At 57.0% G+C, this 262,895-nt stretch overlaps 24 protein-coding genes and 2 non-coding genes across 70 annotated transcripts; 12 read left to right on the forward strand and 14 right to left on the reverse strand.

The window, feature by feature from the left end:
- Window positions 1-1,089: 1,089 nt before the first annotated feature.
- Window positions 1,090-7,661, reverse strand: AK2 (adenylate kinase 2). 2 transcript variants are annotated; one of them, XM_015883557.2, is made up of 7 exons: window positions 7,503-7,659; window positions 6,991-7,116; window positions 5,390-5,500; window positions 5,215-5,309; window positions 4,561-4,633; window positions 3,792-3,987; window positions 1,090-1,923 (listed from the first exon to the last, which is right to left on the reverse strand). In XM_015883557.2, the coding sequence occupies exons 1-7, from the start codon at window positions 7,611-7,613 to the stop codon at window positions 1,916-1,918; spliced, it is 720 nt and encodes a 239-aa protein (XP_015739043.1). In that variant the 5' UTR covers window positions 7,614-7,659; the 3' UTR covers window positions 1,090-1,915. The 2 variants fall into 2 exon arrangements, with proteins under 2 accessions (XP_015739043.1, XP_015739042.1); XM_015883556.2 differs by lacking the exon at window positions 1,090-1,923 and having other exon boundaries at window positions 2,500-3,987; window positions 7,503-7,661.
- A 69-nt stretch (window positions 7,662-7,730) lies between these two features.
- Window positions 7,731-12,352, forward strand: AZIN2 (antizyme inhibitor 2). Its single transcript, XM_015883554.2, has 10 exons — window positions 7,731-8,297; window positions 9,438-9,607; window positions 9,708-9,881; window positions 10,230-10,402; window positions 10,525-10,656; window positions 10,818-10,983; window positions 11,096-11,258; window positions 11,327-11,439; window positions 11,724-11,938; window positions 12,088-12,352. The coding sequence occupies exons 2-10, from the start codon at window positions 9,509-9,511 to the stop codon at window positions 12,224-12,226; spliced, it is 1,374 nt and encodes a 457-aa protein (XP_015739040.1). The 5' UTR covers window positions 7,731-8,297; window positions 9,438-9,508; the 3' UTR covers window positions 12,227-12,352.
- Window positions 12,353-12,858: 506 nt separating this feature from the next.
- NDUFS5 (NADH:ubiquinone oxidoreductase subunit S5) lies at window positions 12,859-13,710 on the forward strand. Its single transcript, XM_015883558.2, has 2 exons — window positions 12,859-13,223; window positions 13,425-13,710. Exons 1-2 carry the CDS (start codon window positions 13,008-13,010, stop codon window positions 13,527-13,529), a joined length of 321 nt encoding a protein of 106 aa, XP_015739044.1. The 5' UTR covers window positions 12,859-13,007; the 3' UTR covers window positions 13,530-13,710.
- Window positions 13,711-16,140: 2,430 nt separating this feature from the next.
- Window positions 16,141-124,989, forward strand: MACF1 (microtubule actin crosslinking factor 1). Of its 29 annotated transcripts, XM_032448988.1 has the most exons (104): window positions 16,141-16,211; window positions 17,158-17,398; window positions 39,759-39,820; window positions 40,334-40,423; window positions 41,176-41,280; window positions 42,227-42,304; window positions 42,951-43,043; window positions 48,218-48,384; window positions 48,650-48,762; window positions 48,843-48,949; window positions 49,167-49,286; window positions 49,371-49,466; window positions 49,712-49,839; window positions 49,932-50,025; window positions 50,284-50,438; window positions 50,578-50,854; window positions 51,179-51,307; window positions 51,545-51,622; window positions 51,828-51,989; window positions 52,559-52,663; window positions 53,013-53,108; window positions 53,260-53,385; window positions 53,584-53,589; window positions 54,457-54,609; window positions 55,080-55,234; window positions 55,345-55,471; window positions 55,825-56,008; window positions 56,538-56,707; window positions 56,932-57,110; window positions 57,282-57,420; window positions 57,884-58,077; window positions 58,235-58,397; window positions 58,666-58,749; window positions 58,914-59,021; window positions 59,625-59,723; window positions 59,898-60,050; window positions 60,281-60,369; window positions 60,760-60,895; window positions 63,391-68,436; window positions 68,905-69,054; window positions 69,323-69,538; window positions 69,621-69,770; window positions 70,219-70,452; window positions 71,803-71,952; window positions 72,041-72,274; window positions 72,595-72,807; window positions 73,160-73,669; window positions 73,768-73,944; window positions 74,352-74,475; window positions 74,695-74,903; window positions 75,119-75,436; window positions 75,977-76,143; window positions 76,814-76,970; window positions 77,395-77,512; window positions 78,459-78,521; window positions 79,150-79,391; window positions 79,525-79,654; window positions 80,421-80,620; window positions 81,494-81,989; window positions 82,261-83,732; window positions 96,400-96,561; window positions 96,649-96,819; window positions 97,524-97,690; window positions 98,705-98,864; window positions 99,270-99,596; window positions 100,230-100,314; window positions 101,147-101,388; window positions 101,726-101,932; window positions 102,071-102,190; window positions 103,202-103,309; window positions 103,589-103,807; window positions 104,334-104,537; window positions 105,307-105,315; window positions 106,319-106,550; window positions 107,141-107,367; window positions 108,304-108,426; window positions 108,526-108,627; window positions 109,017-109,118; window positions 109,221-109,394; window positions 109,500-109,655; window positions 109,813-110,010; window positions 110,417-110,545; window positions 110,828-111,001; window positions 111,747-111,902; window positions 112,031-112,237; window positions 112,360-112,479; window positions 112,889-113,058; window positions 113,245-113,404; window positions 113,531-113,725; window positions 114,412-114,540; window positions 114,805-114,948; window positions 115,077-115,265; window positions 115,585-115,702; window positions 116,207-116,370; window positions 116,688-116,702; window positions 117,216-117,378; window positions 117,482-117,636; window positions 117,853-117,927; window positions 118,546-118,563; window positions 120,080-120,197; window positions 120,992-121,203; window positions 121,646-121,756; window positions 123,228-123,351; window positions 123,476-124,989. In XM_032448988.1, the coding sequence occupies exons 2-104, from the start codon at window positions 17,179-17,181 to the stop codon at window positions 123,715-123,717; spliced, it is 22,299 nt and encodes a 7,432-aa protein (XP_032304879.1). In that variant the 5' UTR covers window positions 16,141-16,211; window positions 17,158-17,178; the 3' UTR covers window positions 123,718-124,989. The 29 variants fall into 29 exon arrangements, with proteins under 29 accessions (XP_032304879.1, XP_032304882.1, XP_032304883.1 ...); XM_032448991.1 differs by lacking the exon at window positions 41,176-41,280 and having other exon boundaries at window positions 16,142-16,211; XM_032448992.1 differs by lacking the exons at window positions 41,176-41,280; window positions 53,584-53,589 and having other exon boundaries at window positions 16,142-16,211.
- Window positions 124,990-125,664: 675 nt separating this feature from the next.
- Window positions 125,665-132,368, forward strand: LOC107323806 (bone morphogenetic protein 8B-like). Its single transcript, XM_015883203.2, has 7 exons — window positions 125,665-126,064; window positions 129,465-129,657; window positions 130,042-130,190; window positions 130,352-130,546; window positions 130,681-130,760; window positions 130,857-130,967; window positions 131,699-132,368. Exons 1-7 carry the CDS (start codon window positions 125,665-125,667, stop codon window positions 131,846-131,848), a joined length of 1,278 nt encoding a protein of 425 aa, XP_015738689.1. The 3' UTR covers window positions 131,849-132,368.
- A 382-nt stretch (window positions 132,369-132,750) lies between these two features.
- Window positions 132,751-135,918, reverse strand: PPIE (peptidylprolyl isomerase E). 2 transcript variants are annotated; one of them, XM_015883690.2, is made up of 10 exons: window positions 135,666-135,715; window positions 135,414-135,512; window positions 135,248-135,291; window positions 135,116-135,142; window positions 134,748-134,829; window positions 134,441-134,541; window positions 133,977-134,100; window positions 133,718-133,903; window positions 133,085-133,227; window positions 132,751-133,008 (listed from the first exon to the last, which is right to left on the reverse strand). In XM_015883690.2, exons 1-10 carry the CDS (start codon window positions 135,694-135,696, stop codon window positions 132,940-132,942), a joined length of 906 nt encoding a protein of 301 aa, XP_015739176.1. In that variant the 5' UTR covers window positions 135,697-135,715; the 3' UTR covers window positions 132,751-132,939. The 2 variants fall into 2 exon arrangements, with proteins under 2 accessions (XP_015739176.1, XP_015739175.1); XM_015883689.2 differs by lacking the exons at window positions 135,116-135,142; window positions 135,248-135,291 and having other exon boundaries at window positions 135,666-135,918.
- Window positions 135,832-146,915, reverse strand: PABPC4 (poly(A) binding protein cytoplasmic 4). The gene is made up of 16 exons (XM_015883687.1): window positions 146,815-146,915; window positions 146,223-146,444; window positions 141,661-141,854; window positions 141,234-141,349; window positions 140,619-140,758; window positions 140,262-140,356; window positions 139,605-139,742; window positions 139,035-139,130; window positions 138,272-138,544; window positions 137,903-137,990; window positions 137,613-137,732; window positions 136,966-137,093; window positions 136,752-136,845; window positions 136,508-136,638; window positions 136,321-136,420; window positions 135,832-136,181 (listed from the first exon to the last, which is right to left on the reverse strand). Exons 2-15 carry the CDS (start codon window positions 146,413-146,415, stop codon window positions 136,334-136,336), a joined length of 1,893 nt encoding a protein of 630 aa, XP_015739173.1. The 5' UTR covers window positions 146,416-146,444; window positions 146,815-146,915; the 3' UTR covers window positions 135,832-136,181; window positions 136,321-136,333.
- LOC116654358 lies at window positions 138,639-138,767 on the reverse strand. Its single transcript, XR_004309554.1, has one exon. It is a non-coding gene; the product is annotated as a small nucleolar RNA SNORA55 (small nucleolar RNA).
- On the reverse strand, window positions 139,290-139,420 carry LOC116654357. The gene has a single exon (XR_004309553.1). It is a non-coding gene; the product is annotated as a small nucleolar RNA SNORA55 (small nucleolar RNA).
- A 1,253-nt stretch (window positions 146,916-148,168) lies between the features above and the next one.
- HEYL (hes related family bHLH transcription factor with YRPW motif like) lies at window positions 148,169-154,262 on the reverse strand. 2 transcript variants are annotated; one of them, XM_015883734.2, is made up of 5 exons: window positions 153,826-154,262; window positions 151,719-151,785; window positions 151,314-151,397; window positions 151,035-151,116; window positions 148,169-149,885 (listed from the first exon to the last, which is right to left on the reverse strand). In XM_015883734.2, the coding sequence occupies exons 1-5, from the start codon at window positions 153,903-153,905 to the stop codon at window positions 149,245-149,247; spliced, it is 954 nt and encodes a 317-aa protein (XP_015739220.1). In that variant the 5' UTR covers window positions 153,906-154,262; the 3' UTR covers window positions 148,169-149,244. The 2 variants fall into 2 exon arrangements, with proteins under 2 accessions (XP_015739220.1, XP_032304852.1); XM_032448961.1 differs by lacking the exon at window positions 153,826-154,262 and adding an exon at window positions 152,130-153,693.
- Window positions 154,263-161,019: 6,757 nt separating this feature from the next.
- On the reverse strand, window positions 161,020-168,959 carry NT5C1A (5'-nucleotidase, cytosolic IA). Its single transcript, XM_015883740.2, has 6 exons — window positions 168,693-168,959; window positions 164,882-165,049; window positions 164,499-164,628; window positions 164,168-164,290; window positions 163,624-163,808; window positions 161,020-163,170 (listed from the first exon to the last, which is right to left on the reverse strand). Exons 1-6 carry the CDS (start codon window positions 168,942-168,944, stop codon window positions 162,805-162,807), a joined length of 1,224 nt encoding a protein of 407 aa, XP_015739226.1. The 5' UTR covers window positions 168,945-168,959; the 3' UTR covers window positions 161,020-162,804.
- A 1,123-nt stretch (window positions 168,960-170,082) lies between these two features.
- HPCAL4 (hippocalcin like 4) lies at window positions 170,083-172,534 on the reverse strand. Of its 2 annotated transcripts, none has more exons than XM_015883761.2 (4): window positions 172,432-172,534; window positions 171,436-171,605; window positions 171,102-171,317; window positions 170,083-170,903 (listed from the first exon to the last, which is right to left on the reverse strand). In XM_015883761.2, exons 2-4 carry the CDS (start codon window positions 171,595-171,597, stop codon window positions 170,706-170,708), a joined length of 576 nt encoding a protein of 191 aa, XP_015739247.1. In that variant the 5' UTR covers window positions 171,598-171,605; window positions 172,432-172,534; the 3' UTR covers window positions 170,083-170,705. The 2 variants fall into 2 exon arrangements, with proteins under 2 accessions (XP_015739247.1, XP_015739246.1); XM_015883760.2 differs by having other exon boundaries at window positions 172,156-172,501.
- Window positions 172,166-178,902, forward strand: LOC107324073 (protein FAM49A-like). Of its 6 annotated transcripts, XM_032448973.1 has the most exons (13): window positions 173,494-173,655; window positions 174,985-175,064; window positions 175,449-175,529; window positions 176,534-176,613; window positions 176,953-177,074; window positions 177,140-177,245; window positions 177,368-177,504; window positions 177,678-177,755; window positions 177,841-177,957; window positions 178,083-178,162; window positions 178,238-178,364; window positions 178,553-178,623; window positions 178,714-178,902. In XM_032448973.1, exons 4-13 carry the CDS (start codon window positions 176,541-176,543, stop codon window positions 178,775-178,777), a joined length of 975 nt encoding a protein of 324 aa, XP_032304864.1. In that variant the 5' UTR covers window positions 173,494-173,655; window positions 174,985-175,064; window positions 175,449-175,529; window positions 176,534-176,540; the 3' UTR covers window positions 178,778-178,902. The 6 variants fall into 6 exon arrangements, with proteins under 6 accessions (XP_015739248.1, XP_032304865.1, XP_015739250.1 ...); XM_015883762.2 differs by lacking the exons at window positions 173,494-173,655; window positions 175,449-175,529 and adding an exon at window positions 172,166-172,228; XM_032448974.1 differs by lacking the exon at window positions 176,534-176,613 and having other exon boundaries at window positions 173,493-173,655.
- Window positions 178,903-181,103: 2,201 nt separating this feature from the next.
- Window positions 181,104-192,504, reverse strand: TRIT1 (tRNA isopentenyltransferase 1; the record flags this gene model as incomplete). The annotated part of the gene is made up of 11 exons (XM_015883202.2): window positions 181,104-181,722; window positions 183,934-184,051; window positions 184,392-184,501; window positions 185,906-185,983; window positions 186,204-186,316; window positions 186,521-186,632; window positions 186,900-187,042; window positions 187,906-188,054; window positions 188,255-188,353; window positions 188,794-188,934; window positions 192,055-192,504. Coding segments are annotated over 11 exons (1,653 nt in total), but the record flags the coding sequence as incomplete, so codon positions are not given.
- An 803-nt stretch (window positions 192,505-193,307) lies between these two features.
- Window positions 193,308-197,804, reverse strand: MYCL (MYCL proto-oncogene, bHLH transcription factor). Its single transcript, XM_015883511.2, has 3 exons — window positions 196,965-197,804; window positions 196,384-196,928; window positions 193,308-194,793 (listed from the first exon to the last, which is right to left on the reverse strand). Exons 2-3 carry the CDS (start codon window positions 196,871-196,873, stop codon window positions 194,240-194,242), a joined length of 1,044 nt encoding a protein of 347 aa, XP_015738997.1. The 5' UTR covers window positions 196,874-196,928; window positions 196,965-197,804; the 3' UTR covers window positions 193,308-194,239.
- Window positions 197,805-200,031: 2,227 nt separating this feature from the next.
- Window positions 200,032-207,456, forward strand: MFSD2A (major facilitator superfamily domain containing 2A). Its single transcript, XM_015883509.2, has 14 exons — window positions 200,032-200,161; window positions 200,270-200,392; window positions 200,945-201,069; window positions 203,745-203,868; window positions 203,980-204,058; window positions 204,216-204,388; window positions 204,483-204,573; window positions 205,036-205,157; window positions 205,304-205,387; window positions 205,980-206,063; window positions 206,173-206,285; window positions 206,367-206,510; window positions 206,587-206,763; window positions 207,077-207,456. Exons 1-14 carry the CDS (start codon window positions 200,063-200,065, stop codon window positions 207,132-207,134), a joined length of 1,596 nt encoding a protein of 531 aa, XP_015738995.1. The 5' UTR covers window positions 200,032-200,062; the 3' UTR covers window positions 207,135-207,456.
- Window positions 207,457-208,608: 1,152 nt separating this feature from the next.
- Window positions 208,609-220,173, forward strand: CAP1 (cyclase associated actin cytoskeleton regulatory protein 1). The gene is made up of 13 exons (XM_015883512.2): window positions 208,609-208,714; window positions 212,598-212,709; window positions 213,076-213,176; window positions 213,726-213,803; window positions 215,143-215,286; window positions 215,387-215,472; window positions 215,994-216,099; window positions 216,206-216,383; window positions 217,034-217,221; window positions 217,418-217,541; window positions 217,646-217,728; window positions 218,233-218,376; window positions 218,769-220,173. Exons 2-13 carry the CDS (start codon window positions 212,616-212,618, stop codon window positions 218,850-218,852), a joined length of 1,410 nt encoding a protein of 469 aa, XP_015738998.1. The 5' UTR covers window positions 208,609-208,714; window positions 212,598-212,615; the 3' UTR covers window positions 218,853-220,173.
- PPT1 (palmitoyl-protein thioesterase 1) lies at window positions 219,181-224,896 on the reverse strand. The gene is made up of 9 exons (XM_015883510.2): window positions 224,584-224,896; window positions 224,404-224,513; window positions 223,517-223,644; window positions 223,137-223,207; window positions 222,198-222,300; window positions 222,014-222,104; window positions 221,424-221,522; window positions 221,224-221,295; window positions 219,181-221,092 (listed from the first exon to the last, which is right to left on the reverse strand). The coding sequence occupies exons 1-9, from the start codon at window positions 224,879-224,881 to the stop codon at window positions 220,970-220,972; spliced, it is 1,095 nt and encodes a 364-aa protein (XP_015738996.1). The 5' UTR covers window positions 224,882-224,896; the 3' UTR covers window positions 219,181-220,969.
- Window positions 224,732-227,013, forward strand: RPL11 (ribosomal protein L11). Its single transcript, XM_015883514.1, has 6 exons — window positions 224,732-224,836; window positions 225,176-225,326; window positions 225,620-225,726; window positions 226,113-226,244; window positions 226,437-226,547; window positions 226,940-227,013. Exons 1-6 carry the CDS (start codon window positions 224,831-224,833, stop codon window positions 226,967-226,969), a joined length of 537 nt encoding a protein of 178 aa, XP_015739000.1. The 5' UTR covers window positions 224,732-224,830; the 3' UTR covers window positions 226,970-227,013.
- Window positions 227,014-227,628: 615 nt separating this feature from the next.
- ELOA (elongin A) lies at window positions 227,629-237,277 on the forward strand. 3 transcript variants are annotated; one of them, XM_015883359.1, is made up of 11 exons: window positions 227,629-227,832; window positions 229,395-229,451; window positions 230,089-230,207; window positions 231,005-232,220; window positions 233,257-233,371; window positions 233,777-233,929; window positions 234,352-234,449; window positions 234,564-234,744; window positions 235,244-235,355; window positions 235,620-235,771; window positions 236,352-237,277. In XM_015883359.1, exons 1-11 carry the CDS (start codon window positions 227,740-227,742, stop codon window positions 236,411-236,413), a joined length of 2,358 nt encoding a protein of 785 aa, XP_015738845.1. In that variant the 5' UTR covers window positions 227,629-227,739; the 3' UTR covers window positions 236,414-237,277. The 3 variants fall into 3 exon arrangements, with proteins under 3 accessions (XP_015738845.1, XP_015738844.1, XP_015738846.1); XM_015883358.2 differs by having other exon boundaries at window positions 227,630-227,832; window positions 233,774-233,929; XM_015883360.1 differs by having other exon boundaries at window positions 227,630-227,811; window positions 233,774-233,929; window positions 236,352-237,041.
- A 1,526-nt stretch (window positions 237,278-238,803) lies between these two features.
- PITHD1 (PITH domain containing 1) lies at window positions 238,804-240,394 on the forward strand. Its single transcript, XM_015883356.2, has 6 exons — window positions 238,804-239,019; window positions 239,126-239,169; window positions 239,251-239,328; window positions 239,663-239,767; window positions 239,899-240,007; window positions 240,139-240,394. Exons 1-6 carry the CDS (start codon window positions 238,819-238,821, stop codon window positions 240,238-240,240), a joined length of 639 nt encoding a protein of 212 aa, XP_015738842.1. The 5' UTR covers window positions 238,804-238,818; the 3' UTR covers window positions 240,241-240,394.
- A 155-nt stretch (window positions 240,395-240,549) lies between these two features.
- LYPLA2 (lysophospholipase 2) lies at window positions 240,550-246,371 on the forward strand. 2 transcript variants are annotated; one of them, XM_015883350.1, is made up of 10 exons: window positions 240,550-240,679; window positions 242,119-242,220; window positions 242,592-242,623; window positions 242,833-242,898; window positions 243,011-243,058; window positions 243,220-243,290; window positions 243,524-243,597; window positions 243,756-243,857; window positions 243,954-244,130; window positions 244,245-246,371. In XM_015883350.1, exons 2-10 carry the CDS (start codon window positions 242,143-242,145, stop codon window positions 244,293-244,295), a joined length of 699 nt encoding a protein of 232 aa, XP_015738836.1. In that variant the 5' UTR covers window positions 240,550-240,679; window positions 242,119-242,142; the 3' UTR covers window positions 244,296-246,371. The 2 variants fall into 2 exon arrangements, with proteins under 2 accessions (XP_015738836.1, XP_015738837.1); XM_015883351.2 differs by lacking the exon at window positions 240,550-240,679 and adding an exon at window positions 240,889-241,001.
- An 84-nt stretch (window positions 246,372-246,455) lies between these two features.
- GALE (UDP-galactose-4-epimerase) lies at window positions 246,456-249,247 on the reverse strand. Its single transcript, XM_015883339.2, has 10 exons — window positions 248,997-249,247; window positions 248,745-248,860; window positions 248,552-248,665; window positions 248,269-248,445; window positions 248,078-248,191; window positions 247,923-247,989; window positions 247,762-247,847; window positions 247,594-247,671; window positions 247,356-247,470; window positions 246,456-247,279 (listed from the first exon to the last, which is right to left on the reverse strand). The coding sequence occupies exons 1-10, from the start codon at window positions 249,115-249,117 to the stop codon at window positions 247,224-247,226; spliced, it is 1,044 nt and encodes a 347-aa protein (XP_015738825.1). The 5' UTR covers window positions 249,118-249,247; the 3' UTR covers window positions 246,456-247,223.
- A 179-nt stretch (window positions 249,248-249,426) lies between these two features.
- HMGCL (3-hydroxy-3-methylglutaryl-CoA lyase) lies at window positions 249,427-252,949 on the reverse strand. Of its 2 annotated transcripts, none has more exons than XM_015883341.2 (9): window positions 252,762-252,949; window positions 252,463-252,537; window positions 252,272-252,379; window positions 251,886-251,981; window positions 251,407-251,555; window positions 250,781-250,844; window positions 250,338-250,526; window positions 250,093-250,218; window positions 249,427-249,899 (listed from the first exon to the last, which is right to left on the reverse strand). In XM_015883341.2, exons 1-9 carry the CDS (start codon window positions 252,810-252,812, stop codon window positions 249,798-249,800), a joined length of 960 nt encoding a protein of 319 aa, XP_015738827.1. In that variant the 5' UTR covers window positions 252,813-252,949; the 3' UTR covers window positions 249,427-249,797. The 2 variants fall into 2 exon arrangements, with proteins under 2 accessions (XP_015738827.1, XP_015738828.1); XM_015883342.2 differs by lacking the exon at window positions 252,762-252,949 and adding an exon at window positions 252,621-252,711.
- Window positions 252,950-253,277: 328 nt separating this feature from the next.
- On the reverse strand, window positions 253,278-257,715 carry FUCA1 (alpha-L-fucosidase 1). Its single transcript, XM_015883340.1, has 8 exons — window positions 257,357-257,715; window positions 256,862-256,996; window positions 256,520-256,657; window positions 255,762-255,867; window positions 255,255-255,455; window positions 254,928-255,118; window positions 254,092-254,191; window positions 253,278-253,488 (listed from the first exon to the last, which is right to left on the reverse strand). Exons 1-8 carry the CDS (start codon window positions 257,698-257,700, stop codon window positions 253,351-253,353), a joined length of 1,353 nt encoding a protein of 450 aa, XP_015738826.1. The 5' UTR covers window positions 257,701-257,715; the 3' UTR covers window positions 253,278-253,350.
- Window positions 257,716-259,233: 1,518 nt separating this feature from the next.
- Window positions 259,234-262,775, forward strand: PNRC2 (proline rich nuclear receptor coactivator 2). Of its 4 annotated transcripts, none has more exons than XM_015883352.2 (3): window positions 259,234-259,363; window positions 259,624-259,829; window positions 260,522-262,775. In XM_015883352.2, the coding sequence occupies exon 3, from the start codon at window positions 260,540-260,542 to the stop codon at window positions 260,963-260,965; it is 426 nt and encodes a 141-aa protein (XP_015738838.1). In that variant the 5' UTR covers window positions 259,234-259,363; window positions 259,624-259,829; window positions 260,522-260,539; the 3' UTR covers window positions 260,966-262,775. The 4 variants fall into 4 exon arrangements, with proteins under 4 accessions (XP_015738838.1, XP_015738840.1, XP_015738839.1 ...); XM_015883354.2 differs by having other exon boundaries at window positions 259,263-259,344; XM_015883353.2 differs by having other exon boundaries at window positions 259,312-259,363; window positions 259,566-259,829.
- The last annotated feature ends 120 nt before the right edge of the window (window positions 262,776-262,895 follow it).

Here is a 262,895-nt window from a genome sequence, read left to right on the forward strand (position 1 = left end):
TGCAGTATCATTCACAGATGGTTTCAGCAGGAAGGGACAAGGCCAGATACTACATTTTTAGGTCTGCAGCACATCTTTAATGGAAAGAGATGGCCCAAGGCTTTCTCATCCCTTCCCCCCAACTGAGACGCTGTTTCTTTCCAGCAGAAATATTGCTGCATTACAGAACAGGTCACTTCCTCTATCACTGAGAATTCAGTGTCCTATTTGATGCAAGTTCTCATGCTATAAATAGGAATTTTCCCCTTTTATAGCTGCTGAATAATTTCCTAAATGAAATATGAACACAGTTTTCAAAAGAGCGCCTGATAAGCAGCTTGCTGGAGTGAAATCGTTGAGCAGAAGGAATTTACAGCACCTGCAGAGCATCACATGCCGTGGAAAACATTCAAGGTCACAGTGACAGAGACAGGTCACAGAACAGATCCAGCTATGGAGGACAGAAGCTCGTTTGAGCAAAACAACCTCCTGACAGCACCCCAACAATTCATTTTGTGCTCTGCGTTTGGGTGAGATGGTGATCAACTGGAAGAAGCCCAGCTCGGAGAGCCAAGAGCTGCCATCCCACACACTGCAAAGCCAGGAGGAGCAGGCAGAACAGGTTCTGGAAACAGCAGTAGGCAACAGCAAAAGGACAGACTCCCAAACAATGAGGAAGAGCATAATTTAACATCCATCATCAAAAGAAATGAGGGAAGAACAGCACAAATGCAGAAGGAACATAAGCTTGCCTTCAGAAGGTGGAAAATGCTAATTAGAAAGTACAGAAAGGTAATAAAACCATCAGAGCACAGAGAGGCTGCGTGGCTGAGGAGCAAAGGCACCCAGTTATGACGAAGAAACTGGTCCTTTCTGGGGGAAGAAAGCATCAGATACAAAGTCAGCCGGAGACAGCATTGCTATGGTGACATAAAGCACTGAGACACGCTCGTTAGAGAACATAGAAGGAATCACAAGCCACGCTGTTAGCTGCACAGAAACGTCCTTGAGATAGGATGAGGCCAAAGGATCCACCCCCTCAACTGTTAGCACGTCGCCTGCCTCCCTTCTTCCACGCTGTCCGCAGGTCAAAAAGGACAAGGCAACAGATACGAAATGTGAAGGGGTTATTTTATTATTGATTCAGAGGTTAGACAAGGCACCATTTGATCTAGAAAGAAATGCAAAAAAAAACCAATTAAGTGTTATTTGTGCAGTCAATTAAAAAAGGTTCTTTTGCATTTCTTCAGCATGATATGAATTCCAGCTTGGTCAAGATCACAGAGAAGACACTGATTGCCAATGCAGGCGTGGACCGGCAGCGCAGCACTCAGCTCAGCAGCAGCACAACCTGGAGCAGCCTGTGCTGGGGTGGAGGAATGCAGCAGAACAAGAAACACAAAACTTGCAGGAAAACACCACAGCATCCTTTTTTTTGTTGTTGGTTTTGTTATTTTTTCCCCCCCTCCTCCTTTCCTACTGCATAAAAGTCATTTGTTCATTTTGGTCCTCGCTGACAGGAAGCAGCTTTAGAAATCACAGCAAACCTTCAATAGCCTCCAGTTTCTAAGAGCCAGTAAAACGAGTCCTGAAAGCCCTGGAGAAGCCTGGCGTGGTACCTCGCCTGACCTGCTCAGTGTCAGTGCCCTGGGCCTGGTCACTGCTAGAGATGCTTCTTTGCAATACTTCGGCCTTCCTAAACACTGATTGCTAAGAAAGCCGCCTCCTCTTCACAATGATTCTGCTGAATAAGAAATACAAACAAAAAACAACCAACCCAACCCCTAACCCCCTTGTTTATCACTTCCTTTTTCCTTCCCATCAATTGTAACCCCCCTCCCAGCTGCCCTCCCTGCCTCCCCTGCACCAGGGGAAGGCTGCAATGGCTGACGTAGCAGTGAGCAGCGCTTGGTGGTGTCTCATCTGGTTCATGGAGTCACTCAGCTGGAACAAATGGGAACAGAGAAAAAAAAAAATATTTAGGGAAAAAACCAAAATGGTTCATGGCATAAAAGGCTGTCGAGCTGGATGCAAAGCAAACACAGGGGAGAAAAAGAAATAGAGAGTAGAAGAATGTGTTGTTCTTGTTGTGGAAACCTCAACCAGATTCAGGAATGCCAACTGGCCAGGAACCCTGCACTGTGACAGCATTAGGGCGCTGTGGCTTCCTTTGATTCTCCCAAGATAAAAGCTGCTTCCAGTTTCTTTACATCACTGAGAGGCAGAGCAGCTCTAACACACCTTTTCCTCTGCCCCAGAGCAGACTGGGCACTGCTGCCTTTTCATGGGAAACACAAGTGTGCAGATAACAGCTGCCTGGGGAAACTCGGGCAGCTGATGAAACCAGCACCCTTGGTTACTTTCAAATCCCCTCTCCGTGCACTCACATGTTTTCAAGAGCAAGAAATGAACTGCTTGCAGTTTCTAGCACTGTTTCCAGTTTGCTGAAAAGGAAGAGGGCTGTTGTCCTGGGAAGAACATGTGAGGAAGGAGTCATTCTCAGACTAATTACCAAGAAAAACTGTAAGGGCTTTCAGAGGACTGAGCACCAGTGCTGGACGCAGCCCCCACAACTCAGTGCGCTGAGATGAGCCTTGTTCCTCAAAAGAGAGGACTTGGGAACAGTAAATCAGTAAATATACATGTAAGGCCAAAGGACGAAGTTCTATCTGGGCCAATCTGTGTTTTCAGTGAGATCTTCTAGGCAGGGCTGGAAGCCCATGGGGCAAAGGTTGTCACCAGCCTCGCAAGGTTGTATACGGTGGTGTAACAGCTCTGAGATGTCCAAGCACAAAGCACAAATGGGCCGCCAGGACTTGCTCAAGAAACAAGTAAATTTCCATGAGCTCACAAAAAGGGCCACTGGCTGCCTTCAGGCCAGTGCTTAATAACTGCACGTGAGGCCAGTGCTTAATAACTCCGTCCCCTGGGCCTTGAAAAATCATGTTTTGCAATAAGGCTTTATTTAGACATTGGGATCAGGGGAAGCTCAACACACCTTCATCTCCTCAGCCAAAGCCAAGGGAAGGGTGCAGGAATAGAGCTGACATCCAAGTCCTTTTCTTGTTCTCCACAGAACAAATGGCTGCAGAGGCTGCATTCTGAACACAGACTTCACGTTGTTTGGGGTGGTTTTTTTCCTTGAAAAAGAAGCCTCTCACCAATATTTGCTATATTGGAGTCCACACCTGAACTGGGACAAGCTTTGAGTCCACAAACAAGAAACTGAAAACCCCCATTGTCACTCACCCTATTTTTGCCCCACAAGCAGCATCAGAACAGAGAGAAAACTGTGCTCCTGGGGAACCTGCTGTCCCACAGGGTAACATGCATTCAATGGAAACAAGTCCTCACCCAGCCCTGAGCAGCAGCAGGCTGCACACACAGCCAAGCTCTGCCTCCCACTGCTGCTCATCCTCTGGGGAGCAGCCAGGAATAGCTGGAAGTACAGCTGCTTCTGGGGAGCTACAGCTCTAGAATGAAACCAAAGCCCTTGGACCCAAAGGGTGCAGAGCTCAGTTGTGACAGCTGGTGCTCAGTCACACTGCGACCTCTAGGGGCCGGATCGCCCTCATGTGCACAGACTGACGTTCACATACAGAGATGGAAACCGTTAACAGCTTGTTTAATAGAGAATTAGCAAAGTCCTGTCTCGGGCTGCATCATCCCCTCCTCTTCTACTCTACTTAGCTCTTCACTCTCCCAGGCCCCAAAGAGACAGAGAGAGACAGAGAGACAGAGATGGAGAGAGACAGACAAGGGCGAGCTCCATCCAGGGACGGAGCCCTAAATGAACATAACCAGGTCTTTACATGTTGCTCTCGAGAAGGCTGCCAGGATGCTAGCAAACACCACATCGGGAGACTGGGAGGCATCCACCGCAGTATGGATCCCTCGCTTGCTGTAGTAGGAGACCAGGGGGGAGGTCTGTGTGTGGTAGGCCTTCAGGCGGGTTTTCAAGGCAGTTTCATTATCATCCGAACGGCGGATCAGGGGCTCTCCAGTGACCTGGGAGAAGCAAGGGGACAGTCTCCAGCTAGCTGCAGCCCGGTGCACTCCCCCCTTCTCTGCGCGGCTACAACCCCTGCTCCCCTCCTCCAAGGTTGGCCACATTGCAGCGCTGCAGAGGCGAGTCCCCAGGTCAGCATGGGAGATCGGTGTGAACCCAGAGCAGCCAAACCAAGTCCCAGAGCCGTCACTGAAGAAATGGATTCAGCACGATGGTCTTCCCCTCACACACCATTCTGCTTGCTAAAAGGAGCCCCAAGACCAAATGGCAGCTACAGTTGCTCCCCAGGAGGGAAAGCAGCCGTGACCCACTGCAGCTTCAGCTACAGACAGAGGCCACCAAGTTGTGACGTGGCACAGCCCAGGCTCCACAGAACAGCCGTACCCTTCACTCATCCCTCTAGGCCTCGCTCCCTGCAGTACTGTTGGCCTTGGCTGCCCAGGCAGTTCCCCAAGCTCCCCAGAAAGGCGGGACAGAAGGTAGGAGAGAAGGAAAGAAGTTTTTTCCAGGGATGCTGCAAAGCACCAGCTAAACCCAAAGCAATGTAAGCTGTGGCCTCAGAGCTCACATACATCGTCCTTCATGTGCTCTTTCGGGGGTCTGAACTCCTCGTGATAAGAGCGGCCACTTGCTGGGTGAATCAGCCTAAGACAGAAAGCAAGTGTCAGCAAAGGGGGCCTGTGCCAGGATGAGGCTCCTGAACCGGCCAGTCATCAGCACAGGAAAACCTGCAGTAACACAATCAGCTTCTCTCTATTAGAACGTTTTCGAGCTATTTTGGTACCAATGGCCACTTAAGTGCGTGGGATAAAAAAAAAAGAAGCTGCACTAGGAAATGGAGAAGGGGAACACAAAGGTGGCAGAGCCACAGCAAACAGCAGGAGACATCTGTGTCCCTGCACAGCCATGACTGATCCCAAACAGGAGGTTCGGCAGTGCCCAGACAGCCTGCATAAAGGAGAAGTAATAGCACTAGAGAAGCACAGACATTAGCTGTCAGACAGCAGGCTTAAGGGCTGAGCTGGGTCACCAGGGTTGTTGATTCATATCAGCAACAGGCAGTGTTCAGATTGGCCCAGGCATGGAAGGTTCAAACAGAGCAGAAATCTAATACAGGGCTCACTGCAGGACTGGTCTGAGTGCTGTGATAAGACCAAAATGATCCCAAACAAGGACAGTCTCCCATGAACTAGGAACGCCCAGAGCTTTTGGGAGAGAAGAGTTACCGTCCTGTGATCCTCCGTATGAGCAGGGAGTCGGGGATGCTGAACTCAATGACGGAGTCCAGTTTCTCACTCCTCTTCTCCAGGAGCTCATCCAGCTGCAAAAGCAAACACCCAGCTCAGAGAGGCAGATGCAAGCCAAGGGCTCCCCATCTCCCAGAAGCAGCAGCTCATGTACCATCTCAGCCTGCTTCACCGTGCGTGGGAAGCCGTCCAGCAGGAAGCCATTCTTGCAGGGAGGGCTGTCGAGGTTGTTCTCAATCAGCTCCACCACCATCTCATCGCTCACCTGCAAAGAGGAGAGGTGGGTTCATGGTCAGGGCAGGCAGCAGGGATTTACACACAGCTGCCCACAGAGCGGCTGTACTTGTGCCAGCACCGGAGCCTTTTTACAGCTTTGTTGTGTTTCAAAATGGGCAGCCAACCTTAAGTCAAATTCCCTACAGGTCTTTTTTTAAAGCCAATTCCCAGTACAACCACTGATAGCGACGTAACCTTCATTTCCTGTTACTTTGTACCTTCACACACACACCTCTGAGTAAGCAGGCCTGGCCAGGAAGGGCAAAGCGTGTGAGCTGCTCATTGATGCTTGTAAACCATGTGTGAAAGTAAATGCCCAAATAGCTGCTGACGAGCTCTGGCCCTGCTGGGCAGCTCTTCCCACGTCACCACCTCAGTCTGTCTCTGGAATCGGTGCCTTCTCTGTGCCGCAGCATTTCAGAAGGTGCTGCAGCCCAGCAATAGGTGCCTGTTCCCAGAGCTCACAGCAGCAGCTGGTGCTGTTTTGTACCTACAGCTGAGACCCAGCAGGAGTCAGGAACAGGCTGTCACTGCACATAAACCGGACCAGGAAGCACATGGGTGGGGAGCAGCCTGGGTAAAGCAACTACACTTCTGTGCTTTCCTGATTACCCCTTTCAGGGAAGAGATTAATGCATAATTGAGCATAAAAAACACATCCTGGCTCCAAGTGCTGCTGTGCTTCCAGCTGAGTTATCAGACAGGCAGAGCACAGCACCAGGACACGGCAGCACAGCACCCCGCACCCTCACACATGTGGCAGATACCAGCACTCTCACCAGATAAGGTCCCTATCTTTCACAACCAGACTCAGTGTTGCAATGCACACTTCAAGCCAAAGCTGGACATACGCCACCTCGTTCCTGAGCCTGCAGTCTCTCCTTGGGGCATCATAAGGCAGTGACAGCTGGCAGCAATGCCCCACATCTGCCCACATTGCTCAGCTGTGGGGCAGCTCACCATGGTTTGCTGCCCCTCGGGGGATCTAAGTTATATTGAGAGATAATTCAATCTCCAGGACTGAAATGTGTGGGAGAGCCCAAACCTGGGACACAAGTGGCTTCTGCCCAGCATTACAATGTCACACTGCTGTTACACAGCACTACAATGTTACGCTCTCACAGCAACATTCCTAAGTCCACTTTGTCGTTACAGTTACAGGCAACAGAAAATCTGTAACGCAGATGGAAGGAGAAAGTCAACAACCCCACAATGGTCCAGACCTGGAACTGTGTGAAAGCTCCATGACAGAAAGGATCAACGCAGGGCACAGAGGTTACTGGTAAACAAGGAGAAGCGTGATGGGGGAGGATGCTTTTATAGGATGCTCCTCCTGCAGGGTAATAAGAAGCTCACCTTCACCCCACAGCCTGCCCTCCCTGCACACACTGTGCTTTGTCACTTTGTTTTCTGACAAGGAGGCACATTCTGTCAGCACACAGTGCTGTCAACCCGCCCCCAGCACCTGCTGCGACCCACCAGCTTCCCCGAATCCATCGTCTCTTTGAGCCTCTTGCCCAGCTCGGAGCCCGATGCCACCATGGCCCGCAGCATGTCCCCCGTGGCCAGATGGCACACGCAGTAGGTCTCAGCCAGCTTGGGAGCCTGCAATAAAGGACAGACAGCAGGTGAGAGCCCAGCGGTGATCTCAATGGACACACAGCAGGTGAGAGCCCAGCAGTGATCTCAATGGACACACTGCAGGTAAGAGCCCAGCAGTGATCTCAATGGCAGCAGCTCGGCTCTGTGCGAGGAGGGGACGCTGCAGTTTCGCCCCCATGGGACGGGCCCCCCCGGCTCCAGACCCACCCGGCCCCGATCCCGTCCCACTCACAGCGGGATGGGAACACACGGCTCCAAACCCTGCGGGAGCCGAGACCAAAGGCCGCACCCGGCGCCCCCGCGGTGCTGCCACGCACCGGCCCATAGAGCCGGGCCATATGGGGCCGCCCCACGCGTGGGCTCCGCACTCTGCCCCGCCCCCCCCTCACCTGGGTGCCCTTCCCGGCGCCGGGCGGGCCCAGTAGCACCGCGCGGATCCCCCGGCGGAGCCCAGAACCCGGCGACTGCCCGCGGCCACCGGACTGAGCGCTGGGAGCCATGGCCGACACACAGCGAGCAACAGGGTCACGGTGACACGTGGTGGGAGGGGACACGCACCGAGTGGGCAGGGATACGTACGGGCGGGCGGGGATACGTGGGCAGCGCCATGAATGGGGTTGGGGGGGGTGTTCCCTGCACATGGCTGCTAAGGGGGTCCGTGATGGAGCCTGTGCTGAGTATGACTATGGTACAGCTATGCAGGCTCTGGGTTCCTTTCGTCTCCTCCATGCTCTGAGTGTTGTGTTCTTAGTGACCAGAGAGAAGGAGTTGCAAATTTACAAGAAAAAGGAAAAAAAAACATTCCGCTCAGCTTGTGTTGTGAGTGGGAGGGAGCAATGGAGCCGTTCCCGAGCGCACAAATGCAGGCAAAGGCGGACACGGCACCTGCGTGCTTAGCAGAGCCGGCTCTGCTGCTGGGGACACGGGCAGCAGCACAACGGAGGGCAGGGGCAGCTCCTGACATCGCCCCCTGCCAACACCCCCCAGGCAGCGCTGCTCTGCTGTATCTGCCCGCAGCCGGTTGCCCTGGAAGCTCCGTTGGTATTTTTGGCGCTGTTCCCCCCGAGGATCCCCGCGCAGCCACGAGCATCCTCAGAGCGGGGCCGGGCTGCGAGCGGGAGCAGCTCCGGGATGAGCTCCGTGCTGTGCTGCTGGGGATGAGCTGCCAGAGCAACGAGGAGGCGGTGAGAGCCCGGGGTGTCTGCAGGGGGCAGCCCCAGCCAAAGGGGGTGGGTGGGCGGGGGGGGGGATGGTGCTGGCTGTGCTTCGGGAAAGGGATGAAGGATGCTCGGAGGCGGCTCAGCCAATGGGGTGGCCGGGCTCGGTTGCCACGGCCACGGTTGTGAGGCAGAGCAGGAGAAGGTGCTGAGATTTGAAGGGTGTGGAGCTCCCCTCTGGGCAGGGTTGGCTGCTCTGTGCTGTAGGGGATGAACTGCTGCAGCTGAGGGCAGTTGGTTCTTGTGGGAGACTCGTGGGCATAGTCTGTTTACATGCTTCCAAACGTGGGGGAGCTCCTGGGGGGCTGCTGACTTGCCTGGCACAGGGAGGAGGGGAACAGAGGGCAATGCCTGGAGGCACTGAGTTTCAGCAGTGGGCAGTAATGGGGCCTTTGGGGGTGAAGGGTAAGGCCGGAGGAGCTGATCTCATTTTATAAGTATAAAGCTCTCAGAGCCTCCCAGCCCTTTTCCCAGCTCTGGGCTTTGCTGCTGATGTTGCTCAATGTGTTACAACACGCTGCTGCTCTGGGCTCAGGGTGGTTTTTCTCCCAGTGCTTATCTGTAATGCTGTAAGTAGGTCCCTGCAGAGGAGGAGCTGCTGTTCAGCTCTGAGAAATGAAACCTTTGTCTCCTGCTTGCTCCTGTTCAGAGGGACAATTTTCCTGTAAAAGCCCGTGGTAAACCTGGCCTATTGGAGTGGAAATGTTTCCTGTGAGCTTGTGTTGGTCTACAGCTCCCTGTGTTATGGGATGTGCTGGATCTAAGGAAAGAGGCTGCTAAAGCTGCTCCACGAATTGTGCGAGCCAGGAAACACAACTGTGCTGCTCCATGGCGCTGGTGCCAGAACTGCTGCTGAAAAAGACAGCTGCTGTGAACAAAAACACAGCTCTGCACTGCAGGGAAATGTGCCTCCTCCCCCTGGAGAGCACGACTGAACCCTAGTGGTGCACTGAGCTGCTGCTCTGGATAACAGCAGAGGGCTCCCCCCAGGGTGGTGGTCCCTGTACAGCCCTGTGTGGGGCCCGGGGGCACTTGGGGGGCAGGTGGGGACACACACACTGCTGGAGGCTCCGGAGCTCTGCCCCATCACTTCCTTTCTTTTCCCAGCGTGTTGCATTCTTAGGAGCCATAACCTACTACTAGAGGAGGCTTTACTCAAGTGCTGTCACACCTTGACCATGAACGGGTACCTGAATGAGTCCAGTTTCATGATGGTGGAGGAGGGTTTCACCAGCAGGGACCTCCTGGAGAGCACCCTGGTGGAGCTGTGCCGGACGGTGAGGGAGGGCAGCTCTGCTGTGCTCTGCATTAACCCCCCCCTCCTGGGAGGAGCTGGACACAGAGCAGCGACTGCTGCTCACCTCAGCTTTGCTGCAGGGTGAGCGACAAGCCTTTTTCGTGGCCGACCTCGGGGACATTGTGAAGAAACACCTGCTCTTCCTGAAGGCCTTGCCCCGTGTGAAGCCCTACTTCCCTGTCAAGTGCAACAGCAGCGGGGGGGTGATGCGGCTGCTGGCTGAGCTGGGAGCAGGCTTTGCCTGTGCCAACAAGGTATGGGGGAGCAGCTCGGGATGAGCATCCTTTGGGCATTGGTGGGAGACTGGCCGAGGTCACCCTCGTTTTACACGTTTCCACTCACAAGCCAACACGTACAGCAGCAGGAGTCTCCCCCTGCTGCCACAACCCTGCAGCACAGCCCAGAAATGCCCGTCCTGGTTGGGGATTCAGGCTCGCTGCCTCTGACCGACATCTCCCGTCTGTCTCCCCGTTGTCCCGCCTGGCAGGCTCAGCCGGTGTCAAGCTGATGGCTACGAGCTGGTTGGGGCCCGTAGCCAGTCATGGCCAAGCACAGCAGCGCTGTTCCCAAAGACCTGCCTCACATGCACTATTTCCCTGCAGACAGAGATTGCAGAAGTTCAAAGCATTGGGGTCCCTGCTGATAAGATTTTCTACAGCAGCCCTTGCAAGCAGGTCGCCCACATCAGATATGCAGCCAGCTGTGGTGTGCAGCTCATGACCTTCGACAACGAGGTGGAGCTGGGCAAGGTGGCCCGGAGCCACCCACAAGCCAGGTGGGTGTTGATGCAGAGTCTGGAGGCAGCATTGGACGGGGGGGCTGTGGTGGGATTCAGAGAGGTGGCTGTGGGGTGGTGGGGAGCCCAAAGACTCCTCAGCAGTGTTTTTTGCTGTGCAGGATGCTTTTGGGTATTGCTGCTGACTCCAGCCCCTCTGCCCATCCAAGCATGATGTTTGGGGCCACGCTCAAGTCCTGCCGACGCCTGCTGGAGTCAGCAAAGGAGCAAGATGTGGAGGTTGTTGGTGTCAGGTAAGGCGTGTTGCCCTCGTCCCTTCGGGGTTGGGCAGCCCTGCAGGGAGCTCTGCCTGCTACAATTCAGGAGCCTACAGAGCACTGCAGGGCTGCACGGTCTGGCAGTGAGGGGCCGCCACGGATCAGGCAGCCCTGCTGAACAGGGTCTGTGCCCTCAGCTTTCACCCTGGGGGACACGGCCTGGAGCCCCAGGTTTTTGCCCAGGCTGTTGCAGAGGCGCAGCTGGTGTTTGACGTGGGCGCGGAGCTGGGCTATCGAATGCACCTCCTGGACATCGGAGGGGGGTTTCCTGGCACCGAGGACTCCAGAGCCCAGTTTGAGGAGGTGTGTGGCTCCCAGTGCTGGCTCTGGGCAGGCAGATTGAGGCTGGAGCTGGCTCCCTGCCCTGTACTGAGCAGCCTGACTGAGCTCACTCCGGGTACATCTTCCCATCCAGATTGCTGCTGTGATAAACTCTGCCCTGGACACGTATTTCCCAGAAGGATGTGGGGTGCAGATTGTTGCAACCCCGGGGCGATACTACGTGACCTCAGCCTTCACCTTTGCAGCCAGTATCACCAGCAAGGAAGAGGTTCCCGTGGAGCAGCCGGGCTCTGATGGTAAGTGGGACCATGGAACGGGTCTGCCCCTGTGCCCTTGTGCCCCTGAGCCTCTCCCTGCTCTCCAGGGGAAGAGTCTGGCAGCAAGAAGAGCCTCGTCTATCACCTCAGCGATGGCATCTATGGCACCTTCAGCTCTGTCCTGTTTGACGGTCCCTGCCCCAAACCTCTGCTGCACAAGGTGAGGATCCAGCCTGGCTGGGGGGAGCCCTGCGGAGCAGTGTGGCTTCTCCTGTGCTGTGAGATCTGCTTTGGTCTGTGCAGTCCCCGAGAGCACTTTGGGACTAATAGCTGGTCCCTGGCTTCTTAGGGACCCTGCTGCCATTGTCATTTCTGGGGCCACCTGGGTTAAATTTAGGAGTATCTCTTCTGTTATGGGGCCGCATTCTCATCTTGCATAAACCTGCTTGGTGTCATAGTGCAGATGCCCTCATCTCATGTGGCCACATGATCTGTCCCCTGCAGAAGCCCTGCCCGGAGCAGCGCTTGTGCAGCAGCAGCCTCAGGGGTCCCCTGGGCCATGCAGAGGACCAGATTACAGATGATGTGGAGCTGCCTGAGCTGCAGGACGGGGACTGGCTGATCTTCCAGGACATGGGTGCCTACACCATTGCGACGTCGTCCCTGTGCGGTGGGTGTCCCCGGCCACACGTCACCTATGCCATGTCCCGCCTGGCCTGGTAAGAGAGAGCCCTGTGTGAGCAGGCTGAGGGCAGGACTGCCAGCGGGAGACACTGAGCTGCCCATGATCTGGGCTCTCTGCCGAGGGAGGGGGCAGATCTGGAGTAACCATCATTTTGCTGCCTGCTCCCTCCTATCTCTGCTGCAGGAAAGCCGTCCAGCTCCTGCAGGGGAAGCTGCCAGCAGCAGATGACCATGAGAGCAGCTGCACCCCGCTGTCCTGCGGATGGGAGATGGTGGAGTCCCTCTGTGTCCCCCCAGTCTTCACCCCAGCCGGCATCATCTGAGCAGGGGGAGCCCACGCCATCACCCCGCTCCCCTGGGGCTGCAGGCAGAGCTCAGCACGGCGCAGTCCTGTTCCTCCTGCTCGTACAGTGCTGTGTGTTATGGTAATAAATGGGTGTTGAACCTGGCTCGGGCTTTGCCACGAGGACCCCCCTGGCGTTCCCTGCCCTCCCTGTGCCTGAGGCGGTGGAAGATCCGGCTGGGCTGAGCAGCACAACGAGGCCGTGCTCATCGGGGATGCCAAAGCGTTTTGTCCCCAGCCTTAGAGGTGCCCCGGGGCGCGGGGGGTTGTGCGGGCAGCAGTTGTGGGTGCTGATGGGGGGTGGCTGCGGCTCATTGGGAGCCTTAACGAACCCTCCTGCCCTAATAACACTTCTGGAGGATACTGGGGGCAGCGGGGACCCTGTAAGATATTACACGGGGAGCAGCGGGGGCTGCGGCACAACGTGGACCCGGGGCGCGGTCGCTCGGCGGTGCCGCACAGACCGAAGGGGGCGCTGGGGCGCGGCGGACAGTTTCCCCTCCGTGCCGGCAGGGGGCGCCGCAACGAGAGAGAGAGAGGGAGGGAGGGCTCGTGCCCCCGTCTCTTTGGTTCCGCCGTTAAGCGCGTCTCGGGTGTCGCGGTTGCGGTCGCGCTTGACGGCGGGCAGCGTCGCAAAAGCCCCGTGAAGGACGGCGTTGGGCCGGGGCGGCGGGAGGCGGAGCGGGGCCGGTTTCGAACGCACGGCGGTGCCGCAATAGGGTCAGTGTCGGGAGCGGGGTCACAGCACCAGGAACAGCACGATGCCGTTCTGGGACCTGCAGCGGCAGTTGGGCATCGACGTTGACCGGTGGCTGCTGCGGCAGAGCACGACGCAGCCGTACGGGATGGCCGGGGCGTGCCACGCGTTCGAACGGGAGTGGGTGGAATGTGGGCACGGCCTGGGGCAGACACGGGCACAGCGCGAGTGTCAGCCCGAGTACCAGGACTTCATGGAGTGCATGCACCGCACCAAGACGGTGAGCGATGTATGGGGGGATAGGGTGTGTATGGGGGTATATGGGGGTATATGGCTGTGTATGGGTGTATATGGGTGTGTATGGCTGTATATGGCTGTATATGGCTGTATTGGGGGCACCGGGATGGGGCACAGCGCCCTCAGGGTCCTCAGGACCCAACGCCGTGTGTTGTGCTCTCTGACTGTCCCCGTGCTGTGCCAGGCCCAGCGGCTGAAAAAGATCCTGGAGCAGCGGGACAAGATGATCAAGGAGGGGAAGTACAGCCCGCCCGAGTGCCACAAGGGGGAGAAGGACACACGGCCATGAGGGACCTGCGGGGACACGACACTGCAGCCATGGGAGTGACAGCACGGAGAGCACCAAGTGCAATGGGTTCTGCTGCAGACATAACGTGGCAGTGCTGGGGAGGGCTCTGCCAACAGCAAAGGGAGCAATGGCAGCACTGGGTGTCATTGCTTTGACCAGTAAATGTCTCCTTTGGAGCAGCTCTGCTCGACCTTGTCTTTCTTTCTGACCCCCTTGAAATGCTGCCCTGATGCTGGGGGTGACCGGGAGCTGACGGTGCTGTGCCCTCTCTGACTGGGATTTGGGCAGCAGCATCCACACTCAGTTTCTCTCCCACCCTTTCAATCCATGTGAGATTCCCCCCACGCAGGCTTGGAAGCTTTGCTCTGTAATGTCAGCTCCATCCATTGAATGTACGACATGCACTGATGGCAGCAGCCCTGGAGCTCTGGCAGCTGGGGCTGCCCGCATCAATGTGCTTCCCCTTTTAGAAGGAAGATTTCCCCCCAGACCCTCCCAATTCAGCACAGTTTTGTAACAGCATTAAAGCAGTGGAGTACCTGGAAGTTGAGAGGGGGGATGTCTGTGTTTTAATCCAGGGTTTTAATACCAGTGATTGTGGGTTTAATGCTTAATCTTTGATCCAGGTAGAGCATGTGAGGTTCCCGATCCTCACAAATCCCCACACTGAGGCAGCAGATGACAGCAGTGTGGTTCCAGCTGCAGCAGGCAGGGCTGGGCTCTGCTGAGGGGCCCACGGTGCCATCCCGGGGGGTTTTGCCCCTTGTAGGACCTGTGCCAGCCCACAGAGGCTGCTCTCCAGCGAGAGAGAAAAGTGCAGAGCAAAACCCTGGCGAGTTGCTGCTGTCAGGAGTGACTCATGTAATTGAGCTGCCCAGATGTCAGAGGAGATGCTGAAATACATCCAAACACTTCTGCCTCCCAAGTGGCTCTTTAGACCGATCCAAAATCTAATTGTTCTGCAGTAGCTGTGAATGCAGCCGGGGGCAAACGGTGCAGCAGTGGGGATGGAGAGCAGCTGAGACCTCGTAGTTAAAAGCCGAGTGGGAAGCTTGGGCTGATAAGGGAGGTTATCAAGGAGCCGATGACAAACATTGAGTTCGTGGAGAGACAAATGCATCTCTGGAGAGGAGCGGGGATGGAGGCAGAGGGGCCGGGATGAGCTGAAACTGCAGCTCCAGGAGCCTCTCGCTGGGTGCTGCTCCCACACTGCACTCCCAGAGCTCTCCTCCACTGAGGTCCTCCCTTGTTCCTTCCCACAACCTGAAGTCTGTTGGGGTTTGGGGAGGAAGGAGAGCCCTGCAGCCCCAGATGGGAGATGAAGAATTGATACAAAGTCAGGGAAAAGGCAGCTGGGGCTGCAGGCTTCAGCAGAGGCTCTGATGAGGGAGAGGGGTCCTACCGCAGGCACAGCAATGGGTCCATCCACAAACCCATCCCTCATTGCCGGAATGGGATGGAGTGGCTCAGGAGGATGCGTGCAGTCAGTGCTGCAGCTCCCACCCCCCCAGCCCATAATAACGACTCCCCATCCCCATGCAGCAAAACAACACGTGGCCTTAACCCAGATTTGCAGCACAAATAATCCAGATCAACAACGACACACTGCGAGGGAGCCTTGGAAATGCATTTTGGGTGTGCAATGTGTGCAGGTTGGAACAGGCAGCGTTTCCTGGCCACCTCTCCTCATTTATTTGGGATTTAATATGGTGCAGATTTGCCTGGTTGCTCTGAGGTCTCCACAAGGGATGGGGCTGAGCCCTGGTGTGTGGCACTGAGCAGAGGGGACAGAGGGACACATCCTGCAGGACAACGCTGGTTGCTCAGCCCTGCATGTGATTCCATCCCCGCTGGGCTCTGTACCCGGCCGTGCTGGGGATGTACATTGGGCATCTGCCCTCGGTGGGTTTCGGCCGAGTTCCCCTCCCTGCTGTGCCTTGAGCTGGAGGGAAACACGCAGCTCTCACGGCTGCAGGGTGCTCAGCATCGCCTGCCCCTGACCCCAGGAGCTTGGGAGGTAACCGTGGGACAGACTGCGATGAGAGATGAGAACCTACTGGAGAGAAATGCCGTGAGCGGGTGGCTGTGCCCAGACCCCGGGGCACAGGGGCGATAGGCCCGGCTGCCTGCAGCACCCCGGCTGCAGCTGTACTGGCCCGGGGCCGTGGCACGGATCTTCTGTCCCTCGCACCCCGCTCATGGCCCCGTTGTGCTCCCGGCACCGCTGCGACTGATCGATGAGCGCTGTAATTAGCTGCTGGGGGGAGGCAGGGATCGGGGGAAGGCTGTGCGAGGTGGGGGCGGAGGGGGGCTGTTGGGTGCCCTATGGAGGCCCTGGGAACGGGGCCGCGTGTAGGGGAGGGGGGCGCTGGGACTTGGGGTTCACAGGGGATGGGGGCACTCTGGGGCAGCAGCGGTGCTGGGGCTGCCCTGAAGAACGCCCGGTGTGGGGTGGCCCAACGTAGAGATGCCCGGCGGGGCTGGCGCAGGGGCGGGCACCAGGACCCCCCCCCGCCGCTCCGTTGCCGCCCCGGTGGGCAGGGCCGGGCCGGGCCGGGGGAGGCGCCGAGCGGCGGAGCGGGGAGAGCGCAGCGGGGCCGTACCGGGAGCGCACGGCGGCGCCGGGAACGGCCGCACCGAGAGCGGAGCGGGAGCGCCGCGCTCTGCCCGCACCGAGCCGGGGTGAGCTGGAACCGGGATGCGGCGGGAGAAGCTGCGGGGCGGGGATGGAGCGGAGTCGGGCGGCAGCGGAGAGCGGGGATGGAGCGCGGAAAGGCGGCGATGGGGACGCGCTGCCCCCGCACCTCCGTCGCCCCGCACAACGCTGCCGGCCCCGCAACGCTCCGCACGCCGGGATGCGTTTTCCGCAGCTTTTCGGTGGGGGTGAATGAGGCACGGCAGCCATCCCCAGCCATCCCCAGCCTCATGTTCTTTCCATCTTTTTTTTTTCCTTTTTGGGGGGGGGTCTCTTTGTTCGCGTTTTGCTGATGAAATGATGGGGATAAGGGAAGGCTCCGCGCGATGGAGGGCTGTGGCACAGCGGCTGTGGGAGCTCCACTCGTTTCGGGTTCATTTCCCTGCTCGAGACAGAGGATACAATGGGGATGATTTTAAATACGCCTCATGCAAGGTGCTCATTTGCCCAGCGTGTGTGTGTGTGCCGCGCAGCTCTGCCCCTGCTCGCTGCAGGGAGCCCTACCATTTTCTCCTGACACAATTAATGGGGTTTTTAAGGCTGCTCCCACTCGGAGGGGAAAAAAAAAATCCCAGGTACAAAGGGCAGCGCGGGTCTGATGGCTTCTGCTCGTGCCGAGCACAAAGAAATGGAGCCCAGAGGCTGCGCTGTGCTTTGTGGCACCGAGCCGGTGCCGGGGATGTGGGTTTTGGGCGGAGGGCTGGCTGCGCTGCCGGCCCCGTTCCCGGGGCAGTGGCTTCCCGGCAATGGGGGAAACTGAGGCAGCGCTCGGGAGCGGCGGGAGGACCGATTTCCCGATGCGGGAGGGCGTGCAGACGTCGACACGAGGGAGACGTGGCCGTGGTGGGACGGTCCTTCCTCTGTCCCCCGGCGACCGCGGTGGGAGGGAGCCGCCGTTGTCCCGTTGTCACGCGGTGTTCGCTCCTCCCGCAGGCTGCTGCCCGCGCCGGGGCCATGTCGTCCTCCGACGAGGAGACCCTCAGCGAGCGGTCGTGCCGGAGCGAGAGGTCGTGCAGGAGCGAGCGGTCGTACCGCAGCGAGCGCTCGGGCAGCCTCTCCCCGTGCCCCCCCGGGGACACCCTGCCCTGGAATCTGCCCCTGCACGAGCAGAAGAAGCGGAAGAGCCAGGACTCGGTGCTGGACCCCGCCGAGAGGGCGGTCGTCAGAGTTGCAGGTAACGCAGCCCGGGGTGGGGTCTCCCAGCGGTGCTGGAGGTGACGGTAGCAGCCGTCCCTGCCCCCCATGGAGCCACAGCACGGGATGCCCCCTTTGGAGCTCCGTGGTGCTGGGGAAAAGGTGGCCAGGGTGACCCTGGTGTGGTGGCCATCAGCTGCCATTGGCTGCCGGTTGGTACGGGTTGGGATGGATGGGAAGCATTTCTGGGTGTGTTTGTGCCCAGAGGTTGGGAATGGTGCTCACAGGTGAGTTGGGGGAACAGCCCCACGCAGGGCAGGGGGATGTGGCCTTTGGTGGCGGTGAGGTTTGGCTCCGTGGTGGCTTTGATCATGGCTGTGGTTCAGGTCCTGCTCTCAGCTGATGAGGGGTCCCCTCTGCAGCTCACGGGGTGACGTTAGGCCTCAATAAGGGCTGAGCGGCTCCTTGCTGGAGCGATGCCCCTGGCCAGACTCAGGCAGGAATTCGCCCTGGGAGGTTTGGGGTTTCCTCCCGGGTTTGGCTGCGTGCCGGGGCTGCTCCTTCACCCCGATGGCTTCTGGGGCAGCCGGTGCCAAACCAAAGGGCCACGCTGAGCCCTGACTGTGCTGATGGCACCAAGTTCCCCTGAGGGCTCTCAGGGTGGAGGAGCAGGATGCTGACTGCCGTGCTGGGATGTTGGCACCTCCAAACCCCTCCAAGGAGCCCCAGGGAAACCTCAGACCCCGGCTTTGGTCTGCCTATGGGAAAGCACGAGACCGAGCCCTCAGTGCCCACCAGCCCCCGCCTCGCCCAGCGCTCCAGTACCGGCCTCGGCCCCGGCACACGGCGCTGTGTGCGCTCTCACGTGCTCAGGGCAGGAAGAACCAGTTGATTCAAATGAAGGCTCTGCAAGCGCCGTCTGGGACCGGGGGGAGGCAAATGCGTGGGGCGCGGCCCGGCCCCACCGGCAGCGCCGCGGGCAGCCAACAGCCGCCCCGTCCCGCCCCGGTCCCGTCCCACCCGCGCAGCCCCGCTGCGGGCACCGGGATGGGGATGCCGAGCGCCCATCATCGCGCTGGGTCGATCCAACCCGTGATTAAAGGCGAAGAAATGTCACAGAATCCGGTCTCATGCAGATTTCCCATTAAAAATAACTCGCGCGGTGCAAACAGACAGAGCCGAGCCGGGAAGAAAGAGTCGGAGACAGTTTGGTGTCAGCGGTTTGTAAAGGAGCTGAAATGTGGATTCGGAGCTTTGTGTTACACAACTGCTCACCCCGCACCCGGGGGGGATCGGCCCCTTTGTGTCCGGGTTGGGCTCAGTGAGCGGGGCGGGGTCACTGCGGGCACAGCGCCGGGGTCGTGCCCGGCCCTCAGCCCCTTGCAGCCCCCCCAGCGCTCTCTGTGCCCCGGGGGAGCGCGGTGGCACCGCCGGGACCGCGCCGTCAATATGGGCCGGGTGGTCACGGTGCCCTCTATGGCCACCGGAGCGAGGAAATGGGGACGTGGCGGCGTCCCAGGCGGGGCAGAGCGACACGATGGGGCCGCGTGTAACTGGGGGTGACGGCGGCGGTGATGGGGCCGCTCTTCAAGGACCCCAAACACGTTTAGCCCTCGTTTACCGTGTTGGGGCAACGGCTCAGGGTCTGGGGCTGTGGAGCGGCGCTGGGCCGTACCGGGTGCCGCTGGGCGCTGATACCGGGCGGTTTCCCCCCCACTCGGGACGCGTTTGCGGGCATCGCTCCTTTGTCCGTCGGCGGCGCCCGGCGCGTCGTGTGCGGGGGGAGCGGAGCTGGGGGGCGGCCGGGGGGATCCCGGGGAGGGACCGCGACCCCCGTGAGCGCGGAGCTCCGTGTGCGGGGCACAGGTGCCGCAGGGCCGTGGTGCCGTATGTGCCGTATGTACCGTATGTGCCGTATGTGCCGTATGTACCGTATGTGCCGTATGTGCCGTATGTACCATATGTACCGTATGTGCCGTATGTGCCGTATGTGCCGCAGTTCCGTGCCGGGAGCGGGGCCGGCCCCGGGGCCTCGGATCCTTCGGTCGCTGTTTGCGGGGCTTTGTGCGTTGCCGCGGTTACCGCTCGCTCGGCCCCGGTTGCCATGAGAACGGCGCGACCGGGGCCAAAAAGCCGCGTCCTACGGCGGCCCCGAACCCGGGAATCGCCCCACGGGAGCGGGGGGGGGCGGGGCCGGGGGGGTAACGCGGCATCCCCGGTGTGCGGGGAAATGAACGGACGGCGGGATGCCCGCTGGGTGCGGGGGATGGGGGTTGATCTCCGCCCCCGGGAGGCGCCGACACCGCGTGTCCGGCAGGGGGCGCCAGAGAGCGAGGAGCAACTGGGAGGGGGCGGGGCCGGGGGCGGGCGGGGCCAATCGGCGGGCGGCGTGGGAGGGGGCGGGGCCTCGAGCGGGTGGGCGTGGCTTCAGGCCGGTGGGCGTGTCCGGGGCGGCGCGGGGCGGAAGCGGAGCCGAGCACAACGCCGGGATCCGCCGCTCCGAGCCCGGCACAAAGGGCCGCCATGGCCGGGTACGTGCCGGGGCTGCTCCCGGCCGACCGCAGCCAGGAGAAGGACTTCGTGCAGGCCTACGAGGACGTGCTGGAGCGCTATAAAGGTACGGTGCCACACAGCGGCCCGCCGGGCCCGGCGCTGGAACGGGCTGCCCGCGGGTCCCGGTGCCGGGGCTGCGGTACCGCGGGGCGGGCGGCTCCGCGCTGCGGCTGGATTCCAGCAGAACCGGTGTCCAGTCCCGGTGCTCAGTCCCGCTGTACAATGTCCCCGCGCCCCGTGTCGGTGCCGTTCTGGTGCTCGTGCCGTTATCGCTCCGTTATCGCGCCGTTGTACCGGGGGCGGCCGATCCCGGGGCCGCGCGTTGTCCCCGTTTCCCCGCCCGGATCCGTCCTGATGCGCCGCGGGGTCGGCGGGGCGGTGCGACCCAACGTGCGACCCAACCGGTCCCGCCGTGTGTCCCGCCGTGTGTCCCGCCGTGCGCCCCGTCGCTCCGCTCTGTCGGTACCGGACACGGACGGATCGCGCCGTGTCCGCGCCCTCGGCCCCGCCTGGCAATACCCGCCGGGGTGTCCGCGCCGCTGTGCTGGCGGTGTTGGGTCACGGGATGTTTCAGTGTAAGGGAAATGAGTCTGTTGGAGTTTTTCCTGCTCCTTTTTCCCTTCCCAGCTCCCCTCCTCCCCCCGGTCTCACCGTTGCTGGACGGCACCGATCCGGGGGTTGTTGGGCTGCCGGCCGCCTCCCGTCCCCGCAGCGGGGCTCTCCTTGTCCCGTTCGGACTCAGGTTCCTCCCGGCTCATCCCTCCTACGTCTCATCGTTCAGGAATGGGCCTCGGGCTGGCAGCACGGGGCAGGTGGGCGCTCGGTGCTGCCCCCACAAACACGGGGAGCAGCTTTCTGCACTGAGCTGCTTAATGAAAAATGGCCTCGATGCTTCAAACGAGCAGTGGGGCCTCTGCCTATGGCCGGACCGATGGGCCCCGCTGCGCTGTGCCTGTCTCCCGGCTGTGGAGCTGCTCTGGAGCTGCAGAGCAGGGGTTAAGCAGATGGCACATCCCCGCGATTCCTTTATCAGCCTCCTGGTGTAGGCAGCTCAGATGCTGAGCGTGACTGGGCTGCCAGGTAGGTGTTGTGCAGCGCTGCTGCCGGACTGCGCTGCTCTGAGCCGTGGGCGCCCCGTGGGGCTGAGCCGTGGGGCTGAGCCATCCAGCTGCACCCCGGTCCTGGGTGGGAGTGGGGATGGGGTGTGTGGGCTGCAGGCTGTGCACTGCACTGATTGCGGCTCCCATTGCCCTCAGCGTGTGCACGTAGATTGAACTGGTCTCCATCAGCCTCCCCTGGGGGCACGGGGTCCTCTGCAGTCAGTGGGTGAGCATCCCAGCTGCGCCCAGTGCTGTCACACCCAGGGGCTCGGCCCAGCCCCGTTGCCTCATTGCTGGGTGGTGAAGCTGTGCACATGCTGGGACGTGCAGCCACGCGCTCCCAGCATCGCACCGGGAGCAGTGGGGGAGCTTTGGGGGGGCTCTGTGCTGGGATGTGCTGCCGCAATGCACATGGGGGCTCTGAGCAGGAGGAAGGGTCTGCATGTGAGTACCCAGCACGGGGCTGGGCCCTGCTCCCATCACTGCCGGAGCGCGGCCCCACGCTGCAGGGCTCTGCTGACTGCCCAGGTGCACCCGGTGCTGCATTTCTGTGCTCGAAGCGCTGGAACATGAACTAATCAATCCTGGTGAAATCCGCCCTTCAAGATAATTAATGTGTTGGGGGGTCACGGGTGGAACTTCAGAGCTGTAGCGTCAGCACATCCATCTCCCAGTCATTTCCCCGTCCATCTCCTCACCCTCCCTATTTCCTCTCCCTTCTCTGTGCATCAGGGTTGGGGCAGCAGGGGACGGGTGTCTCTGCATCTCCCTGACCTGCTGTTATGGAGGGGACGGTGCTGCTGGGCTGAGGGCGTCCTTGTGTGCAGGGAGGGGAAGGATCATGGCACGGAGCTGCCTGGAGCCTCCTCGTGTGCCTGGAGCTCTTTTTTCCCACTGTTCCTTCTCTGCCCTGGGGAAGGCAGCTGGATGGTGTGTCCAGGTCCCACCTGCACCCTGCTGGGTCGGTGGGCAGCCCTGAAGGTGCGGGGATGGCAGCTGTGGCTGTTGAGCTGCCGTTACCATTCCATCCTGCAAAGATAAACATCATTCCTCGGCGGTGATGAGTGTGAGCTGCACGAGGGCTGAGCTGCCGGCAGGGCTGGGCAGCGCTATGGAAGGAAATGCTTCTTCCTCTTCTTAGGAGCTGCCCCTGCGTGGGGCTCTGCACAGTGGAGATGGCACAGATGCCCCCTGGGGCCGGTGGCTCTGCTTCTGGGAGGCAGAGGGAGGTGCCGGCATCTCCTGTATGGGCAGCCATGGGGGTCAGGAGGGTGATGCATTGCAATGGGCTGCTGCTGGCACAGCCGGACCTGTGAGCCTCAGTGTGCTGTGCTGCTTTGCTGGTGGTTGCGGTGGGACAGCAGGAGCCGCAGCTGCTGTGTTCCCCATGGCAGGACGCGCCCTGCCTCGCCTGCCCGGCGTTCTGCTGCCTTCGAGGTGCCGTCATCGTCTCCGTGGGACGCAGTGGGGCCTCTGGGGCTGCCCCACCTGTACAACAGAGCCGTGGCTGTGTGCGCCGTGCTGAGCGCTGGGTGCTGCTCTGTGCCATTCTGCAGGACAATGCCAACGTGCTTCAGGGAGCAAAGCGCCGGGCGCTGTGTGCGGCAGCGCTGCGCTCACTGCTGGCACAGACACGGTGCTGGTGGTACCTGGTGCCGAGGAGCTTTGATCTCATCCCGGCAGTGGCGGGGCCTCCTCGCTCCTTCCTTTGGTGGCACGGTGCCGTGTGGGGCTGAGCCCGGTTCTCTCCTTCCCTCCCAGGGGATGCAGAGCTGCTGCCCGGCTGCTGGGTGCCCGCCAGCCCCGACCCAGAGCTCTCCTTTGTGTCTCTGGGCTCAGTGCAGTGGGAGCGGAGCAGAGTGCGTCGACCTCCTGGAGGGAAGTGAATAAAAGGGATTTTTTTTTTCTTGCTGATTCCTGGAAGTGTTGTGATGGCATTGCTTGAATACCAGGGGTGATGAATCTCTGTATAGGCACCTAAAACAAACCCTGGGCCGCCAGGGACTGCGGTTTCCAATTCCTCCTGTCCCTGCAGGAGCTCCCGTGGGCTCTGCTCACGTCTGGGTGCCCCAGGTGTGGTCTGTGGCCGCCGGCACCAAGTCAGCTCTGGTTGTGTGGGGCTGAGCCGACACTGTCAGCTCGAATCCATCGCATCCCCAGGAAGGAGCTGTGTGCACCGACTGCTGCTCAGAGGGGAGCAGCGGGCAGAGCTGGGTGGGTCTGTGCAGGGCTGTGGGCTCACATCGCAGACCACCTCACCGGGGCTGAATCCCAGCTGTGTTTTCCATGGAGGATGAGGCAAGCAGTGCTGCGGGGCAAGGAGGGGCCCTGGGTGCGATGACAGCGCGGTGACGACATGCCGGGCATGGGGAGCGGCGTGGCTGTAATGACAGGGCTGATCACCTGCACTGCACGTCCCCATCCGGCACAGCCAAACCGACCTGCCCTGTGGGCTCCACGTGAGCACAGCACAGCTCGTCCTACCTGGCTGCCACCCTCAGGGCAGAGGAGCTGTGTTGGGTGCTGGTGGGTGAGTGGTTGGGAGCTGCTCATGGCTCTGCTCTCTGCTGTCCCCATGGACTCCCTGCTGTCCCCTCGGGCACTCGGTCATTTGCCCAGCACTGCACTGTGTGTCCTTGTCCCATGTCCCCAGCAGCCAGCCTCGCAGCATCCCCACTCACAGCATCCCCACTCACAGCATCCCCACTCGCAGCATCCCCACTCACAGCATCCCCACTCACAGCATCCCCACTCACAGCATCCCCACTCACAGCATCCCCACTCGCAGCATCCCCACTCACAGCATCCCCACTCACAGCATCCCTGCTGGGTGCTGCCTGCGGCTCCTCCCTCCCCTTCCTTCCTTCCTCTCTGGAAGCCCAGAACTGATGTCTCAGCTCTGCCCTCGCTTGTCTGGGGGACTGGGCATGCGGCCAGGGCTCAGGGACATGCTCAGCTCCGGGTTGGGGGAAGCCCGCTGAGCTGTGCTCGCTCCCAAAGGCACAGAGGATGTTTGTGGTACTGAGCTGGGGAGGTGACGTTCCAAGCCGGGTTGTGGGGTTTTGTGTGTGTGGATGCATCCCATGCGGGGTGGGGGATCTGCAGCAAGGGCTTCCCATGGACAAGGGGCTGCGGGCATTTGGTGTCTGGCTGTGGGTGGGGTGAGGTGAGACCATGGGTGCGTTATGGGATGTTCCCAGCATCCGATGCAGGGGATGGGCTGCGACCCCTCTGCTGTCAGGGAGGTGCTGAAAGGGAATTGGCCCCAATGATGCATGGGGCTGTGGGGCTGTTTGGCGTGGGGCAGGGAGCTCACGTGTGCTTTGTCCCTGCAGGCACAGTGCTGCAGCTCCAGGAATTCCATCTGCCCCATAATTTCTGCTGTTTATCAGCAATCTGGATCAGTAGGATCTGGGCTCTGTGATGACTGGAACTCAATGCCTTCATGTTGTTTCCCCCTGAATGAAGCCTGGCCGCCTCTTTTCCCATTTCTCATTTCCCATTTGCTGCCCCGCAGTGAGCACTGTGTGCTCTGCCCATGGTAATGGACCCATTGATGTCCCTGGCCACGCTCCCTTCTCCCTGTGCTGTTTTTCCTCTCTTGCAGCTCAGTTTTGGATGGTGGCAGCTGATGGAGCCCATCCCAGCAGTGCTGGCACAGCAATGCAGCCTCCCAGTGGTTATCCCCTGCTCTGCCTTCCTGGGGCAAGGACCCCAGTCCTGTTTGTCTGTGGGGGCAGGAGGGCAAACTCCTGGTACTCTCGAGCCCAGTCACACTCCAGGTCAACCAAAGGGGCAACTTCTGTTATTGGTTTGTTTTTGTTTCACTGAAACTGGCAAAAGGTCCCCAGCAGAAAAGAGCAGCTCCAGGAGAGCTTCTGCCCTCCCTGCAGGAGGAAGGACGTGAGGCTGCTGCAACAGGGCTGACCTTGGGCAGCTTTGCTACCAGAGTTCTCCTGAGGAGCAGCTCCCATTTGTGCAGGCTGAGCTGTGATGCCAACACCCCACAGCACCACCATGGGAGCGTGTGGCCATCCCTGCACCGCTCTCCTTGCAGGCGGCTCCATGCGCTGCACGTGCAGACATCTCCCCCCCTGGCTGCTCGAGATGCCTGCGATTCCTGGTGCGAGGCAGTTGTTGCTCTGGGGAGGTTGGGATTCCTCAGGCTGGGGCTGTGAGCTCCCTCCATGCCCCGTCCCCATGGCCACGCAGCTCCAGGCCAGCTGCAGAGCTCTGCAGGCCGGGCATTCCTGGCGTTCCCAAGGGGAGAGGAGCCGGGATGCTGGGGATCGGGTCCGGCGTCAGCCCCACGCTGCCTTCAGCCCACTGCGGTGGGAGGAGGGGAGCTCTGTTCCTCCCCAAACCACCCCATGGGGTGAGGGTGCAGTGGTGGGGTTGGCTGCATCCATTGCACTTCTTGCCTTTACTGCCCAGAGGGACAAAGCGACAAAGTGAAGGTGACAGCTCTGGTGGGAATTGGAGCATTGATTGCAGCGAGTGCTGTGTCGTGTCCTGTGCCCGTGGTTTGGGGTTTGCTGGAGCTGTGTTGGGTGACCAGCGCGGTGCCATCCCACCTCTCCCCTTTCCCAGGAAGGGAGAGAAGTGAATAGGGATGTGCTGAGCTGGATGCTGAGCTGCTCTGCACCCAGTCCCTGGGCTTTGTTCCCACTGCAGCAATGAGGCCACTGAGGGCAGAGCGGTGACGGAGGGATGGTGGCTCAGTGCTTGGTGTCCCCATCCTGCAGCAGAGCCCTGGTGGTGGCTGTGCCTTTGCTTTCTGTCCCCACGTTCCCGCTTCCCCTCTCGTAGCCCCACTGTCAGCATGAAGCAGCTTTTGGGGATTTTTTTGTTTTGTTTTTTTTTTCTCCTCTCTTTTTCCAGAGGAAAATTCCATTGTGCTATTTATAGTGGTGACAGCTCGGCTTCTTGCAGCAACTTCATTCTGCTCCTCGTGCTGCCCAATGGCAGCCGGGGGTCCCGGGGTGCACGTGGTGCAATGCTGTGCTGTGCTGGATGTGCTGTTCCACGCAGCTGCTCATCAGCTCTGCTTCCCCTCAGCAGAATGAACGCAGGGTTCCATCCCCATGGCTGGGGGTCGGTTCATCCTTTCAGGCTGCAGCTCCCCAAACCTGGCAGCCCTGTGCTCTGGTTGTGCAGGGCAGTGGTGTAACCCAGACCCTCTTTCTGCCCAGCCGTGCTTCCCATTGGAGTTTTGGGAGCAATTTTGGCTGTTGGTGGTTCAGCAGCTGTTGGGATCAGAAGTGCCAGCTGCCTTTTGGGGTTCTGGTAGGAAAACACCTGATGTGTGCCTGCCTGCAGCTGGGCCAACCGGTTCTGGGTGTGTGTGGGCAGTGTGGATCCACACAGGGCTGCTCAGTGTGGGGCTGCAGGCAGGGTGAGCGCCGAGGGGTGCTGCATCCATAGGATCCCTATGGAGGGCTGTGCAGTGGGGCTTGCTCAGCTCCTCGGGCAGCAGCACAGCTCCATGCTGTCCCCGGCTGCAGAGGCACTCGGTGCTCTCAGTGCTGCTCCTGGCGCAGCCCCTCGCTGTGGGTTGGGCGCTGTGTGTGGGCACCTTCCCCCGTGTCACAGCGGGTGGTTCCTGCTGCCAGCAGGTCCTACAGAACAAAACAAGTGCTCTCCTTCTGGGTTCTACAACGGCCTCGTGGGTGGCACTGGGCTCCTGGTGGTGCGTGCAGACCCGGGGTGCGTTGTGGGGTGTTGCAGCACCTTGCACGTCGTGATGTGCTGAATGCACATCCCTTCCCCGTTGATTTGCCTGTGGTCCTCGTGGCCTTTTGGGTTTTGCCCCCCTCCCCCCATTCCCAGCCTGAAATACCTACGCGACATCCGATCCCTCGACCCCTGCCCGGGGCAGGTGGTGGGGGCCGGGCGTGCGGCTCATTTGCAAGAAGGAGGGGTGGCCTCATCCAGGGCAGATCTCGGCGCAGTCCTCGATCAGGAAGCGCAGGGCTGGGCTGCGGTGGCCAAAGGGCAGCGGTGGCGGGACGAGCGCTGCGGGACGCCGCCAGCCCCATGAGTCCTGCTGAGCCGCGGGGCACCCGGCAGCGCCATGGACCCCAATGAATACAGGAGGTTCCTGGGCGGTATCAGCATCCTGAGAGGTACGGCCACCCCGGGGCGTGGGGCCGAGCCGGGTCCCACTATTGACCCGTGGAGCTGCCCACGGGGTGGGATCCGAAGGGAAACGGTGTCCCCCCGGGATGTGGGGGGTGGTTGGCTGTGCTGGGCAGTGCTCGGTACAGGCCGTGCTGCCGTGGCTCCGCTCCACTTCCCTGTTTTGTCTTTTCTGTGGGTATTTGGGGGCGTATCTGGTCACAAAGCGAGCGGCTCCGGGTAACCCGGCCCTGCGAGGAGCACAGGAAATGTAGGCTGGCTTGCAAATAACAATAAGAAAAGTGTGTGTGCCGTGGGGCGGTGGCACTCAGCGGCACTCAGCTGCTCTGCTCTCACTGCAGCCCTTCCACCCTGAGCACCACATTCTGTGCTGGTGACGCAGCCCTTCCCTGCTGCCTCTCTGCCGTGTGATCGGTGCTGGGCAGCTTTAACGGGCTCTAAGGATGGGGACGTGCCTCGCTTTTTTTTCCTTTTATTTTTTTTTTTTTCCTTTTTTTCCTTTTCCATCCCCACGTTCTGCCCCGGGGGCTCCCAGCCCCTCAACCCGCCCGTACGCAGGTATTGGGATCCAGTGCCAAAAGAATGGCGCCGTGCTGGGGAAGGAGAAAGCAGCCGGGATGCCGTCACCTGTCATCGAACGGCCCCGCATCGACTGGCCCCTTTGCAGCCCTCCCCGGGTCCAGCTGGGCCGCACCAGCTGATCCTGCTGCACGCGGAGGTGAATCAATCCCGTGTTTAATTTAGCAGGGAGCCAAAGGGAGTTGTCCCCCGGCCGGCTGCCCGTCTCCCCGCCCTGCAGGGCTGCTGCAAGGGGTTAATCCCGGCCCTGCGCGGTGCCTGACAGCTGCCCTGAGTTATCGTGGCCGGGGGTAATAGAATTCACTTTCTGATGCTGCTGCGGTGTCTGTCATTAACGGTTCCTGTGCCGCTGCAGCTGGCACCGCGGATCAGTGTGCAAGGAGTGTGACACGGCTGTGTGTGCCGGGAGGTGCCTCTGTGCTGGGAGAGGCCGGGAATGGGGAGGGACCCCTTTGTGTGCGGGGATGGGGAGCTGCCGGTGTCCTCTGGGCTGCTCTGCGCCATCTGAGCATGGCAGTGGTGCTGCCTTTGTTTGCTGCTGGGAGATGCCGCGTTGTGCCCGGCGTGGTGATGCTTTGGTGTTTGCCAGAGCTCGCTGTGCTCTCCCAGCCCCGGCCAGGCTCCCCTTGAGCAGAGCAGCGGGGCTGCACAAAGCTGCTGGGAAACGAGGGTTTATTGCCAGCTTGGTTTCTTTTCCCATCTCCCCTCATCTCTATTCATCTCCCCGGGGAGGTGGAGGCAGCGGCGGATATTGGAGCTGGGGCCGTTTCATATGTAAATGGTGTGTGCGAGTACAGTCCCCTGACCCCCGGCGCGGTGCCAGCAGCGGTGCCAAGTCCCAGCGGGCTCCCACCCCCCCCATCCATCCCCTGTGGCCTCATGCGTGGTGCTGCCAGCTCCCAGCCCTGCACTGGGGACAAAGGATGCTGGGCTGCACAGTGCTGGGGACCTGACCCCTCCCCCCCAGCCCTTGGGGTGCTGCCCCCAGCTCTGCTTCCCCCGGCTTTGGGGTGCTGGCTGGGAGGGCAGTGGGGTTCACCCCAGCTGCTGTGGGGCTGTAGGTCGTTTTGGGAGCAGAGGAGATAATGTAGGTCGCCCAGCCCTCCTTGGAAGCTTCCTGTCTCGAGTTTCCCGGGGCAGCAGACTGTCACGGCCCCAAGGTGATGAGAGCCCTGTGCCCGGCTCAGGAAGCCCATTTGATTACAAATTTATTGCTGGGTTAATTTTATCCCTGGTGATGTGACGGCGGCCGGTTTCGCTTTCTCAGAAGTTTGTTGTTTACTTGGAAGCCAGATAAAATCCAGCATCTTTCTGGCCCTCTCTGTGCGCTCAGGCTAATCTCCCCGCTGCATCTGACCTTGTCATTGCCACGTGCTTTACCCGAGGGAGCCGGGCTCAGATTTTCCCTGTGGCAAAGCATCCTCGCGTGGACCTCTGCTTGTCCTGCAGCCTCCCGGGCGTGTGCATGGGCTCTGTCTGCAGGGCTGCCGCTGCCAGAGCTGCTCTCTGTGCTCTCAGCTGTCTGCAAGGGAGCAGAAGTGCTCCTGCATCCTTCAGTCTCTGCTGCTGGAGCTCCTGCTGGTGCCTGACCCCACACTCACAGCACACTGGGAGCAGGGGCTGTGCAGTCCCACAGCATAGCAGTGCTGCAGCTGAGCTGAACTCCCAGAGCTTATTGCTGGCTGCCCTTGCACAGGTGATGTCCTGAGGTGTGTAACGTCAGCTGCTGCTATGGCTGCGCACCAGTTCTGATACACTCCATGCATTCCAGCTGTGCTCACACCCTGAAGTTGAAGGGTGGGTGGGCACTGGGGTGTGGAATGGAGCCTCCAGCAGCAGCTGGAAGGGTTGTATCCAACCATCCATCCATCCATCCATCCATCCATCCATCCATCCATCCATCCATCCATCCATCCCTGTGTGTGTCAATACCAGGCAGTGCTGCTGTCCTGGGAGGCCGACCCCATGGGTTTCTGCCATGGCAGAGGAGTGTTTTCTTGGGCACAACGTGGCAGCCCAGAGGAGCCGTGGGGAATGGAGTGAGCCCCGCCTGCAGCTTGTCCCCCCGTCACCGTTTGCTTTCGTCCCGTTGTGTGGTGGCTTCCCCGGGCTCAAGGTGGCTGGCAGTGATAAGGGATCCCAGCCGCCATCTGCGCTCGGGGTGGGGGCCGGGCAGCCTGGGGCTGCTCCGTGGTGCTGAGGGAACAAACTGCTTCCCAAGCAGCCCCAGCAGCACCTCGATGCGCCGCAGGTGGCTGTGCTGCAGATGGTCCCTCTGGGCCCTGTTACCTGCATCAATGGGGCTGGAGCTGTGCTGGGCTGGTGGGACCTGGCAGCTGTGTGTGGTGCTGTGCTGGTGCTTCAGCTGAGCTGCCTGAGAAGCGTCAGCAACTGCATTATTTCATGTGTTTTTAAACAGGGATTAAATTTCTCCGTGGGAGAGCAGGTCTGCAGGGAGCAGAGGTGTCAGACCCCGCCTGCCCTGTTCCTCTAATCCCAAATTCCATTCTGGTTCTGGCACAGTGGCCGCAGTGGGGCCGTTTCTGTGTGCAGCCCCAGCCGGGTGTCCTGCACTGCACGGAGCGGATGTGCCCCCAGCACGTCCCCATCCTGCCTGTGTGCACTGCGGGTTGTTTGCCTTCCTCTGGGAAGCAGCTCCAGCAACATCCTGCAGCATCCACGGGACAGCAGAGCTCTGCTATGGGGCGTCCTGCAGTGGGTCAGGAGCTCTGTCTGTCCTGCTGCCCCACCGCGCTGTGCTGGGTGCTGCCATCGCCGTGTGCCCACCCACCCCCTCGGTGCTAATCAGGTTTCATGCTGCTTAGTTTGGAGATCTAATGAGATCAGGGCTGGAGGTTGCCTGCCTGCCCTCTATTTATAGGGGAAAGCGAGAGAATCCATTGCTGGGCTCTCATTGACCTCAATTTTCAGATGGAACTCCGCACATCCCATACTCAGTGTGTGCCTGGGGGTGACGTGGTGTCCCAGCCCTCCTGCCTGCAGGTCCCCACTTCTCTGTGCTGTGACGTGGGGCTGTCAGTGGGAGGGATGTGAGGCTGGAGGGGCCGTGCGTGGGCCGTGCCCTGTGCAAACACACAGCTGGCCTGCGTGCCCAGGACAAAGCGTGGATAGATCTGCTCGCCCAACGTTTTCCTCTTTCCCGTGCTGCCAAGAGGCCTTCGGCTCAAGTTAGAATAACAAGGCTGTTTGCGGAGACACCAGGCCTTTTGTTAGCCAGCAGAAAAAGGGTTTTGATTCAGGCAGCCTCTCCCCCCGCCGGCTTTCCTGCTTCCTAAGCTGCTGTGGGAAGTGCAGAGCTTGGCCTTGAGCGGCCCCGAGCTGTGCTGGGCTGTCTGCGTCGTGTTTGTGTGTCTGTCCATCCTGAGCACGGCTCCAGCCCTGCCGTGTTGTGCCCAGCCCTGCAGGATGCCGCATGGTGCCGGTCCGGTCCGGAGCTGCACTGGGGCTGTTTTCATGTCACTCCCCACCAAGGTGACAGCGGGGCGTGCTGGGAATGAAGGAGCTGCTGTTTACCTGCTGCAGTTCAGAGGTGTGCTGTCCCTGTGGCTGCAGGGTAAGGGAGGCACCCGGCGATGGCATCGGCTTCCTCATCCTCCCCCATGCTGGGAGCGCTGCCACCTCGCCATGTCAGCACAGGCTCAGGAAGGCGGGCAGACGCCTGCGTGCTGTGGGCGTGCGGCCGGGCCGGCTGTGCTGCTCCGCACCCCTCACACCTCACCCTGCACCAAACACACCTCTGGGATGGGGCACACTCAGGTGCTGGCTGCTCCTGCTCTGGTTCAGGGGCTGTGGGATGCTGGGCGCAGCTCACCATAGATGCAGAGGAAAATGTTCCACTCCTGAGTGATTTCAGCTCTGTGAGGCCCCAACCCAAGGGTTAATGGCGAGCCTTGCTCCTGGGGAATGATTAAGCCGTGAGCAGGTGGCAGCCCAGCTCTGCTGTTTGCTTTGCAGAGTGAATGCCAGCAGGAACGACGTGTCTTCAGCCATCCCTCCATCGCTGCCCTGCGGTGCCGTGGCTGTTCCCCGTGTGCTCCCAGCCCGGCTCCCTGCGCTGTCAGCCCATGTTGGGAAGGGAAGTCTTTTTTTAAGCTGTGATTATGATTTTGGTGCCCAGACGTCTGCTGGAAAGGGGAACATCTCTGCTCTTATCGTCAACACTTCCTTTTCCGAGTTCCTTGGAGCTCAGATTTTGCTGCTGATGGTGGGGCTGGAGGCTTCCCCCTTATCTCTGCTGCTGCCTTGCTGCGTCCCGACAGCCTCTGGTGGAATGAGGCCCTGTGCTGTGGTTAAACATTGACTCGTGGTGCTCCGTCCGTGTGGCTGTGGGTTGCAGGACATGGTCATGGCCTGGGCTGAGGAAAGCCTTCTGTTAGCTGCATGCCTGACTTGTGCAGTCACAGCGTGGTTGGTTGGAAGGGACCTTAAAGACCAGCTGGTTCTGACCCATGAGCTGCCGCTACAGCACGGGTTGCCCAGGGCCCATCCACAGCCATGGGCACCTGCAGGGAGGGGCAGCCCAGCTCCAGGCAGCTCCGGGGGGGATTCCCTCTCACCCTCCGAGACGTTTCTCAGCCCCATCCCCTCGTCACTGCTCCGCCCCGTCCTTTGGCACAGCGGGGCCACGCGGGGGCTGATGGAGGTGAGAAGGAAACGCTCCACGCGTGGATCGCTCACGTTTGGAGCTCACGGGCTGTGCCCGCACAGGCAGCAGCCGCTGATTCACCTGTAGCGGTGCGACGTTCAAAGCGGAGGCAGCGCCGGGAGGAGCCGGGAGCCGCATCCCGCCCCGTCCCACCTTGTTTTGAGCAGCTCAGATCAGAAGAAACGTCATCTTTGTTCTCGCTTCCCTCTCCCATGGCTCCGGCGCCGAGGGCAGGGTGGAGCGAGCCCTGCGCCCGCCGGGCTGTGCCCGTGCTTGCAGCCGGGCCGGCGTCTGTCTGCGGCCGTGTTCAGTGCCGTGCCCCAGCAGGGCTGCTCTGACCGCGTGCTGTGGGTGCTGTGGGTGCTCCGAGCTCCTGGAGGAGCCGCAGAACCCGGCTGAGCTGCTCCGGAGCCGCGCGGTGCTGCCCGGGGTGGAGGGGTGCAGTCATGCGGAGCTGAGCAGATTATGTTCAGGAGCGCCTGGTGTGCACGCAGAGATGTGATGTGGGGCTGTGGGTCACAGCGCGGGCACGGCGGCTCCTCCTTCCTTCCATTCACCCCTTTGGAGCTGCCACCACTCGCTCCTCATTGCTGCACTGAGCAGGACCCGTCCCCCATCCAAAACGCTTTCACTCCGGCAGTTCGGAGCCGCTGCCATAAACGCCCGAGATTTGCCCTCAGAACTCCCAGAAAGGTGGTAAAAAAACATCAGAAAGGGAAAAGTGAGCACAGCTGGAAACCCTGCGCGTGGACCACAGTCACAGTCTGTGCCCTGAGCTCCTCATAGCCGCTGTCCCATGCAGCGCAACCTGCTGCAAGAGATGGAGGACATGTCTATGGGCTGCCTGGGGTGCAGAAACCCCTGGGGCTGCAGGAGGGGCTCATTGGGACCCTCCCCCCCAGGGATGCTGCCCGGGTGCCCGCAGTTTTTGCACCCTCTCTGCTCCCATTGCCACCCCGACAGCGCCGGGTCTGAGCGCTTCAGTGTTTGCACAGTGCCACCTGGCTGCCACCTCCGCCTGCCTGTGCTGCAGGATGGGAGCCCGGCTGGAGGCAGCGCAGCCCCGGGTGCCTCTCGGGGGTCCGCAGCCCCCGGGCTGGAGGAACATCCCGCGGCATCGCTCAGCGCTGGGGGTGCGGCCCTGGGCGGTGCTGAGAGCTGCGGGATGCAGAGGTGCTGTGCCAGCAGCGTCTTCAGTCATATAAGGAGATGCCGGCAGTGCTGCATGCTGTGCAGCATTACTCACCGGGAAGGCGCACAGCACGGGGGGGGGCTCAGCCCTGAGCATACACAGCCCCCACCAGCTGTGACTCAGCTCTGGCTGCGGGGACCGGGCCGTGGCTTTGTGCCCTCAGATCAGCATTGGGTCCATCCCTACAAGGGGACCCTCTGGAAGACGTTTTTCTCCTGGAGTGGGGTGGGTTGTGGGGAAGTCGCCTTATTTCCAGCCTTCTGGCGATGCTTTGCAGATGTCTGGGATGGGAGCGTGGGACAGCAGCCAGAAGCCATGGGATGCGGCGTGCCGGCACTCCGGCCATTCCATGGGGCTGTGAGCTGCCGCACGGGGCACCCAAAGCGTGGGGGCACTGGCATGGAGCGGGGCCAAGCCCCCCGCCCTGGATTCCTGGTGAGCCGGGAGATGCTCCCCCCCCCCAACCCGTTTCCTTTTCGGGTTGAGGCGACAGTCAGAACTGCAGAAGCCGCCTTGCAAGGAACTAAAATTAGCTGCTGCTGTTTGTGTGTGGGGCGGTTTCCATGGCTGGGGGTGGCCTTGTGCCGCGGCCCCAACCGTGTGGGGCTGAGCCTGGGGGGGTCCTTGGTCCCCAAAGCATCACGGGAGCGCCCCAAAGCTCACAGCAGCCATCAGCTCCTGTGACCCAGTGAGTGACAGCAAGGAATAGCTTCGAGGAACAGCTTGTGCCATTAAAAGGAGCATTAAAAGCAAAGGGGGAAATGATGTTAAATTGAGTGGAAAGAAGCACACAGCGCTGAACTGTGGGGCTGCGGTGACCCTGGTGTGTCGGCCCTGCAGTGATGCCCACCCTGAGCTGCTGGGCAGCACTGAGCCGCTGTGTTGGCTGCTCTGTGTCCTCTGCTGGGAGAGCAGAGGTGGCTGCTGGCACAACGTGCTCCTGCAGGCCCTTAGTGGGGGATGTTTTTGCCATAGGTGTGATGCTGTCACCCCCAGACCTCCGTTTTCCTAATTAAAAGGGCTCGTCCAGCTGCACAGCATCCCCTCCGTGGGGGGACAGAGCAGCTGGAAGTGCTCGGTGCCTTTTGCTGGGGCATGGGACAGGGCGAGCAGGAAGGGGAGAGCTGCTGCAGCTCCTGCGGTGGGGTGCAGTGCCCCTTTGCTATTTATGGTGGCTGGGCGAGTGCTGTCAGGCAGTGGTTACTCCTGCTGTGCTTCCCCTGCCTTAACAGAAAGCAGATCGCTGCAGATGGAGCTGTGTGGCATATTTTTAAGTTGGGCTGGGCCACAGCTCCACCAAACCCATTGATTGTCACAGCACTCAGTGCGGTCTGGCTGTGGCTGAGGTTGCTCTGTGGCCTTGGAGAGCTGCGCTGTGCTTGCTTTTGCAAAACCTCATCGTGTTTTTGGGTCCATCCCGTTTGCTGGTGGTGCCCTCCAGGCTGGCAGCTGCTGGGTTGCTGTTTTGCAGCTTTCCGCACTCATCTCAGCACTTCTTGGAAGCTGCTTTGAGGGCAAACCCCGTTTCTAGTTCAGAATCACTTCCTGTGTGCCCTGAGAGCTGAGCAGAGCGCTGGGGTGGGGGTGGTTGGTGGGGGCTGTGGGGCGTTGGGGCACAGCCCGTGTGCGGCCCCAGCGGGGCTGGGCTGACGGCTCTGACTCACCGCAGGGTTTGGGGCTGTGCAGCCCCAGTGAGAAGCGAAACCGCAGCTCAACGTGTGTGCGCTGTGGGGCCGAGATGTGCGGGGTGGGGCCGCTCATGGGCACTGCCGAGCATCGCCCACCCGGCGCCCCAGCGGCAGCTGTGAGGATAACAGAGCATCACCTGCCTGGGCTGGGCTGCAGCGTGAGGAGGTGCATGGGAAACCATTATCTCGTAGGGTATCATCTATGAGTGCTGCTTTCCTTCGAGCCCTGCCTTCCTCCAGCCTGTGGGCTGCAAGAAAGAGCGAGCTGTGCCGTGCTGTGTGTACACCTCCACGCCTGTTGCCCTGCTACGTCCGCATCCAGCAGCGGCTCCGGGAGCGCAGGGAGATGCCAGGCAGCTTTTGTTGCTCTTCCAGTAAAGCGGAGGAGGAATGAACGAGGCCTCAACCCGGCTCTGTCCCCTCCGCTGGGGGATTTCCTGCCGCCGGGTCCCGAGCTGCCGCTGCCCCCAGCTCCACGCACAGCCCCGCACAGCCCCGCACGGCCCCCCCGCTCCCAGCCGCTGCTCTCAGGCCGCTGCCGTCCAGCGGGGCCGGGAATGGAAATCCGGGAGATGACGTTTCTCCCATGGAAGGAGGAGGGGGGGCCAAAGTTTGACCGCGCGGGGAAGATGTTGGCGTCGGCCCGGAGCTCCGCTTCAACTCTGCCCCCGTTCTGAGCTCCGTTACCGGTCTCAGGAGGACGCTCTGCCCGCGGTGCCGGCCATGCCGGGCTCGTGTCGGGGCGGAAGGAAGGCGAGAGCCGCGCGGGCAGCGCCGGGCGGGCGGTAGAGCGCGATGCCGCTGCCGGACGGCTCGTATCTGCCGCCCGCCGCCTTCGTGCTGAGCCACGTCCTGGGCATCGCCGGCGCGTTGTACTGGCGGAGCCGCAGCGGGGCAGGTAGGGGCGGCGCCGGGCGGAGCGGTGGGAACGCGGTGTCTCCGCTCGTCGCTCCCGGGGGGTGTCGGGGCGGGGGGGTCCGGCGCCGCTTTTTGTGCCGGTGCGATCCCCGCACGTGGTTTCGTCCCGCTGACGTCAGGGCGCCGCTCGGTGCCGCGGCGGCTCCGCTGCTCCGGCCTCAGTTTCCCAAATTAGGTTCTGCTCCTGCCGGGCTCACGGGGCTCAGCGCTGCCCTCCATGGCCCGGCCGCCTCCTGGTTCCTGCTGCTCCGCACCGGGTGGGCTTTGAGCTCCCTCCCACCCCAGCATCCAGAGCACGGAGCTCGTCCTGCACCCGCTTTGTGCCCGACCCGGCTCTATCCCCCCATTCCACGTGTGGGACGGTTCCCCATTGCGGGTCTCTGTGCTGTTTCCTCCCGGGCTGAGTCACGGCCGTCTCCTCTCCCCGTTTCGCAATGCTCCGTAATGCTGAGCGATTAACTGGGCTGTTGTGATGGATTGTGTCAGTGCTCACATTGGCTGCCAGCGCGTTTTGGATCCGTTGCATTCCGGGCAGTTTGCTGCCTGTTCCCCATCTTGGAAGCACCACGTTTAGAAGAGCACGTCCCCTTTATTGCCATGTTTTGAAGGCGTTGAAGTGAAAGCGATTTGCTTCAGAATTTCAAGTTTGTTTCCCAACGTGTCTGTGAACAAAACCCTCCTTCACTCGGTGCCCAGCCGGGTGCTGCGCTGCACAGAGCGGCTTTCATGGTGTGCACAGCTCAGAGACGTCCCCTGTGAGCTGTGCTCTGTGCCACAGGGGCTGAGCTGCTGCTGGAGCAGAGGTGTGGGGAGACAACGTGGGACCCCCACTGCCCCTCACCTGTGTCTGTGCTGGGACTGGTTGCACCACAGGACAGAGGTGCTGCTGAACACGCTTTTCACCCCAGTACATCTGATGCCTCTGGTTTCCGGGCACCAGAGAGCTGATGTGGGGCAGATGTAGGGCAGATGTGGGGCAGGGCGGTTCTCCCATTCCCGCTGTGCAGCTCTACGGTGGTGCTGTGGCTGTGCCCAGACTCGCCGGGTTTGGGTCTCCTCGCAGCCTCACCTGCTTTGGGAACGCAGCAGCACGGAAGCGCGGCACGTCTGTGCAGCTCCAAAGGCTGAAAAGCACCACCCGGTGTGAAGGCATCCAGTGGGCTGAAAAGCACCACCCGGTGTTGGCACAGGCGCGTGATGAAGGATGTGGGGTGCCTGATGGCAGCAGGATCTCTGCTGGGAGCCGACGCTGCTCGCTGTGCAGGGAATAATGGTCCCAGGTCACTGATTGCTGCCCACAGCCCCGCTGTCACTGCTGTGCCACGGCCATTGGCAGCCATGGGGCTGGGGGTGTGCGGTGGGCAGGGACAGACAGGGGGTAGCGCGGGGGGGCTGCGACAGGTTGCATGGGGGTGAGTCTGGGAAAGATTATCCAGTGGGGATAAGCTTGCGAGGCCTTAATATCGTTAGGCAGCAGCAGCCGGGCATTATAATTAGCTGGGATGGTGGGGTGTGTGCAGCCCAGTTAGAACCACAACCCTCAGGGTGGTGAAATAGGGCCGAAAAGGGCAAAACGCCGCTTCTGTGTGAGATGGGGACGGGGAGAGCGACTGGGAGCCCCCGGCCCACCCTGACATCACTGCGCAGCACTCGGTGACGCGGCCCTTCCCCACGCGCCCCTGCCATGCGCGGGGACACCGCTGCCCTTCCCCGGGGCTGGGACCTGCAGGTCTGCAGCGGGATTATATTTAGAAGAAAAGGAAGAGAGGAGGCGATAAAGGAGGCCCCCGTTATCTCTTGGTGTGCCAGGCAGGACGGCAGCCCACAGCCGGAATCCAGGACCAGCGCTGCAGACCTGGGACGTCGCTGGTGAGGAGAGCGCTGGCGGGGAGGCGCGAGTGGGGAAAGAAGCCCAGCATTGTCCGTCCTGGCCCCGTCTGCACCGTGCAATTAACTGGAAAACAAGAGGGGGAGAAACAAGCGCGGTGCCTGCCGGGCTGTGCCCAGCTCCAGGGCTCTGCGGTGCCACCGGGCTCTGCGGCCACTTCTGCCCGTCCTGCCCTGCTGCCTCGTGAGCTGAAGTCTGCACAGGTCTCTGCTGGGACTGCGGGACCTGGGGACGTCGGAGGTGCCGCGCTGTGGTTCTGGGAGGAGCGCCCATCCCCTGCGGGCTGCAGCACTGCAGGAAGCGCGGGCAGCAATGGTGTGTGTGGGGTGCTGGGCCATGTCCCAAAGGAGGAACTGCTGGGCCCCGAGCTGGGGGCAGTGGGTGTAGGAAGTGCTGCGGAAGGAGGAGCTGCGGCCCAGCCGTCACCCGCTGGGGCTGGAGGTGCCGCCCGGAGCCCCTTCCCCACCTGACCCTGCAGCAGACGGAGCGGCCGCCCCACGGGACCCAGCGCGATGGACGCGCAGCATCTGTGCATGGAGGAGAGGTGGCTGAGCGCGCGCGTGCTGTGCCGGATGTGCTGCATGGGTTAGTGCCTCTCCCAGCCCCATGGCACAACACTGTGGGCTCTGCGTCGCGCTGGCAGCGGGGTCAAACATCACCCAGCCCTCGTTAAATGAACGCAGGGGTCAGGGAGGTGCGGCAGCGGGGCTGTGGGGTGGGCAGAGGAGGGGTCCCTCTGCGTGTGGCATCCCTTATGCTGTGGTTCCGTTCAGGTGGTGGCACAGTCTCAGCTGTGTGATGTAGGACATGGTGCCCAGGCAGAGCTGGTGTGTGGCGCGGTTTGGGGCACCCAGGGCCGTGCTTGGGGTGCAGGGTGAGGCGTGGAGGGCTGTGCTTGCGATGTGCCACGTGTTCCATGCACGCCGTTGGGTGGGGGAACCACGCTGCCCGTGGGAGCTCTGTGCCTCCGCGTGGGGCTGCCCTCGCTGGCTCAGCCGGTGGCAGCGTCCCACCGCCGTCTCCACACCACACCAGGCGCTGTCTCTCTTCTGAGATTATGCTGTTAAACTGGGCAATCCCCTTTGGTCGGGGCTGGCTGTGAGATTACGCTGAGCACCCCAGGGAGGGGGGGCTGCCAGGTGGCCCCTTGGGCAGCACGGCGCCATTCTGAGCCCTTTTTCCCCCTTTGCTTTGTTTCTCGTGTTGTTTTGTCACCCAGCACAACAGCACAAATCTCCCTGGTGCTGTGCAGCGCTGGCACACTGCTCCCATCCCATCCCCCCCAGGAGAAGCCCTGCTGCCTGGGTGTGTAGGGCTTGGGGCACCACAGCCCACCCGGTGTGGGACCCTGGGGACAGCACTGTGTGTCCCCTGTCCCGCTGGGGCTGAGCTGTGAGATGGAAATAAGCCCTAAGTCCCAGCAATCCAATGAACCAAAAATACATGGAGGAATAAGCTGCCAATAAGCTGCCCCTGCCCTGCGCTGTGCCTGCACCAGGGCAGGCTCTGGCTCCCAGCACAGCCCCATCCCACAGACAGTGGGTAAGCAGCCCTTGTTCCCATATAGCAGTGGGAACAGCAGCTCTGGCACTGACGGTGACTGCTCTGTCTCTTCCCATCATTTGAGTCTGTGCATGAAAAACACTGACCCAGAGCTGCCTTTGTGTTCTTTTCACAGATGAACGGGACAGAGTCCAAAAGAAAACCTTCACTAAATGGGTCAATAAACACTTGATGAAGGTAAGAGCTGCATGTTCTATGCAGGTTAAGTGTCTGTCTGTCTGTCCATTCCGGCTCAGGGCAGGGAGATAAATGCCTGCTTTACAATCTGGGAAGTTTTACATTGGTGTTGAGGTTTAAAATGTGTTCATACTCTGAGCAGAGATGGTTGTGCTGGAGTCGTGTCGGTGCCTTTGGAGGGCACTGTGACATCGCAGCGCAGCCCTGCTGGTAACTTTTACCTCCTGTGTCACGGGGTCTTGCTGGAGCCCATGGGGTGTGGGCAGCATGGAGCACCCCAATATGCAGCACCCCCCTGCACAGCGCAGTGCTGCCAGCCCACAGCTCTTGGTTGTGTTTTGTGTCATCTGAACCTTCCCCTGGTGGCTGTGGCTGTGATGAACGTTGCACCACGAGGCGCTTTTCTCATGTAACTGCCAAGTAATTTTTAAACTGGAATAACCATTTTAAATGCAGACATTGGGGCCTGGTCTGCTTGCAAACACCCCGAGTGTCCCCTTCCTTCCCCTCCAGGTGCGGAAGCACATCAATGACCTCTATGAGGACCTGCGGGATGGCCACAACCTCGTCTCGCTGCTGGAGGTGCTGTCGGGTGTGAAGCTGGTGAGTGCAGTGCTGTACCCCCCCCTCCCTGTCCTCCATTGCCTTCACAGCCATCCCTTATACCATAAGTCTTGTCTCCAAAGGTGCATCAGTTTCTTTGGTTGCCATTTTGTTGATTTTTTTTCTCTCAACCCCTCTCTTCTCCTCCTGCTTTCCCGGATGCCGCCAAAGCCGTCAGTTTGGGGTGCCCCGCTCAGAGCCCTCCCCAAATGGGGGAGTTCTGCCCTTTTTCTCCAGATCCTGCTTTGTATTGAAGCCGCTGGATGCTGATGGCTTTGACCAGAGCTGTTCCTGTGAAGTGTGTTCAGTTCAGCCCAGCCCCACAGCGGATCTGTGCCCCGGAGCTGGCGTGCAGGGCTCTATTCTCACATCTCAGCATCACAGAACCCCCTCTGTCCTCCTCCTTTGCAGACTGCCACACTACTGAGATGTAGTGGTGCAGCAGCGTAGCACAGCAGTTCTTTAACTCGCTCCATCACCCTCCTGAGGTGCCCATGAGCTGCTCTGGGGCTTCAGAGCCAAATGAACCCAGACAGGCTTCCTCTTCCTTTTGACTTCACAGCTGGAGGGAGGTTGCCCTGTGTCCCATCCCTTACACCCTCCTTGAGCCCCGGGGCCGGCGGTGTCCAGGAGAAGCAGTGAGGACCCTGCAGGGTGCACCTTTCTGTTGGGTTTTCCTTTCGCTGGGTGTTGCATTTTGGTTTCCATTCTGTCTCCCTGTGTGTGTGTCCCCCTCCATCGATGCCCGTTAGCAAATAGAGCCGCCAGCTCAGAGGAGCCTCCGCCTGGTGAAAGCGCCGGCCTGGTGCCGTGCCAGCAGCGAGGAGCGGGAGGAGGAGGAAGATGATGATGAAGAAGTAGGTCGGGTCGGCCCAGAGCAGCAGACAGCCCAGCACGATGCCGCCAGGCGCTGACCTTCCCCTCCATGGGGCACCACTGGGGTGTTCTGTACATCCCTGGTGCTGGCAGCGGAGGAGCGGAGTTCTGGCTGGGCTGTCTGCATGCACACAGGGCTGGAATGGGGTCTGCATGCTCCCACGGACCCCACCTGGGTCCCTGCTGAGCCTGGAGTGCTGTCTGCTAACCCCACTGCATGGCACACGCCGGCACGGTCACTGGGCAGCAGTGGGGCCGAATGGCCCCATGCATGCAAATGAAATGAGAGTGAAACCTAACAGGGCCCAGCCATGCCTGTTGTATACAAATAGAGTCCCTCACCCTTGGCTAAGAAAATGGATTTCCCAGCCCTGTGCTACTTGTGCAGTGACTGTGGGAGCTGTGGGTGCAGCCCCCCTCAAGCTGCTCCTCCTGCAGTGGTGGCTCTGCCCCTGCAGCTCCATCCTTGGCCAGCACTGCTCTGCTGGGGCACCTCACCTCTCCCAGGGGCTCAAACACAGCGCTGTGGCTCCTGCATGGGAGGAGCTGGGCCCACGCTGCTCCTCGGGCTGTCACTGGGGACCAGCAGCTGATCCCTGCCATGAAACCCCTGGGGCTGAGCTGGTTGTGCCCAGTGCTGGGAGCAGCACGGAGCCCCATTGCAGGGACGTTCTGGGGTGTGGAGTGGCCCGGAGCTCATCCCAGCAGAGCATCTCTAGGAGCCGTGGGGGCTTTTCCCTTTCAATGGGATTCCACCTGGCCACGACTTTATTCAGCTCCAGAACAAGTACAGAGTGCAGAGCGCGTTGTGTGCACGGGGCACGGCGGGTTGCAGGCAGCATGCGGGGTGTGCAGCACAGTGCAGTGTGTGCAGTGCAGGCAGCGCATCCCACCAGGCAGCTCTGCAGCCCCCACCTTTTTTTGCAGCCCCGTGAGAAAGGCCGGATGCGATTCCACCGACTGCAGAACGTGCAGATCGCGCTGGATTTCCTGAAGCAGCGGCAGGTGAGGCTGCACGGGGGGTGGGTTCCATTTTGGAGCAGAGGTTTTTCTCTGCTGCCTGAGGGCACGGAATAAATCTGCACGCATGCCCTGCCCCAGGGAGCAGCCCCCCTTCCTCCCCCAGCCCCTCATTTTGCCGGTGGCTGCAGGCAGTTTCTCCCCCCAGACAGAGCAGCTTTTACCTCCTTGCTGCTGGCCTGGTCCTCGGATTTGCTGGGGCATCACACCCCTGTGGATCTGGCTCATTGCATGCCTGGTGCTCAGTGCTCTTCTGAGAGCAAAGCAGTCATGAGGGAGCAGCTCTGGGCTGCGTCTGCCAGGACACAGACCTGGTGGGTGCTGGTTATCTGCCTTTGTTAGGGAGGACAGATGAGCACAGCTTGGTTCTGAACCCACCGGGGAGTTAATAAAGCTCGGCCATCCTCTTTTAACTATGCTCTGTGGTCTGTAGCTATTAAATTATGCATCAGCTCTCGGGGCTTTGGGGATGGGGCACTTCTCCCTGCCAACTGAAATGGAGCAGTTAAGTGCTGGGGAAGCGCTGGAGCCGCAGCCCCAACACCTGGGGTACAGGGCTGACCATTCGGGTGCACTGTGCCGGGGTTTGGGCCCCATGGTGGGGAGTTCTGACTGTTTGCTTCTCTATCAGGTGAAACTGGTGAACATTCGCAATGATGACATTACAGATGGCAATCCCAAGCTCACCCTGGGGCTCATATGGACCATCATCCTCCACTTCCAGGTAGGCAGCAAACCCTTCTTTCCCTGCAGGGTGTGGGGCTGCTCCCAGCACTCTGGTGTCGGTCCATGCTGGTGCACTGAGCGGGCGGGGGGTTCACGTGCATGGCAGTGCCATGGAGACTGGTGCTGGAGAATAACTACTCCCTTGTCTCATCATTTCCATAATTAAATTGTTGAAGATGGGCTGTGTGCTGTGGCCTTGGCTTAACACCACGGTGGTTGGCAGTGGCTGTTTGCTCAGATGAATCCTATGGAGGAGAGCAGGCGTGGGGTGGGTGGTGGGGATGGGGTGGGTGCACGGCTGTCAGTGTGGGCTCATTAGGATGGCACATGTCGGCTGTGTGGCAGTGGGTTGGGGTGGGGTGGATGCTGTCTGACACAGGCAGGGTGCAATTACAGTCATCTCCAGCAGCTGGGTGCTGTGGATGCAAAACAGACTCTTGAGTCTTTGGTCACCTCAGGTTATGCAGAGATAGCTTTGGTACCCCCGGGGAGGTGACGTGTGGCCCCATTGATGTGCCAGGCTGGGGAGGACAGTGCTCAGCTGGGAAGGGTCAATCTGGGTGCTCAGGGGTGGGCACTGACCTTGGGGTCCCGCTGTGTGTGCGGTGCCCGAGGAGCAGGGCTGGGGCTGGAGGTGGTGGCAGCTGTGAGCTGGTGGCTGCCGCCCAAAGACCATCCCTGGTTCCCTGACGTGTCCCCAGTGGCATCTGCCAGGCGTGATGAGTGCTGGTTCGAGGCCTCTTAAGGAAGCTTTTCATTTCCAGAGGCTGAGCTGCAGCCCCCAGGGAGCTGCTGCCTTGGCTGCACTGTGGGACTGTTGGTTCCTTCCGAAAGCTTTTGGGGTGAGGACATTTCTGGCTGTGGACAGGAGCCAGGGCTGCCGCGTTCCCAGGACGCGGCTGCTGCCCAGTGCCCTTTCCAATGGCATTTCTAGGGGATGACAGCATCCCTGCTGATGGGGAGGAATGGAGACAATGCAAGGATGTCCCTGGGTGCTCCTGCTTGTCTGGAGCATGCCCTGTGCTGGAGTGGCTGCGTGGCCATGATGGTGCCCTGTGTGACTGGGGAGGGTCTTTCTGCAGTGGGGGCAAATAGGGTGTGAGCCCCCAATGGGGTGCTGTGCTATGTGACCCTGGGGTCGAGCGGGGCCATGGCACAAGATGGGACCCGGTCCCATCTGCTGGTTGCGCCGGCAGCTGCCCGTGCTCCCCTTGCCCCCCTGCAGGCAAACAGCCCTGAGCCTGCGCACGTCCCCCCTGCGCCAGTGGGATTTTCTCTGGGCTGTAGCTCCATTGTGAGTCTCTTAATCTCCCGTATCCTGGTGCTGCAGCCGGCGGCCCCAACGGGGAGCAGAGCAGTGTGGGGTGGGATGGTGGCAGTGCTGAGCTCTGCAGTCTGGGTCGGTGCTGCCCCATGTTGTGGGGCTGGTGATGTCCATGGGTCCCTTCTCACAGGGGGTTGACCCAGGAGGTGGCTGTGGTTGGGCTTTGTCCCTCCATCTTTATCTTCCGCTTATTTGCTGTCTCATCGCTGCTGTTGGCACGTGGTCCCCTGTGCTGTGGGTGCCGTGTGCTCCTTGCAGCGGAGCCGTGCCCAATGCAGGACGTGGGGCTGAGCCCAGCGGGGGCTGCAGCGCTGTTCGTGGTGGGGGCTGCGGTCGTTTCTTGCTGTGTCCATGGGGCTGCCCCAGCGCTGTCCCTCTGGGCAGGGGGTGGGCACGTGATGTGGGTTGTTGGGGCTGGGGGGATTGCGGTGCTGGGGGTCGCGGTGAGAGCAGCCCTCCTGGTGTGCCCCATGGGAGCTGGCAGCGTTCTGCATCCCCATCCCCATCCCAATCCTCATCCCCATCCCCATCCCTGTGCGTGTGGCACAGCTCTGACTCCTCCCTGCTTTTTCTCCCATCTCTTTCCCACCCCTTCCTTTATGTACCTTTCCCAACCTTCCCATTTTCTTGTGCCTTTTCTTTCCCTCCCCACCCCTCCCAGCATCCCCTCCCCTTTCCCTGCTTTCCGTCTGGTTCCTGCTCTCTGTTTGTGTTGGCTGAGGGCAGTGCTCCAATTACCTCATATTTGGAGAGAGGAAGCCGCAGCCAATCCGCTCTCCGTCTGCTTTTAGGTCAAGTGATTTCTGAACTGCAGTGAGATGCTTTGAATGTGTCTCGCTGCAGCTCGGGCTGTAAGATGGCTGGCGGCAGCAGGCGGGTGTGCGGGGATGCCGGGGGCTGCCTGCAGCGCTGCGTGGTGCGAAACGTGCGCTGAGCCCATGAAGCTGACACTGGGATTCATTTGGGAGCCGGCGAGCAGCGTAGCGGTGGTAGCGGTGGCGGCGTCCCCGGTGCTGTCGGTGCCGAGGAGATGGGGAATTCTCTGGGCTGCATTAAAGAGCCGAAAGAAAAAGCTGCCGGGATGGCTCCGCTGCCCCCCAAAAAAAGGGCTCGCTTCAAACGGAGGAGGAGGGGGAAGAAGAGAGCGGTGCCAGCAGTGGCCCCGCAGGAGGAGCTGCCGGCTGCGGCAGTGCCCAGGGTGGATGAGGATCCAAAGTTGGAGGCGGCACCGCAACACGAGGAGCCTGACGGGAGCCGGACAGGGGGGGACCCCGACCCTGGGCGCATTGTGCAGGTGAAGGAGAGGTTCCAGGGGGAGCTGCAGAAAGCACAGCTGGTGCCGGAGCCGAGGGGGGCACAGACAGCGGGGGATTCCCCTGAGGAGGGCACCACTGTCATCGCCCGCCTGATGGACAACCCAGCCGAGCAGGGCTGTGAGCGGGCCGTGAGCTGCCTGGTCCGGCTGCAGCGCAGCGGTACGGGCAGCACCAGGGCTGTACTGCTGCCACTGCCACAAAGCCACGATGGGCTCTGGAAGCACCAAAGCGAGGGGTCCCCAGCCAGCCCTGTGTGCGGAGAACAGCCGGTGCGGAGCTGGGAGCCGGCGGACAGCAGCACGATGGGGATGTGGGGGAGAGGGGGCAGCGGGGAGCCCAGCTCCAGTGCTGCATGGACCTCCACTGCGGAGCCGGGCACCGTTTCAGAACTGTCTACACCGTCCCCCATGGTGGAGCAGATGGAAAATCCTGGTGCCGGGAAGTCCCTGGTGCTGCCGTCACCTGGTGCCGGGCAGGGCCATGCACATGGGCTGCCCATGTCCCACAGCGGGTCCTCGGGTGGCACCGCCTGCTGCTCCTCGGGGTACAGCAGTGAGTGGGCCGGGAGCACCGGAGCTGCTGGGACTGCAGCTTCTCCTGCTGAAGGTGCACGCAGCGCACAGCGCCGGGCTCTGCTGGGCAGCTCGAGGCCGGACAGAGGAACGGTCAGTGTCTGTGTGTGCCATCGTCCCTTGTTTGGAGCGGGGTGGGGGGACCTGGTCCAGCAGACCCCCAGTGATCCTGTGGGTGATGCTGAGGATGTAGCAGGTGTGGAGCCTCTTCCCCTCAAGCATCTATGCTGCGTCTCGTTCACATGGAGTGGGTGCACGTGGGGACCACCCCATCATGGTGTGGAGTGGCTCTCAGTGAGGTTGGTGGGTTTAGGACCACGAGTGCTTGGGCTCTCGATGTGATTGCATTTGCCATGATGATGGGTGCCAGAGGGTGAGCATGGTGGTCTGGGGGCTCAAAATGTGTCCCCTGGGTTTGTCCTTGTGCTGTGCTCTGATGGAGGGAAGCAGCAGCCCAGTGTGGGGCTGAGGGCAGGGTGAGCTCTGCGGGCATCGCACCCACCTGGGGCCAACCCTCTGCTCAGGGATGGGGTGCTGGGACAGCCCTGAAAGTCAGTGCAGGGTTTGAGGCTGCTCCAAGGGGCTGGAGGCAGAGGTAGCAGATGGCAGAGCATCTCTGGGAGAGAGCATGGGCTGTTTGCCTGTTCTGAGAAAGGTCTCCAGGAGGAGGAGGTGGATGCTGTGCTTGGCTTTGGAGCTGTTGCTGTTGCAGGTGGCTCATAGAGTGAAAGCATGCTCCGGTTTGAATGAGCTGCTCACAGCCATGGGATGAGCAGCGCTGGGAAGGCTGGGCTGCACACCCTGTGCCTGTGCTGTGTTGGGGCTGGTGCCACTGCTACGGCCACCAGTTGCTTTGTGGATGCTGGAAAGGCCTGGGAGGAGCTGCCTGATGTTACTGTCTGCATATTGCCTCCCTAAATCTCAGTCCTGACACCAATGTAGGAAGAAAGGAGGGTGGAGCTGGTGCTGCACCCTGTGCATCTCCAGACACCTCCAGGAGGGTCTCCTGCATGGATGTGCTCATGGGGAGACCTGGCAGGTGATAACCCTGCTGGGAATGGTGGAAAGGAAGGCACTACTGGGGCTGGTTGCAGCATGGAGTGTCCGTGCCGGGCATTGAGGCAGGTCAGCCCCCTGCACGGGGGTTCCATGGGTTTGCTGAGGGTTCCTTCCATGCTGGGAGCTGTGCAGCCACACAGTGCATCACCCATCCCCAGCCCACAGCCACGGCCATTGGGTCTGGAAGAGTTAACGGCGGCGCTGGCTGTGGCCGCGCTGACAAAGAGCGGTTCTGTGCGTGACAGCGGATCAGGCTGGAGGGAGGTGAGCTGCAGCATACCAATGGCACGGCGTGGGGGGGAGCCCTGCCATTCCTCCTGCCCAGGGTTTGGGGGATGCAGCGATGGAGCACACTGGGGGCGAATTGGGCTCGGAGGGGCAGCAGGAGGGGTTGGTGCTGATGCTCCCGGCATTGCTGGGAGGAGGAACGCACAGCGTGCAGCTGGGTTGTGTTCTGCCAGCACACAGAAAGTATGCACAGTTCACACCCTTCCCTTTGTCTGCCCCTTAATTAAAGCGAGGTAATTGTGCTAATTGGGGAGCTGGGAGGATGGGAGGAGAGCAAGCAGTGTCAATCAGAAATAGTCTGGCATGGAGACACGTGCGAGCTGTCACGTGCAAAGCTGGGATCCACAGCCGGTGCTGTGCTCTTATGGAGAGGCACTGATGGTGCTCAGTCCATGCTGCAGTGCCATGGTGGCACTGCCACCTGCACTGGGCATGGTGAGGGGGAGCTGGGATGTGGCATTCCTACCCTGCCCTCTGCCCTGCTCCGAGCTGCTGTGGTGCCATGGGCCAACATGGACTCCTGCTCTGCTGGGGGCTGCCAGCCCTGCTGCAGGAACTGGGCGTCCTGGTGGAGCCTTCCCTGCATCACCCCCTGGTGTGCTCCTGCTTGCAGATCTCTGACATCTACATCAGCGGGGAGTCAGGGGACATGTCAGCCAAGGAGAAGCTGCTGCTGTGGACGCAGAAAGTGACAGCAGGTTACATTGGGGTGAAGTGCACCAACTTCTCTTCGTGTTGGAGCGATGGGAAGATGTTCAATGCACTCATCCACAGATACAGGTGGGTGAGAAGCGTTGCTGAGTGGGAGGACGGCTGGGGGCTCCCCGGGGGTCCCTGCCCACCCCTGTGTTTGGTGGTGGTATTCAGTTGCTCAGGATGTGGGTGAGGTTTTTGGGGTCTCTTTTGCCTTGGAACCATCTGCATCAAGGAGCTGAGGGCGGGAGGTCAGAAAAAGCAACCGAGGCGTCAGGCTGTGGGTTGGGGTGAGGTATAACGAGGTTGGGATGCTGTGTCCCAGTGTTGGGACTCTCACCGTGTCTTGCAGGCCGGATCTGGTGGACATGGAGCGGGTGCAGATCCAGAGTAACCGGGAGAACCTGGAGCAGGCCTTTGAGATCGCAGAGCGGCTGGGGGTGACGCGGCTGCTGGATGCAGAAGGTGAGTGGCTGCTGAGGGCAGGACAGAGCTGAGCACAGTGTCTGCTCCGGTCCCTCACAGCTTCTGCTCCTCCTCTGCAGACGTGGATGTTCCATCTCCGGATGAGAAGTCGGTGATAACTTATGTGTCTTCAATCTACGATGCCTTTCCCAAAGTCCCTGAGGGAGGAGAAGGGATCAGTGCGATCGTAAGCAATGCGGCTCAGCACCCAGACTGTGGGGGGGACTCGGAGGTCTCACTTCAGCCCTTACAGGCTGGGAGCAGCTTGTGGGAGGAAGGAGCTTCCCCATCAGCCCTCCCAAGCAGCACGGGCTGCTGGCTGTGTGCTCCTGGTGCTGTGCTGTGATGGTCCAGAGGCACACAGGGATGTGGAAGTGCTGACCACGGTGTGTTCTCCCCTGCAGGAGGTGGACTCGAGGTGGCTGGAGTACCAGACCCGCTTGGAGTCCCTCATCTCCTGGATCAAGCAGCACACGATACTCATGTCGGATAAATCCTTCCCCCAGAACCCTGTAGAGCTGAAGGTGGGTCCTGATGTGGTCCCTGCACACAGTGCTGCGTGGTGCTGTTCCCTGGGGTGGTTTCTGATGCAGCCTTTCTCATCACAGGCACTTTATAACCAATACATACACTTCAAAGAAACTGAAATCCCGGCGAGAGAGCAGGAGAAGGGAAGGATAGAGGAGCTGTACAAGCTGTTGGAGGTGAGGCTCATCATGGCTGTGCAGAGGCTTGCAGGTGGGAGTGCTGTGCTTTTAGCAAGACTATGGTGTGTTCACTCCAGGTTTATTTTGGAACGGAGAAGTGGAAATAACCCTGGGGCAAATTATTTAGCAAAGAGCTCTGGGTGGGAGTGGAGGCAGACATTGCCTCACAGCTCTACCTTCCTTGCCGCAGTTTGGCCAACCTGGGGAGGAACGAGTTGCTATTTTGTTGGTGTTTTCTGCAGGTGTGGATTGAGTTTGGACGCATCAAGTTGCCGCAGGGGTATCACCCCAACGACGTGGAGGAGGAGTGGGGCAAGTTGATCATCGAGATGTTGGAGCGTGAGAAGCTCCTGCGGCCAGCAGTGGAGAGGTTGGTGCTCCTCTGTGCCCCATGGAAACAGCCCCGTGCCCAAAGGGGCGGCCCAGTGCCTTTCCCTCACTTCCTCCCATCCATCTCCGCAGGCTGGAACTGCTGCTACAAATTGCCAACAAAATCCAGAATGGCGCTTTGAGCTGTGAAGAGAAACTGACACTTGCAAAGAACACGCTGCAGGCTGTGAGTGGGGGCTGACATTGTTATTTCCCCTTCTTTTGGCTCTTTTATTTTCCTGCCTCTTCTTTCTTGGCCATCTCTGTCCCTTCCGTTTATTGGGGGTTTCTAAAGGCAACATCCTGAGTGAGGTGTGAGTGCTAACAGACATAACCGTAACTGAATTTAGGGTTGAAGAGGTCCTTTAGGACTGGAGTCAGTGCTGGCTTTCTGCTCTCCCTGCCCACTGGGAAGCAGCCCTCAGTCTCTCCCATCTGCACGCAGGATGCTGCCCACCTGGAGGCCGGCCAGTCGGTGCAGTACGAGGCCGATGTAGTGGTGTACCTGCAGGAGTGTGAGGGGCTGATCCGCCAGCTGCAGGTGGACGTGCAGATCCTGCGGGATGAGAATTATTACCAGCTGGAGGAGCTGGCGTTCAGGTGAGTGGGGCTGTGTTGGGAGGTGGGCTCCGGAGCTGCTGCGTGTCGTCCTGGTGTGTGCCAGGAGGCAGCACAGCATCAGCAACATTACAAAACCATGACACCTCCTCGTCTGCTCACTCCTTGGCTGCTCCTCCAGGATCATGCGCCTGCAGGACGAGCTGGTGACGCTGAGGCTCGAGTGCACCAACCTGTACAGAAAGGGCCACTTCTCCACGCTGGAGCTGGTGCCCGCACCCACCCTGAGCACCACTCAGCTGAAGGGCGAGTCCCTGACCAAAGGGCTGCACACCTCATCTGCCTCCTGGTTCAGGAAGCCCATGACCAGGACAGAGCTGGTGGCCATCTCCTCCTCTGAGGATGAAGGCAGCCTGCGCTTCGTGTATGAGCTGCTGGCCTGGGTGGAGGAGATGCAGGTGAGTGCTGACCCCCTTCCTGCACACTGATGAGGGAGGACCCGTGATTTTGTCTGGAGATGGTGGTTGTTTTGATGGCTCTGAGTTTCTTGAGAGCTTTTGTCTTGTTCTCTCTCATGTGATCCCAATTTTCATTGCGTATTGGAGGATGTCTTCAAAGCCGCATGCAAATCTGCACTGACCAGTCTGTCCCGTGGGCTTGGGGTCCCCTGCTAGGGCTGCTGTGTGGTTCATCACCTCCTTCATCAACCAGGAGGTTTCCTTGGCCCTCTGAGGTGACCCTCCAGCCCAGGAGGGCTGACCTGGACTCTTGGCTTGTTGCAGATGAGGTTGGAGCGGGCGGAGTGGGGCAGCGACCTGCCCAGCGTGGAAACCCAGCTGGAGACACAGCGGCACATCCACAGCAGCGTGGAGGAGCTGGGCTCCAGCGTCAAGGAGGCACGGCTGTATGAGGTATGGCAGCACCTGGACTGTGTGCAAGGGAGGGTGACAGCGTCGGGATGTCCCCTCCCGTGGGTGGATGGGGCAGATGGGTTTTTAAGGACAGAGCTTGTGAATGATGCTGGGCTGCTGCTCTGAGCATTGTCTCTGCCCCCTCTCGCTCATTGAGAGCTGGGGAGATGGATCTGGGGGTGGGGTTTTGGAGGATGCTGTCCTGCATCAGATAACAGGGATGCTTTCATCCTTCAGGGTAAGATGTCTCAGAATTTCCGTGCTAGCTACACAGAGACGCTGGGCAAGCTGGAGACACAGTACTGCAAACTGCTGGTGAGTGGGCTCTGTCTGCGCCTCGAGCAATGCCTGGTGCTGCAGGGAACACATGCTGTGTCCTGGGCACACGGGTCAAGCAGCCCAGTTCTGCTGTGAGGGCGGGAGGGAGCGCTCAGCTGCAGGGCAGTGAGGGAGCAGCATCTCTCATGGCTCAGCCCTGGCTGTCTGAGCTCACAGGGATGGGTCACTTCGTTGTGTCCAGGAAACCTCGAGCTTCCGACTGAGACACCTGCAGAGCCTGCACGGCTTTGTGTCTCGGGCCACTGCTGAGCTGATATGGCTGAATGAGAAGGAGGAGGAGGAACTGGCCTATGACTGGAGTGACAACAACCCGAACATCGCAGCTAAGAGAAACTACTTCTCGGTGAGTGACCGGCCGGGCTGTGGGGAGCAGCTCCTGGTTGCACTGCGCTGCCCTCCAGCTCCATGCAGAAGTCCCTGGGGTGCACGGTGCACGATCCATGAGTCAGAGCTTGTAGTTCACTAGTGCAGCTCTGCCTGGGGCTGAAGGTGCAAAAAAAGTCTGCTCAATTCAGTGTCAGTTGCAAAGGTATCAGAAATTGTCTGTTAGCACAGCTTGAAACTAAAGCCATCCTTACACAGATGAAAAAAAGTCTTGGCTAAAGAGGAAAACTGATGCCTCTTTAAAGCAGTATAAATAAATTGCTGTCTTCCCACAATTGTAATGTTTGAAACTGAGGAGGTCCCCGGGCAGGCTTCCAAGTCCAGTGTTAGCTCTGCCCTGTGTGTTTGGTGCACAGGGCAGCCTGATGGTGCTCAGACAAGCCTTGCTGGTTCCCTATCAGCAGCTGGGATCTGCTGCTGTTTACTGCAGTGCTCTGATACTGCTTGTTCCATTAGCTGGACACGTGCTGTGAGCGCAGGCTGCTGCTGATAGCTGAGATTTGAACTGTGCCTGTGTCCTTCATGCAGGAGCTGACGATGGAGCTGGAGGAGAAGCAGGACATCTTCCGCTCCCTGCAAGACACCGCTGAGCTGCTGGCCCTGGAGAACCACCCTGCCAAGCAAACTGTGGAGGTGAGCGGGTGCTGGGGGCAGCAAATCTTCTGCCGTGAGTGTGGGAGATGTGCAGAGCTACTGCCCTGCCCAGGGAGCCCTCACAGCACCAGGGCTGACAGCAGCACGTCATGGGGCTGAGGGCTTCCTCCTGCTGTGGGACCTGCAGGTTGGAGATTGTGCCTGCAGCAGCCCTTGTGTGCTGCTTCCTGCTCTGCTTTCCTGTGCTTTGTCTGTGTCCAAACAGACCGACAGCAGGCAGAGCGTTGCCCATTTATGTGCATCCCACCAGCGGTGGCTGTGTCCTTCCTGTGACCCTCCTGGCTGGTGAGCGCTCACTGCTCACTGCTGTTTGCTGTCTGCTCCACAGGCCTACAGTGCTGCTGTGCAGAGCCAGTGGCAGTGGATCAAGCAGCTCTGCCTGTGCGTGGAGCAGCACGTGAAGGAGAACGCTGCCTATTTCCAGGTATTGCAGGACAGGGAGCCCCGGATCCCCGGGTCTGAGTGGGAGAGCAAACCCTGCTCCTGGTGGGAGCTGGGGTGCTGCCCTGCAGCGCTGTGCTGCTGATGGCTGCGTTGAGCTGTGCAGGTTTCTGTGACACCTTTTGGCTTTGCAGTTCTTCAGCGATGCCCGTGAGTCGGAGACGTACCTGCGCAACCTGCAGGACTCCATCAGAAGGAAATATTCCTGCGACCACAGCACGAGCCTGACGCGGCTGGAAGACCTGCTGCAGGACTCCATGGTGGGTCTGGGGAGTCCCTGCCACCCTTGTGGGGTGTGGAGACGTGGGCAGGGAGGGCTTGGGCTGTGGGTTAACCTCAGCCTTATGGAAGGGCAGAAGGGCTCAGTCTGTGTGTGTGGAGGCTGGCAGCTTCTTTGTCACTCTTTCTTACCTAACGAGTTAAAGTTGTATTTCTTCCAATCATGCTCCCGGGGACAGGCACAGGTAGTTTACTTAATCATTTCTTCTTCTTTTTTTTTTTTTTTTTCCTTCCTTTTACCATTAAATTATCCCCCTCTGCTCATAGCACACTAACCAACCCTGAGAGTTCAAAGCATGAGGGAGAGCGTTGTTCTGGAGTCCTCTTTAGCCTTTGTGGCCAGTCTAGCTGTGACCAGTCCTGTGAGCTGCACGTGTCCCTGTCCTGTCCATGGGAGCTTTGCCACCAACCTCTGGGTCACCCCATTATGCAGGGGGTCGGATACAGCAGTTCCTCCCACCAACAGGTTTCTGCCCACGTCCAGACCTGTGTGATCAGCCCTGCTGGTCACATCTCCTGAGATGTGGTACCCATCAGCTGTTGTAGCCCCATTCCAGCCATTGATTTAAACACATCTCCATTCTTTGCTATAGAAGAGGGAGCATGCTTCCTTGGTGTCTCTTCCAGGGGCTGGGGCTTGTCCTTCTCTTTGCCACTTAAAACCTGCTGGGACTTTAATTTTGGTGTATGCTATGTTCTCTTTATTCCATTTTGAAAGACAATGATCTCTTGTCCTGAGAGCCAGAGCCAGAGGTGTGCATGGGGGCAGCAGGAGGAGTAGTGGAGAGGTCCCGCTCCTGGTCTGAAGGCTTCTCCCTTCCATCTTTCCTCCCATCCATCCCTCTCAGTCCCTTCTCCCCACCCTGGGCAAGCAGCAGCTCTGATGTTCCGATGTCTGTCCAGCCCCTGCAGTCCCAGCATAGATCTGGAAGGGCGGCGTTGGGGTGGGGGTGCTGTGGTGTATTAAGAAACCTCTCCTCTTCCTCTTCCTCCTCCTCCTCTTCCTCCTTCTGCTCACTGAGTAACCTGTGCTTTGTCCTTCTCCCTGCCAGGATGAGAAGGAGCAGCTCATCCAGTCAAAGAGCTCCGTCGCCAGCCTGGTGGGACGGTCCAAGAGCATCGTTCAGCTCAAGCCCAGGAACCCAGAGCACCTGGTGAAGAGCACCATCCCCATCAAGGCTGTGTGTGACTATCGGCAGATCGAGGTGCGGGCTGGGAGGGGAAGATTTTGCGTGGATTTGAGCCCGGCTTTGAGTGGGAGGGCACAGCGTGGCAGGGGGAAGCACCCATGAGGTTTTAGAACTAGTTTTGTAGTGGCTGTCAATGAAAATTAGGGATGCAGTGGGAAGAGAGGAGGAGGGAAGGAGCCAGCTGTCCTTCCTGGAGGAGATTTCCATGTCTCAGGTTTATTCTGGGAAGGAGTTAAAGTTCTTTTCCCCAGGGAGGATGGGCTTCATCAGCCTCAGCCAAACCAGCACGTGGGTGACAGCCAGCTCTGCTTCCTGGCCCCTTCCTCTGCAGACATGAGCACGCTGCTCTGCTTGGCAGTGTCCTGTGCTTTTGCTTGATCAGCTGCAGAGGCTGATGGGGAAGCAGCTTTCCCTGCAGGAGGGGTGTGAGCCACAGGTGGGTGCAGCCCCACTGATGGGCTGCGTGTTTGTTGGTGCTGCTGCAGATCACCATCTGCCGGAATGACGAGTGTGTGCTGGAGGACAACTCACAGAGAACCAAGTGGAAGGTGATCAGCCCCACAGGGAACGAGGCCATGGTGCCCTCTGTGTGCTTCCTGATTCCCCCTCCCAACAAAGAGGCCATTGAGATGGCCAACAGGTAACCTGCTTCTGGGGGGGGGCCCAGGGGTGCAGATACCCCTTGTGCTGGGGTTGGGGCTGATGTGCTGGGAGAGCTGGGGCTGATGGAGCTGCTCATTCCCATCGCAGGGTGGAACAGTTGTACCAGAAAGTGATGGCTCTCTGGCACCAGCTCCATATGAACACAAAGAGCCTCATCTCCTGGAACTACCTGCGGAAGGACATAGCCTTGGTGCAGAGCTTCAGCATGGAAAAGGTGTGGTACGCTGACCGGGCTCACTCACACAGTGGTGGGGAGCAGGGAGTGTGAAAGGGAAGAGCAGGGACCTGCAGTCACATGGGGCAAAGGCAGAACCTGAGCTCGGGGGCTCAGTACAGAACGATTGCAGTTTTTCCCATTAAAAAGAACATCTGCAGTTTGCAATGAGCTGTAATAAGGATAAGGGATTGTGGACTTAGCGTTTCATTAGGGATGCGCAATGATGGAGGGGGCCAACATAGAACTGTTCTGCTCTAAAGAGCAAATGGAGGTGATGGAGCTGGGAAGGTCGGCTTCGGTGACCTGCATGGTGTGATCCCGTGATGGATGCGCTGCTTTTCCCCTTGCAGCTCCGATCCCTGGCGCAGGGTGAGTGCCAGCAGGCGCTGAGGAGCCTCCAGGCGCACTACGAGGACTTCCTGCAGGACAGCCGCGACTCCGAGCTCTTCTCAGTGTCAGACCGTCTGCGCCTGGAGGAAGAAGTGGAGTCTTCCAAGGAACACATCCAGCAGCTGCTGGAGTCCATGGAGAACGGTGAGCTCTGTGCGACTGGTGGATTAGCCGGGAGCTGTGGGGACTAATAAACAAAGGATTTATGGGACAGCTTCATTTTCTCATGTGTCTTGAGCTGGCTGGATGGTATTGTGAACAGCTGCTCTGTTTATTCCTCCATCCATTCAAATATTCGGCCTTTGTCCAACAATGTTCCCGCAGCACAGACTTGGCTTTGCAGCTCCAGGTTAATGCAGAGCCCTCTTCCCCTAACGCTGCTGGAGACAGGCTTGTCATTAGTCGGGATGTGTCCTTCCTGTGTTCAGTCTGTTAACAAAATGGCTGTGGCAGCTGCAGTCCCACTGCTCAGAGCTCGGTCCCATTAGGACCCGGGTCTCAGTGAGGTGCCCTGTGGCTGGACCGATTCTCAGCCCCATTTCGATGGGAAGATCTGATGCTTTTGTTTTCTACCTGAGCAAAGACCTCAGTGCCACGTTGCCAGCATGATGGGCTCTGAGCAGGTACCGAGTGCGGCTGTGAGCTGCTCTTTTGGTTTGTCCCCAATGTGCAGAAGACAAGGACGAGACAGTTGCCAGGACGTATCTCTCTGAGCTCCAGAACATCCGTCTGCGCCTGGAGGAGTGTGAGCAGCGACTCGTGAGCCGCATCCAGTCCCCCAGCAGCACCCGAGCGGATGGTGACAGCATCCAGGAGAACACCATCCGCATCGCCGAGCAGGAGGTCAGTCCTCAGCTGGGGGTGCTGGGTGCTGCTCTCCATGTGTGCCTGCAATGGCTGTAACCCCTCTGGGCTGGATGTGTGGGCACTGGGTGTGGGGCTTGAGGGGACCTTCCTGCACAGAAAAACCCAAGTGGGTTTCCTGCTCCATCTCATCCCGTCTCCTTCACCACCTGCTTTTCTCTGCCTGTTTGGGCTCCTTTCACCTTCTCTCCTTCCTCCTGCAGCGCACACAGGAGGATCTTCAGCAGCTGAAGTCCGACCTGCGCTGCGTTTCTGAGCGCTGCTACAGCTTCCTCAGCAGAGCGCCCGGCGGCCCCAGCACACCACGACTGCGCTCGGAGCTCGACTTGGTGGTGAACAAGATGGAGCAGACGTATGGGCTGTCCTCTGTCTACCTGGACAAGTGAGTGGCACCTGCCTCTGCTCCTGGGCTCCATTCTGTGTGCAATTCTGACCTTCCTTCTGGTCCCCTTAACACAACCCTCTGTTGTGGCTTGGGGCGCAAACTGCCTCACAGCCCAAAGGATCTCTGCCAAAGGCAGGATGTCATTGTGCTGCTTCTCTGCCTTACCAGGCTGAAGACGGTTGATATTATCATTCGTAACACCCAAGGAGCGGAGTCTCTGGTGAAGGGATACGAGGTGAAGCTGAGCCAGGAGGAGGCTGTCCCGGCCGACCTGACAGCAATTCAGGCACACAGGAGCGCCCTGCAGGTTGGTGCTGCTCACTTCAAAGAAACCAGCCAAATGCTTTGGTGTTTGTTGAGCAGATTCCTTCCCTTTCTGTGCTGAGTTTACATTGTGTGCTGTTTTCCCTGTCCAAAATAGCAACTGCGAGGACTTGTCTCCCTTATTTCATTGTAAAAGCAGCCGTGGCCTTGTGCTTCCACTTGCAGCCACGTGCTGATGCGTGCCAACCTCTTAGCAGCTGTGTGTCCTGCTGCACTGGGGCAGGGGCTGCTGAACCAATCAGACTTGGTTGGTCCAGGCTGGGAATGTGCTCCGTCCTGTTGGCATCTCCCAGGTCTGCAGGTGCTGCAGTCAGGGAGGATGAGCACCTTCACTCGCTTTGCAGCTACAGAATGGAGGGACTGTGATTTAATGGCAGCCTTAGGTGAAGCTCTGTGCTCTGCTTTCTGTGACATTAAACCTGAGCTGCCTCGTGTTGTTCTTGAAGCAATGGCTCGGGGAAGTGAAGGGCAAGAACTCGGTGTTCTCCGTGTTAGAGGAGGAGATTGCGAAGGCGAAGGCAGTGGGAGAGCAGCTGTACCAGCTGAGACAGGAGCGCAGCATCGACCTCGAGCGCTACCAGGAGAAGGGGAGCCAGCTGTGGGACCGCTGGCAGAGAGCCTGCGCCCAGATCGAGACCCGGTGAGGAACCTCCCAGCTTCATTCCCAGATCTGATTTCATGCTTTAGCTGAGGGTTTGGATCAGGCTTCTTCACCCCGATGGGTGCCCCTGGGTGACAGGGATCCCCCTCTAACCTGTGGCAGGATTTCACACCTCTTGTTTCCATTCTGCTTTCAGCCACACAGAGCTGGAGAGCATCCAGGAGGTGCTGAGCGATTACCGTCAGTGCCACAGAGCCCTCATCCAGTGGATCGAGGACATCACAGCCCAGCAGGAGCTGATGAAACCTGGGCAGGCGGAGGACAGCCGGGTGCTGTCAGAGCAGCTGAGCCAGCAGACGGTGAGATGGGAGCGTGGGGTGTCCTGCAGTGCGTGCACTGCCCTGAGCACGTCTTCTTTTGCTAAAATCCCTTCATCTTTGAGCTTGAGAACATGAATTCTTAAAGGCTGGCAGGGAGGCGGAGGAGCTCCTTACCTTGAGGTTGAAACGGGCTGTGCATAAAAAATTGGACTTCACCCAAAAGGCAAAAGATAGGAACGGAAGTTTGGCACGTTTCACCTGTGGCCGCCATGCTGACAATCATTGTTTGCTCTGAATTTTTTTGAAGGCTTTGGCTGCAGAAATCGAGAAGAATCAAGCCAAGCTGGACCAGTGTCAGAAGTTCTCCCTGCAGTACTCAGCTGCTGTCAAGGTAAGGGCCCTTCCTAAAGCCAGGGCACAGCTTTGCACCTCGCCTGCTCTTGACCTCCTGGTTAGCAGAGAGGTGACTGCAAGCAGCCCTTGGAGCTGCAGCTCTGAGGGTGCTGGTGTGAAGGAAGGGGCTGCAGCGTCCTCCCTGCCCCGCTGTGTTTGCAGGACTATGAGTTGCAGCTCATGACGTACCGCGCGTTTGTGGAGTCGCAGCAGAAGTCCCCCATGAAGCGCCGGCGCATGCTGTCCTCCTCGGATGCCATCACACAGGAGGTAGGGACGTGTCTGAGCCTCACATGGGGGAGTGGGGAGGGCTGGGGGGGTTCTTCCACTCCATCCAAACGCCCAGCTGCCTCTGTGAAATGAGCTCCTTCCTGCTGAACTGGATGGATGAATACAGTTTCCACCCTCGCTGTTTTTTCCAATAGCCAGAGAGGATGGCTTAGTGCTCTAAGCGCCAGGTATGAAATACCTGGACTGCTGGGAACCCCTGGGCCAAATGCAGCGGGGTCGGCTCAGCCCTTCAGCCCGGCGAGGTAAATAACCGGGGCACCATGCAGCATTACTGTGTGTGCATCTTTGGGATGAGACCTTTAGAGGTCCTGTCTGCTCCGTGTGGATATCAAACATCCCAACAGCCCTCATTGTAAGAGTTGAGCACCCGTCCCGTGTCCGTGACCAGAGTGTCCCCTCAGCTCCAGTGTTGTGCAGCATGCAGTGCGTGGCCACGTCCCTCCCCTGCGGTGCTGCTGCCCTCAGTGGGGCCATATTAGGGATCCTTCAGGGCAGAGATGCTGCCTCCATGTCGTGCAGTGCAGTGCAGTGCAGCAGCTCTGCTGGCTGTGGCTGATGTGCCGCCCTTCTGTCCCCCTGCAGTTCATGGATTTGCGCACTCGATACACGGCCCTGGTGACGCTGACCACGCAGCACGTCAAGTACATCAGCGATGCTCTGCGGCGGCTGGAGGAGGAGGAGGTGAGAGCATTGCACGGAGCTGAGCCGTGTTCAGATCACACAGACTTGCTTCTCTATCATGTGCTCTCAGCTTTCAGTTCCACGTTCAGGTTGTGTCTCAGGTGCTGCTCCTGGGAGCCTCTGGGAACATGGGACCCCTTTGAAACGATTCTCGTCTTTCTCCTCAATTTGCAGAAAGTGGTGGAGGAGGAGAAGCAGGAGCACGTGGACAAGGTGAAGGAGCTCTTGGGCTGGGCTGTGGGCCTGAAGCAGAGCGTGCAAGGCAGAACAGCTGCTGCCCAGAGCAGGGAGCTGGGAGACATTGAGAAGTCCATCTCAGAGCAGCAGGTAGGCAGGGACTTTCTGGACCCACTTCTGACCCACACATGTTACGTGTCCCCTGTCCTCTTGGTGGCACTGTGTTATTGGGCTCCCAGGAAAGCAGTGCTACCTCTCTCACGACCGCAATCCCTGAGTCTGTCTATGAAATGCACTGTGAGGGACAACCATGAGGCTGTTTTTTTAACTTCTGCTGTTTTTCTACGGCTGAATTAAGCTTCCTTTTGCTTTTTCAACAGGCCCTCAATGAGGAGCTGGCTGCAAAGAAGGAACAAGTCTCTGAGGCCATCAAAACATCACAAATCTTCCTGGCAAAGCACAACCACAAGTGAGTGCAGCCCGAGGTGGGGGAGCTGAGTTACCCTGGGGTGGGCACTGGTGGGCTGGCATCCTTGAAGTCAGCGCCTGATTTACACAGAGCAAAGGGTCATTTCTTCTCATCTGCAACAACAGCTATGAAATATGAGATGTTTATATTGCTGGGACAATTCCAATACACTTCAGTGGTGATTCAACCCCATACATTTGGGGGTTTGGTCAGATTAATGCTGGTCAGCCCTTGCCAAGCACAATTACTCCCCCTGCAAGGGGCAGGACAGTGGGAAGATGGGACTCGTGGTGGGTTTGTCCTTTTCTTTTGGGAGAACATCGTGCCCATTCTGTGGAGCTGGCAGATTCTTTATGGAGCTCCCCTGAGAGATTTCCCTTTCCCTTGCAGGCTTTCCCATCAGGAGAAGGATCAGATTTCTGCTCAGGTAGCTGCACTGAAGGACACATACCAGGCACTCTGCACTGACACCACGGAGCAGCTCCAGCAGCTGCAGAGCCAGCTGGCTCAGGAGACGGAGCACAAGGTACTGAAAAATGGGCTGAAAAAGGTGTTGTTTGGTTGTGTGTCACATGGCTGCCCACCCACTGGCACGTGGTTGCCTTCCCATCTTTTCACCTGAGGGCTGGCCCGGTGGCCCAGCAGGAGCCCTGGCACAGCTCACTGGGAGTTGTCCTGTGCAGTGTTTTCAGTCAGAGCTTGAAGGAGGGTTGGTTTGCTCACACAGTGGGCAAAGAGGTAAAATGGTCTTCAGTCCTGAAAGCTCTACCCCAGCAGTCTGCCTCCTCCACATGGTGCCCTTCTGAGTGGGAGGGCAGGAGGCACAAGGAGGAGGTTTCCTGCAGGACACATTGCCTGCACAGCCTCACAGTGGTGAGGGCTTTGTTGGGGTTGTGGCTGAAGGAAGACCCCCCCTAAGTGGAGAGCTGTGTTGTCCCACTGGCCCCGCAGAGCTGCTCGGGGCCCTGCACGCCCCAGTGCTCTGGGTGCATCCTTCCTGCCTCTGTGCCAGCTGTCTGCAGTCATTCAGATATACATGTACGTGTTCTATAAGTGTATATACATGTGTCAGTGGATATATTTGTGTGTTTGCTTGCTGGCTCCCTGTACCCTGAAGCAATGACCTGCTTGGATCTGGTTTTGGTGCTGGGTTGGTGAGTGAAGCCTTGTTCTAGCAGGACATGGACTCATTTGAGATGTGTATCTGCAGCTGTCACCTCCCAGCACAGCATCTCCCCTTGAGTCGGCCTCCCCAGCACTTTGGCTGACTCCATGTGAGTCCCACCAGCACTGGGCCATGGCTGGAAGGAGCCTGGCAGCAGGAAGGGCACTCGGTCCATTCCCTCTTCCCCTTTTCCTCTCTCGTGGGCAGGAAAACAGCTGTGGTGTGCAGGTTTTGCCCAGGCCTCGCTCCCTGTGGCGGGGCTCTGATCAGGGCAGCTTTCACTCACACTCCCAAAGGCCAGGTGATGAGATGAGGGCTGGCACTGGAGCTGTGCCGCAGATCCTTGGCCCATACGTGAGGCTGCAGCGTGGCTGCCATGGGGTGCAGTTGCTTCATTGTACAGGGAGCACGAAGGACTCTTAACATTTGCTTGCTGGAAAATTCCAACTGTCAGACAGACGTTATAAAGTTAAAAAGGGAAAACAAAAAGCAAAGCAGAGCGCGCTGAATTGAGCATGATGTGTCCCTGTACAGTTTGTGTTTCATGTCAACTGTTTTTAAGATTAACTGACATCCTTGCTTACAAGTTTAACTAACCCTCCGGGTCTTAAACAAACAAAACACACAGAGCGAAAGAGGACGACCTGTGTGGGGGGTTCTTTTTGCAAACAAAACAGTCGCATGCTGGACGCTAACACCAAGCTTTACACTGTGTGTGATACGGCTGAACTGCTCCATAAGGCTCTGTCTTTAACTGCTCAAGGCACACCCTGCAACTATGGTAAGTAAAAGCCTTTTACTCCCCTCCTCTCATCTCCTCTTGTATCATCCTCTTTCACCTCTTCTCTGTCTTTCCATGGCTTGTTCATCTCTGAAGGTGTGTGTCTGGGTCTGATGGTGCAGGTTGGTGTTCCCAGCACACCCACCCACCCCGTGGTGGGGGACCTGGGCTGCTCTTTAGGGCCAGGGCTGCTGACCCCACTTGTTCCTGGGGTCCTGTGGTGCAAAATTGCTCCTCCCCACCCCAACAGAAATAATGCAGTGCTTGAGTCAACTCTGTGGCAGCTGGGAGAGATCTGAAGGCCCTGAGTGCTGTTGCTCTTTGCTATGGGTTCTTACCCATTGGTATTTCTTACCCCTCCAGAAATACCAAAGTCCCAGGCCTGTCACTGTCCCTGTGCTGGGACGTACAACTTTATCTGTTTCTTCCCTTGCCCCCACAGAGCACAGCCAGGTGCTGGACATGCTTGGGGAGCTGCTGTGCATGCCAGGGGCAGTGCCTGTGCCCCAGTGCATGGCTGGTCAGTGCTGCTGGGAGCACGAGGCCTGTGGTGTTCCCTGGGTGTCCGGCAGGATTTGAGCATGGCAGGAGTCAGGGTGGAAACTGCACTGGAAGAGGTTCCCACCTACCCTGGAGGGACGTCTTCTGGGGTTATTCTCTGTTAGTATGAGGTGGTATTCATGTCATCTTTCTTTTTTTAAAGCCTGAGTTGTGGAACAGCTTTGTTGTCTGTCAGTTTCCTTCCCTGTTGATCCATGGAGCATTAGGAACACTTCTGGGTGTTGCTGCTTTGCTGCTTTGCTGCATTACTGGTGGTGGATGTTGGAAGTGTTTCAGTGCTGCCCTTGGTGATGGACTAGCTGAGCATCAAAACTTGCTGGCAGCCTGAAAGCTGAAAGCAAATGCACCAGTGTGCGTGCTGGGATGCCTTTGGAGTTGCACTTGAAACACTTTGGGAGTAGCTTTTGGGCCTGTTTGGGGCTTTTTTTTTGGTCCACTCCCTGAACCTCATGCAATCTGAGTGCTGGAAATGCTTGATTTTGGTTTGATTCTTGTCCTTCTTTTTCTGTTCCAGGCTAACGAAGCAGTGGCAGGAGTGATCGATCTTGGCACAGTAGAAATATTCCCTGTCTTTGGTGCCATGCAGAGAGGTCTTATAGATCAGGAGACCGGCCTTGTCCTCTTAGAGGCTCAGGTGATCACATCTGACTTAGTTCTTCCAGAGACTGGTGAAAAATTCTCCTTGGAGGAAGGTCTGGCAAGAAACATCATCAACCTCAGGACGTTCCATGTGCTGCAGGAGCTGAAGGATGCTCTCCAGCAGGTGCACGAAGTCAGACGTGAAGGGAGGCAGCTCCTCCCTGCTGCTGCTGCGATAGAAGAGGGGAGGATTAGTGAGAGCACTGGGCTGAAGATTCTTGAGGTTGAACTTGTCACTGGTGGCTTTAAAACCTTCCAGGGCAGAATCAGCATGGAGAAGGCTATGCAAGAGAGGCTCCTTCCTCCCCAGCTTTACGCCAGGCTGCTGTCCCACCTGGAGAGTAATAGGGATTTGATTGACCCCAACACTGCTGAGAAAATCAACCTATCTGAGCTCATGCAGCGATGCATCCTCCACCAAGACACTGGACTGAAGTTGCTCCCAGTCAAGCAGCTGGCAGGTGGGATGGTGAGCCTGAAATCAGGCAGAAAAGTCAGCATCTTCCGTGCTGTCCAGGAAGGGCTGATAGACAGACAGGTGATGGTGAGGCTGCTGGAAGCCCAGCTCTTTGCTGGTGGCATTGTTGACCCCAGGACAGGGCACAGGCTGGCTGTGGATGAGGCTATGAGACATAATTTAATTGACCAGGATTTGGCATGCACACTTCTAATCCGGCAGCTTCAGACAGGTGGTATCATTGATACGGTCACAGGAGAGAGACTGACAATTGATGAAGCTGTAAGGAAAGAGCTGGTAGCACCACGGGTTGCTTTGGTGATCCTGGAATCCCTCCAGTCCTTCATGGGGTTCCTGTGGCCAGAAACAGGGGAGGTTGTCCCAGCTGCAGATGCTTTAGAGCAAGGGATCCTGTCCACAGAACTGGCTTACAAGATTCTCAGCAAGAGGCAGCTCATTAAGGCTGTCTTTATACCAGAAACCACTGAGGTGTTGTCCTGGAAGAAAGCAGTGGAACATGGCATCTTAGCAAGAGATGTGGTGAAGAAGCTGAAATCCATGGTGATACCTGATGTGATGGGCAGCCTGCAGCTGGCCCATGCTCTGAGCAGGAGCTCCTCTGGAGGGAGCCCTGCAGGGCAGCAGGGGCAGAAGGACCCTGAGCTGAGGAGTGATGATGAAAGGCTGATGTTCCACTTGATGACCCACAGCTACATCAACATCCACGATGGGCAGAAGCTGCTCTTAGTAGATGGGGAGTTGAGCAACCTCACTAAAGACCTCATCCAAACCCAGGAAAATGGATCTTGTGCACAACCACTGGAAGAGACCGAGAGCTTTGGAGAGAAGGAAGCTGCAGCTCTTGAAAGAGCGCCTTGCAATGGCGTGGCTGTGCAGCAGCTTGAGTTGCAGCTTGCTCCTCCACAGGAAGGAAGCAAAAAGGTCCTGCCACCCAGATCTGCTTTGGAGAATGGGGAGGTGGTGATGGGGCCTGGAAGGCTCTGGTTGGACAATGCAGGAGATGTCCTGCATGTGGAAGAGCAAGGGCAGGTTTGTGCTGAACGTGCTACCACCCAAAGTGAAACCGATACCGAATCTGGGAGAGAGCAGATGGCTTCTGCAAGCAAGGAGGAGCTTCAGGTACAATTATCTGTACCAGGACGGCCCTGTGACTCTGGCAGCGGATCCAGAGAAACAGAGGAAACGATCACTGAAGCAGAAGAGTCCAAACCCACTGCAACAGATGGAGTGGAAGACATCAAAGGTCAGAAGAGGGCACTGGAAACCGCAGCGGGTGTTGTGAAAAGCGAGAGCCATTTGGTGGTGCGTATTGGTGAGAGCAGAGAGAGACTGGAAGCTGTGTCAGGGAGATCTGGGGGTGCGGAGGAACCTGAATTAGAGAGAGAAGGTGTTGGGGAGATTGAGTTAATGAATGAGGAGACGGCTCAGAATGGCACGCTGGGAGGGGAGGAGGCTGCGCTCACTGGGACTGCAGAGTGGGAGCAAATGGAGTGCACTGAAAATACAGAGAGCGTATTGCACGTGGAAGAGGGACTGAGGGAAGAAGTGCTGGGTGCTCAGAGCGCGGGTGGTGCAGCCCTGCCACAGCCCCCGGGACGGGGTGAGGAGGATGTTCTGGAAACGCTGCAGATGCAGCTGCAGAGCGGCGGCATTTTGTGTGAGCAGATGGGCAGAACTCTTCTTCTGAACGAAGCCGTGTCCTGCGGTGCGGTGCCCGGCCATACAGCTGTCAGGCTGATGGAGAAAATGGAGATGTTCAGTGGCTTCTTTGACTCTCACACGCGTGAAGCATTGACCACCAAGGATGTCATCGAAGAAGGTCTGATGGATGAGAAGCTTCTCCAGAAGGTGCTCGTGTCTGACAAAGCCATCAGTGGTGTTCTGGACCCGGGCAACAACTTTGTCTACTCCATCAAGGATGCTGCTGCCGTCGGCCTTCTGGACAAGGAGACAGCGATGAGGCTCCTGGAGGGGCAGGTGGTTACCGGGGGTGTTGTCGACTTGAAACGTGGCAAAAAAGTGTCGGTCACTTTGGCTTCAAACCTCGGCCTCATAGAGCCAACGAGTCAGAAGGAGCTGGTCAAGCTGGAGAAGGCTTCCAAAGGGAAAAGCACCAATGAGGTCACCAGACAGAAGCTCCTGAGCTTACAGGCTGAAACCAGCGGGATTGTGGATCCCAAAACCAAGCAGCCTTTGACTGTTGCACAGTCTGTTGAAAGGGGGCTCCTTGAGAGAGAAAAAGCATTTCAGCTGCTGACCAGGCAGATCGCTGGCGGAGGGATCCTTCACCATGCATCAGGGATGAGGCTCTCGGTCAGCGATGCAATGAAACATGACTTGATCAGTGGAGATTTATATGACGACCTCATGAAGGCTGAGGCGGTGTGCCTGCAGGAATGCACTCACCCAGAGACCAAGGAGAAGCTGCCCTTGCCCCAGGCGGTGGCAGCAGGGATCGTTAGCCCCGAATTCCAGAGGAAAGTGCAAGAAATCCAGGCTGGAGCTGGAAGCGTCATTGATCCCACTACGGGGCAGAGAATGGCACTCAGCCGGGCAGTGCAGGACGGGCTGCTGCCCCGGGAGGTGGTGGAGAAAGCCCTGTCCTCCCCAGAGCTGAAACACGGCATTGTAGACCCCGAGAGCTGCTTGGTGGTGCCCTATGCCGAGATGGTAAAGAAGTGCAGGATTGACGTTGAGTCTGGGCAGAGGTACCTGGAGGTGCATCCGTTCAGAGCCATGCGGGACGAGGCATCAGGCCGGGCACTGACGTGTGCCGAGGCGCTGCGGATGGGGAGGGCCGACCCCCTGCCCACACTGCGGCTGCTGCAGGGCCAGGCTGACAGCGGGGGCTTCGTGCAGGGGGCTGTCAGCAGCAGGCTGTCCCTGCAGGATGCTCTGCAGCGGGGGATGCTGGACGAGGGGATGGCCACGGTCATCGGCAGCAGGCAGCTGAGGGCGGGGGGAATTGTGGACGCTGGCAGTGGGAAAAGGTTGGCGTTAGAGGAAGCTGTTGAAAAGGGGCTGATTGGCCAGAGGTTAGCTGCTGCTCTTCAAGAGGCACAAATGTCCGTGGAGAACGGTGGCTCTGAGGTTCTCACAGTAGATAAACCCCAACTTTCCCAGGAAAAGATGGAAAAAGCCTCTCCAAAAGAGGAAGGTGTGGTCCTGCCTAGCGGTGCTGCTGTGTCTGATGATACAGAGCACAAAGCCAGGTCCAAAGCTGTGAGTTCCCCAGCAAAAGGAGAGAGACCAAAGCTGATCCCTCTGGAGGCTGCAGAGGAGGGTGCAAAAGAGCAGCGAGAAATGGGCAAAATGGTTCCAGGATCCTCAGCACTGAGTGCAGCATCTCTGTCTGTAGATGTGGTGATGAAGGCAACAGAGATGGAGATTACAGAAAGCAGCTCCTTTGTGAGGAAAGGGGCAGGAGGGGAAGCAGCAGAGCTGGGCACAGTGGAAGTAGTGGGAGTGGAGGAAGAGCTCTGCAGCGCTGAGGACAGCAAGGAGAGGAGGAGAGGGCTTGTAAGCATGGACGGAGCTCTGGCAGAAGGTGCAGCGGTGGCTTCTGAGCGAAGGGAGAGGGTGGGCAGCTGGGAGCAGGGAGCACAGGTAATGCCCAGGGAATCTGTGGGTCTGGGAAAGGAGGAGTTGGGTTCTGCAGAGCCCAGAGAAACCCGTGAGGCCGATGTCCCCGTGAAGCCTGCAAGAGACAAACCTGCAGGTAGAACTGTGGGAGAAACTGCCAGACCGGAGGCAGAAGGTCCAGGTGATCAGGAAGGAACAGGGGAAATTGAGCTAAAACCTGCCCAGAAACAGAAAAGCAGGAAAAGGAGAACAAAGCAGGTTGGTGCCTCGGGAGACATCACTCAGCTGGAGAAACCTGTAGAAAAACAGTCCCGTCCCATTCCAATATCCAAAGAAATTCCAGGGAAAGAGGAAGAGGTGGACTTCGTCTCAAGAGCTCCAGAACCAAAGCCTGAGGCTGCCACCAAGGAGCTTCCTGCTGGGTGGGCAGAAGATGCATCTGAGCAAAAGCAGATGGAGAGCAGCAGGGATGGGAAAGCAAAGTCAATCCCTGGGAAAGAGGGTCCCCATTCGTCTGCATCACTGAAGGTGGAAGGGATACTGGACCAGGAGGAGGCAGAATTGGAAACCACCAGTGATGCATTTGCTGCAGTCAGCTTAAAACCAGATGAGTTAATCATCAGAGAGGAACCCGCAGAAGGTCAGGACACCTGTGCACCCCCCCTGCAGCAGCAAGCAGCAGCCATCAGCATCGTCCAAGCTGTGCCCGCTGCCCCTGTGCCCCAGGGGGATGCGGCCCATGAAGAAGCAGCCCAGGAGAAGCCCCGGCAGGGGGGTGCTGGCGATCGGGGGCTGCTCCTGCCGGTCATTGTGGAGGGGGAGATGCTGGAGACCTCGAGTGACTCTGCCAGACCTGCCCAGGTACGGTACAGCTGTCTGCTATTCCACTGCTGGTTCTGAATGATGTGTGTGTGATTTGCCTCTGGGTGCTCAGCACAGAGGATGGTCAGAACATGAGGATGGGAATCTGGGGCTTCATCTTACAGGATCAGCTGCAGTGGATTTGGCAAAGGATGCAGTGATGTATGACTGAAATCACTTACTTGTGGCTTCCTTTTGCTGGAGCATTGCTTACAAATGACTAATAAGCAGGAGCTTTTTTTTTGGCACTTCTACTGTAACACAATAGATCTCCTGCCATTTCTAAGCTTGTGTTGGAAAAAGAGCCGTGTGTTTTATTTTTCCTGTAGTAAATCTTGGAGATAAGGGCAGCGGGTGGGAAGTCCCTGGCATGGGCTGCTCTCAAGGGGTTTCTGCTTTTAAAAATTACTTATAACCATTTGTTTTCTCTATAAATCTGAACTTTTGTTTCACTGTTGGATTCTGCAGATCAGGTTCAGCAAGAAGATGTGCCTGGAGCACGACGAGAAGCTCATCTCCTATCTCTCCATGCTGCGAGACATTGAGATGAGAATTAAACGTGTGCAGCCAGCAGAGCAGAACCTGGATGTGCTGCAGACGCTGCTGCAGCAGGCAGAGGTGAGCGCAGCATTTGTGTGCAAACCCCATCTCTCCCCGCTCTGACGCTCCCTGAGCGTGGCTGAAATGAGTTTTACAGCCTGCAGAAAGACATTTGAGTGCTGGCAGCCAGTGGGGCTGCACGGACGGGTCAGTTGCAATGAATCTTCCCAGCAGATGCGTGCAGAGGTTGGAGCTGGTTCTCCAAAACCTCTGCAGTGCTCTCAGTTCCAGCAGTGGGAAGATGAAGTCAGCGTGTGGGAGCCCTAACGATGCTGTTTTGCCCCAGGCTCTGGGTGCTGAGCTGCGGGAGCTCAGCTTTCCAGTGAACCAGGAGTTGGATGCTGTGAAGCGGATCGTGGCCAGCCCACCTGAAGAAGTCCCCGAGCAACTGCTGACGGCTCTGGAGAAGGATGCCAAGAACCTCCAGAGGTCTCTGAGCTCCACGAGTGATATCCTGGAGTCCCGGCTGCAAAACCTCCGTGGTGCAGCAGAATCCCAAAAGGTAAAGCCATGGCTGTCCCTGCTGCCTTCTGTCGCACTGCCCCCCCCGCTCCTTGTGTAAATGGGGCTCTTCTGTGTTTCAGGCTGAAATCACAGCACAGCATGAGACCCTCCAGGGGAAGCTGCAGGAGCTGCTGTGCTGGGTGTCTGGCACGGCGCAGGCACTGGACAGCAGCGATTACCAGCACACGGCAGATGTGGGCAGTCTGAGTCGCTGCCTCCAGCGCTATCAGGTAACCATGGCAATGCCCCCAATCCTTCCCGATGGATGAAGTTGCTGTTCTCTGTGCGGAGGAGAAGCTGTTAATCCCGCTTCCCTTTGGTGGGTTTGTCATGATCCTTCCTCACAGAAGGAGCAGATTCTGTGTTTGCTCCAAAGTAATTTGTTTCCACAAAGCGTGAACCACCTGCTCTGGCCACTTGGGGAATGAATGAACATGTGTGTGGTGGAAGCTGAGAGTTCTGTGGGATTCCCATGGGGCTGAGAGCCCCTCTGTCACACCTCCCCACTCTCCATTAGTGCTGTGAGGATCTCTGCCTCCCCCCACAGTCATTCATGTGGCACTGATAGCCCTCAAGATTTGGTCAGCTCAGCATCCCCTCATGCTGCCAGCTGAAACCAAAGGGGTGAAGGCTGTGTGGTCTATGGGGCTGCCTGACAGGCCCTTCCCTTCCCTGCAGGAGCTGAGTGAGCCCCTTGCTGACACCAAGTCTCAGCTGGACGCCACCGCCTTCGACATTCAGTTCCTTATCTCCGAGCACGCCCAGGACCTGAGCCCCCAGCAGAGCAGGCAGCTGCTGCGGCTGCTCAATGAGCTGCAGAAATCTTTCCGGGAGCTGGAGGGGCGCGTGACGGCGCAGGTGGAGGTGCTGCAGGTCTGTCTCCAGCAAGCGGAGCAGACGGATCAGGTGAAGGTTGTGGGACATCTGCTTCCTGCCTGCACTTTGCTCGCTGAAGTGCTTTCCAGCCACAGGAGTGTGCACTGAGCCCTTCGTCTGGGATGTCACTGCATGCCACTCACGGTTTATGACTTCTCGCTGCACATCATGAGCTTGCTCTAAAGTCATTCTTCCTGCCACGTAGCTCCCAGGTGGAAAGTTGCTTTCCTTGCAGAAAGCCGAGCCTTCCCAAGGTGTGGGTAGCACAGCTCCCTGCTGCTATCGTATCTTGGGCTGGGTGAGACAAGCCCTGGTCTCTGTAAGCCCACCAGGAAACCTCTGTGTGTAGCTGGCACCACAGCTGGGTCCTCGTGTCCTGTTGTCAGTGCACAAGCAAGGTTTTGCTGTTGCTAGAGAAACAGCTGATGATGCACCAAGGCAGCCAGCAGCTGCAAAAGCAAGTCCCCAGGTCCTGCTGCATTCCAGCAGTGCCCACCACTGCATGGATTCTCTTGTTCAAGACAGTATTAATGTGGTTTTATTAACAGTGTGTGTGTGTGTATTAACCAGTTTGCTTTGCTTTTTCAGATTGAGTGTGCGCCCATCCTAACCCAGGAAGAACTCGCTTTGCAGCGGAAGAGCTCTTAAGAAGGCTCTTTCAGTTTGCTTCTGTTATTTATCTTATGACTGTGAGATGCAAGCACAGTGTTTTGCTCAAGTTTGTACATCACGTTGCTGAAATGCCCAGTGAAACACAAACCTTCACCTCCCCGGGGAAGGGAAGAGAAACGGTGCAGGGACTCTCAGGCCACATCATGCTCAATTGCTCAAACAGGCGCTTCTGTTGTTCTCTGGCAGCAAAACGTGGGAGCTGGGGCAGCTGCAGAAACGCTTCCTCTCCCCTGGGCTCCCTCCCCAACCCCACGTCCAAGATCCAGCCCTGGGTCAGCTGGGGCTCCAAGTGGTGCTGCCCATTGCCAGGCTGTTACGTCTCCTCAGCTGAGTTTCTGGTGCAGTTTTCCTGTTCAGAACATTGGGTGGAAGAGGCACAGAAACTTCTGATGGCGCTCTCCCAAGAGAGGGCTGCGTAAACTGGAGCTGGATGGGGTTCTTAAAAAGCAAAACGAGAGACACCTGCTTGAGTGGTGGCAGATGTGCACTGCAGCCCCCCAGCACTGTGCTGGGCTTTGGACCTCAGCCCCATTCCTGCAGCGTGTGAACGTAAGAGGGGGAGAGAGCCCAGGGAGAGCTGCTGAAGCCAATTTCTGTGCTGCATCCCCTCCGGGAAGGTGCTCCAGCTGTAACCTCCTGCCTTGCTTTACAGCCATGTGCACAGTGAGTCGCAGCCCGGTACTAACACCTCTCTCCCCCTCTATCTGACCACAGACGCTGCAGGAGCAGCAGGCAGCCCGCGCACAGAACCTGGCTGAGCTCAGCTCCTGGCTGGCAGCAGCTGAGGACACACTGGTGGAGCAGCAACGAGCAGCCAGCCAAGGAGACCTGCCTGCCTTACAGCAGAGGCAAAGCGATGTGAAGGTCGGTGCTTTGAAACAGGAGGCTGGGGGAGTTGGTGCTGCCTTGGGAATGCCTGGAGCCTTATGGGATCGTGTGGTTGTCCGCCCAGGAGCTGCAGAGGAACATGCACAGCCGAGCCGCCTCCTTTGCCAACGTCCTGAAAAGCACAGAGGAGTTTCTGGAGGAGAACAAGGCGAAGATGGAGCCTGGAGAGCTGGCAGTACTGCAGGAGAAGCTTCAGCGTGCCAAGGAGCAGTACCATTCCCTGCAGGAGAGGACAGAGATGGCCCAGAAGGAGCTGGAAAGTGCTGTGACTGCTGCAGTGCAGCAGGAGACCAAGAAGGTAACATGCGAGGAGCTGCAGCCCTGCGCCTGGCTGAGGGCAGCGAGGGCTGCTCAATGGATTCAGGATCATTTGAGTCCCTGAATGATCCAAACAATGCTCTGTTCTCACTGCCCTCACATTGCCCTGGTTGTGGAGGTAGTGGATCACAAAGGATCCTTGGCTGAGCCTTGGGGTGGGCGCTGAGCACCTCCACACACCTGTGAGATGTATCTGGGGTGGGGGCTGCATGTGGCCCCTGTTGCATCGGGGTGAAAAGCAGCACTTTGCTGAATGTGGATAAAAGGGATCGTTCTTACCCAAAGCCTTTGTGATTCCAGGTGAAAGCTGCCAAAGAGCTGCAGGAGAACAGCAATAAGATTGACACGCTCCTGAGCTGGGTGGCATCTCTGGAGCAGAAGGGAGAGCTCCCACAGTACAGACTGCACCCTGCTGAGCGAGCTGGGAAGGGCGCAGGGGACATCCCTGATGGACGCGTGGTGGGAGCAGGCAGCACTGCTGAGAGCCTGGATGAGCAGTTTGAGGGGCTGAAGGTCAGGGCTGATGCCTCATTCCCTCAAAGCTCCCTGTGCATGTGGGTTGGGTGATGGATGGGTCTGGCCTCCAAAGCACACGTTGGGGTTGTTTTCCCTATGGGGAGCTCCTGGGAAGTCCCTGCCTGACCTGAAGGATGCATGGTGGGCAGTGGTGGAGCTGGCACCAGGCATGGTGCAACCAGCGCAATGAGAGAACAGTGCCCTTAATGAGAAGGGTTGCATCTGTCCTGCCTCTTTAGCACTGCAGAATCGAGCAGGGCTCAGCCCCACGCACAGCCCCACTGCATCCATCTGCATGTGCTGCGGGGGTTTGTCATGGGGGTCACCGCTGCATGTTGGTGTGTTCCAGGCCCAGCACCAGGAGCTGCTGTCCCAGCAGCAGGACGTCATCCTGGCGACGCAGGCAGCGCAGGCGTTCCTGGACAAGCACGGCCAAAGTCTGCCTGAGGAGGAGAGGGCCCGTCTGCAGGGCGGGCTGGCAGAGCTGAAGGAGCGCTATGCAGCATCCCTGGCACGTTCCGAGGTGCAGCTGAAGCAAGTGCAAGTGCTGAGGGATGAGATGCAGAAGTTCTTGCGGGACCACGGGGAGTTCGAGGCCTGGCTGCAGCAGGCGGAGCAGGACCTGGAGGGGATGTGCAAAGGGGACAGTGACCCGGAGTCCATCCGGCAGCTGCTGCTCCGGCAGGGCAGCTTCTCTGAGGATGTCATCTCCCACAAAGGCGACCTGCGCTTCATCACCATGTCGGGTCAGAAGGTGCTGGATGCTGAGGGAGCTGCGGGGGATGCAGGGTCATCTGGGAGCGTGGTGAAGAGCAAGCTGGAGGACGCGAGCCAGCGGTATGGCACGCTGCACTGCAAGGTACCTGGAGGGCTTTGAAACCCTGGGATTCCTGGGCATTTTCTGTTTGCTGTCATCTCGTGTGCATCCTCCCCTTGTGTCTCTTTGCTCCCTTGCAGTGTACCAAGCTCGGCTCCCACCTGAGCACCCTGCTGGACCATTACCAGCAGTTCCAGGAGGTGGCAGAGTCTCTCCAGACGTGGCTGGAGGACAGCGAAGCTGCAGTTGGGAAGCTGCTGTCAGAGAGTGTTTCTTCAGATCCCAAAGCTCTCCAGGAGCAGCTCGCCAGCACGGGGGTGCGTGGGGCTCAGGTCATCTCCTTGGGGGGTGCTGGAGCACATACAGGGTCTCTGCTCTGCAGCCTCAGTGCTGGACATCAGTAGCAAGGAAGAGATTCAGACTGCTCTTGTATTGCTGGTTGGGTGCTGTGCTGTACCCACGGGCTCTGCAGTCACTGCAGGTTGTTCTGGGATGCCCCAATGGAATGTAGGGAGGAAATTCTCCCATTGTGAGTGCCCCCAAGCAGCCTGACCCAGTGCTGGGGTCAGCCCTGCCTGCAGCCTTCTGACCTACATTATCTGTTTGTAGGATTTTTTGGTTAACAGAACAGGGATCCTCAGGGTTTAAATGGAGCATCGCGCTCCCCATGGGTGAGGGTCTCTTACGTGTGGCTGACCACCAACTTTGTCTTGTGCCAAAGCAGCAGCTGCAGGGAAACCTCGCTGAGCATCAGGTGCCAGTGGAGAAGCTCCAGAAAGCAGCTCGGTCTCTGCTGGAGGTGCAAGGAGAGCCGGCCCCTGATCACAGGCACATTCAGGAAACAACAGGTAAAACAACAACAGCAGGGAGCAGCTGCTGGTATGGCAGGGATGGATGGGGACAGACTGAAAAGCAATGAGGATGGTCGATCTGTTGCATCTGGGGGACATGGGGCAATGCTGGAGGCACAGTAGTGGGGGGCTTTAGGTCAGCAAGAGCCTGGTGTTCTCTGGACATTCAATGGGAAGCTCTGTGCCATTTGCTCCTCTTTCTGCTGGTCTCTGCAGACGCCATCGTGAGCCGCTTCCAGAGCCTCTCCCAGCAGATGGCCGAGCGCTCAGACCTGCTGCAGAAATCCATCGCACAGTCCCAGAGTGTCCAGGAGAGCCTGGAGAACCTCCTGCACTCAGTGGCTGATATTGAGAGGAGTCTGAGCACGGAGCAGCCGGGCGCGCTCTCCTCCGCCGCCATCCAGGACTCTTTGGCCAGCAGCGCGGTAAGGATGCCCCACCTCAAATCACAGAACCACAGCACGGTTGGGTTGGGAACCTCAAAGCCCATCCAGTCCCAACCTCTGCCGTGGGCTGGTTGCCCCCCACCAGTTCAGGCTGCCCCCTGTGGCCTCAGACACCTCCAGGAGAGGGCGCCCACTGATGCCTGTTTGGTTTTCTCCTTCCTAATGAGGCATCCTGTGTGTGTTGCTCCCACCAGAAGCTGAAGCAGGACATTGCCCGGCAGAGGAGCTGCCTGGAAGCCACCCGTGAGATGGTGACACGCTTTGCAGAGACGGCGGATGGCAGCACAGCTGCTGCCCTGCAGGGCAAGCTGGAGGAGGCGGCCGAGCGCTTTGGAAGGCTGTGCCAGCAGCAGCAGGAGAAAGAGGAGGTGCTGAAGGGTCTCCTGCCCAAGGTGGAGCAGTATGAGCAGCTCTCGGAGAAGCTGCAGCAGTTCACGGAGAGCAGAGCACGGATGCTGGCATCTGGGAACCAGCCGGAGCGGGACATCGCTCGCTTCTCCCAGCACCTCCAGGTGAGCTGTGCCTTCCCCTGCCCCAGGGAGGGAGTGGGTTCTGCCTGCACAGGGCTCCCGAGTGCTGCCATTCTGTGGGTTTGCATCCTGCACACGCAGCCCCCACTGCTCCTGGGCCACAGGAACCTGCTGGTTGCTTGAGGAAGGGAGCGAGGCTGGAGCAGCTGAGGCTGTTTGCAGCAGTGAGAGATGGGAATGGCATTTCTTTGAAGCCAGCCCAATCTTCTACGGGATCAGTCTCCCAGGGGCTGATCCAAATATAGTGAGGCTTTATCAGCTAAAGCCTCCGTAGGTTAATAAGCAAAACACCCAAGTGTTGGCAACAAGTGCAGCACAGGATGTGACACAGCAGTGAGTCCTGTGAGTGGCTGCGTGGACTCTTTGCTCAGGTCCTGAGCCCTGCCTGTCTGTCTGCTTCTGGTGCAATGTATGGTGCTGCCTGCAGAGGGTCTGCAGCTCACCGGGGCATAGGGCTGTCCTTTCATCCCCCTCCTTAAATCTGCTGGGGGCACAGCCAGCATCACCCTTTGCTTTTGGCAGGAGCTGAACGTGGAGCTGGGGCAGCACCAGGAGGACCTGGCTGCTCTGGAGCAGCTGGCTGTGGAGCTGGGTGCCAACGGCTTTGTGCCCGGTGCTGCCACACAACAGGAGAAGCTGCAGAATCTGAAGGAGGAGTTTCTGCAGCTACAGAAGGTGGCGAAGGAGAGGTGAGCCTCAGCCTGACCTCCCAGAGCCTGAGCAGCCTGAGCAGGGCCCCATCAGCTCTCCTTTTCGTTGGGGGGGTGGGAGATGCACAAGCAAAGCCTTCCTGCTTCCCATCCCACACCGGGAGCTCAGCGCAGCTCTCTGCAGCTGACACGTTATAAAAAGCCCTGGCTGGGGGCGGCTGGAACATTCCCAGTGCTGCGGAGCCGCGTTCGCACATTGCTGAGAGCGTGGGCCGGCCCAACCCATCCTGTGGGGGCATCGCGGGTGATGGAGCAGAGCAGGGTGATCCCTGCCATTGGGTTAGAGGTGCTCTAGCAGCATCCTGAGCTTGACTCAGCCCTTGGTAGCACGAGTAGAGTTGGAGCAGCAGCTTGTCTGTCTCCCTGGGGGGGGGTTGCAAGCTACATCTCCCAGCTGAACTGCAAGGGAGGTGATGGGGCAAAAACAGCAGAATTCCACACTAACCCCTGTAGGTCAGCACCATGCAGTGGGCTGCTCCCAGCCTCGGCTGTGTGAGCCCCCAGGCTGCCCCGTGCACAGTTTCTAAGCAGCATCTGCTGCTGCTAATAAAAAGATGGGTTCTTGGAGACACAACTGTGCTGCATTCAGGCAGCAGTCATTGCGAGGTGAAGCACGAGCTCTGACTGTCCCAAACCTTTTCACTCGCAGAGAAAGGGAAGCCTCGTCCTGCCAGGAGCAGCTGGACGAGTTTCGGAGGTTGGTGGCAGCGCTGCGGAGGTGGCTGAAGGACAGTGAGGGCAAAGTGCCGCCCGTGGACACCTCGCTGGGCACCCAGGAGCTGCAGCGGCGCAGGCAGCGGGTCCAGGTGGGCAGAGGGAGCTGGAGAAGCTGCTGTGAGAATGCTGGAGTGGGGAATAAATGGCAGGGGGTTGTGTCCCGGGGCTGCTCTGGGCTCTCAGTGATGTTTCTCTGCTGGACTGCAGCCCCTCCTGTGTGTGGGCATCCCCTGGTGTGCAGAGGAGGGAGCAGAGCAGTGATCCTCCCACATACAGCACATTTCCCTTCCTCCACCTCCTGCTTTGTCAGGGGTTTAGGTTTTGTTGCCATGTGCTTCTCTGTGTTAGACATCAAGGGCAGCCTTAAATCAAGATGCATCCTCAGGACCCAAACAATTCCAGGGCCACAATGGGGGTCCTGCAGCATCCCTGTGTGTTGGCATGAGGGCTCTGTGGGATGGACACGGAGTGCTGTGGGAGCAGCCACTGACTGCAGCCTTTGCCTCCATGCAGGAGCTGCTGGAGGAGTGGTCAGGGAAGGGTCCACAAGTGGAGGAGCTCAGCCACAGGGGAACCCTCCTGGAGAACCTGATTGTGGAGATCACAGCCCCCGACAGTCAAACCAAGGCGGGTGAGTGGCAGCCCTGCTTGTGAGGAGGGCTCCATATCCACATGGAATGGGAGGCTGCGGTGCTCAGGCGTGATTTACTGATCTCCTTTTTGGCTTTGAGTCTGTGGAGCAATGAGATTATGTCTGGTTTGTTTGGAAACCAGCTGAAGTTGTCTTCCCGCTCGTGAGAACAAGGCCCTGGACTCTCCCCTCTGATGGGCCTTTATGGGAATGTACAGTCTGTGCTTATTTCTTGGGGTTGACTTGATGAGCAGTTCAATGGGGAAACTTCCAAGAACAGCCTGTGGGGTGTGTGGAACCAGGAGCTGGCGTGCAGTGCCAGCCAAAGCTCAGCTGCTCACTCAGTGTGCTGTCAGATATGTAAAAGAGGGGAGCTGGAGGTCAGCTGTGAGGGATTCGTGGGGGCTGCCATTTGGGGCTGCCTCATCTCCTGCCTGTGAGGCTCTGTGTGGTGCTACCAGCACAGGGGGCCCCTTTCTCTTTACAAAGCTGGGGTGGTGCTGGAAGCTGCAGTCCTTACCCACGAGGGGCAGAAAGGGAGCAGCTCACTGCTGGCGCTTCTGAAGAGTCCCCTTTGATTCTAAATGTAGCTGTGATGTCTGCAGTGCTTCCCTAAGACGGACACGTGCGTGGTGCCTCCTAGCAGAGCACCAGGGCAGGTTTAAACAGTTTCATTCCATAAGGACAGGAGAACAAGGGGGAATTAATCCCTTCTGGGGAGCCAGTCCCTCTGTTGAAGGCATTGCAGAACCTCAGCTCACAAGATCACGCTCAGGGCAGCAGCTTTGCAGGTTGCACAGCAGAGCATCATCCCAGGAGCACCCCGGTGCCATCAGTGTGCTCAGTGCCAAGGGCTGTGTTGTCACACTGTGTTCTGTCCGCTTGCTGTGCGTAGTCCTAACACGTCTGTCTTGTCCTCCTGTCTGTCCCCGTCCCCTCCGCTCAGGTTCTGTGCTGCCCGCAGTGGGAGGGCCTCTGGGCAGCGTGAATGGATTCCACACTTGCAAAGGTGAGAGCGCTCCGCTCCGCGTCCACACCCGCTTTGTCTGTGCATTTCCATCTGTGAGACACCAGCCCCAGTGTGACACCACCAGCATCCTGTCAAAGTGAAATGAGCCTGCAGATGGGCTGGGTGACACCGATGGGGTGGATGTGGGTCAGGCATTGCCCCGATGCCATCAGATGATGCCAGGGCTGATAGATGGAGATTGTCGCAGGGCCTGCAATTAAATCAGTTGGTTCGCAGGGATTATAATGCCACCCAGCCCTTCCAGCTGAAGAGCAATTTTAATTATTGCCCGTTATCTGCTTTTAGTTCACCAGTTCAGTGAGATAGAAGGTACATAAAAATGGCTGGGTATTTCGGTGTCATATTGCTTCTCACTGTCTCAGCAGTGACACTGCAGCGGTGGGGCTCAGCTTGCAGCAGCCTCACCAGCATGAAGATGTTGGCTTTGTTTGCAAACTGTCAGCACACGGTGGGGGGGGGGCAGAGCGCTGGGGTGACACAGTGGCACTGAGTGACACTCAGCTCAGCCAGCACTGCCCAGGGCTGAGTCGGTGCCTGACAGTGCCGTGCTGTGGGGCCGTGCTGTGGGGTCGCGCTCCTCATCCCAGGCTGCTGTTTTTGGCAACAGATCTGACCGAGATCCAGTGCGACGTGTCGGACGTCAGCCGGCAGTATGAGGGTCTCGGCACAGAGTTGCAGGAGCGCCTGCAGCAGCTCTCAGCCATGCTGGAGAGGATGCAAGAGGTGCAGGAGGAGGCGGGCGCTGTGCTGCAGTGGCTGGAGTCGAAGGAGCGGACGCTGTCGGAGCTGGAAGCCTCCTCCTCACCCACCAAGACCGAGACCATGCGGGCTCAGGCCGAGCACAACAAGGTAACCCCATAGAGCAGACAGGTGGAAGCGCTGGATCTGCCCTGAGACATTCCCAAGGGATGACACTTTATTCCTTTTCAGAGACTCTGCTCTCTTGTGCTGTATCTAACAAAGTTCCAATGATCCTTTCCAGGCATTCCTGGCTGAATTGGAACAGAATTCTGGAAAGATCCAGAAGGTTAAAGAAGCACTTTCTGGCTTGCTGGAGAAATATCCAGATTCTCCGGAAGCAGCAAACTGGAAGAAGATGCAGGACGACCTGAGTAAGTGCCTGCAGCGCTGTCGTGAGGTTTCTGTCTTGAAGCATCACATTAGAAGTGATTCCGGGCTGCAGGACGGCTCCAAAGTCACAGCAGAGCAGAGTCGCTTCTAATTAACATGCAGTAAATAGCGACCTTATCTGCGAGCTGTCTGGTGCACAAGGTGTTCCAGAGACGAGCTCTGTTCTGATTAATGAGATCTCCATGATGGATGTCTATTTTAAAGGCTTGTCTCCTTACATTACTTCTTTAAAAAAGAAAAAAAAAAAAAAAAAGCATCAGCAGCATGAGTTGATTACTTTGATTAAAAGCTACATTGCTAGATATGAAATTCTGGTCATTAGCAAAGGTACTGCAGGTAATTGAGTGTTGACTAAACAAGGCAACATGTTTAAAAAGAAACCCAGAGAGTCCCTGCTTAGAAATAACAGGAATGTGTTCATGGAGTTCTCCATGCAGGAGATGTGAACGTGGTGTTTGAGGGCTGACACAGGGGAGCATCCATTTATCGGAGCTGTGTCGGAGCCAGAGGTGGGAGGGGGCTGCCCAAGGTCAGACGAGCTGTTGGCAGCAGTGCCTGCATTGCAGAGATGTTTGTTCTGTGAGCTTTGAGACCACGTAGCCATTATGGATGGGTAATGGCTTCTTAGATGGAGAGTGAATAGAGCCAGTTGTAAGAAGCCAGAGGATTCCTGTTCTGGGTGAACCATGGGGAGGGTGCAGGGTTGTCTGAGCCCAGGGGAGCTCAACCAGCACCACCTCTGTGCAGACTGCAGGTGGGAACGAGCCAGCCAGGCGACAGCCGAGCGGCAGCAGAAGCTGGAGGAGTCGGCCAACCAGCTGGCCAGCTTCCAGGCTGCCGAGGCGCAGCTGCGACCGTGGCTGATGGAGAAGGAGCTGATGATGAGTGTGCTGGGACCCCTCTCCATCGATCCCAACATGCTGAACGCACAGAAGCAGCAGGTCCAGGTGAGCTGGTGCTACATCACAGGTGAGGGGTGATGGAGGAGGTGCTGCTTGGTGGAAGATGGCACTTCTTCATAGAATCCTGTAATCATGGAGGTTGTGATCACAGTGTCCAACCATTGACCCGTCTCCACCATTCCTGCTCTTAGAACCACAGAATCATTCAGGTTGGAGAAGACATCCGAGGTCACCAAGTCCAACCCCAGCCCACCCCTGCCATGTCCACTGCCCACGTCCCTTGGAGCCACATCTCTGTGGCTCTGGAGCAGCTCCAGTGATGGTGATCTCAGGGTTCTGCTCCTAAGTGCACCAAAACTGAGTGCAAACTACTGGGAATAAGCTGAGATGGGTGCAGTGCTCGGTTCCCTGCTCTGGTCTGACTCATCAGTGAATCACTTGGCCCCTATTGGAGAGTGAAACGGCTTTAAACCTGTAAAGACCTTTAAACCTTTAAAAGACCTGTGCTGATGCTCTGCAGGACTTACTGATGCTGCCCCTCAGTGGGCTGCCAGCCCCTACCAACTGCTTCCAAATGCTGCCATGTCCATAACAGGCCAACCACGTCACAAAATGAAAGGCCCTGGTTAACATAATTAGATTCCCATTTAACTGATTTATGTTACTTTATGCAGCAGTAGGATGAATAAGAAAGAAAGCAAAGTGCTCTATCACTGCAGTCACAGACTCCCAGCTTTTTAAGTTGCACGTTCACTATAAATTGCAATATCCAATTGCTGTCCCATCCCAGGAGCATCTTGCTTTGCTCCTAGGGGCTCTGTGGGCTGGGTGAAGCCTTTGGAGGTCTGGTTTGTTTTGACTGTGTGTACTCGGAGCTGTCAGTGTCATGCAAACATTTTTATGTTATTTCTGTTCCAGTTTATGCTGAAGGAATTTGAAGCTCGCAGACAACAGCACGAGCAGCTCAACCAGGCAGCCCAGAGCATCCTCACCGGCCCCGGAGATGTTTCCCCATCCACCAACCAAGTGCGGGAGGAGCTCCAAGGGGTCAACCAGAAATGGTCTGAGCTGACAGAACGCCTCAACTCCCGCTCCAGCCAGATTGACCAAGCCATAGTGAAGAGCACCCAGTACCAGGAGCTCCTCCAGGGCCTCTCTGAGAAGGTGAAGGCGGTTGGGCAGCGCCTGAGCAGCCAATCTGCCGTCAGCACACAGCCCGATGCGGTGAAGCAGCAGCTGGAGGAGACCAGTGAGATCCGCTCAGACCTGGAGCAGCTGGAGGAGGAGATTGCAGAGGCTCAGACTCTCTGTGACGACCTGTCTGTCCTGATTGGGGAGCAGTATCTCAAAGATGAGCTACGGAAACGGCTTGAAACGGTGGCTCTTCCTCTCAAAGGGCTGGAGGACCTGGCAGGTGAGACAGCACGGAGGTGTGAGGAGGGTTTCCCCTTCTGCATTGTAAGAGATTGCGCTCAGAAATTGGTCAGGGCTGCAGAGACTACTGCGTTATCACTGCCAGTGGTTTCAGAAATTCACAAACCAGTGTGCAATGCTGGTGATGCAATGGAAAACTCCTTCCTGTTAATCAAAACACAGTTGGTGCATCTGAGCTGAGTTTAAATAATTGCCCTTCGTTTATTTGATTCCAGCTTAATTGTTGCCTTCTAATCTTATTTCCATTGCAGCCGACCGGATGAACCGACTGCAGACCGCGCTTGCGAGTTCCCAGCAGTTCCAGCATATGTTTGATGAACTCAGGACCTGGCTCGATGACAAACTGTGCCAGCAAGCTCGGAGCCAACCTATTTCTGCTAAACTGGAGAGGCTCCAGAGCCAAATTCAGGAGCAAGAGGAGTTCCAGAAGAGTCTCAACCAACACAGTGGCTCCTATGAGATGATTGTGGCCGAGGGGGAATCGTTGCTGCTTTCTGTCCAACCTGGGGAGGAGAAGACCACCCTGCAAAACCAACTGGTCAGCCTCAAAATGCACTGGGAAGAGCTGAGCAAGCAGGCTGCCGACAGGCACTCCAGGCTGAAGGACTGCCTGCAGAAAGCCCACAAGTACCAGCGGCACACGGAGGACCTCTGGCCTTGGGTGGAGGACTGCAAGGCCAAGATGTCGGAGCTGGAGGTAACGCTGGACCCGGTGCAGCTGGAGGCCACGCTGCTGCGCTCCAGGGCTCTGCTGGGTGACGTGGAGAAGCGGCGCTCGGTGCTGGAGATGCTGAACAGCGCTGCTGATGTCCTGATCGATGCCTCGCAGTGCGACGAGGACGACATCCGGGACGAGAAGGCCTCCATCAACCAGGAGATGGACGCCATCACCGAGGAGCTGCAGGCCAAGACAGGCTCTATCGACGAGATGTCGCAGAGGCTCAAGGAGTTTCAAGAGAGCTTCAAGAACATTGAGAAGAAGCTGGAAGGGGCAAAGCACCAGCTGGAGATCTTCGAGGCTCTGGGGCCACAAGCCTGCAGCAACAAGAACCTGGAGAAGCTGCGGGCGCAGCAGGAGGTGCTGCAGGCGCTGGAGCCACAGGTGGATTACCTGAAACACTTCACACGAGGGCTGGTGGAAGATGCTCCCGATGGGTCTGACTGCTCCCAGCTCCTGGGCCAGGCAGACGTGGCTCAGGAGGAGTTCAGAGCAGTGAGGCAGAAAGTGAATGACTGCTGCGTGCTGATGGAAAACAAGCTGGAAGGGATCGGGCAGTTCACGGGTCGGGTGAGGGAGATGTTCTCCCAGCTGGCAGACCTCGACGATGAACTGGACGGAATGGGACCCACCGGGAGGGACACCGACAGCCTTCAGTCCCAAGCAGAGGACATTCGATCATTCCTGAGCAAACTGCAGGGGCTGAAGGCCGACATTGAGGCTTCTGAAAGTGAGTGCAAGAAGATGCTTGAGGATGAGGGGAGCCCTGATTTATTAGGGCTGAAACGTGAACTGGAGACGCTGAGTAAGCAGTGCAGCAAGTTGACTGAGAGGGGCAGGAGCCGACAGGAGCAGGTGGAGACCACGCTGGCACGTGTTGAGGATTTCTACAGCAGATTGAAGGAGCTGACCCACATGACAACGGCAGCAGAGGAGAGTGAGGCTCTGCAGTGGGTGGTGGGCACGGAGGTTGAGACCATCAACCAGCAGCTGGCCGACTTCAAGGTAGGTCCTTGTGCATTTCTTACACTGTTCCTTGTGTTTGAAGGACTGTCCAGTGCTGTGGTCTGTTGGGAAGGACCAGTGTTGGGAAAGACCAATGTCTGTTGGGTAGGACGAGGCTGTTGTGGCTTTGTTGTTTGTTTGTTTTTCGCTAAGGTGTGTTTTGGATACAGTAAAATACTGTCGCTCTGGAGGATACAAAATAACTGCTGGCCTTGAGAGTCCACAGTGAAAAGATGCAGTAAGATTTTGGGACATGGTGGAAAAAGGTCTTTTCCCACCTCTCCTTGTGGTGTGTAACTGTGTGCCAGTGCCTCCTGGGCCTTTGGAGGTGGCTGGTGTGTAGGTTTGGAGGAGGAAGGAATGTGTTTGGGATGTTGGCTTAATCTGAGCCGGTCTTTTTACCTGGCACACCATTCCCACACATTGTTAAGGCTACAAATAACTGTGGCAGGTGGGAGATACACAGGGAGAGACACCAAGGCAGAGTTTGCAATGGTTGGGGGGTTTTCTTGTTTGCAGCCAAGAGCTGATGGGGGCCATCGAGTCCTGCATGAAATGTTGAGAAAAACATTGGAGTGTGTTTGATTATAATAATTCTCTTAAACATTATTGTGGCGTTGGGTCGTGCTGTTACTCTACATTCATTACATTAACGCTTCTCAGGAGTGTTCTTGCTGTGAAACTTGTATTGCTGGTGATGGGCTGATTTACATCTGGCTGCTCATTTCCTGGCCATAACTGGAACAGGGCGGGGGAGGCATTTCTGCAGCCATTTACTTTTCATCTCATGGCTAATTGATCCCATTCCATGGCTCAGCAGCCCTGGGAGTCCTGCATTAGGTCGAGGTGTTTCTGTTTTGGGGGCTGCCCATCCAAAAAAGCTCTGAAGTGTTGGAGACTTGAGCTCACATATCATGTTGCTGTTATCTTTTGTGTTGGGCTGCATTAAAATTGTATTGTTTGGGAGGGATTTAATTTCATCACTGAACTCGGTGGAGTTGCTTGCACTGAGTACATCCAGAGAGGAGTTTCCAGCCTGCATGGCTGGTGGAGCAATGGCCTTGGAGATGAACCTTCGCGTCCTCATTGGGAAGCACTCATTGGCTGCACTCTGCACTTTGGAGTCTTTGTTTGAGGGAAGCTCAGTGGGGAAAATGAAAGCTGCAGCAATGAGTTTTGCTCCTTCGTGCCTGAGGATGAAGTGGGGGAGAAGCGACGGATGGAGCAATCGCTGTTACAAGGCAGCATTCCTCTCATGCACCATTCGTGCAGAGAGTGAGGAGCGTGCGTGGTGCAGAGCAGATCTTTGCAAAGCCTCCTCCAAGGGAGGCTGGGCCTGGGGTGGCTGCGTGGGGTGTATGTAGGCTCTGTGAGCAGATAGCGCGTCCTAGGGCATCAATTTTAATGAACAGCTGTGTAAATGAGATGCAAATTAGGTGTGGCCCCAGGGCTCCCAGCACCTCGCCAACAGCCCTGACAAAGGTGGGCACTTCTGGACTCATTGTGTCCGTGTTTTAATCAAAGGAGATCTATTGAGGGCTGGCTGGGGCTGCAGCAGATGATGTGCGGAGCAGCTGACACTCGCAGCTCCCCATCTATTTTCCTTCTGCCTGCAGACAGCCCTGGCTCTCACCCCACTGGGCCCTCGGTGCCTGGATGGGATGGGGAAGGAACCACCCTGCAGCAGCACTGCACAGGGAGGTGATGAGAGCCCCACATTGCTCAACGTGCTGCACTTAGGCAAGGCTGTTCTGTGCCAATAAAGCTTTTCTGCTTGAGGTTGGAGGGAGGGAGAATCTCTGGACAGCAATAACTTATGGCACACTCCCCTTTAGTTGAGTAGGTCAGGTTACCCAGGGCCCACAGAGCCCTGCAGCACCCCTCAAGGTTCAGGCAGGAGCTGTGATGCAGTGAGCTGGGCCATGAGCAGCTTTAGTCATCTCACCATTCAGATACTGCTCTAATTCTGCTCCAGGCTCTCCCCACTTAACCCTAATTAGCCCTGATGGGGAGCGGCTGCTGCTCCTGCTGAGCCTTGGAGTGGTAGTGGGGTCCTCCTGGGGGGAAACTGTGATCCTCTGTGGGATCCTCCTGGGGAGGGGTCCGTGGTCCCATACCTCGCAGCTCCCAATGGTATTTTTAACCCTTCTGTGCCCCCGTAGGAATGCTCAGTGGCTCCGGGCAGCTGGGTGGGTCGGGGCAGGAGCGCGGCGGTGCCTCCTGGTAGAGGCATTCCTTCCAAACCTACTTAAAGCATCTCTGGGCATTATTTTGAGCATCAGCAACACACACAGAAATGCCTCCTCTCTGACAGCTGCTGAGCTGCCTTAAAGGCACCATCTCCTTGTTGGAAAAGCAATGATAAATGTGGGAGCAGGCTCAGGCAGCTGTCCCCAATGGGGTTGTCACCAGCGGAGCTGCCCAGGTCCCAGCCCACAGCAGCTCGGTGGCGCTCAGCACAGTTTGGTTGCTCTCTTCTCTGTTCATCCAAAGTGAACCCGAGCAGAAGCCAAGAGCTGCTGAGAGCAACCTGTAACAAGGGTGTGTGTTTTTAATTCATAACACAGTTCTGCTGTGATCTGACAGAGCCTTTCAGGAGTCAGCTTGGGTCTCTATTCCGAACCCACCCACGTGCTCATGCCTTGGTAACTCTGCCACGGCTCTGCTGGAGATGTTCATAGGAATGTCCTCCTGCAGAGGAGGTTCATCAGCTGGTGGTGGTGTTTCCAGGCAGTGCTAAAAATACTGTGCTGAGGCCCAGCACAGGAGGAGGAGGAGGAGGCAGAGGAGTGAGGGTGGGATGTGGCCCCAGGGGGTGCGGTGAGGTGAGCCCTATGGACAGACCTGCCCCACACCGACCTTCTCCAGTGGGGCTGGGGGCTGGCTGAGCAGAATGGAGGCTGCGTGGGGAGCAGCTCAGGCTGCATTACTCACCACCGCGCTCACGGAACAATTGCCAGTTCTTTTGCTGGAGGAGTGATTTAAAATGTCTCCCATCCAGAGGATTCTTGGGATGATAACGTGCTTACCTCTCTTCCGACAGAGCCCTCCATTCACCGCCCCATCCCTCAGACCTTACAGTGCAGAGAAACAGCAGAGATATGGCAAAAGGAGAGAGTTCAGAGGGAGGAGAGCAATGGCCCTGAAAGGGAGATAGAGAAATCCTTCTGACAAATGCAGTACAGGTCATAAAACACAATTCACCACCTCCCCAGCACAAATCCCAGTGAAACCCAAACAGCTGCTCATGTGTTTAGCGCTGGGGGCACTTTGTGCTGTCACTGTAGAGTGCAAACCCCTGGCAGGTGGGGATGAGGAGCCCTGAGGATGAAGAAGATGCATGGTGGGCTCACAGCAATGTGTCCATCAGAGACTTTGTGCTGTCTCTGTACTCCTGTAATCATCACACAAGGCAGCTCCCGCATTTCCAGCTACTGAGATGCATTAGAAGAAAGCTAAAAATACACTGGTTTCCAAAGCCTGCTTTCCCATGTAAGCAGGGGCTGCAGCAGGATGTAGTGCAGTCATAAACAGGGTGACATCACCCCGTGACGGGGCAGGCACGCGGGCCCCGCGCATCCATATGAGGAAGGTTGGAAACCTGTGGCTGGGGATGCTCCTCCTGCAGCCGTACAAGTCTGGAAGAACCGCTGAGGAGGGAGATGAAGTTCTTCATCCCGAGGGTGTAGCACTGGGGGAACCTCTGGGTGGCTCTGGGGTGACGTGTGACTCCCTTGTGGTGGGCAGCGCCTGTGGGACAGCCCCAGACCCCAGATTACTTTTGGCTCAGTGAGGCTCAAGGAGAGGGACATCAGTGAAGCCAAAGCCGCGTCCTGGAGACCACTCAGCCTCTGCCCATCCCACCAGCTGTGCTGGGGCTGCAGATCTGGAAGCTCTATCAGCCGTTATTTCAGTAACAGAGATCACAGCTGGCACAGCTCCACATACCAGAGCCACGCAGACAGCAAAAGGACAGAGATCCAGAATGGAGCTCCTGTCCTGCCTTGTCCTCCCATCACACAAACAAGGTGACAGCAAAGCCCTCAGCAGCCCTTGGCCCCGTGACTTGTCCCAGTCGCTGGTGGCCCTCGGTGACTTGTTGCTGGTTTATGGCTCGGGGAACCTGCAGGAGCTCCAGCTGGGCTCTCAGGCGAGGCAGGGCAGGTTTCTTATGGGTTTTAGAGCTTGCTGAACGTTTCCCAAAGTGCTTTAGCGATGGGGGAGATGTGTTGGGGGAAGACTTGGCTTGCTTGGCACGTGACTTAGTGAGGAAATGGGAAAAGAATTTCTGGCTGTGAAGCCGTCAGCTCCACATGGAGAGCGTTCCTAGGAGTGGAACAAAAAGCCTCCACGCCTGGCCGGGATGCCTGGGATTCCTGCTGGAGGGGCTGCAGCCCCAACGGTCCCAGACCGCTCTGCTGATGGGCAGCTGTGCTGGCACGGCACAGCACAGCACGGCATGGCACAGCACGACACAGCACGGCATGGCACAGCACAGCACGGCACAGCACGGCATGGCACAGCACGGCATGGCACAGCACGGCACAGCACGGCACGGCACAGCACGGCATGGCACAGCACGGCACGGCACAGCACGGCATGGCACGGCACGGCACAGCACGGCACAGCACAGTGCAGCTGCCATCGCCTGGTTAATGACCCGCCCCAAAGTACGGAGCTGTGGGTGCAGAGCTGAGCCCCACTGCTCAAAGAAGGGCCTGGGGTGGCAAAGCACAGCATGCCCAGCTCCTTTCCTTGGCCACGTTTAATCGTGGAAATAAGAAAAGGGGTTTCCAAAGATTTCCCATCGTGTGTGAGGAGCTCTGCTGGGTGCTTCAGGCAATGAGACGTTTCATAACGCTGGAACCCTTCTCCTTTCCTCTTTGCCACCCCTGGGGGGGTGGGCAGGCGCTGGGGGGGCGGCGTTGGGGCTTTGGCTGCGGTTCACCCTCCCGTGGAGGAGCTGCTGCTCCTGCCGAGCAGAGGAGCCGTGTGCGACGCAGCTGCTGCTTTGGTTTGGAGGTTTGGAGGCAGCAGCACCTGCAGCGCTCCCGGATCCTCGGCTCGCAGCGCTCCTTGGCTCCGTGTTTGCAGCTCGGTGGAGTTGCGGTGCTGGGCTCTATTGGGGTGCGGGTTCACACCGTCCCTTCTGTGAGCGCAGCACCTGCCGTGCTCGGCTCAGCGCGTTGCTGCGTGCAGCCCGGGGGGCCGTTGCCTGGAGATGCGCTGGGGCTGCTCCAAGCTCTCCTGTTTTCTCTCCAAGTCTGTGACTCCGCTCAGCATCACTCCGGAGCAGTGATTCACGCCGCTGCTCCCCCCCTCCTCTTCCCCCCCATTCCCGGCTGTGCGGGAGCGCTCGCACGCGGTCCGGGCTCCGGGACCCACATGCGTGGGGGCACACGGGGCGATGGGTGCGGAACGGCCCCGGTGCTCGTCCTGGCGGGGGTGGGAGCTGAGTGCCGGTGGCAGCACGGCGGCAACCAACGTCTGAGCGGCTCTTTGTTGGCCGGGATGGCGGCGAAAGAGACTCGGCCCTGGGGATCGGGCAGCCCCTCGCTCAGCCCCGTCCGAGATCCGGACGGCTCCGGCATCCACCCGCTCCGGGTCCCCTCCGCGGACAAAAGCGGCCGGGGCGCGGGGAGCCGTCGCCGAGCAGGGCGTTGCTGCTCTTTGTCGGGGGATTTGCGCGCTGCCGCCTCCCCCCGGAGGAGGAGCTCCGTCGGGGCGGGGAAGGGCCGCTCCGGGCCGCCGCGGGGACCCCCCCCAGGTTCCGGGCAAGGGGAAGCGGAGCCCTGGGGGGGGGGCTGCGGCGCCCGGGGTGGGAGTGATGGATGAGGGAAGGGAGGACGGGAAGAAGGGAAGGAGGGGGCGGCCGCCCTCCCCGCCCCGCCCGCGTCGCCGCCCCCCCGGCCGCCCCCGCCCCGCCGTCCCTCCTCCCTCCGCCGGAGTTGGCAGCGCTGCGGGAGCCCGGCGCTCGCTGCGAGAGGAGCGGGGCCGCGGCGTGCGCTGCGCGGCGGCCTTTTGTTCCGGCAGCGCCAAGTTCGGGCTCGGCGTCGGGAGGAAGAGCGGCGGGGAGAGGAGCGGCGGACCCGCATCACCGCATCATGCCATCCGCGGCGCCGGCCTCGGGATGCCCGCGGGGGCGGCCGCTCGCCCGGCCCGGCCGCTGAGCACAAAAGGCGGAGGGGAGACGGGAGCGCGGCCCCGGCTGCAGCCCCAGCGCTGGCCCCGCCGCCCCCGCGCCGCCCCGCGCCCGCCCCGCCGCCCCCCCGCCACGGCCGGGCCGCCCGGCGGGATGGAGCCGCCGCTGCCCGACGCCGGGCACCGGGAAAGTTAGTGCGAAACGGGCCGGGAGCTGCGGGACCGGGAGGAGGAGGACGAGGACGACGAGGAAGGTGCCGGCAGCCGCCGCGCTCCGTCTCCCCCGCCGGCTCCGGAGAACTTGGGGGAATTGGCGGCGCTCCGTCCCCTCGCCATTTTTGGATGCGTTTTGTGGCCGATTTGTTTTTTTTCTTGGGGAGGAAAAAAAAAAGGAAAAGAGAAGAACCGGCGGGACGGGGCACGGCGGGGCAACGGAGCCACAATGCCATCATGTTTTTGAGACAGGAAGCCTCCGAGTTTGCCCTGAATGAAGAACTTCCTGTGTTTAAACTTGCACGAATATCCGCTGACAAGCTCAGTTCAAATGAAAACACGAGAGTCGGGGGGAGAGGCTAATTCGGAGCAGCTGGACCGTGCGGGACGGACGAGAGGAGCCGCGGTTCGTGCCCAGCCCGGAGCTTTGTTACTAAAGAAGGACACGCGGGGTAAATGAGCAGCTCCGAACACCTCCGCGTCTCCTATTGCAAACGGTGATCGGGAACATTTGCTGTCGTGCTTGTATGAGTTTTGCTGACAGACGGCTTTTTGGGGATGAGAGGTGCTGTTCTTCTGCCTGAGACCCACATTGGGGCTGTGCTCCAGCCCCGTAGCCCCACAGCCCCGTAGCCCCACAGCCCCATAGCTCTGCCTGGCCAGGCTCCACGCGGTGTGATGGTCCCTGCGGCGCCGGGTGCGGGGTTGACGGGGAGCTTCTGTGATCCATAAGGGCGGGAGCATGGGCAAACCACTGAGCAGGCCAGACTGTCTACGGCAGAACCGCACTTGCCTGGGGAAGGGCGACGAGGAGGACGGCTACATAGAGGACTGCTACGTGCCCCAGCGCTCCATATACGACACGATGAGAATCAATGAGCAGATCGATCAGGGATCGAAACTCAACCAGCTTTCGAAGAGCACCCTCGGCAAGGGGGACGGCAGCACCATCTCCAGCAATGGGACGTTGGGAGCCTCCAACGTCTTTGAGTCGAGGGCGCCGGAGGCGAAGAAGCTGGACGAGCGAGTCATCTTCGACGCGCTGAAGCTCAGCAGCGACGTCTCCAAGCCGGCTCCTCCTCCACCCCGCAGGCGGCCGAACCCCGAGAGGAAGGAGAACGTGAACCGGCGCTCGTGGAAATCCTTCATGCCGCCCAACTTCACCGAGTTCGCAGAGCGGATGGGAGCCTCGCTCAGCGAGGTGTCGGAAGCGGGTGCCTCCAACCCTTCGCTGCGGGATAAGAGGGACTCCAGTGCTCTGCTGGCTGAGCACGGCGGGCATCCCGACCGCAGCGAGCCCATGTCCGAGTCGCTCACTTTGGAGCACGTCTCCAAGTCATCTGGCACGACAGAGGCCATGCAGTTTGCTGCAGACTCCTTTGGCAGTGCCACAGATGAGCGCCAGCCCCTGCTGCCCGCCGGCGATGGCCACGCTCGAGCCACGGAGCTGGCCAGGGCTCGTCTGCTGCCCAGCGCCACGTGGCCACGGACCAGGAAGAACTTCCCTAAGGCCAACCTCGGTGATGGGCGGCAGGAGACACTGGAGGCCTCCGAGTCGGACTGCACAGTGGAGAACGTCAACCTCTCCCCGTGCCTGAGCGAGGAGCTGCTGGATGCGGGACTGAACATTCTCATCACCACCAATCTCAGAGAAAAAACTGAGTCTGAGCTGAGATTTGAGGAGGACGAGCGCTGGGTGATGATGGAGGAGTGGGAGGAGGCGACGCTGTCAGAGAGAGGAAAGGCTGTGCTGGTGGCAGAGGAGAAGAAGAGCTGTTGCTTGGCAGATATTTCTGAAGAAAGGGAACACTTCAGCGCTCCTGAGGACAGCTCTGCCCCCAGCCCAGGCACTGCGCAGCCCTGCAGCCCCCGGGGCGATGCCAGCAGCCCCATTGCCAGCAGTGCGCACTGCACTGAGGATGTGGCGGTGCAGTGCGAGGCTGAAGACTTTGCTGCGGGTTTGGAGTGCTCAGCCAGCCCTGCCATCCCCGAGCTGTCCGACACGGACTCGGTGCAGATGTTCCTGGAGCTGGAGGAGCAGTGCCTGAATGAGGATGAGGGTGATGGGGCCATCCCTGTCCTCCTGGGTGCTCGGTTCTCCCCAATGGACTCGGAGGGGCTGTACCCAGGTCTGGAGAAGCTGACGGGGGCAGCGGATGAAGCACGTGAGCCTACAGCCCCATTGGAAGTCAGTGCTTCAGACTCTGCTGTTGTGTCGGATCTGGAGGACTTTGATGTCACCTGCAGCTCACAGGTGCTGAGCACGATGGAGCCGGTGACAGAGCCCTTCTCTGAAAGGGACACCTTGGCCATCACCCCAACAGACTCCGATGGAGGGACCTCTCCCAGCCCGATGGCCACAGTGGGGCCAGGCTCCAGCCAGCAGTGCTTGCTAGCTCTGGTAGAGGATGCTCCTGACCCACTGTCAGACATGGGGCCCATGGACTGTGCAGCGGCAGCGCTGGTGGCTGCTGCAGTGACATCTCCTGAGATGGGTTTGTGTCCAGCCTTTGGCCTTGAGGGAGCTGCTCACCCCGGTGCCCCCATGGGGTGGGAAGGAGACCACCAAGACTTGTTCATCCCCTCTGAAGTACCGCAGTGCCCTGAGGAGGCCTCTCCTGGCCCGGTATCCCCATCCCAGCTGTCTCCCTGCCAGCCCCCAGCTCCTGCCATGGTGGCATTGGGGCTGGGGTCCACCCTGCAGTACTGCGAGGTCACTGCTGGGGGGACAGACACATCACACATTTGTCACCTTCTGCCTGGAAGGACTGAACTCACCAGCTGCAATGTCCCAGAACTGCTTTCTGGAGACAAAGCCATGGATTTGGGAAAAGAAAGAGATGGACCTGAGGGCCAAACTTGTCCAGAAAACAAGCACTGTCATGGCAGTCCTCTGCCACCGTTTTACACTGGCTCTGCATCAGAGCCAGGCTCTGAGGCTGCAGTGCTGCCCTCAGCACCTGCTGAGGAGCATCTGTGGGACACAGTGCCCTCAGGGCAGGTCCTGGCACTGGAAGGGTCTCCTTGCCCTGAGGGGTCCCCCCTGGAGGCGGCCGTCCTCCAGGCAGGAGACCTGGCCCTGCTGTTTGCCTGCGGCTGGGAGGAGCGGCCATGCAGTGCCCTGGGGAGTGGGGCAGCCTCATCAGAAGGGCTCAGCACGTCGCCTGCTGCTCTCAGTGCCGGTCTGTGGGGCATGGGGGGGCTTCCAGCTCTGGCTGACCCAGCAGTGCTGGGAGACCTGGAGGTGCCGGAGCCGTGGGCTCAGGAAGCAGTGCCAGGCTCTGGGGGTTTTACCAGGGATGCTGAGGAACTGTGCACTGAGCACCTGCCCCTGGGTGCCGCCGCTGTGCCTTTGGTGGTGGAAGAGCTGCTGGAGGCCCCACCGCCATTTGCTGATGCCCCCATTGACTCTGTGCCACCACCACCAGAGCCCGACCCGCTCCTCCCCGGTGTTGGGGACTTGTGCAGTGGCTCTGTGCTGCTGCTCACAGACTGGCAGGATGCGGGTGACTCTGCCGGCATGGAGCAGCTGCTCAATAAAGCACTGACTTTGGAGGATGAGCCCGTTGCTGAGGGGGCTGCTCTGGATGGGGCCGAGGGCTGCACGCCGGGCCCTGTGGGGTCAGAGCCGGTGCCCATGGGCTGCCCAGGACCCCCTGCCTCCACCCCCCGCGCAGAAGGGCCTCCTGCTCCGGCAGATGGATTCGTTCCAGATAATGAGGTATTTGTTGCTCAGCCGCTCGCAGACGGTGTTCCAGGCACAGAAATCGCTTTATGCCGCGGCGGAGGGTGGGTGTGAAATCACAGCGTGCCGATTGCTCACCAACGCCATCCGTGGGGTGCAGCGGTTGTGTGCTCAGTGCTCTCACAGGCCTGGGGGCTGCCTCCCACCCCCCAGTTACACCTCAGAGCTGTCAGGCAGAAAGTTTCTGTCGTTTTTATAAGCAGAAGACCTTAACAGGTTGGTTATCTGAAGTGTTCTCCTAAAAGCTTGTTGGCTGATGAGGGCATGTTGTCCTCACTCAGATGGAGTTGTAGCCTGGCCGTGCAGTGTGGTGCTCATGAACCAGCCGTGCTGAAGGAAGGCAGCGTCCTGTATTGCAGTGAAAGCAGAGGGTCGTGGGCAGCAAGGGCTTCCCAAGCGCGTGGGGGGTGTTCCAGGCTTTGTGCAAAGGGGGCTCATTTTACCCTTCTTTGCTGTGGCTTTGGCATGGAGAGAGCCCGAGGGGTGTGAGTGTGGTGGAGTTCCTGTAAGTGAGCGGGGATTTACTGCTGTCTGGATTAGGAGAAATACCACTGAGGAGCCACCAGAAGTTAGTCAGCACCGACAGCCCCGAGCAGCAGAATTACTCATCTCCTGCACTCTGCCACCCCTCAGAATGCCTGCAGATGGGCTGGGGAGGCCTGTATGGACTGCAGGGTGTGCGGTGCTGCTGGTCGTTAACCCCTTTACCCCCCATGCTGTGCCAATGGGGCTGTTGGCAGCTCTGGGTCTGTGCCCACCCGGATGAGGTGGGGATGGAGCTGGGATGGAGGCAGTCAGCCCAGAGGTGCGGGATGCTGCGGGGGCTGTTCTGTGCAGTGAGGAGTGAGGGCAGCTGTGTGTCTGCTCCCCAGTGTGTCTGTCCCACCACTGCGCCCCGTGTGCGTTTCTTGTGATTTTCTGCATGGCCAAAGGTGCTTGTTAAATATTTGCTTCGTAGCTGAGTCACGCTGAGGTTAATGAACTAAATCACTGGAGTCTTTCAAGAGCAAAGAAAAACAAGCGTGTTCAACATGCCGTGATTATCTCAGTGATCCTTGTGCATCGCTGCACTCCAGGGCTGTGCGTGTTGCAGGTATTTGCTGCCTGGTGTTGGGGCTCGCTGCCTCCCTGCCCGGCTGCTGGGGTCCCAGCCCTTGTATTTGCAGTCAGTGCTCGTGTGCAGGGCAGGGCTGTGCATGGCTGGGGCTCACAGCACGCTGCACTCCAGCAGTTGCATGCCAGACTTATCAGCCTGCTCCTCGCGGGTTTGGCCCTCTAACAGCCAGCTCCTGTATCAACAGTAAGGGGAGAAGTGGCTGGGGAGTTGGTGAGTTCATGTCAGCCTTTGCTGCTTCTAACGTACGTAATTGTCCCTGAGCAAACAGCTCTGCACAGTGTCTCCCAACACACCCTCGGGTTCGTGCCCTGCAGCGGTCGGTCCCTCCCTGCCCCCCAGCACCAGGAGGTGTCTGTGGTGAAAGTGGGGACAAGAAATCCATGCAGCCCCTCATCCTCAGGGCTGCGTTTTGCTGTTCTGCTTCTTGTGCTCCTTCTGAGATGAAGCAGTTACCTGGTGCAGAGAGCTGCGCTGCGCCCCATCCGCCGCTCTGCTGGGAGGGGATTTGCATTTCAGGCTCTGTTTCCAGGGGCATTTTTAGCTGCCGTATATTCTTGGGTGTGTGAGGAGGAGGCGCAGTGGGGAGCGGAGGTGCTGCCTCCTGCGGTCCCCATTGCCTTCCAAAGGAGCAAACACTGCAGCAGGGCTGAGCTGCGATCCTCACAGTGCTGGCTGCGGGGTGACCTGCGCTCTGTGTGAGCTCACAGTCCAACGTCCCAGAATAAACAAGGAGACGCTGCGCTCCCTTTTTTGGGGATTGTGTTGCAGGCGATGGGGATGCACAGGGCTGGGACTGCAGCAGTTCTGTGCTGGAGCACTGACCTGCCCCATGGGATGGGGTTCTCCCCGTTGCTGTGGGAGCTTCGTTTGCTCTCTTCCTCCTTCCCTGTGAAATCTTTTTGTTTTTGAAGGCTTTTCCCCCCAGGGTTCCTGGGCAAGGCCAAGCTAAATAAGTGGTGCGGTAAATGAGTAGCGCATTCATTGCCTATTGCCTTTGTCTTTCACAACACAGCCGGCTTCTCAGTGCCTGTAATTTTGTGGTTTACACAACTAGCGTGGTGCTGGGTCTCCATTCAGCGCTGCATCCCTCTGAGAGCTGCTCTGGTTGTTCCCCATCAGTGCCATTTCCCAATGGCTGAGCAGAGCTGCTGCTCTTCTTTCTTCCCCACTTTGCTTTCTCCCTCTCACTCAGGTGCTTTGAAAAAGGGCATTTCCTACTTCAGAGCGGGGCTGGGTGTGAGTGGACCCACACTGTGCTCCTGGGATTCCCTGCTGCTGGATGGAGGCGGGGGAGGCGTTCAGGCAGACTTGCACAACTCTAATAAATTCTGTGCAACACGAAAAGCCTTTTCTAGAGCAGAGGGCTCATTGCATCCCCGGAATGACGGAGGGGTGGCAGAGCAGCATGCGGGTAATAAATAGCTTTTCTCTCCCACTGTTCCCTTGCCCAGCTGTTCCAGAAAGAGCAAGTGGATCCTCTCCAGCTGAAACTGCAGCAAGTGAATGGAGTTGGCCAAGGGCTCATCCAAAGCGCCGGGAAGAACTGTGATGTCCAAGGGCTGGAACATGACATGGAAGAGATCAACACCCGCTGGAACACCCTCAACAAGAAGGTGAGGGCTCGGGGAGGGGCTGGGAGCACGGGGGGGGGGCTGTGGGACCGCTGTCCCATATCTCTGATGGTGTTTTGTGCCCTGCAGGTGGCCCAGAGGATCGCCCAGCTGCAGGAGGCCCTGCTGCGCTGCGGGAAGTTCCAGGACGCCCTGGAGCCATTGCTGAGTTGGCTGACTGACACCGAGGAGCTCATCTCCAACCAGAAACCTCCCTCTGCTGAGTACAAGGTGGTGAAAGCGCAGATCCAGGAGCAGAAGGTGAGCAGGCACCGGAGGCAGCTCGGGTTGTCTTGAATTGATATTTTGGGGTCCAGCTGTTACAGTACAGGTGTGGCAGGGACTTACTCAGGTCTGCTTCTTTCTTGCCAACTCTCCCTGCCGCCCTGCAGTCCATTTACCCACATGTACCATCTCTGTGGTCTCAGTCACCGCTGTTACTTTGCTGCTGGTTCTGCCAGTTGGCCGCGTTTTTCCAGCCCCAGATTGAGTTGTGTTTGTGCTGATAACTGTGCTGGTGTTGTAGGTTCTGGTGTGGGGATTTGGACAGACTGTAAGAGCTGACCCAAGGCACGGCAGTGTTTGTAGAGATAACAGCCTGGGTCGCAGCCTGCCTTTGTGAGCACGGGGATAAAAGTTCAAGTGCGGTCGTGGTGAAATACTTCAGAAGTGCATTCCTGCCGAGGCTTGGGCTGAGTCCTGAGACTTTGAGGAGGGAGTTTGAAGTGAAGGTTCAAATCTTGATCTCAGTAGATTTGGGGGAAGCACTGAAACGTTCTCTGGCCCGGAAATGCTTTTAGTTTCTTTTGAACTGGTTTTGGTGGTGGAGGCAGAGAGCAGCGGTTACCCCACGTGGTGGCTTCGGGCTTATCAGCGGTTCTCAGACACCGCTGGAAATTGATTCTCTGAGGGATGCCAGAGGTTCTGCTGATCAATCCAGTAACTTCTATCCCGTTTCCTCTCAGCTGCTCCAGCGACTCCTGGATGATCGCAAAGCCACCGTGGAGATGATCCAGGCGGAGGGTGGGCGCATCGCGCAGTCAGCTGAGCCCGCAGACAGGGAGAAGATCACGGGGCAGCTGCAGAGCCTGGAGAGCCGCTGGGCAGCGCTGCTGTGCCGGGCAGCGGGCAGGTGAGAACATGGGGTGCTGCTGATCTCAGTTTTGTTTGCTGGTCAGCCCTCACAGGGTCTCCTGGTCAGAAGCACAGGACAGGCTTCTCTTGCCATTCATGGTCCCCCGGAGCCTTACAGGGTTTGGCCACTTGCACACATAGGCTGTGATAGTGGCACTGTTTTTATTGCTGTTGGATCTGGTGTCTGGGCTGGATGCTGGCTGGAGCTGAAGCTTCTGTTCCCCTCACACCCTGAGTGCTGCAGGTGTTGGTTCCCCCCTCGGCCCCACAGCCACACCAGCGCAGGCAACAACACGTGGTGAGCTGGCAGAGATCTCTGTGCAGATACATCCTGGAAACCACAGCTGGAAAACATGAGAAATCAAAGCCAGTTTGGGAGCTGAATTAGATAACAGTGGTTTACAATGGCAGGGAAGAGCTCAGATTAAACAAATTCCCTGCAGGGGATGGATGTTATTTTTATTCCTCTAAGCTGTAACATTTAGCTTTAACAGCAACATCCTGTTGACACCTTTCTGCTGCCTGAGTCTGCTGGCTGCTGCATCAGCTGATATGCCAGGTTACACAGCCAGCACTGAGGGCCAGATCTGACCTCCCCAGGTGTGAAACAGCCGCAGCTGGGGATGGGTTCACCCATCTTTAATGGCAGTGTGGGAATGCTGAGGGCTCAGCCATGAGCTGGCTGTGTTGGAGGACCCCAGAGGTTGGGATACTGACAGAATTGGAATAAAGGGAACCTTTCTGCCACCTTCACTGGTGAATGAGCTGGACATTAAAAGAACAGCTGCAAAAAATCAACTATTCTGCATTTTCTTTGCGCTTTGTTTTGTGTTTGCTTGCCAGACAAGGTGTCTTGCCCCACATTGCTCAGAGCTGCTTCTGTTCCCTCTTTCTGAAGTACTTCCACTTTGGATCCTGATTCTGTTGAACCCATTGCTACCTCCTGGTGCAGAGCCTGTTCCCTGCTCCAAAGGGAAGCTGCTCCTCAGTGCTCTGTTGCTTCCTATTACAGGCAGAAGCAGCTGGAGGACATCCTAGTGCTGGCCAAGCAGTTCCACGAGACCACAGAGCCCGTGTCAGACTGGCTGTCAGTGACAGAGAAGAAGTTGGCCAACTCGGAGCCCATTGGGACACAGACTGCCAAGATCCAGCAGCAGATCAGCCGGCACAAGGTGGGGCTGTGGGGCACAGGGGGGGTTGGGGCTCTGTGGGTGTCTGTGCCGTGGTGAGGTGGGTGTCAGTGTGAGCAGACCTTGGAGGTGGCCGGAGGAGCCCTGCAGGTGCTGCACTGGTGGAGAAGGCTACAGGCCCAGCCGTGTGGGCAGCGTTGAGTTGGAGTCTTTGCACTGTGCAATGGGGCGTCAGCTCCTGGATAGAAGAGCCATTATTTTCATGTTTCATGTTGTTTTTTAGTATCCCTTGCCCATTCATGGGTGGGTTTTGCATCACGTTTGTTCCTTCAGTTGCATTTGCCATTTCTGTTTCACTTTTGTTTTATCTTTTCTCTTTTTGTTACTTCTCATCTTTTCCGCTCATTTTTTGTTTTCTGTTGTCCATTTTGTCGTCCCGCCTTTCAGGCTCTAGAGGAGGACATAGAGGGCCATGCGGCCGACGTGGCCCACGTGGTGCATGTGGGGCAGGGGCTGTCCACCCTGAGCTGCGCCGCCGAGCAGCGGCTGCTGGCAGAGAAGCTGGACTCTCTGCAGGGCCGGTACCGGGAGGTCCGCGAGCGGTGCTGCCGGAAGGCGGCTCTGCTGGAGCAGGCCCTGTGTAACGCCCGGCTCTTTGGGGAGGAGGAGGTGGAAGTGCTCAACTGGCTGGCTGAGGTCGAGGACAAGCTCGGCTCGGTATCCGTTAAGGATTACAAACGGGACGTCCTGCAGAAGCAGCATGCTGACCAGCTGGTATTTTCCATTTTTCTTCCATCTTTATGTTATTTGTTTTGTCACATTTACCCATTTGGTTTTGTTTTGTTTTGTTTTTTTCCATTTGTTTCTGGTCTGACTTTAATTTTGGCCAGCAGCAGAGCAAGCTTCGAGTGTTGTAGGCTGGGAGAAGTGTAAAGGGATGACATGTTAGAAACAGTGATTGAAGCCCTGAGAAGGGCTTTCCCAGGGGAAGCTTCAAATGTTTCAGTTGCTTTGTGAGCAATGTCTGAGCGAGCTTGGCCACCCCGCGCCTTTAGAAGCCTGGATGCTGCTTCCAAGAATGTGAATGTGAAAAGCCCGTGGCTTTCCAGGCTAAGATGGCCACCAAGGAAGCCCTTTGCTTCTGCTCCATGAGGGCTGTGCAAAGCTCTTTTCAAGAGGAAGTTCTTCAGCTGTGCACACCCAATGGCCTGCCATGGTTTTAGCTCCATGATTTGAACCTTTGGTCCTAGAAATCCCAATAAGGCACTCAGCAGGAGAACTGGGGTCAGAGCAGTTGCACCCTTCCCGTGCTGGGTGAGAGCAGGCTGTGCTCTCCTAAGCATCTCTGGTCGGGGGGTGTGGGTGCAGCCTACAGAGGAATAACTGCAGTTTGGCTTTTCTGTCCAGGCTCTGAATGAGGAAATTGTGAACAGGAAGAAGAATGTGGACCAAGCCATCAGAAATGGGCAGGCTCTGCTGAAGCAAACCACAGGTAATGCCGGGCTGGAAACGCCTGGCCTTGCACGGTGCTCACTGGGTCAGTGCAGTGCAGAGGAGGCTGCTCTCCCTTGGATCTTATTTCCTCTTGGATCTTCTCACAGTAGCTATTGTGCTTCCAGACCTGGATGCTGAGCCCCATGTGCTCCAGGTTAACAGATCCTGAACACCACCCTGAGCTCTGGGAGCAGTGATTCCCACCCCTGCACTCTGTGCCGAGCAGCCCTGTATCACCAGTGAGGGTTTTCTCATTGCATCCAGCTGCTAAGCAGCATAGAAAGAGGTTAAAAATACCCCAAGCCCTTTCCTAATATTGCTTTCCCATACTGAGCAGTTGTTGCTGTTGCCATGTGGGTGTGAGTTTGTGTTTATGAGTGGGAAGAGAGGTCGGGGCAATGCATTTCCTTCAGATGTGGTCTGCTCCGAGCAGATGTGCAGCCCTCTGTCCTTGTGGGAGCCCTGGAGCAGGAAGAGGAATTACAAAGAATTTGGCTTGCAATTTCATGTCCCTTCGGAAATAGCAGTAGAGAGTGAATTGGACCTTTTTTCTTGGAACTGTGACATATTAGTTGAGGACTGAGACCTGGTGGCTTTGGGGCTTGTGGCAAAGCAAAGCTTCACAGCACATTTCCTTCCTATTCTAGGAAAGGGGTGGCAGAAAATGTCAGCTCCGAGAGCAGCTTCCTGGCTGTGAAAATAGGCTGTTAAGTTGCACAGACGTGCAGAGAAGTGAGGCTGAAAGCAGCTATTTAAAATGAAGGGACAGGGCAGCTGGCTGCTGTGTGCTCTCCATCCATTGTCACTTATCCGCTGTTGCTGTCCCACAGGGGAGGAGGTGTTGCTCATCCAGGAGAAGCTGGATGGGATTAAGACCCGCTACTCGGACATCACCGCCGCCAGCTCCAAGGCGCTGCGCACACTGGAGCAGGCTCGGCAGCTGGCCACCAAGTTCCAGTCCACACACGAGGAGCTCAATGCCTGGATGAGCAAAGTGGAGGATGAGCTGGCGTCCAGCGGGGGACAGTCCCCAGCCAGCGAGCAGATACCCCAGTTCCAGCAGAGGCAGAAGGTGGGGTGCAGCAGGGCAGCATGTGGGGATGTGAGAGCTGATTAGGAGGAGGGCCAGTAGGGTCAGTGTGGGATACATGGCCTGGCAGCGTGTTACATGGGAATGGAAACAGGGGACAGTGCTCACACATCTGGTGGAATTGTAGCATCACAGAACGGTTGGGTTGGAAGGGACCTGAGAGCTCCCCCGTCTCCTGATGTGGGCTGCCCAGAGCCCCAGCCATGGCCTCAGCACCTCAGGGATGGGGAGGATCCCAGTCCCCAAACCTCGGGGCATTGGGGTGTGCCTGGTACCTGGCAGTGCTGCCTGAAGGGCCGTGTCCGTGTGTCCCTTCCAGGAGCTGAAGAAGGAGGTGATGGAGCAGCGGCTGGTTCTGGACACGGTGAACGAGGTGAGCCGGGCGCTGCTGGAGCTCGTGCCGTGGCGAGCCCGAGAGGGGCTGGACAAGCTGGTCAGTGACACCAACGAGCGCTACAAGCTGGTCAGTGACACCGTCAGGCAGCGGGTGGAGGAGATCGATGCTGCCATTCAGAGGTCCCAGCAGGTGAGCTGGGGAGTGCTGCAGCCTGGGGGGCATTTCTGGGCCTTGTTGGTTTCTCCCCCTGCCCATGATGGAAAGGGACAGTGCACCCCCACCCCATTCTGCTCAGTGCTGACTGCACCTCTCCTCTCCCCACACCAGTATGAGCAGGCGGCTGATGCAGAGCTGGCCTGGGTGGCTGAGACCAAGCGGAAGCTGATGGCGCTCGGAGCCATCCGGCTGGAGCAGGACCAGACCACGGCCCAGCTGCAGGTGCAGAAGGTACGGAGATGTGGCTCGGGGTGGTTGGGCTATGGAGAGGCTCCATGCGCCAAAAGATACACAACATTTGTCCTTCATGAGTGACAGGGAAAGTGAAGGATGCGGATTTAGACAAATGAAGCTTTGGGTTTCTGAAGGAGAAATCCTTGAGGTGCTCCAGGTGCCAGATGAGCGCTCACACATTAAAACTGGGGACGTGCAGACGCTGTGCTGCGCCCCCTGTGTACAGAAAGCACCTACTGATTAACGAGGGTCCTCTCACATGGGCTCTGTGCTCATTGTTCCTTCCAGTGGGGGACTCCTCGTTTCCCTCGCAGCAGCAGCCAGACGTGGAACAAAGAGAAGCTTTTTTTTTAATATCTTTGAGATGAGCTCATGCCTGAAAGAACGTGCACTTTACATAAATGGCCCTTTTCTTCCCTCGCCAGCCCCGGCAGTCAGAGCAGTGTACGTGCTGCTGGATTTAGTGTGTTTAAAATAAAGAAACAAACCGCAATGCATTGTTATAATGGGGGGGGGGCTGCAGCACTGAGCATTAAGCTCAGCCTGGCTTCCTGCTGCTCTGTGGGTGCTGTGTGGACCCGGGGAATGGTGGAGCTGTTGGTGGATGAGCTGCACTGGTGGCAGTGGGTGGCAGAGCGTTTCCTGTGCAGAGTGCAGTGCGCCCACACAGCCCTGCATTGCCTGGGCTGCTGCTGGTTGTGTCAGACGGGCTTCCAGTGCGTGGGGCAGTGACCCAGGTGTGGGAGTTGCTTGATGTCTGACCCCGTGCCTAATTCTGAGTGCCATTTTCAGGCCTTTTTGAAACAGAGAACTGAGAGTAGATGAGTAATAAGGAAGAAATGCAGGAATCTGTGTTTTCAGCCAGAATTTCAGTGTTCCACGGGATGCTCGTGCTGAGCTCGGTGCAGTCTGCAGTGCTGGCTGCGGGCAGCCTGGCAGGGGGTGCTGGGGGGGAGGTGGGGCCCCATTCTCATCCCTTCCCTTCCTTCAGAGATTTCCTTTCCACAGGCTTTTTCCATCGACATTATTCGGCACAAAGACTCCATGGATGAGCTGTTCAGCCAACGCAATGAGATCTTTGGCACGTGTGGGGAAGAGCAGAAAGCTGTTCTCCAGGTGAGCCTGGCTGGGGTTCTGTGCTGGGGAGATGGAGCAGAGCAGGCAGAGGGGAGCGCTCCGCTCCTGCACAGTCTGAAGTTGTTTAAAATTAGTCCATCTTCCAAAATTCCCACCAGTCACACTTAGCAGAGATCTCTTTGTATTTATTACCCTCTTCTATTGCTTTGTGTGCATGGAACGTGGCCACCACGTGCCTCTGCTCATCCCGGCACACTGTGTGGCTGGCAGCTCCTGCACCTTCCGCAGCCATCATCGCCTCCTTCACGTTCTTTGTAGGAGAAAACCGAGTCCCTGGTGCAGCAGTACGAGGCCGTGAGCCAGCTCAACTCGGAGCGCTATGCTCGCCTGGAGCGCGCTCAGGTCCTGGTCAACCAGTTCTGGGAGACCTACGAGGAGCTGAGCCCCTGGATCGAGGAGACCCAGGCCCTGATCTCCCAGCTGCCCCCTCCAGCCATCGACCACGAGCAGCTCAAGCAGCAGCAGGAGGACATGAGGGTAAGGTGATGGCGGAGCTGCAGCCATAGCTGGGTCGGCTCTATGGGTGAAGTGTTGCTCATGGGGTCAGAGCAGACGCTTTTCTGATATATTTTGTCCCGTTCTTCCCTTTCTGGGGATCCTACAAGGGTGTCTTAGTCCAACCGTGTGGAAATCACTCAATGAGTTGATCACTTCTCACTGCAATACAGATGGAACCCAGGGGAGCCTGGCTGCCTCTGGATCTGTTGCCTGGGGGTGGCAAGGAGAACAGCGTTGAGCTTTTAGGGTAGAGAGATGCAAAAAGTTTCTGTCTCATCCCCTTTGGGGTATGGGGAGGCTCTGGCCCAAGCAGGCACTGTGCTGGTGTGCACAATGGCCGTGCTGCGGGGAGGCAAGCTCTGTGTGCTCATAGATGCTGGGTCAGGACATCAGTAATGTGCATGTACTGCCTTTCTCTCTGAGTACCGTGTGAAATAAACACATAGCAGCTTTCGGTACATTTCTAAACAATTGCCTTCCCTCCCCCCCTCTCCATATTCCCTAGCAACTGAGAGAGTCTATTGCTGAACATAAGCCTCATATCGACAAGCTGCTGAAAATCGGGCCCCAGCTCAAGGATCTCAACCCTGAGGAAGGGGAGATGGTGCAGAAAAAGTACTCGACAGCAGAGGCCATGTATGCCAAAATCAAGGAGGAGGTGTGTCAGCGGGCTCTCGCACTCGATGAAGCCGTCTCACAGTCCACTCAGGTACGGTTCTGGGGCGCCGGGCAGCCACATCCTGCAGCAGATCCTAAAACCCTCTGTAGGGTGCGGGAGAGGCAGATACCTTCAGGGTGGCTTCAGCCGACTGCTGGGCAAGTCTGCTCCGTAGTGCCTGCAGGAGGAAGGGAGAAGGAGTTTGAATCCTGACGTGGTGAATGGAGTCATAAATGTTTACAGCCTCAATAACGATGCTCATTCAGTGGGGCCGTTCTGGCATCTACCCAAGGCTGGGAGGGCCCAGGGAGCCTCCTTAGACAGCTTGGAGAGATAAGTTTTGTTTCTGATAAGCGAAGCACTGCTGCGTGTGAGCAGCACAGGGTCATCTGTAGGGGAGAGTTGAGTGTCTCAGGGCCTGGGCACCCCTAGGGGACACTGCGGGTCAGTGGCTGCAGAGCAGAGGTAGGAGAGGAAGGGCAGAGATTGGAGGTGCTGAAGTCCAGGGAAAGGTGAAGAGCTCCTGGCAGCCGGGTGCAGGGCCGAAGGTTCCCAGTCAGCTTTGTTTCACCCCGTGGTGCTGCAGTGCTGCTGGTTTTTGTCACGTCTGGGTTTTGATTTTCTTTACTCCTATACTGTTTAGTCACTTCTCTTGGTTTGCATTGTATTAACTCCGAGTTTTTCCCCCCCACACACATCCCTCCCGTCTCATCTCTCACTCACATTGTGGAATGTGTTATCTGTGTGTGTTGCTGCCTGTTCCTGTCTTCCCCACATGGTCTCATTTCATTGTTGTGTTGACTGCGCCCCACCATTGCAGATTACGGAGGTAAGCGCCGTTGTGGTCGATGTTCATTTACACTCTTTCCTTGGGCTGAAGCGGTTCTGTTTTACACTCAGACTTTCATTTCTGGTTTATGCATAGCTCAGCTGACCTTGCTTAAGATTTAATTCCAAAGGGGAAAAAAAGAATCCTGTTTCTGAGATGGCTTTGGTTGCACTGTCGCCTGGTTTCAGCTGTGGGCAGCTTCTGCTGGGAATGTTTTGTGCAAGCCAGAGGTTTTGCTTTTGGAGCAGGTGACACTGATGCACAGAACTTCCTGCTCCAGCTGAGCTTCCCTTTGCTCCTGCTTGTTGGCTAAAGCAGTGTGCTGTGATCAACTTTGCACCAGGAGCCCAAATCGTCTCTGCTGGTGGCACCTTTGGCCAAAGCAGCATGGGTGCTCTGCAGAGGCAGCACTGGGGCTGGCAGTGGGGCACAGCAGAGCTGCCTGCCGTCTGTCCTGCAGAGATGATTTGGGGTCTTTAAGGCCAAAGTTGACTGTACTTCAGAAAAATGAAGCGGGCGAACCCTGCTTGACCCTCTTCCTTGGCTTCGTGGTGTTGCTTTTGGTGAAGCCTCAGTTCCACAGTGCTCCTCCCTGTGTGCATGCAGCTCTCCACCACCTCCCTGACCGTGCAGGGGTGGTTTTCTTGCAAGCGCTGCACCAAGCAGAGGTTTCCTCCAACACCAAACACAGCCGGCACTTCTCCATCAGCATCTCTGCTCAGATGCTGAAAAGAATGGGGCTTATTTTGGGTGTCACACTGCCCATCTGCCGCACACCTCTGGCTGAGGTGTGGTTTGACTTTGGGCTGGTGCAGCCCAGGGCTGTTTGCAGCAAATGCAGCCCATGCGGGCACAAACAGGAGGCTGCAGGTACTGCTGGTGCTGGCAATGCTTGTCCTCTGCAGGAGGCCGCTGTGTGCAGCGCTGGGGGCTGTTGTGCAGGCGGGGGGTTGCGATGCTGCTCCTCCCATCTCACTGCCCTGATGGATTTGCTCCTCTCCAGTTCCACGACAAGATTGAGCCAATGCTGGAGACGCTGGAGGCCCTCTCGTCCCGCCTGCGCATGCCACCCCTCATTCCTGCCGAGGTCGATAAGATCCGGGAGTGCATCAGTGAGAACAAAAATGCCACGGTGGAGCTGGAGAAGCTGCAGCCTTCCTTTGAGGCGCTGAAGCGGCGCGGGGAGGAGCTGGTGGGCAGGTCGCAGGGCGCGGATAAGGACCTGGCAGCAAAAGGTATCGGGGTGGATGGAGTGAGGGGGGTTTGCTGGTGCCGTGTCCTGCCTGGAGCAGACAGGGGGATGTCAGACAGAGGGGAAAGAGGCTCTTGTGGCTGCTCAGGCTGTCACCGTGAGCTGTTCTCTTGTGGCAGCCTTTAGTGGCCCCTGTGAAATGATTTGTTGGTGTCAGTTCACCTCCTAATGGAAGGAAGGAGCATCCTCAGCACAAAAAGGACCTCTTAACACAATTGGTGCTCATTGGCATCTTTGTTGGCAGCTCAACAGGCAGCTCATGAGCTGAGTGTGCAGACTTCATGCTGGAGTTGGCTTGAACAGAGCTTTGTTGGAGGAGAGCGTATGGGCAGATTTGCCCTGGGCTTGCTTGTACATCAGTAGAGATTTACTTCTGCAAACTGGGGTTCCTCCTGTTCCACAGTGCCTCCCATAGTTCATGTTCTGATAGTCCCATCCATATTCCTGTTTCAATATTCTGTTGGCTATTTCTAAGTGGAAAGTGTTAGCAAACTGCTTTTGGGTTGTAAACAGGAGTACTTTTGTGGCAAAGCAGTCTTCTTCTCCATTGAATGTTGTCTTTCCTACTCACAGTAATCCAGGATAAGTTGGATCAGATGGTTTTCTTCTGGGAAGACATCAAAGCTCGGGCTGAGGAACGTGAGATGAAGTTCCTCGATGTCCTGGAGCTTGCAGAGAAGTTCTGGTATGACATGGCAGCCCTCCTGACCACCATCAAGGACACGCAGGACATCGTTCATGACCTGGAGAGCCCAGGGATTGACCCATCCATCATCAAGCAGCAGGTGGAAGCAGCAGAGGTGAGGAGTGTGGATCCGTACCCCTCTGTGGAGTTTGTCTGCACCCGTTTGTAAGCTCAGTTAGGGTAGATCTTAAATAACGTGTCTGTAAAACACTATTGTAGGCAACCAGATATGAGCCATTATTGTCATTGTAATTTGGGCAGGGGCAAAAACAGAAGTCTTATTTTGCATTTCCCTCTCCACCTCCGCCACCCCTCTTCCAGACAAGGAAATGATCCTTAAATCACTTCTTTTGCTGCAGTTTTGGGAAGCTTATCAAGCATGTGGTCAGAGTTGTGCCCACTTGTTTGAGGGATGTGCAGGTTTGCACAGTTCTGCTCCCAGTCTGCACAGAAGGCGTTTGAGTGCTGCCTGCCACAGAGATTTTGGTTAGGCTGGAGATAGGTGTAAAGCTGGATGGGCCTGGATTTCTTTGGGGTTCTTTCAGGTAAATGGGGAAATCCACGTCAGGTGTTTGCTTGTCGGACCTCCTGGGGCTGGCATCTTGTCTCATGTGTCACTCTGCTAAGTCCGTCCTTTCTATTTGTGTTTTATAACCATTCTGACTTTGGTTTGAATTTCTGAGTCTCCAAAATGAATGTCTGTATTGACAAAACACTCCTGTAAACAGCACATCTCCTGTAAACAACATCCTCAGTGGGGCTCTTCAGACACATATTAAGCTAAATACATAATTCCTTGCTTTAGCTCCTTCAAACCATGCAAACAGCATTGCCACCATGTCCAGAGGTGGGAGTAGGGCAGGCTGTGGCAGTGCTGCTGAGCAGGGCACCCATCTGCTTGTTTTCTATCACTGCTGGGTCTGGCTTTGGGCTGTTAGCCAGGATGCAGGATGAGTCCAGCACAGAAAAGACTCTTCCTCCCATACACAGGGAATTGCTGGAAAAGCATTTAATAATAAACATTTTCCTTCCCTCCTGATGTTGTGTGCAGACTATTAAGGAGGAAACGGATGGTTTGCATGAAGAGCTGGAGTTCATCCGACTCCTTGGAACTGATTTAATTTTTGCCTGTGGTGAAACTGAGAAACCAGAAGTGAAAAAGAGCATTGATGAGGTAGGAAAAGCAGCAGCCTCTTATTCACATAAAATGAGGGAGGAGTGAGCAGAGCTCACGTGGAAGAGCATAACCAACTTTGTGGGCAATCTTCTGCAGATGAACAATGCATGGGAAAATCTAAACAAAACTTGGAAGGAGAGGCTGGAGAAGCTCGAAGAGGCCATGCAGGCGGCTGTGCAGTACCAGGATACTCTTCAAGTAAGAGACAAGGCTGTTCATGGGCAGTGGGCAGACCTCAGGAACAGCACTGGGAATCCTCTCTGTGAAGCTGTACTGGGATATGTGTTAATGCAAGGCAGGAAAATGTCTCCTGTGTGAATGTTTTGCAAACATGTTGGACCCCGAGCTCTCAACCAGCTCCAGGCAGCAGCAGATGTTTGACTGCATCTGTCTTCCTAAGTCTGCCTTTGCTTCTGTGCAGCATAGTATGTTGGAGCTGGCTTCCATCATGGCCCTATGGGAGTAGGGAAGTGGAGGACAGGAGGGTGTGCAGGAGGCAACATCTCTGCCTCAGAGCAAAAGTTGGGTGCTTGCACAGTGACAGAGGGACTCTTCCCCTTTTCTAATGGTGTCTGCCCTCATTTCAGGCCATGTTTGACTGGCTGGATAACGCCGTGATTAAGCTGTGCAACATGTCTCCTGTGGGCACCGACCTCAACACGGTTAAGGAGCAAATGAATGAGATGAAGGTACGCAGGTGGAGTCACACCGGTTCTCCAATGCTTTGCATCTCAGGGCTCTCACTCCAATGATTCATCTTGTTCTGGTTTTTGTCCTGCTTGTTTTGGCAGGAGTTTAAAATGGAGGTTTACCAGCAGCAGATTGAAATGGAAAAGCTTAATCACCAAGGTGAACTGATGCTAAAAAAAGCTACAGATGAGACAGACAGAGACATCATAAAGGAGCCACTGACAGAGCTGAAACATCTCTGGGAGAATTTGGGCGAGAAGATTGCTCACAGACAGGTACAGGGGAGGCCTGGGTTCGTGCCAGTGTAGGGTGGAAGTTTGTGTGGATGCTCCCACTCCTTCCTGACTTAAACGTTGCTTTTCTTCCTTGCCATCACTCAGCACAAGCTCGAAGCCGCCCTCCTGGCCCTCGGTCAGTTCCAGCACGCGCTGGCAGAGCTGATGGCCTGGCTGACCCACACCGAGGAGCTGCTTGATGCTCAGAAGCCCATCAATGGAGACCCTAAAGTCATCGAGGTTGAACTTGCGAAGCACCACGTGAGTACTCCCCCTGCATGCCATTTGTTTGATCCGTTCCTGTCGTGGGGTTTTCACTCTTATGAAGGGTTTGAGTTGGTTCAGGTCCAGGAAAGCATACTGCAATTAAGCAGACGTTTTAGAGAGGCATCCAACGCTTTCCCAACATGTCTGTTAGGTGCTGAAGAACGACGTCCTGGCCCACCAAGCGACCGTGGAGACGGTGAACAGAGCAGGCAATGAGCTCCTGGAGTCGAGCGCAGGGGACGATGCCAGCAGCCTTCGGAACCGCCTGGAGGGGCTGAACGCGTGCTGGGAGGCAGTGCTGCAGAAGACAGAGGAGAGGGAGCAGCAGCTGCAATCCACCCTGCAGCAGGTGGGGGCACAGTGGGCCAGAGGGAAGGGGATGGGGGTGCTGGGCTCTGTAACACACTGCGCAGTGTTTGTCACCCTAAGGTGAAAATTCAGTTCTTTCTTGCATGATGATGAGGCTCAGTGGTGGAAGCACAGAGCTTTGCAGAGGGACTTTTTGCCTTCTCAGACACAATATGTGCTCACTTCAAAGCAGGGCATTTTTTTTTGTTTGTGGTACCAACTGTGTCTTGTTCATGTGCCAGAAGGACTGTGTGGTGATGGGGTACTGTGCGCATCCCTTCCTACCATGCTGTTAAATCCAGCTCTGCCTCTTTATCTGGTTCTGAAGCAAACGCAGCGCCAGCCCTGGCGTGTGATCAATGGGGGCTGATGTCATCTGATCGTGGCCGATTGTATTTCCCGAACAGGCCCAGGGTTTCCATGGTGAGATTGAAGACTTCCTCCTGTGGCTAACGAGAATGGAGAGCCAATTGTCTGCATCGAAACCCACGGGAGGGCTGCCAGAAACTGCCCGGGAACAGCTCAATGCCCACATGGTAATTTCTTGGGGGGAGATTTGCAGTACTTCCAATTCAGAAAGCTCCTATCTGTCAGACCAGCATCAAAATTCCCATTCATGAGTTTGATGGGAAGGGAGATGAGCACTTCTTACAGATAGATTTGTCCTTGATGCTGTGGACAAGCATCACAATGCACTGACCACCATCCTGTGCCCGAAGAGATGCACTGCTGTCATTTTGCTGCCTTCCCCGACCCTCATTTTCTTATCACCTTGAGCTGCCACCCACCCTTTGCCTGACTTTCTGCCTGTGTTGCAGGAGCTGTATGGCCAACTGAAAGCACAGGAGGACGTGTACAGCCAGCTGCTGGCCAAGGGGCGGCTGATGCTGCTGAATCGCGACGACTCGGGCTCAGGCTCCAAGACGGAGCAGAGCGTCGCGCTGCTGGAGCAGAAGTGGTGTCTGGTCAGCACCAAGATGGAGGAGAGAAAGGTACCGTTGGCAGAGGGACGCCGTGCCCCACGAGCAGCAGCTGCTCCCTGCTGCTCTGCTCTCCCAGGACAGGGGTGGGGAGGAGGGTTGGTATCTTAAATAACCTGTCTTGGATGCATAGATGGGGTTTGTCATCCAAATGGTGCGGGCTGAGAGGCAAGCCATTCATTTTTCTGGATGGTACTGAAATATGGTTAAATCACACAGAAAATGAGAGTAAAATTGAGTGTGGATTATTTAGAGGAGGGGTGGGAAGGAGCCTCCTGCAGCTCTGAAAAGCACTCTCTGTTGGTCCTCGGAGCTCCCTCCGTTCTGGGGTTTTGGCCGGTGATGAGATAAAACAAGGGATGCGGTGGCTTCAGCCCTGAATGCATTTGTGGTGCTGCAGCTGTTGCCATCAAAATGTCACCCACCTCCCATTCACTGAGAGCTCTTCCCATGGCGATCCCTTTCTCGGGAAGCTGAGGGCGATGCAGCTGCTCGTGTGTCGATAAAAGAGTTGTCTCCCCTTTCACGTGTGATTCTCGCCCGTGAATTTTGAAAGAAACCAATTCTGAAGCAGTGGCTTTCATTGAAGGCTCCTCGCCTTGGTAAACAAGTCGTGTCCCTGCCCAGGCCAACAAGGTTCCCATTGGAGGCGCGTTGAAGCGGGGACACAAAGCCTGCCCTTGTCTGTGAAACCACAGATCGTGAGCTCTCGCCCTCAGTGTTGTTTTTTTATCCCCCCTCCCTCCCCTCCATGCAGGCAAAGCTGGAGGAGGCTCTCGCCCTGGCCACGGACTTCCAGAACTCCCTCCAGGACTTCATCAACTGGCTGACGCTGGCTGAGCAAAGCCTGAACATCGTGCCCCCTCCCAGCCTCATCCTCAACGCTGTGATGGCCCAGATTGATGAGCACAAGGTGCGGGCACAGTGGGTGTTGGGATGCAGGGAGCAAGCACAGCACCCGAACCCTTGCCACGTGCAGTGGGTGCTCGCTGGCCTGCCCAGATCTCCTTACAGATCGGAGGATGGCTTTGCTGTTTGCAGGTGTTTGCCAATGAAGTGAACGCTCATCGCGATCGCATCATCGAGCTGGACCAAACTGGGAACCAGCTGAAGTTCCTCAGTCAAAAGCAGGACGTGGTGCTGATCAAGAACCTGCTGGTGAGCGTCCAGTCCCGCTGGGAGAAGGTGGTGCAGCGCTCGGTGGAGCGGGGCCGGGCGCTGGATGATGCCAGGAAGCGAGCCAAGCAGGTGAGAAATGGGCAAGAGTGCAGCAGAGCCTGGGGTACAGCCAGCCCTGGGGGTCCTGAGTCCAGAACAGGGCTGGGGTGGATTCTGTGCTGAGTTTCAAACTTGATTTTGTTTGTTTGTAGTTCCACGAAGCTTGGAAGAAACTGATTGATTGGCTGGAGGATGCAGAGAATCACCTGGACTCCGAGTTGGAGATTTCCAATGATCCTGACAAAATCAAGCTCCAGCTCTCCAAACACAAGGTAGAGCTTTGGGTGCTGAGCATTGGGTGGAAGGCAATTCATGGAGTTGTTAGTGTTGGAAAAGATCTCTCAGATCACCGAGTCCAGCCGCAGCCCACCCCCCCCCCCCATGCCCACTGACCGCATCCCTCAGTGCCACATCTCCAGGGATGGTGACTCCACCTCCTCCCTGGGCACCCTGTGCCAACGCATCACTGCTCTTTTAGAGGAGAAATATCCTAATATCCAACCTGAACCTTTCATGTCACAACTGGAGAACAAAGGAGAGGCAGCAGGATAGCATCTCCTCTACATTCATGCTTATTACTGCAGTGGCAAATGTGCAGCTGGGGATCCACATGAGAGCTGTGTATCTTCCTTGTGAGGTCAGGTTTTCTGAAGCCATTTTGTTTTCTCTCCCTGTGCTCAGGAGTTCCAGAAGACGCTGGGTGGGAAGCAGCCTGTCTACGACACCACTATCAGGACGGGCAGAGCCCTCAAGGAAAAAGCTTTGCTTCCAGATGACACTCAAAAGTTGGACAACTTACTGGGAGAAGTCCGGGATAAGTGGGACACAGTGTGTGGCAAATCTGTGGAAAGGTAAATCCAGCCCCAGTGTTGTACCAGCAGTGCTTCTTTGCCAAGGGCTGCTGGCAAAGCAGAGCAGAGGGGAGGTTGAACCCTCCAGCACATGGTGATTTTGTGGAGGCTGGAGGAGTTCACTGGGCTGTGGTGAAAGGAGATGAGTTTGTTCTTGGGAGTTCACGGGGTCCATCTGTTTTCCAGGCAGCACAAGCTGGAAGAAGCCCTGCTGTTCTCTGGGCAGTTCATGGATGCGCTGCAGGCCTTGGTGGACTGGCTGTACAAGGTGGAGCCTCAGCTGGCTGAAGATCAGCCCGTCCATGGAGACCTGGACCTGGTCATGAACCTGATGGATGCTCACAAGGTGAGGATCCGCCCACCCTCCTGGGGCTGGGAGCTCTGCTCATCTTCCCCAAGGGCCCACGGGTCTCATCCTCCATCACACAGCAGCCCGGGACTGACTGTTTGGCTTTTGCCCTTCTCCCTCCAGGTCTTCCAGAAGGAGCTGGGGAAGCGCACGGGGACGGTGCAGGTGCTGAAACGCTCCGGCCGGGAGCTGATAGAGAGCAGCCGGGATGACACCACCTGGGTGAAGGTACAGCTGCAGGAGCTGAGCAACCGCTGGGACACGGTGTGCAAACTGTCTGTGTCCAAACAGAGCCGCCTGGAGCAGGCCTTGAAGCAGGTGAGCAAAAGGCTGCGGCTGGAAACGGGCTTGGAGAGCTCTGCCTGTGCTGCGGGGCTGTGCCCTGGAGTGTGACACAAACCCTTCCCTTGGAGAAGGCTCTTTGCTCCCTGTGCCCAGACAGGGAGCTCCTGGCTGAGCAGGACAGCACAGCCCTGCAGCTGCTGCCAATGAGAACTGCAAAGTACCATCGGTTATTTACTTATCTTCTGTGCCCTAAGGAGAGCCATTAAGGAGGGCCTGTTTGAAAAGGAAGGATGAAAAGGTTTTGCTGATGTGCACAGCAGGCAGGTGGGAATGCGCCGTGATCAGTGAGTGCTCCAGCCTGTGTTTGCTGAAGTTCAGGGCAAAAAAAGAGGCCTCCATTTTTGCTTTTTTTTAAAAAGAAGAAAAAAAGGTCAAAAGGCTCTTAGGTAGATTTTGTGTCAAGCAGGCAATTCACTGAATAAACTACCCAGGTGCCAAATTGGCCAGCACTTGGTAGCTGTGCTGCTAGTGAAAAACACCGAGTTCTGCAGTGCTGCTGCTGCCAAGGACAGGGCCAGGAGGAGCAGGACTTGGTGCTGGTGCTGGGCAAGCCAAGGCCAACACAGATAGATCCTTCTTCTCCCGTTCCTTTTTTAAAGTCCTCACACTCCCTGCCACATCCCAAGTTGGGGGCTGAGCCTCTGCTTCTGTGTCCACAGGCGGAGGAGTTCCGGACAGCCGTGCACATGCTGCTGGAGTGGCTCTCAGAGGCTGAGCAGTCCCTGCGCTTTCGGGGAGCGCTTCCTGATGATGCTGAAGCGCTGCAGTCCCTCATTGATGTGCACAAGGTGATGGGGAGCTCCCAATGGGGAGCCAAGAACGCGGGGCAGGACTTGGCCTTCCCTTTTTAGTGCAACTCAAGCAAAATTTGTGGGCAATTTGTGAAATAATCCATTTGGGTGCTGTTTACATTCCTACATTTTGGGGGGTGAAGGGAAGTTCAATTGTTCTTATGCAGGAGTCACAGCTGGGTGTAGGGTGGGAGCTGGACCTGGGTACCCCCTGCCACGTGCTGCCCCTTCACACCTGGCCCGTGCATTCCCCACTTCCAGGAATTCATGAAGAAAGTGGAAGAGAAAAGGGTGGATGTGAACGCAGCGGTGGGAATGGGAGAGGTCATTCTGTCTGCCTGCCACCCTGACTGCATCACCACCATCAAGCACTGGATCACCATCATCCGCGCCAGGTTTGAGGAGGTAAGTCCCTGAGGCTGGGCTCGTGTCCACCTCTGAGCTCCTGCCCTGCCCCAGAGTGTGCCCACAGTGTTGATTTTCCACTCCATTTGTTCCCATGTGCGGCTGATGCATCTCTGCATCTCCAACAGGTCCTGACGTGGGCCAGGCAGCACCAGCAGAGGTTGGAGGCTGCACTCTCAGAGCTGGTGGCGAATGCAGAGCTTCTGGAGGAGCTCCTGGCCTGGATCCAGTGGGCTGAGACCACCCTGATCCAGAGGGATCAGGAGCCAATGCCACAGAACATCGATCAGGTCAAAGCTCTCATCACTGAGCACCAGGTGAGCCCAGCGCTGGAGCAGATGTGCTTTCCTGCACCGTGGGCAGACACTTGTGAGGGCAAGAGGGGTTTCATTCCCATTGTGCCATGAGGGAGTCGTTTACTTCTCCTTACAGCTCAATTAAAGTAGCACCTCGCCCATCCCAGGCTGTCACTGGGGAGCCACGCACTGAGGGTGGGCTGAGCTTTTGCAGAGCTGTGCCATAGCTGGATTGCAAACCCCCCACAGCTCCGGGCACAGCCCGGGGAGAACCCAAAGCTCCATCGGCTGGAGGTGAAAATGTCTCAAAGGTTCTTTCGTCCCTTGTGTGTTCTGACAGTCCTTCATGGAGGAGATGACACGGAAACAGCCAGACGTGGATCGGGTCACCAAGACATACAAGAGGAAAGCGACTGAGCCGCCCCACGGAGCCCTCATTGACAAGTCCCGCAGCAACAGTACGTCCCCATTGGGTGAAACGTGTGGTGGGAGGAAGTGAAATACGTAGGAAACTCGTTAGCTCTGATGATCAATTAATGAGGCATCTTGCGCTGACTGCCACCAGGAAGGCAGCTGGAGCTTTCGCAGGGGGAAGTCCGGGTGGTTGCTTCCAAAATGCTGCTGCCGGGGTGTGCAGAGCCCACACAGTGCATTTATCTCAGCGGTGCTGGGAAGCTCGTGCTGCCACTTCTCCTTGGTTTCTTTCTGCACCGATTCTGTGGCGTGTTGCTGTTTTTTGCACAGCACTGCGAATCCCCCAGCAGGGATTGGGCTGCAGAGCTGTGAGGCCGTGGCTGCAGCACTCAGTTCTGCTCAGCAGCAGCTGGCAGGGCTGTGGGTGCCTTTCTGCTCATAATAGCAGCTCATTTCCTCGCTGCTCCATCCTCAGTGCTCAAACAGATTTGACCCATCAGCGCCGCCTCAGATGGTTCATTTACTCTCTTTGCTTTTTTCTCCCGCAGGAAAATCCTTGACCCAGGCCGGCCCCCCCACCATGCCCATCATCTCCCAGTCGGAAACCAAGAACCCCCGCATCAATCAGCTCTCAGCCCGCTGGCAGCAGGTCTGGCTGCTGGCCCTAGAGCGACAGCGGAAGCTCAATGATGCCCTGGACCGACTGGAGGAGGTAACGGGTGCTGCGTGGGGCAGTCGGTGCCACCTCCTGAGCTGCCCAGGTCCCGCAGGTTGTCCCTGCTGCTTTCCCCACAATGCCAAAAGGGGGGACAAAAAACAAGCTCTTCTAAAGCGTTATGGCTGAAAACTGCCTTCTTTAATTAACCGCGTGCTAATGAACCGCTTTGTGCCCCTGCGGTTGGTATCTGTAGAGGTAATGGCAGCCAGGCCTACTTTATTCCTAGTAATCAGCTTTACTAATTAGTGCTACTGTCTATACCTTTTCCAACCATCTAATGTAATTTCTGTTTTTATTTACGCTTAACAAAGCAGCTATGCCCAGAAGTGAGTGGTTTTTGTTTTTCGTTGCTTTTCCTGTAGCTCAGTTCAGTTTCTGCGTATCGATGTTTTATTTTCTCTTTGTCGCTTTTGACTCGAGGAATGTTTAAAACAAAAAATAGAAGGAAAAAAGTGCTCAAAACCATCGTGTTGCTGCGCTGTGAGCTGCTGCAGCCAGAGGGGTCCCTGGGGGGTTGGGGGTTAGGAGGGTGAGAGGTTTGTTGTGCTGCAGGGCTGCATCCCAGCTGGGAGAGAGCACAGCACTGTGCTGCCCTGGGGAAGGGGGAGGGCAGGGGGTGAGGGTGGAGGTGGCAGCGGGCAGCCCCTGTCCCAGCAGTGTGTCTGCGTCTGTGTGCACGTAGTCAGCGCTGCCCGTGGGGAGGCTGCGTCCCGTGTCCCTGCGCTGTGTGTCCTGCTGTGCTGGGAGGGCCCCCGCAGTCACCCCAGGGCTGGTGTGGGGGGTGGGTGGTTCCTGTTGATCCTTTGTGGTTCCTGCGCTGACTGTCCATCTCCTTCCAGCTGAAGGAGTTTGCAAACTTCGACTTCGATGTCTGGCGGAAGAAATACATGCGCTGGATGAACCACAAGAAGTCCCGTGTGATGGACTTCTTCCGGCGCATCGACAAGGACCAGGATGGAAAAATAACAAGGCAGGAGTTTATTGATGGCATCCTGGCCTCCAGTGAGTCTGTGCCCCAAACAAGCTGAGGGAGCAGAAACAGCCCCGTCCGTGGGGCAGGCTGTGCACATCCCTGAGCGTGGCTGATCATTGCTCCTCCTTCCAGAATTCCCCACCACGAAGCTGGAGATGACGGCTGTGGCCGATATCTTTGATCGTGACGGTGACGGTTACATCGACTACTACGAGTTTGTGGCTGCCCTCCATCCCAACAAGGACGCGTACCGCCCCACCACCGACGCCGACAAGATCGAGGATGAGGTGAAGCATTGGGATGGTTCGGGCTGGTGGGGGGAGGGAGACGAAGAGGAGGAAAGAAAATGGCCACGCTGATGTTGAGCCAAAGTAATGCATCCATGTCTCACTGGTGTGTTGGAGCTGTCAGCCATTTGGGTCTGTGTTTTATCCAAAACAAAAAAAGCCCAGTAGAGGGGAGGCACCAAATTCCCAGTTTCTTACCTTGTTTCTCCGGCGCAGGTCACCAGGCAAGTGGCCCAGTGCAAGTGTGCCAAGAGGTTCCAAGTGGAGCAGATTGGAGAGAACAAATACCGGGTAAGTAAGGCAGGGTGGACCGTGTTCCCTGCAGGGTGGGGACCCCCATGGGCAGCCCCGAGGACCCCGGGGTGAGGAGGGGCCTCGTGCCCTGGGACCGTGCACCCCATGGAGGCGGTGCTGGCCCGGCGCTGCCCAGGCCCAGGGTGTGCCCGTGCAGGAGAGCATAACAGTGGCAGTGTTCTGGGCTGGGCGGCTGCTCAAGTGCAGCATTCACTGCCGCCCGCAGCCGCCCTTGAAGTTTTCCTGGTGGATGAGTGTACCTTATGCCCGTGTTTTTCTTAGCTCGTTCCTGAAGAAGGAGAATAATTTCCTTACAGGATCTCTTTGTAACAGACTCCAGTGTTTATGTTTCAAACTATTCACCGAGGTGAAGCTCGGCACTGAGCTGGCACGGCCGGCTGCCCGGTTTCCTGCGCTGTGCTCGGGGCTCTCAGCTCGGCGCTGCCTCAGAGCCCCATAGCAGAACCCCATCCTGACTGCCCGCAGTTAACGGTTGTGGTGATGATTGCACTGTTAATCCCATAAAATGTTTTTCTTGTTTTTCTTTCCCCTCCTCCCGCTCTCGACTTCCCTCCCGCTCCCCAACCCTTCTCACTCCACTTCTCTCCTCCGTAGTTCTTCCTCGGCAACCAGGTACAGTTTGCCTTGCGATGCTCTCACCTCTTGTTAGTGGTTGTAGCTCGTGTGTCCGTGGTGCTTTGTCCTTTGGGAGGATGCAATCTGTATATGCTGCTTGGAGAGCTTGTCCCACCGCCGCGCAGAGCCTGGTACAGAGGAGCGCCGTCCAAAACAAACTGGGCAGAGAGAAGGGAAAAGGTCAATGGGAAAAATCAGGAATTGACTGAAAGGGAGAGATTTCTGTCTCCTGGCTCCTTCCTCGGTGCCCTGGGGATGTCAGTGGGCTGCAGGGAGAAACTCGTGAGGTGACACGTGAGGGCTGTACCAGGCTCTGCGCTCGGGTCACCATGGAATGGAAATGCTGCATCCACATGTTTAATCCAGTAGGTAATGATAACTAAACCTCATCCTGCTGTACCCGCTGAGTAACTCCTGGTGGGAGCAGGGCTTGTAGGAACCCGCTGTCAGTGTGTCCCAATGTGGGGAGTGAGACCAGAGCGCTTTGCATTAGACAGTGATTATAGAAAAATTCTCTGTGGCGACTGAAAAATCATCTGAATGTGACAGTGGAAAGGAGAACTCACCCATCCCTGCCTTTCTCAGCAGGTTTTGGGGTACCCCAATCTGGGGAGACCCCACTCCATCCCCTGTGGGAAGGCTGGGGCTGCTCCCTCCTGCCCCTCCACCTGCAGTGCTTCACTTCCATTTTCTCTCTTCATTTTTATTGCATTCCTGTCCATCCAAGGGAAAATCCTCCTCCTTTTTTTCCCTATTCTTTTTTTTCATTCATTCTGAAGGTGGTTTCCCCCCCCAAAGTGCTTCCCCCCCCCTTGGAGCAGTTCTCTGTGGAACAGGCAGAGCAGCGCAGGATGCAGCGTGGGCTCAGAGCCGGGGCTTCTGGCTGGGGGGCACCAATAGAGAAACGGAAGGCATTTCAAATCACTAATGACCATGGCAATCACTAATCAGCACTGCTGTGGGATTCCTGCCTGGATTCCCATCACTGCTCACTGAAATCCTGGCAGGGTGGTGGCAGTGGGGCTTTTTCTGCTGCTGGGGCCGAGGCTGAGGCTCGGGGTGTCCCTGCCTTCAGACTGCAGAGGTTTCTTGCACGGTGGAGGCACGTTGCTTTGCTGGTTCACTGACTTGCCCTGCCCTCTCTTTTCCAAGTGGGCTGCACCAGCAGCATCAGTGCACTGACAGCCTGTTCCCTTCAGAACCAAAAAGAAAACCTGCGGTTCTGGCTGCAAAAATCCATCTAAGGACCAAATTCCAAACGCACATTTGCTTCTTTAAATCTAAAGGGTTTTGATGGCTGCATCGTCTTAATGGCAGGCAGCCGAAGAACTGGAAATTGGTGCTGCTGTGCATTTGTTTGAGAAGAGCTTATCTCGGTGCTCAGTGATCAGTTTGTGTGCCTGGAAGCACGGATGGTTTCTGGCAGCCCGGCTCTGGTGCAGCCCGCAGTGGGAGGGAGCCTGCAGTGCTCTCTGTGAGTCCTGTGGCTGATCCCCATTTCTCTGCTCTGCAGTTCGGCGATTCCCAGCAGCTGCGGCTGGTCCGGATCCTGCGGAGCACCGTCATGGTCCGTGTCGGCGGAGGCTGGATGGCCCTGGATGAGTTCCTAGTGAAGAACGACCCCTGCAGAGGTAAAGCGACCCCAGGTTGAGCTGCTGGCTGCCCTCCCTCTGACAGCACTGTGGGGACTCGGTGGCCGGGTGGGACCAGGTGCTTTGGGAGCAGGTCTGGGTTATCCTCGGAATAGGAGGAAATGGGTCCAAAGCAAATGAACTTAAAATTGCTAGATTTGGCAGTCCTGGGGCAGAGCTCAGCATTTGGCCAAGCTCCTAATGGGGAAGTGCTGACACCAAAGTTATTTCCATCCATGGGATGTCTCAGCATCCTTCTGTTCTACAGCTGCTCCTTTGGCTTTCTGGTCCATGACTCAGTGCATGGCCTCATGCTGGAGCTGCCCAGCAATGGGAACCCCCCGACCTCCCTGTGGGGCTGCCCCTCGCTCAGATCCTGCAACTCTTGGTGACATTTGGATGGAAATGTTGATGTTGGCCTTTAGCTGCCCCCTCTCACCTGTCCCCCAGAGCCAAGAGCAGAACCACAGCCTTTTAAAGCTGTTCTTAAGCCACTTTGAACAACAGCCACTGTTGTAACGTGCCATGTTTAAAGGCCATTCTGACATGATTTCCCCAAGAAACCAGAGAATGGCAAAGCAGGCTGTATGGGTTGATGGGCCTCAGGCAGCTTTTAAGCAGATGAATTCTCAAAGAGATAACCCATGGCACGAGGCAGGTGGTCAGGAGAGCCGGAGCAGCATTGAGGCCATGCGCTCACCTGTTGGGCCCATGGCAAGGATGGCACCTCCTGACCCTCGGACACGGTGCTGCCTCCATGCAGCCCTCAGCTCTCATCTCTGTGTCCCTTCCAGCACGAGGTCGGACCAACCTCGAGCTCCGGGAGAAGTTCATCCTGCCGGAAGGCGCCTCACAGGGGATGACGCCGTTCCGCTCGCGGGGACGAAGGTCCAAACCATCCTCCCGGGCGGCCTCACCAACGCGCTCCAGCTCCAGCGCCAGCCAGAGCAACCACAGCTGCGCCTCCATGCCGTCGTCTCCTGCAACCCCAGCCAGCGGAGCCAAGGTAGGGCTGGGGGAGGACCTTCCTCTGCCCATCAATAGGCATTTGGTTCCCATGAGACAGATGCTGCAGCCGAGGAAGAGGAGGAAGGTTGTGGGGAGGGCTGCGTGGAGCAGCCCCCAGGTGGGACGGCTCCAGACAGGTGTCCATCCACAGTGCTGCTGCACCCCATGTCCCTCAGCCCCCACAGTGTGACTGTGCCACAGCCATGGGGAGAAGAGCCCACCCGCTCCTCCCACCCCACCCATCATTTGGCATGCTTTATTGCTTTATCCCATCACCCGTTTGTTGGATGTTTTCATGATTATTATTTATGTATTTCCTTTTGGTTCTTGTTTCATTTGAGTGCTTTTCTCCTCTCATTCCAGTTTACTTTTCTGTTCCATCTTTTTTGTTTTCCACTCACTCCCGCCTCTCCCCCCTCTCTGGGTTTTCCATTCCACAGACTCCTCATCACTTCTCTCGATGTTATGACAAACCCTGGTTGATAAACAGTAAAGCGGGCACCCCGCTGCGGGGATCTGATTACCCCGACCTCCAGCTCCCCAGCTCTGAGGTAGGGTCCTCTCCCGCAGCCCCAGGACCTGTTGCAGGCGGAGCTCCCGGAGCACCCCGTGCCCGTCTGCCTCACATCTGCCTCATGCTTCCCTCCGGTAGCAGCGCTTGCTGGCACTGCAGGCACGAGGACTGGTAGCATTTTTCATGGGTTTCTGACTCGAGCAAACCAAGCACCGGCCTCAGGATGACACTCAAAGGGCGCCGTTCCCTGATTGCAAACCAAACGATTGAGCTTTTCCTGCGTGCTCTTAAAAAAGAAAAGAATCTTTCAGAGCTTTTGAGCATCCCAAAGAGGCGGTGATTGGCGTTCAGGCAGCCGAGTTAAGACGTGAAAATCAGCTACAGCCCATGCATGGGAACCACTTTGCCTCTGACTTCACGATGCTCACATGTGGGGTGTCCACGATGTGTGCTGGGGAGGGCGGCCTCAGTCCATGGGATGCAGCTCCTCCCTGGGGCTTCGTTCTGTGTGTGAGGAGTGTGGGGGTAGAGGGCGATTTGCTGATGGGAACGACGATACTTGATGGTGCCTGGAAGTGCTCTCGAGCAGATCAGGTGGTCTTTGAGATCAGCAGAAGGTCGGGAGCACTTTGTGCGTTGCCGTGCGCTGCCTGCTTGCTGCTGAGCTTGTTTCTGATCAAGGAAATGAATCCAGATCTCTGACAGAGGGAACGCTTCCTTCACAACCACTTGATAACGGATCTGAAATGCTGCTGGGGCTGAACGAGAGCCCACTGCTTGGCTCCCCTCCTGCTGCCTACTGTAGCCTGGCTCCAGTTTCAGGAGATCCCAAAGTTCACACAGTGGGGCCGCACGCTGCTCTGATCCACACTGCGGGATGCAGGACAGCAGCACGAGATGCTGGGCTGTCCATGTGCTGAGCCCAGCACCGCCCAGGATGAGCTTTGCTTCATCCCAGAAACTGAAGCCGCTGCCCTGGGCTGGGGCCGGGCTGTGCCCCCTCCCCTCGCTTTCCTCCGCAGCAATGGGGAAAATGCTGTGGGTTGTGCTGCTTTCCATCTTCCTTTGCAGCATCTTAAAGGTCACGGGGAGCACCTGTGTGTGGCGCAGCCTCATGCCCAGAGCCACTGTCCATCACCCCCAGCGCCCATTTGTTCCTTCTGTCTGCCCCCACGTGTCCTGGGTGGGCTCTGAGCTCACAGGGCCGCAGTGAATCCCTGCAGTGTGGTGCTGGGACGGGGAGCCCAAAATGTTGCACTTATTGTTGCTGACCTCAGATGCTGCTGTTGGCTCCTGGGCAGCAGCTTTGCTTTTTTTCCAGCCCACAGTGCTGTCGGTCATTTCAGGACACACTTCTTTTTTTATTTTATGCCTTTTTTCAACCCCTGCCAAAACACCCCATCTATCTGGTGCTCCCCCTGACTATTAAGATGGATGCTGGCCGGTCACTGCGTCGCGCTGCGCCCCAAGCTGCATTGTGCTGAGCTCTGCTGTGTCCCTCCCTGCAGGTGACGCCGGCAGCGGGCAGCAAACTGAAGCGTCCCACCTTCCACTCCAGCCGCACGTCGCTGGTCGGGGACACCAGCAACAGCTCCTCGCCCGTCTCCTCGGGTGCCAAAAGCGGCCGAGCAGGTAAGTGGGGAGAGGAACAACCAGGGCTGGGGGGAGCAGGGCAGCGGGCAGAGCTGCGGGGTGGGCTCGGGGTGGCCACTCAAAGGCTCAGTGTGCCCAACTGAGGGCTCTGTGCTCCCTGCAGACCCCAAGAAAGCCGCCAGCCGCCCCACCAGCCGCGCCGGCAGCCGCACGGGCAGCCGAGCCAGCAGCCGCCGGGGCAGCGACGCCTCCGACTTCGACCTGCTGGAGACGCAGTCTGCCTGCTCCGACACCTCGGAGAGCAGCGTGGCCGGCTCCCGCCGCGGAGCAAAGCCTTCCAAGATCCCCACCATGTCCAAGAAGACGAGCACTGCCACCCCCAAAACTCCGGGCCCCAAGAGATAATGCTGCACCCGCGCCCTCCGGCCACGCACACCTCACCTGCGCCCGATTTTTAACCCCGCTGCGTGCATTGGATGTATATTTATTCTAAATGGGAGAAGCTATATTGTTAAAAGTGTACAAGAAAGTCGTGTTATGGAGCTGCCTTACTTGGGTGTTTGATTTTTTTTCTGTTGGTTTTTTTTTTTTTGTTTCTTTTTTTGGGTTTTTTTTTTTTCCTTTTTTGTAAGTTGGGGTTTTCCTGTGAATATTTATGTAGATATAAACAAAAACCACAAGAACAGAACTCGCCCCTCGGTGCCGCCTGGCCGGAGAGGGGCCCAAAATGGAGACGGGGGAGAGAAAAAGGCAACAAAAAAGGTCAAGATGTGAAAAGCGTAAAGAAAAAGGACGGCCTGAATGGGATCTGAGCGCGGCGCAGGGTGCAGACCTGCGATATCTTTTAGGATTGTTTCCTAAAGGCATCTTTATAAACTTCACTTGCTGTCTCAGCAAGGTAAATTATATTTAAAAGCAAAGAGCTGAATCCTGCAGTGTTCAAGGAACTCTTTTTGTAAATCAATACCTCAGGCGGGACACACGAAGTGTGGGGACTTCTGGGCTCCTGTTCCCATGCGGGATCTTTTGTAAGCAATGCGATTTTACCCGAAGATGCGGAGTTTGGGGCCGGGATTTGGCGCAGCGCTCAGCTCCGCTCCTGTCCTGAGCCACGTCTGAGCGCCGCTGCGCTGTGAGGATCGCGCTGCAGGGGGGGCGCGGGGGCGGCTCCAGGTTGGGACCCCTCAGTGCATCCCAGTGGTGCTGGGTTCTGCAGGTTGGAGGATTCTGCTGTGATGACCTCAGAGGCCGACCCAGCGCCTTTACCCGCACCTCCTTTCCTATTTATTACTTCTCTGGCCATCCCACTTCCAACCAGGCGACCTCTGCTCCTAGGAGAAATCTGGACTTACACGCACAGTTGCTTGTCCTTGAATTGAGTCTCACCAGCACAACCCGCTGCACGTCCTTCGTAACGACGCCGAACTGAGCGGCCGGGGGCTGCAGGGAGCGGGCTCTGCAGAGCCCCTGTATTTATTAATGGTGTTCCTCTCCGGCTCTGACCGTGTTGCTGTGTGATTCTCTCAATTGGTTTAAATTGAGGCAAAAAAAAAACAAAACCACAAAACACAACAAAAAACCAGAAGCTCTACCAATGAATTGTTTAAAAAAAAAAAAAAAAAGCAGACACATTTTTGTATTACAATTGCTTGCGGTAATAAACAATCTTGCCTCCTACCTGACTCCCAGGCGTTGATGTTCCACGTTGGAGGTGTTTGTTCTGTGCTCCTCAAGGCCCAGCACAGCGTCCTGCAGAGCCCCCCTATACAGGGCGTGCAGCAGGAGGAGGGTCTGTGCCCCCCAGTCGTGTGGATCCCACTGATGAGGGGAGTGAGAGCAGCTGAGTGGGGTGGGGGGGGTGAGTGCTCATGGGTGGCAGGTGAGATCAATCTGTGTGGGCAGGTGCACAGGATGGGTGCTATTGTAGGGCTGTGGTGTCTGTGGGGAGGGGTGAGTGAGTGAATGGGGTGACCACCAAGGCTGGATATCTGTAGGTTGGGGTGCCCGTAGGGTTGGATGTCTGTTGGTACTGTAAGTCGGGGTGTCTGTTGTGTTAGGTGCCCATAGGGGTAGATATCTGTGGGTTTGGGTGCCCGTAGGGGTGGCTGTTTGTTGCTTTGGCTGCTCATTCAGTCGGGTGCCCACAAAGGGGGTTCATCCCCGGGGCCGGGCGGCCGTGGGTTCGAGTGTCCGTGGGAGGACGGCTGCGCTCCGTGCCGGGCGTGGAGCACCGTGGCCGGGGCGGTGCCGCCGTCGGGCCCGTCCCTTTCCCTGTCCCGGGTCCGGCGCCGCGCGGGGGCCGTTCCGTGCCGCTCCGCACCGGGCGGGGGGGGGGGTCGGGGCGGCGGAGCGATGGGGTCGGGGCGCGGGGGGCGGCTGGGCGCCGTGGCGGTGCTGTGCGCGGCGGCGGTGCTGTGTCACTGGGGCAGCGGCAGCGTCCTCCGCCGCCGGCTCCACGCGGGGTTCGCGCAGCGGCGGCTGAGCGGCGGGGAGCGGCGGGACGTGCAGCGCGAGATCCTGGCCGTGCTGGGGCTGCCGGGACGGCCCCGACCGCGCGCCCCCGCCGCCTCTCGCGCCCCCGCCGCCGCCGCTCCGCTCTTCATGCTCGATCTGTACCACGCCGTGGCTGGAGAGGAGGACGAGGAGGAGGACGCGGTGTCCCGGCCGGTGCTCACCGGGCTCAGCACGCAGAGCCCCCCGCCCGGCAGCGTGGTCAGCAGAGCCGACACCGTGGTCAGCCTCGTGAACATGGGTGAGTGAGTGCGGCACCGGGGGGGGCGGGACGGAGCGGCCGTGGCGGGTAGAACCGACCCCGGACCGAAGTTTTGGCCTCGACGGCTGCGGGCGTCCGTCAAACCGGGCGCTTTCCCCCTCTAAAATGTCCCTTTTCGCCCCGGGTTGAGCTTCGGAGCGGCGGGAGGGGGCGGAGGGGGGTGCGGGGCTGAGCCCTGGGCGCTCCCCGAGGCTGCGCCCGAGTTAAAGTGGCGATGGCGAAGGGGAACGTGAGGGGCAAAGCGGTGCACGGATCGGGGCTTGGGGTCACCCTCTCCCTGCTGCCTCCAGCCCCGCTGTGCCGTGAGCTGCAGCGAGTTGGGCTCCCCGGCCCCCGGAGTTCGATCTCCATCCCGGCACGAGCCGCAAACCCCGCATTGCGGGATCGCATCGCTCGCCCCGTCGCGGTGCTGCGCACGGAGCCGTCGGGCGGGGCGGGCGGGCGCTGCTCTCCCCCTTCCAGCAGCGAAGTGCAGCAATTACCTGCGGTGGGACACGGCTGAATCACGGCTCGGAATAAAACCCTCCCGGTCGCTCATTATTGCTGGAATCCCGTCCGGCTGGTTGCTGAGCTCCAGCCTCATCCCGTTCCCAGGCGCTGTGCGCGGCGATGCAGCCGAACACCAGCCGGCCCCCACCGGGGTCCACTGGGCAGCCTGACCGTGTACTCAGCTTGTCCTGTCTCTGCTCTTTGCTTTAGGCTGTTTGCGTGCTTCCCCTCTGCGTGCTGTGGCCAAGCACGAGGCTTTTGGGTACTCCCGTGCAAAGGTGGGGATGATGTGTGGGGTGGGGTGTCCAGCGGTGTCTGGGCTTTGGCCATGCCATGGTGTGCAGTAGGAAGCAGCGCTTCAGGACCCACGTAGGGTCGTGCAGGCGATGCTGAGAGCAGTGGGGGATGAAAAAGGCTGGCACGGGACTGGCAGCTCCCAGCCTGGGGTCCCCCAGGACTGAGCTCTGGAGCAGGTAGGGCTACAGAGGGGTCTGCCAAGTCCTTTCCATCCTTCCCTGCATCCCCCCTGCAGTGCTGGGCTGCGCAGAGGTCAGGGAACCCCACAGGACAGCCCCAGTGCTGTGCTGTGCCTGCAGGATGGGGCAGCCAGGACAGGGCAGGTGGGTGCTGGGACATCGGCCCCCAGCTCCACTCAGTGCTCAGCACACAGACACCAAATCGAGCTGTAACCGTGGCCTGTTTGGGTGGGATGGGAAGTGGGGCTGCCCGGATACCCCACAGACGGCTGATGAGCACAACTTCAGCCTTCAATTTGAATGGCTTTGAATTCTGTGGCTTCTCCAGCCCCTTCATTTTAATTAAATAAATCTTTTAGTGGGAGAAGGCTAACTTCCATTTGCATGCATAATTGGCTACGCCATTACCCTGATGGGATGTGTAAGTGTGGGTGGCAGTGCTCTGTGGGGTGCTGCGCCCACTCCCATGATGGGGCTGTGATGGAGCCCCACATGCCGTGCAATCCCCTTTTGCAGGGCAGAGCCTGAGCCCGGGTACAGCCATGATGGGCGCGAGAAGCTCCAGGAGCCTTTGGCACAGGGGGGAGCTTTTAGCCTGGGTTGGGGGGTGCCCTTTGCCTTCCTCCTAGAAGAAGATGGCTCAGCGGCATTCACAGTGCTTGGGTGTGCTCCTCTATCTCCCCTGGCTTTGGAAAGCTCTTCTGTTTATTTTTTCCCTCCTCGCAAGTGAAGGAGCATCTTCCCTGCACCTCCTTCAGACCTATTTTAGCATCCAGTCACTTGATGTGGTGGAATATCCCGGCATTTCCTTTTAATTTAGTGCCTGAAATGGTCGCAGGGACCGCACGGTGCAGCCAGGACCCGTAATTACCACTGATGTGCGTTTATAGAAGCAGCACACGGGATGCTTACAGTGAAGTGCAGCTAAAAATAAAAAGGGGAGGGGGGCGTGAAGTGTAGGACTTGGGGGCACCAAAGCAGGCAGTCCCACTGGTGTTGTGTGGCCCAATGCTATTATATAAGGTATGTGTGTTGTCACCATTGTTTGGAATGGGAGCTGTGACACTGATGGCTGGGGAAGGCCACGGCAGCCTGCGGGGTGGGACAGTGCAGAAGGAGAAGGAGGGGGGCAAGGAGAGCACAGGACCTGGGTTGGGTGTTTTTAGTGTCTCGGCCGCAGCCCGGATCACCCGCCCACAGGAAATTGTGGGGTGGTGGTGCTGAGTCAGTGCTGCCCTGATCAATAGGGTCCAAGGGGGGGGGGGCAGTGCCCACTGTGACAGCCACAGAGAGGCACAGAGATGGGGCACAGGACCCCAGCACTGCAATGCAGTGCATGAAGGCTGTACAAAGGGATGCTGCTCTGTGCAGCCTGTCCCTGCACTCATCCTTGGCACAGGTGCTGTGGTGCTCACTGGCTGCAGGGAGGCTCAGTTGTGCTGTGCGGGTTTTTGCTGGAGTGCTGAGGGCTCAGGCTGAGCTGTTGGCACGATGAGCAGAATGGAAATGCAGAGAAGGGCTTTTGAGCCATTGCAGCTCCCAGGGGCTCAGCCCCAGGGCCCACTTGGGCGGCTCAGGGGGTCCCGGGGCTCACGGCCCCCCCGCCCTGCAGTGGGTGCTCACCGCATGCAGGAAGCGGCTCCGCATCCGCCCAGCTGCCAGCCCTGAGCTTTATATAAAACAGAGCTGTGGTGAACCCCAGGGCTGGAGGGAATGCAGTGCTGGGTTCGGGGGGGGGAAAGGGAAAAGAGAGGGGAAAGAAAGAGACCTGTGGGTACAAAGCGAGCATCCCAGTGTCTGGTTCATAGAGATGGGCTGAGCTGCCCCCATAGCAATGGGCAGGGAAACGTTGGGGTGTGTGAAATCAGGAATGTGCCCCCCTGGAAATGGTTTAAAATGGCATCTGAAGGTGTTGGGTTGTTTGTTTGTTCACGATTTCGTGTGTTTGGGTCTTTAAAGGAGGCACAAGCTGAGATTGGAGGCATTTTGTTTATGTCTAAAGCCGGAGGAGCATTAATCACCTTAATTATGTTCAGCCTCAGCAGGCTGGAATACTTTTAAAGAACAGTCTGAAGAAAATAATTACACGTCAGTGACCCGGTGGGGATGCCCTGCCACAAAGCAGCGCTCCGTGCTCTCCTTTATGGGTTTAAAAAGAGGCTTCCTTTCCCACAAGGCACTGATTTCTGCAGAAAGCAGATGCTTTCAGTGAAAGGAATGGGGTTATTGCACTGACTGGGCACCTGCCCTGCCCTTGCCTGGCTCCCTCTGACCCAGGTTCCATCAGCACAAGGCAGGTGGGTGTGCGGGCTCAGGGCGCGGGGACAGCGGGGTTTGTCCCCAGATGGGGGGATGTGGGGTCAGGACATGGGGTCAGCCCCTGGGCTGCGTTCCCTGACCCCTGTGCCCCGCAGTGGAGCAGGACCGGGACACCTCCTCCCCAAAGCCCTATTGGAAGGAGTTCCGCTTCGACCTGGCTCAGGTGCCCACGGGGGAGTCGGTGACGGCCGCCGAGTTCCGCATCTACAAAGCGCGGGGCGTCAGCCGGCACAGCAACAGCTCCCTGCGGGTCAGCATCTACGAGATCGCCGCCGAGCACGCCAACAGGTGACGGGTGGGATGGGGGGGAAGGAGGCTGGGATGGGGATGGGACAGGGATAGGCACAGGGATGAAAACTGGGATGGGGATGAAGAATGGGATGGGATGAGGCAGCAGGATGGACACAGGGAGCTGGGGCTGCTGTTAAGCACCAGCTCTGCCCTTCACCTTTCTCACCCCATGCCAAGTGCTGCAGTGCTGTTCCCACAGCGTCCCCGGGCAGTGACACACGCGGTGCCAGGAGGGAGTTGTGCTTTTCCCAGGGCAGCTGCCAGGTGCCACCGTCACAACATACACCTGACCCTGCAGCACCTGGATGGGCACAGGGAGTCACATCCTCAGATGGGACGTGGGAGCCCTGGGGTGCTGCTCACCGCTGTGTCCGTCTGCAGGGAGTCCGACCTGTTCCTGCTGGACGCGCAGCAGCTGCGTGCGGGCACCGAGGGCTGGCTGGTGTTCGACGTCACGGCCGCCAGCAGCCACTGGCTGGTGGAACGCAAGTACAACCTGGGCCTGCGGCTCTACGTGGAGACAGACAATGGTGAGAACCACTGCAGCATCGGGAGCAGAGTCCCATAAACACCCTCAGTGCACAGCTCCCATCTGCAGGGCAGGCAGTGCTGCAGGATGAGCAGCCGTGCAGGTGCTGAGGATGCTGCACAGCATCTGCCTGCAGGACCCACCTGCATCTTGTCCCCGCAGGGCTCAGCGTGGAGCCGGGCTCCGTGGGGCTGTTGGGCCGCCGTGGGCCCCGCTCCAAGCAGCCCTTCATGGTGACGTTCTTCAGGGCGAGCAGCAGCCCCGTGCGCGCAGCGCGGGCGGCCAGAGCACCACGCAGGAGGCAGCCCAAGAAGAGCAACGACCTCCCACACCCCAACAAGCTGCCGGGGATCTTTGGTAAGAGCCCTGCAGAGCACCAGGCTCTGCTGCCCATTCCCATATTGCTCCTCCAGGCTGGGAGCTCCGTGAGCCCTCTGTGCACCACACTACGACCCCAATCCCGGGCTGATGTTGCCTCCCTGTCTCCACAGACGATGTCCACGCTGCCGATGGGCGGCAGGTCTGCCGGAGACACGAGCTCTATGTCAGCTTCCAGGACCTGGGCTGGTTGGTACGGGCCCGATTCCCCCCACAGCACCACAGCTCCCCCTGGCCATGTAACCCCCCCCACTCCCCAGTGCAAGATCTTTGCAATATCTCCTTGCAGGACTGGGTGATCGCCCCCCAGGGCTACTCAGCCTACTACTGCGAGGGGGAGTGCGCCTTCCCGCTGGACTCCTGCATGAACGCCACCAACCACGCCATCCTGCAGTCCCTGGTCAGTGCCGATTAGCATCCACTGGGTGATGGTGGTGCCGGACCCTCCTTGTCCCCACTCACAGAGGCTGCCCCCGAGGCCCCATGGAGCCCAAGCTCTGGGCTCAGCATATTCCGAGCAGGGAGGTTTCACTGCCCCGTTTTCCCAAATCCACATCGCAACCCGCGCTTTAATTTCTGGAATTTCCTGACCTGTGAGTGCCTGATTTCCCAATGGTGGAGTCACGCTGACTCCGGTGCTCGCAGTTAATTACAGGGAGCGCCGAGTCCTCGGCTGAGCCTTTGAAGGTGTCTCCTGGCAGGGTTTAGTCTTTGCATTAATGAAGCTGCCCGATCCCCCCCCCCAGCTGTGGGCACCCACCCTCACCCCCAGCCCAGGGCTCTTCCCAGGACGGACATGAATCACCTGGAGCTGGGAGCTGCGCCAGCCCAGTGCTGCAAATAGCAGCGTTGGACAGCACAGCACCGGACTTCCGAGCTGGGAGAGCTGTGCTGGCAAATGGCTCCCACATGTGGGGCGAGGCTGGGGGAGCTGCCTGCAAACGCCAGAAAACTCCAATGAATGAAGGGCTGCCCCCATCCAATATAAACTGCAGCGAGCGCTGCCAAGGGTTTAGAATAAATATTTTTACAAAAGGCTGGAAATAATTCCCCATTCACAGGCTTCTCCCAGGTAAGAGCCGTGGTGCTTTGAGGCTTTGCCTGTGCCCACAGCCCCCCTCTGCCCCCCAGGTCCACCTGATGAAGCCCGAGGCCGTGCCCAAGGCATGCTGTGCCCCCACCAAGCTCAGTGCCACCTCTGTCCTGTACTACGACAGCAACAACAACGTGATCCTCAAGAAGCACCGCAACATGGTGGTGAAGTCCTGCGGCTGCCACTGAGCACCCGGTGGTGGGGGGGGAGATGGGGCACCTCGTGTGCGTGGGGGGGGTTCACCAGGGCTGCCCACCCAATCTGACACCACCCCATCCACCCAGCCCTTCCCAGACGTAGATGTAAATAATATAAAACTTCCCTTCTCTCACCACACATAATGAGAAACATCCATGCTATACATGCATAGATATAAATATATAGGAGAGGAAGAGGATTTGTGGTCGGTGACGTGGGGCCGTGGCGGATGTGCGGTGCCCGGGGTGAGGCCGGGTGGCTCCAGGGACAGCTGGGCTCCAAGCTGGGCATTCAGTTCCCTGCACAAAAACCCTCTGAGCCAATGAAGCAGCGGCTGACTAACACGCTCCTGTTTGCTTAGAGTTCACAGAACGCTGCCAAGGGGGAAAAAAATAATACATACTGAGCTACAACACTGTTAGAAAATAAATGCCTACTTTGGAAAGTAAACACGGCGTTTCTCCTGCTGTTTCTTCATAAATGTCACAGCACAACAACGTTCTGTTCCACGTTTCGCAATGAGAAAATACTCACAATTGCCTAAAACTGCACCTATTTGCCCAAAGCTGAGCCCTGCGGGTGCTGCGGCAGCTGGGGAACCTGATTACCCACAGGGGAAAAAACAAAGAGAATGAATGCAATAAACCAACCCAAATCCCACGGATGGAGAGCAGCAAAAAAAGAACAACCAGCTCCTGCTGCCTGCGGTAAAACCAGCCTGAAAGGATCCATGTGCTGATGAAGGCAACACAAAGCAGCTCAGGACGCAGTAATGGGTGCAATGCACCTGGTCAGTGCTTGCAGGGAATGTCTGCATAGGAGTCCTCCAAAACTTGAGATTCAAAGAGCATCTTCACCCAGCGAGAGCCCAGCAGCCGGGGCAGGCCCTTCGTTCTTATAAAACCAGGTTTTATTATTTCTGCCAAACATAACAAGTCTTTACCCAGCGCGTGGCAGACACTGGCAGCACCGGGCAGCGCACACACCATGTACCTGCAGCAGCCACCTGCCCGCTCACTGCACAGCACTGCTGCAGGCGTGGGGACCAACCCTTGCAGGGACAGCTGGGTCACTGCTGCAGTCACACACACTCCCCACAGTCGGAGATTATCACCTTCTGCTTTGGCTTCCCATCCTTGGTGCCCTGAGCCTGCAGAAGGGGAATGAAGGCTTAAAGATGGTGGTGGGGGGTGGGCACACACAGCCCCCCTCACCCCAGCACCAACCTCAATCTGCCGCACCACGTCCATGCCCTCTGTCACCTCCCCAAACACCACGTGCTTCCCGTCCAGCCAGTCGGTTTTATCACAAGTGATGAAGAACTGGGAGCCGTTGGTGTTCGGGCCGGCGTTGGCCATGGACAGCAACCCTGGGACCAAACAGGGCAGCATTACTGGGAGCAACGCCAATAATTAACTAACCCCCCCCCCCGGGCTGAGCAGACACTGCTGGCTTTAAGAGAGTCTCTGAATATTGGAACTGCGGGAAGTTGATGATGCCAAGAAACACCTCCGGGTATGAACAGAGTGAAGTGGTAGAGAGCATTAATCTATTTTTAACTGTAGCAACAGCAAAGCTTTGGAGATCAGCCTGCTTGCTTTCTGCCACCTTTCCAATGCTCACAGTTAGACTGCACTGCTCCTGCCATAAAGCCCAACAGAAAAGCAGCTTTGAAATTCTCCATGATATGAGACTGGAAATTAACAGCGTGGGGGTAGAAATAGGGGGCAGCATTTCTGCCCACTGAATGCTGTGGGCACACTGCAGTCTGCTCCAGGTGCTGCACCAACACAGACCGGCCCTGGGGCTGCTGCTGTGTGGTCAGAGCAGCTCGAGGTGCCCCACAAACCCCACCCTACCTGGTCCCGTGTGCTTCAGGATGAAGTTTTCATCATCAAACTTCTTCCCATAGATGGATTTTCCTCCGGTGCCGTTGTGGTTGGTGAAGTCCCCAGCCTGGCACATGAACTGGGGGATGATGCGGTGGAAGCTGCTCCCCTTGAAGCCAAAGCCTTTCTCCTGGGTGCAGAGGCAGCGGAAGTTTTCTGTTCAAGGCAAAGGGCAGAGGTGAGCACAGCACTGCAGCCTGTGGGCCACAGTGACAGCAGCGCTGCTCACCTACAGTCATGGGCACCACGTCGGAGCGCAGCAGGATCTTGAGCCGCCCTGCAGGTTTGTTGCCAATCTTGATGTCCATGTAAACTTGGGGGTTGGCCCGGGACTTCTTGGCAGGAGGCTCACCCTATGCGAGGAGAAGGTACACTATGCTGCCACTGCTCAGCTCTGCCACCCAATGGCCAGGCTGACCCCAGCCTGCAGCACAGTGCCAGCAGCAGATCCAGCTCCAGAAGTCCCTGGAGGCAGCATGAAGCAACAGGAGGCTTCTCACAGCCTGGGGGCTGCTGCAGGGTGCAGCTGAAACACACGGCTCCCTATGGGCTCACGGAGCTTTTGGGAGCACAGGGACTGACAGGGCCACAGCTCACTCCTGGCTCTCAAAGCTGACAGCACCCAGTTCCCCATGTGGCCATTCCCCATTCCAAGGCACTCAGCAGGACACAACCAGCTCCATCCATCCCTACCTCCTGTGTCTCTGGTTTGGGTGCCTCTGTTCCTCCTTCCTCTGCGTTCTCCTCCAGGGTCTTTCCTGAGAACCTCTTCAGCCACTCATCATCTGACCACACTGCAGCAAGGGAGGGCAGGATGAGAGCAGGGCGCTGAGCCCAGGGCCATACACGACTCTGGACTCAGCACAGCTCCAGAAGCAGCAGGACTGTAACCCAGGGTGCTGCTGGCCCAACCACCCCCAGAACTGCATGTGGTCACCCCACATCATGGGGACACAGGGACAGAGCCAGCAGCTCCCCCAGGTGAGGGGTACCAACTTACCCGGCCGAGACGATCCTTCTTTAATTCGCATTGGTTTGGCCAAGTTCACTCGAATCGTCCGACCAAAGAGCTCAGACTCATTCTACAGAGGACAAAAAAGCACAAAACCCACCACAAGGTAAAAACTCACTGTGTCCCCTCTGCAGAGAACGGGGCTGTTTTTTTTCTGAGCACTACACGCAGTTCAGGAGCTGCACTGAGCCACAGGCAGCACCAACAGCACCAGCAAAGCAGGGCCGGCATCACAGCTCCGGGATCAGCAGGTCTGCAGCGTCACCAGCACAGAAACACCAAGTGTCCGGGCAGGGCTGAGCCCCGGGGACAGGGCAGGGCAGGGCTCCAGGACTCTGTGATTGTGTGACTCGTACCATGTTGTCAATGGCCGCAGCCGCATCCTGCGTGAAGAGCGACAGGCTCCGTTACACACACGGCGCCCTCTGCCTCTAAAGGCCCCAATGCCCCAACGGGAGACACTCACACCCCGACCCCCACCCCCTCACCTCCGCCAGCTCGAACTCCACGAAGGCGAATCCGCGGTGCTTCTCTGCCAGCAAACAGCCCGGTCACAGCCCGGTCACAGCAGTTACAGCCCGGTCACAGCCCGGTTACACCGGTTACAGCCCGGTTACAGGCCGGTCACATCCCGGTCCCCGCCCCGCCACGCACCGGTCTCGTAGTCCAGCGGGATCTGGATGTCGGTGATGTCGCCGAACGGGATGAAGGCGGCGTGCAGCACCTTCTCGTCCACCTCCTCCGCCAGCCCGCCTGCGGCACACAGCGTTACGGACACACAGCGTTACGGACACACAGCGTTACGGACACACAGCGTTACGGACACACAGCGTTACGGACACACAGCATTATGGCCCACAACACCGTTACGGCCCCTCTCGCCTCCCCGCCGCCCGCCCCACTCACCCACGTACAGCACCCTCTTGGTGGCCGCCATCTTGCCGCCCCACCCCGGAAGTTCGGGCATATCCCGCCCTTCCGCCCAGCGCCGCCCCGGCAGCGCCCCCTGGCGGCGGGGAGGGACGAACCCCCGAACCAGCCCAAAGTGACAAAACTAAAGAGAAACGTGACAAACGCTGAGAAAGTTTTTATTCCTCCATTGCCAAACGATTTTCCAGAACTCTCCAACATGGGCCGTTAAAACCAAAACCACAAAATGCTTTTGTCAACCAGAAACCTTCAAAGTCCTGCATAGAAAAGACTTAAACTCTGCTCACAAAGGAAAAGCTCACAGACTCCATCCAGGCTTTGGGCAGCCAGAGTCGCTCGGTGAGATCCCAAGGGTTAATTACAAAATGCAATAGAACTACGTGATACGGCGCGTGGCATCGAGTCCTGCAGGGCTGCAGCCTCCTCCAGCCGCTGGCTGTGACAGGGGCTGTGACAGGGGCTGTGACAGGGGCTGTTTGGCTTCATTGCATCCTGCAGGGAAAGGAGGAAGATGTTCTGAAGAACTGGCTCCACTCAGACAAGCTCCCACACCAACAACGCCCAGTAACTGCCTGGTTTTATTTACCAAACCTGGAAGCTTTGAATTGAAGCTGAGCACTGAGACACTCACCTGCCCTCCTGGCTTAAGAGGTAGCAGCAACCACACCCACCTTCTGGGCAGCTTCTTTCTTGGCTTGGTGAGCCTGCAGCACTGCAACAGCCTCCTCCACCTGCGGGCAAGAAGATGAGCCAGTAAGAATTCTCTCCCAACCAAAGGGACACACAGTTTGGCCTACAAGGGAACGGGCCGGCTTTACCTTTGAGCGGAGGGACTCTGGAGACTCCAACATGTGCAGCAGCTCCGAGTTGTCAATCTCCAGCAGCATTCCTGTGATCTTCCCTGCAAGGCTGGGGTGCATAGCTTGAATAAGAGGGAACAAACGTTCTCCTAGAAAAAAAAAAAAGGATTTCAGACAGCAGTTTTAATTTAGAAGCTGTCAATGAAACCTCAGGACATTCCCAAAGTAAAATGCAATCTGGAAGAACCTGAGTTTCACTTACCCAGCATCTGTTTCTGCTCCTGGGGAGGGGCAGCAGCCAGCATGGAGGCTGTTAGTGGCTCCTGTCCCTGCACGTGTACTGCAGGCTGAGGTGCCTATAGAAGGGCAGACAGGAGGATGCAAAAATAGATGCTGTGCTGTTTCTGCAAAAACTCTTCAGCTGCATGTCAAACCTGTTGGCCTGCAGCTGCTTCAGGCACAGATCCTTGTGTTACCTGCAAAGGCTGTACAGGTGGGTGTGGGCTGCGGACACTTGAGGCATATTTATAAGGGGGAACTGCTCTGGGAGCAGGAGCAGCCACAGGTGGACGAGGAGCCAAGTTCTGTCCTGCAGTGGTAACACCTGCAAGAGAAGAGAGCAGGATCAAAACCACCATAGGAATGTGCAGCAAGTAACCTGAGGTATCTTAATTACTGCTAAATTCAAACTATGCTCTGCACAGGCCAATATTTGCTTAGGAACTGGTCTCCAAATTACAACTGGATATTCCAGAAAAGAATTATTCTACATTCTGCATTTAAGGTATTTTCTAGTTACTCCCTAACATAAAATTTGAATGCCTCAAGAACAAAACCCATAACCTACAGTCTTATTTAGAGCAGTAAATGTTGCTATAGAGATGAATTCCAAGCAAATGGAAAGTAACCCATCTGGATTTCTGCTGCTGTAGCACCAACTGCCCCCAGACCTGCACTGCTGTCTCTGCCCCTCACTCCAGGTGGCCTTTGGTTATCTGTTTCTGACAACCACCTTTGGAAGTAAAAGTCAAGTCTCAATAGCATCTCATCCCCCACAACTGAGGAGCAGAGCCTGGGAGGCAGACAGCTTGTCTCAGGTTAACAAAACCATGACACAGCTTACCAACTCGCTGGGCAGAAACAGGGAGGCCACGAGAGGCAGGAGCAGTGCCAGCAGGGGCCAGATGGCGCAGCGCAGGCCGTGGTCCGGACTGGCGCATGGCATTTGGCATTCCCTGGAAGCCTGATGGAAGAAATGAGAGGACATCTCAAACCAGAACTGACTGGCAAGTCAGGATACTCAGCTCCAGGATGCAAGCCAAAGTCGTGCACAGAAAGGAAAGCATGCATTGTTCTTGTCAGAAAGTACAACCCAGAGGGCCATACAACCAAATCAGTCTCTAGCGTGATCACCTTGAGGTCTTCCTCCTTGCTGCCAGCGTGGGTTGGGTCTCATCTGCGCCATCTGATTGGGTGCATAGTAAGTGGGTCTGCTCTGAGCCTGGAGGGAGACCAAACAAGTTCAAAGGCAACATCTAAGTGAACAACAAGCACTGTTTACAACATGTTTTGGCAGCTTTTCCCCCAGACTCAACACCTAGTTCCAATTACGAGAGCATGCAGTAGGAACATTACAATTAACTCCACTGACTGCACTCCCCATTAGGAGCTGCTTGCTTATGGGCATAAGAAAGACTCAATAGGATGAATGCAGCTGAACAACTCAACACCCAAGCACAGTTAAAATGTTCATAAAACCTCACTAACTTTAGCTCAGCTTACCTGGGGCACAGCAGGCATGAAATAACCACCAGCAGCAGGCTGGAACTGATTAATGATTGTGTTGGCTGGCAAGGCTCTCATCCCAGCAATGCGCTGCATGTACTGATTAGTTAGGTGAGCCTTTCGCTCTTCTTTCCTTTGTGCAAGTGCAACATAGAGTGGCTTTGAGCCCACTATTCGACCATTCATTTCTGTGACAGCTTTGGTGGCTTCTTCTGGTGACGAAAAGCAGACAAACCCAAATCCTTTGCTGCGTCCACCTTCTAGCATCACCTGCAGTAAAGACCAATTGCCAGTGGAGCAACATTTCAGGAACAGTTCAGAATCTCTATTTTTCACTGTAGAAAAATATCAGATTTCAAGACAGAACTGTTGCAGAGGCGTAGAGACAATTAGTCAATGAAGAACCACTTGTCTGGATTTACTCTGCTTTTCTGTCAGCACCATGCGTCCCCAGGCTCACACTACGCAGCAAAGAATGGGAAAGATTAGGTGCAGCCTCTAATCATACATGGAGAAATGCCTGCTTGCTAAGAAGCTGGATATGGCATGTTTTCCACCTCTTGCTCCCCACTTCTGATGAGGAGTCAAGCAAGTTATCAGTAAAATCATGATGAGACCCAAGAAAAGCTGCCTATTTACTAGACCCAAATTCATATGACTGCACCAATCTGGGAATACACACACTGACCCCCAGTTCTTTGTCAAGTAACAATCCCTTCTTCAGGCCTTAAAATCCAAAAATCCCCAAGCCCCACAATACCTTTGCACTTGTTATTGACCCAAAAGGTGAGAATTCCTTCCTCAGTTTTTCATCATCTATAGTGTCATCTAGGTTTTTAATGTACAGGTTAACTCCCTAAAAGGTAGAGAACAGTAAGGTAATTAAGGAACCTACAGTAATAAACAGAATCTTCAGCACATCAATTGTCAGCATCCATCTGCCAAAGCTGTCATCTGTACAAAACCTCTTAAATTAGCAGGACATTACTGTCATACCACCAAGACTGATGGCAATAGATGTTGCAGAGGTGTAGAGACAAACCCCAGTGCAGTGAAAGAGCCTGTCTGGATTTCCTCTGCTTTCTTGTTGCATCATGTGTCCCCAGTCCAGCACTACATCGCAAGGAGTGGGAAAGATTCAGATGCAATCTCTGGTATGACACAATTCTGACATGTACAGATGTCTCCTTTGCCTCCAAATACCATGGGGTCAACCCTTAAAGTTTGAACTCTCAGGATATATCACAGGACAACAATTGCCTCAATGCCTTTTAAGTCTACCAGCAGATGGGAAATGTACCTAAATTCAGAAAAGGGACAGTCTATTCACCTGATACCGGCTGATTCTCTCTTGTTTTAGCTGTTCAAATCTCCTTTTCAGCTCTGCCTGGCGCTCCACCTTCTTCTGTGCTCGGCCTACAAACACCATTTTCCCATTGATATCCTTCCCATTCATTTCTTCTACTGCCTGGACAGAGGGGTCAAAGAAAACTGTCAGGTGCTGAAACAAGAGCAGCCGATCCTGTTAAGAACTTGGCTGCCCAAAGCTCACCTTGTGTCTCCCTGTTTGTTAGCCAATAAACTAATCAGGAGAGACCTTGCTGACAACCTTACCATTGCTGGACTAACAACAGAAACTTGTGGATTCATCCCCACCCTTCTTGTAGTTAGCATCAAATAATAACAAACACAGTGCTCAAAAAACTCTACTCCAAAAACATTCACTCCCTAAGCCGTCCATCAGAGCATTTCTTCAGCAATTAATGTTCTGATCACACAACTGTATGCTGTGTGCATCTAGAAATCTGAGAAATGTCAGCTTAATCCTGAAGTAAGGTAACAACGTAGTGACGTGCAAACGGCTTCAAAGCCTCCACATCCAGAAGAGGTTACATCTGAGGCAGAAATTTATCTCAACCTGATTCTATAGTAAGCCAAGTAAATTCTTCTTCAAAGACACCCAAGCAGCATTAACACTTGGTCATACCTTGTTAGCATCTTCATGCTTTTCAAAGCTTACAAAGCCAAAGCCTTTGGACTTTCCAGTGGGGTCTGTCATCACTTTAACACTCAGAGTCTTACCTGTTACCAAGGGACAGGGTTAGTAAAATATAATGTAAGACTATTTCAAGACTATTAAGCTCCACATGATCACCCTGGCCTCCTCCTCTCACTCATCTGCAGGCCACCCTCTGCTTCCTGTCCAATGTTTGACAGAATTACTACCCACACCTTAACTCATCCAATTCATCAGCCTCAAAGTGACCCCAGCAGATGGTAGCAGTGCTGTTAAATTAGCACAGGTCATGAAACTGACAGTCTCATTAAGAGTTTCTGTATTTACCATATTTACTGAAGAGTTCCTTTAGTCTTTCATCATCCATGTCATCCCCAAAGTTCTTAATATACACATTGGTGAATTCCTTTGCCTTGGCTCCCAGCTCAGCCTCCCGCTCTTTACGAGACTTAAATCTCCCAACAAATCTGCATGAAAGAATGAAGATTACAGTAAGGAACTTGTTTTCAAATATGGAAAAACAGCATGTAACTTGCAGTGAGGTGAAAAAAATGAGTTTGTAGAAGGAGCCAGACACAGGGAGAAGAAAAGGTGCCATGAGAACAGAAGGACAAACAGGCTGCAGACCAACCAGAAAAGTCACCTGTCCTATGGTGAAAAGCAGCAGCCTAGGATGCCCACCCAGCTCTGCAGTGAAGAGTTCTGGCCAGACACCCACCCAGCCCACTTGCAGACAGGGAGTAAATCGAGGCTTGGTTAGGGAAACCACCAGCCCTGCAATGGAAGGGGAGCAGGCCGTGGCTTGGGCAGGGTCACTCACCAGCCCTGTAGTGGAGAGGTAGCAGGCCAAGGCTTGGGCCAGGAGAACCTTGTGTGTCCCTGTTAATACCGAGATGCATCACGGTTCATGCGATCGCTGCTGCTGCTGGCTGTGACACTCACACTTTGCGGTCGTTTAGCAGCATGCCGTTCATCTTCTCGATGGCTCTATCTGCAGCATCCTGGGTCTCAAAGTGCACAAATGCGTAGCCCTTAGAGCCATTCTCATCACACACCACCTAGACGTAGAAGGAAACCAAATTGTCAGATCTCAGAACACACACCTTCTCCTTTGTCACACTCTGACACAATGTCAGCACACAAGAACAGGTTACTGCTGAGGGTCAAAGTGAGTAAGATGGCTGTGTTTCAGACTGGCACATTTCATGGCCAAACCTGACATAACTTCAGCAATCCCTGACCTTTTGGTCAGCTCTGCCTTCAAGAGACACCCCTCCCCACTTGGTGACAGGTGCCACTTCTGCTTCCTACACTGGATGTGTCTGATCACATCACCACTACAGTAGAATGGGACAAAGTAACATCTCACCTTGCAGGACAAAATATTCCCAAACGCTGAGAACGTGTCATAAAGTGCCTTGTTATCAATGGATTTGTCCAGGTTCTTAATGAAGACGTTCCCAACCCCTGACTTCCTCAATGAGGGGTCCCTCTGAGACCACATGATGCGAATGGGTTTTCCTTTGATCACATCAAAGTTCATGGTGTCTAGAGCACGCTCAGCTGCAAGAGAAGCACAGAACAGGTTTGTATGGCTTGTTAAAGCATAAAGGTTTCCATCACATGAGTGATAACTTAAATAAAATTACAGAGATATTTGGGGCAATAACATGGACTATCAATTCCAAAGATTACTTTCTGTTTAACTTCATGTTTCAAGGGAGGTCTTTGCAAGACAGTTACTAAACATGCTTAAGAACATAACAGATTCAACAATATATTATGAACTGGCATTATAATGTTTTAAGAGTCACAGAAAAATGAATGCCCAAGTACTTAGTTATATTACTCATTATTATAAAGTTAAATGGCTGAAATCAAAGGAAGGGAAAGACACAGGAAGCTCTCATCTACTCGTACTCATTTCTATCAAGAGAAAACAATCACTCCTCTGTCAGGTCAGAGATGGAGAATGCACACAAACAAACAGCTGGCAGGGAAGGACACAACTCGGCCCCTACAGTTAGTGGTCAAAAAATGATTCCCAGTTTTCTCAGTCTAAAGGCAACGGTAAGAACAGAGAAAACACTGAGAAAAAAGCCCAGATATCCAACCTGATGAACAGGGAAGTGTTTACCTCAACTTTAAAGCCTCAGCACTGCCATCCTAGCCCACACCGAACCCCCTCGTCATGATTCTATTTCTGCTGCCTACTGATGTATTAAAAGGATCATTACGTACACTCATTAAGATCTTGTTCATAAAATTCAGATGCTTGTGACTCTTCCGTGCCAGGAATCACTCCTAACATGGAGTCAGCAGAGAAAGAGAGACTTAATTCCCAACATGAGGCAGGGAAAGAAAGGGATGGATATGCATTAAAACCGAGGAACATTAACAGGGCAGAACCCAAGTTTTCCAAATTTCTTTGGCTCGATTCTTCCACACCACCATCACTCGGTCATACTGATATCATTTCAGGGCAGCAAATTCAACCAAAATGCCAACACAAACACCTTCTCCTTTCAAGTGATACCCTGCTAGTGCCGAGTAGCTACACAGCATTGCACAGCACTCCCTCTAGAATCCTCAGTGGGGCGCTGCCTACAGAATTCTCCTGCACTGCCTGCCTCAAAATCAGTTTGAATTACTGCATGAAAGTTTCCTAAGAGTTTTCCCACATGCTTTGAAGACTCGTTACTGGATCTCGTTACTGAAGCAGAGAGACTCATAGAATTAAAAAGACAAAAACCATCTCGAGAGGAAAATTTTACATGCTAGTGCTCTGTTTGCTCCAATAGCTATTTAAAAGCATTACATCCAATTAACTGCTATGCTAAAATGACTCCTCAGCTGCTACTCTGAATCAATGCAATCCTGTGGCTGTCTCCATGGCCAGCTCCTGGTAGGCACTTCAGCAGGCAACTTGGTGCAGGTCGTCAAATTTGGCAGTGTTTATTTATAGCAAGGAGAGGTCCTCCAGAAGCATGTGTTGGCAAGGACACAAACGAGTTGTATATACCATCTGCAGCAGAAACAGAGCTCCTGCTGAAAGGTGCCAAGCAGATGAAGCAGTGGCAAGAAACCAGAGGGAACTGTGAAATGCTGCGCAGCAGCTACTGAGATAGGCAAGCTATGAACCGACTCCTGGTTCTTTCAAGCTTTCTAAGCACATACATAAGCAGATGCTATGGCACTGATCTAAGTAGCCATCCAGCATTCCACAGCAGTATTATACTCTGCTTGAAATACACTCAAATGCTAAAACGCTTCTTGTTAGCAGTGGTGCAAAAAAGCCCCAGGCAGATTTCCTAACCTTTCCTAAGTGCCTTTTGGACAGGGAAAACCAATATATGAGCATCTCTTGCAGCTTGCCTTAGGCCTCAAAGTAATTAGTCTCACAGGCTAGGCTCCATGACACAGAGCTAACACAATACTGGAACTGGCCACTGTGACTGAGCAGCATAAAGAGATACCGTGCACCAGGATTCACTCCCATGAACCTCAGCACAAGGAGTTTTATCAGCTGCTCTGCAGACCTCTGTGCTCTTGATTGTGTCACAGGGTAATAAAGACCTGACAACAAAAACAGTGCAAATTTAGCCACTTAAAACTAGCAAGGTTAACCAACATACTTGATGCCTGTCCCTTTCAATCCCTTCATCACTGAAGTATAACAAAATGTTGCTAGCAATGAAGCTTATGTACCTAACCACTCCTTCCTTTTAACTCCACACATGCTTTACACTGCATGCCTTTCTTACTCTGCCATCTCTCCTTTAAGAAGGAAGGACAAGTTTATCTATACCCTTCTGCACCTCTTTGCTTAGAGACAGTTATCTAATCCCAGCCCCGGGTTCCTTCTTGGCTTGGGAAACACGCACTGTTCTCTGTACTGCCAGAACAGCTTATCTCTATGGCCACATTGAAGTTTCTCTCCATGATTATCTGAGTTGTCATAACTGTCAATGTTATAAAACCCGGGAACACAACTGAACTGCATGAGGAGCACATTTAAAAGGAAACAGCTTTTTTTTTCCCCCTCCCAAATGAAATGTGTTTGTTTTCTTTCCACTTACAGTTAAGAAGAATAAATATTAACAACCATGGCAAAGTCTGAACCAGCCAAAACTTCAAAGCGTTTCCTTAACCTGCCCATCAGAACAGGACAGACCCAGCACTGAGCATTCACTGCTCACCATGCACCAAACCTCAACTGAAGGCAGCAGAGCTCATTTTCACTAAAAATAACCTCCCTGCAGACCATCAAGCAATGCATGTCCAAAAATAACCCCTTCAGGGTAAAGCATCACACCATCAGCTGTGAAAAAACAAGAAAAATGCAAGCCCTGAACCAGTTTAGATGCAGGAGTTCTGGAAACACAGAAATTCAGGATACGATTACAGTGATCTCCTGGTAGCCCTAAAGGACAGCAACGTTCTGGCTGCTACCTGACTTGTAAACAGCTCAGCTCCTCTAGACAGTAAGGAGAGAATCCTATTTCCCACCCAAAGGTTAATAGGATCTGACAACTCTTCAGATTTACAAAGTGCTCCTACTTCCACTAAAGGTATCCAGGAAATACAAACTATCCCTTTTCATGCTGCTGTTCACTACATCAGGAAGGACCTTTCTGACCCAGATCTCTTTGTGGAGGCAGAAGAGTTTGCGGATTTCTCCCTCCCTCCCAATAGTAACTCAAAGATAAGGTTTAAGTCACTTGACCTTGTAAGACCTACCGGTAACAGGACACCAGTTACTCTGTCAAAGTATCACTTCATGTGCTGGGGCTTCCTAAAATGTCTGCTGCTTCTCCAAGAGCCCAGAATGATGCAACATCCCTCTAAACTCATGCCTATTTATTACCATAAAAGTTTACCTTGAAACACATGGGGAGACCAGCTGTCTTCCTATTTGTTTGGGAGTTTTTCCTGATACCATAAGCATTTACAACTAGCTACTCTTCCCTTTTAACATCACACCTACACCTACATGATAGGGGTCTTCTCTACTCTAAGAACACAGAAGGCATTCTGAACCGGGAAAGAGGACAGCAACCAGGACGGTACAGTCACCATCAGCTCACATCAAATCAGCTGAGAGCTCAGAGGCTCTGCTGGCTTGCAGGAGCACAGCTCTGTGATGACATTTCTACACACTGTGAAGGCTGTGACCTGAAGGCAAAGTATTTATTACCCTGTGGAAGTCTGCTATCTGCTCTCTGTAAAACTCAAAGGCAGGATGGCCAATCACAGGCTACGGGAGAGGTTACTGGCTGGTCAAGTCTGGGCTGTTATGAACTGATTTTGAATCCTGTCTGTTCTGGAGATGTCTATATATAGAGACTGCTAAATCACAGCAAAGAGCAGTAAATGTGCACCAGGCAACAAGTAAAGGCTCTCAGAACAAGGGCAGAAAATACTGACCTACTTTTCTTCCAGAAAAAAAAAAAAAACACATTCACAAAGACCTTTTCTGTCCCATCTTTCATGCTTCCAACTGCTTTAGCACTGGAGCATCTACTGAATCAGGTGCCAAATGGAACTACTAGAAACAATCTGGCCAGAGTAAAGCAGCACGGACCCTGCACAGGAGGCAGCACAGTGCATTGCACAATGAGCTGCTCAAGAACAGCACTGCAGATTGTCATACAGCAGCCATCAGCCCTCCCAGGTGTGAAGGGAAGCAGGTGAGCAGCCAGAGGGTGAGGGCAGAAAGCAGCCAACTGGGGCTCATTAGCCAGCTGTGCCAGGTACACAGAACAGCTGGCACCTCCAGTGCTTTGGGGGGGCACCCCCGAGCAGGTGGAGATCCTGATAAACTGTGTTTGAATGTCTGAGAGCCGTGAGGCTGTTTGAGAGGCACAGACACAGCGGGTGAACGCCAAGAAGGGAGGACACGGCTCGGAGCCCCCCGGCTGCTCCACGTACCGTCCGCCGGCTGCTGGAAGTTGACGTAGGCGTATCCGAGGGAGCGGCGTGTGATCATATCGCGGCACACGCGGATGGAGAGGATGGGCCCGGCGGGGCTGAACTTCTCGTACAGCATGGCCTCGGTCACGTCGGGGTGCAGGTCGCCCACGTACAGCGAGGCCATGGGGTAACTGCCGCCCGCCGCGTTCATGCCCGGACCGCTCGGCGTGGATGGGGCGTCTGCGGGGAGAGAGAGAGAGAGAAGAACCTCCGTCAGGGCGGACCGAGCCCCGCTCACAGCCCGGCCCGGCTCACAGCGCGGAGCTCCGGGCCCCGCACGGGCCGTTTTCAGGCTGTTTGGCCATAGAGCCACAACCCGCGGCCTCCGACACCCACAACCCGCCCCAACCCGGAGCTTCAAACCGCCCCGTCCCCGCGAGGCTCAGCCCCACAACCGGCCCCGACGGGCCGCAGCCCCACGCGGCAGCCGGGATCGGACCGGACCGTGCCGCAGCCGCCCTGCCCCGCTCCGTGCCCCGCTCCGTGCCCCGCTCCGTGCCCCGCTCCGTGCCCCGCTCCCCGCCCCGTCCCGGTGCCCGGCCCCACTCACGCGCTGCGGCCCGGCGGGCACAGAAGGGGCGGCTCACACCGCGCTGCCCTTTATATCCGGCCCGGTCCGTGCGGGGCCGCGTGCGGCGGGACGGAGGGAGCGGCCCCTGCGGCGCCACATCCGCTACAGCGCCGCCCTGCGGCTGGGAGGACCGAGACCGGGGCGTCCGGATCGGGGCTGCTCCGCTGCGGGAGGGACCGGCAGAGGGCGGCGGAACCGCACCGAGACACGGCGGGACGGAACGGACGGGAAACCGGCACCGTGAGGGGCTGAGCATCGCTGAGTGCCGCCCACAGCCCCGTCCGCACCGCAGCAGGCACAGCCCTGCGTCCCCTCGGGCTGCTCATGGTGTTTGTAGCCCGAAGAACGAGGATGCTCGGGGGACTTTGGGGATTTCCCCTACAGGGCAGATCAAACGTTGCCGGGATGTGTTACCGGAGATGTTTGATCTTAGAAAAACCCTGGGAAAAGAAGCTCCATCCCTCACCCTCCACTGCGACCGAAACGCTGCTGCGGGGGGAAAACCCCGCGGGGCTGGAGCGCTGCCCTCCCACCGCCTGATCCCGGCACGCAGGAAGCGGTTCCCGCAGTCCCCGCTTTGCTTTTACCCCCGCGGGGCTGTGGGTGAACAGCCGCCCCAAAACGAGCCATGCGGGGCTGGACCCCCCCGCCACCTCCCACCGCGTCTGGGCTGCCGGGCACCGGGGCTGGCTGCGCTCAATGGCCCCATTATCGCTCCCTCTGACTCCAGACGGATGCTGCCTTCCTCCTCGCAGCTGCAGTTGCTCCCTTCCAGCAATTCCCAACACGGCACTTAAGGCGAGGATTTATGGGCGGTTTGGAAAGGCGTTTTGGAGCGAGAACGAGTTATGGGAAAGGAAGTTGAATTTTCACCGTTCCCCGGGAAATTCTCGCAGCCTCTTTCACGGCCGGGATCGCTGAGGATCCTCCCCGCTGAACAGGGGCTGCTCTCAGCTCTTCCCACAGCCCGGAGCCGAGAGGTGACTCTGGTTCTGCTCACAGAGGGTCAGCAGACACAGGGCAGCCCCGCAGTCTGGCTGGACTGGTCTCAGCGCGTCCCAAGGCATTTCTGTGGATGCTGGGAGCTAAATGAAACGAGCTGTGCTCAAGCCATGGATTATTGCCAACCTCAGGGTGAGAGCCATGAGATCCCTGCTGATCTCAGCTCATGCAGTGGTTTGCAAAGTAAGAAGTCACGGGAGCAGCCACCACAAGCAGCGTTCCTGCTGGGGATGTTCCCTTACACTACACCTCAACAAAGCTCATGTGCTGCAACGCCAGCAGTCATCCCAGCATCCAGACTGGCAGAACAGCTGCACACCAACACTGCATCTCACACCAACAGGGGCTGGAAAGACTTTATTTACCACCTTTGCTGGATGTCACAGCTGTGACTCTAACAGAGGGAGGCTGGGCTGTTTGCTGCCGCTCTGGCACACTGAGCAGCACAGGACAGCCGGGGCCACGGCCTCCTCTGGCTTTACAGCGAAGGAAAGTGTTCCTGGCTGCTTCTGGCACTGGGGACCGGGGGTGAGGAGGAGCAGCAGAGGCATTTCTGTACACTAAGTGCAGCGGCATTCACCAGAACAACCAGGAAGACTCTCTCTCCAAGCAGCAGGGCTGCACACATCACGTGCTCTGCAGGAACGCAGCCCAGCATCTGTGGACACACAGCAGTGCAGCAGCCATGGGTTTTGGTCCAGAACCAGGGGTGAGAAACACGAGACCATGACACGGTGCTGGAGAGAGAAAACATGCGGGAGGAGAAAGGCCAAGAGAAAACGGGGAGGCACTTGGAATGCTGGTCTGAAACGCTGTGCTCTCAATGGGGGAAAGAGGTGAGACGGCTCCTGCAGGGTGATGGGCAGAGTGAAGGGCTGCTCTTCTCACGTCGGTGTCAGAGTCACCCCCTCCACGCAGGGTCCTTTGAAATCCGGTGTCTCACCTCCTCTCACCTGGCTGTGGGCTGAGGGCTGTTGGAGCCCAACAGTGCTCTGCTGTGAGTGGGATGAGTTGGGCTGCATCAAGGAAGAGCAGTGCTGGGAGCAGCAAGACCCATCCCAGGACCCTGGAATTGGGTGCTGCAGTTGGGGAACACAGCCCGAGTGAGTCCATCCATGAGCTCCAAGTCCCCAAGGAGATAAGGCAGCAAAGAACGGTACTGGGCTCTGCCAGAGGGCCGGGGTCTGCAGTGCCCCCCATCCCAGAGAACGCATGGAAGCAGATGGAGCTGACACTTGTGGGCACTGCAAAGGATGAGCGACGGTGAAGTGAGGAAGGCAGCGTGAGGAGCGGGGTGGGGGGACAGCAAAGAGGATCTTCTGGATGGGTCCTTGGCTTCCGCAAACAGGAGGGGCGCCCGGTTGTCTGGCTCCGCTCTGCAGCCCATGGGCAGGGGGCGCTGGGGGCTCAGAAGGCGCCGATCTCAGTGGCCCAGGAGCGGCACAGCCGGGCTGCCCCCACCCTGAGCGCGGGTCCCTGCGCAGCTCCCAGCGCTGCGGGCGCAGCGTAGGCTGCAGGCAGAGGGACACCAGCGGGAGAGAAGAGCAGAGCGGAGATGGGGCTGCCCTTGGCTGAGCCGCCCCTCGGTGCCCCCGATGGAGATGGCAGCCGAGGTGCGGCCGCCGCGGTGGAAGCCGAGGGGGCAGCTCGAGCCCTGCGGGTGGATGAAGCCATCCTGCCGGGCAGGGGGCCCCGCTGTGACGGCAGCACGTCGGCGGGGACGCGGCGCAGCGGGGCCGGCCTGGCGGTGAGACGTGGATAGGACGCAGTCACAAGGAGAGGAGCGGGAGCTGCTTCCCGGCGAGGCACCGGCAGCGGGCTGTGCAGGAAGGACCACGGCCACGTCTGCACCGGGAGCAGCGAGGCGGCCGCCGGGGACGGCTCCATTTCGGCCACGTAGTTGTTGAGGTGGGAGAGGAGCCGCAGGCGGATGGGGTCGGCGCTGCTCTGTCCCTCCAGGACGCCCAGGTACCGCACCACCTCGGTGAGGCACTCGCGAAAGCCGATGCTCCTGTAGTCCACGGCCAGAGCACGAGCGTCCAGGAACCCTGCGGGGACACGGGGATGGTCGGGCTGTGCACTGGGCAGGAGCTCACATGGCCCCCCCACCCTCTGTGCCATGCCATAGGTTTCACTCGAGGCGCTTTGCTGCCGTGTTTTGCCCTGCAGCAGACAGCCAAGAGGGTGTCCATGTGTGTGACAACAGCACTGCGTATCTCGGTGGGACAGGACTGCCAGGTCATGAACCCGTTAGCATGTGGGACGAGCGAGAAGGTTCATTAACTGCACTCAGGGAAGATGGCAGCTTTTCTTTTGGGCTCTGTGAGTTTTGGCTGCTGGGGATGTACAGAAAGCTGGGGGTGTGCTGGGATCCTCTCTATGGCAGCGCATCTCCATCACAGTGCCACGTTCCTCTGCCTGAGTCCCAGTGACTTCAGCCCTTGACACCTCCCTTACACTGACCTCCCAGTGAAGGAATGGCTGAACCGGGGACACTGGGCTGGGAAAGCTCAGAGCCACATGAAAACCAATAAGATAAAACACAATGGCTGATTTTTCAGCTCCTGCTCCCTCCTCGTAGCTTGGTGAGACAGTCAGCAACAAAGCAGAGAATGTCACAGAGCAGTGGAGCACTGGACCACTCTGCTTGCCGGGGTCTCTGGGGACAATGCAGCCCTTTGTTGCAGTGCAGTCAAACTGAATATCTAAACAAATGTTCCAGACCGAGTTACAGCTCTGAAGCAAAGCCTGGATGCCAGCACTGTCCTCAGAAAGCCAAAAGTGGGTGGTAAGCAAAGCCAGAGGCTTCTTTACTGGAGCTGTGATCCCCATCCTGTTAACTGGAACAGGACAGAGGGTCTGTGCTGAGCTCTCAGTACAAATGAGACCTTTGTTGCATTTTGCACAGGGCTCCCCCTCTCCTCTTATAACATCCAAGAGACAAAAAGCAAGAACAGAAAGGGGAAAAAGCCTTGTTTATTTGCAGAGTCCCCAAGCAGAACTCAGCCTCCACAGGAAATGTAACTCAGGGAGGAGGGAAGGAGCTTAATGTCATTTTTTTCTGGAAGCGAGCTCCATTTCTGGGAGTGCAAATCTGGCTGGGAGCTTCACCAGGGCGTGCAATGAGGACAGCAGCACCATCCCTGTGGGTCTGGGATAGCAGAACCTCGCCCATGCACTTACAGGGTGGCTCTTACCTGCTCCTCCAGTGGCGTGGAGCATTTTTAAGTGATCCACCGTCATCTGTAGAATTTCTGCCTTCTCCAGCTTGGATGAGCCCTGTGTTGGGAGCAGGAGAAAAAGGAGGAAGAAACTTGTCATGTCATGGCCCAGGGCGTTGTGCCTCTCACGAGCTGAGCTTTGCCTGGTACCCTCCTCCCTAAACCCTCCTGAAAACCACAGCACTCAGACACCCACCTCTGGGTGCATTCCCTGCAGTGAGGACCGAGCACAGCCCTGCTGCTCCAGGTACCCACCTGCTTCTCGAAGGCGGTGGGCACCAGGCGCCGCAGCTCCGACAGGCTGCTGTTAATGCGATCGCGGCGCCGCTTCTCAATGATCTGCAGGAGGAGAAACACACTCAGCCCTGGTGTGTCTCCCAGATTTGGAGCCCTCACAGCAGGCTGAAAGCAGCGCTGGGCCACGTAAGTGAATGCTTTCAGTGGAAAAGCCGAGCAAAGCAGAGCAAAGCAGAGCTCACGAGGTGTGAAGCCCACCCCCTCCCCACAGCCCCAGCCCCTTCTACACAATTTGAGGCCAGATCTCTGCTAAAACTCCCCCTTGGCTGAGGGAGGTTCTGCAGGGGATGAGGCAGAGCCAGTTTGGGTGACCCCACTGTGTCCCAGGGCGAGGACGTGCCACCGGCACAGCACAGAACTCACCCCTCTGCGCTTCTTCCTGGCTTGTATCTGCGACGTTGTGGTGGGAGACACAGACCTGGGAACGTGGCTGGGAAGGAAGAAGAGGGAGAACTGCTTGCAGCAGCTGGAGGCAGGCCTCAGCGGCACATATGTTTTACACACATTTGCCATCTGCAGTTCCTCCCCCCCAAACCAGAATAATGTTTTCTGTGGTTCTCATCTCAGCGTTACCCACAACACAGAGCTCAGGAACTGAGGACAGGAGCCAGGCAAGGCACAGGCTGAATCCCACTGTCCCCCTGGGAGCCCTCAGCACTCCAGGGCAGGTTTCTGCACCAGCTGCTGCCCGGCACATCTCCTTGCACCTTTCGTGTCTCCACGGGGCTGGAAAAGCAGCTCTGGGGCCGGGGCCTCTCATCCCCAAGCACAAACCTTCTGGCCTCGTGTCTGAGCCTGTTGTGTCCCCGGGTGGGCTTTGTGCAGGCAGAGGTGGCTTTGCAAGAGTAAACACGCGCCGTCCGCATACAGAAATGTGCCAGGGATGAGGGGTGGGAACGGGTGGGGTGGGAACGGGTGCAGGGGACGGCCCCGAGCTGACCCTGCAGTGCAGGAATGCAGCCTGCACCCTCAGCACAGCTCTGAATGGCTCTTTGCAGAGCTGTCCGAGCACAGCGCTCTGTGTGAGCTCCAGATGTGGGATCAGCAGAACTCTCTGCTGGATGCATCTCAGAAACGTTCGACTGACAGATGTGAACCAACAACTGAACTCTGCTGGCTCCCATGTCTGCGCTGCTCCTCGCTCGATTCTTTAACTTGCAGCGTTGATCTTTCAACTGCTTTTTCCAGACAAAAAGCAAAGCAAACCCGAGCTGTGTCCTGCAGCGCTGCAGTGACCCCGAGCTGTAGCACACCACACACACACCACACACAGCGGACACAGCGCCCGCCCGCAGTGACTCACCCTGGGCTCCGGGGAACTGGTTCTCCCAAACCACCCCCACGGAGCCCGATCCCGGTCCAGACGCCGTCTCCCTCCCTCCGCCCCACCCAGGAGCGGTTGGTTCTGCCTGACCCCATTGCCCCACTGAACTGCGCTGCTCCGTGGTGTGGGGATGGTTCTCTCTGCTGTGTGTGTGTGTTTGCGTGACTCGAGCTGCAGTGCAAACCAACACAAACACCTCCGTACCACAGCACTGCTCTGTGTCTCACTTGGGAATATGAATAGACAGAGATCAAAACTCCATTGTTGTAGTCGGTGAAACAAACAGGACAATTGCTCCACTCTGGGGTACACGGTGCCGGGAGGAGCCGGGAGGTGTTTCACAGCAGCAGAAAGGTGGGTGAAATGCTGGTGCACTGGGAACGTTGTGAGAGTTTGGGGAACACGTGCAGGTCGCGTTGGGCTGGTTGTGCCCAACTGCCCCAAACCGAATCAGTTTGTGAGAACCTGAGCCCGGCACCAGGCAGGGCAGCTCCTCAAAAAGGGAGTTAAATCACCTGGGGCCTCCCTGGCTGCAAAGTGGACACTTGGCTGCCAAAACGAGTTCAGAAGGAGCTGAATTTTGGATGGGAGCAACTAACAGAGCCCTTCCTTCATCCCCAGTGCCCGGAGCCCACCGGGCCCGCAATCGGTGGGCAGTGGTGGGGGATGCCCTGGGCCAGCAGAGCAGAGCTCGGGGAGCATTGCAAGCCCTGGGAGAACGGCTGCACCCCGCGAGCACGCACGGGTCCTGTCTTCAGCGCCCCTCCGAGCAGAGGGAGCTGCAGCTCGGGCTGCAGGAGGGAGGAGGAACGATGGAGCCTGCAAATTGCCATCCTGAAAACACACGCTGAGAACTGGGCACCCCTCACCGCCCGAGCTGCCTTTCAGACGAGATCAAAGCCGCAGCTGGTGCATGACAAACGCCTCGGCAGAGGAGAAGCGTTTCTCACGCGAACCCTCCCCGCTCCCCCCGCGATCCCGGAGCTGTCGGGTCACCGCTCCGGGGCACTGAGGGACGCCGGAGCCCGAACCCGGGGTGCCCTCACCCCATAGCGGGGCTGCCTCCCGCTCTCCCCCACCCCCCGGCACCGCCGAGCTCCCACCCGGCGTCGTTTATCCCTGGGGACGACGCGGAGCGCTCCCCACCTGTACTCCTCCTCTTTGCCCACGTCGATGGTGCCGTCCGACTCGGTGTCCGACGAGCTCTCCTCGCACAGACGCTTCATCCTGACCGGGAGCGGCTCAGCCAAGGAGGAGGGCGCGGGGCTGAGGGCTCTGCGGAGCCCCACGCCTGTCCGGAGCCCCACGCGTGTCGGAGCGCTGCGCGGTCCCGCTGCGGGCTGAGCGCGGAGCTCGCCCCGTCTGCTCCCCGGCTCCTCCCCTGGCCCCGCTCTGCCTTTCACACCCCCGGCTGCCGCCTCGCTCTGCTCCCAGCACGTCCCCAGCCTCCCTGGTTAATGGGTTAATGAGACATCTCCCAGGAGTGACGGATTACGCGGCCGCGCCGGCGCTCCCAGGTTCCCAGGCCCCCCCGCCTCCTCCCGCTCGCTGGTCGCAATCCCAAGTCTTCCTGTAAAAGGAACAGTCTGTGTGAACCGTCTCATGTCCCCCCCTGCCCGCCGCCCCCCTGCCCGCGGCCCCCCCTTCCACCCGCCGCACATTGGCCTCAGCCCCAGTTTAAAGGGACCGGTGACCTCACTGGCAACAGAAAACCGTGGGAAAGAGATGGGACTGATAAAGCCCTGAGTTGTTTCAGGGAAAAATCAACATCCAGCCCCACACGCACACACGGCTGCGCGGTGCCGGCGGGTGGGAGAATTATGGATCGGATGGAAGAGGCTCCTCCGGGGTTGGAGGGCGATGCCCAAAGGGGCAGCGGTGACGGTGCGTGGGGACATGTCCCTGTAGGGGTGTCCCGTGGGGTTCTGCCGTGAGCTCAGCCCCCACCACGCTCAGAGCATCCCCAGGTTCCCACTCGTGGCACCGCCAGGGTATCCAGGCCGACCCCCCCCCAGCACTGGGTTTTATGGCACAGGGCTGAGCTGTTTCTGTCTGCCTTATCCCACAGCACCGGGAACTTTGACCCGCAGCCCACAGAGCACCTCGCTTTCCCTCAGCTTGCACGGAGGAGGTGGGAGTCTGTTTGGCAGAGCCCTGCACAGCTGAAATCCCCAAAGGCAACGAAGCTGTGGGCATGTGGGAGAGAGCGGAGAGGAGGGAGGGAACCTGAGCAGAGCTTTGCAGTACAAAACTAATGCCTTTTATTTTGAAAGAAAAAGGGAAAAAAAAAAAGAAAAAAAATAATAATCGGAGCTGAGATCAGGCAAAACGTGGCTTTCCCAAAGCTTTCTGCAGGGGCGACGGGATCCCACCACCCGGTTCCCCCCTCTGTGCCCACGTGGCCCCATATCTGCAGCCCTACACCATCCTGAGCAGCCGCTGCCCTCAGCCCTGGGGCACAGCGCAGCCCCGCACCCCTTTGTTCAGCCCCAACCATGATCTACAACCCAAACCCAAGCAGAGCAAAGCAGCCGTTCTGTTGGAGGTGTCACTTGAAGGAGTGACTGTAAAAGTTGTGAGCTGGTATTTCAAGGTTCAAAGGGCCGCGTAGCCAGAAGAATTGAAGCTGCATCACTGGTGATTTTGAGACCCGCTCCACCCCTTTCCAAAGTAATTTCAGTCACAAAGACATTCGTCTCCAAAGTAAATTTCCCATAAACTTGTGTTTGTGAGAGATTAATAATCTTTCCACCAAAGAAACTGTGTAAATGGGATCCAGAGATCAGTTACTTCGGGCCCTTGCTCACATCACACCGAGCCTGAACCAAGCAGATCCTGGCCCTGCCACAGAACACTTCTCCATTAGAAAGGAATTCTCAGTCCAGACTCTGTCTTTTCTGGGCCTTTATCTGGGTTCAATTGAAGCGTAATTGGCAACATGTTTTTCTAGGCTTACACTTCATTACGAACAGAGCAGGGACCCCGAGACCCACTTCTGCCATAATCAGATCCGTGTCACAGCCCGCGCTGCTCGGAACCGCCCGGTGTGACGGAGCAGCTCTGCGGGATCAGCCGGGCAGGGCTGGGGGGAGCCCAGCAGCACCGAGAGCCGAGTCCTGCCCTCGAGGTGGGAGCATCCCAGGGACGGGTGTCACGAGGATGGGGCTGAGCCATCCATCACCCCCAGCACTAATTGGCTGCCCTGCTCTGGGGCCAGGGAATAAGGGAGCTGTGAAGATTGATGGCCCTTCCCTGCAGCGGAGCAAACTCTCGGGGCTGAAGGTGGATCGGAGCCAGGGACCCCGTGCTGCCCGGTTCGCCCATGCCAGCAGCTCAGCGCCGCAGCTCAGGGCTCCGACCACCCCTGCGTGGGGACCTCTCCCTCCCCTCCCTCCTCCTCAGCTTTGGGAAACGTCCCAGGAGAGCGGCCAGCTGTGAAAAGCTGCAGCAGCTGGAATGTGGGAGGGAGGAGGGCAAGGCGGCTGCAGAGCAGAGGACGTATCTGTTACCTCCCGGTGAACTGACACCTCCGCGGTAACCCCGTGCATGCCTGGAATGCCCTGTCCTCACGTCTTCAGTCAACATCACCTCCTAACCTCAATCCCACCGCTGCTGCCAGACCCACAGCTGCGACTGCGGCAGCACAGGATGCCGGACGGGACGCAAACACAGCGCCCTGCTCTGCGGCTGAGCACAGGGAGCAGCGCTCGGGGCAGCGGGGGGGTGGGAGCTGTAGGTACGGCCGGGAGCTGTAGGTACGGCCCGGAGCTGTAGGTACGGCCCGGAGCTGTAGGTACGGCCCGGAGCTGTAGGTACGGCCGCGGCTCCGCCTGTTGCTGTCAGATGTGGAGCGCTGCCAACGCGGCATAGTTTGCTGTGGCCCCGCTCCAAACCAGAGGCACCGCATTGTTCGCTCCCCCCCACTTCCCCAACCCACGCAGTTCAGAGCCGGCCCAGCCGACTGCTGGGGGCAGCCCAGGGGAGGGAAAAACAACATTTTCCCACAAACCCGCGGCCTCTCCCTTCCCCGGGCAGGGACGGGGCAGATCCCGGCTCTGCTCGGGGCTCCTCGCCGCCCGCGATGCGCTCACACCTATTGCCCCGCTGTCGGGAATGGCCGCCCGGCCCGGAGCCCCCGTGGGACGGGCTGCAGAGCTGCTCCCATCGGGCACCCCATTCTTGCTCCAGGACAGCAGTGCATCCCAGTGGGAGAGCACTAGATGATGCTGGCATTTAGTTCTCATTGCCCTTCGTGTGCCTCAGTTTCCCTTCCAGCACTGGGCGCTCTTTGCAGAGCACCGCATCCTTCTCCGACTCCCCCCGTCCTGACGCCGTGCCGGTCCCGGCCCCATCGCCGGGCGCTGGAGGGACGTGGGCGGCCTTAGGATTGCACAGAGCAAAAGCAACACCAGGAGTCGAGTGGGAAAACAGCCCCCGTCTGCCCCCAGGGCTGCGGGGAACACAGCGCCTTTGTAACTGAGCAGGGAGTCCGTCTTTCGCACAGCCCCGAGCCCTTCCAAACCCCCCCTTTGCTCGGCAATTCTAACGCCCTTCTCACGAGCTCCGGGAGCGCTGGGGCCTCGCCTGTCGTTGGTGTGAGCGCAGCGATCCAGCGAGCGGAGCAGAGCAAACAGCAGCGCGGAGCCGCTCCGCCCGGAGCATTTCTGCTCCAACCACTTCAAACTTTCATTTCTTCTGAAGCCACAACAAGGCGCACTTTGTAAAGCAAATGAGTAAACAGCAACTTTCGGCTTAAAAGGAAAACAAGAGGGAGGGACTGCTTTTAATTACCGGGATTTTAAGAACGGCTTTATTCGGTTAATTGCTTTCTGCTGTAAAACGTTCCTCGGCGCCCAGCCCCGCCGCATCGCTGCCCTTCGGATGGCACCGCGGGGGGAACGGCCTCGGGCGGGGCTCCCAGCAGCGCTCCATCCCTCGGGGAAGCGCAGATACGGCCCAGACGGGGGGAAGGGGGCGATGGAGGGGCTGAGCACCGGAAGGATGGAGGCAGGAAGGTGCCACGTGCCAGCCAGGAAAACAGCACGAGGGGGTGATGGGGCTGCGTGTCGGTACTGGGGGGAGCAGCCCCCGCGACTGCACGGCTCTGAGCCGGCCATCCCCTTCTGGAGCTAACGCGGTGACCCCGGAGCGGAGCAGAGCGCTGCGCTCGGCCTCACCTGAATCCTGAATCCTGCATCCCACATCCCACATCCCACATCCCTCATCCCTCATCCCTCATCCCTCATCCCGACGTGCCCGTGGCAGCGGCACCGTCTGCAGCTCCTCTCGGGGGGGTCCCTCCTGCCAGCAGCCCGCAGCTGGTGATGAATGCTCACTTTCTCTAATTGAATAGCAGGAAGTTAAATCTTGTTCAGGCTGCCAGCTGGAACAATCACCCACCTGTGGCACCACCCCAGGGATATAAATAAGGAACAGCACACAATGCTGCCTGAGGAATGGACGGCGTTTTGAGATCTGCCGATACTGAGCGCTGCATTGTGTGTCCGCACGGGACAGAGTCCGTGCAGGCGCTGTGGGAATGGGAGCGAGCGTGCAGCAGGAACAGCCGTGTGAGCGTGGGCTGCGTGTGTCCCTACAGCAATGCCAGGACTCACCGCTGTGCAAAAGCCCTTTGTCGCAGCCATGGGCGCTCCTGCATCGCACGCTGTGTCCTACAGCTGCCATGTAACACAGCACCACGTGCACGCAGGTGTGAGGGTGGCTGCGTGCTGCCGGCTGCCCCGTGGGCTCCTTCCCATCACCGCCACCCAGCGAGCTCCCCGCTGCCCCCCAGCTCTCACCCCGCCCGTTCACAGCTCTGTGCTCCGCCGGGACGCTCCACTAACAGCTGGGCCGCCCGACAGCTCCGTGCAGCTGCAGCCCTGCGGGAGGGGGGCAGCGGGGACAACATGCACACACACACACGCACACACACACACACACACACACAGACCAGCCCTTATTGTTACTGTGAAAGGAAATTATTAATTTGCTGGGAATAAAGCCGGCAGCGAGTCAAAACACAAAACATCCTCCCTCGTGTCCTCCCCAGGAGCGGCCACCACTGTCCATTCCCCAGCACAAGACACCACAGCCCCATTTAGCCCCACGTTGCCCCACACCACAGCCCCCGCTCCCCCCTGTCCCTGCAGCAGCTCTGATGCTGCTCCGGGCCCAGCAGTGGGGACTCAGCCCCACAGCCCTTTGTCGTCCCCTCAGTATCAGCACAGAGGCTGCATCCTTGTTTGCTTTCCCCCTGCCCTCCCTGAAGGCAGCCTGAATGAAGCCAGATCCCCAACACATTCCTGTGGGTATTTTTTTTTATTTTCCTTCCCTTTTTCCCTCCATCCCCCTCCCTCTCCCTCGCTTGGCACGAGCTGAAGGCCTCGGAGGAAGCCGGGCTTGGCAGGAGCAGGGGAGGAGGAGTGGAGAGATGAAAGGCTGCTCTGCAGCATTCCCTTCCAGTTCCCACACTCTCCCGGCACAGCGCTGTTAATGGTTCCCAAACGCACCTGGAGGAGCTGTGGAAGTGGGGCCCTGAGCACACACAGTGAGCAGAAAACCCACAGTCTCACAGCCCACATGGCTTCAGCCCCACGATGCCATCGTGCCCCTCTGTACAGCACCAGAGCAGCACTGCATTGGAGACAGTGGTGGAGGAGCTGCTGTGCCCCGAATGGCAGTGCTCCAATGGCTGCGCTGTCCCCATCCCTGTGGCACCTTTGTGCCATTACTGCATTCCACACTCCATGACCCCTACAGCCACTCCTCCCTCTAATGGGGCTCTGATGACCTTCAGGCAGCATTGCTCCCTGAGCCCTCAGTCCTGTGGGGGGAGTGCTGTGGGAATGCAGCCCCTCAAAGCCCCCCCAGCTGCACGGTGCAGCCCCCACATCCTCTCTTGGTCCCCTCACTGCGCCCAGGGCCGCCCACAATGGTGCATCCATTATCTGCTCCCCACACAGATACGTGGGCTCTGCCTCCATAAGGTTGGGCTGGGTTGGAGCCAGTCCGTCTGCGGGCACTGCTGCACGTGGTTTGCTTTATCTGGAGGAGAAAGCCCAGCTCAGTGCTGACCCAGTCGAATCATGAGGGCAAAGCTTAAAAATCGCCCCCAGAGCCCACACTGGGCTCTGCATCCCCGTCTGTCACAAAGGGACAACTGTGCAAAAACCTGCCCTGAAGGAGGGGATGAGCACAGTGAGCACAGCCCACAAGTAGCACTGCTGGGCACTCAACACATGGAGCTGCACGTGCAAACCACGCTGCCAGCTCTGTGCCAAGCCTGGTGTGGGGACTGGGGGTGACAGCAGCATCAGCCAGCACAGCTATAAATAACGGTGTGGAAGGAACGCGATGGTCGGGCCATCAAACCCTGGCACGGCGCTGCAGCACTGGGGCACCGCAGGGAGGTGGGCACAGTGCCCTCCCCATGTGGCCCCACGGGGTCTGAGTTTGCCCATGGAGCTGTCAGGAGCAGCAGCTCTCACAGCCCTGGTTTCCTCCCATACATCTGCTCTGACACAGCAGGGCAGCAGCAGGACGCTCCATCAGCTCTGCCTCCACTTCCTCCTCCTCCAAGTCCTTTATTCCGAATTCTGCACTCATTGCAGAGCCTGTAATGGAGGGAGAATCTCAGCAAACAGGTGACACAGAAACCCAACCTGGCAGCCACCAGTGAGAGGATACCCCCGACCTCCCTCCATCTGAGCAGGATCCTTTGCGCTGCGGTCAGAGCCACCTGTTGGGCTCTGCGGGTGCAACGAGGGACTTCACATCCTCCATGTGAACTGGGGCTGGGCACGGAGGAAGCATCGCAGCTGCTCAGGAACAGCGCTGAGGGCAACGCAGAGATGCTGCCCTGGGGCCTATGGACATTCCTTGGCTATATTTGGTGACGGATGGAGGATTTGTTGCTTCCCCTCAACCCATCTGTTCCCATATCGGTGGGGAGGAGCTAACGGCAGAGCTGCAGTGTCGCTGTCCGGGTAAACCCGGTACTTCAGCAGCAATAAATCTCCAAAAAGCTTCTGCTGCCTCCCACCTGCTGGCTGGGAAAAGATCAAGCTGACAAAATCTGCCGCCAAATCGTATTTTTAACCAGGACTTCATGATGAACACAGGTTTCAACAAAGGGCTGCTCACAGAGCGGAGGGCAGGATCACATCTCCCACCTGGAGTCCTCCCAGCTCCCAGGGAGCTGCTTTAGTTGCATTTACTTAAGACCCCAAACACCCTCTGCCATCACCCCCACAGCACCTGAGAGGCCTCAGGCACCGTCCCCAGCCTCTTGCTGTCCACACCAGGATGCCCACGGGGAGAAGGACAACAAAGTCAGGCTGCAGCCAACACCGTTTATTACAGAACACCACCCAAAGGGGTTTTGTTGCCGTGGCAGCTCACTCACAAGAAAAACCACAGGAGAACAGCAAAGCAAAACCGATGGGAGATGCAGCAGTGAAGCCCATCTGGTGGCCAATGCAGCACAAAGGCCATGGCAGCACCCACTGGGGCTGGAGACAAGAAACTGTGCTGGAGTCACTTCCCACACCTCACCTGGGCGCACACCTGACAGCACCCACCTTTAGCAGCCGTACAACTGTCCCTGGTTGAGCCCATCCCATCTTCACCCACCTCCCTCCCCACACACTCTGGAGATGCCATTTCCCCACCCCGTTCCAGGCTGCAGCTGGGCTTCCAAGATGGGACCTTCAGGAAACAGCTGGGAAACGCTCAGTGGAGGATAAGGAGGGCTGAGAGACAGCTCAGAGCCCAGCATCCGCCGTTCCCATGAAGATGGGATTTTCTGATAGACATGAATACTGACAGAGTTCGTTCCAGACTTTGGGATTGCAGACCTTGGTCACCCAGGAGCCACCAATAACAGTCTGTGGAAATGAAAGCGTTCAGGGAGGAGGAAAAAGTGCAATTTGCTTTTCACTGCCGACGCAGGATTTAGTGCAATGAGAAAACAGTCTGCAGAGCTGACAGGGGCATCGTCAGCCCTCTGGGGATCGGTCGGAAGGGCCACAACCACCACCAGGTCAGCTGGAGCCATCCTGCAAAGCAAAGGCATGTACAGGGAGAGCCTCATCGCAGGGAGATGCTGCAAAGCTGGAAGTCACTGCAAAGATCTCGTGCTGAGCGCCCTCTGTGCCCCACGGTGCGTGCTCTGCTTTCGGAACAAGCAAACAAGAAGGAGAGAAGCACGCAAAGTCACGTCCACATTTGCCACCTCCCCCAGGACACGCGGCCGGCGATGTGACACTCACACCCCACACAGCAGCGCTCCCATTGATTCCCCTTCCAGCTCTCTGATCACAGAGGTGGCTCTTTCTCCCAGGGCTTATTTTGGGAACATCAGAGCTTTAAGAAGCTGAGGAGAAAAAGATTATCCATCCCTACAGGCCTCAGCTCAGAGAGGGGGAAAAAATCCTTTAATTAAGTCCCCAAGGCTGAAATTCTCCACAGATTCGAATAAATGGACTTCAAATGTTGTTCCTAATATTTTAGGGCTGCTCAGATTTAAGCCCCAGGGTCTGCGGAGCCAGGAAGGCATCACCAGAGCTGAGCTCTGGCTGCCTCACTGCGGGTGCAACCTTGGAACCCAATTACCAGATCAATGGCCCAAAGTTCCAAAAGCAGAAAAAGGGATTCCTATTTTTTTTTCAATGTAAATATTTGTTTCTATATTTCCAAACATGAAACAGGAACAGAGGTGGGGTCACATCCCCCGAGGCGTGGAAGGAAAGATGTGATGCAGCACTTGATGCTGTTCAGTGGGCGGTAGCAGTGGACGGTGGATGGACTGGATGACCTCAGAGGTCCTCTCCAACCCTAAGGATTCCATGTTTCTATGGCAGGAAAGGGTTTTGTTTCAGTATCTTGTTGAAAGCTTCAGGAGGGGTTTTAGTGCTCACCACTCTGCAGTCCAACAGCTCAGCCTCAACATTCGCTCTTGGAACCGAAGGTGCCGGGAATCGCCCGGGACTTCAGAACAGCTGATGGGTCACACCAACCCAATGGGGAAGTGGTGCCGTGAGGAAGGGGACGTCATGACACCACGGGACACTGAGGTGACAGGAAGCCTTCGGCGTCCTCCTCCTCCTCTCACAGCTCCGTGCCCTATTTGCTGTTCTGGGGCGGCTTCTCCTGCAGCTGCTGCTTGTGCTTCTGTGCGACGCCGTAGGGGACGTGGGCAGCGACGGTGCCCATCTCCTTGGCTCCCTCCACGTGGAACATCTGATCATCAAAGAAGATGTGGGGACGGATCTTCTTCAGCAGAGGCCCCTTGGGAGCACCAGCCAGGAACAGCGCTTCGTCCGTCTCCAGGCCCCAGCTGCGCAGAGTCTTTAGGGCTCGGGCGCCCGAGCTGGCAGCGCTGCGGGCTGTGACCAGGTAGGTGCGAATGGGGCACTCCATCCTCAGCCCTTTGGAGTAGAACTTCTTCTGTAGCTTTCCCAGGGCCTCCAGGAAGCCCTTCAGGGGTCCCTGTAGGAGGAAGGGGGAGCCGTCACTTGGAGACCTCCATGCTGAGCGCTGCTGCCAGTCCACCAGGGCTGGATGCACCTCCAGGTGCAGAATCATTAAGGTTGGAGAAGACCTCAGAGATCACCGAGTCCAACCCACAGCTGTTGTGACCCCAGTGCAGGACCTGGCACTTGGTCTTGTTAGAGCTCACACAGTTGGCCTCAGTTTATCCACATCCCCCTGTAGGTCCTTTCTACCCTCAGGTGGATCAACACGTCCTCCCAGCTGGATGTAAACTGCAGCTTACTGCGGGGGCACTCCATCCCCTTGTCTAGATCATCAGGAAACACACACAGGACCAGCCCCAGCACTGACTCCTTTCTCCCTAATGGGGTGTTCCCAGTGGCCCCAGTTCCCTACACACTGTGCCTCAGAGGCTGTTCGTGGCTGCCCCACGCTGCCCCACAGCACTACCTGTGCCAGAGGATTGTTCTCATGAGCCTTTTCGTGCTCGAAGAACATGTCCAGGCCGTGAGCCTTCACAATCTGCTCCGACTCATCTGAGAAGAGCACAGCATCGCCATCGAACGCCACGCGCAGCTGCTTCTCTGACACCTGCAGGTCTTTGCTGGGGCTGAAGATGGTGGCTGCGGCGATCCCTGGGGACATCAAGTGTGAGGCAAGGGATGGCAGTTACCCAAGGACCCAAAGAGGATGTGAGCAAACAGCAAGGAAATGCATGCAACAAACAGAGCCTGCAGCTTGGCCCCAAGACATCTCACAGCCAAAACAAGTCCTTAAATAACAAACCTCACTTTGCATGCAAGGAATAAGAGGGGAAAACAGTGCCTTGGCCTTGGAAGGGCTGCAGAGTTCATGGAAAGCTTTATTCCCATGGAAACTTGCAGCTCTTTGGAGCATAAAGGACGTTCCATCCCGATGGGGGAAAGGCAGCCCCACCCGCCCACTGACACCAGCTGCTGCAGGCTCTGGCTCCCAGGCCAGACCCCAAACTCACCCTCTTCAATGGCCCCACTCACTTTCTCGGCATCAGAGGAGAGGTAGAGGTTGGTGTGATAAGCCTTGAGGTAACCGATGGGGCTGTTCCCCCCTGTCATGCAGAATCTCTCAATGAACAGATCTGTGGGCAGGGACACAATGGGATGAGTCTGGCTGCCCCAGAGCACAGCGGCTCCCAGGAGCTCCCAGGAACCATCAGCACAGGCTTTGGTACCACAACTCAACAGCACCACCAGCAGCCAGGCTGCCTCTCCCGTGGCCAACTTCATCCTTCACCCACTGCTGAGCCATAACCCCCTGCCCATGTGCTGACATCGTGCTGAGCTCACCATAGTGGTTGATGCTGTTGATCAGGCGAACCCCGACCTGGGCATGGTTGTTGGTCATCAGGACGATGTCAAAGAGCTCCTCGCTGTCAGGATAGAGCTCCCGAAGCTGCGTGTTCACTGCTTCCAGAGCCTGCGGTATGTGGGGACAGGGAGGTCAGTGAGCCCTATGGGGCACAACGTCCCACTCAGCATCACATTCCCCAGAGCTGGGGCCATGAGCCATGCTGGAAAAAAGGTTGGCTTGGAAGAAACCACCCAGCCACTTCCCTGCTGTCTAACACAACAGGTTTGAAGCTTCCCTTAGGAGATAACTGCCTCAGTTACACACACCCTCGGTGACCCCTCTCCCCAGAACAGGTTTTGCTCCCACGGGCAGCACTCACCTTAACGAAGGGGAATGCAGCCCCGGGGAGGAAGGGCTCATTCTCATGGTCCAGCTGGTATTTCACGTAGGCCTCCACCCCCTGCTCATTGTAAATCTTCTGCTCCTCCTCCATGCGGAAAAGCGCCCGTGAGGACACCGCGATGGTGATGGCATTCTCAGGCTTTGGCTGCATGAGATGGGTGACAGCAGGGAGAGGGCATCCATCAGCCCACACCACAATGCTCAGCCACTGGGGGCACAGCTGCATGGAGCAGGGAGCTGCCACCCAACCTTCCCCTGCTCCAGCACCATGTTCAGAGCCCCCCAGGGCAATGGGGCTCCCACAGCACCTCCAGACCCACAGCGCTGCCCCGGGAGGAGCACTTCACCCCAGCACACAATGGATTTATGCAGCTTTTTTTCCCCCCTCACCAGGAAAAGCCACCCAGTGCTGTTCAGTCAGATCTGGGCTCCTTTGATGCTGTCCAGATGTGACAAACAGCTCATGCCAGCTCAGCACATAGAAACACTCGATATAGTAATTGTGGGTGGGAACATGACAAACAGGTGGTGCATGCAGTGATTTATGAGTCATTATTATTAATGTTCGTAATCCACCAAAGTCAACGAGGGGCCTTTGGTGGGGCTTGGCAGCAAGAGAGAGACATCCAGCAAAGCCAACCTCATCCTGACCCCCACCTCAGTCCTCCCTCTCCATTCATCTCCATCACTCACTTGCAAACACGGAAACAAATTCAAGGCTGGCAGCCAATGAGGAGCTTTGCAAAAGCAGCAGCCTGGCAAGGATGAGCTGCCCCATCCGCACCGGGGACCTTTTCTCCCCACTCATGGCCTGGGGGTTGTTCTGACCCATCCAGCTCTGCCAGTCCTGCTCAGCTCAGGGTGCACCCAGCACTGAGTCACCCACAGCCTCGCACCATTGCCAGCACACAGTGCCCCCATGGCAGCACTCAGGGCCAACAGCAGCTGCATCAGTACCCAAAATCCCCAGCAAGGAGATTAAGCAGTGGGCGATTAGGAGTGGATACAGATGAGCTGAGCCTGAGAGCATCACCGTGACCAGAGGGACCCTGTGCAGGGAAATAAGCCCCACATACACAGCATCACATCCCACCCAACTCCCCCCTCAGGTGCAGCTGCCTGCTAAATATTAGCTATTAACTCGTCTCCATGTTTTAACTCATTAATTAATAACTCTGGTGTCATGGGCCATTTATTATGTGAAAATATTAATAACTGCTAAAGGTTTTGGGGGCATCCAGCCATGCAGCACACACCTTGCAGCGCAGGCACCTTGCAAACATCAGCAGGCTGTTCCAGGTCCCTTTGCTGCCATTTAGAGCCTCCAGGAGGTTAATTTAAGAGGTAATAAACACAGCAATAAAAATAACCACAAGCTCCAGCTCTGCCCCAGCGTGGGCTGCCGGAGCCCTGCGGGTGTGAAGCGCAGACCTGCCGGATCCTGCTTGCTCTGCTGCGCCAGGTCAGTGCTGTCAGAGCAGGTGAGCCCCATGCAGGTGCTGGCACAGCCCATAGCAGAGATGTGCAGGACCTGTGCTGACAGCCCAGTGCTTGGTGCAGCCTCCAGGCGGTCCCTGAGCTCCAGATCCCATCTCCAACACAAGCGACCTTCCCAGCACACACGGGCCTCAAACAAGAGCAAACCCCATTGCAGCCCTTCACATCCCTCTTTCAGCCTAAAGGTGGATTCTGGCAGTGGCTCCAAAAACCGCATTTCCTTCCCCAGACCCAACAGCTGGCAGGCCTTCAAATCGCCTCCTAATCGCACGTAAATCCCAAGCAGCCCCCCAGGATTAGAAACGTGGAAATCCCATGAAAGCTGAGGGTACCCACGATGGCACTCAGTGCCCACAGCTCCCACTGCCACCCTGAGGGGAACCTGCTTTGCACTCCCCGATGCGGGGATCATTCTGCAGCACCCAGGGCTGCATCTGCCAGACTCAGCTCCCTCCTAAAACATGGAGGATTGACGACAGCTCCAGGCAATGGAGACTGAATTTTAAACATGGAGTTGAGTTTTGATGTTAAATTTGGGCAGAGGAATGGGAGAGGTGGGACTCACTCCAGGGTCAAGGACGAATCTCTTCCTCAGCTGAAACACCCCCAAAATCCCTGCAGCCATAGAAACCCGGAGCAGGAGGCAACGTGGTGAGTGGGACGGGGCATGTGGGTGCAGGGACAAGTGGTGCACCCACAGACATGGAGGCAGCAGCTCCCAGCAATGTGCCCTCTCAGCCCTGCACCGTGTCACCAGAAAGGCCAGGGGACATTTTCTACATTGCTGAAGGGTGACAAACCTGATCGCTGACCTCCCCCAGCTGGCAGGAGCGCGGCTGCGGCAGCACAGGAAGAGCAGAGATCCTGCAAACAGAATCTCCATGGGTTGTGGGGACACCACATTCACCCAGCCAGGAGGGAGCTCCTCAAAATGCTCCCCCAAAAATCACGCTGCCTCCCAGCAGCCTTTAGCTCTGCTACCAGAAAGTCCAGTACCTGCCGACAGGACGGACACACAGACAGGACAGACAGACCCAGCACATGCAAGGGCACAGATGGACCGCAGCCAGCTCCATTCCCCACATGCACAGGGAGGCTGCAAGCCCCCTGCTTGGGATCAACTTAAAGCTCATGGCGATGGCTGAGATGTTTCTGAGTTTTCCAAACACATTATTTATAATGCAGAAAAGTGCTCCGCAGCCGTTCATCATGGGGTGGGACAGCTGCATGGCTGCGGGCACGGGCTGAGGGTGTGGGGCTGGGTGGGCACTGCAGGCCCTGTGCGGGTGGGTGGCACAGCCCGAGCTCTGAGCACCCACATCTCAGCTCTGCCACTGATTCACCACACCAGCAAACTGCACTGAGCCTCAGTTTCCCCATGCAGACAGCTGAGAGTGCTGCAAGGAGAAGAGGAGGAGCTTGGGCAAACATCTGCAGGAGGCAAAAAGCGTGGCATGAAAGACAGACGGCTGCATCCCGCTGCCTGTTTCCCAATCGCAGGTTGAAGGCAGCAGCACTGATGTCTCCCAGTGGTTACAGGACCAGGGGGCCCCCAGCACAATGACCCCAGTTGAGGTCTGCAGAGCCCAGCCTCATTGGAGACCCAATGTGACTGGTGCTACGTGCCCCCGTGCTCCCCATCTCACTGCCTTCACACTGGGTGCTCGCAGGCAGTGAGTCCGGAGCCATCTGCAGCCCCCGGCCGGGCTGCCAGCACTGCACGGCTATTCTGAGACACGGCCACGCTCCCATTTTTAAACCCAGCAGAGCTCAGCCCTGGTTAGATAACACAGGCTCTGCTCTAATCTCTCAGAGCCCAGTGGGGTGGCTGTGTCCCCGTGGAATCCCCAAACCCACGCAGGGGCTGTGGCTCCGGGCTGTCCCTGTTGGCTCAGCTCCGGGCACCAGCAGCTCACGGGGCACGAGCTCTGCGAGGACATCCCAGCCCGGGAGGGACCTGGGGACATCGCTGGTTCTGGAAAGACCCCGGCTGTGTCACGGAGGACGGAGGGGTACCCAGAGATGCCCCAAGGACCTGGAAGGAGACGCTGGGTCAAAGGAAGACTGCAGAGACCCAGACAGATCCCAGGGCACCTGGAGGAACAGCACACCCAGAGGGAACCACGGGAAACCCGGAGACAACGCACCCGGGGGAGCTAGAAGAGACCCGAAAGGAACGCGGAGCACCGGGAGGAGATGCGCGCCCGGAGGGAGGAGATGGGGAGAGCGGGGGGGGAGCGGAGCACCCGGAGATGGAGCAGCCGGGAAGCAGCGCCCGCTGCAGCTCTCACCGATTTAGGTTTCTTCTTGGGGGTGAGGTTATCGTAGAACGCCTTCGCCTCATCCCAGGGCCGCCCCGCCGCTCCCGGTGCCCCGGCGGTGCCCGGCGGCTCCATGGCACAGCGCTCCGTGCGCACCGGGAGCTCCCGGCGGCGGAACGCCTTTATACGGCATCCCATGAAGCTCCGGGGTTTCATCCCACCGGGCCGCGGTTTAACCTCTTCGGGACTGAGCCCGCCCCGCCCCGCCGCCCCCAGCCCCATATTCGGGAGAACGGAGCCCTCCAGGGCTGGGACAGTCGCGGGGCAGCGGAGCTCAGGGCTGGGGGAGAAGCGCTGCTGCACGGAGGTGCCCCCAGCTGAGGATCGCTCCGCTCCGTGCGCGGCTCCGAGTGGTCGCGGTGTTGTAGGGCTGGGGTGGGAGGGGGCTGCAGGGAGACCACCGCCCCAGCGCGGAGCACAGCCCTCTGTCTGCCCAGGAGAGCGGCTCAGGTGCCCCCTCCCCTGCCCTGCAGTTCAGCCCGGGGTGCCCAGGGCTCAGCCAGCTGCTCGCACCCCAAGCCCTTGGGGACGCCCTTCTGGGAGCTGAGCGCCACTCCAGCCCCATCGCGGGCTCCTTTTCCCCGGAGCTTTCGCAGTTCTCTGCGGCAAATCCTCCAGCTTCCTCCGGGAAGGGCCCGAGGGGAACCAGAATTTCTCATTCCCACCATCCTGAGCCGCTGCTCTTTACACGGCAGCGCTGGCACATTCCCATTTGTCCCCACAGCGCGTGTGACCTGCACCGTCCCCCCCCTCCCCGCTGAGCTGCACGTTGCTCCCGGGTGGGCACAGAGCTGCCCCTCAGCAGCGCTCCCGGGAACGCACGTGCTGCTTTGGCACCGTCCCATCCTCCTTCTCAGGACTGGGAGATGTGGGAGTACTGCGGGGTGGAAGGGGAGCCGCATTTCTGCCTGCGAGCTGAGCCAGAACTGCTGCTAAATCCGGAGAAGCACTTAAAGTTGGTGAGAGCTCCTTAGCAACAGGCACTGTCTGTGCAGGCTGCCGATGGGAAGAACGAAACGTGCAGGGAAGGGGGGCGTGAGGGCGGAGGGTTGATGAGCAGCAGCAGCACGTCCCAGGTCCCAGCGGCTGGCGGTGCTGCAGCGGGCCCAGGATGCAGCCCCCAACCCGGAGGCAGCTGGGACCCAATCTTGGGGGGCACGTGAAACGCCCAGTCCTACCCCACACACACCCAATACGACATTATTCCTTCCCAAAGCTTCGTGCACAGCTGCAGGGTTACATTACACCACCTCCTGTGTAAGGACCGATCCCTCCCCAGCATGTCACAGGCTCCAGGGAGCCCCAAAATGATGCTCAGGAGCGTTGCTCTCCCCCTGCTGAGCCATTCAGGGGGAACACAACCAATGGGGGACAGTTTATTTTTCCATTAAAAAAGAGAAAAAGAAGGAAAAAAAGTAGGTAACTCCACAGCCTCCTAACAGATATCACAGTCATCGTCACCACAATGTGCTGAATAAATACCACTCAGTGACAGTATCGCTGTCCTGGGGCAGAAGGGGCAGAGGCCGGGGCTGGGACAGCAGACACTGCAGCAGTCAGCAGGGCCAGAAACACTCTGGGCACCCTCAGTAGCACAAGGGCAGTTCCAGGAGTCACCCACCGGAGATGGGGTGGTTTCTGGGATCCAAGGGTGGCCTTGGGCGCTTCCTGAAGTCCCCTGACCAACCCTTGGCTATTCCCACCATCAAAAGCAGAAGCAGAAAATCTTCAGCTGGGTGAGGGGGGTGGAGAGGGCAGGACAAAACCTAGGACCAGTTCTGAGCCCCAGCAGCCCCCATGGGGTGCTGCCAGGTCTATTTTAGGGGACCTGGAGCTGGCAGTGCCCAGGAGCAGAGCTGAGGGGTGGCAGCAGGAACAGAGCACAGGACCAAGCAGGCAAGGGGCACCAGCAGGGCATGGGGATGGAAACCATCATGGGGAGCCGAGGTTGGATGCAGCCAGTCCAGCCCTGAGCCCCAGGCCCTATTTCTGCACATCACCCTGCAGCAGGAGGATGATGGAGGGGTCACTCTTGGCTGCCTCCTTGAACTCCTCTAAGGAGATCTGGTCATCCTTGTCCTTGTCCATCTTTGTGAAGATCTTGTCGACGCGTTGCTGGGGCGTCAGCCCGTCTTGGTTCATCCGCATCATGATCACAGTCCCCACCATCCTGTAGATGGCCTGGAGCAGGGAGAGGAGCGGGGTGGGAGCTGGGTGGCCAGGAGGTGCTGAGACAAGGCAGAGCTGCTGCCCTACGCAGCCACCTTTCAGCCAAGGTTCCAGACACCAAAACCCATTTTTTCATGGCCAGATGGGCCCCAAACCTGTGAAAAACCCACATAAAAATGCAAGGTGCCCCACTTATCGGAGCAGCAGTACCTCAATGATCTCCAGCATCTCCAGGCGTGTGATCTTCCCGTCCCCATCCAGGTCGTACATCTCAAAGGCCCAGTTGAGTTTCTGCTCAAAGGTCCCCCTGGAGGTGACAGACAGGGCACAGATGAACTCTCGGAAGTCGATGGTGCCGTCGCTGTTCTTGTCGAAGGTGCGGAAGGCGTGCTGGGCAAACTTGGAGGCGTCACCATAGGGGAAAAACTGCGGGTGGATGAAAGGAGAGAGATCGGAACGGGGAGGGGAGCCCAGAGGGAGCACAGCCCGACACAGCAGGAGAGGGGAGCTCCTGCCCCACAGGCTGTGCCCGATCAGAGCCCACCTTGATGTAGAGCTGCTGGAACTCCTCCAGGTTGAGGATGCCGGTGGGGCAGTCCTTGAGGAAGCCCTTGTACCACTGCTTCAGCTCCTGCTCACTGAACTCCGTGCTCCTCACCAGGTCTTCCAGCACCTCCGGGGCCAGTTTGCTGCTGTGCTTGCCCATGGCTGTGCCTGGGATGGGAAGTGTGGGGCTCTGGATGCCGGCTACAGGGTGGCTGCGCTCCCCAGCGCCCCATCGACCCCACAGCCCTCCCACAACGGAGCTGACCCTCCCGGCTGGTGGCACTCACACGCTGCCAAATGTCACTGCAGTTCTGTGCCACTGGCATCGAAGTGAGGAGAAGTCTCACCTGCATCACCCAACCCACAGCACTGCATTGTGTGGGCAGCACACGCAGCAGCTCCAATGATACACACTGTGCCCACAGCGGCTCCAATGATACACACTGTGCCCGCTCCCACACAGCCCTGGCTGCCGCTGCTCAGCCCGAGCAGCTGAGGGTTTGATGAGGGCTCCCGAGCTGCTCTCCATGGAGAGAGTTGAGGACACGCTCTCTGGAGCCCGACCGAAGCCCCATCGCCCGTTGTGCACCCAGTTTTCCAGGCTTGGGGAACTCTGGGGCACTTTGGGATGACGGGCCCCACGCCGAGCACACGCGGCGGGCAGAGGCCGCATCCTGCCCAGCAACAGAACAGCATCCCTCCATCAGCTGCCACCCACCGCCGTCAGAGATGGAGCCGAGGGAATGTCCGGACATCGCATGGACCCGCTGCATTTCCCCCCTCCAACACCGGTCAGAGCTGCATCCCCGAGACGGAGAGAGCACGGGGAGGGACGGGGCGGTCGGGCTGAGGGATGGCACTCGTGGGCGGGGGGGCAGCTCGGAGGCTCCATCCGCTCCATCCGCAGCAACGCGGCCCCGACGGCCCCGACCCCGACGGCCGCCCCGCCCCGTCCCGGGCAGCGGCTCCCAGCCCCGCCGCCCCCCCCCGTTACCTGTCCGTGCGGAGCGGCCACGAGCGAAGCCGGTTCCGCCGTCGGGCAGCGCTGCCGCCCCCGGCTCTGCCCGCGCCGCTCCCGCCCCTCCCGCAGCCTCCAGCACCGCCCGACTATTGGCTGCGGGCGCTGCCAGTCGGTGGTGGGTGGGGGGCGAGAAATGAGGAGCTGGGGGCTGGAAAGGGAAATGGGCGGCCGGGGGCGGCAGCACCGATGTCCGAGGGGTCCCAGCCCGGAGCGGAGTCCCCGCAGCTCCCGCCCCGCTGCTGCCCGGGGCTGATGCTCGTTCCCAGCGCCAGAAGCGGAACGTTTCCATAGCGGTGGCTCTGCCTCTCCCCGCTGACCTTCCCTCCCCCCGGGCCGTGGGGCAGCGCCTGCAGCCACCGGGGGTGGGACGGAGCCGCGGGGCCACCCGAAATCTCCGCGTGAATCTTCCCCCGCCGACGGGGCCAGAGAAACGGTTTATATGAGGCACAAATATTTGCAGCTGTGCACACACAGCGCGGCTGCGGGGATCCAGCACTCCGGGGGGCCACGGCCGGATCCCCTCGGACCCCTCGGACCCCTCCGGGCCCGATGCGCGGCCCCTGCGCCACGCCGTGCCCGTGTGCGGGGAGGGATGGGGGGATCCCCACCCGAGGCTACACGGGTGGGAAGAGGCGGGGAGGGGGCACGGCGGGGGACACGGCCAAGGACTGTGCGGTGCCCCCTCCCCGCGGCTCCCGGCGGGGCCGCCGTGGGGTGTCACCCCGCTGAATGCCCCGTTTTCCGCTGCTCGGAACCTTCCACCCGCGGCGGCTGCGGGGATGGAGGCACCGCGGGTGACAGTGACGCCGAGCGGGTCCCTCTCGCTGCACCCCCCGCCACCCTCCCACCAGCCGGGACCCCCCGAGATAAGGGCAGGAATGAGGAGAAGCGTCGCCCCGGGCCCCCGGCACCGACCCCCGCGGTGCGAGGCGTCCCCTCGTCCTGCAGCGCGCAGAGACCCGCAGGGCCGCGGATGCCGCCGGCCGGCACGCAGCGGGTTAAGCGTCCCCGGCTCCCTCGCACTTGAGACGTCACCGTCCCCGGTGGCGTGGGGGGGCCGGGGGCCATGGGGGGCTTTGTGGTGCAGTCGGCAGCCGGCGCAGGGCTCGCACGCAGCGGCGGGCGGCTCTTCCCCCCGCACCTGCGTTGCGGGAGCGACCGCACGCACCGGGCGCTGCCGCCGCCCGCGCCACCACGGTGAGAACGGGGCCGGGTCGGGGCGGGGGGCGGCGGGGGGCCCTGGAGGGGGGGGCGGGAGGGTGCAGCCACCGGGATGCTGCAGCCCGGGGGGGGCTTTGCGGCTCCGCACCCCGGAGCCATGCGGTAAATCGGCCGCATCCGCAGTGGGGCCGTAGGGGGGGGGAGGGTGGGTGCATTGCTGGGGGGTTCGGCCCCTAAAGGGGCGGGGGGGGGGGGCAGCGCCGGGGGTCGCCCAGGGGCAGGATCCAGCCCTGGTGCTACGGTGCCCCCGCTGGGAGGGATGCTCGTGGAGATGGTGCAGTGCATTGGAAATAATCCTGGGGACACCACGGGCGTGGCTGGGGGGGGGACCCTGCCGTCCCCAGCGCTGCAACGGCTGCGTGCAGCCCTCAGTGCGTGGAGTGTCCTTCGTGGGGGATTTGGGCTGCGTGGTCCCTGCATGGTGACGGGCACAGGGAGGTAGGGATCAAATCTCCTCCTGAGAGCTCCCCCGAGTGGGATGTGCTGCCCCCCAGGTGTCCCCCCTCACATCATGGGACAGTGTGGGGGGAGTAGAAATGGTGCAAAGGGAGCAATGAACCTCAGACCCCACAGGGCACCGCGGGGACATAGAGGGGCCCAGCCCAGTGCCACCACACGTCTCCATTCCCTGGCACAGGGCAGAGGGGCTGCAGCCATCCCCATCCCTCCCCCAGCACTGGCCCCCACACCAGGGCCAGGCCTCGCACCCATGTCCCCGCAGGGACCCATCTGTGCCCCTCCCTGTGTGCCCAGCACCCCAAAACCCAGCCCTGAGAGCTGCGCTCTGCCCTTCAAGGACAAGCTCTGTGCGGGCACAAAGATGCGATACCATAATTGATGCAAACGACTGAGCAGAGCAGGTGAGGTCTCCCTCCAGGCTGACGGCCCCAGCACCTCCCTGCGGGGCACAGCACCCCAAAAACTCCCCGACATCCACGGGGACAAACCCCGGGTGCACCAGGCAACCCTTTGTGCCCCACAATGGAGAACAGGCAGCAAAGAGCAAAACCACCGAGCAACACGGGGTCCTTCAAGGTGACGTGGGGTGGCTCAGCCCCGTGTGCCCCGGGGTGTCCCCACCCGGGAGGTGTCCGTGGGGCTGTGAGCAGGGGATGCTCAGCCAGTGCCGGTGTGTGGAGCGCACCGACCGCATCTCCAGGAAGCGCTGGGCGGCTTCCAAAGCAGCTGCTGGCAGTGAGAGCGAGCAGAGGCAAATAAGGTGAAGGCTGGAGGGTGTGCGGGGCTGCCCCGAAGCGTCGAGTGGCCACGAGCTGCCCAAGGCCCTGACTCCACGTATCCCCACAGGTCCCTGCCAGCCCATGCTCTGATCAGGGTGCTCAGCACAGCCCCTGCTCCCATCATAGCTGCACCGTGAGCACACCGAGGTAAGGAACCAGGGCTGCAGCTGCGGTGTGGGTGATGGGCCCCTGAATTGGGTCTGTGGGGCAGAAATCCCGGAGTGGGGTCCCCCTCACCCAGCCCTGCCCTTTAGGGCTGCCCGTAGGGGGTTGCATGGGGAGGACACCTTGTCCTGGGGGCTGTTCTGGGGCGGTAGCAGCGCCCACAGGAAGCGCAGCGTGTCCCTCCCCACCTCTAGAAACTGAGAACAGAGCAGCCTCAGATCCACTCACAGCCTCGTGCTCACAGCTGGGAGGGCAGCGGGGCCGGGGGCAGAGGGGGCAGGTAGGTGTCACTGTGGTGGTTGGGGGGCTCCGGGCGCGCGGAGGCAGCGCGGTGCTGTTCCACTCTGTGCTGTTTCTCTCGCTCAGGTCTGCTGGCCATGGGCAACCTGATAAAGGTATTGGGCAAAGATTTAGAAAACTGTCCTCATTTTTTCCTGGATTTTGAAAGTAAGTCCCGTGAGCTGTGAAGGTGAAGCGGGGAGGGGGCCGGGGCCACTGCAGAGGCCGCTCCCCAGAAGATGGGGACAGGCTCAATGTCCTCAAGCAGCATCGTGTCCTTGGGGCCGTCCCGGATGCGCCCTGCACAGGCTGCGTGGGGCTGGGGAGTGGGCTCAGACCCCAGGAGGTGCCCCACATCTGCCCCAAGGGTTCTGCGTGGGGACACGTCCCAGCCACGCGAGGGGGACATGGGGCACTTGCCAGCAGCAGGACCTGGCACATTGCTATTAGTCCGTGGCACTTGGTGACCATGCAGCACGTCCCCACCATCACCATGGCTGGGACAGCCCGAAGGCTGGGGATGCTGGGAGTGTGGCATAAGAACCTGCACCACATGGGTTGGGCTCAGGCACCCCAATGCCCGCAGGTTCCTGGTCCCACACCCGGGGACGTGGCTCAGGAATGATCCAGGCTGTGATGGGGATGTGATGGGGGATGTGGCCGCGGTGGGAGGCTCAGCCTGGTGCAGCTCCCAGCCCCTTCCTGCCTCCCCCCTTCTTCCCCCCAGAGCACAGCGCAGAACAAGAGCGAGGGGTGTAAATATAGTGCAGCAGCAACCGCGGGGCCCAGCCCCAGCCACAGTGGGAAGAGTCTGCGTGCAGCTCTGCATCACCCCCAGCACCAAACACCCCAAAATAGGCGCCGGGGCTGGGGCTGCACAACCGCCCAACCCGGGGGGCCCTTTGGGGGTGCAGGGCCCTCTCCATCCTCTGCATGTGGCTGCGGCTGCTCCCCAGGACCCCCGTTCTGGGACTCACTCACAGCATCGCCCTCCTCACTGCAGCCCAGCGGCTCCTCGCTCTGCTCTTTCCACTCCATCACCCATCACAGCTCCCATCTCCATCCTCAGGGGGAAGAGGGCCGGGAGGTCGGGCTCTGCCCCGCTGCCCGCAGCCTCTTCCCCAATCCCACCTCGCCGTCATGCTTTTTTCCTCTTGTTTCTTCTCTTGCAGGTTTCACATGGGGAACCTTCTTAAAGTGTTGACTTATAACGAACTTGAACAAGGCCCTAATTTTTTCCTTGACTTTGAAAGTGAGATGGGATTTTTATTTTCCTTTTTTTGTTTCTTACCTTATGAGTTCCACATCCACACCATTTGAGTTCCCATGCCCGCCGTCCATCGCACTGCCCCCATCCCAGACACCCACCCCATCGCCGCCCCAGGGATCTCCCCAGGGAGGGGGCGGCCCCACGGCCAGTTGCTCCCACTCCACCCCTCAGAGTCAACCCTTTGGGGTCAGCCCCTCGGGGTCAGCGTGGGGCTGGGGCTGCTCTGGGGCAGCGGGATGGGGACATCACCCCTCTGGCTGCTGCTGCCTCCATCCCGCTCAGAGCCCTCCGGGTTTCTCTCCCCGGGGCGCTGCCCTGCAGATGCGCAGCCAACAGAGGCTGAGACTGCGGTGTGGAACCAGGTGAATGCGGTGCTGGAGGAGTCGCAGGGCGTGCTGGCCGAGCTGCAGTCCTACACGGGCGCTGGGCAGGAGATCCGAGAGGTGGGTGCAGCCCCAGCCCCGCTGTTCTCCCCATAGCTCGGGGTCACCCACTGCTCTCCCCACAGGCCATCCAGAACCCCGGGGACCTGCGGCTGCAGGAGAGGGCATGGAGCACCGTGTGCCCCCTCGTTGCCAAGCTGAAGCGCTTCTATGAGTTCTCTCTGCGGCTCGGTGAGCCCCCCCCATACCCTCATCGCACCCCCATTGTAACCCCACGTGGGACCGCTGCGCTGCCCCATGCCTCAGTTTCCCCATCTGGCAGCGAGGTGGTGACAGCGATGCTCTGTCTATAGAGAACGCACTGCGCAGCCTTCTGGAGGCCCTCACCTGCCCCCCGTACCCCCCAACGCAGCACCTGGAGCGGGAGCAGGCCTTGGCCAAGCAGTTCGCTGAGATTCTGCACTTCACCCTCAGCTTCGATGAGCTCAAGGTGCCCCCCACGGGCTGTAGGTCCCACACTGTCCCCATGCCCGGCCCCACATCAGCTGATTTTTTGCCTGGTGCTGAAGCTGGATGCTGGAGCGTTGCCCTCCCAGCCACGGGGCTCACCCTGGGCACACTGAGCAGCCCCAGTCCCAGCCCCTAACCCTGCACTCCCCATAGATGACCAACCCCGCCATCCAGAACGACTTCAGCTACTACAGACGGACCATCAGCCGAAACCGCATCAACAACCTCCAGGTGAGAGGGGCCCCCCAGGACCACCTCTGTGAGGGGCAGGGTCACAGCAGGGCTGCTGTCAGCCCCACATCCCCCCTCCCCACAGCTGGATGCGGAGAGCGAGGTGAACAATGAGATGGCCAACAGGATGTCCCTCTTCTATGCCGAGGCCACCCCAATGCTCAAAACACTCAGCAATGCCACCACCAAATTTGTCTCGGAGGTGAGTGTGACCGGGGGGCCTGGGGGGGCTGAAGCAGTGGGGTGAAGCCCCTCTGGCTCCAGGTAGGAGTGGGGCTGGGCGGGGGGCCCTACAGGGAGCAGCCCCTGGGATCCCTTTGCTTTCAGAACAAAACACTCCCAATTGAGGACACGACCGACTGCCTGAGCACCATGGCCTGTGTCTGCAGGGTGATGCTGGAGACCCCGTGAGTACCCACCCTGCGGGCACTGGGGTCTGGGGTCCCTCCTCTCCCTTCCCAGCTCAGACCCTCTCTTTGCAGGGAGTACCGCAGCCGCTTCACCAACACTGAGACGCTGCTGTTCTGCATGCGGGTGATGGTCGGGGTCATCATCCTCTATGACCACGTCCACCCTGTGGGGGCCTTTGCCAAGACTTCCAAGATCGATGTGAGTGGCCCGGGGGGGGTCACAGCCACATTGCGTGTCCCACAGCAGCAGTGATGCCTATAGGGCACAGCCCATGGGGACACCCACGTCTGAGCTGAGCCAGAGGGGAATTTGATCCCTGGGGGCAGAGGGGGGAGGAAATCTATGGGCCGTGTGGACAGTCACCACCTCTTCCGTGCCCTGTACAGATGAAGGGGTGCATCAAAGTCCTCAAGGACCAGCCCTCCACCAGCACCGAGGGGCTCCTGAACGCGCTGAGGTGAGCAGGGAGGGGGGGGCGGGGGGGTCCATCTGCTCGGGGACGGGATCGGCTCCCGAGGGCTGCAGGGTGACGGTCCCCACGTCCCAGGTACACGACCCGGCACCTGAACGACGACACCACGTCCAAACAGATCCGGGCGCTGCTGCAGTGAGCGCAGCTCCGCGTCCCGGCACATCGCAGGTCACCCACACCACGCCCATCCCGCTCATTTTGTACAGAGGGACAGCAGAAATCACACACAAATACAGAAAGAAATAGAAACGGCCCCAAAAAGCCGCCCTGACCTTCTCCCGTCCACCCCCCCCGCCCCCAAACAGCGCCTGGACGCGCTCCCACCGCCCGGAGAGCAGCGCCAGGGACGTGGGCTGGGGGTGGCGCCGCGGGGACACGGGGCCGGGCACGATGGGGCTGGGGGCAACGGGGGAGGGACACGCATCGCCCCCGGCCCCACAAGTGCAGAGGGGGAGGAGGAGGAGGAGGAGGAGGAAGCATCGCTGCGCTGACTGCAGGAATCGGCCCGGCTCCACCCGGTGGATTTTTAATACCCGTAATTAAATCGCCGCTCACCTCTTCTTCTGTACTTGTTTCTGTTTTTGGGGGGTTGGTTATGAAACTGAAAGACGTTTAACCTGCTCGTGGCCGGACCGGGGCCGTCTGCGGGGCGTCCAACCCCGCGCCCGCCCCGGACACGCGGCTCCGATCGGCGCCCTCCCCTCCATCCCCTCCATCCCCTCCATCCCCTCCTTCCTTCCCCTCCTTCTCCTCCCCGCCGCAGCCCGGGCTGCCGCCGCCGGCAGATGGCTCCGCGACACCGCGACACGGCGGCCCCGACGGCGCTCCGCCGCCCCGAGCAGCAGCGGGGCCGAACCGGGAACGATGCTCGTGCACCCCGTGCAGCCACAGCGCCGTGTGACGGCCCGCAGCCCCGCACAGCCGATAGACCCGCACAGCCGATAGACCCGCACAGCCGATAGACACGCACAGCCGATAGACCCGCACAGCCCGCAGCCCCGCACGGCGCCCAGGAGATGCCGCAGCTCAGCCCGCAGCCGCAGCGCTCAGCGGGGCCACGGCAAGAGGGCGACGGCGGATGCAGAGCCCGGCCCGGCCCGCACCGTTTTCTAATCCCAGTGTAATTAATGACCTTATCTTTGGCCAAAGCCATTTAGATTAAGTGGCTGGTGTGATGGGCTCGGCGGCTCCGGCTGTACAGATGGGAGAGCCGCGTTTGTCTGGGGATTAACGCAGGGCAGATGGAGCCCCAGCCCCAAACCTCAGCCGGAACGAGAGATCAGCGCCCACCGGCACCGGGAGATGCGGCAGCGCTCAGCGGGACAGCGCCGGGGGGGGCGCTCAGACACCAGCACTGCACTGCACAGAACAGCACGGCACAGCACTGCACTGCACTGCACTGCACGGCACTGCATGGCACTGTATGGCACAGCACTGCACAGCACAGCACGGCACAGCACTGCACAGCACTGCACACTGTGGGGCAGCAGTGACTGGGGCTTTACAACCGGCCTTACCCCATCCACGCACACAACGAGCACAGCTCCACACACAGCCCTTGGCACAGCCCCTGTGCAGCGCTGTGAGCAGGGCTGAGCCCACACCCACAGTCAGTGTGGATGCAAACAAGTCTGGGCTGGAGCAGGACTGCAGCTGGTGCTGCGCATCATCCCAGCGCTGGAGCCCAGCGCTGCACGATGCCGGCTCTGGGACCTGCATCCAAACTCGCAGCTCTCCCCCAGACACTGACTGCAGCCCCGGCTCCCGCACGGCTCTACCCAGCAGCCCAAAGCACCGTCCTGCGGTGCTGCAGAAATAATTCAGTGCTGACGAACACGGGCCTGAGGTTTAACCTAATCCCCAACACTGCCGAGCCCCAGGGGCAGATCTGCCCACGCAGCCCTTCCCCTCGCAGGCTGCGCCCCAGGAGACGCCTCCTGCCACGCGGTGATTCGTGATGAACTGAAGGAAAATCTGCTCTGCCACCTCAAAAGCCTCCCAGGAGGATCCAGGATCCCACGGGGCAGGAGGATCCCAGCCGTGCTGCAAAAGGCCTCGGTGGGGAGCGAAGGCAGCGCTCAGCTCCTCCAGGAACAAAGCTGAGACAGCGACTGTCCCACAGATGCACAGCACCAGGAATTTGCTGCTCAGCAACTGGGATTCAAATGCAGGAGCTGGTCCTGCTGCCAAACCACAGCGTAAAGCCCCGGGAATTCAGCTTCAACCGGGACAGACTCATCTGCTGCAAACTTGATGAGATCATTTCCAAGTTCCTGTTTAACAGGTGCCAGCTCTTTCTGCACCTGCTGTGTGCACACGGCCGACACCACGCTGACAACATCTGCTCGGCTCCCTGCGAAGCTGCAGAAAAGGTGACGGGAAGAAGGGGCCGGGCTGGACATCCCACCCTCTGTCTGGAGCACGGAACCTGGGCCAGGTGGGAACAGACGGCAAGAACGCTCAACTTCTTTAATGGACAGGGGAATCCACAGTCACCTGTACCTTTATTTCCATAAAGATTCAAAAATCCAGAAAAAGGCAGTGAAAGCTCACTTAGGCCCTGAGCTGCACTCCTGGCCAAGCTGGAGGAGCACAGTGCTTCTGTCTCTGAGAACAACGCGTTCACATGCCAAAGGAGAAGCTCCACCTCTCCAGGGATAAGGCAGGGTCCGTGGCAGGAGTGAACACTGGGCACGGGACGCCCCAGCAGCCTTGCCCCAGGGCCAGCCCTATGCAGGCAGGGCAGGAGAAGCACAGAACACAGCAAGGAGAGGCCACACAAAGAGGCTCTGCTGCAGCCCACGGCCTTCTGGCTGTCACAGACCTGCCTCATCCTCCAACAAAATGACTCAGCTCCTTTGGGTCAAGGCCACCCAGGACTCAGCCTTTCCTCACCATCCAGGTGGAAGCACGGCTGCTCCCAGCCACCAGCCCATTCACAGACCTATGGCAAAGGCACGCTGCTGTCCTTGTCTGAGGTCTCTTCACTCCTGCTGTCCCTCACTGTCTCTGGAGCATGTCCAGCAGCCTCCAGCTTCTTTCTCTTCTTCAGGTGGTGTAGATGGGCTTTGGATCGTGTGTGAGCTGGAGGAAGAGGCAAACAGGCATTTAACTCTGGGGAACCTGGGGAAGGGAGCACATGGCCCGATTTGCCCTGCATCAAAGCATCAGGGTGCAGCCTTCAAGCCTTCCCCTGAAAAGAAGAAGGTGGGAAAGGGAAAAATCCTGGGTTTGTATGCAGAAAGCCCCCAGCTGTCAGGATTCAGTGCCCCGCAGGGTGGCTCTAACTGAACCTCAACATGCAGGAGCAAAGAAGAAAGGCAGGTGTTACCAAACACTGCAGGACACGGGTGAGGTGCAGTGCTCTCTCAGTTCATGGAACGAGGCCAGGATCATTTGTAAGCATAGATGTGCCTGCACTACAGCACTGGGGATAACCTGTACATCACAGAGCAGATAGGGACAGAGCCCAGAGTTGCAATTATGCTTTTGCATAACTCCAGGGCAAGGCTTGCAGCTATGAGAGCCCTTTAGGAGTCTGACGGGAACAGAGGTGTGATCCCAGGGAAGCAAGTTCTTCTGACAAACCAGGGCAGCAAGAGCTGCACTTCTGTTTAAAATCACATTGTTAAGGACAGCAAAACCTCCCATATCAGTGGAAGTATCTATACAGAAGGTGCTCTGTCTAACCAGGCCAATGTAACAGCAGCAGGGCGGCTTTGCTATTTCCAAGAGATCAGAGCAGCAATTACAGCAGCAAACTTCTCAAGCAGGGCCTTAATTAAACAAGGGTATGTTCTCACTGAATCAAGGCCCTGAGGTGTTTTCCAGTCATCCTCTTCTGTCAGAGGATAAAATTACATGCAAAGCTGCTGCTTTATCACCACACTGTAGGGTCACCCTCAGCTTGAAACAAAGTCACACCTCTTACAATTTGTTGTAAGCAACTCCAAAGCTCAGAGCAGCTCAGGAAGCACTGATTTCAGTGGGTGTCTGGGGGGTGCCACAAATTGTAAAGTTAAGAGTTTAAAAATCTTCCAGAGCCAGTGGGGCACTTGGAAGCAGCTCACAGAACTATCTGTACCTTAAAGCAGTAGAGCAGATTGCAGATTGACTCAGCCCCCACTACTGCCTTCACTTCCTTCAGAGCTTTTACATTTCACAGTTAAAGTAACACCCAGGTTTGGGGCAATCCTACTCCTGCCATCTGGGGACTGGAGCCACATTCAGCAGCATGCAGAGAACACACAGCTGGTCTAGGTTTGAAATGGAACTCTCATCTATCTGAACCTGGGACAACACCCCCAGAGGACCAGTTGTTGCAACTGTTGTGTCTGGGGTTACCTTGAGGAGCTCCCATTCCATCATACACCTTTACAACCTGCTGCACAGGAAGGACAGCACAGATTCTGCTAATGTTCTGAGTTCTCTGGCTCTGAAGCTTTTTCAAAGTACCTCCAAGCCAGAGCAGCTGAGACTGGCTGCAACGGCAATTATACTTACAGACTGGTCTCATCGTAATGACCTCCCTACAGCAAAGCAACTTCCACCTCTGTTTCAGCAGTTCCCTGGATCAATAGTAATGAACGGCTCATTCAAATCTGATGACCAATGATCTGGGTATGATTTATCTTTGCATTATCTCTGCATATTCTGCATTTGGGCAACACATGGAGGTTTATCAGTTCCATTTCTGTAGAGATTCTCACTACTTTTTGTTTCTGGTTCTCAGCACGAGCCCAACAGCACCGATAAATTCTCTGAGTTAATCTGATTCCAACTGAGCTCCTTTAAAGTAAGTCCATTGAAAACAGAAAATCCTTTTCTATCACCATTGCAGCTAGGAATACTTTTTTTTTTTTTTTTTAACATACAAATAGGAGAGATTAGAGCAAAATCAGGCTATTGCAGACATTAGGAAACTTTCTTCTCACACAACTTTTCAGAAAAAATCAACCTGTTCTGTTTTTAGAGCAAGTAATTGAAGTGCTCAGAAGGACGAGCTCAGGCTGAACACAGGCATCTCACACAGAGCCTGGTGCAATGGCAGAGCAGCAGTGTGCTCACCAGGTGCCAGGGAGGCAGCCCGACAGATGGCTGCTGTGGCACAGCTCCTGCACCCCCTCTAGGCTTGCAAATGGCTGCTTTCATGCACAGGCTGTAAACAATCCTTGAAAGCCCAAGATCATGTGCTGAGGGTCATCTGGCCAAGCAGAGCCAGCCAAGGAGGCTGCCTCATGCTGCACCCTGCACACAGCTGCGCTCTCTGCATCAGAGGCCCCTGCCAGGACCTACCTGCCCACTCCCTGTCCCCAATGATGACTCTGCTGCACAGCTCACACACACGATGGCTCCGTTTGTTCTCGTTCACATCACACTCCATCCTTACAGGCTCCACAGGTGGCTTGCGTCCCTGTCGAATACATGATGCTTCAAATGAGTTTCCATCCAGAAAATCTGCCATGGCTGTGTTTGCTTTGGTAGGGTTTGGGCTGTGAATTTTCTGTACTCAGGTACTAACACCAGTAGGACAGAAGATGCACTTTTACCATGTAAGAACAGTGGGATACTGAGCGTTAGGAGAAATTTTCAGCTTCAGCACTCTGCCACTGCAAATAAAAGCATCCGTGGCTGATTTGGACACAGACAGCCCCACTCGTGGGAGAGACCTAATGCCATGTTATGGGGTCTGCAGTAACTGAGAAACAGGCTTTTCAGGAACAGCTTACACCTTAGTACTGTTTGTCCCATACCTGGATGAAGCTCTCCACAATCTCCAGAGCAGGCTTCAGCACATCTTCTTCCCACCGCAGGAGATCAGACACCTCCAAGCCATACACTGGGGGCACGTTGGGGCCAGGACCTACAGGGACACAGAGGAGCAGGTGACTGCCAACACTCCCCAGCCTGGTGCCCAGCACCCTGCGCAGTCAGCAAGCAGGCCCTGTGGGTCTGCACAATGCCTCAGGGAATCTGTTCTTTCATAAACCTGTCCTTCAGTGCTCAGGAGCAAATGGCACCAGCCTTTCTGGAGCCAAAATTACCTGAAACCTCAGCTTGTGGGCAAACAGCAATAACACCTCAGACTCAAGGCAAGCAACTTCATGATTGCGTGCCTTCAGGACAGCATTACAAAGTCAGAGCACAGCAAGCAAACACTTCATTGTTACCATGGTCCACAGGAGGCCACAGAGAATGAAGAGTTATATGGATGCATAAAACCATCATGTAAAGCTGTGCTTACAAGGAGATGCACACACAGAGCCTGGGTGGGGAATCTTTAGGTGCAGGCTCCCGTTCAGCTGTGCCGCTCAGAGCTGTCATTGCTTGTGTGACTGCAGCAGTTCTCAGCTCATGGAAGTGGGCTGTGACAGGAGCTGGTTTGTCAGTGCCTCCACCTGAAAAGGCAGATTCAAATCCACCACTCTGCCCTTGCAGACCCAGTATGAGGGTGAGGGGCATTGGTTGCAGCCCAGTCATGCAGGACAGCCACAACCAGAGCACACCCGCTCCCTTTGGCAGCAGCCATCAGGCACACAGCCCCACTGGGACAAAGCCACCAAAGGCTGCCGTGTGCCAGGCTCCAGCAGGTGCTGCTTTTTATTGCTGTAACCACAAACAAGTTCTTGATAGGGCTGATCTGGAGTACACCTGCCACCAGAAAGGTGAGCCATATCCACCAAACACATGGCTCCATGAAAGCTCTCGCACTCTGTTCAAAGCCCATCTTTTGACTCGAGTTTCCCCCTGCCTTTTTTTCTGTTGTTGTTGTTTTGCCCTACCAAGCACCTTTCAACAAGTGCCCGGCTCCCAGCTGCTGCTGCTGGCCCTGCTCCAAGGCTGGGCTGAGATGGGGAAGTCCTGCTGGCTCCCTGCCACCACAGCAAGCAGGGCCTGGTGCAGCCAATGGGCTCCAACTCCTAATCCGGGGGGCATCTGTCAGCTGGGCTTCTTGCCCTACACAGGGGACATGTGTGAGTGCCTGCTGGGCATCTCCTCAAGAACCTTGGGGCTGCAGGGACACAGCAGCCCACTGTCACCCATAGCTGGCCAGGCACAGAGCCAAGCAGTTGGTTGCATTGTTCCTGGGAGTGGAAGATCTTTTGACAGGCAACCAGTGTGTACTGGAGAAGCAGTGAGAAGGAGCTGTCTCTCTGAGTGTCTGGTCAGACAGCTGGGGGCAAGATGAACACAGGCAGCATCAAAGCAGGGTGAGTAGACATATGAGAACAGGAGTGGTGAGGCAGCACAGGAACACAGGACTTACGTTTCAGGAAGCGGTTTCGGACCCATTTGTTCTGCCTCCGGGCATACCTCTTGCTCACCTGTTTCAGGGCCTGGATCCCTATGAAACAATGGATGTAATTATCTGGATGTGCTCTGAGATGCTCTGGAATACTAAGCCCCTGCCTTTCTGGTCTTGCTGAAGTGAAAACTACATGGAGAAAGGTACAGTTCAACTCGAGCAAGACCTGTCCCAGGTCTGAGCTTGGTTCGGTCCAGGCTGTGTCACCTGGAGCTGCATGAGGCTGAGGGGAATACGGTACATAGGGTGCTGCTCCCACCTTTTTGCAGTAGCAGGGCACTGGTCTCAGGTGAGCAGTTCCCCTCACTGACAAGGTACTCATGAAACTCCTTGAAACCAATGGACTGGAAGATGCCGTGCTGATAATCCTGCCTGGAGAGTAAGAAAACAGCCAAGAGTCAGGGCCACCTCTTTCAGAACAGTGGGTGATCCCAGCCTTCCAAGGGACAGTTGAGGCTTCTGTGTCTCAACCTGTAGGGAGGGATCCCCAGGTGACACAAGATTGTGGCATCAGGGGACAAGCTACACAGGAACACATAGCAATGCCTTCAGTGAGGGAGCTGGCTTCTCACCCACCGGTTCTCGGTCACCTTTTCTTGATTGTAGCGTTGGTGGAAGTCCCGCAGCTCTTCCAGCAGCCCTGCAGCCAGCATATCATCCACCCGCTGCTCCAGACGTTGGTCCAGAGCTGGGAGGAAAAGGGCAAGACATGCTCAGCTGCTCAAGTTATGCTCTTGAAGACCCACAGCTGGACTTTCTGCACTCCCAGCCTCCTGATCCATCTGAAGAAGGCAGAGCCCAGCAGGCAAGGACAACGAGTCCTCTGTCATGCCTGATGGTACCAAAGGAATTGCTGCCTTCTCCAGTAAAGAGGCTGGGGCATGAACACGAAGTCAGCTTTCACCCCTCATCACACTGTGCAGCCAGTCAGGAGCTGTACCAAGCCCACACTCACCTGCCTGGTCTGCATGAAGCCACAAGATACAAGAGTGTGGGTATTTTAGGGGCCCCCCTAGGGGTCCCCCACCTTCTTCCTGCTGCTGCTGCTGCAAGATTTCACTGTGGGGGATCCCTGTCTCTTCAAACACTTGGAGGCTCCTGTAAACAAAGACAGACACAGCTCAGAGGCTGGGTAAGGATGAGCTTTTCCATTCCCCCAGCAGCCCTGCGGGCTCCAGCAAAGGGAACCGCAGACGCTCACTGTGATCCAACCCTCTCATGTGGGGGAAGGGCAGACCTCAGCTCCCTCCCGTGCCCAGCATCCCAACCACACCCAGGTCCTAGGGGAGCAGTGCAGAGTACAGCGGTGGCACCCCAGCAGCCCAGAGCACAGCCACCCACTCCTGCCTGGCACCAGCACAAACGCTGCAGGGGACAGGATTCTGGCTCCAGCTCTGCCCTTTCCAGCCAGGCAGGGGTGCAGGTAAGGGGCCAGCACAGTCAAATCTGGAGGAGACTGTGAAGCATCACTGCCAGGGAGCCAAAGGGAGCTGCGCAGTGTGCCCGTGCCTCTGTCCCCCTGCACCGTGCGAATGGGGTGGGTGGTGTTCTGCTCCCCCCAGGCCAGGGCAAGGCTGGGATGGGCCTGACAAAGCAGCAGGCCTGGTCTTGCTGCCGTGCTGTTCCCACAGAGCTCAGGTATGTTACTCAGCCAGCATGACAGCTTGCTCTTTAAATAACTCTAGATAAACCCTGCTGCTGGGGCACCGTAACAGGAGCAGCCCCATCACACAGAAGCTAGCAGCAACGCTCTGTCCTGCAGCCCAAAGGCAGCTCAAGCTTGGGGGCTGCACGGCCACAGCTCTCAGCAGCCCAGATTACACACAGTTCCCCAGTACCAGTGCTCCAAGGTTCCTAGAAGGCTCAGAGCACCCATTTGGGATGGGAGAATTCATCTTGCCATGTTCCCAGGCACACAATTCCTCTAGGACAGGGTGCTGGGCCATGCACACCAGGCTCACCTGGCCACTTTGCGCTTGTCGTTTGGGTGCAGCCTGGCTGCCATCTCTGGGTCTACCTGACTCAGGCGGTGATGGAGATCAACAGCATCCAGCTGCTCCAGCTCCACTTTCCTGTCAGTGACTGTGCCAGACACCAGGCCGGACTTCTCCTGTGAGGTACAAGGCAGCCCTGAGCCAAAACACTCACCTGCAAGCAGGCCAGTATGAGCGAGATGACCTGCAGCCCCAGGGGGCGTTTGGTTTTTCTTGCCCTACTCTAGCAAGGAAGTACCATGCCAAGATGTGTGAAGCCTGCCCTGAACACAGGGCTCACTGCTGCCCAGAGGGATTCAAAGCCCCACCATGATACCTTGGTGTTGACAAGGACCTTCCAGAGCAAAGACTCAATGTAGTAGTTGGTTCCTCCCACAACAATCGGGATCTTGTCTCGAGCAAATATATCTTCAATGTGCTACAGTCAAGGAGCATAAGCAGAGACCCACAGCAGGGAGAAAGGGCCATGAGGAGATCCCCCCCTTCCGGCACCACACAGCCCACGAGGCTCCAGAGCAGTGTTACAGCTCTCTCTGGTCCCTTACAGCCCTCTTCTATCTGCACCAGCAACTGCTGAGATTCAGGAACAGTCAAGGAGGGCAACATCTGGCTGTGCACTGCTGCTGTGCAGCAGGGGTGCTGCCCTGACAGTCCTGAGAAGGAGCTGCCCTCACTATTAGCAGGGTAAAACTAGATCCAAGTCCCTCTTGCCATCAGTATCCCCTGAAAACAGGAGTTAGTTGCTATGCAAGGAGCACAAGGCTGACGTAAACACTGATCTCTCTTGAAGGCCTATCTGTGGAGGAGGGAAGTCCGTATCTGCTTGGCTGGGCAGGCTGCAGCGCAAAAGGATATCAGAGCCACAGCTTTGTCTCTGAAATCCACCACTGTGTAGTTGGAGACAAGAGGATCCACAAAGCTGATCATGTGGTGTCTGCACAGGCGCTGCTCCTGGGGAGAAACCTTGTTTGTGATGATGTCCAAGCCCTTGTACACCTGAGGAAGAGAAGAGCGTGTTGCCCACCTCAGCATGTGCTGAAACCCCACCTGCCACCACGCAGGTCCCAGACAGAAGGACAAGGTGACACAGAGGTGACCCGTGGGCAGGAGGCACAGTGCAGCAGCCAGGGACAAGCTGAGGTTACTGGAGTGGGGAAGCCCGATCCTGCAGTCATTCGAGCTGGGGCGGCTGAACCTGCAGACGCTCCCTTCCCTGTCTTGCCTAACCCCTCTGTCTGCTTTGAAGGCAAGTGCCAGGTTCTGTCCTCAAGAAAGGCTGGCCTGGAGGCAGGAAGCAGGGCGAGAGGCAGGGCAACCAAATGCTTTTCCTTTCTGCCTGCAAGAGACCAGCAGACAGGAGGAGCAGCCTGAGGGGCAGTTCCATGCCAGTGTGTCCGGTGGTGGGCTGCAGCAAACTGATCACCTGCCCTGCTGACTGCACAGCTGAGCTGATGAGTCCACTCAGTATGGGTCTCCTGTTGACACCAAAATCCAGAGTCAAAGCATTTGAATTCAGCAAGCTTTGGCTCAGTGCCTTCCAGCCCCAACAGGGGCCTTGCACCCGCTGCAGCTCCCACACGTCTGCTAATGTCCCAGCCAACACACAGCCCTAACGGGGCTTCCAGCGCCCATGCAGGCAGGGTCAGGGCTTACACTTCACACTGAATCCCCCCCAAGGTTCTGCTGGAGATTAAACACCAAGATCCTCCCAGAATATCTGGAAACAAGAGGAGGAATGTGGTGTCAGTGTGTGGGCTGGGAGGGAACAAAGGCAGCCTTTACGCACACACAGCCAGCACAGAGAAGGTTTCCACCAGCTGGCTGTCGGCACAGCCGAACCCGAGACGTCCTCCCGACACTCATTTCTATTTTCAGCAGGCAGCTCAGATAAGCCTTTGTTGCTTTCTAAGGCCCCAAAACAGATTAGCAGCAGCCCGAAGCAGCAGGCCTCTGAGACACTGCACACAGGCTAAGGACTAAAGGTGCTTAGCCCTGGCCACAGCCTCCCACCTCTTGTCGCTGAGAGCCAGCAAGTCAGTTCCAGGGCTCAAAGCACTTGGTCAGACACTTGGCACCAACTCTGGGTGGGAAAACTGAAGCAGGAGGCACAAAGCAGCCCTGAAACCCCTGCCCCTCATCCGCCATGGAAGGGGCAAGGCACAATGTGGGCACAATGTGAAGGCAATGTGCGGTGGGTGTGCAGCCTGGGACCCCATGCACAGCAGACCATCCCCAGCTGGGAAGGGCTCACAAATTACAGGAGATCTCCAGCAGTGAGGGAATGGAGGGGAGAACCCAAACCAAATCAGGGTGAAAGGGAAGAAAAATTCAGTCCCCTTCTATACAGTCTTCCACAAGAAACCTATCAGCAGAGCTTCGGCCAAAGCTCTTAAGTCGTCCTGACTTGACACATTAACTGACAAACATACCCAGTGTGCCACAACAGTCTCCATAGGAGAACTTCCTCACTGCTCGGAGGTATGACACCCAGGAGGGACACTGGGACCAGGATGGATGGGGGGCCTCCAGCACAGTGGCACCAGGATCACTGCATTCTCACTGCTCTTCTGGGAACAAAGCAGGACTGGCTTTACCCCAGCAGGCTTCTCTGGGGAAACTACAGACTTCTGAAGGAAACTTCTGGGATATGAACAGTAAGAGAAAGGACAAAATAAAAAAAAAAAAAAAAGGAAAAAGATTAAGAGACCATCAGATTAACCAGAGCTGCAGAGCTGCCTTGCAGGCATCAGCTAAGTCTGTAACTTGATCACAGCAACACACAGCCACAATAAAAGCGCCCTGGAGAGAGAGAGGCCTGTGTAAGGGAACAGGTGGGCTTGGGCTCCCAGCCCCTCCCCAAGCCCGGCCGCAGCTCCAACAGCTGCCCAAAAGACACTGCCAGCCTTGTCAGACCTCGGCAGCGCTCATATGGGTACAGCCATGAATGGACAGCAGGGCTCAGGGCAATGTGGCCGCCGGCAGCTGTCACTTGAGAATGAGCAATGGGGTTTTTAAAGCCCCACGACTCTTCCACGAGGCCATTGGTGTCAGCGCTGTGCGGCAGAGGGATACACAGCACAGAAACCTACTCCACAGGAACAAAGCCAGCGTGAAAGCAGACCCAGTTGGCTGCCGCGGCTGCCTAAGCAGGGCACCAGGGTTAGTGGAGCATGGTGGGGGAAGTGCGATGTGATGTGTGCGATGTGATGTGTGCGATGTGATGTGTGCCGTGTGCCTGCAGGCGGCTGCCCCACGAGGCCACACTGAATGCAGGCACAGCACAGCAGCACCCGGGCTGCTCAGCTCTCACTCCACAGTCACGCTAGAATGAGATTAAAAGGAAAGGAGGACAAGAGCCACTCGAGCTGAGATGCCATTGGGTGCCTGCAGCCAGAATCCTCCAAGTGACTGCATTCCCACAGTGGGATCTGAAACAACCAGAGCACAAAATGCGTGTTTCAAAGCATCCACCAGCACAAAACAAGAACGAGCAGCACACCAGTCAGCTCCAGAACACACGCAGAGCTCCGTGAGCAGCAACAGCCTCACATTCCAGGGTCACAACAGTTAACAACCCTTTCCATAACCCAATGTACCCAATGTGAGAGGGCATAGACACGAGTCCAGGAGTGAAGGCCACAACGTGGGGCAGCACGGGGCGATGCAGGCCCTGCACGAAGGTCTCTTTGGAATTCAGTGCATTTAAACCCCAGACTCTGACCCCATGAGTTTAAGGAAAACGCTTCATACAGAATTAAAACCTTCTGATCTGTTGGGTTACAGGAGGCAGAAGGTGGGCAGGACTAAGTGCAGCACGATGGGCTCAGACAGCAGCGCCAGATGAAACACATCAGGGAGCACAACCAACACTCGGAGCGGGCTGTGCTCCCGTTTGGGGGGCGGCCCGCACACTGTCACAGGCCCCAGTCCCGCCTCACGTAACCGCACACCGACCCTGGGACCCTCCGGACAGCGCGGCACAGCGCGGCCTACTGCGGCCTACCACGGCCTACCATGGCCTACCACGGCCTACCATGGCCTCCCGCCCCGCCGCTCTGCCCGCCCCTCCCCCTGCCCGCCCCCCCGCGTTCTCCCCGTTCCCGCACCGCCCCGTACCTGCATGGAGTCGGCGCTGACGATCTCCCCGCCCAGGCGCAGTCCCAGCTGTACGGCCAGCGCCGACTTCCCGGTGCCGGTAGCGCCCAGGATCACCACGAGCGGCCGCGGCGGAGCGGCCCGGCCCAGGCACCGCGCGGCCGCCATGACCCGGCCCGGCGGCTGCCGCGGAAACGGGCGGGGCGGGGGCGGGCCGGGGCCGGGGCCGTCCGCGGAACGGCTGGGAGGGCGGCTCCGGGCCCCTGCACCGCCCCGGGAGCAGCGCGGGCCGCACGGCGCCGTGTCCGGAGCTCCCGGCCGCCGCCTCTCTGCGTCCCGGCGCCGATCCCGGCCGCGCTCCGGGTCCCGGTCCCGGTCCCGGTTCCATTTTGGACCCTTCTGGCTCCCCCGGAGCGGAACCGTGTCCCAGAGCGACCGGGGGGGGGAGGGGGGGCAGGACGGGGTGGAAGGATGCCGTTACCATGGCAACGGGGCAGAAGAGCCGAGTTGCCATGGCAACAGAGAGGAGCCCGTTGCCGTGGAAACCGCGCGGCCTCCGAAAGGCAGAGGAGACTCGTCACCATGGCAACAGAGAGATGGGAGCACGGGCTGTCGCCATGGCAACAGAGAGGAGCAGGGGATGGGCGGGACGGGACGGTTGCCATGGTGACAGCGGGAGGATGCTGAACCGCGGCACCGCTCCCCCACGATGAGCATCCTGCCCAGCAACGGGAACGGGACGGACACACAGACACAGACACAGAGACACAGACACAGACCGACACACAGACTGACACATTGCTTGCTCAGAGCAAGACTTCTGCTGCCACTAGGAATTAAACCTAAAAACGCTGAGTTCAGGGAAGGGGAGACAGTAAATATGTATAGAATTTAATCTACTCAGCAAACAAGGTGCCCAAAGATCCCACCCAGCTATAGTGTTACCAGCAGCCCCCACAGGCTGCCCCGAGCCCATTAGCAGAGTGTTGGGTTACACCAAGGCCCCTCCGAGCCCGGCACAGACTCTGCCCCCATTGCCAATGAACCCACTTGAAAGGAGGAAAAACAATCCAGGTGATTTGTCGTCTGTACCCACTCACATTTCAATCGCTGGGACAAACAATGCAGCTGCACAGCCCTGCAGCACGGCACGTTCACTCCTGTTGTGCCCTGAACGCTCCGGACACCCCAAAACACAGCAGCCAGGACGCTGCCCCTCCACCTCCCCTCCCCAGAGCATCAAAGCGTGATGAATGGAAACACACAGGCACACACATGGAAAAAGCCAACCCGGGCTGTCTTTGCAACTTATTTATTTATGAAGTGTGAGGTAATGAAGAAAGTGCTAAATCCGACCACAGTGTTAACTAACGGTTCTCAGCAGGTCAGCAGAGCCATCCCAGCCAGCACCTCAGGGTGTTCCCTGCAGCCCAAATCCTGCTCCACCTGAAGCTCTGCTGGGGGCTCCAGGCAGCTGTGGGCAAAGGGGAGGCAGCAGGACTGGGGGGAAACAAGGAGAACCCCTGTTATTGCAGACGGGTGGGGTGGAGAGCTGCGAGGTGGGAACCAGCCTCTGCCAGGGCTCAGCTCAAGGGTCCAGCAGGAATCAGCCCCTTCCTGATCTCCCTAAAGTGCAGCAGGATGGAGCCTCCGGCAGCAGAAGCCCCCCACACCCTCCAAAAAAAAAAAAAAAGTTTTCCTTATATAAAAAAGCAAACTCTTTACCAATACTTCTCAAAAAGTGGTACAAAAATACAGTATAAAAACACAGCCTCTAGTATAAGACTCACAGTTACAGCAGCAGTTTCTAGAACACAAAATCCAAGACAAGCTGCTGCATGAAGTGGTAAGAAAGTGAGGTACAGCCTCACCGAGCCGAGGGAGCAGGGCATTGCTGCAGGACAGTGCCCAGCTCGGGGTCACGCATCCCCATTGCTGCCCCTGCTATGATCCATCCAAACATGAACCACAGTGTGACCCACTGAAGCTGTTGATGGGAACGTCCTGCGGGATGGAGGCGTGGGGCAGCTCCTGGCAGTGCTGTGGGTGGGTAACAGCTGCAGGACGCCCAGCAGGGCAGGATGGAGTGAGCTGAAGTCACCGAGCTTTGCGACAACCGCCACCCCTGGCAGCAAGGGTTCAACAACCAAGAATCCAAATGTGCAAATCGAGAGGGAATGGGGCTGTGGGTGCAGGCAGGTCCGTGCTAGTGCCCCTTGAGCTGAGCAATCTGTCTGAGCAGCTGCATCTGCCGCAGCCGCAGCTGCCGCTTCTCGGCTGCCATCCTCCGCTCAGCACTGATGAGCGACTGCAGGTACTCGGAGGACTTGCTCAGGATCACCACTTTGGGGGTCTTGGGGCAGCTGGACAGCCCGGGCACCTGGTCCCGCAGCGCCAGGAAGCGGGAGCGCAGGTCGTTGCGCCGCTTGCGCTCCAGGTAGTTGTGGTTTTTCCTCTTGGCCACGTCTTCGCTGTCAGAACCGGGGCCGGCTTTTGGCAAACCGGGCTCAGGCAGCGCGTGGGAGGGGGGCGGCTCCACAGCACCGAGCGGCTCCTCCTCGTCCCGCTGCGGGGATGTGGGCTGGGGGCAGCTGTCCGGCGGAGAGCGGGCAGCGTAGTTGTGCTGCTGCTGGTGGATGGAGATGTGGAAGCGCTTCATGCAGGGGTCCAGGGGGTCGGCGCGCAGAGTGATGGTGACCGGCTTCCGCAGGCTGAGAGATTGTCTCTTCTCCACCGTCACCACATCGATCTCTTCGCCCTCTGTTCACAACAGACATGGGAAAAGCAGTCCCCGTTATGTGAGAGCCCCTCAGCCCATGCACCTCCCCTGCAGCCTTGGCCATCCCCCACTGCTGTACCCTAAAGTTGACTCAGAGCCACCCCGTGACCTCCAGAAGGGATGATGTGGTTTGAAATGCTCTTTCAGTGCCACCACACACGCAGATTTCCCTCCATAGCCATATGTCCAGAGCCCCAAAACCGGGCTGGGGCTTCACTGTTGTCCCAGGAGCAACACACAGCTCGGGCAAAGCAGCAACGGGCAATGCCCGATCCCACCCGCCTGGGGAAGGGAGGAACGAACACCCAGACCAGGGAGAGGCTCTTAACTTTAAAGCCTATCCCTGCTCTGTCCCTTTCACGGCCCATTGGAATTGTAAATGAGGGACATGGGGGCAAAGCTGCTCTTTGTTCCCCCGGCTCCAGTTCCACACTCGGTGACTTGTTACTTTTCACAAGTGACAAACCCCATTCACAGCCCGGCCCGACGCCCGCCCCCCATTGAGCCCCGGCAGCGGGGACAGAGCTCACGGTCCCCGAGGGCGGCGGGAGGAGGCGCAGCAAGAGAGACCCAAATAACTCCGAGCCCCTCAAGCACCGTGTGCCCGGTGCTGCTGGGCCCAGAGCTCAGCGAGATCAGTGGGACGCCGTTACTTGGCAGGTGCTGCTATTGCTCTCACTTTAGCAGAGCACTTCCACCGTTCCCATCTCTTTTAATGGTCCTGGGTCGCTCCGTGCAGCACCACCAGCCCCGCTGTGCACAGCTCGGCCCTGCGCCACCCCCCGGTACCGCCCCCCCCCGTCACATCGCGGCCGGTCCCGGCTCAGCCACGTGCGGACACAACTCCCGCCGGCCGATAACAAAACTGGGACCGCAGGGCCCGCCCCCGGGGGCCTCTCATTGGCCACTTGGCGGGGCAGTATCGCCTCGCTCGCTTCCCATTGGCCCGCGGCGCTGTCCGTCCGCTCGGCCGCTCTCATTGTTTGCAATCTGTTGCTTTTTGTTCGCTCCCACGTGGCGGGACCGAGCCGGGACCCCCCGCCCCCCCCCCCCGGATCGGGGTTAATCCTCTTACGGCCGCGACCCGCTTTAGCTGCGGGCCGCTAATGGCATTAAGCGCCCGGCCCGCGCCGTGACTCACCGGCCGCCACGTTGATTAACGGGGTCACGGCCCCGCGGCAGCACGGAACGAGAACTGGGACGGGACGGGGGGCTGCGGAGCCCCGAAATGCCGCGACCCGGGTGGGCGCCGGGCACGGCGGGTCCGGGCGGGTCGATCCCGCAGCGCCGCGCCCGCTGCCGGCCGTGACGGTCCGTCCCCCCTCGACACCCCGGGGATGCTCCGCCGCCTTTTGTCCCGAGGATGCGGGGCAGCGTCTGAGGCTCCGAGCCGGCAGCGCTGCTGGAGAGCTTCGGGAACCCCCCCCCCCAACGCTCCTCCGGGGCTCCGAGGACCCATTCAGGGCACAGAGCCGCCCCCAGGAGGCAGCGTCGCATCCCCCTCGTTGGCGCTGGGCCGCCCCGAAGGCGCCGCTCCGCGCTCGGTGCCCCCGCATCAGACGCGTCCTTACCGGAATCGCTTTGACCCTCCGAGCCCGAGGACGGGGTCGCTTTGCTCTCGGCCAGGGGGCACAGGAACACGGCGGCGGGGTCGACACAGTCGCTCACGGAGCTGCCGAAGCCCAGATCGGGGCCTAAGGACGGTTTGTGCGGCGCTGCCCGCGGAGTTCCCGTGGAAAGTTTCTCCGTCATCGCTTTTTCCAGCCGTTCCCGGGCCGAGAAGCCGCTCCACATGCAGTCCCGCAGAATGAAGGCGCTCAGGTTGCCGAAGAGCTGCCCGGTGCCGATGAGATACTCGGGTTCGTCGGGCAGGCAGCAGCGCGGGGGGCAGCCCCGCTCCTCCGCCGCCGAGCAGCCCGGCCGCTCCCCGAGGGGCGAGAGAGGCGGCGTGGGGACGAGCTCGAACTTCTTCCAGATGTCCTCGCTGGGAGCCGTGGAGCGGTGGAAATCCTCCCCCGCCTCATGGTCGTAGAAGTAATGTTGGTACGCGTCCCGCTCCATGGCCGCATGGGGGGCACAGCCTGGAGGCGGCGGGGCCGGGGGCAGCCACCTCCCCCTCCCCCTCCCCCTCCTCCTCCTCCTCCTCCTCCTCCTCCTCCTCCTCGCCCCCTCCAGGCGCCCCGCGTTACCTCTCCCGGCGCTGCGGGTGGCGGCGGCAGCTCAGAGCCGGGACGCGGCGCATTGTTCCCCCCTCTCTTATATCCTACGTGTGGCCGCCGTCCCGCCCCGCGACCAATCGACGGCTCCATATTTACATAGAGGGGCGTGACCCGCCCTGTCCCCCCGCCCCCATCGGGGGTCTCAGCTCAGGGGATGCTGTGCCTCAGTTTCCCCCTTGTGGGGCGCAGGGTCGGCCCGTGGGCGCTGCAGCCGGCGAAGATCGCACAGCCGCCGTGTGCCGGGCCGAGCAAAGCTCCCTTTGGTTGTCGAATTCTTCCCATTAAAACCGAGAGCATCGAGCTCAGCACCACGGAGCGTCCCCCCGTGTCCCGGTGCGTCTCAGCCACGTGGAAAGGTCGCAGTTTGAGGGACCCCATCCACGAGCACAGACGAGCTGGGACCTCTGCGAGGCAGGATTTGACTGAGGACACCCAGGTCCAGCTGGAGATGTGAGCTTTGCTGTCCAGCTGCGCACAAGGAACGAGGCGCGCACAGAGCGGGCACAGACACCACCTGGGGGCGTCTGAGGGGGGCGCAGCTCTGGGGCCAGCAGAGCCCTACCCATGAACTCAGTTCCCATCCTGCACCCAGTTCCCGTCCTTGGCACTTTGCATTTCACTGCTGCCAGGTTCTTTCTAAGAAGGGCAATAAACGCTGTGGAAAGGTTGCCAGGCTCTGCTCGAGCTCTAAGGACCGTTACAAAGTCCAGCTGTGATATGCAGCCCCAGCCGGCAGTGCTGGGAGCCTGAGGGGGGTGAATCCCTGAGGTCCTGTCCAGGATGAGCCGCTTGATGCACCCATTCCCATCCCCATCCCATCCCCATCCCATCCCATCCCATCCCATCCCATCCCCATCCCATCCCATCCCATCCGCGGTCTCCGTGCGCCACCTGCCGGGCTGCTCCTCTCGGTGCCGGGTTCCATTTGCAGCCCCGAAGCGCGGCGCCCCGCGGGCCCCGAGAGGGTCCGTCCCCCCTGAGCACCCCATTCCCACCCGTAGGACCCGCTCTGCCTCCCCCCGCTGAAGCCCCTTTTTCCCCTCCCTAAAGAATCTCCCCCAGTTTAGGGGTTGAGCCGTTGCGGGGTCTCTGCTGCAGCTCCTCGCCCTCCCCGAGGCCTCGGGACCCCTCCAGCTTTTTCTCGGGTGCGGCAGGACTTCGTCTCGCTTTCAAGGAGCTCCGGATGTTTCCAGGGCACGAGAGGAGCGTTGAGAGGGGCTGGAGCAGCCGTGCAGCCGTTAATCTCGGTAAACACTCCTGAGAGCTGCTCCTTGCGGGCTGTACAAACAGAGGAGGGTGCCCGGAGGGGGGTGCCCGGGGACACAGCACCGCAGGCGGCTGCCCGGGGTCGGACGGAGCCCCGGCCGTGCTCCCTTTCAGGGGCTGCATCACAGGAGCGGCTGCGACCCAGCCAGCAGCTGGCACAGCTCCAGGGGTGGCACGAGGCAGTTTGCAGCCTGCAGCGCCCTTTGGATTCACACTGACAGCGGGGCTGGACTTTGCTCTGGCCCCATTGCTCCCATCACTGCGCCCCGACGGGTGTCCCAGAGCTCCCCGGGCTGCCTCTGGCCTTGCCCACCCTGCAGCAGCCGCCCTGCCATCCCCATGGGGCTCCTGTGCTGAGCCCCTACACCAACCCACATCCCCATCTCGTCCCCCACCCGCCATTGCAACATTCTGTCCCATGGGATGGATCCGATCCGTGCAGAACTGCCATTCACCGCCATGCAACGTGTCCCCTTTGCCCCCATGAAGCCACGGGGCCCTTGCAAAACCCCCAGGCCCCATGGGCACAGGAACACACCACGCACCACTGCCAGAACCGTGCTGAGTCCAGCAAGCAGCAAAGTGCAGAAAGAGGGAGGAAAATTCAGTCCCTGGCACCTCCTTAGCCCTCCCAGACCCATTTTGCCCACTTGCGGTGCCAGGAGATGAGCTGAGCCTGGAGCTGCCCTGGGGCTGCCCCCAGCAGGGCGTTGTGCTGACACCATCAGCAGCGCTGTCTGGTTTCGGGTGCGCTCACACTTGCTCAGCTCTGGGCTGTACCAGATCTGTGCTATGGGGATGTACGGGCGGCAGGCGGGAGGCAGAGCCATCATCATCGGTGCAGCCCCTTTTCCCACCCCTGTCCCCATTCCTGTCCCCATCCCCTGTAACCCCAGGGCCAGCACTCGGGTCCCGTCCTCAGCGTCTGCTTCACAGCTGCGAGTATCCCCTGGGTGTTCGCTTGGCAGAAGGTTTCACATCTTCCCCACTCCCTGATATTGCACAACTCCGGGCGGGGAGAAAATCCTCCTAATTGCAGGAAATCCCCCGATCCTGGTCATTCTGCTTCTCCTGCTTCAGATGCGCAGCAGGGCTGTGCCTACTTGCAGCCTTTCTGCACAGTCTCAGCACAAAACGCTGCCCGTTGTTCACCCCAAACTCAGGAGCAGCTCTTTGCACTGTGCCCGAGAGCAGGAACAGCACCGAGAGCCAAGGAGCGCTCGGACAAAGGGATCGGGGTGGCAGCAATGGCAGTATTGGCTCTAAGGGTCTGAAGATGGGGTTAATGCCACGCTGACCCCATCCCATGGCACTTCTCAGTGTGATCTTTGCTCCGTGGTGACCTGAGCAGCGCTGGCAGCTGTCACTGCGCTGACATGGCACTGACGCTTTGTTTTTTGCTGGAAAGGTGCATTGCAGCTCACCGAGCCCGTTGCCTTGTATGGGATGCTGTCACCAGATGCTGTGTCCCATCGTCCCGCTGCGCAGCCCCGGCCCCACCAGCAGCACTGGGAGGTGCAGCAGTAATGGGCTGGTGGGGCTGGTGCAGACTTCCATGGAACCGCATTCACTGGTTTAGGAGAAAGGCGTCGCACGTTGGAATGGCCGCGAGCATCAGAGCGCTCAGTTCCAGCCCAGGGATGGAGGCGGGATGGAGGCGGGATGGAGGCGGGATGGAGGCGGGATGGAGGCGGGATGGAGGCGGGGCGGGCGCTGAACGAGGCCGGGCGGGCGGTGGCTGCGCGCCCCATTCATCGCGCACGGCATGGCCGGGGGAGGCGGCGCGGAGCGGGTCCGCGTTGGGGCCGCGGCTGCGGGGTTGTTGCCGCCTTCGTGCCGCCAGCCCCGGCAGCCCCGGCGCAGGGTGAGCCGCCGTCCCCCTCCCCTTATCCCCGGGGCTTCCCCGGCCCCGCTCGGAGCCGCCCTCGGTTCCCGTCCCTCTCCCCGCTCCTAACGCCGCGGGCCGTTGCAGGAGAGCCGGGAGCGGCTGTCGGTGTGCAGCAAGCTGTGCTACGCCGTCGGCGGGGCCCCCTACCAGACCACGGGCTGCGCGCTGGGCTTCTTCCTCCAGATCTACCTCCTGGACGTGGCGCAGGTACCGGGGCGGGGGGCGGCGGCGCTCGGTCGGGCTCCTTATGGGGCGCCGGGATCCGGGTCCCGCGGGGGCGGGGTGTCCCGGGAGCGGCCGTCGCCGTCGGGATCCGCGTTGGGAGCGTGAGGATCGACGTGTCCCCGTTCCCAAACGGCGAGTCGCGCTGTTGGAACAGCTGCGGGGTCGTGGGAGCTCAGCGAGGCGGCCTTGGGGTTCTGTGCCCTCACAGCCCGTCTGTGCCCTTGAGGTCTCTTAGGAGCAGGAAGGGGTTGAATTGTTACACAGTCTGACAGTGATAGCATGAGGGTACATAGCTTTAAACTGAAGGAGGGGAGATCTAGGTCGGATGGTAAGACAAAATTCTTTGCTCCCAGGGCAGTGAGGTGCTGGTGCTGCTGCCCAGGGGGGTTGTGGTGCCCCAACCCCAAAAGCACTCAAGACTAAGTTGGATGGGGGTCTGGGCAGCCTGAGCCGGTGGGGGGCAACCAGCCCATTATGGGGGTTGGAACTGCCTGGGCTCCGACTTCAGCCATTCTGTGGTTCTGACTCTTACAGCTTGACCCGTTCTACGCCTCCATCATCCTGTTTGTGGGGCGAGCATGGGACGCCATCACAGACCCCATGGTGGGCTTCTTCATCAGCAAGACGCCGTGGACCCGCTTTGGCCGCCTGATGCCGTGGTGAGTTCTGCCTGTAGCAGCTGGTGTCCCTTCCCCGTGCACTGACGGCCATCAGCTGTGGGCCTCCCTTGGATGAGGTTGGTAGGGCAGGATGTGCCCGCAGTCTGTCTCACCCAGCGGAGGTGGCTGGTGGCACGGGCTGCTGCTGGCAGCATTGCACTGTGCCTGTTATCCCGTTGTACCTAAGCTGTCCCCTTGTGTCACCTTGTACCCCTGTGCTGCCACACCTGGACCAGCTCCAGCCCCCCAGGAGCGCCCTGTGCCACACTCAGGTGCTGGGCACAGACTCCTGTGGCAGGGACGTGCTGCCTGCAGAGCAGCTGGCATTGCAGCCGCAGGGAGGAGGGGTGGGGGTGTGCACAGTGATGCGGGTGGTGGGTGCCTGCTGATGGTCACAAGGATGTGGTGTGAACAAGAAGAGCAGCTGCCACGGCTCCAGGCGTCTGCGTGTGGGTGCTGCCCTTGGGAGCAAAGTGCAGAGCAAAGGGAAGTTGGAGGTGTGGGTGTTTATAAAACCCCAGAAGATCTGGGCATGGGATGGGGGGGGTGTCCATCAACACCCGTCCCTGTGCAGGACAGTGAGCAGTGCCATCTTCAGAAGCAGGATGAGAGCCACAGAGTGCCATGAGTGTGGATATGGTGGCGTGTCCCACACCAAAATAACCTGCAGGGTGCTGAAATACAGTGCAGCAAAGGGGGTAGCACAGGGGGCTGTGGCTGCTGGGCGCTCCTTTCCCTTGCAATTACACCCTCTGCTGCCATGGGTTTCTGTGAATAGCTCTGGGCAGAGGCAGCTGCCTGGCTAAGCCAGGTTCCACGCATGGCCTGAAATAGCCTCCCTGCAGGCAGCAGAGTCTGGGGTCTGGAGATTAGCGCTGGGCTGGGCGGGACAGCAGCGCTCAGCTGCAGCTCTGCTCTGTAATCTTGGGGTCGGGGTGGGGATGGAGCTGCTGCATTCCTCGGGCTGGCTCGTGCATTGTTAAAATTAGCCAGCACTTCTGTGGCCTGTTGGGCCCCTCGGCTCGCAGGTTTTATTTCTGGCCGCAGGGGAAACCAGCGGCCGCGGGCTGATGCAGCTCCATTGCTGCCTCCATTTCTTTGGGTGCTGCTGCCTGACCCCAGCCCCTGGGTGCACCATGTTGGGATCCCGGGGGTGAATTCCTGCCAGGCTACGAAGTGCGTGACGTGGAGCCGTGACTCAAAGCACGGGGCAGCTTCTGCTTCCTCTGGTTCTTTGTGAGCCCTTCCTGACACGCTGCTGCCTCCCAGCAGCTCCCGCACACGCTGCTCTCGTGCATCATTTCCCCTCTATCGATGACCAGACTTTCCCTGACGCGGTGATGGCGTTGTCCCGGCTCTGACCTTCCTCCTCGGGCCGTTTGCAAACGGTTAAAGCGGGTTGGGAGCAGCAGCACAAAGGAACACGCCATCACTCGCAGCCAATGAGCGGCCGCGCGTCACCGGCTCCACCGCCGCGCCCCGCACCCACGGGGTAACTGCCAGTCATTCACCCCGGGGCTCGGCGACTCCTCCTGGGCCCGGAGACACCCCGTGTCCCATGGGGGGGGTTTGTGCTCGCCCCGTGTGCACCCGTGGGGCTGCAGCCCACGCAACGCGCTTCCAGTTGTGCGTAGGGCTGCAGTGACCGATTCAAACCTTCCCCGGCTCCATATATGCGTGGCAATGAGGGCGCAGTGGGGGAGTGGCTGTGAGCTGGCTGCCCCTTCCTTCCTTCCCCCCCCGGTGACGTGTGTGTGGAAAAATGTGCATGTGCTCCGTCCTGTGCAGCGTCTGCCTGCTCCATCCAAGGCGATACTGTTTCTCAACACTCCCCAGCTTAAATTTAACGTGGTGTCCTGTACTGTCACTTGCATGGAAACATTTCCTCATCCCCTCGTTGCAGGGAGACGGCCCCGACCATGTGCAGCTCTGCACAGTTCTGCTGCTTTGCTTCCTGAGTGCAGCCTCCATTCAGTGGCTTGTGGAGCATCGCGTGCTTGCAAGTCTGCGAGCTGCAAACAAAGCCAGAATGAAGCCAAGATGCAGTGGGTGGCTTTCCGCTGCTGTTTGCCTGTTGGCCAGTTCTGACAGCCAAGTGCCGAGCTCTGGTGCTTGAGCAATGCTCCCTCCCTGATCCTATTGTGTGCTGCTGCACTCTGTGCAGAGCTGCAGGAAGGAGCGGTTGCTGCTGGCTGGGACTCGCTCTGTCCCTGCCAGCTGAGCAGAGGTGACCCTGCCATGAGGGCTCGGTGCTGGCAGGAGCTGTGGGCAGGGAGCTGCGCTCCTGGCTGCTCTGCAGCCCTTGCCAGGAGGAGCAGGGCGATGGCACCTTGCTGAGCACGCAGCAGTGCTGCCTGCGGGAAGGGTCGGGGCTGGGGGCTGATGGCAGGAGCAGATCAGTCCCTTCCATCGCAGCGGAGATGCCTGCTCTTGCAGAAACAGTTTTTCTGTGGAAGTCTGAGTCAGCCCATTCCCTTCCTGCTGTGAGAGCCAAGGTGATGCCTGCAGCCCCATGGCACCCAGCCCTGCTTATGTGTTTTAGCAGGGTGGGCCTCGGGGCAGCTGGGAGTCCCCAGAATCAGGTCCCAGGTCCCCACTGTCTGTACAGCAGCAGGGAGAGCTGGGCTGATGGGTTTCAAGTGTGACTGCAAGGCTGACACTGTGTCTTCCCAAAGGATCATCTTCTCCACCCCATTTGCTGTCATCTCCTATTTCCTCATCTGGTTCGTCCCAGACATCTCCAGAGGCCAAGTGATGTGGTATCTCATCTTCTACTGCATCTTCCAGACCCTTGTGACGGTGAGTTGGGCTCTGCATGCTGGGTCAGTGGGGAGGAACAGGGCAGGGTGGCAGGACCTCTGTTCAGTTCCCACCGACATTCACTGATCCCATTCTCTGGTGCCCTTGCAGTGCTTCCATGTGCCCTACTCGGCGCTGACAATGTTCATCAGCAGGGAGCAGAGTGAGCGGGACTCCGCCACTGCCTATCGTGAGTGCTGCCTCCCTTTCCTGCCTCTCTGTTTTGATTTCCCAGCACAGGACTTTTTCCTCTGGTTTAGGTGGAGCCGTGCTGTGCTGTGCTGGCTCACCTCTGTTGCTGACGGGAAGCAGAGAGCCCCAAGCTCAGCCCTGCTTCTTTTCCCCAGGTATGACAGTGGAGGTGCTGGGCACTGTGCTGGGCACTGCCATCCAGGGCCAGATCGTGGGCAAGGCAGTTACCCCCTGCATCGAGAACCCCCCCTTCCTGAGTGAGACCAACTTCTCAGCGACCATAAGGAATGTGAACATGACCCACTATTCTGGTTCACTGGCAGACACGGTAAACTGAGGGCACTTGCTGTTCTTTGCTGTTCCCCTGGGCAGCACTGGCTGCCAGGATGAGACCTTCCCTTATTGCTTCCCCTCTCACACAGAGGAATGCCTACATGGTTGCAGCGGGGGTCATTGGAGGGCTCTACATCCTCTGCGCTGTCATCCTCTCAGTGGGAGTGCGGGAGAAGAGAGGTGAGACAAGAGGGGCTGTGATGCATTGGGGCTCTTGGAGGAGCTGTGGCCTCATCTGAGGGTTCTGCCCCCTAAAGAGGGACTGAGGAGCTGGGATGGCTTTACAGAATGGCAGTGCTGTGGGCAGAAGGATGCAGCATCTTCAGCTCATCTCACTGCCCTGCTGGAGATGTTCATCTCATGTGGCTTTGGCTGGCTGAGTTTGTGTGCCAGCTGTGGCATCCCAGAGTGAGGTGATATCCAAAGTCCAGAGCTCTGGTCCTGCCCTTCTGTTTTTCACCCAGCTCGGCTTACTCTGGGCAAAGCAGTGCCCCTCTGACACTCTGGGCCGGGACCTTCTTTCCCACATTGCCCTTATACTCCCAGGTCCTGTGTGCTGCTCTACAGCAGGTTTGGGTGCTTTGCCCTGTGCCCCCAGGGTGCTGTATGTGGGTCTGATGTTGGGCTCACTTTGCTCCCCAGAGTCCTCTGAGCTGCAGTCAGATGAGCCAGTCTCCTTCTTCCGAGGGCTGAAGCTGGTGATGAACCACGGTGCCTACATCAAGCTGATCACTGGCTTCCTTTTCACTTCACTGGCTTTCATGGTGAGGAGGGCTGGACTGGAGGATGGGGCAGGGGGCAAGCTGAAGCCTGGTGGGCCAGGATCAGTGATCCAGATGTGGATGGAGAGTGAACGCTGGCATCTGAGTGGCCAGCGTCCTCCCCTGACTGCTGTCTCCTCCGTTTGCAGCTGCTGGAGGGCAACTTTGCCCTCTTCTGCACCTACACTTTGGGCTTCCGCAACGAGTTTCAGAACATCCTCCTGGCCATCATGGTGCGTATGGCTCCACTGGACGCCCCCAGGGATGGGATGCCCACAATGGCATCCCGTGTCTGAGCTGGGGAGCGAGGGAGGTTGGGGCTGTGGGGACAGTGACCAAAAGTCCCTTGGGAACAGAGGAGGGAGCAGGAGTCACAGAAGCAGGGTGGGTTGGCAGAACAGCAAAGCCTTTGTTCCCACATGGAGGCTGCCAGAGATGGAAGAACAGGAGCCGTGGGGGCCTTTTGTCCAAATCTGGCCACTTATCTCCCTTCCCCCCTCTCAGGAAAAAGAGCTTGGTGTTCACTGTCTGGGATGGAGCACAACAGCTCTTTGGGAGTCCTATGGGATGGGGAGGTCTGAAGTGCCAGGCCCTGCAGAGCCTGGCTCCTGGATCTGGCTCCTTCCTATGCCCAGGGCAGCCAGGTCCTTGGCTGGCTAAAGGGAATGGTACTGGGGCATGCTGCAATGTCCTTGTGCTCCTGCTTCAGTCCCCAGCTCTCCAGGGTGGGAGTGGATGGTTTGTGGAAGCCTGGGGTGTTGGGTGAGCGGCTGAGACCAGTGTGCAGAGCCTGGACAGCCAGTGACCACAAACCTCTTCCCACAGCTGTCAGCCACCTTGACCATCCCCTTCTGGCAGTGGTTCCTCACCCGCTTTGGGAAGAAGACTGCTGTCTACGTGGGCATCTCGGTGAGTGGATGTGCAGAGCCGTGTGCCAGGGCTGGCACTGGGATGGATGGGGCTGATGGCAGCAGCTGTAGGGCTCTGGGGTACCAACCTGGCTTCTGTCTCCCCACAGTCCGCCGTCCCCTTCCTCATCCTGGTGGTTGTCCTGGACAGTAACCTCGTCGTCACCTACATCGTGGCAGTGGCAGCAGGAATCAGCGTGGCGGCCGCCTTCCTCCTGCCCTGGTGAGAGCGGGGCTGGGCTCTGTGGGGCACTCTGTGGTCCCTGGGAGTCCTGGAGGGAGATGCTCACCTGTCTCCATGCAGGTCCATGCTCCCGGACGTCATAGATGACTTCAAGCTGCAGCACCCCGAATCCCGCGGCCATGAAGCCATCTTCTTCTCCTTCTACGTCTTCTTTACCAAGTTCACCTCCGGGGTGTCCCTGGGCATCTCTACGCTCAGCCTGGAGTGAGTGTGGTGGGGGTGGCAGCGGGTGCAGCCCGGCTGTGGTTCTCCCATCTCTGATGTGTGTGTGTGTCTGCAGCTTCGCAGGGTACCAGACACGGGGCTGCTCCCAGCCCAGCGAGGTGAACGTCACCCTGAAGCTGCTGGTGTCGGCTGTGCCTGTGGGGCTGATCCTGCTGGGCCTGCTGCTCTTCAAGCTGTACCCCATCGACGAGGACAAGCGCAAGGAGAACAAGAAGGCCCTGCAGGACCTGAGGTGGGTGTGGGCCCGTGCTGAGAGGCGGCCACGTCGCGTGCCAGGGCTGTGGGACGGGTCTGGCCTGGGCTCGTCAGGCGGCACCGGGACGTGTCGGAGCTGTGGGCGGCAGTGAGGAGCGATGGTTCTGCCAATCCCAGCTGCCATATAGAGGTGGTGTGAAGCGCCTGAGGATGGCACGGGACCTGCCCTGGTTGCTAAAGAGCTGGGCTGGGTCTGCACGCGGTGCCTCCAGGGCTGTGGGGTTCCCTGCTGGCTGCAGCAGCACTATGGGATGGAGGCAGGTTTTGCTTCACACCTTCTTCCCCCGCAGGGAGGAGAGCAACAGCAGCTCGGAGTCGGACTCCACAGAGCTGGCCAACATCGTGTGACCCACAGCTCGCCCGCCTGCAGCCCGGTGGGGCCGGGGACCCGTAGTGTACATTACACAGATGGACCCACGGAGCTGAAGCTGCCGTTCCCCGGCTCCAGGCAGAGCACAGCTCCCTTCCCGCAGCGGGGCCGGGCAATGGGTAGTGTACATTACACTGTGACCGTGCCAAGGGCAGCTCACTGCTGCGCTCTGTACAGACGACACTAATTTAGGAGGCTGTTCTGTTTGTTTTGTTGGGTTTTTTTTACAGAGATGATTAACTTAATGATGTAAATATTAAACGTTGCTATTTGTATATAATGAACTGGAACTGAATTGGAGGACCTGCTGGTATTTATTCACATACAAGTGGCGGAACTTGCAGTGCCGTGTGGAGGAGCTGTAAGTGGCTCCCATAGCCCGACCCCACAGCACAGCTCCTTGCAGCGCCTGCATTGCAGCAGCCCAACAAAGGCACCATTATTTTCTCTCTTTGGAGAGGAGGGAGGAGGAGGAGGGAGGAATGTCAGCAAAGTGCTGCTGGTGAAGGAGCACCGAGCTGCGAACAGGAGCAGCAGCTGCCGGGCGGGGGGAGATGGAACGTGGTGGTGGGTGACACTCAACACTTGGCCCCCAGCGCTGCAGGTGCTGATCTGTGCAGATATTTACACCGTGCGCTCATGTTCCGTCTCCCATGAGGGCTCTGCTCGCTGGGAGCGCTGTGTTCCCGTGGCCGGGTGGCAGCAGCAGCTCGGCTGTGCAGCGCTGTGCGCCCTGTGCTGTCCCCGTGGTGCTGCCGTTTGTTTGTCAAACGCGATTGAAGGCGGCTCCGAGCCAAAGTCCCTCCGTGCACGGGGCTCAGTTCTGTTCCACTTCCAGCTACAAGGGATGGGAATGAGCCTCAAACAACAGGAGCAGGGACACGGGCCGGGGCTGCCGTGTGCTCCCATTGCAGCCCAGCGGGGCGGGAGGAGCGGGAGGCTCCGTCTGGGCTTTGTCCGCAGCACCGGCAGCTCGAGGCCGCCGTGCAGCCGGTCATGGCTGTGAGCAGCGCTGCTGTGGGGGCTGTAAGGGAAGAGACGGGGGGAAATGAGCGCAGAGCGGCCGGGACCGCCGGGCTGAGCAACGGGACCGTGCGGAGCCGAACCGACACGGGGAGCCGGGACCGGAGCGGCCGCGGGGCGGAGACCGGCGGAGTCGGGCTGAGTGCGGACAGCCGGGCACACAAAGGGAACAGCGGTAATGAGCAGCGGGCGGCGCCCAGCGGCCTTGGGCGGAGCGGAGCTGAGGGTCGGTGTGACCCGGAACGAACAGGGGCAGCACAACAGGGGGCAGCACAACAGGGGGCAGCACCGCCGGCGTCGCACCGCGCCCGCTGCAACCGCGGCCCCGCCCCCACGGGGACGCTCCCTATTGGCTCCGCCCCCCGCCCATCCTCCCGCCCCTCTCCCATCAGCCAATCGCAGCCCGCCGACGCCCGAGGCTCCTCCCTCCTCCTCGCGCCGCGCCGGGCCGTGCGCACTTCCGGTGCGCGGGGCGGGGGCCGGAAGCGGCGGGTGCGGGGGGAGCTGGGCGGCGGCGGCGGAGGGACAGCGGGAGGTGAGTGAGAGAGTGAGGGACGGACGGAGGGAATGGAACGGAATGGAACGGAACGGGGCGGGTCCGGTCCGGTGCCGCCGCCTCATCTGTGTCTCGGTGCGGCGTTGGGCGGGGCGCTGTGCAGGCCGTGCCGGTCGCTGTGTCCGTGCGGGGTGGTCGGTCACGGTTCCCCCAGGCGTTGTTCTGCCGCCCCGCCCCGCAGCCCCGCCCTGCAGCTGCCTCCGGTCCCGGCCGCTGCCCTCGGCCCCGGGGCGCCGCAACTCGGTACTGCGGGGCGGCGGCGCTCCCCTCCTGTCCCCTCCTCCTCCCTCCTTTCCTTTCCTGTCCCCTCCTTCCCCCCCCGTTCCCGTCTCCCGCTGCTCCCCGTGTTCCCGTGCCCATCACGGATCCCTCCCCGCGTCCCCGGGCAATTCTGTGCAGCGGCCCGAGGGTCGCAGGCCGCGGGTGTCCCCGTGTCCGTCCCGTTTGTAACGAGCTCGGGAGGATCGGTTGTTTGTGACAGTTCAGATCGGCTCCGGCCGAATTCTTTGAGCCGGTTTTGGCTTCTTGGACGCGGCAGCACCCGGTACCCGGTACCGGCCCTTCCGTGCCGCCAGCAGCTGCTGCTGTGCGGCCTCGGGTCGCTCCGTGCTCACCGTGTACCGTGGGGCTGCACCCTGCGCTGCTGCATTGAGGAGCCGCCGTTCTGAGCTGAGCGGCTCGAGGAAAAAACCCGTTTGTTGTTTTGGAAGATGTAAAGGCTGGGAGTCACCCGGCAGCCGATCCCCTGAGATATTCCAGTGTCAGCCCAGAATAAGCCGTGGGATGTTCCTAATTTAGTTCTCCCATCTCTGCCTGCAGAGCAGGAAGTAGCTGCAGAGTCGTGTTGCTGACAGCGCTGCTTGTGCTGCCCCGTGGGCTGGGCTCTGGGCTCTGGGCTCTGGGCTCTGGGCTCTGGGCTCTGGGCTCTGGGGCTGCACTTTGTGGCTCCATCAGGCCGGGTTCAGCCCCTGCTGTTCCTCTGAGCTCCCGCTGGATGCCGGGGGCTGCGCTGACCCCCGGGTGGGCTCTAAACAGGAAACTCCTCGTCAGGGTTTGTGCAGGGATTGGCTGTGATGTTTTTACCAAAGAAAAGGAGCCTCTTTATTGCCGGGGTTGGTTTACAATGCGTTCTTGTTGTTGATGAAAGCTTGCGTGCTGTGCAGTGTGCTGCAAACCATGTTCCCAAGCCTGGGAGAAAGTAAAGATTAGCTAATAAATTAACCAAACGCGCTATGCAGATTAATAAACATTCTGCAGCAGGGTGAAATGCGTGTCTGCTGCGAGTCCATTGCTTCCACCCCATTGACAGTCAAAGTTCAATTGAATTTAAACAAGACCTGGATTTAGAGCCTGCATTGCAGCCTCAGGAGTTGGGGATTCAGCTGAACTCCGCTGCCGTCTGTGTGCTCTGTCCCTGCATGGCACAGCTCTGCAGCCTTTCCCTTTTCTGGGCATGGAACAGCTCAGAGCAGAAATGACTCAGATGTGATCGCTGTCTCAGCTTCCTCTTTGAGGACGGCTGCTGAGATCCTGCTGTGTGTGCTGAGCACTGTGAAGTCAGTTTGTCACTTACTGACAAATTCCTCTGTATTCCCAATGGTTTCATTGCTGTTCAGGTGCTGCCCAAGCAGATCTGTTTGTGGTTTATTTATTTTTTCCCCTCAGATCTGTTTGTGGTTTATTTATTTTTTCCCCTCAGTAAATGTTGCCCTCTCTGGATTGCATTTTCTGGTTCCTGATATCAGTCAGGCTCTTGTCTGTGGGGCGGAACCTCTTTATTTCACCCGGGCTGGGTATGTAGATCAAAGGAGCATCTACAGAGCACAGTGAGGGTAAGGCAGGATGGATGCGTGAAGAGTGATGGTGTAGCTGCCTGCACGTAGCTCTGACCTCCCAGCCCCTTTATCAAATGATTTATCTCCCAAGTTGCTTTAATAGTGCCCACTAAAGATGGAAGTGATTTCGCCATATGCCAGGCAGTGGCAGGTCTGCAGAGCTGGCACTGAGTGCTGTGGGCTCATGGCCTCCATCAGGGCGACCCAGCCGAGGTGCAGGACAGACGTGTCTAATGGCAGGAACCAGGACTTCGAGGAACTCTTTCTAAGGGACCTTAATCCCAACAGAGTATCTCGAATTTACACTCTGCGCTCGTTGCAGCAGCGTGTTTTATTGCTGGGGCAGGAAGCTGCTCTCCGTCTGGACTTAGTGGTTGTAATCCCGATTTGAATTGCAGTTTGAGACTCGGTAATGGGGCTGATCAGATTAGAGACTGGCGTGGAATGTGGTGGGGATCAGTGGTGCAGAATAGCAGCTTTGTGTGCCCAGCGCTCTGTGAACCTGTTGTCCTTCCCGACGCTGCTGTGTGCCGCGTCCTGCTGTGCTCTCAAGGCGTGGAGAGCTTCCTCAGTGGTCACTTTTTTGGGGAAAAAGCTCTTCCTTAAGCTTGAAGGAGGGGGAGCAGAGCCCTGCTGTTGTTTGCACTCCCACCTGCAGACATGAACCTGGTTCTGGATGCAGGGTGCTGCTGGTTCTGCGGTCAGGATTTCTGCATCGTACAGAGTTAAAAAAAGAAGTATTCATTACCGCCAGCTATACGGGTGACCGCCCACAAGTTCCAGCCTCTCTAAACTTGATGCATCTGGAATCCCTCCAGAGGCTGCTGTCCAGTTTGACGCAGAGCAGCCACCCTGGCTCGCTGTCGTGAGGGGCAGAACGCTGCTGTCCTCCTCTGGGAGCTCACTGCTGTGGTGGCAGGTTCGGTCTGTGACCACGGCTTGTGAGCAGAAGCAAAGCAGTGTTAGAACTGCAGGTCGAGGCTCCGAGGGAGTTCTGAGCTCAGCTGGGTAGCACTGCCTGATAGCTCTGCCTTCCTCTTGGGCTGGGGAGACCTTCCTCAGGCAGGGCTGAGCTTTCTCAGGCTGCTGTAGACAGAAGGAAGCCGAGTTCTGGCCACAGCGGTGATTCACATTGTAAAATATTTCCACAGAGTCACGATAAGATAAAAACGTGGTTGGTGAGTTGCTGTTCCCTCCCTGCATTCCCTGCGCATTAGTGTGCTCGGAGGGTGTCTTGCCGTGCTCCTCCATGCAGTCTTTACAAAGCAGAATTTAATGGAAAGTTTATATTACACTTCAGACTTTTCCAGATGAGAAGCCTCAGATGATTTCTGTGTCTAAGTCACTTTCCTGTGCAGTGTTTGCAGGGTAGATGCTGCGGTTCAGATGCCAAAGCCTTTGGTGGGAGCACAGACAGGGGCAAACTGCTGTGGAAGCAGCTCTGCTATCTCAGCAATGGCAGCTGCTCACCTCGGTGCTGCCAGGGCAGCTTGTGCCACACGCCAGTGCTGTGCAGCATCAATGCAGGAGCTGTAAGTGCTCTGTGGAGGCATTCAGGGCTCCGGGTCCCTGCAGGCGCATTTGCAGAATTGAAACCCTGGGGAGCTACAAACTGCTCCCTGGTAAGCACTCATCCTTGATTTGATTTGCTGTGAGTGGGACTTTGGCCAATAACCAGCTGCACTGAGATTCTGCACAGACCTTTGCTTTATTGGGTGGTGCGAATGCAGGTTAGAAGGTGTAAACGTTAATATCCTTATAAGGTTAACAGGCTTGTGCAGTGCAACAGGAACAATATAGCCATTAAGGAGCAGCTGTGGCAATATAAAGCAGCCATGTGCACAGCCATCACATAATCCAAACATCCCTGCTGATGTGAGCGTCTGTCTGTCACTGGGATGTAGAAATTCCTCTGGAGCTGGAAGGTTTATATCGCAGAGTCACAGGCTGCTGCTGAGCCCTTTCCAACACTCGGCGTACAGTTTTGTACCATCAAGGATGTGAATAACCACAGTCTGTCTGTGCAGGTTGAGGACATCGCAGCAATGGAGCGGCTGGTGGAACGGCTGGAGAGGGCTGTGGAGCGCCTGGAGACGGTGTGCCAAGGGCCTGGCATGTGTGGAGATGGATCTTCCCTGGGTGAGTCCCATGGCTGCCGAGTACCCCCCTGAGCATCAGCACAGTGCTGGGCCTCGGTGGGATGTGCTGCAGTGGGCAGTGCCCATGGGGTGTGTGCAGGGGCTGCTGCAGGAGCTGCGGGTGCGAGAGGAAGTGAGTTTAGTGGAGGTTACTGTGCAAGAGCTGAGAGCCTGTGGTTACCGTCTGGCCCCAACAGCAGCTTCCTACCACTGCAGCACTTCCTTTGCCTGTGCCCAGCTGCATGTTGGGCTGCACCCACTGCCTGCACTCGGTGCAGCTCCAAAAGGTTCAGTTGAAGTGTGTGAGAATGAAATGGATGCGGGTGCTCTGTGAGCCATGTGCTGATATCTGTGCTGTTCTCTGCAGGAGTGGCTCAGTACGTGCAGGCTTTCGATGCCATTCTGTCTGGCCCAGTAGCTGAATACATCAACATCAGCAAAGAAGTTGGTGGGGATGTGCAGAAGCATGTAAGGAATCATTTTCTTCTCCCTCTGTCATTTAGCTCTGTGTTGTCAGATGTTAGTCATCCCTGAGGATTCAAGATGGATGCCCAGATAACCTCCAGAGGGTCGTTACCCACACTGAAGATGAATAAAATACTGTGAACTCTCCGGGTGCTGAGTACGTGGTTCTCCTCACAGGTCTTGGTCTGTGCTTGTAGGATGCCTGTGTGCTGCCCACCCGGAGAGCTGCTCAGTTCCCATCAGCTTTCCCTGAAGATAGTTGTCTCCAAGAATGCATTATCAAATTGAAGAACAGATCATGTGTGTGCCTTCACAATCAGAAGAAAGGCAGAGGGATGATCTGGCCTAGGCTACAACATGGTTTTTGGATAAATTATGGCAGCTCTGTGGACCACTAGGTCGCTAATGCCTTATCTCCTTTTGCTTCCTAGTGTCTGGGACAGCATAACTGCCTTCTTGTAAACTAGAAGGAAGGGGCAGTGGGAGCTCGAAAATCTGGCGGTGTTATGCTGGAGAGAATGGAAGCTCTCTCATGTTTCTCTTTATTCTCAGGCTGAGATGGTTCATGCAGGTTTTATGACTGAGAGGTCTCTTCTGGTGACAGCATCTCAACATCAGCAGCCATCGGAGGTAGGTCTGGGAAATCACACCTTGTGTGCCCTTACTTGAGAGCACAGGATGACTGCAGTTGTAGGAGAAGTCGGGACATTCCAGGTCCTCCAGAAGAGGAACCAGAGGACTGGAGACACTTAGATCCATAAGGCAGGAGTTGTTGAAGGTGTGAACTGTTGTGGGTGCTCACCCAGTACTGGGCAGAATTCTGAAGGCTGATGTGTAGAGCTACAGAGCTGGCATTTTCCACAGATGAAAGCAACAAGCTCTCTGTAGCTGACTGAGCAACATGTGGATATTATCTCACTGCTTCTGCCCCTCTCAGGTTTCACCTGGCACCAACACTGTGGCAATCACTGTTCCCTAAGATGCAAACCAGACAAGAGCTGTAGTGGGATCTCAGTAGTGTGCTTTTCATTATGTGATGCTTCAGGCATGAAACTCCTTCTGAAGTAGAACAGACACTTGTTACTCTTGAATGTTTTCTGAATAATAGCCAGGCTTTTAGGATTGATTTCTGCTTAGCAAGTAATTTAACACTAGGCTGTTAGCTCTCAGCAGGATGTGTGACTGAGAATTTGATTCTGAGTGCAGTGGCTTTTCCTTTCTGAGAACTGTTTTTCCCAAGCAACAGGATCCCACCTTGCTTTTCTTTGCAGTTGTTATCTGGCTCAGTCATAGCTGCTTCAGTTACATCGAGGTAGCTGTGATACTTTTCTATTCACTGTAAAATGTAACTGAAAATGTGCAATTGGCTGCTCTACTCTGACCTCAGAGGTCTTGTAAGCACTTGTATTCAGTTCTCCAGGTGAACAGCATTCAGAAACTATCCTTATCATTCAAGTACTGAAGGCTGGGATTGACTTGAGAAGTAACTTGAATTCTGAAGTTGATAGGATGAGTTGAGAATCTCATGTGACTCCTATTGTAACGCAGGCTGCAAATCTCAAACTGCAAAAGTCCACATAGCACCTGCTTTCTTTAAGGGTTCATGAAGGAGAGGAAACATCTGACAAACTGTCTTAGAACAAAAGAACACTGGAAAGGCAAATGCTATTTCTGTCCCTGTTACTAACAAGCTTTGTCAGTGTTTCTTGGATTGCACATGAGTCACAGTTCTTGGCGTGCTCCCATAGAACCAATCCAGTCGGGAGCAATGACTTCAGCCCTGGAGAAGCTGGGCTGTGGGACCACACTCAGCTTGTGGGGAGGGTCAAACCTGGGCAGGGGCTGCAACCACAGCTTAGGCCCATTAGTCTTCTTCTGAATGTCATCTCAGCAGAATCAACCATAAAGGTGTGCAGCTCCCAGGACAATACCAGTGTTCTCAATTGTTATTGTCTCTCTTGCCTTGCAGAACGTCTTTTCAACGCTTCTGAAACCAATTTCAGAGCAAATCCAGATGGTGCAGAATTTAAGAGAGAAGAACCGTGGCAGCAAACAGTTCAATCACTTATCAGCAGTCAGTGAGAGCATCCCAGCCCTGGGCTGGGTGGCCATGGTAAGAAATGCAGTGGGAAGCGGGCTGTTGGGAACAGCCTGGCTGCTCAGTGAGCCAGCTACCTCAGCTGCTTCATACCAATATGTCTGTTCTTCTTTAGTCTCCAAAGCCTGGTCCTTACGTAAAGGAAATGACTGATGCTGCCATGTTTTATACCAACCGTATCCTTAAGGAGTACAAGGATGTGTAAGTTCACCTTTTCTCTTAAAAGCATCTCTGAACACAGCTAACAGAGCATGCAGGGGCTGTTCTGGTAGCTAACAGAGCTACCTTGGTTTTAAATTCATTCTTCTTTTTTAAAGGTGGGGTGTATTTGTAAAACCTCACCTAAATGTTCGTTCCTAATCCTCAAAGTCAGAATTCCTTGCATTCAGATTGCAGCTGGAATCTCTGGCTGTGCACTGTATTGTTGTTCTTGTCTCAGCATTATTTGGTGGCTGGACTACTTCCCAGGGATCAAGTCTTGTCTTGGGTATGGGTCTTGTTAGAGTCATCAGACCCCTCAATTTAAATGGGTTACAGTGCAGAGCAGGCCTGCAGCCTTTTGCCTGCAAGTGCAAGATGAATACTGAGGCTAGAACTCAATGCTGGAGGTGTGAGACTGCTGTGCTGGCCCAGCTGAGGCAGATATATAATGATCTGTCTAGTCCTTGAGCAGTGATGGCAAATGCACCTGCTGCCTCCTCATGATCTCCTTGTATCCTCAGAGATAAAAAGCAAGTGGACTGGGTAAAGGCTTACCTGCGCATCTGGACAGAGCTGCAGGCCTATATCAAAGAGTATCACACCACGGGGCTGACTTGGAGCAAAACGGTAAGCGCTGACTGGGCCTGCAGGGGCCTTTTCTTAGAGTATTGCATGATTATTGCAGCAGATACGAGTTTGTGCAATCACTTTTCCTCATGCCGGCCTCTTACAGGGTCCTGTGGCAACAGAAGGGGCCAAAGCACCATCCGTGACCCCCACTGGAGCAGCACCGCCTCCCCCTGGCCCTCCTCCCCCCCCTGCTCCCTCCCAGCCCAGCTCTGGTGCTGACGACTCTGCCACCCGCTCTGCGCTTTTCGCCCAGATCAATCGGGGAGAGGGCATCACATCGGGTAAGTGGCAGCAGCAAGCAAGAATACTGTGCCAGGTAGCCTTGAGGACTGGCTATTTGCTGCTGTCCCTGACTATACCTGCTTCTAGAAAGCAGACTCCCCAGAACAAAACAGCATCTGGTCTGAGCATGGGGCTGGCAGCCAAGAGCAGCCCTGAGGCAATTCACAAGGACAAAGGGAGTCCATCTGAGTTGGTGTTCTCAGCCTCATCCTGTCAGGTGTAGGCAGAAATTGATCTCTAGCTGGGGTGGAGATGGCGAGCTCTTTGGTTGCCTGCCCTTCTCAAGTACAAAAGGTGTGATTTCATACCTGTTCATATCTGCATAAAACTTACCCTTTTTGTGTGTTACCTGGTTAACGTATTCAAGACAGGAACAAAGGTAGGGTGCTTGGCTTAAGACTTTTTCCAGCTGTAGAGCAGAACAGTGAGGGTCTCCTGGTTCTGCAATGCATCCTCATTAGTACTGCGTCAGTGTTTCTGGCTTCCTCTTTCACTTGCTTTCCATTTGTGCTTGGGCTTCAGATTAGGCCCAGCCTCAGAAACTTACTGCATTCTAAAAAAATGTTATCGTGTTTATCACTGATGTCCAGTGTTTGTGAAGCTGCATTACTGGAGGAGAGCTGGAGCTCAGGCTGAATTTCTTTTGCAGGCTTAAGACATGTTTCAGATGATATGAAGACCCACAAGAATCCAGCACTGAAGAACCAAGGAGGTCCTATAAGAAGTGGACCCAAGCCTTTCACTTCTCCCAAACCAGCCTGTAGTGTTAATCCCTCCCAAAAAGCCTCTCCAAAGCAACCTGCATTGCTAGAGTTAGAAGGCAAGAAGTGGAGAGTGGTGAGTGCCTGGCATCAGCGTGAGGATTGGAGGGATGAGAGCTTTGCAGCAGGGGAGGGGGGCCTCCTTTCTTGTAAGAAGCATTAGCCTGATGTTATGTGCAGTTTGCTTTTAAAGAAACTCCACTGTCATGCTGTGCACGCTGATAAGTTGGTCTGCATTCTAAAAATAAGGTGCATTTTCTCTCCCTTTCCAGGAAAACCAGGAAAATGCCACTAACCTGGTGATCAGTGACACAGAACTGAAGCAGGTAGCATATGTTTTCAAGTGCACAAATAGCACACTCCAAATCAAAGGCAAGATCAACTCCATCACCCTTGGTAAGTAGAGCAACCCTGAAAAATGTATTTTCGCATGCTGCTTTGTTTGCAGAAGGTTACATCTCTAAAACCTTTTTGTGAGCTACTCTGTCTCGTCTTTGCAGATAACTGCAAGAAGCTCGGTCTGGTGTTTGATGATGTGGTGGGCATCGTAGAGATAATAAACAGCAGGGACATCAAAGTTCAGGTGAGTGTCTGTGCCCTGCTCTCTGCCTGCAGTGTGACTGCTGCACAGGGTACCAGTAGCACCTGCTTCTGGGAGAAGCTGGATTTCTGGAATAAGAATAGTCATCTGTATAAAGATTGGAAAAAAAACCACCTGTCCTACTGCCCTGCAGCTGAGGCAGGAAAGGAAAGGGCTGAACTGTGCCTCACTGAGCTGCTTCAGTGACTTACACAAAGGTCTGTGTGAGGTGGGCAACAGAGTCAGCATGCCAAAGGAGGAGGTCAGCAGTAGAATTACTCTGCTGCCAGTTTTGATGTTGGGATGAGCAGCTTGCCCAGTTTTTCATTTAGTTTTGTTCAGAACTAGAAATAACCTTAAACTTTTGCCAGTAGTGGGAGTACTTGAGTTCAGTGTGCCTGTGGGGGGGCAGGAGGAGTCAATCCTTTTCCTTGAAGGCAAGTGCCAAGAACATGGTTGTCCAGTTCAAGCTCATGCTCATCATCTGCTCCTTTGATCACTCTGTAGGTAATGGGTAAAGTGCCAACGATCTCCATCAACAAAACAGACGGCTGCCACGTGTATCTGAGCAAGAACTCCCTAGACTGCGAAATTGTCAGTGCCAAGTCATCAGAGATGAATGTCCTTATTCCCACTGAGGGTGGTGACTTTGTAAGTGTTATTTTTGACATCAGTTGTAGAACTCTGCTAGAGGGAGGGGTAAGGCACGATTCTTGCTCTGAGGCCTCCAGGGAATGCCACAGTTGCCATGAGGTCTGGAGGGACAATTCTGGAGTCGCCATTTAATGCCAGGCTTGGAGGTTGTGAATGACAATTAGATGCTAAAATCAGCACATCGGGTCATTTCTCTTTACAGTGACTGTTTGTGAGATGTGCATCTTCCTCAGGATCTGGGGGGGGAGGCAGAACAGGAAGTGTTTGTTGGTACAAGAGGGGACATCACACATATATAAAAAAACAAGTTCCTAAAACAGGGGGAGTGGTTACAAGACTTGGACATAAAAGGAGATTCATGACAAGAGATTTCTGTTTTTACTCTCCAGACTGAATTCCCTGTCCCAGAACAGTTCAAGACAGTGTGGAATGGTCAGAAGCTGGTTACCACTGTGACAGAAATTGCTGGCTAAGCAGAACAGCTCCAAGGCTCGTGCCCTCCCCTGGCTCTGCTGTGGGACAAATCTGCTTTCAGATGATTCTCTTAGATTTCTTGTACCTTTCTGCTCTCAAACTGCTTTTCTACCCAAGAGACACGGCTGCCTGCCATCACTGAAATACCTCTGGCTGGGATTTGGTGTAGGTGGTGGGTCAGGTATTGTCCACATCTATTAGCAGGAAGGTTTATTTTTCCCCTCCCTTGTCTGATCTAACTGCACCACTTGATCACGTCAGATTTTGGGTGAACTTCAAAGCCAGTACTGGCAGTTGGCTTTCAGTGTTGTTCGGTTGTTTGGTTTCTTTTTTTTTTTGTATTGCCTTCAAGGAAATTTATCACGTGAGAGGAACGTTGTTCCCTTTTAACAAATACTGTCTGTTGGGGTCCAGAAGTACACGGTTGCTATTGCAAATATCTGAAGAAGGTCCTGGAAGCTGCCAATTCCAGATCTTTGTACCAACAAATGGCTTTACAGGACCTGGGAATGGTTTTGTTGGACCAAAGGCTGAGGAGTTGGACCATAGCATTGCACTCGGATTTCCCTTTCATCATTCCTGTTAGCTCAGTGTGTTTCTGATTGTGCCATGACAGGAGGCTTTCTATTAAACAGTGCCACAGGAAGACTGTGGAGGAGTAACTGCATTTTTCCCTCCAGCAGTCTTGCTGGTAATTTGGAGCTGAGCATCTCTTCCCATGAACCCTCCACTTTCTCAAGGGAGTCTTTGCTCTGGGGCTTCCTGCTCTGATCAGCTGAACTCAGGTTCAGTCTTCCAGGACAGTTCTGAACCTGTTCCCTCCTGCAGGGGAAAAGGTTTCCTTCATTCCAGGGTCAGTCGTGCAGTATTGTAAATTACCCAAGTGGGATCAAGTCAGCTCATCGCTCTCTTCTTCATCTGCAATCAGTCACCATAGGTGAATCTTCTCAGACTCCCCTTTCCCCTGTTGCTTGGCTCTTTACTTTGATGGAAGCTTGTAGCCTCTGTTCCATAGCACTGGAATAAAGAGAGCTGCAGCTACGACATAGTACTGTATTGACCCATAAAGGGAGCTGCACATGCTTTGACCTTCATTTTTCCAACGCTTCGGGTGGCATAAGCGTATCTTAAATGCGTTTCCTCTGTAAAGTGTCAATGTTCTCTTTCTCTAGGACAAAACTTACAAAAATATGCAATTTTTTATTTTAAGACTGTCCTGTGACTTGTACTCGTCTTCTCCTGAGGCTTGTGAGAAAACCTTTCTTATGTACGTAAGATTATACAGAAGATAGAATAAAGTTAATGCCAACTTGCTCATTACGGTGCCTCTTGTTTCCACCTCGTGGAGGAGCTCAGGCAGGATGAGATGCCCGTTGCTGTCTGACCCTTCCTATGTTGCACAGAGGATGACTCGCACCATAGGGGACTCCCTTTGAATCAGTCTGACAGTGGTCTTCAAATCACACCCTGGTTGGGTTTTATTCTTTTTAGTTGGTTAAAGTTCTTTATTGATTTCAGTTGCAGTACCAAAGTGCCTAAAAGAAGTCATTAGTGCAAAATAGTTCAAGCTGTTAATACCCACTTAGTTTAAAACCCTCAATTTCCCTCCTAACCTCCTAAATGTGGTCTTCTTCCCCCCCCACAGTGAAGGAGATGCTTATCTCTTTCCTCTGCATACAGCCTTGTAATTCTGTTTGCTTATCCATTTGAGAGACATGGCATTCTTCCTCTAGTAGTTTTGATTAATACTGCCATTGTTTTTTCAGAGGAACAGGCAACAGAGGCTGTGAATGCAACTGTTAAACCTTTCAAGCAGCTCAATCATTTCACCATCACCAGCACAACCACAGCTCTGAGACCAGGAGTAGACATAGGGGTGGTGTGGAGTTCTTTAAAGTTAGTTCTTTAAAGTTAGTGCAAGGCTTTACCCCCCCCCAAACTGGAACTAATTACATCCGGGTGAATTCGTCTCTTGCTGCAGGTGCCACTGCAGAGATTAACCCTCCACCACAATCCCACTGTTCCCACATCACCCACAGACAAAATACTGTTGCACAGTAGCAGCTGCATTAACTACATGCTCCTGAGTGCTCCCATGAGGTGCCTCCCCATAGCTTCACTGGAGGAATGGGAGGATATGGGTGTAAAACCACTCTTCTGTGAAGTGCAGGTGATCCCCTTCCACCCCCAGGAACACCAGCTTTCCTGCTTTGTCCATCTGCTGCAGCCCCAGGTGGTCCTGAAGGAAGAGAAGCATGAACAGTGGAGATGGTGAGCAGAGCCAGGCTGTGGGGGTTAGAGCTCCTCAATGTCCTGGGGACACAATATTCTTTAGTGTGAAAGCTGCAGACACTCCCGAGCAGAACGTACCTCTTTGTACAGCAAGGTCTCCTTCAAAGGAATGGTGTCCTTGGCTTGGCCACTTTTGTAAAACCCAAACCACTGTCAGAATTAAAAACAAAAAAAAACCAAAGTTGCTGTAGGGCTCCCAGCAGGCAAAGAGGCTTATTCACCAAGCAAGGAAGAACCAAAATGCCAACCAAAAACAACATCTGTCCTGACTGCCTCACCTCAGAGATCGGAGGGTCAACCATAGTATCATTGAGAAATTTCACCATCACAAACTTTTTCAAAGCCATCAGGTTTTTCTTGTACGTCTCATTGATGCCCTGAGTGAAAGCAAGACAGAAAGATCCAAATCAGTAAAAACCCACTGAGGGAGACAGAGGTTGGGAAACTGCCTGCTCCGACTTACTCAGTACCAACAAATGAAATCCTGCACTGCACCAGCCTTACATGCAGGAATGTGAATTTCTAAGCTCAGTCTCCCTTTGCTGTGCTCGTGGCATTCAGCCTTATTTCCAGGCTGTAAAAAAGGAATGGTCCTCCCTTCCCTTCAGAGGAGTTGTCCACTTGGAAGGTCAGAATGAGCCTTTGGTAGAGCTTTCCACAGAGCACAGCAATACAAGAACTGCTTTGGCATGAACAAATCTCATTCATGAATCTTATCAGTGAAAACACTTTGTACATTCCTGGGCTGCAGGGCAAAAAAAACAAACTCCTTTTGAGCTCCAGCAAAGGAATTCACCAAAACATGAAGGAGCTCACTACTAAAGCTTCTGTTCTCCTGCTAGCATTTATTCATCAGTTAGGTCCTTACCCTCTCCTGATTTATGTCAGCCAGAAAGATGCTCTTTTTTCTGTAGTCCTCCTCCTTCAAAGGATCGTGCCAGTACTGTGCTTGTACCAGGCTGGAGAAGGGAGAAATCAAAGATCAGACTGGAAACCCAGAGCTGCTCACCTGGGCCCAGTCCCTGTCTCTGTAGCCTGAGGAATGTACTCACTGCTCTTGAATAGCTGGTGTGTAGGCACCCAGATCCAGCATCTTTCGGATCCAGTCACAGATTTGGGAGCTCTCACCAGGACAGCGTGGAAAGCCATACACTCCTGAGGTACGAAGACATGTTACATCTCAGCAAGCCAGACAGAAATCCCTTAATCCCTCCAGCTGGTAAAGAACCACATCTTACAGAGAAGTGGCAGGAATTACCAAGGGAATCAGGAAGCCTTTAATCCTGCAATCTCATTAGACAGCCCTCCTGCCCCTGGGCACTATCGCACACAAAGATAATGGATGATGCTCTTGAACTCAGGATATTGCTGTGGAGAATGGGGGCATACAGGCAAGCTGAATTCAGCTTGCTGTGATCCCTGCGGGTCTCAGGATGATTCCCTACAATTCTGCACCCTACACTACAAAGAAATAGATTCGAGCCATGGAACTTCCCAGAGGAGACTACATGAAATTCATTGCCAAATGCTCCTTACTGTACAGCTCCTAAATTACATTTCCTACTGCCTCTTTTAATCTACCTCAGAAAGCACCTCCTTTGTTGCTTTTAGTCCTGCAGATACTGATTGAAAAATACCCCCGTGACCCTGAAGGTTTAGTTTCACAAAGGCTTTGCCAGATAGTTCGAAATCTGTTCTCCAGAAACAACTAATTCCAGATTAGTATGTAAGTATATAAGGATTCTGCTGAGACAAGAAGTCATCTGCTTATGAACGTCCCTTTTCGTTGCCAGTCAAGCAAGACCAAGCCAGAAGATAAAGTACCCAGCTAACCAAGGCAGACCACTGGATTTGGGTAACAAAGGGACAGCTTAACTTAGTAGAATACGGTCAGTTTTTAGGAAGAGGGACAAATAATTCCTCCCACCAACAAAAGCCTCCCACACCCTTCAGCCATGGTTAAGAGCTGTGATAGCTGAAGAGAACATTACCTTGATGCTGCCCCCCAATGGAGATCAAAGTGAACATGGGAGGAGAAGGGCACCTCTGGGCCACTGCCCTCCTGCACAGAAAGGGAAAGGAGCAGAGTTAGTGCCTGGTGTGGCCAGGCCATGGCTGCTGCTGTGCTCACAGCGCTCAGCCAGCTGCTGCCTGGGCCCAGACACATGGATGACGTGTGCCTTCCTGATAGAGCAGAATACAGACAACTACAACCTGACACACTCTCCTTCTGGATTCTGGTCTGCTTTGCGGCGCTCTCACCTTTGTGAAGGATTTGTCTGTTTAAACCCACTTCGTAGTTCAGAAGTTTAAAATGAGACTAAAACCCAACAGAAAAAACAATGAAACCAGAACAGGAACGTAAACTTACAGGAACTGGCCTCCTTGGGAGAAGCCCATTGCGTTGTAGCCTCCTTTCAGGTGAGGGTCCTTTGCGAGTTGGCTGCACACCTCTGTCACTTGGTCATTGACGTTCATGAAGAAGCTGTTCTCCACATCCTGACAGACTGGCCATGTTAGACACTGTAACTTGTACCTTCAAAGTGGCTCATTGTAATCTCTGAAAGCAGACCGGTCTAACAGCTCTGCTTGTGAAAGAGGATCTTAACCTTCACGAGCCAGAATTGAAACTGAAGCTGTGAGGCTTCCCATCACAGCCTCCCTCCTGTCCTGCCCGCAGAGCAGCAGAACGTCCTCAAACTCCTCCACAATTTCAGCCCCTTCATGTTTTCTATGTCAGCCTCAAATCCCTCCCAGCCCCAGGAAACAGCGCACAGCGCACGTTACTATGAAGGACACTGTGTGAAGGACAGTGTGCGGCTCCAGCCGCTCATTAACCCTCAGCGATAGCCCATAGCCCATAGCCCACAGCCCATAGCTCATAGCCCATAGCCCATAGCCCATAGCCCCATAGCCCCATAGCCCACAGCCCATAGCTCATAGCCCATAGCTCATAGCCCATAGCCCATAGCCGATAGCTCATAGCCCATAGCCGATAGCCCACAGCCCATAGCCCATAGCCCATAGCTCATAGCCCATAGCCCATAGCCCACAGCTCATAGCTCATAGCCCACAGCCCACAGCCCATAGCCCATAGCCCACAGCCCATAGCCCATAGCTCATAGCCCACAGCCCACAGCCCACAGCCCATAGCCGATAGCCCACAGCCCATAGCCCATAGCCCATAGCCCATAGCCCATAGCCCATAGCTCATAGCCCGTAGCCCATAGCCCCACACCGCGGCCGTGCGCTCGGTACCTGCACCGTGGAGCGGCCGATGCGCAGGTTCAGCACGTAGATGCCCGGGATCCCGCGCTGCACGAGCTCTCGGATGTAGCCCATGCTCAGCGGGTTGCAGCAGCTGTCACCTGAATGGGGCGGGAAGGACCGTCAGGCCGCAGCCGCCCCCTCGCCCGCCCCGCGCCGCCCCCCGCTCACCCATTCCGTGCCAAATGACCAGCGGGACGGCGGCCCCGGAGCGGCCGGGACACGGACACAGACACACACACAGCAGCGCCAGCACCGCCGCGAGCGCCGCCATCTTGGCTACCACGTGACCGGCGGGCGGAGCCCGGAAGCAGCGGCTCGTCACGCGGCGCCGCCTCCGGCCGCCAGGGGGCGCCCAAACCCGCCCCGCCCCATAAGGCCCCGCGCGGCGCAGGCCGCTCTCTTCCCCGCCTCCATCATGGCGGTGAGTGGAGCTGCCGTGGGTCGGGACGGGCCGGGCCGCTTCCATCCGCCGCCATCCGCCCTATGGCGGGGCTCGGCCGGGCCGCGGCCTGTACGGGGGGGGCGGGGGAGGTCGGTGGGCGGCGGTAGGGCTGGTACGGGCTGGTACGGGCGGCGGGCTGCCCCGAGCTGCCCCGAGGCTGCGGCTGCCGGGCCGGGCCGCGAGCTGCGCCGTGCCGGGATGGGGCTGCGGCACCGGGCGCTCCCGGGCTGATCCCGGTACGGGCCGCGCTGTCCGCACGCTGCAGCCGCCGGTCACGCGGTGCGGGCTGCGCTCATCCCATCCGGTGTTTCTTCGCAGCAAGACCAGGGTGAGAAGGAGAATCCCATGCGAGAGCTGCGCATCCGCAAGCTGTGCCTCAACATCTGCGTCGGGGAGAGCGGGGACAGGCTGACCCGGGCGGCCAAAGTCCTGGAGCAGCTGACGGGACAGACCCCCGTGTTCTCCAAAGGTGACGGGGCTGCGCCTTGTGCCCAGTGTCGCCGTGTTGGGGCTGCGGGGGGGCGGTGCTGGGCACAGTGCGAGGTCACGGTCTGTGCTGTGTGTGTCTGTGGGCGCTCAGTGCTCCGTGACGGCAGCTTTAAAATCTCCAGTCCTGTATCTCTGCCCTTGTCCCCGCAGAGGGAATGTGAGATTCTTGGCTCTTTTTATTTCCTTTGAAGTATCTTGTTTGGTCTCGATCAAGCTCTGAGTCCCCTGGAAGTTGTTTGCATGGCGTCCTGAGTGTCACTGTTCTGCCTGCAGCTCGGTACACGGTGAGGTCCTTTGGAATCAGGAGAAATGAGAAGATTGCAGTTCATTGCACGGTTCGTGGGGCCAAAGCAGAAGAGATCTTGGAGAAGGGGTTGAAGGTGAGAATGGGGCCCGGCTGGATCCTGTGTGGAGAAATGAAAAAACAACTTGAACTGTCGGCAGCTGGAAGAATGATGGAAAGCTTTGAAATGTTGCATCTGATTTAGTTACAGTCACAGATGTGGAGGCTGGGTTGGTATCCCTGGTACACGGGCTGAGATTGCACCATTTCTTTACTTGGTGTGTGTGTGTGTTTAAGACTCACTGGTTCAGCTGCTGCATCTTTTGAGTTTTTCTGTGTTATTGTGATTCCCAAGCAGGCCGTGGGATTGGAATCTGATTACTAAATGCTTACCAACATGTGGGTCTGGCAGCAGTTAGTAGAATGTGCAGAACTCCTGTTTGTGGTTGGTGATGGAATGACGACTGACAATGTGTGTTTCAGGTGCGAGAATACGAGCTGAGGAAAAACAACTTCTCAGACACTGGGAACTTTGGCTTTGGAATCCAGGAGCACATCGATTTAGGGATCAAGTACGATCCCAGCATTGGCATCTATGGCTTGGACTTCTATGTGGTGAGTATTCCCTGTCAGTGCACCTGCCTGCTCAGTTAACTAGATTCCAATTGCTGCTATAGTGCTTTAAGTCCTGACCATAGCTCACAGAATAAGATGTTGTTGACCTGGAAGTTGTAGATTGTCCCTTGTTAAGGAAAGGTTTCTTTAAGTAAAGGCTGGAATGAGGTAGTGCTATTGGTCTCCTGCCAGGTGCTGGGCAGGCCTGGGTTCAGCATTGCTGACAAGAAGCGCAGGACTGGCAACATTGGAGCCAAGCACAGGATTGGGAAGGAAGAAGCCATGCGCTGGTTTCAGCAGAAGGTACGGTCCAACTTTATTTAGTTTTTATCCTGCAAGGTTCCTGGCGGGTATCAGCAAAATACTGCACTGCTTTATCGTCCTTATGGGAGGAATGGAACGAGTCACTGGGCCAGACAGTGGGGCTGTGAAAGGGATGAGTGTGTTCGGGTTAGATTGACATCTGAAGGGGCCGCCTTGTGTTGCTTGACCGGTTTGTGGCCTTAGTGCTGACCCAGAGCCCCCTGCCTTGGAAATAAGCATAAGGTGGCAATGCAATTCGCTGCTCGGCTCAGAGAAGTGTTTAATGTCATTGTCTTGGAATGAACGTGGTCATGTTTTTCCCCCAGCAGCCCTGTACCTCTCCCCATTTACCTGTCTGCTTTCTCACTGTGTTCTCTCTGGTTTTCTCGCAGTATGACGGCATCATCCTTCCTGGCAAATAAGCGGCTCCTGTTACCAAAAAGCAAATAAATGTTTTTTAACCCCAGTTTCTGTCGTGTATTTTATGGGGGCTCCTCCTGACCTGGGCAGCTGCTGGAGCAGAACGACGGGCACCACCATGGGTTAATATGGGTTAATATGGGTTAATATGGGTTAATATGGGTTAATATGGGTTAATATGGGTTAATATGGGTTAATATGGGTTAATATGTGTTAATGTGTCTGGGCTGATGGAGGGAGCTGGAGCCTTATTGACCATCAGCCCCTTTGGCTGCTGGTTCCCAGCCCGTGTTTGAGCTGCCTTCGGCTGATGGGGATTAAAGCCCAGCGCTGAGAACCCCGCGGTGTTTGGTGGGTCTGTGCCCCCCACACACACACCCCATGAGCCCTGTTCGACCCCCCGCAGGCTGTGCCCGCTCTGTGCAGCCCATAACGGTAATTCTCAGCTCAGCTCTGTGTTCCAGTTCAGCCCCATCCCTTGTCCCGTTCTCGTTCCCCCGCTCCTCCCGCCCGTTTCCGCCCTCGGGACGCTCCGCGCCGCCCGAGCTCCGAACTGCCAGCACTCAAGATGGCGCACCCAGCGCCACGCCAGGCCCCAAGATGGCACCCATTGAACTCTGCCCTTACCTGCCATGGCCGCCGCCGACGGGGGGAGCATCGCGCAGCTTCCGCTTCCTGCCCGCAGCAGAGATGGCGGCGACGGCCGGGAAGCGCCGTGTGGCGAGCGAGAGGTGAAGCCGCTTCCGCCGCCGCGGCCCGTCCAGCACTAAACATGGCGGAGTCGGTGCTGGAAGTTGTGGGCCGGCTGCAGGCTCGGCTCGCGGGCAGCGCGGATCCCAAGAAGGTGCCGGCGGTGACACGGCGGGTGCGGGAGGGACGGGGCCGGCGCGGCCGCGAGGGGCGGGAGTGGCGGGGTCGGGGCCTGATCCGGAGCTCGGGGGTCCCGGCTCCGCTCGGGCCGCGCTGTCAGGGCCGGTCGGGGCCGGTCGGGGCCGTCCGGGTCTGTCCGGGCCGGTCGGGCCGCTCCGCTCGGGGCTGTCCCCGCCGCTCGGTTCGGGCCGGGCCTTTGGTCGGTGCTGGCCGTGCTCGAGCTCTCGGCCCGTCCCGTTGCTGCCGTGCCCGCTGACAGCCGCCGTGCTCGGGGCCCGGAGCCACTTGTCGGGAGCTGCGTGCGGTGCAGCCGGGGCTTGTTGTGCTCCCGGCACGTGCTGCTGCGCCCGGCACCGGGACGTGGCGCCTCGCGGGGCAGCGGCTGTTCGGAGCCGATGGGGCCGCGTTTCATTCAGTGCGGACGCGGCAGCAGCTCCGTGCGGAGCCGGGTTGATCCTGGACACGCACCCACGGAGCGGCTGAACCCCGTGGGTCGGGCGCAGGGAGCTCTGCCGCTTGGCTGGCTCCGTTTGGGCGCCCAGTGCCTGTCTGTCTCCTTCCTCCACCCTCAACCTCACACAGCACCGGAGCGGAGCTGCCAGGGCCCCGTGTGCTCAGCTGGAGCTGGGGAGGCCGAGCTCTTGGCATCCAGCGTGAGCACTGAGAAGTGCCGTGATGCTGGAACTGAGACGTGTAACTCTTCCAGAACAAGGAGGAAAACCTAATTCTTCACTCATAGTGATGAAGTCCTACGTGTGAGCAATGGGGCAGTGGTTTGTGGTGAATTTGTGGTGAATAGGATCCATCCTGTTGTTCTGTTTAAGCGAGATGGGCTCTTTTCTCTGTTGCTTCTTCAAACGCGTACAAATAATTCATTTCCTTCAAAAAGAGTGGAGCTGCCTAAACCTCCTGGGTCCTTGTGTGGTGTCAGTAGAGTGACAGGAGCTGCTTAGGCTAACAGTACTGATTTCAGCATGAGTACAATGGTTTAAGTAAAAGATGTTCCGGATTGAGGCAGCCCTTTATACGGCGTATGGCACAGCAGTGCTGAACAAAGCCGGGTTGTAGAGGTGCCACAATAATGGGAATGCTGACAAGTCTGCTCTGGCTGTAGCTGCAGGAGATAATACAAGAGGTGGTGCTGGTAGGTCTGTGCTGTTGCTAAAAAGCCTCTGTACAGCTCAGTGAGTTGCCCAAGCACCAGTACTGCTCCATTTATGCCCACACAGCCCAGCCCTTCAGCTTCATGTGCCACGGGGCTGTGTAAAGGCTTTGCTACCGACACTGTAAGCCAAAGTTAAATTGTAGTTCTCTGTAAAGGAAGAATTTGTATTTGAGTAAGTTCAAGATTTTTCAGGTGACCCTCATAGGCCAAGTGGCAATAACTTCTTTGCAGCTGGCCCTCAAGTCTGGCTTCTTAGGGACTCGATGTGGAGCAAGATAACAGCTGTCTGCCACCTGGATCTTTCTAACAAGCTTTGTGCAGAGCTTTCCTTTCTAATCATAGTACATGTTTCAGTCTGACAAGTCTTAACGTTTTCCTCCTTGTCTCTGCAGCTGCTGAAGAGTCTGAAGAAGCTGTCTGAGCTGCCCATCACAGTTGACATTCTTGTGGTAAGAGCTGCGAAATCTCTTGTGCTCTCATCCTGTCTGTCAAGTTACAGAATCTGACTGCTAGAAAAATGCTGCTCTCTGGAGCAGGATATGCTGCCTAAGCTGCCTGCTCCAATGTGATGTCATAGACATGGCTGAGATGGATGAGATTCTAGGATTCTCAGTTAGAGAGAGCACCTCAGCCCTTCTTCTGCTTCAGCGTGAAGCAGTGCAGGGCAGGTGGTGGTGCTCAGCTCCTCCAAAGCTTATTGTTTGGTCGGGATTTGTGAGTCGGAGCAGTTCCTAATGGTGACGGAAGCTGCATTGCATTAGGAACTGTGAATCTTTGGAACTATTAGTGACCGGCTTCTGTCTTCAAACAGTTATGGTAAATAATAACTTAGTCTATTAAACCAATTGAGTAGCCTTCAACTTAAAGCAGAGTTATATCTTCACTAATTTACAGAACTGCAGTAAGCTATACAATGTCTGCTGCAAACACAATGTGCTACGTGTGATATCTTTGTTGTTAGATTAAGGAAGCTCACTTTGACCTAGACATGATAGGTAGCAGGCTGACTGCAGGAAGCTCAGTGGAGGAGGTGTGAATGCTGACTGCTTTGCTGAGGTTAGTTTTTATCTTTTCTCTCTCCTGAAGGAGACAGGCGTTGGAAAGACAGTGAACAGCTTACGGAAGCACGAGCTGGTGGGAGACTTCGCCAAGAACCTTGTGGCCAGGTGGAAGAAGCTGGTGCCGGTCTCCCAGGAGGCAGACAGGTGAGTAAACCTGCTCAGTTATCTCAATGGAAAAGTTGTTCTCTTTTAATTTTTGCAGTGTAGATTGCAAACTACTCTGGTCGTGGAAACAAATGAAGGCTCTGGAAAAACCTGTAATACAGTGTGCTGTGTGGGGCTTCTGCTTTATTTTGGAACAGACCTCCTCCCTGTGCTCACCGCAGTGCTGTGTTGCTGACGGCTGCAGTTCAGAGTGAAGGCAGGGACCAACCTCCAAGAAGCTGCAGTTTGATGAAGAGATTAGCAGTAGCTGCCAAGAAAGGGCTTCTAATAAAGCAAAAGATGTAATCTGTTCACTTCCCACTTATGATGCCAAAGAGAGGAAGTTTTAGGCGCAAGTAAAGGAAGTGGCTTGCTTTGAAAGAAGACTTCTGTGTGTAGAGATGCCACAGAAACCAAAGCTAATGCTAGCACTGTGTAGCAGTAACATAGTAGTGTGGTGTCCCTGCATGTTTTAATGGGTGAACTGGGAGCTCCTGTTTCCTTACACACTGTGCAGCCAGAAGCATGTGACATGGAGACATCTCTGTACACCTCTGCCTCCGCTTGCTCAGTGAACTGTGAAGTTGTTAGTCCTTATAAAAGATGCTTAATTCCTGTGTCAGAAATGTGGTTCCTAAATCCCTGAATGTTGCTGAGCTAGTGAGAATTGGTGGTATTATTGCCACAAAACTTCTAAATGCAATTTTAGTCCTCTGTAAGAGATTCCCATCCTTATTGCTCTGCTCATTCATACTGGGAAATTTCAGTCTAAGTAATTTGTTTTCTCATCCTTTTAGAAATAATGTAGATTCTGAAGACTGTGACTATGAGAGGAGCAGCTCAAGGAAAAGACAAGCACCTTCTCCCCAGGAGGATGAGGAACACGACCAGGACTACTCAGAGCCTTTCCAGCCTTCCTGCAGCCAGCTCTACAGCCCAGATCATAGGGAAAAGAAGTCCAGAAGGTATTTAGGGCCTGAAAAATCTCATGAGGCTTATGGCTGTAGCAGCCAAGAGGATAAGAGATGGGACAGATCTTCCCCAGTGCTCTCTTCAGATCAGGAGTACTCAGACTATGGACAAGCTGTGTCACCTGAGCCAAGTGAGAGCCCTCAGGATACGTACACAGACCCTTATGCCTCTGATGAGCAGGAAGAACCAACAGTGTTTCATCAGAAAGTCAGTAAAGGCCATGGCTTTCAGGAGAAGCTGGGGGAAAGCTGGGAGAGGAGCCCTGGTGATCTCCATGACAAAGGGAATGCCAGTCGAAGCAAAGAGCACAAGTCTTCTCACAAGGAGAAGCAGCGACTTGATGGCCGAGGGGAGAACAAAGCCTCTGCCATCAGCCCAGAAAAATTGCACAAGACCTCATTTAAAGAGCATCTCCAAGAAAGCCCCGTGGTAGGGGGCAGCAAGGAAAAGCAGAGGATGTCAGATAGCACTAAGAAGGAGAAAACCCGAGAAAATAGCTCTTCCAGAAAAGAGAAGCTGCACACACAGCCACACTTGGAAGAGTCTATGGACAACCACACTAAGAAGCGAAAACATCAAAACTCTGAAAAAAGCAAACCAGGGAAGTCCAAGCCAAGCGTGGAGACTTCTAACACAGAGCGGGAGAAACAGAAAGCTGAGAGTGACTCCTCAAATAGAATTAAAGACAAGGGGACTTCTGGGAGCTTTAAAACGTCTGAAGGGAAGCACAAAGCCTCTGAGTTGGACAAAAAATCTGCTGACTTGTCCTCAAGTTTTGGGGATGGGGAAGTGGAGGATGAGTTTGAACAACCTACTATGTCCTTTGAGTCATACCTCAGCTATGACCAGCCCCAGAAAAAGAAAAAGAAAGTGGCCAAACCCTCTGTGTCAGCTGGGGAGAAAGATCAAGGGCACAGCAAACAGAATGGATCCAAAGCCAGTACCAAGAGCTCCAGCTCGAGTCGCAAGAGCCCAAGTCACAAGCGGACAAATGAGAAAAAAGCAGAGAAGAAACAAGCAGAGACTCCTAAACCAAACAGGGTAAGGTTCTGGAGGATCTGAAAGTGAGCAGAAAAGGTGGAATCAGCTGCCCTTAGTCCTCAGCTATCCGGTGTTTACTGGTTTTCCCCTTTTATGTGCTGGGCCGTCCCCCATCAGGCTGTGCTTGAGGTGTCTCATCAGGGCGGTTGGTGGCCCCAGGCTCCTGCTGGGACATGCTGTGTCTCACCCACCTGCTGCAGAGCAGCCCCACAGGCGTCTCTGTGTGCTGCTGGGGTGGGACTCTGCTGGAGCTGTGAGTGGAGCTAACTTTTTTTTCTTTGTCAGTACTGCAGTTTTATTAACTGGATGAGTTGGGCCCCAGGAGTGGGGAGAAATGGGAGAACTCTAGAAGCCTGAACTTCCTTTGTGAAAGCTTGAAAAAAAAAAAAAAGTAATGTTTCTGTATATATTCATTGCCTCACAGATGCCGGTTGCCTAAGTATGGAGTAGTGTGTAAAAACCTGTGCTACTTTCTTTTTACTTGACTTTGAAACACGTTTCTCCTCAATGAGTGCTCTTATAATCCTAACAGCAGTTTACAGCCCAGCCTCACCATTCATTCTAATAAGTGTTTCATATAGAAGTTCAAGATTTTCCTCCAGTTTGATGTTCTCTTCCATCACAGCTGAATCTTTTGCAGGTGTGTGGAAAAATGAAAGGAGGCATCACAGATTAGGGAGTGTTTGAGGTCAAGGAAATGTTTCTGTCTCTTCTGTGCTGTTTTTTTCTTCCGTTCTTCGTGTTGTTAAACTGATCTGGGTTCTACCAGAGCTCTTTAGTGCTGAACTTAATGACAGATGTCTTTTATTAGAAGGTGCTGAGTAATTTGGATCCTGAATTTCGGTTTCTATGTATTTGGCAGCCTACAGTCACAGCAGTGTGGCAGAACTGTAGCTTCCTCCTATTTTCTGATGCAAACCGATCATCATTGTGACTTATTGGCAATAGCAAACAAAGAGCAATTCAGTGCTGTTTGTACACATGTGTCAGGATGTCACATTCTCAGCTTAGCTGCATGTATATCCTCTCCTCCCAGATGCTGATCGATGTGGTGCCAACCTTACCGGACATCCCACTGCCCCCGATCCAGGCCAACTACCGTCCTCTTCCCTCCATCGAGTCCATTTCCTGCTCCCAGACAAAAAGGAAAGGTATGTTGGACAGGGAAAGGGGTTTGAAATGGGCTACAGATGCTGTTAGCAGGAGGTGGCAGGAATGCGTGCAGGCTGGGATCAGCTCTCTTTACACTGGAATCTAGTGTCCTGTCTTGATGCCTGGGGCCTTTCAGAAAAAGGTGTGTTGGTTTCTGGTTTGCTTTTTTATTCCCCCATGTGCTCTAGCTGTAATGAGGAAGATCCTTTGCTGATCCTTCCTGAGCTTGAGGGCTGGAATTGCCCTTCCTGAATTGGGTGACATGTTGCAAGTCTCCTAGAGAGGACTTTGGTCCTCTTGGTTTCTTCTGGGAGACTCTGGCTTGTGTCTCTCATGCCATTCGTCAGGGTGGTCTCTCGTTTTCTCTGTTCCCTTCTGACTCCAACTCTTGCTTTCCACAGCAGTGTCCTCACCAGTTGAAGAGAGCGAGGCAGGATTTATAGGTCGCCGGTTGAATTCAAAGATGCAAGTGTATTCAGGCTCTAAAACTGCCTACCTCCCAAAGATGATGACATTGCACGAGCAGTGTATCAGAGTCCTCAGTAACAACATTGACTGTAAGTAGTTTTCCTGATATGTGTCAGTTGTATTTCCATGATTTATGTAACTCTGTCCCCACTGAAGTCCTGGTGAATTCTTTGTGTGCATCCCAGCAGCACTTGGCTGCCTGTTGTCACTAGGCAAACTGGCTCACAGGGGAGAGATCTCCCTGAAAGCTCTGGTGCTGCAGGAGGCAGTAGCCCAGCATGTTGTAAGGAATGATTGAAGTGCTGGAAATAGCAGGAAATAGAGCTTTGCACAGGAACTTCTTATCTTGGAGCTGTTGGTGGCTAATGACTGACTGGAACTACTGCACCCTAGTTCCTTTTTCCTTCCCCTTGAATTGTGCAGCCGCATGCAGCATTGCTGTTTTTTCAGAGTCTCAATCCTTGGGAAAGGAAGGAGGAGGATAAATACTGTGCATTTTGCTTCTTTCTAGCAATCTATGAAGTGGGTGGTGTCCCTTTCTCAGTGCTGGAGCCAGTATTGGAGAAGTGCACCCCAGAGCAGCTGTACCGCATTGAGGAATGTAATCATGTGAGTGCCTGGGTCTGGGAGAGGGATGCTGATTTCTGGACATGGATAGATGTGCTAAGGGACAAGGGAATGAAGTGGTCAGGAATGATCTCTGCTTACGTGTCTTTGTTTCAGGTCCTAATTGAAGAAACAGATCAACTGTGGCATAATCACTGTATTAGAGACTTCAAGAATGAGAAGCCAGAAGAATTTGAGTCCTGGCGGGAGATGTACCTCCGACTTCATGACGCTCGAGAGCAGCGGCTGCTGATGCTGGCGCGGAACATCGGCTCAGCTCATGCCAACAAACCTAAAGGTAATGAAGGGCTGAATGACTGAGGAGTCAGACAGGTCTGGGAAGGCTGCCTGGGGAAAGTCTGTGTGAGGAAGGTCTTTAGGAGTGGCTGGTTTGAATCCAATGCAATGTAAGAGTTGCTCAACTCTGTTCTTCGTGGTAGCACTCACTTAATGCTTAGCAGTCTGTAGATCTCTTCCATAGTGTTGTGCAGCAGTATTGTACAGATGGAATAGCTGCAGAGGCAACGCTTGTGATCTCTTTATGCTAGGATTGAAGAATACCAGGGTAGGGTGAAACATCCTTCCTTTCATTGGTGAATATAGTGAGAACTACCGGCCTGGTCAGTCAGTCTTATCACAGCCAATCTGCAGGAGGTTCAGACCAAAGGGAGTAGGCTGTCTCCTGAGCTTTGGAAAAGATGGACTGCAGAAGTGTGTCTGGAGCTTGCTGCAATAAGGCAAATTCCCAAAAGCTTCATTTTTGGATCTAAACACTGTTTCCCTTTGGCCACCTACAGGTAGAGTGGCCAAAATGGCCTTTGTGAACTCTACTGTGAAACCCCCTCGGGATGTACGGAGAAGACAAGAGAAGTTTGGAACTGGAGGTGCTCTTGTGCCGGAGAAAACCAAGTACGTGTTTCTTGGCAGCATTTGCTGTTCAAGGCCTTTCTTCCTACACATTCCTGCCATCTTTCCCCTGCATACTGGCTGGAAATGAAATTGTATGTCTGGAACATCCTTTTGCAGTGAAACTTGTGGCTGTAATAGCTTCTTACTTAGGGGGAAAAATGGAGACCCTAGTTAATGCTGGCTTTGTGTGATAAAAACAATTGCAGTATTAACATATGTGGCTCATTTGGCTTTACTGAAATATCTGCTCTGTCTGTGTTGCAGAATAAAACCAGTCCTGTTCACATCTGGGAAAAGCCATGCTCGTGTGAGTGAGGAGCGGTCCTATGATGGGCCCAGCACCAGCAGTGCCCATTCTGTCCCATCATCGGGAGGCTCCTTCTCATCCTATGACCCTAGGAAGCCACCAGTGAAGAGTAAGTACAAGCTACTGAGCATCTGTGGTCTCTTATAGTTTCTCCTTTGCACATGGATGAATATTCTTTCTGCTGCAAGAGAAATCCAGGCTGTGTGGGAGGGTCAAGAGGTGTCTTCTCCTTGATGAGAGGAGGGTGAAGTCAGTTCAAACTTCTTGCATGAGAAAAAGCATGGGGAAAATCTGGAGGTGCCGGGTCGGGATGTGGGGCCTGGAGTTTGCTTTGGGGCTCTCAGGAGGTCCTGGCAGCATTAAGAAAGCTGCTGTGCTCCACTGTTTGCTTCACCTGCTTGCCCTTTCTTTGCCTTGTGATGTCTTTGTTCCATCCAGCTGTTTGTAATAAAGAAAAGCTCATTATTTTCAGAAGAAAGCAGTGAGTTTACCAAAGATGTGTGTTCTTGCAGTGCTGAAAGCAGTGTGGGCCCTCCTCTTTCTATGGACTGAAAATAAGATGGGCCATAAGCACTTGTGCAGACCTTCATTGGTCAGGGCTGCAGCTCTGAAGGCTTTTTGCTTTCCTGGTCTGTAAAGTTGATTTTTGTTTTTTCTTCTTTTTTTTTTTTTTTCCTCCTATTTTGCAGAAATTGCTCCCATGATGGCAAAGACTATCAAAGCTTTCAAAAACAGGTTCTCTAGGAGATAGGTTGGAAGCACAGAGCTGGGATTTTTCTCTCTCATGGGGGAGTGGCACTGATGGGGGAGAAGGTACCAAAACAGCCCAAGTCCTTTGAACTCTGCGGAGGCTGCAGCTGCTGGGAGAGACTTTGATCTGCACAAAATGACAGCACAGTATTTTATCTTTTATTCTTGTCCCTTCTCCCTTACGTCCTGTTTCTGGCCTTGTCTTCTCTCTAAAGAAAGATGTACAGGATCTCCAGATGTGAAAAAATGTGAAGTCTTGGCACCTGCTGAGAGTAGAAAATCCAGAGACTATTTACTATTTAACCTCTTAATAAATTATGAAATGATTTTAATTAATACTTCACCCCTCAAGCCCGCCGGTACTATTTATGTCACTCCCAGTAGTCTCCCCCCTCCCAGCCCAGCACAGGGGCAGGCCCTGGCTGCACTGGCAGGAGTCCATCCGGACGGGCAATGCTTCTCAAGGGATCCTGTCCTTGTGGCCTGGTACCTGCTGGGCCCGGAGTCCCACCCGGACTCTGGGACAGGTGGCACTGGTTACCCTTCAGCTCAACAGTTCATTGGCAAGTGCATCAGGTCCCGAGGCTTTGCTCTCTAATCATGTATCTTAATAAAATCTTAGCTCTTGACCTCTTCTCTGCTGTTACTGTAGATCTCGAACAGATGCTTACGTTGCTGTGCAGGGATGCCAGGAGCCGCTGAGGACTCTTTCTCTTCTGCTGTTGTCTTCTGCTGGCTACTGGGAATAAAAAGATGAAGGGTTTGAGGAGAAGTTTTACTGTGCGCCAATGAGTATTTTCCCTTTTTATTTTAAGGGAGTGGACTTTGTCTGCCTCTGGAATTAAAAACAGTTTTAAGATATCAATGAAGGCATTGCTTTGCCTCTTTTAATGATAAGAAGGAATATTTTTATCTTGTTTTCTGTGTGGAACTGGGAAGGGTTTGTTTCCAGTTGGAAGCTGGTGCTCAAATCTCGTCCTTCCCCTGTGTGTTCTCTTATGCTCATCTTCAGGAAAAGTGAGGATTTTAGTCTTAGAATTGAGGTTAGAGAGAGATAATGGATAATGGAACATGTTGGTTTTAATATGCACATACTTCACAGCAGGAGCTGTGAACTCCCAGCTGTACTCAGTGTCTGCAAGGAAAGACTCATGATACCAGCTGGTGGCTGCGTCACAAGGTGCCAGGGTGTGAGGTGTGTGAGTCCAGGGCTTGCTGCAGCACTGCTGTGGCACATGCAGCCTTATCATAGCACTGCTGGGGTGCATCTGCCTTGGAACAACCTCAGCTGGAGGCAGCGCGAGCAGAGATTGCAGCCAGGTGGCACCTGCTTGCACAGTGCTGAATGGTGCTGGGGGTTATGGGACAGGCTCAGTGCTCCGGGCTGTGCTCGTACCCCCGGGCCTTTGGGTGACACAGGTGATGGCAGTAGGGGCTGCTGCTCGGGGGTCGCTGCCCGGAGCTCCTCGCTGGGGAGGAGCTTTAGGAACCCCCGTGTGCTTCTGCTTTCCTTCCTTGTGTTCTGTTTTGATCCATTCTCAGCGTCCTTTTTGCTTTTGTTGAAGGTCTTGGGGAGGTGTTTCCAGCCTCTCCCGTGCTGTTAGTTACAGTCCCAGACGCTTTAATGTTACCGTGTAGCACTCAGTGCCTCGTGCTGTAAGATAACTGCTGTGTCTCCTGCAGTTTGCTCTATTTAATTTGGCCGGACTAATTCCATGTCAATACACGACCTGTTGTGGCCCGGCTCTTCCCCCCGGGGCACAGTGCAGGTGCTGAGCTGTGACTGTACCCAGCCCCTATAGCCCCCTATAACCTCCTATAACCCCTATATCCCCTATAGCCCCCTATGACCCCTTATAATCCCTATATCCCCTATACCCCCTATAACCCTATATCCCCTATATCCCCTATAACCCCTATATCCCCTATACCCCCTATACCCCCTATAATCCCTATATCCCCTATACCCCCTATACCCCCTATAACCCTATAACCCCTATAACCCCTATATCCCCTATATCCCCTATATCCCCCTATGTCCCCCCTCCATCCCATGGCCGTGTCGATCCCCCCCGGCCTCGTTCAATCCCGGTTCTGCTGCAGCCCCGGGGCCGGGGGGGGCTCTGCCGTGTATTTGTACTTCTGTCCCCGATGTGTACATACAATTTTCTATGTTCCTTTTCTTTTTTTTTGTGGTAACTAAGATGAATATTTTCATTAGATAAGTTATATGACAAACAACGATCGTGTCTCAATAAAACCCAACACTGCACCTCGGCCGCCTCTTCCTTTCTGGGCATGCGCGGCTCCTCCCCGGGACACGGGCGGGGCTCCGGGTGGGCGGGGCCTCGGAGGCGTCGGATTTGATTGGTGGGCGCGGCTCGTGGTGGGCGGGGCTGCGCGGGCATGGCGGACGGACACGGACACGGACACGGACACGGCGCCGGGCGCTGCGGCTGCTGCGGAGCGAACGGCGGGGAGCGGGGCGAGGCCTGGGGGCTGCACCTGAAGATCGACCGCGGGCGGCTGCAGTGCCTCAACGAGCGGCGGGAGGGCAGCGGGGCGCGAGTCTTCCGGGCATGGGAGGAGCGCGGCGACCGCGAGCAGGTGCGGGACCGGGAGCGGCTGTGGGACCGGGGCCAGATGTGGGACCGGAGCCTGCGGGCGGTGCCGGTGGGGCCGGGCCCGTCCTGAGCCGCTGCTCTGCCCGCAGTTCGTGGAGAGCGACGAGGACGCGGAGCTGCTCTTCAACGTCCCGTGAGTGCGCAGCCCGGGCGGGGGGCGGCGCGAGGCCCCGCTGTCCCCGCTGTCACCGCCCCGCTTTGCTCCTCCCGGCAGGTTCACGGGCAGCGTGAAGCTCAAGGCCGTCATCGTGATGGGGGAGGACGACGGCTCGCACCCCTCCGAGCTGCGGCTGTGAGTGAAGCACATCACGCTGCCGGGCTGCGCTGTTCTTTATCTGCGGGTCATTGCGGTGCCCGGCGCTGTCAGCAGCCCGGAGCCACGAGGAGGAAGAAGCTGGAGGTTGTTTGGGAGGGAACGTGGCTGCTCGTGGGCTGCGCTGAACCCACCCAGCTCCTGGTGCCTGGATGGTGCTGCTGCTTTGTGGTGGCGGCGGTAATTTGTGCTGCACAAGGCGAAGCGCTGCCTCATTGCTGAGGGGAATCCGGGAGGCACTAATGCGTGGGGAAGGAGCCCATTAGTGACTCTGCGCTTTAATAACTTTCTGGGTTTCCTGTCTCTGTTCGAGGTTCAAGAACATTCCCCAGATGTCCTTTGACGATGCTGCCCGGGAGCCGGAGCAGACGTTCAACCTCAACCCCGACCCCGTGGGCGAGCTGGAGTACCCCACTAAGTACGGCCCGGCTGTGTGCGCTGCTGCCCGCGGCTGCTGGTCTCAGCCGCCGGCTCCATGTCTGGCTCCATGTCTGGCTCCATGTCTGGCTCCATGTCTGGTGTGTTCAGGCTCCATCTGTTTTCTTCCAGAATCGCTCGTTTCTCCAACGTCCACGACCTGTCCATGTACTTCCCAAAGAACTTTGGAGCCGAGACAACGAAGATATTTTACATCGGTCTGAAAGGAGAATGGACGGAGGTGAGAGCCCATATGAGCAGCTGCATTGCTGTGCACGGAGCGTTAACCGGGGCTCAGCCCGAGCTCTGTCGGTGTCGGTCTGTCTGGAGCCGGTCGGGCTGCAGCTCCATGGCCGCGTCCGTCCCGTCCAGGGGCACCGGCACCAGGTCACCATCTGCAACTACGAGGCGCTGCCCAACCCCGGCGACCACCAGCTGCAGCCGGTCACCCCGCACAGCCGCTGCGTGTCGTGACCGATGGAGGCCGGGACGGACACGGTGCCGAACGTCCGGGAGCCGGAACCGCGTCCCGGTGCGCGGGACAAAGCGGCAGCGCTGAACGGGCCGGGCCGCTCCACTGCCGAGCTGAGCCCTTCTCGTTGCCAATAAAGATTCCGAGTTCACAGCAGCCGCCGTGACCTCAGCGGGCTCCGTGGGGCGGCATTGCCCGGCACCGTCCGCCATTGCCCGGCACCGCCCCTCGTGTGTGAGCGGCCCCGCGGCGCACAGCGGAGCTCGGCCCGGTCTGGTGGCGCCGTCTGCAAAGCTACTTCCGGTGTGGGCGGGGCGCATCCAAGATGGCCGACTCGCTGATGTCGTCACTTCCGCCGCGCTGCCCCTGATCCCCCCGCGGCCGGAAGTTCCGGTGTCTCGCGGCGGGGCCGGAGCAGCGCGCGGAGCGGCCCGAGCGGAGGTGGGGGATGGGAACGGGACGGAACGGGAACGGGGCAGGAACGGGACGGGGGAAGGGTCGGACCGCGGCACCGGGACGGGGGGGGGACGCTCCGGCCTGTCGCGCCGTGAGGCGGGGCGGGAGCTGGACGGGCCGCGTGGGGCGACGCTCCGTGAGTGGGTCGGGGCGTCCGCGGGGCGCAGCCGGTAACGGCCCCGAGCGGCACGTGGTGCTGAGCAGCCGCCGTGGGAACGGGGAGCGGCACCGGGACGGGCCCCGCTGAGCTGAGATCGATCTGCGCCTGCGTGAGCGGCGGGACCGCGTCCGGCATAAGGCGGGATCGGTAACGGCCGGAGCGACGTGACCCCGCGCTGCTGTGACACGGGAACGGGGACGGGGATGGGATTGTTGGGGCTGTTGGGGCTGTTGGGGCTGTTGGGGCTGGGGGCGGCTCGTGGCCTCGCCCGGTTCTGCCGGTCCGGTCCCGGGTCGCGGCGTCGCGTGTCAGCGGGTGGGAGCGCGCGATGTTCCCTCGTGGGGGCGGGGGGGGCGCAGCTGGGGGCGCTTAATTCACCCTGAGCCCCCACGGGGCTGGCAGAGCTGAACGGAACTGAACGGAACTGAGCTGAACAGAACTGAGCCGAGCCGAGCTGAGCTGCGGGACGGGCTGAGCTGCTGAGGGGCAGCCGCTGTGTGGGTGCAGCCGCTGTGTGGGTTCCCCTTAAGGCCCCTTCCACCCCCGCCGTGCTGCGCTGCTGTTCGCTCTGAGCAGCACAATTCAGCCCGTCCATGTGATGGAGTCGCAGCTCCTGTTGCCTCGTGTTGGCTGCCCAGGAAGGTGTGTGAAGCTGTGGGGGAGCTGCTGTTGTTTGTGGCTGTCAGGGATTTTGGCAGGTGCTGTTTTTCTGCTGGTTGTTTTGACCCCGGAGCCCACATGGCACAGTGTGGCCGCCGGCTTCCTGTGCTTTTGCTCCAGCTGGGGATCGGCTGCAGTCGCTCAGTGAGACAAACCAAGCGGCTCATAGTGCACACGGGGTTCGCTGCACTCTGACTGTGGGCCTGGTGGGAGCACGAGGGCTCTGCTGCCCTCAGGTCTGGGGTTGGCAGCCTGACTCATTCCTGGATGGTTCCACAAAGAGCTGAAGCTCGTACAGAGCCGTCAACGCCTGTTAAAATTGCTGCGTGCCTGAGCTGGTGCTTCCTGCTGTCCCACTGCTGCCGATTTGGGTCAGGCTCCTCCTTGCCTTTACCAGGAGCCAGGATGCTGATGCTGTTCTCTGCCCATGTCGCTGCTGTCACTGGAATAGCTTTGGCTATGAGGTGTCACTGAGCTAATTTTAATGTTCTCCATGCCCCAGGCGTATGGCCTCACTCCCGCGTGCCTCCAGAGCTGCTACGTGGGCAGCATTTGCGTGCTTTGAGTTATTTTCCTGCCTTACCTTCGTCCTTCTGCCCCACAGGTGCCAGTGTTTGAGACTCGGTGTATGTGCGGTAACAACATGTCTGTCCCCCTCCTCGCTGATGCAGTGACAGTCTCAGGGGCAGAGCGGGAGACTGCTGCGGTAAGGGGGCTGCGTTGGCGGGGACCCCTCCTACCTCATCCCTCTGTCCTCTGGTCTTCCTGGCTCTGGGGCTCCTCTGCTCTTAGATGGGGAGCAGTGAGTTTCCTGGGATTTTTGGTGGCTCGGGCTGAGGAAGGTGGCACCCAGGGCCCTGTGGCAGAGTGATTATGGTGATGGTGCCTGTTCCACCCATCCGTAATGCTCAGAGCTGCAAAGGCATGTTATTACCACCAGCTAATTTCTGCCTGTTTGATTCTCTGCTGCTTAGTGACTAAATGGCTTTTTGCCACGTCCCCACGTGTCCCTGCCTCTCTCCTGGTACACAGTCATCACACCAGCTAATTCATTTGTTTTTCTGCTTTATTTAATAGGTCATTTTTTTACATGGCCTTGGAGACACAGGGTGAGTATTGCTGGAGCTGTCTCTGTGCCACGTGGCTGGATGTGGGCCCGGCTATTTGCTGCTTTGCATGGAGCGGGATGTGTCTGGGGCTTTGATCTCAACCACAGCAGCTGAGCTTGTGCTACCCAAGTGGGGAATCTCTCACCAGCGGCTGTCTGTGCTTCAGCCTGAATATTACTGATGCCCTTTTACTGATTCTTTTTCCCCAGGCACAGCTGGGCTGAAGCTCTCTCCTCCATCCGCCTCCCCTACGTGAAGTACATTTGCCCTCATGCGTAAGTGATTGGTGGAGGGTCCTGCGAGGGCTGGGTGGGTAAAGACGTCCTGCAGCCATGGGCCCCTTCTGCCACTTGCTTCTCTGAAACATCCAAATTATTTTCTCTGCAGACCCCGGATCCCAGTAACCCTCAACATGAAGATGGTCATGCCTTCCTGGTGAGTGCTTTGGGTGGCAGAGGTGGGGTCTTCCAGAGTGGGTGGAACCCTTGAGGGGTATTTTGGGGAGTGAGATGGATTGAGGAAGAGCACCCAACTCCCTTCTCCCTGCATGCTGTGTGCTGGCTGAGGTTTGAGGCTGACTCTGCTGCTTCTCCCAGGTTTGACCTGATGGGCTTGACTCCAGATGCACCCGAGGATGAAGCCGGAATCAAGAAAGCTGCAGAGAGCAGTAAGAAGCTTTGGAGAGGGGGAAATGCTCCTGGGTGCCTCTCCTTTGGGGCGGGTGTCCTGTTTCTGCTTCTTCCTTTCTCCTGCCTTGTGGTTCCAGCCCACTTCTCCCAGGCTGCAGCCAAGCTCATTCAGTCTGTGGGACCTCTAGTGGCTGCCACTCCCTGTGTGCTCCTGCACCTCAGGCCTCAGGCAATGCTGCTTTTACTGACCTGTTTTTCTGTTGTTTTCCAGTTAAAGCAATTATTGAGCATGAGATGAAGAATGGAATCCCACCCAACCGTATCATCCTGGGAGGCTTCTCACAGGTGAGCTGAGCTGCATGGGGCCGTGGGGCAGGGCAGACAGAGGGCTTGGGCCCCCTCTTTCCTTCCTGAAGATGGGGAGGAGCTTTGCTGACAGGGAAGAAGCTGAGTGCTGGGGCTGTGTGGGGCACGTGGCACTAACACCTTCCTCCTCACTGCAGGGCGGTGCCTTGTCACTGTACACGGCTCTCACCTGCCAGCACCAGCTGGCTGGCATCGTGGCACTCAGCTGCTGGCTCCCGCTGCACAAGGCCTTCCCACAGGTACCCTGCCCTGCTGCCACTGTGCGCATCTGTAAAGCACCTGCCTTCAGGGGGTACCCTCTCTGGGCATCTTTAAATGCTTTTTCCTTTTTACAGGCAGCGAGTAATGGTGTGAACAAGGACATTGCCATCCTGCAGTGTCATGGGGAGATGGATCCTATGATCCCTGTCCGCTTCGGGGCCCTCACTGCTGAGAAGCTGAAATCAGTTGTCACCCCTGCCAAGGTCCAGTTCAAAACCTACCCTGGTGTGATGCACAATTCCTGTCCTCAGGTCAGTGCCTTTGGCAGAGGGAAGAGGAGGGTCTGTCACAGCTGCAGCTTTGGGATCAGCTTGTAGGCACGGCCCTTGAGCAGCCCTGATGCAATAGGCTCTGCTCTCTTGCAGGAGATGATGGCGGTGAAGGAGTTCATCGAGAAGCTGCTGCCCCGGATCTAAGCAGAGGCATCAAGACTGTCGCAGGGAAGGATGCTGAGGTCGCAGCTGCCAATCTTTCCCCTGTGACCCGTCCACTGCAAACGGAAGCCATGGCACCCACCCTTGCCTCCCACCGCAGGCTGGCCCCCACCTCTTCCCATCTCCTTGCTCTGCCTCCTCTCTGCCGGGGGTGCCCTGTCCCCCTGCTGCTCCCAGAGCTGAGGTCAGAGCTCCCTAAGGCGAGCCTTGAGTGGCCTTTTCTCTCTTCTCACTCTGAGCAGTTTCTGTGGGGACCACCATTCCCTCAATCTCCCATTCAGGCACTGCAGTGTGTGGGGCTGGCGTGGTGCAGGCCAGTTGTTTTTGTTATTTGTTTCTTTTGTAACAGTGTTAGGGGTGGGACATGCCGGGTGCAGCGGGAGGAGTGGGGCGGGCACAGGATGGGGCCTCATGGCTGCTCTCAGTCCACTCAGGTGACTCACGGGTTTTCAATCAGAGCTCAGGAACCCGGGACTCTCCTGCAGATGCCTCAAGGCCCAGGGAGAGCTTCTGCTCTGGGTTGGTTCCATCAGAGGCTGCCCCGACCTCAGGGGCTTGGCAGAGTGGCAGCTGTGCAGCTCCCACACCTCTGCACGTGAGGCTGTGGCCCATGCCCTGTCACGCACGCACACTCCATGGGGCAGCAGCAGCTCTGTCCTCCAGATAATCACCTCCTTCATGCTCCTCCTGTCTTTGCTTTTACAATCTTCTCTTCAGCCTTGGATGGGGGCCCAGAGGGGTCTCACCCTCCCTCAGCCGAGCTCTGCATCCAGGTGCTGCTGTTTACAGCTGGCTGCTTAGCACCTCTGCCACAAAGCTTGCTCTGTGCTGGATGGGTCCTTCATGTCTCTCTTGCTGCTATTTCTCCTTCCCTTTGGACCTGGGCTGACTCAGGGAGGTGGAGAGTGGGATGAGGCATCCTGGCCCTGGCTGGCATGGCTGGAGGCAGCAGGTTGGCTCCCAGTCATTATCTCACTAGTATCTGATGCCTGTGAGCTGCTGTGCTGGTTCTGTGGGGCATCACAGGATCTCTGTGCTGTCCTGGGCCTGGGTGAAGAGTGGAGGCCATGTTGGCCTTTCCAGTGTACAGTCACAGGCTGGCTGGGACCAGCACCCAGCACGGTGCCCCTCACCCAGCTGGCTGCAGCTGAGGCCGTGCCTTTCCCTGGCCTGGAAGGGCACAGCCCAGAGCTGCCCCCTGCGCCCCAATCACCTCCTCCACCTGCCACAGGTGGGCTCCTATCACCTTCTCCCCTCCTGCAAGGCCACGGGCAGAGGCTGTTGAGCAGTGCTGCCCTTCTCACCTCCCTGGGCTGAGCCCGCAGCACTGCTGAGCCCGCTGGGCTGGAGCTGACAATGTCTTCTTAAAAAACAAAAACAAAACCAACCTGGCTGGGCCACGGGCTGCAGCTCCTTCCCGTCTGCTGCCTCTGTGGGTCCCTGCTCTGTTCTACTGTCACCGTGCACAGCCCTGCTTGGTGCCCTCAGCTGTGCCCAGCGGCTCTGTGGGGCAGAGGGAACCTCATTCCAGCCCTGGGGATGTGCAAAGCAATAACCTGCTTATTGGAGAGTCGGGGCTGTCAGACCGATCCTTGTTTTTTTGGGTTGTGTTTTCTCTTTTTCCTTTGGGAAGTCTTAAACCAGCAAATTCCGCTGGCATTAGGGGAGCCCAGCTCTTCCCCTTGCATGGGGTTATGTCCTGCTGTTTCTTCTGCTTGGTGTGTTTAGAACTGCTGCAGTCTGTCCCCCTGCTCTGGGCAAGAACTGGGAGCACGGTGGGGCCAGCAGGGGCTGGGGACCCACAGCTGCCCTCAGGCACCGCTCCCTGTTGCATTTCCCTGCTCACTCCCAGGGAGCAGCTGGGGCTAAGGCTGTGCTGAGGATCCAGGGAGGGAGAACAGCTTCTCTCCACTCCTCACTACAGCTTTTTGGTTTTAGGTTGTTCTTTTTTTTCCTTCTTCCCCTCTATTTTGTCTTCCTTGTCTGGGGTCTCTTTGTGTGTGTGGTCCACAGAGTCAGATACAAGGTTAAATAAATCATAAACCTCTCCCAGCTGAACGGGCAGTGTTTGTCATTCATGCTCCATGGGCACCACCCCAGCAGCTCGGTCCAGGTACAGCCAGCACAGAACAGAGCTGCTACTTAGAAAGTAAGAAAATTTATTTAGAAACAAATCAAAAGCTCTATTCATAATTTAGTAACATAAGTTATTAATCTACCTGACAGCAAACTGGGCCAGCTGAGTCATCATTTCCTAAGGGAGCCAGTATTGCTGCTAGTAATAAATAGGATCAGTGTGTGACAGCCAAGCAGAGCCGCTCCTGAGCAACCTTTGGGAATGTGATTACAGAAGCAGCTGCACAGGCACCATGGAAGCAGAACCAGACACCAGATTCCTCACTGTGGCAGGCAGGGGCTCCTCCAGCCCCACAGCAGCAAGCAAGACTTGGTCCCCAAAGCCAGCAAGAGGAGGAGGAGGAAGGAGGGGAGCCCCTGGCAGCCAGCAGGGGCTGGTCCTCAGGGGGCCTCAGACTGTGGTCCAGGGTGGGAAGAGGAACGTGTAGGACCATGCAGGAGGTGTGAGGAACGCAGCTCCTTCCCCAGACCTTTTGGGGCCAAGGACTGTGGCTGTAAGGAACAGGCAATTTCTTCCACAGTTTGGGCACCCAAGACCACATATCTGAGCACTGGATACAGCCCCACCTGCAATATGCATCCCCACCAAGCACCCGCTGTGCCCGGCCCCAGGCCTTTCTGTGAGGGGGTTTAATGCCCTGGGTAGTGAGGCTGGGCCTTGGCTCAGCTCTGTGAGATGCAGAGGACCCGGTGGGGTAAGGATGAGGAAGCGCAGAGGCAGGAGGGGGGCAGGCCCTGAACTCAGGACCATAGAATGAGCCCTCAGTTCTGGGCTCAGTTCTTGCTGTATCCTGTGGGATTCTGCAGCTGCCAGCGCCACAGGTCCTCACCTGCACAGGGAGAGAGGCAGTGAGGGAAGGGTTGGGAGATGGGTATGGTGCAGTGGGGAGGGTGGGATGCTCTTACACATCTTGTCCAGGCCAAACTCAGCTTTCCAGCCCAGCTCCCGCTCAGCAAGCTCTGGGTTAGCATAGCAGGCAGCCACGTCTCCCTCCCGCCGGCCAGTGATCTTGTACTTGATCTGCAGGGAGAGCAGCACTGTGGGGCAGGGAGCTGCCAGGGCTCTGCAGAGAGCACCAACACTGGCATGGGGGCTGCCCAAGCAGGCAGGGAGCATTGCAGGAGTCACTGACTCAGCACCTACCTCCCTCCCCGAGGCTTTCTCCATGGCCCGGACCATCTGCAGGACAGAGTAGCCTGTGCCAGTGCCCAAGTTGTAGATCTGGGAGGAGGAGAAGGGACACACATCAGCTCCTGCTGCAAGGGCAGGAAGGCCAGGCACCCTTTGTTCACCCAGGCCCCGCTCTTGTACCTTGCAGCCACAATTCTCTTTGAGCTTCTTCAAAGCAGCGATGTGTCCCTTGGCCAAGTCCACAACATGGATATAATCCCTAACACCTGTGAGAACAGAGGATGAGCACAAACCCCCAGAGCCACAGGACAGCTCCACAGCACCCATCCGCAGTAACGCACCCGTTCCATCCACTGTCTCATAGTCGTTCCCAAACACACTCAGGAATTCCTGGCGCCCCACTGCCACCTGCAGAGGAACACACACGTTATCTGCTCGGCCTCTGCCACATGACAGTGAGAACCTGCAGCTCCCGCTGGGCACAGCTGGGCAGTACCTGTGCCACGTAGGGCATGAGGTTGTTGGGTATGCCCTGGGGGTCTTCTCCAATCATTCCAGACTCATGGGCACCAATGGGGTTAAAATAGCGCAGGAGAATGGCATTCCAGTCCTGGGGAGAGGCAGAGACCTGGCAGCCCTGACCCCAGCCCCAGCAGCACAACAGCACCGCTCCCAGCAGCCCCCTACCTTCTTTGCTTTGCAGAGGTCCTGGATCATCTCCTCGATGAAGTACTTAGATTTGCCATAGGGGTTGGTGCAGCCCCCGACCGGGTGCTTCTCATCCAGGGGCAGGTACCGCGGGTCGCCATAGACAGTGGCCGAGCTGCTGAACACGATGTTCCTGACGCCGTGAGCTTCCATGGCCTGGGAGCAGAGAGCGGCACAGAGCAGCCCTGCAGACCCCCCCCATGGCACCGCACGGAGCCCCCAGCACCGCGCGGTGCCGCGGCCCCGCTCCCGCCCCGCTCACCTCCAGCAGCCGGACGGTGCCGGTCACGTTCACGCCGTAATACTCCAGCGGCTGCCGCACCGACTCACCCACCGCCTTCAGCCCCGCGAAGTGCATCACGGCCGAGAAGCGGTTCTGGCGGGGGACACACGCGTTAGGACCGCGGCGGCCGGAGCTCCCGGGGCGGTCAGAGCCCGGCGAGCGGCGGCCGCACCGTGCGGAACAGCTCGAGCAGCGCCGCGCCGTCCGACATGTCCAGCTCCAGGAACGCGACCGGCGTCTGTGCGAGGAGCTGCACGCGCTGCAGGCTGACGGGGAGAGCGCCGGGACCTGGGGGGAGAAAATAGGGGGAAAAGGGGGAAACAGGAGGGAATAGGGGCGTGGGTCGGGAGGGTCCGCACCGGACGGACCGAGGCCGTAAGGGACCGAGCGCGGCGGTTCCGCCCCGGGAAGGGCTTTGCGGTACCTCTGGTCGCGTTGCGGAGGTTGTCGATGACCAGCGGCTCGTATCCCGCCTGCAGCAGCTGCAGGACGCAGTGGCTGCCGATGTAGCCCGCCCCGCCCGTCACCAGGATCCGCTCCGCCATGGCCGCAGGTTCCGGGGGCAGCCGGTCCCGCCGCGCTCGGTGCACAACAACCACAACCACCACGGGCCGCCCCCCCCCAACACCCGCCGCCTTTAAGGCCGGGCCGGGCGGCGCCTCCCCCGGTGCCACGCGCCACCTGCCACGTGTCAGCCGGGCCGGAAACGGGGACGGAGCTTCCGCCCGAACGGCCGCGGCCATCGGCGGGGAGAGCGGCAACGCGGCGCCGGGAGAGGCGGGATGAGCAGCGCCCCCTGGCGGCGGGAGGGCGCACGGCACCATAAGAACGAGACGAGCACGATCTCGGTCTCCGATCATTAAACGCCTTTATTAGTTCAGATCAAACGATGCGTCTATTACTGAGCACTTAGAAGTATCTTACAACAGATACTGAAGGTTCTCATAGTGCTGAGCACCACGGAGAAGCACAACGGCTCCTCGTGGTACCCGAATCACAATGGCAGCTCTGATGCTGGACCCACCACCCACAGCTGCAGAGCAGCCGCCTCCTCTCCGCGCCCTCACAGAGCTCAGGAAAACATTCCCGTCTTTCATTCCTTCAGATTCCATCGGGTTTCACGCTTCCTCTCCCGCTCTGGGCCCAGGAGAAGCCCCAGAGGCAGCACCATGGAGGGAGCAGGCACAACAGGTTCAATGTCCGTGACCAAACCCTGGTTAGTACATCACAGCCTGCACGTGGCCTGGGACACTTTGGAATTGGTTTTTCTGTTCAGAGCATTGCAAATAAAGGTGCCGGTGTCCATCAGCTTCTGCAGGTCCACACCCTTCCAGGACACAGAGGGAACAGGGTCAGTGCCACTGCCCCAGCACTGCCCCAGCAGCACGGCACAGCACAGGGCAGTGGGGCCGGGGAGCTGCACAAGGCCCACAGCACCCTCCTGTACACTAGGGCTCTCTGGGCCAGGTCCTGAAGCTCCACTGCAGCCTGGAGCCAGCACTCGAGCCACTCGCACTTACCGTGTGGATGCCCAGGCCATTCAGCATGTACACTAGGTCCTCTGTAGCGACGTTTCCTGATGCTCCCTGGGCGTATGGGCAGCCCCCAAGGCCAGCAACAGAAGCATCAACCACACTCACACCCATCTGCAAAAACACCATTCTCAGTAAATTCCCCTTAAATAAAAGGCTTCCAAAACACGGCTCACAAACAAATGTAGAGGAAACTCAAAGAAATGAGCTTTGCTTCAAAGCAAGGATCTTACCTGAAGTGCCACCAAGATGTTGGCAAGTGCTTGCCCGTAGGTATCATGGCAGTGAACAGCAAGAGCCCCCACTGGCACCTCCTTCATGACGGCTGTCAGCATCTCCTTCATGCTCCCTGGGGTCCCAATGCCAATGGTGTCCCCAAGGGAGATTTCATAGCATCCCATCGAGTACATCTTCTTTGAGACCTGCCCAAAAGCCAAGACACTGAGAGGACAGCTTTGTCATGGCCCTCCCCAGAACTGGATACAGCAGTACAGAGGAACCAGAGCATGCCAGGAGACCCTTCTCATTCATATCAGGTAGGCAGCCCAGACAGCTGCAACCTCCCTCTGTCTCTTCCCCCAGTCTTTGGTTTAATGGTTCAATACATTCTGCAGCCATCAGGCTCCTAAAGGAACCAAAAACATCACAGACATTTTAGTTAAGTTCATGAACTCACCTCTGCAACTTTAGCTGCAGAAATCTTCCCCTCATAGGGACATCCAAGGACGCATGAAACATATCTGTAGTTAAAAAAACAAACCTTTAACAAGAGAACTGAAGAGAGATTATACAAGCCAAGTTATTCAGAGCTTGTGCAGCAATTTGTATTCACTGTGCAACAGAAGAATTCATTTTTTATTTTAAAGTCAGCACACATTCCAGTGGACAAAACTAACAATTATTTACTCTACAATTACTTCTTTCATAAAAATAAAAAAGTAGATAAGACAAGTGTGCCAGACCAGGAGAGTTTTAGATCTAAGCATTTCAATGTGCAGTCTTTCAATTCAAGAAGTCAGATTTTATATTATTTGGTAAAGCTGAATATAGAGTGAACAAATGAGGGGAAGAGTGCAAACTGTCACAAGCTGTCCAGAGTGCACTAAGCCAACACCTGAAATTGTATCAGAATGCTGCTCAAAGGTCACATTTGTTTGCACTCATCCAGATCGAGGCAAAAAGTGAAGTTTAAGAGCAGTTCCCCCCTCCAGTGCTGCACGGGTCAGACTCCAGAGAGGAAGCCTGGAGCAGTGACACCACCCCCAGCTGCCCAGCACTGAGCTCACAGCGGGTGCTCCTTACCCACGGACGGGGATACTGGCCGCTCTCGCAGCGTTCATTACTTCACTGAATCTCTCCAAACTCTCCTCTATGGAGCAGTTAATGTTCTTCTTTGTGAAGAGCTCAGATGCTGCTCCAAAGATGGACACTTCTTTGGCTCCTGCTGCCACCTGCCAAGAGAAAGCATTAACCACATTAGATGACTTCTCTTGCAGGGGAAATGACAAACATGATAAAAATGAAGTTCTCTCATTTTATTTTTTCCCAAAAGTTTTTCCCTGGATGACCTAATTAATTAATTAATGTATTAAAAATACATTTTAAATAAAGTATATTGAGTTACTCTCTACCATAAGCAACAGGTTTCCCCAGCAGAACTATCCCTTTGTAGAGCAGCTTTGACGTGAAGCTGCTGCCTGTCAGAGCTGCAGACATTTCCCACCCTTAACCACGACTGAAGAATCTCTTGCTCGGCAGCCCCGGGCCCCATGACCCCTTACCGCTGCCTGGAATCCTTTCAAGTTGGGGGTCAGCACTGGGTAACTCACACCAGGCAACTTATTGATTCCTTGCATGACTTCAGTGTGGTCGGCCATCTGCAAGGGAGGCAGGGAAGGATTTCGGAGGGTTAAAACACATTTCATCTCCCACTTCACAACTTATAACGCTTATTTTAAAATTCCCTTTCTGTGAAGGGCAGCGACAACAGTCAGGCACTGTTCCCTGAGCTGCACTATAGCGCTGCGGGCTGACACAGCCGCGTGTCCCTGAGCTGCGCGTGCTCCTCAGGCACAGAGCGAATCGTTTGTGCACAGCAGGTGCCCGCACGAGTCACTGCGAGAGGAACCGGGCACCGTCACCGGGTCTGACACCGACCGACACCGACCTGCGGCACCCAGCGCGGGGACACGAAGCTGGTGGCCTCGATGACGGGCAGCCCCGTGTCCGACAACATGTCGATCAGGCGGATCTTCACGGCCGTGGGCACGACGCTCTGACAGAGGGAGAGAGCGGGGTAAGGGCCGGACACGGACCGAGCGCGGCGCACGACGCGCCTTTAACCCCGCCCGCCGGTACCTGCTCGTTCTGCAGCCCGTCGCGCGGTCCCACCTCCACCACCTTCACTCGCTGCGGGAAGGTCCCGGTGCTGACCTGCGGGCGGACAGAGCGCGGCGTGAGGGACCGGGCGGCACCGGAACGAACCGCACAGCCCGGCCCGGCCCGGAGCCGCTCACCGGACGGAACGACAGAGCACGGCGAGGGAGCAGCCGCCGCACCGCCGCCATGATGCCCGGCCCCTCACGTGACAGCTGCCACGTGATTCAGGGTGAGCGGAGCTCTGCAGTCACGTGACAACGGCGCCAGAGCGCACATACCTGGCGAAGGGGGGTGTCACGTGACAGGGGTCCGGCTGCGCAGCGCGGCATGGCGCCGTGATGATGGAGCGGCGGGGGGAGAGAGTGGGCTGCGCTGCGGGAGGGTCGGGACGCGCCGCACCGAGCGCTGCCTCTTATGGCCGCCTTTTATGGCCGCCTCTTGTAGCTGCCTCTTATGGCCGCCTCTTGTAGCCGCCTCTTGTAGCCGCCTTTTATGGCCGCCTCTCGGAGCCGCCTCTTACGGGCGCGCTGAGCAAACAGTCCGTGTTTGTCCTGGGCCGCCCCGCGCCGCGTCACGGTGTTTCCCGGTGCCCGCCAATGGGACCCGCCGCCCGCAGCTCCCAGCTCATCCCCCCCCGCTGCTGACGGGACACGGGCGGCCCCGGGCCGGCATCGGCCCAACCCGCTCAATTCCTCCAGCAGCGGGGGGGGAGGCTCCCATCTCCCATTGACACCAAGGCCCCTTTCTCCTGGCTGAGCTGCACCGGGGATGCCCGACACAACGGTTGGAAGAGATTCTGTCCTGAACACCGGTTTATTGAGCAGTGAACGAACTGAGGCTCATTGAACAGCCGGGCGGTGGCTGCTGTCACTTCACGCCCTCCAGCCGAACAGCCCAGCCCGGCTGTGAGCACACGGGAGACGGAGGCACGGCCGGTAAATCCACGAGCAGCCCTTCAGGAGCCTCCCTCCACTGCAGAGCCCCGGCCAAACCCAGCATCGACACCTGCAAAAGGCCCAGACACACTCAGCTCAGCTCGGATGGGCACCTCAAACACTGCAGGACACCCAAAGCACCTTTCAGTGTCTGTACTTTTCCACGCACCGTTCAGAGTGCACAAATGACAACACAAGGGATATTTTTGGGCCAAGCGTTTGAATGTAGAGTGCTGGGTTTTGGGTGACTTACAAAAAATCTGTGTTTGTTCAGAGCAAAGGGCACAGCAGCATTTGCGTCAGTTACATTTACAATTAGCAAGTCAATGTACCTCACCTGGACTGAGATTTAACACCAGTCATCCCTTCTGTGTGTGAGGCTTGTTATTTACTTTACCTCCCTGCGTCAGTAGGATCAAGAGTTGCAGGGAGAAACGTTCCTACCTATTCTATGGGAGATGAACCCTATCCACTGTTCCATGTTGAACAGTGAGATGAGAACTAAAGAATAAGAGGATGCTGCAGGGCTGTGGGTGAAAGCACCCCATAGCAATCAGTACGGGATAACAAGTTCACGTTACACCAGCAGAAGTCAAGCTGGGCCCTCTCAGCCCACATGTGCCCGAGGTGGGCTCTAAACATGCATTAGGTTTTTTTCCTTTAAGTTTCTTACTTGTGTGGCTGGTGATGCAGTGGGTGCAGACAGCTGCAACACGCTGTTCTGAGGCCAGGTCAGAAAGATGGCGTAGACAACTGCTCCTTTGGAAGTGTACCTACGGCAGGAAGAGTTCATTGAGGTGAAGGGCCCACAAAACAGAACCAACCATGGCCCAGCGTGGCAGCATGAAATCACCACCTTGCCCACTGTCACCCCACAGGGGTCACCTACTTTCCCCTCGTTCCAAAATCTCTCACTTTGGACCCGTCACTAAGAGCTGGCTGATAAAACCCAAACAAAGACACAAAGTCCACGCATGCTGCCTAAAAACAAATGTCATCAGTCCTTGCCTCAGACTGTGGTCAGTGCATCAGATGAGCTGCCAAGTGCTGCTCCTGTCATTGCTCTGCAATTCTAGACTGAACACAGCAGGGCACACTCTGACAGCTCTGTTCTGTAGCATTTCTGGCTCTTAATTCACTCACTGTGAATATCTCAGCAAGTTTAACAGCTGGGAAACAGTGTGTAGGACTGCATCTTCAGATTATATGCATTGAAAGAAACTAGCCACCACCACTACAGTTCTGACAGCAATTGTATGGATTTTTTTTTCCAAAGAACTATTGGTTTTTAAATCACATAAGATGGCTGAAGATCTGAATTTTAATCCATTCTTTCTACAAGATATTCCTTAGATAACATGTGGCAGTAAGTGAGCACACCAGCTGTAGGATATTACCTAAAAGCTACCTGTGCCTAATGGCAACCCTTCAGAAAGTGCCAAATTTAAGAAGCAGCATCACCTTTGGAAGTCCCAGCTGCAGGATGGTACTGAGCAACAGAGTCCTTACCAGACAGTGTCTGTGCTGTTCTCCATCTGTACTCTCCATGGTTTTGACTCATAAATTGCCTCCCCATTAGTGTCCAGCCACCTCCCAAGGGCCAGAAGCCTTTCTTGGAAGATGGGAACAATCACTCCCTCTTTTGTAGGTCCCACGTTGAGAAGGTAGTTGCCTCCAAAGCTCACAGTTTGCACTAGCTCCTGTGGCAGACAAATTAAGGTAACAATTGCATTCTTTAGCTCCACCTGCCTGTATGAAGCCCATTCCAGCTCTTTCTCCAAGTAGCAGAATGAAAGAAATCTCCCACAGCTGTTAATCTGAATTCTGATTTCTTACCTCAATGATACTGGCTACATCCATTAACTCATCAATGTGCATGTTGCTCCGATAACCCCAGGAGAGCTTGTCAATGGAGGAGCACATCTCCCATTTGTGAGCAAGCAAGGTCCCTGGCTTGTATTTGTCAGCACAGTTGTAGAAGCCTCCATGATGGCAGGAGCAATTATTACACCAACGATCATTCACAACAACAGTATCCTGGAAGAAGAAACGTAGCTCAGAAAGGAGAAGGTTTTGTCTGTGACTTTTTTAACTTGCACCCATCCATCTTAAGTTACCTGAGGCATCTAAGTTAGAGGGCCAAGTACTTATCCCCTGGGATGTGAATCCCAGAGGCTTCTCTTAAAAGCACAGTGTGGACTTGTTAATTCTGGTGAAAAAAATAAAACAAGTTTGGCACCTGCCAAGAAAGTTACTCATTTGATCGTATCCATATCTCACTGCTGCCAGACCTTCCACGCCTATACAATGCTGCAGGCCATGAGGGACAGCTGAAGGTTTTACCTTGACAGGACTGTCATTATACAGCCAGGCAAGGAAGGAGGTAGAATTCCAGTATGAGTCTGGAGCTTCCCAGTCTCCATCAGACCAAATCAAATCTGGTTTGTACCTAACAAAGAGATTAACATTATTTCAGAATGGCTTATCTGCTCTTACCCCAAAAGAAGCATTTCACAGTTTCTTGTCTCTGAAACTTTCACTTCCCATCACCTGATATTACCAGGAGGCCCGTGCTACCACTCCTCGCTTCAGAAAAAGCTGCAAGTGACTTTCTTATAGCAACAGAGTGATTATCACGGCTCAAAGTACAGGACGCAGTTCTTTCAAATACAGAAGACTGCACCTCAGAGGCAGTTCAGTTACATCCTTTACCTGCTACAGTGGCTACTGTGAGCAGCACGTGTCCAAACCTGGTAATTTGGTCAACTGGAATCCAAGGAGGGATGCAGACTCACAGTGAGATTGCTCTTCTACGTTACTAAACAGCTTGCTTCACTTTCAGAGCTGCTCCCAGAAAAGGCAGTATTAAAAGGCATTCCTCCTGCATGCAAGATGTGCCTCTACCTTACTGTACAAGTTAGATTAATGACAAGGCAAATGTGAACCCCTTTTTTAATTACCTCAAATCATTACTGCTAAACAGACTTCCTTTGGTAAAAATTAGCATTTGTCACCTCTGTTGTCTGCATCTACTTTGCATCTTTCTCGATAGTACGAAAGCCAAGAACTGCTGTTGCATCCTGACTGGCTGCAGCTCTTACTTTAGGACAAGATCAAAGAGTTCTGGCATTGTCTTCTTTAAAACAAAGTTCTGGGTCTTGAAGCCGCTTTCTTTGTCAGACAGATAGAGAGGGTTAAACCACTCTAACAGAGAATGATACAGTCCGTAGCGTATGTTGCTGAAGGATAGAAAACAAATGAAAGAGTTAGGCCAGCAGCAGGGACTGAGATTCAGTGCAGAGCAGATTACTGGCACTATTATTTCACAGTTTCAAGACTTTGCAAGCACCGTTTTCATATCAAACTCATCATTTTCTGTTTGCCAAGAACGGCCAACAGAACTCAGTGCATGAAGAGGACAAAGCAGCAAAGCGCAGCCATACTTCTCTCTGAGCGCCTGTCCCAGCTCTCCCACGAGGTCACGGTGGGGCCCCGTGTCCAAGGAATTCCAGTTCCAGGACACAGGTGACCCCCAGTTGGTGAATCCTTCGTGGTGTTTTGTGGTCAGCACCACGTACCTGAGGGAAAAGGGTCTGGTCAGGGTGACAAAGGAACAGAGTTAGGCCCAGTCCTGACAAATCCTAAACTACAAGAGCAAGGGACTGAGGCACCGTGCCATGAGGGGTCCTCGTTAGAAGCTCTTTTCATTGTCCTTAACATTTAAAAGAGATGACACGAATAGTAACGTTTGTAAATGCATTTTAACGGTGGCAAAGATGACTAACTGCGATGGGGAAGCAGTAAGCGCAGCACACCCTGTGAGGGCCGCGGGTCCCGTAAGGATCCTCACACGGTCCCATCCCCGCACGGTCCCATCCCCGCACGGTCCCATCGCTCAGACCCAGCGCGGAGCGGCCCGGCCGTCGCTGCGCCCTGACCTGGCACCGGCCCGTCGGAACAGCCGGGCCCATTCCCGGGGCTGGAAGTCGTGGGCGGTGAAATGGGGCGCGAAGTCCGCGTAGGAGGCGGCGGGCGGGAAGCGCTGCCGCACGAAGCGCTCGTAGTCGGCGCGGTGCTCGCCCTGCCAGTGCCACCAGAACCACTCGGAGCCCCACGCCGGCACGGAGAACACGCCCCAGTGCACGAACAGCCCCACCTTGGCCCGGTCGAACCAGGCGGGCAGCGGCCGCGCGTCCAGGCTGGCCCAGTCCGGGCTGTAACGGGCTGCGCCGAGCACCGGGCCCAGCGCGGCCGCCAGGCACAGCAGCCCGCCCGCCGCCATGATGACGATGACGTCACGCGGCCGCCGCCATCACAGCGCGGAGCTGCGGGTGCCCGGCCGTGTCCTCCCGGCTGCGGGGCTGCGCGACGTGCTGCCCCCACCCGCCTCTGCCCCGCGGTGTGTCCCGACACCGCCCGCACCCTGAGGGTGTTCGTACTTGTCTCCATTACTTCCCTCCCCATTGAGCGCCCACTTCTTACTGCTGCTGTTCTGTGCTTCCCAGCAGCTGTGACACCCACCGACCAGCCCGTGATGTGCTGCAGAACCCGCTGAGGCCCTGACCCCACACTCTGCTCCCAGCTGCTCACTGGGGAACAAACATTGGCAGCTGCAGCGTTTTCTGTTGCACCCGGAGCATTTTGATCCCGATTTGCGTCTCTTGGCATGTTGGAGCAGAGCAGTCCTGGACTTTGGGCTGAAATGTGGCTTAGCGTTGCAACAAGCTGCTCCTCTCTTACGTCAGGTTCTGGGGCAACCAGCAGGACCACAGCGATTGCACTCCAACCTCAGCATCCCATGCTTCCTGCAGCTCTTTGCAGGACATCACAAATGCAGCAGTCATTATGTCATTATTCTCAATGTCATTATTCAGTGACAGCCCTTGTCTCCCCAGACGGGTGCACTGTGCAGCCAGGTGGGTTTTGACCCATCTCAGCTCACCAGGGAGCTCCTCAGGTGCCCAAATCTCCCTCAGAAATCGCTGCCACCCAAACCAAGGCATCTCTTAAACAAACGGCACCTTGACGTCTCTGAATTGCACACAGCTTTCCCAGGACTGTCTTAAATTCTCCATACCCGCATTTACGCAGTGTCCAAAGAACATTACAACGGTGTTCAAGAGATGTTTAGATGTTGTACCACAGGACACAGCCTGGTGGGGAAATACTGGTGGTAGGTGGGCGGCTGGGCTCAATGATCTCGGGGGTCTTTTCCAACCTTAATGACTCTGATTCTGTGACTCTGTGCTGGGGAGACTGGAAACCCCCTGAACACAAAGCGGGTGCCATAAGGTGAGCACAGCGCTTATGGTCCGCGCACAACGCGGGAACGTCAGTTCGGCCCCAGACCCGGCGGGTTCGGCCCCGTTGCTGGAGGCCGCGGTGCCGGCTGCGGTTCGTGCGGTTCGTGCTGCTCGGCCGCCCCCGCCCGGCCGGAGCTGCGCCCTGCACCCACGGCGCGGGGGAACGAGCGCTCAGCCCGCAACGCGTCCAACTGCTTGTGCTCCAGCCTGAGGCTGTTCCTGCTCTGCAGCCAGCGCGGGGACGGGAGCGGGAGCAGAACGGCACGAGGGAGCGGGAAGCGAACGGCGGGAAACGAACGGCGGGAGCAGAACGGCGGGAAACGAACGGCGGGAGCAGAACGGCGGGAGGGAGGAGGAAGGAGGGAGGGATCAGCCGCAGCCGGTCCGAGCTGCCGCGGGGCGGCGCCGTTGGTTCCCGCGCTGCGGGGATTCGAACCGGACCCCGCCCCATCACGCCGACGGGGGAAACTTGCCTCTCATTGGCTGCGGGGAGTACGCAGCGCGCTCCTATTGGCTGGAGAGCGGCGACTTGGGAGAAGGGAGAGGGGGAGAGGTTATAAAAGGCGACGGGAGCGGCCGCCATTTTGTGTGGGGCCGGGGACGCGGCGGGGCGGGACGTGACGGTACCGAGCGGCGGGTCGGGTCGGTTCGGACGGGCCTGAGTGTGTGTGTGTGTCTGTGTGTGTGTGTCTGTGTTGTGTGTGTGTGTACGGAGCGGACAGCAGTCGGTAAAGGCGGGGCGCTGCGGTTGGGCCGGGTGCCGCCATGTTGTGCTCGTGACGCCATTGTTGGGGTCGGGGCGTGGATCTGTGTGAATTCCATCGTTTCTAACGTTCTTTTGTAGCTCCAAACTTGAAGGGGAAAAGTTGTTCCCCGTGTCTGACTCCAGACTCTTCCTGCAGCTGTGACTTCTCCCCTTGGAGTTTAGTGCCGAGAAGCTGATGTTGGCTTCGGCTGCCTGGCTGAATACGGCGGATCGGCCCATGAAAACCTGCGCCCGGAGCCAAAGGAAGGAGAGCAGCGAAAGGCAGCACCTGCTATTGCAGGCTTGGAAGCAAGAAAGGGGGCGAGGATTGGAGAGCGTGGAGTCGGAAACGGCCACTGAGAGGTAACTGAGATGTGCAGGGATGGGATGGTTCAGGGGACACAGCCGTGACAGCGCCTGGCTTTTCTTTCAGGTCCACTTACAAACGGCTGCTTCACACTTGAACGTTTTCAGTTCAGTTGTGGTTTTTAACTCGTGTCCCACAGCTGTGCTCACATCTGTGCTGCTTCCTCATCTCCTGCCAGAAAAATCTGCTCTGGAACGTATCTCATGCCTACATTGCCTTCACTGACTGTACCTGCTTAGGAATATCAGCAGTTAAAAGTAGTATTTGTTAGACTGGGGCATGCCTTTATCCGTGCAGATTTCTCTCTAAGTATAACATAGGCTTGGTTTAAATGTCTTCAGTGTTAACCCTTTCATTTGACGTTGTTTTGTGAACAGTGCACCTTTCACATTTTCCTAGTGCAGTTTGTGGAGGGAATTAGTGGCACGTCCAGTGGTTGGGCTGTGCAGAGGAGCAGCTTTTTCATCAATAGGTAGACAGAGCTGTGTATTGATGAAGGACTGGTCTGTATCCAGTTCCTGAAGGATGGATCAGTGCACGATGACCAGCAGATCAGCCATTAGCAGCAGAATTGTTAAGCCATTTTAGAGGGAGTATCTGCCACTAGGAAGACACATTGCACTGTAGTTCAGTTTTCCTGGGTTTAAAAAAGGAAAAGAAAAATACAAACTTTTCCCTTTCTTTACAGGTGACATTTAACTTGAAAATGGGTGGCGGAGAGAGGTTCAGCATTCCAGTTCCCCAGTCTAGAAATATTACCAAGAACCATCAACAACTTAAAAACAGGCAGAAGAATAAAGACCAGAATTCACAGATGAAGAAAACCTGTATGAAGAAAGAAAGAGGACATGGATGCAACTCCTTGTCTGGTGCATGGCAGGCCATGCAGAAGGCAGGAAAGAACAACATTCATTTCCCCTGTAATCAAAATTGGAGTCCTGATCTGTCAAACCGTAACCTATTTTTCTCACCTCAGACCAATCAGAACTATGCAGGAGCAAAGTTTAGTGAACCACCCTCACCAAGTGTTCTTCCCAAGCCACCAAGCCACTGGGTGCCTGTTTCTTTTAAACCTTCTGATAAAGAAATAATGACATTTCAGCTTAAAACATTGCTAAAAGTCCAGGCTTGAGATGGAACTTTAAATGATAAAAGATTTATCAATTAGTTATTTGAATTTACAGGCTCCAACTTTGAGACTAGCTATTCAGAAGTGCAGATGCACGGGTAACAGGACTAAATGTTCTTGCTGCATGTAGTTGGAAGAGAAGGAGGCAGGTAGGGACGCTTACATTCCCAATGTTTTACCTCAAAAGTTGTGTGCTTTCTTGATTTTGCTATTACATTAATTTGATTAAATCCTAGACTGTCACCATTTACTGTAAGAGTTAATGGGACTGTCCCTAAAAATTGGAATTGAGAGTCCTTGTTAATGGCATTGGAAGGCCAACTTTTGCTGAACTTGATGCAGCATTAACTGGAAAAAACAAACACTCTGCAAGCTTTAATGAGGTGCTCTGCCTTTGCCTTTTCACCTTTTATCAGATTTTCTAGTTAAAACTCTTCTGAGCAGCAATTCCTAGTGAAAATGCAAAGAGGATTTGTTTTTTTTCAGACCTTTGAGATCTGACACTCAAGCTTGTGACTAAAATTTAGTTTTAAGAAACATTTCTACATGTTCTTGAAAAAAGGTGGAAGAACACAGTAAAGAAGTCTGTATCTCCAGCTCCAGCAGTATTTCATTGCAACCTCAACAAATTAGACTGCCAGTTAATGACACGTTTTGCATTGCCAGGTGACTGCCAGAAATTCCCCAAATTCTTTGTATTCTGATGCACTGATAAGTTCTAAATTCTTTTTTTTTTCCTGTTTTGTATAATTTTGTAATTGTGAGAAAGCTGGAGAGTAGTTACTTATAACTTTAAATTGGTTACTCTACAATTACTTTAAGTTACAGTATCTTATGTAGGTATATGATGTTTTCATAGGGAAAAGAGAGCCATGTAAATAAGTGTAATACTTTGTAGCATATGTAAATTTATGCTGGACTTTCCTGCATAGAGGTATTTTTAGAACAAAAGTGGTAAATGGAAGGTGGCCATGCTGAGTACGTGGCCTGATCTAAAAGAAAAGAATTATTTTGTTAAACACAAAAGGACATTTATAGATGTAGCCTTGGACTTAATATACAGTGAATGTGTACATTTTATGTGGTCATGGGATGATTTTTAAATAAATGCAGTGCAAAAGATAATTATTTAGAATTTTGTAGTGAAATCTTGAAGAGTGCTTAAGTTTAAGATACTTCTGCTCTGGATGTCGTGCTGATAATCACCTTGGATGTATCGCAACACCAAGAACAGAGTCTGATGACACTGAAGTATTGTTAAAATGTTTGTTTCTAAAATGAATCAATGCTACGTTTTGTCCCATATTTACTAAAATTTGCGGAGCTCAGCAATCGGGGCAGTTGTCAACATGTTGATTTCTGTGCTGTCACAGTTCAGCTGCTCCTGTAGCATAAACAACTGGACTGTAATAGTTAGTCTGAAGTTATGCAAAAATCCAGTAACTGAAAAAGTGGTTTAACTTGAAAGGGAATTTTGCTGATTTATGGAATGTGACTTTAAATGTTTTTCTGTGCATTCAAATGCAGTGGTAGCTGGTTGAATGCTAATGTGATGGAATTGGCTGTCTTTAAACTCAAGTCTTTTTGATCTGGACCTTTCCCAGTGTAAGAGCTGTACCCCAGTTATAATTGTGTGTACTCTTTTCAAATTGTCATTTACTGCATGTGTGCAAATTGGAAGTGAAAAAAAAAATAAACTAAACTTCCCCTTCCTCCCCTCCCCCCAAACGTTTTATTTTAAGATGGTAGTGGAAAAGTGGGATGGCATCCTTTGTATGGAGTTCTATAAAGTAGTGACATTTTCAAATACCAATTAACTTAGCGAATGCTGCCATTTGTATGTATGTTCTTTATGTCTCTTGAGGCTACAGATGTCCGAGGAACCTGGAAGTTACTTAACAGTGAAGGTTGTTTTTATTGAATGATAGACTTC

The sequence above is a fragment of the Coturnix japonica genome, chromosome 23 (assembly GCF_001577835.2).
Source record: "Coturnix japonica isolate 7356 chromosome 23, Coturnix japonica 2.1, whole genome shotgun sequence".
Taxonomy (NCBI): Eukaryota; Metazoa; Chordata; class Aves; order Galliformes; family Phasianidae; genus Coturnix; species Coturnix japonica.

Coding starts and splice junctions, on each gene's coding strand:
- GALE (XM_015883339.2), bottom strand. CDS start 249,117: ATGGCGGAGCGGATCCTGGTGACGGGCGGGGCGGGCTACATCGGCAGC. Junction 248,861..248,996: donor CCTCCGCAACGCGACCAGAG/GTACCGCAAAGC, acceptor TTCTCCCCCCAG/GTCCCGGCGCTCTCCCCGTC. Junction 247,990..248,077: donor TCATGCCCTACGTGGCACAG/GTACTGCCCAGC, acceptor GTTCCTCTGCAG/GTGGCAGTGGGGCGCCAGGA.
- AK2 (XM_015883556.2), bottom strand. CDS start 7,613: ATGGCTCCCAGCGCTCAGTCCGGTGGCCGCGGGCAGTCGCCGGGTTCT. Junction 7,117..7,502: donor GCGCCGGGAAGGGCACCCAG/GTGAGGGGGGGG, acceptor CCTTTATTGCAG/GCTCCCAAGCTGGCTGAGAC. Junction 3,988..4,560: donor AAGAGCACATGAAGGACGAT/GTATGTGAGCTC, acceptor TGCTTCTCCCAG/GTCACTGGAGAGCCCCTGAT.
- PPT1 (XM_015883510.2), bottom strand. CDS start 224,881: ATGGAAGCGGCCCGGCCCGTCCCGACCCACGGCAGCTCCACTCACCGC. Junction 221,523..222,013: donor CTGACATAAATCAGGAGAGG/GTAAGGACCTAA, acceptor GCTTTCACTCAG/GGCATCAATGAGACGTACAA. Junction 221,296..221,423: donor TTGACCCTCCGATCTCTGAG/GTGAGGCAGTCA, acceptor TAATTCTGACAG/TGGTTTGGGTTTTACAAAAG.
- RPL11 (XM_015883514.1), top strand. Junction 225,327..225,619: donor GACCCCCGTGTTCTCCAAAG/GTGACGGGGCTG, acceptor TTCTGCCTGCAG/CTCGGTACACGGTGAGGTCC. Junction 226,245..226,436: donor ATGGCTTGGACTTCTATGTG/GTGAGTATTCCC, acceptor GTCTCCTGCCAG/GTGCTGGGCAGGCCTGGGTT.
- LYPLA2 (XM_015883350.1), top strand. CDS start 242,143: ATGTGCGGTAACAACATGTCTGTCCCCCTCCTCGCTGATGCAGTGACA. Junction 243,059..243,219: donor AAGATGGTCATGCCTTCCTG/GTGAGTGCTTTG, acceptor TGCTTCTCCCAG/GTTTGACCTGATGGGCTTGA. Junction 244,131..244,244: donor TGCACAATTCCTGTCCTCAG/GTCAGTGCCTTT, acceptor GCTCTCTTGCAG/GAGATGATGGCGGTGAAGGA.
- ELOA (XM_015883358.2), top strand. CDS start 227,740: ATGGCGGAGTCGGTGCTGGAAGTTGTGGGCCGGCTGCAGGCTCGGCTC. Junction 230,208..231,004: donor GTCTCCCAGGAGGCAGACAG/GTGAGTAAACCT, acceptor TCATCCTTTTAG/AAATAATGTAGATTCTGAAG. Junction 234,450..234,563: donor GCATTGAGGAATGTAATCAT/GTGAGTGCCTGG, acceptor TCTTTGTTTCAG/GTCCTAATTGAAGAAACAGA.
- PPIE (XM_015883689.2), bottom strand. CDS start 135,890: ATGTTGGAGAGTTCTGGAAAATCGTTTGGCAATGGAGGAATAAAAACT. Junction 134,830..135,413: donor CCCGCTGGACTACGAGACCG/GTGCGTGGCGGG, acceptor TGTCCTCTGTAG/AATGAGTCTGAGCTCTTTGG. Junction 133,009..133,084: donor ACGTGGTGCGGCAGATTGAG/GTTGGTGCTGGG, acceptor CCCCTTCTGCAG/GCTCAGGGCACCAAGGATGG.
- MACF1 (XM_032448981.1), top strand. CDS start 45,400: ATGGGGAATTCTCTGGGCTGCATTAAAGAGCCGAAAGAAAAAGCTGCC. Junction 60,051..60,280: donor AGTCCATCTCAGAGCAGCAG/GTAGGCAGGGAC, acceptor CTTTTTCAACAG/GCCCTCAATGAGGAGCTGGC. Junction 83,733..96,399: donor AGCAGCTGGCCGACTTCAAG/GTAGGTCCTTGT, acceptor TCCCTTGCCCAG/CTGTTCCAGAAAGAGCAAGT.
- LOC107323806 (XM_015883203.2), top strand. CDS start 125,665: ATGGGGTCGGGGCGCGGGGGGCGGCTGGGCGCCGTGGCGGTGCTGTGC. Junction 126,065..129,464: donor GGTCAGCCTCGTGAACATGG/GTGAGTGAGTGC, acceptor TGTGCCCCGCAG/TGGAGCAGGACCGGGACACC. Junction 130,761..130,856: donor TCCAGGACCTGGGCTGGTTG/GTACGGGCCCGA, acceptor ATCTCCTTGCAG/GACTGGGTGATCGCCCCCCA.
- PABPC4 (XM_015883687.1), bottom strand. CDS start 146,415: ATGAACGCGGCGGGCGGCAGTTACCCCATGGCCTCGCTGTACGTGGGC. Junction 138,545..139,034: donor GGTCAATAACAAGTGCAAAG/GTATTGTGGGGC, acceptor TCTTTACTGCAG/GTGATGCTAGAAGGTGGACG. Junction 136,846..136,965: donor CACCTGTACAGCCTTTGCAG/GTAACACAAGGA, acceptor GCCCTTCTATAG/GCACCTCAGCCTGCAGTACA.
- HMGCL (XM_015883341.2), bottom strand. CDS start 252,812: ATGCCGCGCTGCGCAGCCGGACCCCTGTCACGTGACACCCCCCTTCGC. Junction 250,527..250,780: donor CTGCAGCTAAAGTTGCAGAG/GTGAGTTCATGA, acceptor GCTTTTGGGCAG/GTCTCAAAGAAGATGTACTC. Junction 249,900..250,092: donor ATGGCCTGGGCATCCACACG/GTAAGTGCGAGT, acceptor GTGTCCTGGAAG/GGTGTGGACCTGCAGAAGCT.
- NDUFS5 (XM_015883558.2), top strand. CDS start 13,008: ATGCCGTTCTGGGACCTGCAGCGGCAGTTGGGCATCGACGTTGACCGG. Junction 13,224..13,424: donor GCATGCACCGCACCAAGACG/GTGAGCGATGTA, acceptor GTGCTGTGCCAG/GCCCAGCGGCTGAAAAAGAT.
- AZIN2 (XM_015883554.2), top strand. CDS start 9,509: ATGAACGGGTACCTGAATGAGTCCAGTTTCATGATGGTGGAGGAGGGT. Junction 10,657..10,817: donor GTGGAGGTTGTTGGTGTCAG/GTAAGGCGTGTT, acceptor CTGTGCCCTCAG/CTTTCACCCTGGGGGACACG. Junction 11,939..12,087: donor GCCATGTCCCGCCTGGCCTG/GTAAGAGAGAGC, acceptor TCTCTGCTGCAG/GAAAGCCGTCCAGCTCCTGC.
- PNRC2 (XM_015883352.2), top strand. CDS start 260,540: ATGGGTGGCGGAGAGAGGTTCAGCATTCCAGTTCCCCAGTCTAGAAAT.
- HPCAL4 (XM_015883760.2), bottom strand. CDS start 172,210: ATGCAGCGGGTCCATGCGATGTCCGGACATTCCCTCGGCTCCATCTCT. Junction 171,606..172,155: donor CGGCTCCATCTCTGACGGCG/GTGGGTGGCAGC, acceptor TTCCCATCCCAG/GCACAGCCATGGGCAAGCAC. Junction 170,904..171,101: donor AGATGCTGGAGATCATTGAG/GTACTGCTGCTC, acceptor TCCCTGCTCCAG/GCCATCTACAGGATGGTGGG.
- LOC107324073 (XM_015883762.2), top strand. CDS start 172,181: ATGTCCGGACATCGCATGGACCCGCTGCATTTCCCCCCTCCAACACCG. Junction 176,614..176,952: donor TTTTTTCCTTGACTTTGAAA/GTGAGATGGGAT, acceptor GCTGCCCTGCAG/ATGCGCAGCCAACAGAGGCT. Junction 177,075..177,139: donor CTGGGCAGGAGATCCGAGAG/GTGGGTGCAGCC, acceptor CTCTCCCCACAG/GCCATCCAGAACCCCGGGGA.
- MFSD2A (XM_015883509.2), top strand. CDS start 200,063: ATGGCCGGGGGAGGCGGCGCGGAGCGGGTCCGCGTTGGGGCCGCGGCT. Junction 204,389..204,482: donor CTGGTTCACTGGCAGACACG/GTAAACTGAGGG, acceptor CCTCTCACACAG/AGGAATGCCTACATGGTTGC. Junction 206,511..206,586: donor ATCTCTACGCTCAGCCTGGA/GTGAGTGTGGTG, acceptor GTGTGTCTGCAG/CTTCGCAGGGTACCAGACAC.
- NT5C1A (XM_015883740.2), bottom strand. CDS start 168,944: ATGGGGCTGGGGGCGGCGGGGCGGGGCGGGCTCAGTCCCGAAGAGGTT. Junction 165,050..168,692: donor CCAAGAAGAAACCTAAATCG/GTGAGAGCTGCA, acceptor CATCTCATGCAG/CCAAAGCCTGAGAATGCCAT. Junction 163,171..163,623: donor AGAACAATCCTCTGGCACAG/GTAGTGCTGTGG, acceptor TTCCTCCTACAG/GGACCCCTGAAGGGCTTCCT.
- CAP1 (XM_015883512.2), top strand. CDS start 212,616: ATGGAGCGGCTGGTGGAACGGCTGGAGAGGGCTGTGGAGCGCCTGGAG. Junction 215,473..215,993: donor CTTAAGGAGTACAAGGATGT/GTAAGTTCACCT, acceptor TTGTATCCTCAG/AGATAAAAAGCAAGTGGACT. Junction 216,384..217,033: donor GGGAGAGGGCATCACATCGG/GTAAGTGGCAGC, acceptor TTTCTTTTGCAG/GCTTAAGACATGTTTCAGAT.
- MYCL (XM_015883511.2), bottom strand. CDS start 196,873: ATGGAGCGGGACGCGTACCAACATTACTTCTACGACCATGAGGCGGGG. Junction 194,794..196,383: donor GGAGGGTCAAAGCGATTCCG/GTAAGGACGCGT, acceptor TGTTGTGAACAG/AGGGCGAAGAGATCGATGTG.
- FUCA1 (XM_015883340.1), bottom strand. CDS start 257,700: ATGGCGGCGGGCGGGCTGCTGTGCCTGGCGGCCGCGCTGGGCCCGGTG. Junction 256,658..256,861: donor GGACAGGCGCTCAGAGAGAA/GTATGGCTGCGC, acceptor TCTATCCTTCAG/CAACATACGCTACGGACTGT. Junction 255,119..255,254: donor ATGTAGCCAGTATCATTGAG/GTAAGAAATCAG, acceptor TGTCTGCCACAG/GAGCTAGTGCAAACTGTGAG.
- PITHD1 (XM_015883356.2), top strand. CDS start 238,819: ATGGCGGACGGACACGGACACGGACACGGACACGGCGCCGGGCGCTGC. Junction 239,020..239,125: donor AGCGCGGCGACCGCGAGCAG/GTGCGGGACCGG, acceptor CTCTGCCCGCAG/TTCGTGGAGAGCGACGAGGA. Junction 240,008..240,138: donor TGAAAGGAGAATGGACGGAG/GTGAGAGCCCAT, acceptor CGTCCCGTCCAG/GGGCACCGGCACCAGGTCAC.
- HEYL (XM_032448961.1), bottom strand. CDS start 152,479: ATGGGAGCCAGCAGAGTTCAGTTGTTGGTTCACATCTGTCAGTCGAAC. Junction 151,786..152,129: donor CTCAGACACGAGGCCAGAAG/GTTTGTGCTTGG, acceptor CTTCCTTCCCAG/CCACGTTCCCAGGTCTGTGT. Junction 151,117..151,313: donor CCACCGCCTTCGAGAAGCAG/GTGGGTACCTGG, acceptor CTCCCAACACAG/GGCTCATCCAAGCTGGAGAA.